The sequence below is a fragment of the Mustela putorius genome, unplaced genomic scaffold, assembly GCF_011764305.1.
Source record: "Mustela putorius furo isolate JIRA1106 unplaced genomic scaffold, ASM1176430v1.1 tig00000129_pilon_pilon_pilon, whole genome shotgun sequence".
Classification (NCBI taxonomy): Eukaryota; Metazoa; Chordata; class Mammalia; order Carnivora; family Mustelidae; genus Mustela; species Mustela putorius.
Window position 1 is genome coordinate 10792984 of NW_025421290.1, and position 288358 is coordinate 11081341.

Sequence of the window (288358 nt, forward strand, 5' to 3'; positions counted from 1 at the left end):
TTAGTGAGTTTGACAAACTAACTTTAGTTAGTTGATTCCACACCACCTCTTGGATGAGAGCCTTCCTGATGCCCCCTTGAGCCACCTCCTCTATCCCTAGTCCCCATATTGCCTACTTTCTTCATAGGCATTACTTCTGTACTCTCCATCCTTTGGTGTTTTCCTTTCTCTGCATCTCTTAGACCTACCCTTCCTCTAGAGACCTGCCCCTCCTCCTGCTGCTGTGCTGGCCCACCAGCTGGCGCCTGGTGGAAAAACAGTCAATAGCTGCTGCTATCTTGGTGATCTTTATTCCTCCCTCCCTCACTTCAATGCCTTTTCCCCCCTTCTCTCCCTCTGTTCTGGACTCAACATGTGAACTGTCACAAAGGTAGCTGCCACCAGAAGAGAGGCCGGAATCTAGCAGGAGCCTGGGAAAGAAGGCTGCCAAGGCCATAAGCCTTCATGCCATCTCCTTGACAAATACCACAGAACCCTATTTTCTATAGGGTGATTGCTTTATTGATTATTATCAATTCTCTAAATCCTACAAGGATGAAATTTGATTTTTAAAAAAGTATTTTGTTGTTGTCATTCTATTTCTTTTCAGTGTTCCAGAATTCATTGCTTATGTACCACACCCAGTGCTCCAAGCAATACATGCCCTCCATAATACCCGCCACCAGGCTCACCCAATCCCTCCCCTCCAAAACCCTCAGTTTGCTCCTCAGAGTCCACAGTCTCTCATGGTTCATCTCCCCCTCCAATTTCTCCCAACTCCCTTTTCCTCTCCATCTCCCCACGTCCTCCATGTTATTCCTTATGCTCCACAAATAAGCGAAACCATATGATAATTGACTCTCTCTGCTTGACTTATTTCACTCAGCATAATCTCTTCCAGTCCCGTCCATCTTGATACAAAAGTTGGCTATTCAAATTGATTCCACTTACTATAGCACCAAGAACCATAAGATACCTGAGAATAAACCTAACCAAAGAGGTAAAGGATCTGAAATTTGATTTTTAAATGTTTTCTGTGCTTGAAGCATAGCTTTTAATCATGTAATAATACAACTCTAAAGAGAAAACATGATTATCACAGAGTTCATGTCTACCGAGGCCTGTGGAAATGCTCTCACTCAAAAAGGCAAGGTATACCTTTCATGCTTTCAAAAGGCTTAATGTAGTCCTAAGAGGTACTTTCCAAATGGACTTTCCAAATGGACAAGGCTTAATGTAGTCCTAAGAGGTACTTTCCAAATGGACTTTCCAAATGGACAAGACAGCTCTTGTCTCCTCTGTAAGGAAAATTCCTTTATTATTAAACTCTTCCAATATTGAGTGTCACTCTGACTAGTCTACAGCTTAAGAAGAGGCATACTCTGTGGGCTCAGAAATTCTGTGTGTTTCATGCTCTTATGATCATGCTCTCAAACCCTCGTGCTGCCTCACACGAGGCTGGAGGGATTTGTCAGGTAGTGCAATTTCAACTGAAAAAAATATATGATTTTGAAGTCATTTAAATCTACTTGCAAAAAAAAAAAAAAAACAAAAAACAAAAACCCACAAACAAACAAACAAAAATATCTACTTGCACTTTGTTTTCATTTATCCAGCATCTCAAAGTGAATAATAAATAGTTCCTACAACCATTTGAGGTCCACGTTGAGCATCTCTCCTCTATGAGAGGAACTCTTTTAGGCACTGGGAAGAGAGAAAGATGACTAAGACCAACCCTGTCTGCAAAAAGTTGGTAATTAAGTTGGTGATGCCAGCCTTCAATGACAAACATGTAGAGGTGAGGTACAAACCAATCTGGGCCAGAGATACACAGAGAAAGAAGGATAAATTCTGGGAAGGAGTCAGGAAAGACTTTATGGAGAAGGAAGGCTTGAGAGCTAAGGAAGATTTAAGCTGGAAGAGAACAGGAGAAAGACCCTCCAGCATGGGGGATAGTAGAGAGCAGTCCCTAATTTAGACTTTTATAACTTAACTTGTAAATGACTCAACTTCCTGATTCTAGAAACTTCTATTTTTGTCTTCATATTTCTCTCCCCAGAACAAGTTTTTAAACATATTACACTTCTATTCAAACCAGGCCATAGTGTCCCAAGTCCCATTGCTGGTTGCACAAATTCCAAACTTTTCTTGGGACATTCAAGACTTTGCTCATCCTGATCTCAGCCTATGTCTCCTGCTTTGTTGTTGACTGACTTCCTGTATCAGATGTCACAGGGTGAAAGATAGGCACCAAATGTGCCTCCACAATGTTCTTTAGATGTTTGAATTCATTTTCTATATTTTGAAGCCAAGACACGTATTCTCCAATAAAAAGAACCAGGGCTCTTTGGAGAAGAGCTGGGGCAGAGGAAAATACAACATGAGCCCGGAGCATCCTGAAGTACCAGAAAATAAGTAGGTGCTTAAAAAGGACCTCACAGCCAAGTTCAAGGAACTCCCAATGGCCAAACCTGGACAATCCAAGCAACAAAATAATACTGGTTAATATTGGATTATAACTTATGGAATAAAATATCCATGAATCCGTACTCCTATAAATACGATAAAATAAAGAAGTAAATGGGGGGAAAGGGATGACTATTCCTTACTGAAGAATTCTAACTAATGAATGTAGAATTAATGAGGGAAATACAAAATCACCATTAGGCCTACAGTATAGTAAGAACTGTAGTAGGCAAGATCCACTGATGGCTTAAAAAAAAAAATCAGTGGACAAAAGTTTGAGAAGAAATAGGACATTTTCATAACCTCAACGTATTTTCCCCCAAATATTTATCATGTACAGAGTGAAAAAGTGGTAACTTTATAGTAGAAAAACACAGCAGACAGCACCTTAACCAAGTGATCAAAGTGGATGTCACCAGCAACGAGACACATGGATGTCACGTGCCCGACGTGATGCACAGAGAAGAACACAGCATCACTACTGGGGTATTCAGGCCAACAATGCATGATCTCAACTTGACCCTGAGAAAACATCAAATGCAAATTGAGAGATGCTTCACAGAATAATAGATCAGTAATCATCCAAACTGTCAAGGCCATGAAAGACAAGCAGAGGCTGAGGGACAGTCACAGATGAGAGGAAACTGAAGAAACACAGCCACTAAAAGCCATGTGGGATCCTGGACTGGATCCCGGAACAGAAAAAGCACTTGATGAGAAAACCAGCTGAACTTTGAATAAGCACAGTTTAACTAATACTCTTACAGCAATGTTCTTTGTGTGCTTTTCATTATTACGCTACTGGCATGTAAGTCATGAATATCAGGGAAACTGGGGTGAAGTGTATCATAAATGCTTTACTATTTGTACAGCTTTTCTACAAGTCTAAGATTATTTTTAAAGAAAAAAAAATAAAAATATTTCACACACACACATACACACATGTGTGCGCACGCACACATCTGAATTTCCTGTTCTCTGGGAAAACTGACAGTTTTGGCATAGAACAGCGGCTCCCTCCCTTTAAGTGGGGTATGTGCTCTCCAGTTTGTCATAGTCCCTTCCCCTCCCTATTGCTCTACATGGAGCCATGTTTCATTTATTTATTGTGTTATAAGCCTGGTTCAAGAAGCACTTGAATTTGGGATTCATTACTTAGTAAAAATCCCAAGTTCCAAGCCAAGCGAACTACCTACTGTTTTCTTTCTTTCTTTCTTTCTTTCTTTCTTTCTTTCTTTCTTTCTTTCTTTTGTCTTAAACCTTCCCATTGTTCCACTTCTGCTCAAGCCGTTCCCTCTGGCTGAACGGATTATCTGCCTCTATTCCCCATCCTTCCCAGCACCATTTATTGAAGAGACTGTCTTTTTTCCACTGTATATTTTTTCCTGTTTTGTCAAAGATTAATTGACCATAGAGTTGAGGGTCCATATCTGGGCTCTCTACTCTGTTCCACTGGTCTATGTGTCTGTTTTTATACCAGTACCATGCTGTCTTGGTGATCATAGCTTTGTAATAAAGTTTGAAATCAGGTAACGTGATGCCCCCAGCTTTATTTTTGTTTTTCAACATTTCCTTAGCGATTCGGGGTCTCTTCTGATTCCATACAAATTTTAGGATTATTTGCTCCAGCTCTTTGAAGAATACCGGTGGAATTTTGATCGGAATGGCATTAAAAGTATATATTGCTCTAGGCAGTATAGACATTTTAACAATGTTTATTCTTCCGATCCAAGAGCATGGAATGGTCTTCCATCTATTTGTGTCTTCTTCAATTTCTTTCATGAGTGTTCTGTAGTTCCTTGAGTACAGATCCTTTACCTCTTAGGTTAGGTTTATTCCCAGGTATCTTATGGTTTTTGGTGCTATAGTAAATGGAATCGATTCTCTAATTTCCCTTTCTGTATTTTTATTGTTAGTGTATAAGAAAGCCACTGATTTCTGCACATTGACTTTGTATCCTGCCACATTGCTGAATTGCTCTATGAGTTCTAGTAGTTTGGGCGTGGCCCATCCTTCCTTTCAGTCCTTACCACCCTTCAAGACGGAACATGCAAACGGCCTTTTCTATGAAGACTCTGTCCATCAGCTGAGTTAATCTCTCTCTCTCTTTTGAACCAATAGAGCACTTTGGTGTTCTTTGGGAAATAGCACCATATTTCCTCTATCACCTACTGATCCGCCGTTTCATGTCAGTCACATTTCCCTAAGTGCTGGAAACACCCAGATGAGCAATCTTTGTTCATCAAAGATCTTTCAGGCCTGAAGGAAGGCAGACAAGAAAACTAGCAGTGAGAATTGATGTGAAGTAGTGCTATGACACAGCTAGGCACAAGATACTAAGAGTGCTCAGAGGAGGGGGCTTCTTCAGTGATGAGGCACTTCAGTCAAGTCTTGAAGAAGATAAGGAATTTTATAGAAAGCAATGAAGAGTAGCAAATTTCTTCAGGTGAAGAAAACCTAATCAAAGGCCTGGAGAGCAGCTTAGAGTGAGCGTGTTTGGCAGGGGAAGTTGAGCAGGTAGGAACACACGGTCCTATGCAGTAGCGAGGTTTACATGTGCCCTATCACCATCACTCGATTATTTAACTCCTTGGGGTAAGGGATCTTGAAGACCAGAAGGAAAGAATATTAAACTCCAAGTTAAAAGACCTCCCTTTGGGGCACCTGGATGGTGCAATGGGTTAAGCCTCTGCCTTTGGCTCATGTCATGGTCCCAGTGTCCTGGGATAGAGCCCCGCATCCGGCTCTTTGCTCAGCAGGAAGCTTGCTTCCTCCTCTCTCCCTGCCTGCCTGCTTCTCTTCCTACTTGTGATTTCCATCTGTCAAATAAATAAATAAAATCTCAAAAACAAAACTCCCTCTGCTGAAGTCTCTGCCCTTTACTGGAGGTTATGACATTCATAGTTCAAGCTGTCTACTTACAAACTTTGTGGACTTGGGCAAGTGACTCAGTAAGTCTGTGCCTCCATTCCCTCATTTGGAAAACACTACTGACCACATCGAGCACTGAAAGCACTTCTGTAAACAGCTTGGCACAGCGCCTAGCACAGAGCAAGCAATTAATAAGGGTTAGTTACTAGAACCACATCCTAAGCACAGGCATGTTTTTCTATCTCATTTAATTCTTACAATGATTCCGTGAGACAGCTAGTGTTCTTTATATATATAACAACTGAGGAAAATGAAGTTGAGAGGGGTTAAGAAACCCATCCAGGATCACAAAGCTAATAAGGCTCAAATCTGAGACCGTGTACCCGAGTACCATGTTCAGTCCTAGCTACACAGAACTGGCAGGGCCAAGTGCCAAATGAACATGTGACCCTACGTTCAAAAGTCATTAGGAATTTCAAGACAATGACAGCCATACATTAAACTAAGCATGGGGCCCCTTCCAAGTGTGGGGTCCTTCCAATGCTGTGTGGGGTCCTTCACACAGCATGGGGTGCTGTGTGACTACAAAAGTCAGTCTCCTCTGAAGCTGGCCTTGATTGTGTTGTTTCCAAAACACCGGAGTGTTCTGAAAAGAGAACCCGCGTTGAAGGAAAACCTAAGCATTAGCCTCAGGAATGAAAGAGTAAATATGAGACTAACTTAACCCCCCTTGGGTGCTTCATAAATGCCATTGTAATGTGCTAATGGCTCTAATGAGTACAGGGATCATTAGGAAAATAAAGAATTCAAGAAGCCCAGAAAAGAAAAGCCCACCCAGGCATAATCTGTGGGAACATGGAATGCCAATGGCCCTTACGCCACAATGTGAGTTTATCGAATTGTTCTGTTTTTTCCATATTCCAGAGAGGCTAATTATGGTCTGGGCTAAAGATCACTAAAGACCTTTATATATCCTACTTATGTTAGTTTGAAATCAGCCACTTTTTGGATTTGTTGAGTTCTAACCTGGACAAATGTATCCCAATTACTGACCACATTAGCTAATACTTTGGAAAAAACCTGCTCAGCAAGGAAACTTAATTTTAACTTTGCTAGAGTAAGAAGAAAGAGAAAGTAAGCAGGAAAAAGGATGTCTGTTGAGTCAAGGACTAGTCCTTGTCTTAGCTTCTCTCCCCTGTGCTCTTCTTCTGTGCTTGCTGGAAAATGGTCTCCCCCATGTTGTCGGGAGGCCCCGCTGAAAGGGAAATGCTTCTCTGTCAGCTCCTGCCCTTGCGGATTCTCAGATGCTGAGCCCACTTTCCTGCCATGTTAGCATTTATCTGACGATGCTCACACACTTCAAAACTTAACATTTTCATTTAACACGTGGGAATGCTGAGGTACTCTGGAAACACTCCCAATTTACTGTGTACTATTAGCTTTAAACATGATTTCACTTCTTTTCAGACTAAATTTTCACTAGTTTTATGATGAAGATAAATCAATCGATCAACAAGCATTATTTTTTTTAATTTATTTTTTATTTTCAGCATAACAGTATTCATTATTTTTGCACCACACCCAGTGCTCCATGCAATCCGTGCCTTCTATAATACCCACCACCTGGTACCCCGACCTCCCAACCCCCGCCCCTTCAAAACCCTCAGATTGTTTTTCAGAGTCCATAGTCTCTCATGGTTCACCTCCCCTTCCAATTTCCCCCAACTCCCTTCTCCTAACTCCCCATGTCCTCCATGCTATCAAAAAATGGGCAGAAGATTTGGACAGACACTTCTCCAATGAAGACATACAAATGGCTATCTGACACATGAAAAAATGTTCATCATCACTAGCCATCAGGAAGATTCAAATTAAAACCACATTGAGATGTCACCTTACACCAGTTAGAATGGCCAAAATTAGCAAGACAGGAAATAACATGTGTTGGAGGGGATGTGGAGAAAGGGGAACCCTCTTACACTCTTGGTAGAAATGCAAGTTGGTGCTGCCTCTTTGGAGAACAGTGTGGAGATTCCTCAAGAAATTAAAAATAGAACTTCCCTATGACCCTGCCATTGCACTACTGGGTATTTACCCCAAAGATACAGATGTAGTGAAAAGAAGGACCATCTGTACCCCAATGTTTATAGCAGCAATGGCCACGGTCGCCAAACTGTGGAAAGAACCAAGATGCCCTTCAACAAACAAATGGATAAGGAAGATGTGGTCCATATACACTATGGAGTATTATGCCTCCATCAGAAAGGACGAATACCCAACTTTTGTAGCAACATGGACGGGACTGGAAGAGATTATGCTGAGTGAAATAAGTCAAGCAGAGAGAGTCAATTATCGCATGGTTTTACTTATTTGTGGAGCATAACAACAGCATTATTTGACATCTACTAAGTTTTCCTTTACAAGTGTACCAAAGATTACAGAAGGACCAACTTACTATTAGAAATAAGGGATTTCAGGGGTGCCTGGGTGGCTCAGTGAGTTAAAGCCTCTGCCTTTGGCTCAGGTCATGATCCCAGGGTCCTGGGATCGAGCCCCGCATCAGGATCTCTGCTCCGCAGGGAGCCTGCTTCCTCCTCTCTCTCTGCCTGCCTCTCTGCCTAGTTGTGATTTCTGTCAAATAAATAAAATATTTAAAAAAAAAAAAAGAAAGAAAGAAAGAAAAAAGGGATTTCAGGGCTTCCTGAAATGAGAATCCTCAGGCCCTAGGGACAATGTGATGGTTGAAGGCCCCTGACATATTAATGAGGATGGAGGTCATCCTAACCCCAATAGAATACTAAGAATACTGAAGAACTCACCTTCAGGTAGAAGGTCATTGAAGATGTGAGGTGAGGGATGGTGAGAAAAGGAGATTTTGCTACCCGACAGTTCTCCAGACATCTGCCTGAAGACCTCAGAAACTTGAAGTAAGCTTTCTACCAAAGAAGTATTAACTCCAAGGAGCCAGACAGGCCCTACTTTGAGTAGGTCAGACGTTGGGTGTCGAGTAATGGAGGTGTCATACCAGATTTTCCCTGTCCTTTCCATTTAGAATAAAAAGAATTCTATCTCGGGGAAGTGGATAAACTCAGTGGTGGTGAGTTACAATCGAGTGGAGCAGGGCCTGTTGCAAAGTGGTCACACTGGCTAACACGGTAGCATAAGTCCCTCAGTCCTGGGGAAGGACATCCCACAGGACTCCTGCTCTATTCTGTGCACAGGAAGGCTAGTAGAGAGCACAACATTGGGGAATCAACTACGTGGCAGAATCTGAGAAATTTTCTCAGATATGCATCCTGCCTTCTTTCTTTTAGTAATAGAACTAAAAATGAATATGGTGGAATATGGTGGTCTACTTGGAGACTACATTTCCTATCTTCACTTATATTTTTCCTCCTATGAAGAAGTTTTTCTTTTTTTTAAATAATAGCTTTATTAAAATATGATTAACATACCCTACAAGTAACCCCTCTAGGGTGTCCATTTCAAAAGCATTTAGTACATTCACAGAGTTGTATGACAAATAATACAATCACTTTCAGAACATTTTACCACCTAAAGAAGAAGCCCCATACCCATTAGCTATAACTCCCCAGTTCTCTCTAAATCTACCCCTACCAAAGGCCCTGGAGACCATTAATTTACATTCTGTTTCTATAGATTTGCCCCTTCTGGCGATTCCATGCAAAGGGAATCATATAATATGTGTCTTTTGTGGCGGGTTGCTTTCATACCTCTTTATGTTTTCAAGGTGCATCCATGTTATAGCATAAGTCAAGACTTCCCTCCTTTTTCTTTCTTATTTTTATTTATTTATTTAGAGAGAGAGAGAGTGGGAGGAGGAGCAGAGATAGGGAGAGAATCTTAAGCAGGCACTACGTCCCGTACACAGCCAGACAAGGGGCTTGATGTCATGACCCTGAGATGATGACCAGAGCGGAAACCAAGAGTCAGACGCTTAACTGACTGTGCCACCTAGGCGCCCCTCATTCCTTTTTGTTTATGAATATTATTTCATTGTATGGATACACAAAATTTTAAATTTATCCATTCATCAGCTGATGGACAGTTGAGTAGTTTCCAATTTGGGGCTATGAGGAGTAATGCTGGTCTGGAAATTCATCTATAAATTTTTGCATGAATATGTTTTCATTTCCCTTTGGGGTGTGTATATGTATATGTATACACACACACACACACACACACACACACACATCCACACACATACATACCTAGGAGTAGAACTTTGGGCTCATAAGGTAGTTCTAGATTTAATCTTTCAAGGAATTGCCAGACTGTTTTCCAAAATGTCTACAACCATTTTAAGTCCCCAGTTTCTCCACATCCTCACCAACACCTGTGATCTGTCTTTTTATTACAACTACTCTAGGAGTGTGGGTAGGCCTCCCTCCTGCTTTCTGGCCTCCACAGTTTCTGAGAGTTGGCTGTTCATTTTATTGAGGATCTCTTACATGTAATGAGCCATTTTCTCTTGCTGTTTTCGGATTTTCTCTTTAACTTTTGACAGTTTGACGTATCTGTTTGTGAATCTCTTAATGTTTATTCTTCCTGAAGTTCATTGAGCTTCTTGGCTGTACAGATTAATGTTTTTATCAAGTTGGAAAAGTTTAAAGCCTTTACTTTTTCAAATATCATCTCCGCCCTGCTCTCTTGCTCTCTCACCTCTCCTCTCCTTCTGGGACTCTCTCAGCACACATATGTTGGTGGGTTTGAAGTTGTTTCACAGATTTAGCCTTTGGTAATTTTAAAAAATCTTTTTCTTCTGTTCCTTGGACTGGAAAACCTCAGCTGACCCATCTTCAGGTTCACAGATCCTTTCTTTGGCCAGTTTAAAACTTCCTTTGAGCCTTTTGGGTAAATTTTTCATTTCAGTTATTATATTTTGCAACTCTGGAATTTCTGTTTGGTTCTGTTTTATAATTTCGATCTCTCTCAATAGTCTCCACTTGCTGAGATATTATTTTCATACTTGCCTTTAATTCCTTAGAAATGATTTTCTTGGGGCTCCTGGGTGGCTCAGTTGGTTGAGTGTTCAACTCTTGGTTTCGGCTCAGGTCATAAGCTCATGGGTTGTGACGTTGAGCCCTGCATTGGGCTCTACACTCAGCAGGGAGTCTGTTTGAAGATTCTCTCCCTCTACCCCTTCTCCCACTCATGCTCCCACACTCTCTCTATATATATATAAAATAAATAAATATTTTTAAAAAATGATTTTTCTTGGTTCTTTCAACATATTTGTAATAGCTGATTTAAAATTTTATACAATAAGTCTAACATCCTACTAGAACCAAGGACAATTAAAATTGACTATTATTGTCCCACAAATGGTCCACATTTCTCTGCTTCTTTGACCTTGTAATTCTCTGTTAAAAACTGGATATCTCAATGAATATAATGTGACAACTCTGGAAATCAGATCCGTTTCTTCTTTGCCCACGCCAGAGTTCGTTGTTGTTTGTCATTATGTGTTCTTTCTGGACCTTCCCTCTTTCTCAGTCTGAGCCACCCCATCTGGGCCCTGCCATACTGCCCAACATCTCTAAATCAAAGATTACTCTGGTGAAGGGCAGGGTCAATGAGGGGCAGTTGCTGAATGGAAACTTTTGATTTGACTTACGAAATATGCCTTAGTGCCTCTTTTTGGCATTGGGGTTTTAGAAGTAACCATAGGCATTTCTATGGAAACAGAAGAAAAACACAAGTTAATAGTTGGAGCAAATTATAAGCCTAGTGTCTAAATTCCTGAGTGCTGCCAATGAGACGATTTTTTAGATACTGGGCTCCAAGCATCCCCAGATGGGGTGGAGGGAGGCAGTGGCAATCTGATGGATTTTTCTGGTTTGTAGTTCAAATGTCCCCAGTGATCCTTCTGAGCAACAAACATGAAGACTGTCTATATACGGGCCATTGTGGCAATTTCTCTGAAGCTTACCTCAAGTTTTCTAGCTTTGTTTTACAGGGCTTCAGGGAAAAGGGCGGTTTTAGTTCTCAGCGATTTCAAGTCAAGAGAATGGGAGAATATTGGAAAACTTAGTTTGGAAAGTTATAGCCAGATATTCAAGGAAACCAGAAGAATTCAGGATCCAGTACAGTTTTATAAGCAAATAACAAACACTCTAAGACAACTAATCAGAAGTAGGATTTAACATCCACAAAAGTTGTGTTTTTGAAAGATAGTTTTTCTCTCTAAAAATCACCTTCATTTTTATCACCTTAATTTTACCAAATTAAGACTAGTTTGTTAAAAAAAAAAGTCTACTTTTAACAAATTTGTCCTAATTATTTATGTAAGTGCAGCAAGAATAGCAATTGGCCATGTAGATTCTTTTAGATCTGCTTTGCTGTAACTTTTTATAAGACATTTCATATTAAACTTTTAATAGCTTGTCAAGGTCAGAAACCAAGCCAAACATCTGCCATCTGACTTGCCTACAGTCCCTATAGATTTGGGCGAATTCCTCTCTTCTCAGGGTCCCTAAACTATTCTGAGGTTCTTCCACCTTCCAGCAAGGAACTTTCTTTATTCACCTGATAAGACTGCTGGGAACTCTGGAAGCAAGGTATCAGGCCATCATTTCCAAGGAGTTCTATTGGTTCTATAAACTCACCTTTAGTTCCTTAAAGCTGTCCTATCTGAGTTTATGCATGTCTCTCAAATATGACATTCCAGTCAAAGCCTTGGTAATATAACTAACGTTTTCAATGGTGTCCTGTGACAACGAGAACAGATTCTCACTGAACTTAGGCAAATAATTGTAACTATCATGAAAGAGAGAACACTCACCGAGAGTTTCTGAATTCTGAGGGGTTCAAGAAGAGTGAAAAGATAAATGTTCCTTTTGGTTTACAAAACAATATTTTATCAAATCCCTATAAATCATAGATATCTTAAAAGGAAAAAAGTTTTCTTAAATCTAGAAAAGCAAATATTAGAGAACCAGCAATGTTTCAAGTAAGAGATATAAATTACAATCATATTGTCCCATGTTACTAATTCTTATTGTTTGAATACTGTTTTTCCATTAGTTCTGGAATTTCTTGGTTTTCTGATCTCAAAGATATCCAAAACCTGTATTTGTCAAAAGCCTTTTTCCTGAGTCCCCTTGAAACTGAACCATATGCAAGAGCTTCAGAGGGAAACAGTAACTATAAATGACAAAAAAAAAAAAACAACCCAAAAACAAAAAAAAACCTAAACTAAAAAATGGGCATGGTTAAAAATCTGGTGAGGGTTCATTATAGTGTAGTTGACAATGTTATTTGGTTATTTTTTTTTTTTTTTTTCATTTTTGTGACACATAACGCTTCAACAATTAGAATTACATGTGATGACATTATATCAGGACATATTAAAAGTTTAGGAATTTTATATAATTTCTGGAACAGTTTTAGCATCTACCTACACAATATAAGCTAGGAACGCTTATCATCATTGGTTTGACAATGCTTTCCAGGTAACTTAACATACAAAATAAATGAGCCCAACTTCATTTAGATTTTCAATTTTGGAGAAGTTTGTTAAAAAACCTCAAAAGGTTCTAAATAGGATTAGTGACTATTATAAAACTTGATATTTAATTATCTATATAACCAAGCTGGCAGTAAGAGATTCTACAGAAGTTTTTACAGTTGTTAGCAAAACACAACTCCCTTAATATTGAGAATTTTTAACATTCTTAAGAACTCAAAGACCTGATAAAACAAAGAAACTACTTTTCTGGGAAGATAAAGAAAAAAAACTTTGTTTACAATTTCTTATCAAGAGCAGACCAACAAGCCTTGAAAACTTTGTCTTTTTAACAGAGAGAAAAACCAAAATCCAACCTCATTCCAGTGTTTAAAACTCATTCATTCCAATCTTAATCCTGAACACGCATAAAATTTTTATCAAAGGGCGCCTGGGTGGCTCAGTGGGTTAAGCCGCTGCCTTCAGCTCAGGTCATGATCTCAGGGTCCTGGGATCGAGTCCCGCATCGGGCTCTCTGCTCAGCGGGGAGCCTGCTTCCTCCTCTCTCTCTGCCTGCCTCTCTGTCTACTGTGATCTCTCTCTGTCAAATAAATAAATAAAATCTTTAAAAAAAAATTTTTTTATCAAAGATTCCACTTCACAAACCTTCTACAACATTCTTTTTCATTCACATTTTGTCCTAAGTTTTTCCTCTTTAAACAACTAATTCCATTTTGGGACAAAATTTCTTTTCCCTCAACAAAAAGGTGTTCTCATTCTTATATCTTTCCTACACATCTCCTACTTTCCCTATATACAGAGTTGCTTTCCTTTTCATTTCTAGGTCTTTTTTTTTTTTTTTTTAAAGTAGGCTCCACACCCACCGTGGAGCCCAAGGTGGGGCTTGAATCCATAACCCCAAGATCAAGACCTAAGTTGAGATCAAAAGTTGGATGCTGGGGCGCCTGGGTGGCTCAGTGGGTTAAAGCCTCTGCCTTCGCAGCTCGGGTCATGATCCCAGAGTTCTGGGATCGAGCCCCACATCGGGCTCTTTACTCAGCAGGGAGCCTGTTTCCCTCTCTATCTCTGCCTGTCTCTCTGCCTCCTTGTGGTCTCTGTCTGTCAAATAAATAAATAAAATCTTAAAAAAAAAAAAAGTTGGATGCTTAACTGACTGAGCCACCCAGGTGCTCCCATTTCTAGCAGTCTTGATTATATTTATTCAGAATTTTAACTCCTAGAAACCTTAGTTTCCAACAAAAACTAAGTAGTAATCAATTATGAGCTGTGTCACACCAGAATTCTTTAGATTGGCAAATTATGAATACACTTTGTAATTTCTAGACATGGGTTTTTCATAGTACAACTTTCAATAAAGCATAAGATGTTAACAACAGACCCAAGTATCTTCAGTTTCTCTGTGATAAGAAAAAAGCTGACAAACTTATATTTAGTCATTAACATTATAGTATTTTATCTTATTTGGAAAAGACTTAGATATCCAATGAATTTGACCCAATTTGCTATTTAACTTACCAAAACTTCAGGGTTTCAGATTACCAAAGATTGTAAAAGCTATTTAAAAGTTTACTTAGAAACCCTTTTATTTAACCTACTTGCTTTTAACAATCACCCATGAGAACTACAAGAGACAGGTGAAATTAACCATTTTAAGTCATCTCTTTGCTGGTAAGTTGCAACAGAGATAACATGAGCTTGTTTCGTAAACTTGGCAGAAGTTTTGTATTTAATGCTGATAGGTCTAAAGACATGTTCATCTTAGTTAAACGAACAACTGTGAGTTAGCTTGAGCACCGAGTATGCTGCATCTGGTCTACTAAACAGTCAATAGGTCTGTTCCCCACTGACAATTTTACCTGGGGCTCAGGTGGGGAAATCTGAAGTATGTAGGTTAGGTCCAGGAAAGCCCCTGTGTGCCTTCATTTTGGGTGGGAGGTACTTCATTTCAAACTCCTAAGGAATGGCCCTACAGCGTGGGGTCACTCCTCAAGAGTAAGGTTGGGGGGGAGGCGCCCATGGTGCCGGAGGCAACCGCCATTGCATAATAGGTGGCTGTGGGAGGCCCGCCCACAGCGGTGTGGGAACCAGAGAAGGGAAAGCAAAGCTTCCACTGGTCTGTCGGAGGCCGATTTCAAGTTTGCACTAACATTCCTTTATCTCCAACTCCTGTCTCTTCCTCTTGCAAGACAGGTTTTTTTCTCCAATTGCTTTTCAGCCCTTTGCAAGATTTACTCAAAATCTGTTGTAAAGCTCTTTCTCTAGAAATAGAAGCAGTATTCCCCACCTTCCTAGGCAAAAAGTTTCAGCAAGAATGCAGAAGAAACCAAACCAAGACTAAATGAAGCCCAGAGCACTTCTGTGAACACTCACTCCTTCTCAAAAGGCAGGGGTTTCACCAACTGAACCAAACAGCTGATTTCCTAATTTCTCCCTTAAAATCAGAGCTTCCCCAACGGAACCAAACGGGAACCAAACAGCTTCCAAGAACATTAACTATTTGGAGGCAACTGAACGGGAAGAAGAAAGCTACAAGTTGCTAATATTTATGGAGAGAACATTAAAAGTCTTTTACAAAGCCAATCTATCAGGGCTGGGTTCGTCCAAAGCCACCCAAAGCTGGGGCAACAAACCAGCCTAGGGCAAAGGAACTGGTTCACGGACACACTAGGTGCGAGACAAACCACCATTGCCCTCTCTAAAGAGGTCCCGCAGACAAACGCAAAGTGTTTTCTCCCCAAAGACAAGCCCAAATGGAGGGGAAGGGTGTTCCCAGCTATAGACCCTGGAGAGACTTACCCTTTTTTTTTTTTTTTTGAGTCTGGCGGCTGGCAGAGGTCTGTGTATGTCCCGTCCCTCTGGCCAGCGGCTGGGGCAGCAGGTGCCGCTCAGGAAGTCGAAGAAGCCCACAGCATGAGCTCCCAGAGCAGCCTGTGCGAGGCGGGCTGGCCAGGACCTGCTCATGGCTGGGTTGCCAAATGGTAACCGCGCCCAAGCTTGTTCTGCTCGCCCGGTGACCGGCCAATTAGTCAAGAGGCAGGATGTTGGCATCAGAAAAGGGACTTTGCTCAGAAAGCCAACAAACCAAAGACATGGTGGGCTATCGTTCCAAAGAACCATCTCCCCAGAGCAGAAGATTTGAGCTTATGTTAGAGAGAGGGGGAACCGGAGGGGGGTTGGAGTCAAAAGGTGGCTGCCATCTGCAGACACCTGAAGAAGGTGGTGTAACTTCTTTGTCCTTGGTCCGTTGATCTTTGTGGACAGGCATCTGGTCATGTAGTTCCCGTCAGGCCCATATGGTTATTTCTGTATGTACTTCCTTATCTCCGCAGGTGAGGTAAGTTTCCAGTAAAAAGCAGTTTTGTTTTGTTTTTTAATCTTAGCTGTAACATGCCTATGTGGAGGGCTACACAGAAGTTTCTAAGTTTCTCAGACGTGCTAAGTTTCTCCCTGTCACACAAAGGAGTGTTACTCAGCCATAAAGAATGAGCTCTTGCCATTTACAGCAACATGGGTGGACTTAGAAGATATTATGCTGTGGGAAATTAGTCAGAGACAAACACCATGCGATTTTGGTTATATGTGGAATCTAAAAAACAAATGCATTAACAGAAAATGTAAATAGAGCCATAAATACAGAAAACAAACTGGCAGTTGCCAGGGGGAAGCATGGGGGGCTGGGCAAAATAGGCAAAGAGACAAAAATAGGTCAAGGGGATGACAAGGTACAAATTTCCACTATAAAATAACTATGTCACAGTGATGAAAAGTGCAGCAAACAGAATATAGTCAATGATATTGTGATAACTTCGCATGGTGAGAGATAAGAACTACACTTATCATAGGGAGCATTTAGTAATGCATTCAATTGTCCAATCACTATACTGTACACCTGAAACTTACATGATATTGTCTGTCAGCTACACTTCAATAAAAAAAATTATGTTGAGAGCACCCCTCTCCCCCTTTGGATGTGGGTGTACAGCTTACCAACTCAAATGCACATGCCCATCCTTAATGTCCTAAAATCTGGCCACTTTGCCATGAGGGAGAAGCAAGCTTTTTCATTGTCTATAAAGGAGAAATGAGGCTCCAAAAGAGAAAAGTGCTTCCCCACCTCAATTGTTCATTTGCTCAAGTCTTCAAGAAAAACAAAACAAATGTAAGTCAACAGCTACACAAAGAGGAAAAGGAGCTAGAACCGAGCTGTCCTGGACAAGGAGACCGGTGGATATCGCCTGAGCTGAAATGCACTGGCTCAGATTTAACATATCGATTAGGCGCAGCTCAGTGCCTTCAGCTGGTAAGAATCAAACACAAGGCTAAACACTAATTTAGCTGTGCGCTTGTACCTCACAGCAGAGCCAAAACGAGGCAGCGCATTTTTATCCCTGCGCCTCCCGTTGCCTGCCAAAAAGAAGTCAAAGCAAGGAAAAATAGACCTCCTGTTGTTTGGGGGAGGTACAAGACACATTTAAAAATTGATTTATGCTTTAATCGCCCTCGAAGCTTCATTATTCCAAGTGTAAGTATGAAAGACCGTCTGATCCGGCCGCCTTGTTAATGCACCAAAGGTACCAACAGATGTGCTGTTTCTCATCGACGACCCGATCCGCTGGCTGATTCATCTGCTTCCGTTTTCATTTTCCTGTCATTGATTTATTAATGATGTCTTACTTATCTGTGGTTCTTTTATGGGGTGGGCTTCCTCTGGCATGGTCTCGAGAGAGATGTTCCGTACCTTCCCCCAGCATCAAAAGCCCAGCCCCCTTCTTCAGTGTTCTTTATCACCGCTTCAGAGATTAGAGACTTTAATCATTTCGTAACCGAAATAACCTCCATGGCTTGCAGAGTTTATGGCCAATTTGTCTTTGGCACACAGAATTCAACTGCTTTTCCTGACTAAGGAATGGACCACGCTTGTTACGCTGTTTCTCTGCACTGTGGGCAGGCAGCTGGCTGTCTGCAGAACGATGGCAAATAGTGCACAGCTCTGGGCAGTTTAGGACCACGAGGCATGATGCAACCTGGCCCAGAAAACACATATCCACAGGCATGAGGCTGTTAAGAGTTTTGAGTTGAGCAGAGAGTTGGTGTGGCTCTTAGCTCCAAGCAGCAAAGAAGGGAAGGTAGACAGAAGGCTAAAAGCATAAGACCATTTGCAGGAAGATCAGCAGTGTTGTCTACTTCAAATGCCAAATGGACTCTTCTTTGTGTTAGGAAGAAAAAAGAAAAAAAAAAGATTTCAGGATATTTTGAAACTTGGCTAAGATGTTGCATCATTGAGGCTTACAAAGGCATATTTCACTTTACGTTTCACCCAAGGATCGGAAAGTAGTTTCTAGTTGTAGAGTGAAGGTTTCTAAAATTACATATATGTTAGTAGGTAGGTTGGGGCAGTAGACACCAAGATTCTCGGTCCAGATCTCCCTGGAGGACTCAAGCACTCATTCCTCACTTCAAATTTTGTGCCAGAGGCTGTCAGTTCTCAGCTGAGGCCTTTCTGGGACTGCTCTGGGCTAAAGGGAGCAGGCCACCTTGCTCAAGGTTGTGCTTCCTTCCCAGGAGCTGACTGTGTGCTGCAGGGCATCAAGGCCTGGCCCCTTTCCTATTTGACATTACCCTGCAAGACCTTCCCAATCCAGAGCTCCCGTGGGATCAGCCAAAGCCTCTGGCATGACCCCATAATAATTCATCTTCCCCTCTACCCGGTGTGGCTTCCTCTGCTTCCCACAGAAGGGTTGAACCTGAGGAACCAGGAATTTCCATTTCCTCCTAAGCTTTGGGGGGGCAAATCTGTCTCAGAATTTGCTTCCCTGGGAACCAGACCTGTAACAGCTGGTGTTAAGAAGGATAAAACTAAGTGTGAAAGCCAGAGGGCTTCCTTAACAGCATAGGAAGAGACTCATTTGTGGTCAGAGGGCAAAACATTGAAGGAACAGGCTTAGCACTTAATCACTGGGGTAACAGAGCTGCAGAGAAGTCTGGGTGCTCGGTCCCCAGGGGTCTGCTGTGTCAAGGCCAGACATGGGGTAGGTATGTCTCAGTTGATGAGCTAGAAATATGTGAATTCCCAGATTTTTGGGAACCCTCTGGGCCCACAGATATGACCCATTCCTCCCTATTCAAGGCAATGCTCAGGATGGGGCCAAGGTCTTTGCTTAGCAAGGCAACACACTCCTCCTCCCCAAAAGCCACTTATAGCTCTTCTCTTGACCCACAGACAAACAGGGAGGGTTGAGCCCCGCCGGAATCTGTCTGGGGAAGGGCTGGTCTGGTAAAAGAGACAGGCCTATGCTCTGAAGGAGCGGCAGGACCTGGCTAATGTGCGCAGCTGAAGGGACTGGATCCTGAGAGTGCTGGGTCGGGGGCCAGGGGAAGGGACAGAACATAAAGTTGGACAAGGGAGAGTTTATGGACCTGGGAACACTCGGCAGCAGTAGAGAATGCAACACCGGAATAAGGACCCAGGGAAACAGCTTAGCAATGCTGCGAGGATGGCTCTCGGAGCCTAGAGAAATCGATGGCTCCTGTCATTTAAACCGGAAGTGCCAGAAAACCACTGCGGAAGATGGCAGAAGGCAAAACCAGGAGACTCAGAGAAGTGGGCGTGCTGGAGTGGATATTCCTTGTAAGGCCCCAAAGTCCTCGGCCTGTGCCAGGACCTGGGTACTCACACTCTGAGCCAAAGGGAACGCGCAAACTTTTCCAACACAGTTGCATGTGGGGTCTGAGCTGCTCGTGACGCTGGGGGAGCTGTGGTGTCCTTTCAGCCCCCTGCAGAGTACGGAACATGGAGGCCAGGTGACAAATGACCCTGTCTGTGGACAGGTCCAAATCTCAGGGTGTGCAGGGTCACAGGCCTACCAGGTGGTCTCTTCCACAGATCTGGAACATATGCTTGGCCCAGAAATCATTGGTAGTTGGCAGAACGCCCATGTTAGCGCCTTAGTGATGAGGTAAGAGCTCTCGTCATGGTGAGGAAGACCAAACAGAAGCGATTCCCTTTCCCCACAGGTCAAGATAGTAAATTCAAAAAACCAAAAATGAAACAAAACAAAAACAAACAACGTTACAAACAAGGGGTGAAGATGTGTGCCATCCTTAAAGATCTGAAGAATGCGGAAGGAAGGGGCTAGTCCCCACCATAGTCCCATTCACAGATCAGTCTCTCTCCTACAAAAAGCCAGACGGATCTTCAACAACGGGACAGTGGGGTTCCTGCAAATTCAAACAAGCACTAGCCCCAACTGCAGATGTCTTGCCACAGTGGGTAGCTTTGCTCCAGCAAACTAACCTGGACTTGGTACATGGTTTGGGGCTGCTAACATGTAACGTGCTTTTTAATTCCAATCAGAAAAGGAAAACCACTGGGGTGCCTGGGTGGCTCAGTGGGTTAAAGCCTCTGCCTTCAGCTCAGGTCATGATCTTGGGGTCCTGGGATCGAGCCCCTCGTCGGGCTCTCTGCTCTGCAGAGAGCCTGCTTCCTCCTCTCTCTGCCTGCCTCTCTACTTGTGATCTCTCTGTCGAATAAATAAAATCTTTTTTAAAAAAAGAAAGAAAGAAAAAAAGGGAAAGGAAAACCAGGAAGAGTTCACAGTCACTTTGGGCAGACGAGAGACTGCATTTCCCATCTTCTCCCAGGACCATGTTGGCTCTTCTACTCTCTGGCAGATAAGACGGAAGTAGTGATCTGGGATCACACAGGGCCAGAGAGATCAGTGGGCTGATGAGCAGGTGGCCCGGATCCCCAGGACACCCCGATCCAGGGGTGCCTTGTTCTCTCAGCTGCATGAGGGATTCCCTGATGGCCACCTGACCACAGAGAGTAAAGGTCAAGTTGCACCCCAGGACGCAGGAGCTCCCCCGACAGAGGACAAGGAGGTCCAAGAAGGGGGATTCAGCTGGAAGAGAGAATGCCCCATGAGGATGTGACTCCAGCCTCCAAGGTGAAGGGTCTATACTGTGGATCAATGACCATTCAATGGCGACACTGAAGTGTAAAGGTCTGGTCTGCTCACCCCACTTTGGAATAACTCTGCAGGATCATCCAGCCCCAAAGCTCACGGGCCACCCACCAGGTCATGCTCAAGAGATGCTGGAGTAGAGGGGTTCTAGAAAGGGTGGAGGAGGGGAAAGAAGAGCGCCAGTTACCCCCAAGGCCAGCTGCATCGGAAGGAGTTGTAGTTCATGCTACAAAGTTTTGTCTTGAAAGTTTTTCCCAGGAAAAGAAGCCCTTCCGTGTCTTGGACTGATCTGCCCCCAGAGCATAGTGTGTGAAGGGAGGGGGCGGGAGCCATACGAAGCCTGGGCCGCAGAAGGTGGGGTGCCCTTCCCAGGTCACCACCCCCAGACCCGCTGTTCTTATTCACTCTTCCTGTGGGGGAGGCTGATTGGTTTCAGCTGAGTCCCTCTCAGGACTTCCTGTGAAGAAAGCCACCTAGACCAAGGTCATAGCCCCCCTCTCAGAGGCAGCCCACATTCAGTAACCGACCGGCCGGCCATGCAGGAGGGTGAAGGTCGGGCCCCCTCACCCCAATTCAGGACAACCCTGCAGAGCCAGCCCCACCTGAGGGCTCCCTGAGACCGGCTTTGAGAGTGCAGGGCAAGTAAGCTTCTCCTTCTTCCTCTTCTTCCTCCCCCTCCCCTTCTTCTTCTTCTCCTCCCCCTCCTTCTACTTTTTAAAAGATTTTTATTTATTTATTTGACAGACAGAGACAGTGAGAGAGAGAATACAAGCAGGGGAGTGGGAGAGGGAGAAACAGGCTTCCCACCGAGCAGGGAGCCTGGGCTCGACTCCAGAACCCCAGGATCATGACATGAGCTGAAGGCAGACACTTAATGACTGAGCCACCCAGGTGCCCCAAGTAGGCTTCTTCCACGGCCAATGCTACTCCCTCACCTTCCCTCGGACAGCACCCCCTCCTCACGGCCAATGCTACCTCCCTCACCCCTCCCTTGGACAGCACCCCCTCCCCATCCTGTCCCACTCCCCATTAATCACCTGCATGCAATCACCATCTTGGGTTCTGTTTTGTCGAGACACTACCTGAGACCCTTGTGGTGTGTATTTTCATAACTGGCATTTTTATTTACAAAGCCCCGCATGACTTTTGGTCTGACAGGCAGGCTGAGGAGGCTAAGCCAATAGGGAACCTGTGGGGGAAAAAAAAAAAAGGAAGGAGCCTGTCACCTCATAATTCAGTGGCCGAGTCTTACGTGAGCCACAGGCCCTGTTTATCCTTGAAGTTCAAGATAAGCATCTTCCCAAGGGAGACCCAAGGCCACGGGCAGTCTGACAAGGGGATCAGCGAATTTTCTCTTCACTCACGTCCCTCTTTCTCCTGCCCCACCCCCACCGCTGGCCCATCTGTAATAGGGGTGGCAAGAAGGAACAGAAAAGATTATTTAAGAAACAGCAGCCATCGGAGGTTGACAAGAAGATTGTTAACCAGCCGTACCAGCCCTGAAGGCCAGATTCTGTGCATATGTCCTTCCACCCTCCTCCGGAACAGCCCACACAGAGCTTCGAGCTCCGGCAGGAACCCTGAGGCCAACTTCTGCCCCAGGCATTCCCCCTCCATAAATTCAAGTGTGCAACTAGCCACCTTAGTGTTGAGGAATAGATCAGGTCTGAAACCTAAGAGACGTCCCCCGTGAACCAAAACCTCTCCTCTCCAGCCTGGTGATACCAAGAGCGGCTTGCCTGCTCTCAGCGTGCCTCTCCTGCCTCCCTGTCTGCGGAAGCAGCTACTGTCCCTGGGGAACTCCGCTGCGCCTTGTCTCCGAAGAGCTGAGCTACTTGATGGCCTCGTGTTTGGGTCTCTACTGGCTTTCTCTGTGCTGCTGGGTCTTTTTTCAGGAAGCCCTGAACAGCCACGGTGCCTCGTCTCTGGTGGACCTTTCTTACTCTTGTGCTTTGATTAATTTGCTCTGATTCGGTTCAAGGAGATCACTTTGTTTCCTCCCTTCCTTGTTCCCATTTCCTTGGATTCATCCCTCATTGGCTGCCTGTCTCCGCTTTGGGACTAAGCATGGACAAGGGCAAACCTGGGGTTTAATGTTATAGGGACCTTTTTAATGGTCCCCATTTTTAATTTCAGGCTCACTTAATGGAATCACCAAGTGAAATATTCCTGTGATGGAACTCAGCAGCCTAAGACCAGAGAAAGGATGGGGGTGCCTGAGTGACTCAGTAGGTTTGGCGACCCCCTTCAGCTTGGGTCATGATCCTGGAATCCCAGGATCGAGTCCTGCAGGGAAATCCCTGCTTGGCGGGGAGTCTGCTTCTCCCTCTGACCTCTCCCCTCTCGTGCTCTCTCTCTTTCATTCTCTCTCTCAATAAAATAAAATTAAATTAAATTAAATTAAATTAAATTAAATTAAAAAAAAAAACAATCCACTCAAACGAAGCCAACATCATTGGAAACGCCGCTTACCCTGCCACTGGTTCTGTCCAGCTGCGGGGACTGATGGTTTCTAACCAGAAGGTCCAACTAGAGCCAGGCTTCAAGACAAATTCAAGCAGGGTCCCACGGCCAGTGTGCATGGGATTTAGAGTTAGGTTCTTGAGCTTGGCAGCTGTAGCTCAAGGGGCCACAGTTTTCTTAAGGAACTTCCTTTGTGTGTATGTTCATGTAGCAAGGAGCTTTTGTCCTGGTTCATGAACTTCTCTTTCCTCCTTGGCCTGGAGCTGCCATGAACATCAGCCCCCTAGTTTGACTCCACGACCATCTGCTTACCCTTTTCTCCCTGCAGAGCTGCACACTGTTCTTACACACACTGACTTCCGTCTACCTCAGCTTGAAGCCTCTGTGCTTTAACCCACCTGGACTCCATCCCTTCTTACGAGGCATTGCCGTCATCCAAGGGCTAGGGGATATTCTCTCCATCCCAGACACCACCTACCAGCTGGACTATTTGAATAGTAATACCATCCTGGGGAGACCCGAGCTTCCCATGTTCCTAACTCTTTACCTTTGGGATCCTGGTCCTCTCTCCCTGAAAGGCCAGTGCTGGAGCTGGATGGCCCTCTGGTCCTGACCCCTATCAATTCCAGCTTATTGTCATCCCCCGCCCCCCAGTGCACCTTCGGGGGCCTGGGATTACTTGCATCTGATCCACAATTGACTGGCAAAGAAATTTCAATAGGGATAGAATTTGGAAAACATATTCTCATTCAATTTTACCCTGCCTTGTATTTTTCAGTTATATACCAGATTGAGTTATGTTTTGACACGAGGCCAATGATATGTACTTTTTTTCTCTCATCCTAAACCTTTTGAAATTAGAGATCACGTCACATGAAATGCACACCTGGCCCAAAAAAGGCCATTAAAATGCACCTGGGGAAATAGTAGCTTAACCCGAAAAAGTAAAAGTGTCTTTATTCCTTTTCCTTTTGTGAAAGTTGTAACTTCGGACAAATCTCGTGCCTTCATTTTCTGCCAGTAAAATTCTAGATCTTGAATTCTCGGGGATATCGATTTTACTGAGGTACTAACCATTTCTCAAGGCTGAATCTCTGATATATTTCAGAATCTAGGGGTAGGAAAATAGATGAGTTTTATCTAGACATTTGCTGATCTCCAAACTCAGTAAGGCACTGGAGTTAAATTCTCACGACAGTGACCCATGTGAGACCAGAGGGTCCATTTCTTTCTGCTATCTACTTTTTCTGTGACTTAGGTTTTGTAAATGTACCTGTAAATGTAAATGTACCATTTACCCAATTATCTAATATAATTAGGGTTTGATACTTACCTCCCTGTTGAGAAGAGGATCTAAGAAAAAGAGCATCTTTTAAAAGCTGTCATAACCAAATGTTGCCAGAGGAGCTATGCTAAATGGAATAGACTGTCTTCCACCCTAAAAGAAATATAGAATTCTTTAGTCAAGATCATCAGTGGTGCCGTGTTCCTTTCTAGAAGTTCTTGGAGGGAGTCTGTTTCCTTTGTCTTTTCTAGTTTCTAGAAGTTGTCTCCATTCCTTGGCTCATAATCTCCTTCCATCTTCAAAGCCAGCTGTGCCGGTCCAGTCTTTTTCACATCCCATGACTGTCTTGTCTCCCTCTTTCACTCATAAGCACTCTTGTGATTACATTGGGCCTGCCCAGATAATCCACATCCATCTCCCCATCTGAAGGTTCCTGAACACACCTGCATAGTCTCTTTGGTGTGTCAACTAACAGAGGCACAGGGTCTGGAGAGTAGGACATGGACATTTTGGTGGCGGTGGGTGGGGGAGCGTTACTCAACAATATCAAAGCATAAACAGTATTCCGTACTTTTGTTCAATATGCCCATATTTCATGTCAGGAAGTAACTCCTGAGAAAGTTTTAAAGATTGGCTAAGGTTAGTCTAGAAGACCCTCTAGCACTCCATTGTTCGGTCATGACTCATCTGACTTCTTCAGGGAAGAGTAATGTTTCCTGGATCTGAGATGCAGATGACTCCATACATTTGTCGCCTTCGCCCTGCCAATTCCCCCTTTTACTTAATTCTGTAGAGACCTGGCATATTGCCCTTGGAAACTGGCCACTCCTTAAACGTGCTGCCAACTGGGGACTAGATGAGAAAGATTATGAGATGTTTGCTGGAAATAGTGCAGCTTGGTTGAAGGTGTGTTAGAGCATTATTGGCAAATAATGAGAATTTTTTAAAGAGCCCTCATATTGGGGTTTTGTTGAAGACCAAGGGTCCCCCTCCCCACTTTGCTCTAGCTTGGTGATTCTCTTCCTGTCTGTCACTGCTCCTGTTCCTACTTGCAGCCCCGTGTTAGCACCCGCCCATGCAAGGCAGCCAGCCGCAGTCCCCCGTGTGTTAGAAAGGTCCCGCAGCTCACCATGGAGAATCAGGACTTCATTTCGTTTACCCTGGCTCCTCCAGGCCTTACCCTGCCAACCCAGCTGCAGCACGCTCCTCCATCTAGAAACCAGGCAGCCGTCCCAGCTGGATGCCACCTGCCAACATTTTTCTGAAGACCAGCCAGAAGAGGAAAGAACGGGAGGACAGGGGGTTTGAGGAGGGAGGGAAGAGAAGATGCACAACGAATTGCCTTGGTCTTTAGCCCCGTTAGATCTCACGCTCCCAGAGGTGGTGACACATCTGTGTTCAGCGGCCATCACTGGTCTTGCTTGTCAAAGTCTTATTAGGCTGTGGCGGTGCTTTCCTGAGTGCTGGGAGTCTCTGGAATTACCCTAATCTTTCTCTTTGCTTTGCAACTATGGAGAACTAGGAATACCTCCCTGGCCACACAGAAGAGAGGTGAGCGGGCATTCTTCTGTCTCTTTACTGATACGCTAATCATGAAACTATGCATCTTCTTGTCATCTCCATAATGAGCTACAACACTCTCCAACTTCTCTGGGATGAGGACCTCTAGCTCGTGTCCAGGATCACAGCCTTCCACATGACAGTAGTTGTACTTTTGTATCTGTTGATTTAAAAATAATATGTGAACAAAGACATCTGAGTTTATGCATTGGGGTAAGTTTGTGTTTTATTAATTGCAACGTATCTGATAGCATTTAAAAACCAGCCAGGACAGAGACGGCTGTAGTACCTGGCCCCAAGTATGTGAATGTTAGTAGAATGAAAAAAGACAGAGCTTGTTGAGAATATAAAGATTGGGGAGAGGGAGCAACTCACCGGAGGGGGATGCCCTGGAGGGAAACAGGGACCTAACTTGCCTAGTTTTGTATCTGCATGAGCTGGTCTGCCTGCGAGCAGCCCCGCCAGCTCTTTCCAAGAACGTATATGCCCTCAGGGGAAAGACTGCCTGTTCGGAACAGGCCCACCCACAGGAAACCACATTGTTGAGATGCTCCTTTCAGGGTTCAGAAACCTTCAAAACAAACAAAACTACCATGTAGGCTGGGACTGCCAGTTGAACACTCTTTTGGTTAACATTACAGACCTTGCAGGGAAAAGTGACCCCCCACAGCACCTTGAGCTAAGAGGGGAAACGATCCAAGTAGGTGAGACCCCAGCGGGGACAGCCCGCTCTAGTCCACCAAGGGGACCTCCCCAGTGGGGAGTGACCTCAAGTTCTCTGCTCTCCCACAAACCTGTTGGTGACCAAGGAGGTGTGTGAAGAAACAACTGGTTGGAAAAAGACAGTGATTCTAAGTATTTAGAAACCCATGGGGCTTGGTGAGACATTCCAATGTATCCAAATGGACAACTAGCCAGAACTCTCTAGAAGATCTTCTAACCCACCTGCCCTATGGTTGCTGAATCAAGAAGGATGAGAGTTTCTAAGGTGGTTGGGTGGTCACACAGGGACTCAGTGCAGTGGTAACTTAGCCATGGGAGAGAAAGTATTTCAATAGTTTACAACTGGAAAAGCTACCCCTTTGCATCCTGGCTGCTACCGTGAGAACTCCAAAGTGGCTCATAAAGGTTTGAGAGCCATGGGGAGAAACTATGGATAAAATCCCATTACTTTATTGTCTCTCACTGTTATCACAACAAATTAAAACCTAGACTCTCTTCTCCCAAAAGAAACTTCTAGATACAAGCATCTCGTCCTGAGGTGATAAGGGAAATTAACTCTGACTTCAGCGCCTACTGGGTGCCAGCTCGTGGGCTCAGAGTTTCACAAACATGCCTTCATTCCCCCTTCACAACCACCACCTGGTGGACGGTTACCGCTCTCATCTTACAGATGAAGAGCCTGGTGCTCGAACTCACACATCTACTGAAGAGTGTATCCGAATTCCACCCAAATCTACCTGACCCTGAGTTGGTGTCCTTCCTTCCCATCACATCACACCATAGTTTTGTAGGTTTTCTTGCAAACTGTGGGGACTGGGGTGCCTGGGTGGCTTAGTGGGTTAAGCCTCTACCTTCAGCTCAGGTCATGATCTCAGGGTCCCAGGATGGAGCCCTGCATCGGGCTCTGCTCAGCAGGGAGCCTGTTCCTCTTCTCTCTCTCTGCCTGCCTCTTTGCTTACTTTGATCTATGTCTGTCAAATAAATAAATAAAATCTTTAAAAATAAATAAATAAATAAATAATAAACTGTGGGTGCTACAGCTCTCCAGGAGGGTACCTAGGCAGTGTATTGATCAAACAGGTCCATTGTATCATTTTAAGCCCCCCCAAATCAACTCTTCTCATATAATAATATTCACTTTATTTTCAATTGTTAACTAGTATGACATTAATCAAACTAATCACACTGAAGTCAATACCTTTAATGAAGAAATGGATGGAGCCACATTTAAGACATTTGAAATGTGAGCTTACTGCATGTAACAAGGTCTTTTGGCCTTCACTTTTTTACTTAGACCTCCTTATTCTACAAAGTAAGAAATCGCTCAGTTAAAAATACATACATATGTACCTATGCATAGACATTCCCCCAAAGAGAACCGTTTTGGCAATTCTGAAAGATGTCCTTGGGTTTTCTTCTAAAGCATTTTCCGTGGCAATCAATTTCATGGACTTGTTAATGTGGGCAAGTGCCTCATAAGAAAGATCCCAGCCTTTCACAAAAACCTCGCCAGTCCCCATTACTCCGCAGCCTCTTTATCTTCTACTGTTTGTTGATAATGTCGTCTTATAAATGCCCATCAAATACAAATCAATAATGATAAGTGTCTGTTCCCAATTAATTTTATCTAACATCTGATACACACTGGATTGCTAAGTGCGACTGCGAAGCCTGTCAAGGGGGACTGAGGGTTTGTGGAATAAAATGCCTTTGTTTCCGATTCTAGACTTCCTGCTCCTTTCCAGATGTGTTCAGCCTCCTCTGATGTATCCATAATTTCATCCTCCAGAGTGAAAAAGGCAAGAAGCCACCATCTTTCTGGGGCTGTGTGTGAGAGCTACATGAATGCAAATGAGCTTTGCAGGGATGAAATGCCCTCTACCTACAAAAAGTCAGAAGTTGTAGCTTTCCCATTCTGTTGGGTCCAAACAAGGAGCAGAACAGTCTATTGTTAATATTTGAGGCTTCTGACTTTATAGTACTTCCTTTACCGTGGGGGAAAAGACTTAAATCTGTCGGCCCTGGATGGTCAGCCCCCTTCAAATTCATCAATCATATTGAATTTCAGAAGCTATCCCGACTGTCCTACTTTAACGTCTTCTTTTTGTAATGTAATTTTATTTCTTAAATGTATTATACAATATTCAAGATTTTTAAAAAAAAGGAAATGGAAAAATATAAAAGGTACCCCTGTATCCACAGCTTGGCTCAAGAAATAAAACACAGGGAACAAAGTTAAATTCTCTTGGCTCTGTGCCTTCTTCACAGAGCTTGTTACTACTAACAGGTTGTTTCCCAAGAGCCTGGGGAAGTGGATGCTTTGCTCTGTCCCTCTTTTCAAGGCCCTGGAAATGACCTGACATCTCCTACCTCTGTGCTGTCAGAGTCAGGAATGACCATGTGATTGTCGAGGCCATAAGTTAGTCACTGTGTGCACCTTGGCTGTGACTTTCTGGCCATATTGTCAGATGGAAGTGCCTGTAGCTTTCCATCACAACCTCTTTTCAGAATGTTCAATGGGAGAGCCCCAGACTCTTGACCGTAGTTCTGCAGAGAGGCCAGGGGGAGACAAGCTCTCTAGACTTGAGATGGACTTAACTTCTTGAGGAGGAAGGCATAGCACTGACTCCTGTAACCTTCTCCGCTGCAGTGACAGCTTTGGGCTGCAGGCTGTCTCCAGTTTGAGCTGGTCCCAGGGTTGGGGGCATGTCCAGCTGTCTCTCCCCTTAACCTCCTCTAAGCAGAGCTCTTTTAGCCATAGAAGTGTCCTGGCTGGAGAGCTGTGGACCAGCACCTCCTTGGGCCCCTGTCAGATTTCTTGCAACATGGCATTTTTGGTGAAGACAGAACTCGGAATATTAACTATCTTTAACATCATTCTGGGGACATTCATCTTAAGTAAAAAAAAAAAAAAAATACTAATAATGCTTTAAGGCCCAATAATTTTAAAGATAAGGGAAAAAATGCAGAAAACTCGAGGAGTCATTTGCCCTGTTGCTCCTGCATATTGTAGCCAAATAAACACATTCCCGTCCTTACTTATGCTGCAGACCCGTCGTTTTTCCTTCCACAGGAATCTTATTAAAACAATAAATCACTGTTAACCTGGGTTTTAAATTGGCCCAATATGTTTGGAGAACTTGCTGGTTTAATTTTCCTATTTTTCATTTTCAGTTAACTAATTTAGTTTTCCCAGTTGGGATACCACAACCTTAGCAGGCGGATTTATCTTGAAACCAGAAAGCCCTGACATACATTTCCACCCAAACAAAGGAGGAATCCCAGCATTTAGTCCTATAATGAGAAAACAAAGAAGCAAAACTCTAGAAGACATCTATCCGGATGGCAAAGAGCCTAAACCTGGCTCTGAGAAAGAGCTACAGATGCCTTCAAGTACTTCTGGATATCCTGTTCTACATTTTCTACACATCACCCTGACTGAAAGTTTCTAGTGCATCTGTGTTAGGGTCTGGATGTTTATGTTCAGCCCCTCCAGAATTCATGTGTTGAAGGCCTAACCCCAACATAACCATACAGACACTATCAGAGCACTCTCTTGCTCTCCCTCCCCCCCCCCCCCACTCTCTGGCACTTGCAAGAAGAGAGCATGTGAACATACAGCAAGATGGCGGCCATCTACAAGCCAAGAAAAGAGGCCTCAGGATGAAACCTACTTTGCCAGCACTCTGACCTAGGACTTTTAGCCTCCAGAACTGTGAGAAAATAAAATTTCTGTTGTTTCAGCCATCTGGTTTATGGCATTTTCTTATGGCATCCCAGACTAAGACAATCTCCCAGCAATGTTTTCCCAAGAACTCTGTGATAATTGCTGGTGCCCCTCCACCCTCATAGGAATGTTTGGCGTCCCCACATGTGTGTACGATTGGAGAGATCTTGGTTGGGACCTCTAAGGGGTCCATATCACCATGGCTCTAGTAAGTCACAACACAGCCCCAGACCCCAGAATATGACTGGGGACCAGACACACTAAGGGAAGCTCTTTTCAGCCATCAACCTCCAGAGGAATGTGTGTGTGTGTGTGTATGTGTGTGTGTTGAGAGGGATGACTTTTTCAATGGACCAATACTAGAAATGTCCTCAAGCCCAGGACTACATGGGACTTGTTCTCCACCCTGAAGCATGCAGCTAGAGTGTAAATGTTGGCCTTATGAAGTGCTGGCTCAGTGCGGGCTGTATCTGGGGAAGCTGTTCTGTTTCATGGAAAGAACATCAGTTTTAGAGTTAGACAATGCTGGGTTCAAACTCAAGCTTTTTACTGCATTCATCAAAATAGTATAAGTGAAGGCTATGTTGGCTCAAGTAACTGAAAAATCCAGGGAGTTGCTTTGCTTTCAGACACAGCAATATCCAGATTTCAAAAGGCGTTATTGGAAATCTGAGTTCTCTTTTTCCACTCTAGTTCTCTGGATTCTCTAGTTCTCTAGTTCTCTCTAGTTCTCACTCTGAAAAGTCTTCCTTAGCATCTCTAGACTCATGTGATCCTCAGTACTAAGGACAGATGGAGGAAGGAGACCGTCTCTTTCTAAAGGGTAGAACGTAGGTCTTGGTGAGGTTTTTGATTGACCAATTCTAAGTCATGCATTCACCCCTGGTGGGGATGGGGCTGGTGGGGGGGTCTATGGGAGTGTCCCATTTAAACCTGGAAGAGATGCTGCTGTTACTTGAGAAGGAGGAAGGGACGCAAATCAACAGATGTCTATATAGACTTGAAGCGCTCTGTGACTCTGGGCAATTTACTTAACCTCTCTGATCCTCAAGTTCCCCTTTTAGGGAACTAAGGAAGTTATACATAGCTCAAGGCACAGAATGGAGGTATAATAATGGTTAACTTTCTTCTTCCTCCCTCTTCCTTCTCTTGGAGGCCTGGGGGTGTTTCAGCTCTGCCCTGATTGGTATTGAAGACAACATGCTGTTGCAGGCTGGGGAGGCTTGAGCAGTAGGAAAACCTCAGAATCTACTTAATGGGGCACCTAAGCCAGGGGTTGGTTGCACTTGGGAAGGTGCCTCAGGGGCACAGTGGACTCTGAGCTGGGCTCAGCCCTGGTGAGGCTCAGCCTGCGACATCCAGGTCCTAGTGCAAAGGGCAAGTGACGTCCACATTTGCAAAGGGCAAGTGAAGTCCACATTTGTCTGGACTGGAGTCTTAGAACAGCAGCAGGCCTAGAGCCCAAAATCAAATCTCTCAGTCTATGTCATCACTACTGCCCCTCCCCCAAATAGACTGAGCCCTATACGAGCCACACAGTCCCTTTCAGATCTGTGGGGTTTCTCAGCCAAAGTGCTGCCCTACCTGAATGGACCCTTGTGACTGCTAACAAATCCTAATGTAAATTTGCCTCCGCAAATGCTTACGAGAGCCTATTTTCACACACTGATGACCTGGTAGCAGATGCCACCAAACTGCCCAACGTATTCTTCCCACTGCCTCATGCTCTCCCTCCCTAACCATCCTCACAACACCTTGTGACCTTATCGGCTTTTTCCCCACAGGTTTTAAGAGTCTGGGAACCTATAACCCTCAAGATCTAGATCTAGGGCAACCAGATGAGAGCAGGGGATCTCTGCTAACAACGCTCATCCTGGAAGGAGGTCTGGCATCTCGGTGCTCTGACACTGCCTTTTTAAAGGTCACCTTCAGATTCTGAGGAAATCCAAAAGAGACTGAAACAAGTAATATCACTTACTGAATTTCTTTGAAGCCTTATACCTACTTTCCTTGGATCCATCTTGATTTATTCTGGACACAGGTCTTTGTGCCTCTGCAGAAGACCTCAAAATAGCTTCTGCATGCGTCTCCACAGATTTCAACCACACCTCCCCAACCTAACATATATGAAAACGTTAAGAGCACTTGGGCGGAAAAGTTCCACGTGACCTGAAGGCAGCATTATAATTAATTATTAATAATGGTGAATGTGGTCATTTTCTCTTTCTGCAACCAGTAGGCTCAGAGCAGAGGCTATTTGGGGGCAATGGAAAATTATCCTGGTAATAACTTGGGAAAAGGGGTAAACTCAAGCTTCAGAATGGGAGAACGTGCTAGAAAGATTTTTCAGTATGAGCAGTTACGTGGTGTCGAAACCATCACATCTTTCAGAGACAGTGATTTATGGGTAAAATTGCTGAGCTGGTGTGGTTCACAAAGACCTCAGAGTAAACGGACATACAAAGGCATCATAAAGAGATTCAGGTCAATGGACCTGAGTTGACTACTTTGAAGGTTTCCAGTTTATGTAATTTGGGTCTTTCATTTATAAATCCATTTCCTTGGGATAGTTTTATTTTATGTTGTATGTGTGGGATTGATAATCCTGAAAGAGCTTCTTATGAGGAAAAGCCCCTCCAAATACTGTTGGTGGAAGTGTGAAATGGTACAACTTTTTTAGAAAGCAATTATGGACTATCTAGCCAGATTAAAAATGCAAAATTACTATGACACAGCCACTCCATTCTAGGAGTGGATTCTGCACATGTACTAGCATAAAGGACCATGTGACTTTATTGTACACAAACCACAGGTGTAACTTCGGTCCTCTTGAGTAGAACACAAGTGGAGTAGAGTGTAGTCACCATCAGACACTGTATAGGTGTTAAGAAGAATGAGATACATCTGCATATGAAAGAATCCATATAGTATGTTAGCTGAAAAAAGGGAAGGTACACCATAGTGTGCACAGTAGGCTTCCGTTTATAAATACAGATATGTTGTGTGCATAGGAAATTAGCAGAAGGATACACCAGGAATTATTAGCAGGTATATCAAAACTGGAGGTCTGGACCTCGAGAGAAGCTCCCTTTTCATTAGGTCTTCTCATACTGCTTGAACGTTATTTTATCCTGCTCATGCATTTCTTTTTCAACTGGAGAAAAACACAAGGAAACAAAGCAAGGAGGCCACTTTTCAAAGGGAACCCGGTTTCCAAGACAAAGACTGTTGTCATCCGGTTAACAGCTCTGGTTGTACAGTAGAAAGACTATTTGCCCTCTGAACCAGTCACATTTTATAAAGACCACCTTTGTTCCCTCAGGGAAAGAGGCAGATGTGGCATTTAGGGCTCTCTTTTATTTTGAAGAAAGGAATCAGGGATACACTTCCCTTAATGCTTTTAATGCGATGTTCTTTTAGCCTCTTTGCCCAGCCTGGCTCTCTGTGAGTAGTTCTCATTTTAATCCTAATGTGTGGGCTCATGGGGATTAGTATGGGACAGGAAGGAGGCAGGACCCTGGGCACGTCATTGACTCTGGAACTCCGTAAGCCTGACAGAATGAAGTAGACCCCGGCTACTCCCCCTAGTCACCTGCACTTTTATTTGATGATTTATTAATTTTGGTGCAGAAACATAGAGAAAGCTTAAGAAAATACCGAACTGGGGCACATGTGTGGCTCAGCTGGTTCAGCTTTGGACTCCTGGTTTTGGTTCAGGTTATGATCTGCGGGTGGTGAGATCCAACCCCATGCCTAGGACTCCATGCTCAGTGGGGAGTCTGCTTGAAGTTCTCTCCCTCTCCTTCAGCCCTTCCCCTCACTCATGCACTCTATCAAATAAATAAATAATTTTTTTTTTAAGTGAACTAAATTTTTTCATCACTGCCTTATTCACCTGTTCACTATGAAGTGGTTTATCATTAGTGATTCCATACACAATGTCTTTGTATTTTATATTACAATAAATCCAAATGTGAGAAATTTAATTAAGATATCTCTTTTTTGTTGTTTATCAGATTGGTAAGGCTTTAAAAATTTTGGGGGCTCCTAGGTGGCTCAACTGGTTAAGCATTAGACTTTTGATTTCAGCTCAGATGGTGGTCTCAATGTCGTGAGATGGAGCCCCACAGTGGACTCCGTACTGGGCGTGGAGCCTGCTAAAGAGTCTCTCTCTCTCCCTTTCCCTCTGCCCCTTACCTCCATCTTTAGGAAAAAAAAAAAAAAAAAAAAGCTTGAGAGTACAAGAGTTAGAGAAAAAGGCAGGCTAATTTATTCAATTGTCATGGTGGGTTCAATTTGGCTCAGTCCTTTCAGATGACAGTTTGGCAGTATGAGTTCAAATTAAGATACGCATAGTCCCTGACTCTGCGATTTCCCTTCTAGGAGTTTCTCTTGCAGAAACACTTGCAGGTGTGCACACAGATTATTGTACAAGAATTTTATGTTTTACTGTTTCTATTCAGGAGCACTGGAAACAATCCAAATGCATATCAAGAGCAGATTAAACAATCATGATAATTCCATACAAGGGGCCACTAGGGTGGGGTGGAAAAGAGAGAAGCTGCTCTCCATGTACCGACATAGATGACATCCCCTACCGAGAGCCAAGTTTAAAAAGAAAAAAGGCAAAAAAAAAAAAAAGGCAAAGTAGAAACAGCATTATGTATGTTCTCATTTCAATTTATATGTACTATAAAGATCTATAATAGCATGCACTGAAAAAAATATCTGGGTGAATATAAAGCAAGCAGTGTTTATCTCTGAGGTTACAGGGACTTTTACCGTTTTATGCGGGCACTTTATAACTTTCATTACAGCCATGTGTTACTTTTATTATCAGAGATAACAACAATGATCCTTAAAATAAGAAAAAAAAATACTAATCAGAAAAAAAAAGCGCTGACACTTGTTCTTAAAAACAACTGACATCAGAGATCTTATGATGTTATTCTTGAAAAGCAGGATGTTCTAAATCGATTTGCACACCAGTGGCTGAATTTGGGGAAAGGTTGTTTGTTTGTCTCTTATTGCTTATGGGGTGCCATGCCACTCCACGTGATTAAGATATATTTTTTCCATGGATCGGAGAAAGGAATAGCTCACTAGCTTATTTCCCAAGATTTTAACTAGAAAAGTCCACAAGTTGTTTTAAGATGCTTACATGAACACAAATTAGAAAATGACAAGCTTCTCTTTTATTATGCATGAATGAGAAGGGGGAAAGGGGGAGGTGGAGAAAAGCATTTGGATGCTCTATTCGGGAAATGATATTTCTTTTTACCTCCATCCTCAGAGATGCATTCTGCAAGCCTTCAGCTAGAAGAAGGTGCTTGTAGTCTCATTCATACCCCTCTCTTTTCTATTTAACTCTTCGGACACCAAGTTTTCACGAACCCATACAACTTCTGAAACTCCGCGATGACAGTGGGAATGATTCTGTTCTTATAGAACGGTTTATGGTGCCCTCTTTTGGATTTCCATTTACATTCCCAGGCTGGCACAGGACCCCTGCTGCTCTGAGATGAACCTAGTAAATGTGGCCAGAACTGGGTTCCCACGCAGCTGTCTGTTTGGTTTGGTTTGGTTTGCGAAATGAGATGTAGGGATTCCAACTCCCACTCTTGTGTGGCTAGCCCAGAATCCTGAAAAGGGGCCAAGTTGGTGATCCATTCCAGTTTTCCCATTTAGAGTGAGGAACTCCAGGTTGGGGGTGGGTGGGTTGTGAAAAGGCTGTTCACTGTGGCCGAGAACAGGCAGCAAAACCCCATCTCCTGTCCACTAGTCTAATAGCTACCCGACTTAGGCTCATCCCACGGCTTTATAATGAAAGTTGTTCAAATGAAGATTTATGACTTCATTTTGGTGGGATGTCTCACGTGTTTGATTTGAAGGATGAAATGCACACTTACCTTTCCACTCATGCAGAGTCTAGCTAGTCTTCCCAGTACTGTATTTGGCCCAGTCTTTCCATCGAGCCCTGGCCTTCTTCCTGGGATAAGTCATGGCTTTACCTGCTGGGATGCTTGAGCCTCCTGTCCCTCCGAAGCTGCTGTGTGGGCTGCCAGGGTTGGCCTGGATCTTGGGGCCATTGTGTCAATGCCCTCCCATCTTCAGCCTAGGAGATGACCTCTAAACAGCTCTTGGGGCAGTCTAGTCCTCCTACCTCCTGGAAAAGCAACAGACATTGTCTCCTGGAACTAAGTGGCAACATCAAGGCTGGGAGGTGACAGTCAAAGTGGCCTGGGCAAGAGGTGGGCAGGGGCTTATGGCTTTAGGGTCTACACCCTCAGGGTGAGCAAGCCAGAGGGCGCCACACGCCAGGTCCCTCTCTAGTCACTGGTTTACGAATGTCATCAATTCAGAGTAGGTAAGACTGTAACAACGCGATGACCCTGGAAATGCCCTGATCAGCCCATGATGAAAGTTCTATATACTAGAGATTTCCTCAAGTTGGACAATATCCTAAGATTCACATATTTCCAACCACAAGTTGTAAGACTAAAATAAAGTCCTACACAATTAATATTAAAAACACATTTTTAATCCGTCATGGTAGACGAAAGAATGAATTCGCTGTGGGCTCTCTTTAGCAAATGATATTACAACATTGTTGATATATGAAAAGGCAATCAGAGAGCATGCAGCTAAAATGGGGGGAAGGAAGGACTAGAGAGGCACATCAGGCTGTTAATGAATACATGATGTGATTTTTCTGCATGTCATAATGTTTGTGGGATTTATCACTATCTTAGATTTTTAATTCGGTTTGATTTCTTTTGTAATGCTAAATAAATATTCACTTTGGTACCAAAATTTACCCCCTTTAACTTAAAGAGGAACCCCTGCAAACTGCATACACACCATTCCTCCACAAAGCCTGGATTAGCCTTTGCGTGTCCTTCTTGCTCTGGTTCCGGGCTGCACGTGTCTATCTGACAGCGGCCAGGCATCATCAGATTTGACATGATTTCCTCTGCTTCCAATTTTCTAAAGAGCTGTCACATCTGTGATGTGGGATCTAGTTCACAGACTGTGGATGACTTGTAACTTCTCTTTGTTACTTAAACTGCCGGCCTTAGTTTTCTCATCTTTAAAATGGGGACAATCCTGGGCACCTGGGTGGCTCAGTGGGTTAAGCCGCTGCCTTCGGCTCAGGTCATGATCTCAGGGTCCTGGGATCGAGTCCCGCATCGGGCTCTCTGCTCGGCGGGGAGCCTGCTTACCTCTCTCTCTCTCTGCCTGCCTCTCTGTCTACTGTGATCTCTCTCTCTGTCAAATAAATAAATAAAATCTTAAAAAAAAAAAAATGGGGACAATCCTGGTACCTACTTTGTGGGATTGCTGTGAGGGCTCAGTGAATTAATATACTCAAGGCGCCTGGAATCTTGTCAGTACAAAGCAAGCACTAGGTAAGAGATTACTGTCCTTCTCTTTTCTTCTTTGCCTGTCCAGATGCATTTCACAATATGCCATGGAATAAGACCTCGGACTTTTCTTACCTTCTTCTCACCCCCCTCACCTTAATATAATTAAATTGGGAGATTGGGGGATAGAGGGGAGATTAGAAGTCGTAGGACTCATAATAAAAGGCAACAAAATCTTCACCGTATAGAAAGTCAACAGATAAAATTTAAAAATTCAGAAATCAGGGCGCCTGAGTGGCTCAGTGGGTTAAAGCCTCTGCCTTCGGCTCAGGTCATGGTCCCAGCGTCCTGGGACAGAGCCCTGCATCGGGCTCTCTGCTCAGTGGTGAGCCTATTTCCTCCTCTGTGCCTGCCTCACTGCCTACCTGTGATCTCTGTCTGTCAAATAAATAAAGTCTTAAAGAAATTCAGAAATCACAGCAGAAACATATTATCTAGAAATACAGAGACAAAAACCAAGAAACAGCAGAACAATTTGAAAGCTGTGGTCTCTGAGGAGACAAGATGAGATGGACCTGGAAATTACTGTTTTTATCATAAACTTTGACTTTCTTAACTATATGCAACTTGGAGTTTTTTTAAAGGTTTTTTTTTTTTTTAAAGATTTTATTTATTTATTTGACAGAGAGAAATCACAAGTAGATGGAGAGGCAGGCAGAGAGAGAGAGAGGTAAGCAGGCTCCCCGCCGAGCAGAGAGCCCGATGCGGGACTCGATCCCAGGACCCTGAGATCATGACCTGAGCCGAAGGCAGCGGCTTAACCCACTGAGCCACCCAGGCACCTAAAAGGTTTTTTTTTTTTTTTTAAATGTGACAAAGGCACATATTCGGCTAAAAATACCCCTCCAAAGAGTCTTCCTGGTTGGAAGAAATTTTTTTTTTTACTGATGTGATAACAATGCTCTTGGTGGTTTTTTTGTAGTCATTTTAATAAGAAAAATTAATAAGCAGCAAATTGCAACAAAAAGGAAGAGGGTTTGTTTAAGTAAATTATAAGTAAGCTTTCCCTTGTGGAAGCCTTTGCTTAATTGGACTGCAGCTGGTGCTAATTTATTCTCTTCACTGTATCTCATTTTGGTCTTGCATGTGTACTCTCGTGTGTTTGTGTTTTAAACTTCACATAATTTGAGGCTTTCATTTGATGGCATGAGTTGGATCCAACTGGAACTGCTCACAAGCAGCTTATCCTAAAGAAGAATTTGCTTCCTGTGATAGTTGTTTTGCTGCACACCTGGGAGCTACTGATTATAATTGGAGTACAGCTGGGAGGAACTAGGTTGGTGGTTACTGCGCGATCACAGTTGATCTCCATTTCCCATTACGCTATTCTCTCGGTTCATTCCTTCCCCCATCTGGATCCAGTGTGGAAGCCCCTTGCGATGGGCAGGGAGGGAGCAGGGATGAAAGAAGCCCGGATTGGCTGGTAAATACACACCCTGGTTCACTGGGCATGGAAATCAGTGCTTGAGCCTCTATCGAGAAAAGGCAGCATTCTGGGCACAGAGTGGAGAGGCGATTGGCTTTTTTAGTTTGAGAAATGAAGAAGATCATCTGGGCATATTTTTCTTGTGCTTACAAGTGTTTCTGCTGGGTCTGTTGGACACCGATCGCATGCCATTATCATCGAACAAGTGGCATCCGTCATGGCCCCATCTCTCTGTGGTTCACAAGAAAGAGCAATGAACAGCGAACTGCTTGATTTTTTTCAGTCTAGGTACAAGGAGCAGATTTCATTTTATTCCTGAATGTTAAGTCCAACTTGCAGCCAAGATTAATCACTTAAGGAAGATTTTTTTTTTCCTGTTCTCTTTTCCCCGCTGATATTTTTACCGAGCCAATATCTAGCTTGAAAGGTGGGGTGGGGGGGTGGGGGGAGTAATTGGACCCCAATGGTCAGCTGTTTTGTAAGGCAAAACTGGGGATTTTGAGTTTGAGATATATTAAATCATATTACAAGATACTAATAAGTCATTCTCTCTATAGGAGACAAATGAGGGATCAAAAGTAACTTTGTTTAAAAACGAAGCAGTGTCAAAACTTGAAAACGTTATGCTAAGTGAAATATGTCAGATATAAAAGGACAACTATTGTGTTATTCCTTTTATATGAGGGACCCAGAATAGTAGAGTCATGGAGACAAAAAGGGGAGGATGGTGGCTGTCAGGGGCTAGAGGAGGGAGGAATTAGGAGTTTCTGTTTAATGGGTACAGTTTCTGTTTTGGATGATGAAAATGTTGTAGAAATGGACAGTAGTGATTGTTACACATCATTGTGAATGTACTTAATGCCATTGAATTCTATGCCTAAAAATGGTTAAAATGGTAACTTTCAGATAATGTGTGTGTGTATATATATATATATATATATATACACATATATATATTTTTAAAGATTTTATTTATTTATTTGACAGAGAGAGATCACAAGAGAGGCAGGCAGAGAGAGAGGAAGGGAAGCAGGCCCCTGCTGAGCAGAGAGCCCGATGTGGGACTCGATCCCAGGACCTGGAGATCATGACCTGAGCCAAAGTCAGCGGCTTAACCCACTGAGCCACCCAGGCGCCCCAGATAATGTATATTTTGCCCCAATTTTAAAAAATGCAAAATAGATAAGCAGTGTTTCCTATATGATGCCAGTGTAGCCCAAACTACATAAATAAACGTGTGATTTTATAAAACTCAGAGATAACTTATTTTTCCATCAATCTTTGGCCAATTTTTCCATATTGTTTCCCAACAAGAATAAGCAAGGGAAATAAAGAAAGAATAAATTTAACTTGATAAACTGCTGATTATTGGCCTAATGCATGGTCCTCTGGCAACATGGGGTTTATTACAACCTAACCAACATTTAGGTTTAGGGATGATCAGTAGATTTCAAAGTGTTCTTACTCTACCAACCCTCAGAGACTGTGGATACTAAATTTTGGATGTGCGGTAGCTCAACTTGGTCAATGCTACTCTGACCTGATTGCAGCCAGCCTCCCCAGCTGCTGCTGAAAGAATTTTTGCAATAGCTCAGCCAAAGGAGAGTGGTGGGGAATTCTGTGGGATTAGAGCTGGAATTTGGAACTCCAGCACAGAGGCTGGGAGGCAGCAGATGGACATTTAAGCTATTTGTTACATAAATGTTTCCAAAGCCCAGCCATCTCTTGCATGTGTTACCTTAGCTGGGAATAGGCTTCTTCCTGCAGAGCTAGCAAGTAGACACTTCTGGAAACACCCCTTTCGTAGCATCGGGTGGTATCTCCGCAGGTGGGCTGGGAAGAACCCCGCAGTCACTACACCCTAGCACACCTCAAAGGTACAACCACAGAAGTCACTCCCCCTTCCAGGACTGTGCATTTGCTCCCTGGTGAGCCACTGACTGTGCAAAAATAAGGATTCAGAAGATAGATACATTTTATACTTTTCTCCCTGTGATGTATTTAAAATCATGCCCATAACCTGGAAGAAACTGTGTTCTTAATTCTCAAGATTTTCCAACTTGAGTTTAATAGGTCGAAGTTAATGGAGAGCAAATAATTTACCGCATCTTTATATCTTGAATGAAAATTTAATTATGATCCCTTCAGCACAGTTTCCATGCATGCTAGGTGTCCCATGGCAGAAACTGTGGTGGCTGCTCTTCGATTTTCTGCATGTATATAAGTAACTTGTTCTAGGGGATAAGGTAAAAGCACCTGAGCCATTCATAGAGTATTCTAAATAGGAGAGCATTTTGTGGAGGGGGGCGGTGGCGTATGGTTTAGGGAGGGCTTACAACTCAGAACCGTGTGAGGTATACTGTTCTCTAAAATAATGGGCTTTATCATCAACACTGTCGTTGAGCAAAGAATTTTTAAATGATTGATCTACCTAGAGAAGGTGAGAGGGAAATACAGTTGTTTTCTAGCAGTAAGGACAAAACATACGCAAAACTTGGAAATAGAACCAAGGACGACTGCCTACCTTCTGTCGCATTGGACCATGTCGGATGGGCCCACCTAAGATCACCTAATTCTCTAGAGACGCGCTGTGTACCTTCGCGGGACCTGTTACTTACTGCTAATTTGTGTATATTAACTTGCAGGAAATGAAAAGCAATGCAAATGATTCTTGTGCGATAGCAATACAAATGGATTCTGCCCACAAAGAAATTATTTCTGCTTGGTAAATAGAAATAACAACCCAAAGGGCTCCGTTTTATTGCCTTGCATAACACGAACCAATTTTGAGTGTAATTCAGTCATTTATTCCAGTGTGGCTTCTATCAGGGATGACAAATACACATCTAATTCTTCTCTCTTCCTTCTGAAACGGCTCTGGTCCTTCGTTAACGAGATAAGAAAATCTTCCGTGTGTGCTCGTTTTCTTTCATGTAATGGTCGTGTTTTGACCTTGCGAAAATTATACGTTGACAACGATCTGCGTCTCAAAGAGAGAGAAGGCAAGTAACCAAAGGTTAACGGATAATGCAGGTCGGGGGCCACCGTTTTCGGCAAACATCAGAGACCAAAAAGTGAGTTTCCACGAAACACCAACGTGGCTTATTTTTCAAGATGCCCAAAGTCCAGGTGGTTTTAAAATTGCCAGCGCTCTGGCCCAAGCACGGAACTGAGACCGTCAAAGTATAGTATCAGAGGAAAAGATGGTTGTGTGGGCAGCAGAAGGGGGGTGGGGTGTGGAGAGGGAAAACCAAGTGAAAAGACCCTTCTGTCCAGAATTACTTTACTACTTTATCCAGAATGTGAAGGGCCTGTTTGCTAAGAGTTACAAATGCAAACCCCAAAACGTATGAGCTATGCCGTATGCTCTCAAAAACTGGAGCCTGTTAATAAAAACTCGGCTTCAAATATAAGGAAAGTCAACTTTTTTTTTTTTAAGATTTTATTTATTTATTTGACAGAGAGAAATCACAAGTAGATGGAGAGGCAGGCAGAGAGAGAGAGAGGGAAGCAGGCTCTCTGCTGAGCAGAGAGCCCGATGCGGGACTCGATCCCAGGACTCTGAGATCATGACCCGAGCCGAAGGCAGCGGCCTAACCCACTGAGCCACCGAGGCGCCCGGAAAGTCAACTTTTTATATTTAAAGCAGGGCAGGGAACGATCAATACTCCTTCTGTCCTGGAGGGCCATGATGAGAGGCATCACTGCGTGGCTTTCTGGTTGTGAAAGGCAGAGCTCCCTGTGCCTGAACCTGCGGGGAAGATAAAAATGAAGAAAAATAAAATGGTCTGTGTCATCAAGTACAACAAACAGGTTTCTCGTAGCTTCTCTAGAGGGAGGAAGCGTGTGGCCCCTGAGGGACTTAGGGAAATTTATGGGAAGAGGGGTCAGATTCCAAAATAGAACAGATCCTCATACTGCAAAGGCAGAATCTTCCATAAAGAGAATAGTCCTGAAGAAAAATTGTGTCCAGTATTTGATTTACAGTGTTTTCCTGCTATTCCAAAATTGCCCTCAGTCCCCTCGGCCTTTCAATAGAAACCTGTTAACTTCAGCAAAGGTCATGTGTAAGGCATGCTTTGGGCATTGAGGGAAGTGGGGTTGAGCTCACACATGAGAAGTAGTGAGAAGAGAGGAGAGTAGCCATCAGAGCTGGGATGGCCAGCAGGAGGAACTCGAGAGGTAACAGAGAAAAGTCACTCCTCTCCTCTCTACCCAGCTCCCAAGAAACTTTAGAAATGGGGACACACACTGGATTCCCTACATTTATTTGAATTTGAAAGGGGGCTCAATTCATTTTTCTTACTTAAGAGAGAATGAAGCCAGAACCCTAGAGAATTCGAGAATCAAGGTTATATAAATATACCTTAAGTCTAGAGTGAAATGGGACATGCAAGGGGATTGAAGTCATCAAACCCTACCCCATTACTGTCTTGGGAATTGGAGAGTCTAGCATGTTCTTGCTAGTTCAGAGCAAGGGCAGAACAGTTTTGCGGGGAGCTGGCTCTTTAGGAAGAAGAATACCAAATTACTATGGGATGACAAATCACAGGGCCTGAGAAGGGGCTTCTCCACGAAAAGCCCCAGAGCTGAGGCTCTGCCTATGTTACAACAGCCTCTGGACTCCAAGGCCTATCAGAGCAGGATTTAAGGAAATGAAGGAGACATCCTCTCTCGCGAGTCAACAGTATATTTAAGAAAGGAAAGCTTGAGCCCTATCAGAGCAGTTCAAACACAGGGTTTATGATAGAAGGTGCTGGAGCCGGGTGCTTGTGCCAGGGCAGTGATTACTTTGGCTGATGCGGTGTTGCTCTAGAGATAATTTGCTTGAAAAAAGAAAAGGCTTTGCCTCACCAGCACTGGCACCGTAACCAGCCCTCGGAAGAAGTTTGATTAAAAATGCTGGAGGGGGGGGATGGGAGAAGGGGGTGGGGTTATGGACATTGGGGAGGGTATGTGCTTTGGTGAGTGCTGTGAAGTGTGTAAACCTGGCAATTCACAGACCTGTACCCCTGGGGATAAAAATATATGTTTATAAAAAATAAAAAATTTTTTAAAAAGCCAGGCACCAGATGGCCCTCTCAAAGAGAGGTCACCCAATAGCCACCACCCAGAGTCCGGGTTTTCCAGGTAATGTCTGGATGAGCCCTCTCCCTTCTCCTCAGCTTTTAAAGCAGATTTGAGGATTTAGTGGTAATCTGTTTGTTTTCACCATTGGCCTGAAATCCATTAGCTTGGGTGGTCCTGAATCTGTCTTGTTAAAATTCTGTATTTATCTTTTTCCTTGCATCCATAATAGATTTTAGGGGTGTTTTCTTTGCTTTGTTTTTTAAATTTACTTGTAGTTAGAAGAAAAATACGGTGCTGGCAGCAGACTAGAAAGGAATAAAAGGCATCCACACAGCTTTTGGGGGGAATAAATGCCTGGAAACATTTCAGATTTAGAAATTATATTGTTCGATTTTATAAAACTAATGAAAAATCCTAATGCATATAGAAACATATATAGAAACATATCTGATGATGTCTATTTTCCAGAGCTCATTAGACACTTGATTTCTTAAGATCTGCATGCACATCCCACAAGGTATGTAGAGTGAGTATTATTTTCCCTTTCCCTCCTCTTTCCCCACCTACCAACCCACCCGCTGTCCTCCCCCCTGCAATGCAATGGTACTAACCCTGAAATCGAGCCCAGTGCGACAGATCCTGGAGCTGGCATAGCAGCCAGGGGGGCAACTCAGACGGGATCTCAGGTTTCCTGACCCTCACTTATTCCAGTCATGTTCCCCTTTGTATCCCTAAATAAATTTCTTTCACTAATTAACTGTAGTTTCTCTTGTGCCATCATTCCTTACCCCTCTTTGAAGTATGGTTCTGGTGGCTTTACAGTGACTATATCCTAGGATTGGATATATCAGGAGCCAAGAATACCCTCACAGGGGAAACGGGTGAATGACTGAATGACTGACTGACTGAATGAATGAATGAATGAATGAACAGACTGAAGGAAAGGACTGTGCCGAAGGATGGACATGCTGACTGGTCTTTCTCAGGTCAGAGGGAGCATCTCCCTGCTTCTGGAGAGTTCTGTCCATTGTGCTCACAACACTCCTTCCTGGTTTTCTTCCTGTTGCCTCTGGCCACTCCTTTTGTCTTCTGTGTGGGCCCATCCTTCTCCACCAAGCCCCTAACTGTGGGAACTCCTCCAAGCTAGTCTTGGGCCTCATTTCTTTTCCTGCTCTCTCTCCCTCAATGAGTTCAACCATGCCCTCTCCAAATGTCATCTATAGGCCAATAACTCCCAAATCCATTTCTACCCCAGACCTCTCTGAGGTCTGACCCTGAAGTCCAACCATGCATTTAATATTTCTACTAGGATGTCTCAAATCCCCAATCCACCCCAGAGAGAACTCATGATCTTCTCTGCTCCCCACAACTGGATTTCCTGCAAGGCTTCCTATCTACCACACCTCCCAGTGCACAAGTCGGGAATCTGCAAGTCAGCCTTGGAACCCCTCTCTCCATCACCCTCTAGAACCTATGCACCTCCAAGTCCTACTGATTTTGCTTGCTGAGTACCTGGTGGCCTTGACAGTTTCCCTCTAGTCCGTCAGCACCTCTCCAGTCTAAGCTAAGCTTCTGTCATCCCTCTCTGGATCTATAATACGTAGCCTCCACCTGTCCCCCCGAGGTCTACCCCTACTCCTCTTACACTCATGCTTTACACCAGAGGCTCTTCTCATGGCTCATTCGGTCCACCGTGCATCACTGCTCCACCCCTCACTCCGTGCGGTGGCCACGTTGGCTGTTAGTTCCCTTAGTTCCCTTCATGAAGCCATGTGCCCGTTCCACTCCTTCCTCCTCCTCTCTGCCCCCACAAGCCTCCACTATGACAAGGCCTTTGCTTCTGGTGGGAACAAGCTCACGCCTAACCCACGTGCACATGTGCAACTGCCTGGTTACCGCCTACTTACCTTTCTGGCCTCGTCTCCAGTATCATGTCCTCAAACCCGGGTGATATTCCTCTGCTAGACAGAAAGAATTATGTTCTGGGTATTGCCCCTCAGATTGGTGATCACACTCCTTCTTTCAGTCAACGGCCCCTTACCCCTACTTTGTGCCAGGCACTGTTCTAGTCACTTGAGATCCCACCAGGGAGTGAGACAGACAAAAATCCCCACTCTCATCCTGTGGGAATGACCTCTTATGAATAACTGTAAGTCCATTTCAGCCCACACTGCGTGCGTTCAGGCAGAGCTAGGGCTGCGTCTGTTTTTGTTGACAGGCATCATCAGCTCTCAGGACAGAGCCCACTCCTGCCAGGTTCTCAAACATTTGGAAAATTAATGGATATTTACATTTGGAAATTAACAAATGAACGAATCGATGTAATGTTAATATGGCATTCAGTTTGTATTGAACTTGTGATATTTTTAATACTTAATAAATATTGTGATACACGATCAGAAAAGGAAGTCCATGTGTAATCGCCAGGACAGTCTTTCTCCTGGTTACCCATGAACCTTTAGAGGACGTGAACAGCCATTCCCTCCTCCCCTGGTGGTCGAGAAGGGACTTCTGAAGAGCTAGCTAAGCTTTGCTGCCATCTTTTGACCAAAGTTAGTACCGCAGAGATGAAAACCACATCCCACTGTATTTCAGGTTCTGAGGCACCAACAAAAAGTCGCACCACTGCGTTCTCTTTCTGTCTAAAACTTCAAGAACATTGCCAGTGAAGAGGAAATCACACCATACCGGGTGCCTCTTATAGCTTTGTTCATGTATGTTTTTGTTTGCATAGCTATCTCCTACCCCCCCTCCTCCCTCCAGATCCCACATTCCTCACCATGGCAAGTGCTTCAAAAGCGTGTGTGTGTGTGTGTGTTGTGAACATACACGTGAACGGTAAACAAACAACTGTTTATATCAGAATTGGTGGGGCACAGACAATAAATATTGGCTATATTTTTATTAACATTATCATTATTATAAAGATCCTTCCCCTTCAAAGCAAATGAGTTAAAGAAGGCTTCTTCTCTGCTGTGAATTCTTCCATGCAGAGGACACTCACCCCAAACTCAGTGTACTCAGTGTAACATTTTTCCTCTTTCCTGCTCTCCCATTTTCTCTCTCTCTCTCTGTCCTGGAAAGCCTATTAAAACTTCTGTTGCTATCTCAACCCTTTAAACTGACTATATATATTAAAATTATATATATACACTTAATAGTATATATTTTATATATTACTTAATATCATTTACATTTAAACTTTATATCATATGTAGCTATATATAATTCAAATGCTTCATATTCTGTCTCTCCAATAAAAAGAGGAACCCCTGGTTGTGAAGGAATTGCATTTTATACTTGGGAGCTCCCACAATACTGAAGAAAGCATTAGGGACTATATTAAGGGCTCTTTTCTGAAATAAAGGCTGTCAAGGAATACTTTGTTTTGCTCTGATATATTTCGTGTCAAGACTGTAGTAAGAATGTTATGACAGGTTCTCAGAAAGCTAAGCCATCACATTTTAAAATACATGTCTAAGATTCTATTCCTTTGGAAAATTTACAAATTTGAAAATATGTCTTCTTTGAAATAGCTAGGGAGCCTCTGCCTGTTTGAAGCTGGAGAATAGAAACTAGGAACCAAGGATCAGTCCAGAGTTCACCTCTTTCAGCAAAGAAAGGCAGAGAAATGACAAATTTTGGATTGTCCCCTAAGGAAAAGTTAAGAAGGACATCATGCATAGATATTTGAGCAGGAGGTAGACTAGTTAAAGGAACAGATATTCCTTGGAGTCTCTGAAGGACATCTGTAGAGGAACTGATTTCAGGGAAGCCAATATTTTGGATAATCCAGAAAAACAAAAACCATGACGTGAAGAGCTTTGTTCGTCAGCTTGACGTTAGCCCCGGGAGCCTGACGGGGAAGCGACAGCGGGTGAGGGACGGGGGACGGATCATTTCCTTTCACAGACATGCCTTGTACATGGTCGTGCGTCAACAGGTGTCTACTGAATTAAAGGCGACCGTGATTAGCCAAGTCCTCACCTTTCTTTACTCTTCACTTCACTCTTTACTCCTGGTGATTTAATAACATTTAATAACACCCAACTTTAAACGTCTAATTTTAAACAGTCAGTTCTGAACAGGGATATCAAGAAAAACAATGTTTTGAAGTGTACACGGCTGTGCGACTGAGAAAACGATGGAGTTGGGGGACAGAAATTGGAACGACCCTGTTTTTTTTTTATATATAATTTTTTATTTTTTATAAACATATATTTTTATCCCCAGGGGTACAGGTCTGTGAATCACCAGGTTTACACACTTCACAGCACTCACCAAAGCACATACCCTCCCCAATGTCCATAATCCCACCCCCCTTCTCCCAAACCCCCTCCCCCCAGCAACCCTCAGTTTGTTTTGTGAGATTAAGAGTCACTTATGGTTTGTCTAGAACGACCCTGTTTTTGAAGCTACATCCCATGTGCTTTCCACTAATTTTACTAGAGTCATTGCTCATTTCCATTTTTGCACGGAGACATTCCGAACCTGGATGCTGTCTGTGGTCCTTAACATGGGTGGCCTGGTTCACCAGAGATGGAACAGCTTGGCTTTGGGGAGAATTTTCCCCGTCCCAGCTGAACACATTCTCCAAACCCCCAGAGCATTTCCGACTGCTTTGTTTTCCCTGCCCCTCGCCTGAAATAAGATACCTGCCAGCAATTTCCTGTGCTGACAGATTAGGAACAAAGCCTCTGAGCTCAAGGGCAAATAGGAGAACTGGCGGGGGATCAGGGTGGTCATCTGGGAAGACTGATGGCCACAGAGCACCTGCTGAAGATATCACCTGGTTATTTTAAAACCTTGGTGTCGTTCAATGAGCCAAATGGGAGGTCTCTCCAGAAGACAAGGAACTATTCATTTCTCTCAGGTTTAACTTTTCAGAAGAGGACCCCTCTCTATTTTGCGAGCACTAAATTCCCCTGGTGACTTTGGTGAAAGACACATGAACAAACTGATGAAGCAAATGTGTTTCAGATGGGAAGTAATGGCTCTTGGAATGGAATGCCTGGTAAACATCTGGTGTCCTTTTATCCTGAATGAACATCTGTCTCCCTTATTTAATAGACTACACCTGTTGACCAACAAAACCTCTTGCTTTGCCCGAATGAGGGTGAAAATACTGAGGTTGAGGTCCCACCCCTAGAGACAGATCCTGATATGATCTTCTGGGTTTGGCCTGGGCTTGAGGAATAATTTTTTAAAGCTCCCAGGTAAATTTAATATTCAGCCAAGACTGAGAACCCCAGTGTAAGCCGAAGGAGACTTTGATGGAGTGGGGGATAGAGTTTATTCATGGAACACAAATTAAAACAAGCTAAATAGAGATATGAATTATTTATAGAATTTTTGTCAAGTCTGAAAGATTTTTAAATGATTTTGTTTACATTAAATTTTTAAATTATTTTTATCAGTTTAGACAACTTTATATTGGATTTTGGGAGCTCTTATCAATATTACAAACACATCATGATGAGGTAGATGATCTCTTGTCCATTGTGTCTGTGATGCGCAATTATTACTGAACAAAAATAAGGTGCATCTACATATCGCTCACATACCTGTGTAAGCCATCCTTTCAGACTCTGCCTCAGGGGACAGCCCTATAATGGACTGCCTGCTTTTCAGGGCAGTCTAGGATGACATTTTATACTTTATTTTTCCTATTTTATTTTATTTTTAAAGATTTTATTTATTTATTTGACAGAGAGAAATCACAAGTAGATGGAGACGCAGGCAGAGAGAGAGAGAGAGAGGGAAGCAGGCTCCCTGCTGAGCAGAGAGCCCAATGCGGGACTCGATCTCAGGACCCCGAGATCATGACCTGAGCCGAAGGCAGCGGTTTAACCCACTGAGCCACCCAGGCGCCCTATTTTTCCTATTTTATAACTAGCTTACATAGACTATTTCTTAAAGCATTGAATAAATACAACCAGGGTGACTGGGTGAGAACTTTGGTCTTTGTACAGCAGGAGACAATATAACTTACATTAGTAGAAATATGGTTCTAGAAAAACCTATTAAGTAATCGGTGCTAGTCAAAGACCGCCTGAATTAAAGAATGTCTGAACTGTGGTGCCAATAAACGATCCTCATGTAAACAACACCAAGCTCTGGTATTTTCAGTTGTCTTTACAACATTGGTTTAATGACTATTAAGGCATGACCACAGAACAAACGGGAAAAAGTAATGCTGAACGGTAGTCCCAACCTAATGCCAACACACAGATCCAAAACCACATGCCACTTACCAACTATACCTGAAAACTCTTAAAACTGTACAAAATGAGCTTATTAAAAACCTGGCTGCCACTGCCTCCAGCAATTAAATACCATGAATCTGTGATTCTGACCTGTGTCTTCTCGATAATTTAAAACCTGGATCATGTGTGAGTCTGCACGCTTGCATGCGTGTGTGCTGTCTGAGCCACGGAGAGGAAGGCAAACAGAGGCACTGTCACTCTCAGCCATCAATTAGCCCAGTGATTCCTCAAACTTTGATGGTCTCATGAGTCACTCGGAGACCTTGTTGAAACGCAGGCCCAGATAACCTAGGCCCACTCCCACGTCCATCAGAGGCACGTTGTGAAGGGCTACCAGGTTCACCGATGTCATCTGCTTCCCCCGGAGAGCCTCACCTGCCACTTGTCTTCTTCTCAGGATGGGTTCTCATCCTGTTGTTCAAAAGTGTCAACTGTGGACCAGTGGCATCAGCCCCAGGATCATCGGGTAGGCTTGAAAGAATCGCAGAATCATGCCACACTCCAGAACTACTGAATCAAAATCTGCGTTTCAACAAGGTCTCCGAGTGACTCATGAGAACGTTAAAGTTCTTATTTGCTGTCCTCCACCGGCTGGTATGGCCAGGGCTATTGAAGTTTACACCTCTCTTCTCATTCCTTGGGAATAGAAATCCTGATGCCTTAGATTGAAACTGAGGCTACTGACAGAGGGGAAAAAAGAGGATGGAAGAGTCTGGTATGTGACATTGACACTATTCCCAACTACATCAAAGAACAGAGGAAGCATAATCACACGTGGCCTTTCACACCCGAAACAAATGGAAGAGCAATAGAGCAGACCACAAACTTCCCAAGGCAGCCAGTGCTCTTATTATATTTAAGAATTATTATTATTATTATTATTTTAATAAGGATCTTCCTTGATTTTGTTTTAGGGCTATCATCAAATGATATACCAAGGCCAAACAGTGCCAATGGACAGACACCAGTCCTGTGCCTGCCAAGCATTTTGGTGATTAATGTTCTTAGCCCAGAGAAAACAACATCCTCTCTCCAAATAAAGAATTTATTTATTTATTTTTTTTTTTTGGCATACCGTTTTGGAAGCAAGGCCTAAAGTTCTGTGACCATTTTGTCTGTTCTAGCCTAATCATCAGATTCACAGTTAGTGTAGGATTTACTTTTACAACCAAGGAGAAGTAGTAGAGTTCATCTATTATAATCTTTCTTCTTTCTTTCTTTTCTCCTTTCTTTCTTGTAAGTTTACTAATTATATTTCATTGATTTAATTTTTTAAAAAGAGTCATTTATTTATTTGAGAAAGAGAGCAGGGGGGGAGGGGAAGAGAGGGTCTGAAGCAGACTCCCTGAATCAAAACTCCTTTGCCTTGTATTTCCAGCCACTCCTTCCCTCCCCATTTATAGAATGTGTTCTTTATTCTGCTAATACAGAAATAATATTGAGGGTCAGGATTAATGGAAGTTTGTATTTCCAGCCCATTAACTGTGGACTATGCTGAGGGTAGATGAAGTTTTAAACTAGAAAGAACGTGTAAATACCAAGCAATATAATTTAAAACTAGCTAGTGCTGTAGGTAAAGGTTCAATATAGTCGATCCAATGGTAGATAGTGGCCCATATCCCTTTGGTCTCTGTCCTCTGAACAAAGGTGGATTTGTCTTTTGCCGTAGGCTGTCTGAGCAACCCTGGAAGACAGGAACAGTTTGAGATGATGTCAGAGGGCTACATAATGGTAGAATGCAGTGTTTCATAGTTCATGGTCTCTCAGGGTCTGCTCATCTTGTAGACCCCCAGTTACTACCTTTAAAACCCTCACTAATAGATCTTTCTTAATGTTCCAATCATTACCACCTTTCTCATCCATATGTAACACATAGACATCAACATGAGCAAGTCATAGCTGAGATTCGAAAGCCCATAGCTTTTTCTTGTCCCTGAGTTACAGTACTTTGCTCGAGTAAATCTTGTCCTTGAGTTATGGCACTTTAATGCTTGCCAGACAAAACAAATTCTAGCCCAAGAGCTAATAAAAGGTCGTTGCTACTAGCTAAGAGTTTACATAAAAATACACAGTAATATGAGACTTTTTGTGTTGAGAGTTGTGGGAAAGTCAACCAAAATACTTTCTACTTGGCCCATCGAACAAGACTTTCACCTGTCTTCCATCAGTCTTTATGGTGGTTGAGTAGTTGGTCACAGCCTTCCATAACCCTTCTGAGTTAATTGGGCAGTGCTCAGTGAACTAAACTCGGCCAGAGTCATGTTCTTTTGAATTCATATCCTCATGTACTCACAAATCCCTAATACTTAATAATACCTAACAATATGGTGAGGACAGCTGGGGCTCCAGGTTGTAGCCACTAGTTAGGAATCTTACGGACCACCATCAATTCACTTCCTTTGGTATATTCCTTATTATACCACTTCTATCTAATCAGTAATATTTTTTGAGCTTCCCCTATATATCTTTCAAATGTTATCCAAGACAGTTTTGAATTTCTAATCTTAGAATTATTTTTGATTTCCTTCTGTTGGAGATGCCATGTGAACCAGTGATCAGTAGCAGACCCTTAATAGTCTTCCAAAGGGGGAGTACTAGGTAGCTGCTTTAGGAATCATCAAGCTCTACAGTCCCACGGCTAATGCTTCTCTAGATTTGTTAGAGTCTTGAATCTCAATAGGTCTCTGTTATGGAAACTATCAGTCTGATAAAATCCATAAGCCCATAAGGACCCAGTAGTGGCATTTGCTACTTTTCTCCTCACTTAAAAGCAGTTTTCCAATGTGAAATTTGGCAAAGAGATCTCCTAAATACGCCTAGGTATGAGATGACTTCTCCAGTATCCAAATAACTCTGTCAGCCCATTTGCTCCCATCTCAGGATGAAGTTAGAAATGTTCTCAGCTTATTTTTCTAGGTAAGGATATGCTTAATATGCTTAGGAGTTTTATAAGTCCTTATATTTAGGTATATTCATCAGCCAAAAAGATGGGGTCGTATTTTCTATCTCCTTTTACAAATAAGAATGTTCTTAATTATAACCCATTTTAAAAGTATGGTTAATCTTAAATTATTTCAAAATAAGAATTTATTACTAAAAAAAAAAAAAAAAGATTGTGGTTACCTTGAGTAGATTTCTTCTTACTTAATTATTAGCAAAAATAGAATAAATATAGCCCTAAGACAGCCCAGTAAAAGTATACTGTGTTCTGTTCCACGTAAAAGCAAATGGTTCCTTCTTGTCCTCTATCTTAGGGTAGAAAAGAAGACATCATGAAGGCAATATAAAGTTTAATCATTGCATTCTGATCTTCTCCAGCTTGCTGAACTTTCTTTACTACAATGATGGAGCTCATCTTGCAGTCATATGTCCCACTTACTGTTTTCATGGCCAAATTGAACAAATGCATGAAGTTAGTGTCCACTAAAGCCTATACATTTGAGGTTTTTTATTTTTTATTTTTTTTTAAAGATTTTATTTATTTATTTATTTATTTACAGAGAGAAATCACAAGTAGACAGAGAGGCAGACAGAGAGAGACAGAGGGAAGCAGGCTCCCCGCTGAGCAGAGAGCCCAATGCGGGACTTGATCCCAGCACCCTGAGATCATGACCTGAGCCGAAGGCAGCGGCTTAAACCACTGAGCCACCCAGGCGCCCCGAGGTTTTTTAAATTAAAAGTGCTATGTCCTATTGTTTCTTGAAAGCCTGCACTATTTAAAATTTACCACACCACTCAGTTTTGACAAATCCAGAGACTCCCAGTTAGCCTGGCTAATTAAAATAGGGGGGGAAAAGCCACATTTTCTGTACCGGAGTCACTTGGATGAAAGCTAAGTAGCTTCTCCTCCAGGACATTCATTTTAATCAAACAGGTAGACATTGAAGGAATCACCACTTATCAACAGAATCTTGTTAGCAGTATTATTTTTATTGACTTTTGCCTCTTCTTTGTGGCATCCCCAAATTCCAAAAAATAGGGTAACTTTAAACCCTTCTCCACATACTTGGGGATTTCTTGGCCAGGAGTCTGTCCACAAGTCCCATCTGTGCTGCTTTAGCTCCCTCTATTGGCTCAGAGAGCAGCAAACAACAGTCAAGGTCCATCTAGTTTTATACTCCTTTAAGCTTTGCACTATTTTAAGTTAGTGGACCAGATGATCCAGAGGTCTGCGCACACACACTGCCCACATATTTCTACCTGTTACACATCTTGTGTCCTTAGGTATCCACCAACCCAACACGGATACCATCTTAGTCCCTTCCTGTCTACTGGGTCTGGAGCAATGTCATTACTCCTGCCTCTGCCTCCGATTGGCAAGGTGACTCCATGAACAAATGTCAATACCAAATTTGGAATGATGAAAAAAACAGACTCAGGTATCATTTGAATAAATCAAATAGTGTTGCAGTCAAGATAAACAATGGACATATCTAGGGTCAGCGGAGGTACCAGTTTTCAGGTCCCCAAGTCCTCACAAAGGGGAGTATGGAGTTGGGCTCAAAATATCCTTGTGACTGAGCACCCTGGGAGGACGAAATATCCTCCTCCAGTTTCATGATACTGGAGAATCCTGCACACTAACAATTCGCAATAGGCCAGCAACCCCTTCTCTGGGTCTGATGTAGTGTAACAATCTCAGTAACAAGCAGCGTATGCTTAACTACAGAGCACAGCGTGCTATGACATGCTCAGGCATGAACCTGGCTTCCAGTCTCTCACAGTTCATGTCTAGTTTCCCTCAAACTACAGACCACAGCCAGCGATGGTCGCTCAGGTATCTCCGAATCATATGAAGAGTCCCTTCGGTTAGCCATGGGATCTACTTTACAATGTGCAGAGACTTATACTTGGAAAAGTCCTACACCCGCTCCTGTTTTCTGTTCTCAGCCTTATAGACTCTACCTCATGGAATTAGGCATAACTGGCTTGTCCAGACAGCCCAGGGGGGGCTTCTCTCTAAACTTGTAGAGATGCCCACTATCTACCACAAGGGCCTTTTGGCCAATTCAGAAAGGGCCTTTAGAGCTCCCAGTTATATGGGCAGACCCTCTGTGGCTCACATTTGCTTTTCTTTCCCCTTTGTCCTATGGGTCACAATACAATGTTAGATAAGTTCTATATGGTATGTGACGTAAAGATTGCCCCTGTGGTGGTCCCTGTATCCCCAAGGAGGACAGGGTTGTATGAGCCATTGTACTTGAACTCAAGGGAAGAGAAGTTATTAAAACTTCTTAGAACGAAGACATACCTTCCCTCTGCCCACATTCAAGCTTCTGCATCGAGGACAATAGTGATGTGACTTTGGGCAAATGATTTAACCTCTTTACACCTTAGTTTCATTTCTAAAATAAAGATAAAAGGGACATGTGCACGGCTCAGTCTGTTGAACATCTGACTCTTGATTTTGGTTCAAGTCACGATCTCAGGGTCATGAGATAGATCCTCATGTGCGGCTCCATGTGGAGAGGAGTCTGCTTGAGATTCTCTCTCTTTCTCCTTCTGTTCCTCCCACTCATGCTCTCTCTCTCTCAAATAAACAGTAAAGTAAAATAAAGATAACAGATTGCAAATCTGTGTGAGGATCAAGCAAGAGACTGTTTGAAACACTGAAACTTAGAAAGTACTTAGAAAATGGCACCTAGTTGATCAACATCACCAAGTGTGGTTCCAGCAGAGTCAGGAGAAGTCACTTGGCTACTTTACAGAAATCTTGCAATCTGGCTTTCCCCCATACGTGTGAGTGGAAGAACAGAATGTTAAACTTTAAGAGGAGCTATCCAAATTAATTTCATTTTTCTCTTCACATTTTCAAAAATCTTTAGAAGAGCATTGCATGGATTCCAGAGCACTGGAACTTGAAAGTTCTAGTTCCATCGCGGCTAGTAGCTATTTATAAGACCTTTGGCTTCTCAAGACCTCAGTATTTTCAGCCAGAGAATGGGAATTTAGACATACTTTGTAAAACTATTCAAAGAACTGATGAGGAAAAGTACACAAAGTTCTTCCTTTGGTATCTGGTGTACTGCAGGAGAGACACAAATGCTCGTGGGCCTTCTACTCACTTGGCTCTGGGCTTCAACACCTTTGTTTTTTGTTTTTGTTTTTTTTAAGATTCTATTTATTTATTTATTTATTTTTTGAGAGAGAGAGCACTGAGGGAGAGTTAGCAGGAGAAACAGACTCTTTACTGAGCAAGGAGCCCAACTCGGGGCTCGATCCCAGGACCCTGAGATCATGACCTCAGCCCAAGGCAGACGCTTAACCAACTGGCACATTTATCTGTAAAACAAGGAAGTTGGAGAAAGTAGTTTTCCTCCAGGTTTTTTCACCTCTAATAATCCTGGGTACGTAATGGCAGTCCCCAAATCACAGAAAAGGAACTGGGAGAGAAGTTTCCCATAGAAGCTTCCAAAGCCCTTGGCTCTTATCCCCATGGTGCTAAATTCTCTTTCACTACTTGTTTGGGTTGCCTCACACTGCAATTAGGAAGCTGTGCTTCCTAATTTCTGTTGATAAACTCTTTAGCTCTCCTGTACCTCTTGAAACTTAAAAGTATGTCAGTATTATCCTGGCATCATTGTATAATACACTCTTTAAAACTTGGTACAGCATTTTGCATCCAAGTCCATGACCAGATGTGCTTCCCAGAATGAATCCATAGGCAAACTTCCTCATCTTGGTCAATACCATTTCCTTCCACTCAGTTACTCAATTAAAAACTGAGGTGTCGGGCGCCTGGGTGGCTCAGTGGGTTAAGCCGCTGCCTTCGGCTCAGGTCATGATCTCAGGGTCCTGGGATCGAGTCCCGCATCGGGCTCTCTGCTCAGCAGGGAGCCTGCTTCCCTCTCTCTCTCTCTCTCTGCCTGCTTCTCCATCTACTTGTGATTTCTGTCAAATAAATAAATAAAATCTTAAAAAAAAAAGAATATTAAAAAAAAAATTGAGGTGTCATTCTCAAGCCCTCACTTACCCTCACACCTACATCCAAGCCATTCAACAAATCCTGCCGATGCTACCTTCAAAACACATCCAGACCCCCCAGCGCTCTCCATTCCCACCGCTGTGACCCCGGAGCGAGCCCCCACCATTTCTGATGGAGAAAGCCTAGAGAAGCCTCCTCACGGTCTACGAGCTTCCTCCTTTGTTCATCTACAATTTATTATTCTCCACATAGTAACTGTGGCAAGCTTTTAAAGAATGTGAATCAGTTATGTTATTTCCCTGCTTTGTGCCCTTCAACTGGCTTTTCTTTAGTTTTCCAAGGCCCTGCATGATCCGGCCGTTCCTTATCTTTCCACCTTCATCTTATACCATCCTCTCCATCCCCCATGCTCTAGTCAATCTGAATCTTTCTGCTCCTTGAACACCCCAAGTCTGTTTCTGTCTTAAGATTCTTAATCTAGCTGTTCCCTTTGCCCAAAATGCTCTGTCTCCTGATCTTCCTGTGCCTGGTTTTCTTGGTATCCAGATCTAGGAGCAAATATCACCTTCTTAGAGAAGCCATTCTAGACACTCCAATCTGAAGTATCCACTCATATTTAAACTTTAATTTTCTATCTCTCCCATTAAAACATGTGCTCCTTGAAGTCAGTATTCTGGTTTACCCTCTCTGCTGCTATAGCTACAGAGATTAGAACTATGCATGGCATGGAGTAGCTACTCAATGAATGATTGACTGAATGAATTCAAATGTATTCTGTCTTTGCTTTACCTCAGTATTTAGTATCTCACACCACTAGAGGGCAATAAATCACCTAACTGGAATGAGGAAATCTGTCTTGTACATCACCTTCCCAGATGAACTTAATTGATTTTAAGCATTAATGTGACAGACATTAAGAAAAACACTCCCACTCAAAAAAAAAAAAAAAAAAAAAAAAGGCAGGCGTGGGGGTGAGGAGATCCTCTAGATTTTCCTACCAGCCACCAGGTACAAGCCCAGGGGAAAAAGTTTATTCCAGAGTTAGAAACAGTGAAACAATGTTAAATAGACTTCCTGACTAAGAATGTTATTCAGGTTTTAAAAATCTCATTATATAAAATGAGAAATTATTAACTTCAGTGATATTAAATTATCTGTTTGGTCAGGGGGTGGCACCTGCGTCGCTTAGTCAGTTAAGGGTCCAGCTCCTGATTTCAGCTCGGGTTGTGTCTGGGCTGTGAGATGGAGCTCTGCTTTGGGCTATGCACTGGGCGTGGAGGCTGCTTAAGATTCTCTCTCTCTCTCTCTCTCTGCCCCTCTCCCACTCTCTCTCCATCTCTTACAACAACAACAATAATTTAGACAGTGAGGGGAAATTAAGCAATATCCTATTTTCTCTATCTATTACACACACACACACACACACACACGTTCCTTGATCATTATTCTTATTTTTGCTTTTAAAAGTTTGAATCCTCGTCGGTCTCATGGGAGTAAAGAATCTGAAAGGGACCTTTCTTTTTTCTATTTTTGTATTTAATTCCATTTCATTCTGAGCTTTTTACTTCTATCTTTCTTAAAGAAAACAACATGATATGTCTAGGCTGTGCCACTGAGCACTAAGACTTCAGATGTTTCCATTGACAGGTCTGCCTAGCTTGAGGGACAAAATCCAGTAATAAAGACAAGGTTTGTTAACTTGAGCCTACTGTAGTGCCTGTTATTTAAGGCACAGTGAACGTGCAGTTCACACAGCTAGCTATCTGTTCAGTGACAAGAAACACACTATTCCCAGTGAACTCGAGGTGGCAGTATAGAAATACTAGAAATGAATTTCCCCCGTTAAGGTCAAACTATTCTGTGAAGGACTTCTGTGATGATTAGTGGGTTGTAGGGACAGTTTCCAAAATCACATTGGGTCTATCGCCATGACAACTGGAAGGCTGTACTGGAATTTACTGAGTTTCTAGTTGCCTTGTCTCTGGAGGTGAGAAATGACTTTTAGAAGGAAAGCCTGAGCCTGTACAGGAAAAACTTAATTTTTTTTTTAAACTGTTGCTGATATGGCTTACTGTGGCAGAAAAGGCTTCCCAAATGTGAGTGCTAATGGTTGTGAGAGCTGGGGTTGTTCGCACAAGGCTGGGACCTTCGAATTTCCAGGGATCCACTGCAGGAGGGGGGTGGCCTAGATTTTTCTAGCCGCTTAACAACAGTGAGAGTGCTTTAGGGAACCCAGCATAGGTGTTGGAGGGAGGGAATAATCAAGATCAGCTTGTTGACTTCTTGATATTTTTTGAGGAGAGCAGAAGCTCCTGAATCCTCAGGTCTGTGCTACCCTATCACCACTAACTCAGTAAGGAGGATTCAAAAAGCATGAGAATGAGTCTCATGTGGCCTACCTTCACTGAGGAGGGAGAACGTTAGCTCCTACTCCCATGTTCCAGTTTTCCACCACAAAGATGCATTCGCACATCCATCTGACAAACATTCATTTGTTCAGCACATATAAGATAGCTACTAGATTCAAGGACTCAAAAGGAAATCAAGAATTAAGTTCTGAGAGGGATCAACAAAATATTACGGAAAACTCAAAGGAAAAACACTTGATGTTTCTGATAAGAGGAAATGAAGTAATAGTTCATGGAGCGATGACTTTGGTCTTAAAGAATGGATAGGATTTTAATTTTCTGGAGTTGGGTGATGAAAGGAAGGGTACTCCCAAACCAAAAAGACAAAACAAGCCAAGGCATGAAGACGAGATCATTCAGAGTGTGTTGGTTATGGAGAGAGCCAAAGTGTGGAAAGTAGTAGGTCAGAAGACTTTAAAGCAGAATTTCTCAGCCTAGGGAGATTGTTTCCATTCAGGAGGAGTTTAGCAACACCTGGAGATAGCTTTGGTTGTCCCAGATGTGTGGGGGTGTGCTACTGGCACCCAATGGGTAGAAAGCAGAGTTGCTGTAATGCAGAGGATGGCTCCCACAATGAAACCTGTCCAGTCCAAAATGTCAATAGTGCCAATATTAGGTAACCTCACTTTTAAGGAAGGTGGGTGTTGGTCCCAGAGGACATTGAATGTCAGATGAAGAGGATGTGGCTTATTGGGTAGGCAAAGAGAGATGTAGAGGGTCTTTATGTGGGAGAAGAAGTCTGTCAGTAGTATGATCATGGGAGTTACAGGGATAAAAACATTTACAGCCTTTCCCTTCCCTCATCCTTTGATGAGAAACCTGTTTGCACTGCTTGGCTAACCCCCTCTGTTGTACTGGAGAGCAACAGGTGGAGAAACCTGGAGTTGGAGTTGGAGAAACCTGGATAAGCTAAATTAATCTTCCTACATAAGAACATGGAAACTTCAAGTGGAGAAAAGGTCCAGAAGGTGGGGATGAGGGAGGCGATAGAGAAGAAGGAGGGAGAGAGGGAGGAAAAGAATCAGCACAGATGGAAGTACGGAGAAAGACGCACTGAATTATGGGAGGTGCTGAGATAAAAGGCTTGCTTCTGTCTTCGGTGAGCTTACAATTTCCTAATGGAGATCGTACATAACCAAGTCTCTGGTGCTCACAGGAAAAGAGCATGTACATTTTCACAAGACTGTTTCACATTTTCACTGTTGCATAAAATCTAGGCGGCTTCAACTCAGGAGGAAAAATCATCTGGGGCTATTTATCTTGTGGGTTTTTCTTACATTGAACATGCAAAAAAAAAAAAAAATACAGAATCCATCCAAGTCTAGTATTAAATTATCTCTGACTTTGGGGCTGGAGTTGGATTTGACACAGATGACTAAATATAGCCTAGTTAGAGGTGAGTCATCGTTAAGTTTAGCCAATGGGAAGCAGCAGTGGAGACATAGTTAAGTCTGAAAGAATATCAGTTCTTCATGTCACAGTCAGTTGCTCTGGTCTGTGTTCCTCTGCCAACTTCCAGTGGCTAATAAGCTTTTGGCCTAGCAGCGGAAGCAATGGTGCCAATGACAAAGATAAACAAGGTTCTCTGCCAGGAGCAAAAGCTGAAATCTGTAATTGCAACCTGACATGTGCATGGTGCCAGGATCATGGGTCATCTCCACCTTTGCCGTTTGCTATCTGCCATGGCCCCATGGACTTCATACTATATGATGGCTGCCATGGTGCTCCATTACCATGAATAGGCCAACATAGAATGGTCATGTTCTTCTTGTAATAACTTCTCAGGGCCAACGGAGTTGGAAATGAATGGATATTAAGAAGGACACCCACAGAGCTCAGTCTTTCTCCATAGTGGCCAATCAGAGATGAAGTCCATGCACCAAATTAAGAAAAGCTTTTAAGGACTGAGGCAAAAATGTTGCTTGTCTTGTCTTTTTTTTTTTTTAAAGATTTTATTTATTTATTTGACAGAGAGAAATCACAAGTAGACTGAGAGGCAGGCAGAGAGAGAGAGAGGGAAGCAGGTTCCCTGCTGAGTAGAGAGCCCGATGCGGGACTCCATCCCAGGATCCTGAGATCATGACCTGAGCCGAAGGCAGCGGCTTAATCCACTGAGCCACCCAGGCGCCCCTTGCTTGTCTTTTTTTAGTTGAAAATGTTCTGTATCATAGAAATGTTTTTGACTGCTACGTACTGCAAAGCAAATTATGATGGCTTATTATTTTATTGTCTGACGAGAAGTCCTATGTGGATTGATTTTGTAGTTACAACTTCTCTGTGATGCATGAGGGATATGGGTCATTTCGCTCATTTCTGTTCCTCACTCTTAGCATGTTGGCTTGTCTGTTTTTGTTTGCTGATTCATGTGGTGCCACTTACTTCTGAACATTCCGTCAGGAAAGAAGAAACTTTTCCCACTACTTATTATGGCCCAGGACTGGGAAAATGGATGTCTGTCTAAGAGGAAGAGGATTAGAGTGACTGGTTTCTATCAGTCATGATAGAATGAGGCCATTTTGTTATCACAAACAACAATGGGGTTCCATTAGCAAGAAAGGAGAACTATTGGGTAGACAACGAGGTGTCTGTCATAACCCCCTGCTATGTCAGACTCAAAGTGTTGTGTAACATGGAAGTAAGGTAGGCTTCACCTCTTTGTGCATGTTCTCACAGCTTCTTCTCCTTCCCTCTCTCCTCTGAACTGACCTCTCCTTTTATGTACAGATAGACCTCTAGTAAATTCCTGTTCATCCTTAAAATCCTACTAAATCGTCTTCATGAAACCTTCCTGGACCTATGTCACAGTGTTAGGCATGTCCATCCTGACTACTACAACAAATTTTACCCTGCCATGCATCATGCTGAATTGTGGCTGTCTCTTTATCTTTGTTTGCCACCAGACTGGGCTCCACGAGGACTCCTATTTATATATGTCATACTCATATTCCCAAGACAGAGCACAGAGTGAATCAATGAGAACTCAAAAAAGAATTTTGGTCCATGGTTATATCTTAGATTAAGCACACACAGAAAATTTCATTATTTGGTATTAATAGACTATACCTTTCAAGGAAGAAGGGCTCTGAAATTGAAGATGATCCTGTCTTTTCCACATTTGACAGGAGGCACTTCAATATCCCCTTATCTAGTTCAGCTCCCCAAATGTATGTGGTGGAGTGAGACTTCTCCTCCATGGTCCATCTCTGGGAAGGCAGTGTTTCCCTGGGCAAAGAGCCTGAGATTTAGACATTCAAATCTTGGCTCAGTCATCATTATGTTCTACTAAAGAGCAACACACATTTAGCCTATTAACTAACCTCATTGTTCTTCAGTTTGCTTACTAGTAGAATGTGATGATAATAGTTCCATAGTGCTATTTTGAATATTAAATGACATAACACATGTAAAGTGCTCACTCCATGGTAGATGTTTTAAAAAGCATTATTGTTAGTGAATGCTTCTTAAATCTTCAATGATATACTTTTATCAGATCAAAGTTCTCTTATTTGCAGATGCTTTCACTGCCTTAGAGAGAAAGAGTTTTGTATCACACAATGAAGTTGAGAAATTTCTTAGCTCTATATCATGTACATATCTAAACAGCTCTATTTTTAAAAACTTGGCATAATTATATCTCTAGTTCTAAGCAAAGGTCACAGAATATCCCCATAGAACACAGTGTGTGTTTTACATACCAATCTTGATGTAAGTGCAAAGATTTACTTATAGTAAGGTCATATGTATTCTAAATGTATGTAAAAGAATTTATAATTACCCTCTCTTCATTCTTGCATTGAGATAAAATTTTCATAGCATAAAATTCACCCTTTAGATGATACAATTCAGTGGATTTTCGTATATTCTGATTTGTATAACCATTATCATGATCTAATGTCAGAATATTTCCATCTCCCTAAAAAGAAACTCTCAACCCCATTAGATCTCACCCTCCATATCTCTTTCCCTATCCCTTGCCCCAGACCCTGGAAACCACTAAACTCCTTCCTGTTTCTACCGATTTGCTAATCCGGACATTTCATATAAATGGACTCATACAAATGTGGCCTTTCGTGTCTGGCTTAGCATAATCATTTCAAGCTCCGTCTATACTGTAACATGTTTCATTACTTCTTTCCTTTTTATGGCTGAATAATACTCCATGTATAAGTATGCCACATTTCGTTTATCCATTCAGCATTACATAAATATTTGAGTTTCCACTTTTTCGTGACTGAACATGCTATTATGAACATTTTACAGGTTTTTGTATGGACATATGCTTTCATTTCTCTTGGGTATACACCTAAGTGTAGAATTACTGGGTCATATGTTAACTCTATGTTTAAAATTTTGAGGTACTTCTAGGCTGTTTTCCAAGTGGCTGCTACATCTTACTTTTTACCAGCAATGTCCGAGGGCTCCAATTTCTCCATGTCTGCACCAGTACTTTGTTATTGCCTATTTTTTTTTTCCATCCTAGTGTGAAGTGGTATTTCATGGAGGTTTTCACTTGCATTACCCCAACAACTAGTAATATTGAGCATCTTTTCATGTGCTTCTTACTCATCTGAATATCTTTTTTTGAGAAATAGCTAGTCAAATCTTTTGCCCATTTTTAAATTGGGTCATTTATCTTTTATTATTGAATTGTAATCATTCCTTGCATATTCTAGGTATTAAGCTTTTATTTGATATATGATTTGCAAATATTTTCTCCCATTCTGTGGGTTGTCTTTTCACTTTCTTCATTGTATCCTTTGAGGTACAAAAGTTTTTAATTTTGACAGAGGCCAATTTATCTATTTTTTTCTTTTGTTGCTTGTATTCTTGGAGCTATACCTAAGAAACCATTGCCTAATCCAAGATCACAAAATTTACACCTAGGTTTTTTTCCTCACTCTTCTATATTTTAGCTATTACATTTAGGTCTTTGATTAATTTTCTGGTAATTCTTCCAAATGTTATGAGGTAAGGGTACAATTTCATTCTTTTGTCTATAAATATATAGTTGTACCAGCACTGTTCATTGAAAAGACTATTCTTGGGACACCTGGGTGGCTCAGTTGGTTGGGCAGCTGCCTTCGGCTCAGGTCATGATCCTGGCGTCTTGGGATCGAGTCCCACATCAGGCTCCTTGCTCAGCGGGGAGCCTGCTTCTCCCACTGCCTCTGCCTGCCATTCTGTCTGCCTGTGCTCGCTCTCTCCCCCGCCCTCTCTCTGATAAATAAATAAAATCTTTAAAAAAAAAAAAAAAGAAAAAAGAAAAGACTATTCTTTCTCCATTGAATTGTCTTAGCACCTTTGTCAAAAATCAGTTGACCAGGGGCGCCTGGGTGGCTCAGTGGGTTAAGCCGCTGCCTTTGGCTCGGGTCATGATCTCAGGGTCCTGGGATTGAGTCCCGCGTCGGGCTCTCTGCTCAGCAGGGAGCCTGCTTCTCTCTCTCTCTCTCTCTCTCTCTGCCAGCCTCTCTACCTACCTGTGATCTCTCTCTGTCAAATAAATAAATAAAATCTTAAAAAAAAAAAATCAGTTGACCATAGGGCGCCTGGGTCTCTGATCAGCAGGGAGCCTGCTTTCCCTTCCCCCTCTGCCTGCCTCTCTGCCTACTTGTGATCTCTCTCTCTATCAAATAAATAAAATAAAATAAAATAAAATAAAATAAATCAGTTGACCATAAGTATAAGAATATAAGGGCTGATTCCTGGACTCTCAATTCTATTCTGTTAATCAGTCAGGGAAACAGAACCAGTAGGACATTACATCTCTCTATACATAATAATATCCACATGTCTACTTATATATGTATATACGTATATAGATACACACTACATACAGAGATGTATATGTGCAAACCCCCACACATACATACAGACATACAAAGAGTGAGAGAGATTGCTGTATTACAAAGAATCAGCCTATGTGATTGTGGTCAGTCTGAAATGCATACAGTGGCTGTCAGGAATGGCAGGTACAAGCTGAAGTTGTCCACAGGCAAAATCTCCTCTTTCGGGAAGCCTGAGCTCTGCTCCTGAGGCCTTCCAATTGATTGGATCAGGCCCACCAGATTATCTAAGATAATCTTCCTTTTCCTAAAGTAAACTGATTATAGACTTTAGTCACACTTACAAAATACCTTCACAGCAACACCTAGATTAGAGTTTGATTGAAACACAGGACTGGGGCCTGACCCACAAAACTGACCATCATGATCTATGTCTCGCTTTCTGACAGCAGCACCACACTTGATCACTGTAGCCTTGTGATTGGTTTTGAAATAAGGAGGTGTGAGTCTTCTAACTTCATTCTTTTTTTTTTTTTTTTTTTTTTTTTGCCCCAAGATTACTTTGGCTATCCTGGGTCCTTTGCATTTCCATGTGAACTAAGATTTGGCTTGTCAATTCCTGCACCCACCTTCATTTGTATATATTACAATAAACTGATAAATCAGTAACTTTGAAATCTACTCCAGGCAACCCATTGTGCTCTGCTTTGTGTCTCAGGATCATTTCATGGATTTACCATCTTCTGCCAGTCACAGTACCTTCTCCCCACCAGTGTGAGAGACTGAGATGCAGAGGCCTCATGGGAATATATAGATAAATAGGACACCCAGTGAGCAATTTCAATTCTCAAATACCATAATGTAAAAAGTACTCTCTCCTGACTGAAACAGAGAAAAGTAGCATGTTCCACATTGGTTACTTGATGGGGTTATTGTTGACAAAACAAATGTTTTCACCTTCTTCTAGAGGGGCAGGCTTAATGCATTTTCAAAATCAATTTATTTAGTTACCCATAAGCCTCTTTTGAGACTTTACAAAGCCTCCAGCCCAGTGAATTCACTTGTGTCTGAAGAGATAAATAAGCACAGTTTTTGCCCTTGGAAGTGTGGTCACTATCAGAACAAATATAAGCAGCCAAAATGAAGAAACCAGGAGGCAATCTATCTTGCCCTTTTGCCAATGGCACATTTTTTACCCAAGGATCAAATGTGCATTCCCTGGGGCGCCTGGGTGGCTCAGTGGGTTAAAGTCTCTGCCTTCAGCTCAGGTCATGATCCCAGTGTCCTGGGATTGAGCCCCGCATTGGGCTCTCTGCTCAGCAGGGAGCCTGCTTCCTCCTCTCCTCACTGCCTGCCTCTCTGCCTACTTGTGATCTCTGTCTGTCAAATAAATAAATAAAATCTTAAAAAAAAAAAAAAGTGCATTCCCATCCCCACTGACTGGACCATTTTCTGGTCATTCCTACATGGTTGACTTTTTCCAAGGCAAACCAGGCTGGGGAAGAGCGATTGTGTCTCCTGCTCCTTCCAGACACTAGGGTAAGTGAAAGTTCCAGGGGTCTTTGCCACCTCCCCTCCTCTGAGCTAAGCTGTTTGATTTTATGGAAAGGTTCCTCTGCACTCTGGCAACCTGAAGTGATTGGAGAAACAACGTGTTTTGTTAAGAACCAGTTAATAGCCACTTGCCTAGAAAAATACCCAATTAGCAATTGGCCTTTTTGAGGCTTACTCTGAGGGTTCCTCACCTTTGCTCTTCATTGGCTTTGAGAATTCTTAAGGGATGGAGCTAAAAGCTCTTTGGAGATCGAAGAAATAGGGCTGCATTTTATAAAGAGGCTTTGTCTCTTCTTTTCTTTTTCTTATTCAATAGTCAGATCCCTGAGAAAGAGAGAGGACACCGAGGAGAGGACTGAGAAGCGAAGTTTTCTCTCCTGCTCAAATCTGCACCCACAGCTGATGGGGCCTGAGAAAGAAGGCGGTCCTTGAGTTTTCACTGAAGGCTTTATGCACTGTGTGGGGGACATTGCAGTCCTTTACGCCATGTTGAATGGGTGAGCAGAATCAGTTTTTAAAGACCACGTGAAAATACATCCTCTGTAGAATACGCCAAAATCTGCTGAATAATATTTATCACGATTATGCATTTCAGTGTAAAAGGACAGTTTGTTTTCCAAAATAAAGGTGGTCTGGATGTTCATGCTGATTTTTCTAGAGATTCTCACACCAATGAGGCAGAACGTGGCGCCCGACCACCCCACCCCAGGCCAGTTTAAAATCAGCATGAATGCTGCGTAATCTAACGACAGGATTGATCCAGGTCAGGTATTAAGGGCTAAAATGGATTAAACAAAAGACGTTCCCCTTGTAACAAGAAGGAAAAACTTCAAAGGTGGGATTTGTTCTTGTTATGACAAAGGAAGTGGATTTACAAACTGCCTTGGGGCACACCCCTCTGTGACTTTCAATTTGCTATTCTTGGTAGGGGGAAGCTTTCTCCTCTTCTTCTACCAGCCCCCTCAAGCTCCTGGAGTCCCCCCAGGGATAAGAACTTCTGGTTAAAAGGATCAGATGGGGAATGCTTTTTCCTGTTTGTTTTTGAAGACCAGGCACCCCCGCATCTCCCCATCAAATGACACTCCTGTTCAGGCACCTCCCAGATCCCCATCACTCACCCGTAACAGTGACAATGAGCAAGTAAAACGGGGAGTGCCATTTAGAACCCTTCAACAGAGCAGACAGACTGAACTCTCTGTTGTGGTGCTTGCATTTGGCATGAAAATCCCTGAAGAGAGAAATGCAAACAAGAAACAGGGCATCCTAAAGGGTTAAAGATAACTCTACTGAGAGGAACTAACATGCCTCACCACATACATAAACATAATTTATCTTCTAGGAATTCAAAGCAGGATGTAGTTTTTAGTAAGATATGTACATATATACATTCACATACATATGTATCCATATTCTATGTATTGATCAATTACTGACTTAAATCACCTTAAAATACATAAAACTTCTCTAGGATAAAAATCCTACCAATGCCCGGATGTTGATTTCAATTATGTTTATAATAATATTACTCAAATATATATGAATGTAAAACTAGTTATGAACTCCTTTTCTTGCAGTTCTTATAAAAACTAAAGTATGTGCAGTAATTATAAATGGCAAAAACAGTAAAATTCAAATTAACAACATTAAATTAATGTAAAATACAATGTTTTCTTAAAATTGAATTACCATTTACGACATGATTTTGGAGCAGCCTGCCCTCCCGTGTTCTGTTGAGTCTGCCACACCAGTACAGCTATTGGAACTCCTGGAAAGCTTTTTTCAAACGAAATACCATGACATCATTTGACCCTTATTTGCATATTCCTTCTGTCAATAATTGTTATCATTATGATCTCTTCAACTGTAATGTATATTGTTTCATTTTTCTGATGCAACTATAAAAACCTAATATGTGATTTATATATTGAATTTGCCTGTATTCTTTACTCATTAGTCTGAAATAGCGAAGGTACTTCTGGGCTCCAATGATGCTACAGTCACAGACATTGGTGCTGAAATTCCACAACGGGATTCTATTATATGTCATCTGGATGATCCAGAATATGATTTTGTGACATTTTTCAGAGATAGTTTTCTGCATAAAGTCAGCAACTTTCTATAGACAATGGAATGTCCTCTGAGAATATGTCCTTGGCCCTCAATTTAAGGATTCTAAATTAATCTCACAAGTTAAACACTGTCTTTGTCCCCAGAACTCATTCTCTTGCTACAGGACTGGGCACCTGAATTAGAGAACAAAAATATTCTTCTTTTATTATGAAGCAAGAGTGCAGGTCCCAATTAAATAACTTGTCTTCCTTATCTAGTGAATAACTATTTCCCCACTAATAAATATAAAACCAGGTGCTTCTCCTTAAGGACCTTACAATCTACTTGAGATAAGACACAAATGTAAGAAAATTTTAATATTTGAACATATTCAGAATTTGCTTATGAAGCATCAACATTTCTTGGTTAACACACAAAGTTTAAATTAGGCTTTGGAAACATGTGTCATTTACATTTGAATACTTAATTAAACTTCATATTGTGATCTTCTGTGCAGTGAAAAATGCAGCATCTGGAAGATGCCAACAGTGGTTTTTTTTTTTTTTTTTAAAGATTTTATTTATTTATTTGACAGAGAGAGATCACAAGTAGACAGAGAGGCAGGCAGAGAGAGAGGGAAGCAGGCTCCCCGCTGAGCAGAGAGCCCGATGTGGGACTCGATCCCAGGACCCTGAGATCATGACCTGAGCTGAAGGCAGCGGCTTAACCCACTGAGCCACCCAGGCGCCCGCCATCAGTGGTTTGAAACGTAGAAACCTGGTAGCATTTGGACTTCGACTTCTTGATTTTTTTTTTTTTTAAGATTTTATTTATTTATTTGACAGACAGAGATCACAAGTAGGCGGGGAGGCAGGCAGAGAGAGAGAGAAGCAGCCTCCCTGCTGAGCAGAGAGCCCAAAGCAGGGCTTGATCCCAGGACCCTGAGATCATGACCTGAGCCGAAGGCTCACTGAGCCACCAAGGTGCCCCATGGGCTTAGACTTCTTAAGAAACATTTGTGTCATTAGAATGACCTTGAAAGTTGTGATCAAAATAGTCAAACAAAGCCAGAAGAAATCTCCACAGTTGAACTGGGTATTTTTTTAAATCTGAAAAAGTTGTAAGGTCGTAAGAGATAAAATGTATATGGAAAGAACACACACTTCTGGTAAGCTTAAAGATCTTTGGAATTAGGGAGAAAAGGGCTCCCTGGGTGGCGGTCAGTTAAGCATTCAACTTTTGATTTCCACTCAGGTCATGATCTCAGGGTTGTGAGATCGAGCCTGCTTAAGATTCTCTCTCCCCCTCCCTCTGCTCTTCACCCTTCCTCCCTCTCTCCCTCTTTAAAAAAGAAAAAAAAAAAGGAATTAGGGAGAAAAGAAATTTACATACAATTAAGAGCCCAAAATATGTCAAATATAATCTAGTGATTTCCCCAGCAGGGTGTATGTTCGGACTCTACAACTATAGAACAATTAGGTAATTCGTAATTGGAACATAGAACAATGGCCTATCTGGGACCACCCATTTGGAGGGGTTTAATGTAGTGACTATAAAGCAGAAACAGCACATTCTATCTGGGCTGCTGATAAGATGCCGCACTTGGTTGGACCTGGAACCTCTGGTTGTTATGCAAACTTAATCCTTAACGTGGCTTTTAGCTAACTCAAGTCTTTCAATCTGGGAAAACAGCATGAAATGTGGAAGTGGTAAGAGGCTCAAACTTGTAGTTTCAATAGATTCGAGTGGAAGGATAGCTGCATATTTGGTATATATTACTACTTGTAATACTTGAAAGAATCTGTTCTCCTCGAGTAACTGATGAGCCTTCTAATTCCTATACTAAAATGTGTAGAGTCAGTAATTGATTTAGACTCATGATTTTAAATTGAAATCAAACTAAGGTTATCAGTATCATTGGACTGTTTAAGAGAGCTTATCAATGACCATATATGAATTTCACTTAATGGATTTATAAGAATAATATGAGTACTTGGGAAGTTTGCTCAATCAAACAATTAAAGGACCTTAAATGAAAATCAGGGGGTCCCCTGGATGGCTCAGTCAGTTGAGCATCTGCCTTTGGCTCAGGTCATGATCTCAGGGTCCTGGGATCAAGCTCCATGCATGGCAGGATCCCTGCTCCACGGGGTGCGCTCCCTCTGACCCTCCTCCCTCTGTGCGCTCTCACTCCTTCTCTCTCAAATAAATAAATAATAAATAAATAAATAAATCTTTAAAAATAAATAAATAAAAGAAAATCAAGTGCATAAATTAATAAATGTAATTGAAAGTATTCTAAGATATTTAATTTATTAAATAAGTTTATTCAAAGGGCCAACTTAAAAAGTGATTATTCAAATTTGCTAGGCTAATAAAAAGAAATCCACACTTAATTTATAAAATAAAAGTACTTCTTTTACTCTATCATCAAATGAAAATACAAGAACATTGTTATCTTAATCACCTTTATAATTACAGCATTAACTATGTTATGTTTCATTTTTCTGATGCAGTTGTAAACTAAGGATGTTTGGGGTCTTCCTGGAAACGTGAAGACATTCCCTGTTGCCTCCCCTACCATCACCACTACCACCCGCAGTGTGATCTCACTGGGGTCATAGGGAAAGGCAGTGTTTGTCTGGCCAAATCTTAAATGATGTAATGCACCGCAGGCTGAGTGCTGTACCGTGAAGTGAGAAATGTGGAGTCTGCTCCTTCCCAAACTGTTCACTACTCCTTCCCAATACACCCCTCTCCCCATTTCCATTACAATCCATGGCTCACTTAAAGCAAGGGAGACAGAGCTCTCCGGAGCTTCCTCACACGGGAAGACTCTATTTGGGTGAAAGCTATTGCTGAGTACTGAACTATGCCCCACCCCCTCCAAATTCTTATTTTGAAACCCTAACCCTTGAGGTGAAGCTGTTGGGAGATGGTGCCTCAGGGAGGTGATAAGGGTTAGATGAGTTCAGGAGGCTAGACCTCTCATGATGGGGTTTGCATGCTTGTTAGAAGAGACATTGGAAAGAAGTTTTCTCTCTCTCCCTTTCTCTTTCTCTCTTTCTCCCCCAAGTGAGGTCACAGTGAGGAAGCAGCATCTCTGAGCTAGGAAGAGAGTCCTCACTGGAGGACGCCATCACTGGTACCTTGATCCTGGTCTTCCCAGCCTCCAGAACTGTGAGAGGTAAATTCCTGTTGTTTAAGCCACTCAATCCATGGCATTTTGTTATAGCAGCCTGAGAAGTCTAAGACAGTTATACCCAAGGAATAACCCTTCTGATTAATCAAGATAGAAAAGTAAGATATCAATTGCATCCACGATTAATCTTTCTAATTAGCAATTTCAATAATGACTGAAGGACTCAGGGGTAATAAAGGCCCTACATACCTTTTTCTACAGTGTGCCATTTAATGGCTCATTTCTAAACCTACTCCAGGATTGAAGTCATCTAAACAGTTTAATAATAAAGAGGGATGTTTTCCAGATTAAACCAAAGAGAAGTTTCATAGTTACTGAGGGAACTATATGGTAAATGGTAATGATGACCCCAATTTTTTTATTCCTCTCTATCCATGCCCTTTGTCACATGTCTTTGCCCTCCAGAATGAGCGGGATAGCCTTATGTTAATGCCCTGTACCATGACACCGGGCTTAGCCATATGGCTTGCCTTGGTTACTGTCACTTAGAAGATAGGATGCAAGCAGGGGCTTGACATGGGCTTGAGTATCATGTTGGCTTTCCTTAGCACTTCTGGCAATACCATGGGAAAGTGCCGGAAACTGGACAAGGACTGAGTCACACCAGTTACACCAGCCTACATCAACCTACAGCCCATATAACCACACACATGGTAGCAAGCCCAACCAAGTTCGGCAGAGCAACCCAGCTAACTTCCAGATGGCCTCAGAAGCATGATCTAGAAACACAAAGGAACGCAGACGGCAAACGTGGAAAACATGCTCTACCTCATCATTCCCACTAGTGAAGGCAATGGCTCATATTTCTTTTCATACCCTGACTGAAAACCTTTCAGAAAGTTGAAGCTGGTGTAAGTTTAAATAACTATGAAGCTATTTGGGCTCTGACTTGCAGAAGTGGCTTTAAGATGTATTTATCAAACAAAAAAAAAATGATAGCCTTCAATTTTTCCAATTTTCCAGGTTACTGAAGGTACCCCTCCCATAAGGATAATCCCGTGTTCGTTCTGCCTAAACTCATTTTCTACATGAAGTAATTATCAGTCTGTCAGAAACACAGCCATGTTCTCACCCTGTACCCTGGCAAACAAGTGTGTCCTCATCATTACAGGATCTGTGAGATGTCAGTAATGATGTGTCTTTCAGGGGCTGGCGGAGGGACACATCCCAACAATGTGTTACTTCTAAAGGTGATTCTTTCTTATCTAAATTGGGCCTAACTGAACCCAGAAGTACAATGCCTGATGAACATTCTTCTCTGCTCCCTACATAAGAGAGAAGAAAGCCTAATAGATCTCTCACATATCTAATTCCTGTAGCTTGGATCCCAGTAATGAAATGAGAAAGAAGTCCCCTGAATCATTTCTAATCTGCGCCTTTTCTCAGAGGAAAGGTCCCCAAGGAGTTAATGTCATGTCACCAACTAATTAGATCTCCATTGCTTAGCAAGAATTCTATACCAAAGACACAGTAATTCTATTAGAAAATGAAACCACAATATTGTACAGTTCTAAGGCTACTAAAATGGTATTTAATTATCCAGGTAATGTAATTATGCAATCAGTTCTAATCTGAGATCAAGAAGAAAAGTTCTTGGTGGGTTTTTTGTGTGTGAGAGAGGTTTTGTGAAAGGGCCATGCAATTAATATGACACACTTAATTACTGAAATGTAAAGTTATCTTTGCAAGAATATATCCCCATCCAAGCATGTATGCTACATTAGCTGCTTAGATCTCTGCCATTACTAATGTATTTGTGACTTCTTATCTTATAATGACCTATGGTAATAATTAGCCCCGTGACAGAACAAAGACCTTAGCACTGTATTGCAAAGCTCAGTTCTTGTATCATTCCCTAGAACAACAGAGAAACAATAAGGACTCAGAAAAGAGTTGAGATTTCCTTAAATGTTAACAAAATGTTTAAAACATCTATCTAAATCCTGAAAATCCACCTGAAGCACACATTTTCAAATATGTGCCTTACTGTAAGAAGAGAAAAAAAAAACAAACATAAGGGATAAATTAAATGGGTTTACATGTGCCAACAAATTACATTCTTCTCTTATACTCTATAATCCCTTAAAAATACAACTTCAAAAAATTCCTTAAATAGTAGACTTGATTCTTAGGGCTAATACTGCTCTGTTTTACCATGATCGTTATTTAAATTTAGGGGTTTTTTTCAGGCATGCCTCTATTACCTAAACAAGGTTCTCTATGTGTTTTATTTCACTTGACTGTCTTCTTTAAGAGTATTGGTGTTTGCTCTCTGGCGCCCTGAGAAAGAGAGAGCATAGTAGCCTAGAGAAACAGGTGGCACAGACAAGAACGTATCTGCCAATATGTTCCCCTTTTGCTAAGTCTTCCTTTTCCTATCTTGAACTGTGAAACTTTCCAAAATCCCCCATCATCAGTTTGAAAATTAAGTGAGCCTACTAAAAATTTCCCTTCAAGTCAGAAACTCCTCTTCTGTGTTGTTTCTTCTTACTTGTTTATCCCTTTGGCCAATAGCTGTGCAGATGATTTTGTTTCCCAGCATGGGTAGAAGCTTGATGTGTGGTTGTTATTATTTAACGTTGTTTGAAATCTTGCTCCTGGAGGGTGAACATTCGAGATAAGTGAGCTGGAAGCGTAGGGGAAGCATGTGTCATTCGCTGATGGGCGAGCCCACAGATTCAGTGACTGAGATGGGACCAGAATGCATTTTCTTTATAGTCAGGAGAGGAATTCGCTGGCAGAGTGGTTGGGGATGAATTCGTTTTCTATTGCTGTGAAACAATTTACCACACAGTGGTTTCAGACAACACAAATTTGTTAGCTCCTAATTTCTGTAGATCAGGATCCACCGGGCTAAAATCACAGTCAGCCGAGGCTGTCTTTCTCACCCGGCCCAAGGTCCTCTCGTTCACAGAATCCATTTCCTTGTGGTTGTAGGACTGAGATCCCCAATTTCCTGCTTGCTGTTGGCTGGGGACCACTCTCAGTTCCTACTGGCTGAATACAGGGCCTGAGGCCCCCATGGGCAGTTCCCAGCCAGGATGGTTTTCTTTCCTCTGGGCCAGCAAAAGCACATCTCTCTGCTTTCCCCTTCTGTGACCGGCCGGAGAAAGCTCTGACTTTAAAGCACAATATGGTTGGTAAGACCCATTTGGATGATCTCCCTATCTTAGGGTCAATTGATATGGAAAGGTAATTTACATCTGCAAAATCCCTTCAGAGTAATACCTATATTAGTGTTAGATTGAATATCTGGGGGAAGGGGTATTATTACACCAATGGCTGAAAGTTGGGGACCATCTTAGAATTCTGCCCACTGAGAGAGACGCGTCAGAACCTCAGTCTATTCTTTGAAATTGCTGTGGCACCTAAAACTTTCTCATAACAGAGTCATTCCTTTGGGCTTAAGCTTTATATCTCTAAGAGTCCAGTAAACCAATGACTACACCTATTATATTCTGTAATACCACTGTGGAACACCTGCCATTTGCCAGATACTATATAGTACCTTATTTAAGCTCAGCAACCCTGTGAGACAAGTGTCATTATCCCTACTTTATAAATGGGGAAGTTGAGTGGGTCGAGGGGTTGGGGTAACTGGGTGATGGCTATTAAGGAGGGCACATGATGCGATGAGCATTGGGTGTTATATACAACTCATAATTACTGAATCCTACATCTGAAACTAATGATGTACTTACTATATGTTGGCTAATTGAATTTAAATTTTAAAAAAGACATGTATATTTTCACATTAAAAAAACCATCAAAGGAAATTGGGAAGCTGAGAGTCAATGAGATAAAGAAACTTGCACAGAGTCACACAACTATTCATTCATAGTTGGGACTGGTGTACAAATTCAAGGCTGTCTGACACAAAGTGATGGTTTTTCCCATCATGCTACTCCACCTCTCTGTATCTCTCAGAGTTCTGACAGAAAACAAATATCATATACTCAAACAGGGGCTTAATTAAAGGATTCTTCGTAGAGGTGTGGGCTAGGTTAAGGGAATTGACAAGAGAAGGAAGCACCTGGAGACTAGAAGAAGGAGGAATCCATGACCACCTGTGGGCCTGAAGAGACAAGGAGAGGGAATAGAGATAACAGCAGCTAGGGAAAGTACTAGCTAGGGAGGAACCCAGGTGTTGGCAAAACCTGGCCCTTGATAAAGAATTTACCTTTATTTCTACCTCCAATCTCTCAATATTAGTTTCCATTGGGCAAACCCAACTGGAAGACAGAGGACAAGAGAGCACAGGTGATGTAATCCACTGGATCAGCATCCCAGGGCAGTGAGCAGGGCAGTGTGGGCTGGCTCTAGAGAGGGAAATGGAGAATGGAAATGGAGAAATAACCAGAATAAGCCCCAAAATGCCAAATACGCCTACATGGGCAAGACATGGCAAACTTTTTGAGGCCAAAGTTTCTATCTTACAATTTTTTATCTCCATATAATTTACAGAGACAAATATTTGATTAATACTTAGCAGCAGTTAGTGTCTTGACAAGTATATCAGTTTGCTAGGGGTGCCATAACAAGATACCACAGACTGGATGGTCTACACAGCAGAAATTAATTTCTTACAGCTCTAGAGGCCAGAAGTCCAACACCAAGGTTTTGGCAGGTATGGTTTCCTATGAGGCCTCTCTCCTAGGCTTGCAGATGGCCACTTTCTCACTCTGGCCTCACAAGTCTCTTTAGGTGTGTGCCCCCTACCCCCTTCCATGTCTCTGTGTGTCCAAATCTCCTCTTCTCATAAGGACACCAGTCAGATCAGAACACGGCCCACCCTAAGGACTTCAATTTAACTTAAGCACCTCTTCAAAGGCTCTATCTCCAACTCTAACTGCATTCGGAAGTACTGGGGGTTAAGGCTTCAACATACGAATTTTTGAGGGACACAATTCATCCCATAACAACGTTGGTTTACAAGAATAATCTCGAGTTAAAAGAAAATGTTAAAAGCAAGAAGGACTTGGAGGGGAGAGAGAGGAAGGAAATGTTCAGGTTTTTGGCCCAATGGGATACTTCTGGAATATGCATTGTTCTAATAAGCTCTCCCTGTCTATTGGCAATCTTCAGGTAGTAGGGAGATAGGGATGAGGGAGACCAGACCTCCTGAAGAAGGACCCTAACGGGGAAAGGATGTTCATTTTATAATTTTGCCTGGTGATGCACTAACGGGACCCTACAGTAATGCAGAACAAGCATTTAAACTAGGTTTCCTAAAACAGAAATGCCTTCAGACATAGGTGAGTTCAGAAATAATTAAATTTAAATGGTTTCAGACCCACTTGTGATCATGCAAAATAGAATCAAGTATCCTAGCAGTGGCTTGCAACCCTGGCTATGTATCAGACTCTACTAGGAATTTCAAAAATTATAAACATAAAGACTTGGGCACCATCCCTGGAGATTCTTATAGAGTAAGCCTGGAGTGGGGTCTTGAATATTTTTAAAGCTCCTGAGATGATTCTAGTGTCTAGCCAGAGTTGAGAAACACTGGCAAGTTTTTACATAGAGGAGTTGTCTGAATGTGCAACTTAACACGGGGGAATTGATCTCTAAGAACTCAGTGAGCAATAAAAATTTTAAAAGTCTTGGAAGTTTGGGGGCACCTGGGTACCTCAGTTGGTTAAGCATCTGACTCTTGGTTTCCGCTCAGGTCTCCATCTCAGGGTCATTGATTCAGGCCCCACATAGGCCTCCATGCTGGGTGTGGAGTGGACTTAAAAAAAAAAAAACAGTATAGAGTGTGATGATTTCTTTTACTCTGCCACACGATGTGCATGAACTCTAGAGCACATGTGACCAGGAGAGCGAAGCCAGGAATCCATTTCCTTTTGATTGCCATCTGCCTCTTGGAGGGCCCATTGCCACTCCAAGTGTGAGAAGCTAGCGTTTAAAATATGTATTTTTGTACCTCAGAGTTCTAACAGCACAACTTCATCTGGTGCTCATCCCAGGAAATTGTAATTCCTGTTCCAGTTCTAGGGGAGAGACCGGCTGGGATGAGCTTATTCAGTTATCGGTGTGTGAGTATCCAACATGGCCCCTCTCAGGAGATGTTTTAAGGATTGATTTTTGAGTGTCTGCAATGTTCTCCTTAAATGCTGAGTTTAGTGCCGAATCTCTGTGTAAGATACGATTCTACTAAATTAATTTCACATGCTCTGCAAAGAAGAGCATCATTAAATCGATTTAAAAGGAGTATTCTAAACCATTTTATTCCTTCAACATTACATTAGTATTTAGTAAGTGCCTACTGCATTTACAGACTACATGAACAAAACACAAATTCCCTGCCCCAACAGAGGTTACAGTCTAGTTGTGAAGAGACAGGGTAAGAACATACTGAATATGAGGTGGTGGTAAGTGCCGTGGTTTAGGAAGGGAAACAAACCACGAAGAGCTGACTGAGGAGTGGTCCAAAAGGTAGAAGGAAAATGGGAAGAGTGTGACCTTCTGGTAGCCAAGTATACAAATGTTTTAGGGAGGGGGCGCTTGGGTGGGGCAATGGGTGAAGAGACCAGCTCTAGGTTTCGGCTCAGGTCATGATCTCAGGTTGGTGGGACGGAGCCCCTGCTTGTCTCTCATTCCTTCTCCCTCTGCCCCTCCCCCCACACTTACGCATGCACACGAGCATTCTCTCTCTAAAATAAATAAATAAAAATACATCCTAAAAAAATATTTTAGGGAGGAAAGAGCGACCAACTGGATCAGGTGATCCTGCTAGACAAATAACATGAGTACTGGGAACTGTCACTGGATCTGGCAATGTGAAGGTCATGGTGACCTTGACAAAGGCAATTCTGAATAGGCAGCCATGATGATTTAAGTGGGCTCAAGGAAAATGAGGGGAGCTGGGAACTCTGAGTATAGACAACTCTGTAGGGGAAATTTGCTTTTAAAATGTTCTGTTTAAATTCAAAGCTGAGGCAAACACCATAGATGAGATACTACGTGAGGCAAGAAGGTAGGTCAGTCCACCTCTTCTAAAGGGATTGGCTAATTCAGAACCCAGGCAGTCTGACTTTGTGTCCCTTCTTCCCTTTTGGTGACTTCCCTAATAATACTTTCCCCTTCAGGATGGAATGATCTCTGCCTTCAAACTCTGCTAGGTAGCTGTCACTCTCAGAAGTACAAAGCAGGGAGGTCAAGCTTTTCCAATGACTCCTCATGGAAGTCATGACTCCTCAAATCCAGTGTCATCTGCAGCTGCCCACAGGGCTTCTAGGTAATACTTGGTCCACCAACGCAGGTCTTAAGTGTTTCTTGAAAAAGGAAAACCAAAATGAACCTAAATACGTAGAGGAGCAAGCTCTAGAGTGTCTTGCCTGAGCAACAGGGAGGAGGAAGCAGGCCTCATCTCTCCTCCTCAGAGAAGCCATGATGCTTTCAGGCCTCAAAGAATGCCTCAATTTATACAATGCACTGCTACAGCATTAAGCCTGAATGGCATTTGGTGGCAGATAAAGTCTCTCTGTGTCACACAGCAGAGAGCTGTGTGGCCAGATCTTGTTTAGAATTACATTTAAAACCTGGAAATCAAATGACATGTGCAGATAACTTCTGTGGTAAACCCCAAACCAGTTATGCTTCAGGTTAAGCCTCTGCATTTCTAAACAAATGCTTTTATTCTCTCCAGGCCAATACTGGGACCTTCCTGCCAGCAATATCAAATGGCAAGAGGCTGAATGTACCCTCTGTGTGAGCTTAAAGGAAAAACAGCCAAAGGAGGCAATGCCTCTCTGCTGAGAAAATCTCCATCTCTGATACATCTCCTCCACAGACGTATCAAACTGGCTCATTCCCTTTTGGCTTCTTGAATTATTTCCTAATCTCTAAAATTTTTAAAAACAAACAAACAAACTAACTAACTAAAGAAACCTAAAAATGTCCCATCACTCCATAAAAATAGAATTCTTCATTTTCTAAATCCCTTTTCTTTATCCCTCTCACTTGAACAGATCCCTCCTGGTCATCGAATGGCAGACTCTCCCTCTATCTTATTTCTCAACATCTCAGGGTATGAACCCACGAGGTACATTGACAGACCCTCTAGTTGTCTAAGGCAAGAAAATAATCCAATCCTGGCAACAAAAATAGAAAAGGGACAAATTCGTTTGTGTTTTTTAATCCTCATTTTATCACCAAGTCCTACCAGGAATGCACTGTTTTAAGCAAGCTTAGAGGATATGCCCGTGATGTTGGTGGGGCCTGTGCTAATGTGTGTGCCTCATGAACAAATCCCTTTACCTCAGGAAAGAGCTCTGGCCTTCCTTTTTACCTCCCAATAAAGAAATCTATTCAGCTGGGTGCATGTGCTTATGGTCACTTCAGGCATGAGAAGAAGCCGTGCAGCACCTACAGCTTCTATCTAAGCTCAGAGCTTGTAAACGGGTAGCTAAGATTTTCTGCTTCACATGCTCCCCCAACACAACATCTGATGCACAAAGAAGGATAGGCTCGGACACTGAGCACATTTCAGTCTGTTGGGGCCGGGACATACCATTTGTGGAAGGCCACTAGTCATCACTTTATTACTTTAGAAGTAAGAGAAGGATCTTTTTTTTTCTCTTTAGGTAAAAAATGTTGTAGTAGAATCTCTTTCTAAAAGAGTCATTTAAATATTACTGGTCACGTCACATTGTAGTTGTTTGGAAATAATTATATCCATATCACAGACAGTAAATAATAGATGTGCGTTCACTAACATTTTATTCATGTTCTGTTTTAATATGGCAAACTTAGAAGTAATTTAATCTCCCAGTAAATTGAAGTGGTGGGGGGTTCTTCACACAGAAGACTGCAAGTTATTAATTCTGGGCAGTCTTCATCTTGTACAATTAGTCACTGTTTGCAGCTGGAAATGTTTTATTAATTTTCCATAGCAGTTGATTTTCCACAGTTTTCTCAGTTTAAATTAAGCAGTAAGAGCTGCTGTTTCTTCTTAAATAAATTTTCTTTCCACAAAAATACATGCCTCTGGCTATGTCAATTTTCCCATTTGATTAAAGTGCCAGCAGGCAATTAATAACTTAATGCATTTTAAAGTACTTTTGGAAAAAGTAATTTGAATAGCCAAACTTGTGTATTTGAATGGATTGTTGCAGAAGATTTAATAGGCATTTGAAAATCCTAGAACCTTGGAAAGGACAAATGTGGCCCAGCAACCACGTCTGGGAGACTGTGAGGCGATCTTCATAAAAAGCCCATAGCTGGTACTCACACTGCGGGGGGTGGGGGGATTGGGGGAAGTACAGGTGACTACCCTTTTCCAGGAGGCCGATGAAAGAAAGGCAACTTCAAATGGTCTTCATGGGAATATATAGAAGACTCTAGACTGTGATGTGTGGTCTGAGTGGGAAGCCATTTAAGAAGCAACGAGACAGCATGGATGAACATGGAAGACATGATGCTAAGAGGAAGAAGCCAGGCACAAAAGGACAAATACTGTGTGATTCCACTTACATGAGGTGCGGATTGTAGTCAAATGCATAGCAACAGAACGTAGAATAGTGGTTTCCAGTGACTGGGGAGGAGGGAATGGGGAGTCAGTGTTTAAAAGGTACAAGAGAACAAATCAACGAAACTAGGAGCTGGTTCTTTGAAAGAATTAATAAAATTGATAAACCCCTGGCCAGACTTATCAAAAAGAAAAGAGAAAGGACCCAAATAAATAAAATCATGAATGAAAGAGGAGAGATCACAACTAACACCAAAGAAATACAAACTATTATAAGAACATACTATGAGCAACTCTACGGCAATAAATTTGACAATCTGGAAGAAATGGATGCATTCCTAGAAACATATAAACTACCACAACTGAACCATGAAGAAATAGAAAGCCTGAACAGACCCATAACCAGTAAGGAGATTGAAACAGTCATTAAAAATCTCCAAACAAACAAAAGCCCAGGGCCAGACGGCTTCCCGGGGGAATTCTACCAAACATTTAAAGAAGAACTAATCCCTATTCTCCTGAAACTGTTCCAAAAAATAGAAATGGAAGGAAAACTTCCAAACTCATTTTATGAGGCCAGCATCACCTTGATCCCAAAACCAGACAAGGATCCCACCAAAAAAGAGAGCTATAGACCGATATCCTTGATGAACACAGATGCGAAAATACTCAACAAAATACTAGCCAATAGGATTCAACAGTACATTAAAAAGATTATTCACCACGACCAAGTGGGATTTATTCCAGGGCTGCAAGGTTGGTTCAACATCTGCAAATCAGTCAATGTGATACAACACATTAATAAAAGAAAGAACAAGAACCATATGATACTCTCAATAGATGCTGAAAAAGCATTTGACAAAGTACAACATCCCTTCCTGATCAAAACTCTTCAAAGTGTAGGGATAGAGGGCACATACCTCAATATCATCAAAGCCATCTATGAAAAACCCACCGCAAATATCATTCTCAATGGCGAAAAACTGAAAGCTTTTCCGCTAAGGTCAGGAACACGGCAGGGATGTCCATTATCACCACTGCTATTCAACATCGTACTAGAGGTCCTAGCCTCAGCAATCAGACAACAAAAGGAAATTAAAGGCATCCAAATCGGCAAAGAAGAAGTCAAATTATCACTCTTTGCTGATGATATGATACTATATGTGGAAAACCCAAAAGACTCCACTCCAAAACTGCTAGAACTTATACAGGAATTCAGTAAAGTGTCAGGATATAAAATCAATGCACAGAAATCAGTTGCATTTCTCTACACCAACAGCAAGACAGAAGAAAGAGATATTAAGGAGTCAATCCCATTTACAATTGCATCCAAAACCATAAGATACCTAGGAATAAACCTAACCAAAGAGACACAGAATCTATACTCAGAAAAAACTATAAAGTACTCATGAAAGAAATTGAGGAAGACACAAAGAAATGGAAAAATGTTCCATGCTCCTGGATTGGAAGAATAAATATTGTGAAAATGTCTATGCTACCTAAAGCAATCTACACATTTAATGCAATTCCTATCAAAGTACCATCCATCTTTTTCAAAGAAATGGAACAAATAATTCTAAAATTTATATGGAACCAGAAAAGACCTCGAATAGCCAAAGGGATATTGAAAAAGAAAGCCAACGTTGGTGGCATCACAATTCCGGACTTCAAGCTCTATTACAAAGCTGTCATCATCAAGACAGCATGGTACTGGCACAAAAACAGACACATAGATCAATGGAACAGAATAGAGAGCCCAGAAATAGACCCTCAAATCTATGGTCAACTAATCTTCGACAAAGCAGGAAAGAATGTCCAATGGAAAAAAGACAGCCTTTTCAATAAATGGTGCTGGGAAAATTGGACAGCCACATGCAGAAAAATGAAATTGGACCATTTCCTTACACCACACACAAAAATAGACTCAAAATGGATGAAGGACCTCAATGTACGAAAGGAATCCATCAAAATCCTTGAGGAGAACACGGGCAGCAACCTCTTCGACCTCTGCCGCAGCAACATCTTCCTAGGAACAACGCAAAAGGCAAGGGAAGCAAGGGAAAAAATGAACTACTGGGATTTCATCAAGATCAAAAGCTTTTTCACAGCAAAGGAAACAGTTAACAAAATCAAAAGACAACTGACAGAATGGGAGAAGATATTTGCAAACGACATATCAGATAAAGGACTAGTGTCCAGAATCTATAAAGAACTTAGCAAACTCAACACCCAAAGAACAAATAATCCAATCAAGAAATGGGCAGAAGACATGAACAGACATTTCTGCAAAGAAGACATCCAGATGGCAAACAGACACATGAAAAAGTGCTCCATATCACTCGGCATCAGGGAAATACAAATCAAAACCACAATGAGATACCACCTCACACCAGTCAGAATGGCTAAAATCAACAAGTCAGGAAATGACAGATGCTGGCGAGGATGCGGAGAAAGGGGAACCCTCCTCCACTGTTGGTGGGAATGCAAGCTGGTGCAGCCACTCTGGAAAACAGCATGGAGGTTCCTCAAAATATTGAAAATAGAACTGCCCTATGACCCAGCAATTGCACTATTGGGTATTTATCCTGAAGATACAAACGTAGTGATCTAAAGGGGCACGTGCACCCGAATGTTTATAGCAGCAATGTCCACAATAGCCAAACTATGGAAAGAACCTAGATGTCCATCAACAGATGAATGGATCAAGAAGATGTGGTATATATACACAATGGAATACTATGCAGCCATCAAAAGAAATGAAATCTTGCCATTTGCAACAACATGGATGGAACTAGAGCGTATCATGCTTAGCGAAATAAGTCAAGCAGAGAAAGACAACTATCATATGATCTCCCTGATATGAGGAAGTGGTGATGCAACATGGAGGCTTAAGTGGGTAGAAGAATAAATGAAACAAGATGGGATTGGGAGGGAGACAAACCATAAGTGACTCTTAATCTCACAAAACAAACTGAGGGTTGCCGGGGGGAGGGGGTTTGGGAGAAGGGGGTGGGATTATGGACATTGGGGAGGGTATGTGATTTGGTGAGTGCTGTGAAGTGTGTAAACCTGGTGATTCACAGACCTGTACCCCTGGGGATAAAAATATATGTTTATAAAAAATAAAAAATTTAAAAAAAAAAGGTACAAGAGTTTCTGTTAGGGGTGATGAAAAAGTTCTAAAGATAGATAGTGGAGATGACTGTACAACATGAGATTCTACTTTTTTTTTTTTAATAAATTCACTTTCTTTTATTCATTTTATTTGTCAGAGAGAGAGAGGGTACTAGCAGGGGAAACGGCAGGCAGAACAGGACTCCATCCCAGGACCCTGAGATCATGATCTGAGCCCAAGGCAGTCACTTAAACGACTGAGTCACCCAGGAGTCCCAACATGAGAGTCTACTTAATGCCACTGAATTATATACCCATAAAGGATTAGAAGGGTCAATTTTATGTATTTATTATTTGCCATAATTAAAAAAGAAATAGCAATGTGGCTTCTTCCCATGCTCAAGGTGTAGAAGCAAGGACAGGGTAGGTCCTCCAATGCAAAATTCCCCATTTCCTTGGGTATTAGGGTAGAAGCCATGACTAGCTATGCTGATAACACAGGAGCCAAAATTGTGAATCTTACCTCTGGGAAGTGGGGTCAAGGGATGGCCAGACAGAATTCCAGCTGCTGGTGTGGGTGACACGGTGATGGCCATAGTCAAGAAAGGCAAATCAGGGGCGCCTGGGTGGCTCAGTGGGTTAAAGCCTCTGTCTTCAGCTCAGGTCACGATCCCAGGGTCCTGGGATTGAGCCCCACATCGGGCTCTCTGCTCAGCGGGGAGCCTGCTTCCTCCTCTCTCTCTCTGCCTGCCTCTCTGCCTACCTGTGATCTCTGTCAAATAAATAAATAAAATCTTTTTTTTTTAAAGATTTTATTCATTTATTTGACAGAGAGAGATTACAAGTAGGCAGAGAGGCAGGCAGAGAGAGAGAGGAGGAAGCAGGCTCCCTGGTGAGCAGAGAGCCCGATGCGGGACTCGATCCCAGGACCCTGAGATCAATCTTTAAAAAAAAAAAAAAAAAAAGAAAGGCAAATCAGAGCTCACAAAGAAGGTTCAGCGAACAATCATAATTCAATTGGTCATTGAATTCAAAAGCAATTCAATTCGGGGCGCCTGGGTGGCTCAGTGGCTTAGGCCGCTGCCTTCGGCTCAGGTCATGATCTCAGGGTCCTGAGATCGAGGCCCGCATCGGGCTCTCTGCTCAGTGGGGAGCCTGCTTCCTCCTCTCTCTCTGCCTGCCTCTCTGCCTGCTTGTGATCTCTCTCTGTCAAATAAATAAATAGAAAAATCTTTAAAAAAAAAAAAAGCAATTCAATTGAAAAGTCATCCTGGAGAAAGATGGCATATTCCTTTATGTAGACCATTACTAAGATACCACAGTACGCAATAAGAAACAGTAAAGGTGAGATGAAAGTTTCTGCCATCAAAAAGCCCATTACAAAGGTATGTGTAGACTTGTGGCCCACAGTGTGGGCCACAATGCTGACAACATTGCATGATTCTCCAGCATATTTGTTAAGAAACAAAAAACAAACCTACCCCATTAAAAATTATGATGCCTCCTAAAAGGTAACGAGGACATTCAGAGCTAATTTGGTTCTCTTTTTAAAGAAAACATGCATTAAAAAAGGAAAACATGCTGTGGTTATCTATAACTAGAGGGGCACCTGTTTGACAGTGAGGTCTCTAACTGACCTCCGTTTACCTGACGAAGGTTAGCAGACACTACACTGGATCTTAGGTATATTGGCCAAGGCTCAGGAAAAGCTGAAAGCTCAGTCCTGTAGCTATGTGTGTGCCTTCTGCTCCCACAGGTTTGTTGTATGCCTCCTGAGAATCAGTTAGGATTGTTCCCAAACCTGTTTAGACCGGGTTATTTTTAATTATGCAACTTAATTAAACATTATATAAGCTGATGAAATGTGAGCTCACGAAGAAGGCAGTCGTTGTTTCTATGAAAACCAACTTGGATGCCTTAGCAAAACTCAATAAAGGTGAGTCTTAAAAAAATAGTGTAGATGTACTAGGTTTGAACAAAGTAAAGTTTATAAAAATGGAAAAGGATTCAGAACATGGGTTGCTTTACAGATGCCTTTAACATTTTCATTTCACTTGAATGAAACCAAAACTAGAACCCATGGATGAGGGCCCCTGGATGTATTCTAGGCCTACATTACTAGAAACCAGCAGACGCAGGGACAACAGTAAGGCCTTGTCTCCCATCCAACCATGTAAGATAAGATAGCATTCATGGAACTTTCAGGTATCCAGGGCAGGGAACCAATAGTGACAATGGCAATAGTCATTGTCAGGACAAAGCCAACAGATTGGTAGCAGCTGCTTAGGTCCCGTGTCAAGAAGTATTCTGAAGTTACCTCTGGACTCAGGAAGCAGGAGTGTAAGGAATCAACAATGTTTTCCAGGGGCATGAAAGAGAAACAGAAAGAAAAAAGTGCCTCATGTTCACGATGACTGATCCAGAAAAAGAAAAATGAGTACAAATTAAAAACCAGAACTTCTAACTGCTAGTGATTTTTGTAACTCTTTGCCAGAACCAAGCCCAAGTGTACTTTTATTCTCATAAAATGGCACGTGTCCTCCAAAGCACCCGTCTTGTTTCAACCCTAGAACCCCTTCCTCATGATCTGAATGAGATACATTTGCCTTCCAGATGAGGAAACGAGGTCCCACCAATCTGCTGACCTGCTCCAGGACTCTCCACTGGAGAACAAGATCCTATTCACTAATCTTCCTAAAGAAATATCAACCACGTTGACAACTGTGTTAGATTCTTTTTGAAAAGCCCATTTTTAGGGGCTAGGGAGCTTACACTTCAATCATCCACCTGCTTAAAGAAAATGTAAACTTCTTTTTTAAAATGTTTCAAAGAATGACATCTTGTGTCTGAGGATGGTGTTGGATTGTTTTCCTCACACTGAGCTGTCATGTTCCTGACACTCCTAATGTGGATACAGAGTCACATGCATGATCTCAGGAGAGAAAGGAACGGTGATTCGTGTGAATACCGGTTTTTCACAGATCTAAAAGGGTGATGTGTTCCCGCTGAGGGCTTCGGTTCACTTAGTGCAGAAGAAATGGCAGCTGAGTTGCATTGACTTAAAAAAGAAAAAAAAAAGGTATTGAGATAATAGGATTAATGCTAGCACCAGCTATTGCTAAGAACCAAAAGGTCAGTTTGATGTTTGCTATGTTTATTATTAAACATCGGGACATTAGAATGGATTCCTCTTTTGGAGAACTGCTGAGAGGAAGAGGGGGCATTTAAAACTGATAAATCATTTGCCCCTTCAGAAAACACCTTTAATTTAGTCTTTTTTTTCATTTTTAAATTTCTTTAGTCACCAAATTCAGTTGTATTTGTTGTTGTTGTTGTTGTCATTGTCATTGTTTTGTAGATTTTTGTGCAAAAGTGGTCTACTAGATATACCTTGGTATATCAATAAGTTTCTGAGTTCTAGGTCTCTGAGAAAATCTGTCTCAGCTTTCCCCACCTAAAAAAAAGAAAAATTGTATCACTTGGTAACAGAAACCTGATGTGTATGGCCAAAACCAAAACCCCCGAAATAAACAAACAACAACAACAACAACAAAAGAAGGTTAAATAAGATAGAGATGTCTTTTTTTCTCACATGAAAGAAGTCAAAGGAAAGCAATCCAGGGCTAGCATAGCAGCTCAATGGTCATAAAGGACAAGGTGCCCTCCAGCTTGATGCTCTGCTATTATTTATGTGCCATTTCATGTTTCAACAAGGCTTCTCAGGTCCAGATATCATGTCCACCTTCTAAGCAGAAGGAAGAATCAAATAAGAGTATACCTCCTCCCTTTGAGGACACGTCTCCCAAATTATACATGACATTTCTTTTTACATGTCATTGGCTATCTTTCAATCATTTGCCACATCCAGCTACAAGGAAGATTGAGGAACATATTCTTTTGACTAGATGGCAATGTGTATAACTAAAAATTAGAATTTTCTGTTACTGGGGCACATGGGTCTGACTCTTCATTTCAGCTCTGGTCATGATCTCAGGGTTGTGAGATAGAGCCCTGCATTGGGCTACTAGGTGTAGAACCTACTTAAGGTTCTCTCCCTCTGCCCCTCCCCCACTCTGCTTCTCTCAAAACAAAAAAGAAGAAGAAGGAAAAGAGGAAGAAGAATTTTCTGTTACTAAATAAGAAGGATAGAACAACCACTAAAAAAATGATATTTTTTGAAAATGATATTTTGAGAAAGAAGAAAATAGAATTATATAAAATGCTCAATTAAACCAAAAGAAAGAAAAAGAGTGAAACACAAAAATAGCAACAATAAATAGAAAAGAAGGGCAATAGAAAACAGTAATGACTATAACGGATATTAATCCAACCATATCAATAACCACTTTGAATGTCAGAGGTCTAAATATACCAATTAAAAGGCAGAGTTTGTCAGAGTAGATCAAAAAACATGATCCAACAATATGTTGTCCACAAGAAACCCACTTAAAAATTTTTTTTTACATATTTTATTTATTTATTTATTTGACAGAGAGATCACAAGAAGGCAGAGAGGCAGACAGAGAGAGAGGAAGGGAAGCAGGCTCCCCGCTAGGCAGAGATCCTGATGCGGGCCTCAATTTCAGGACCCTGGGACCAAGACCCAAGCCGAAAGCAGAGGCCTTAACCTACTGAGCCACCCAGGTGCCCCAAGAAACCCACTTTAAATATAAAGATGTATCATATATTTAAAAACAGTATCATTGGGGCGCTTGGGTGGCTCAGTGAGTTGGGTGTCTGCCTTCGGCTCAGGTCATGATCCCAATGTCCTGGGATGAAGCCCCACATTGGGCACCCTGCTCAGCAGGAAGTCTGCCTCTCCCTCTTCCTCTGTTCCTCCTCTCAGATTGTGCTCACTCTCTCTCAAATGAATAAGTAAAATCTTTTTTAAAATTAAAAAAATAAAACAACACCATTCACATCAGCATCCCCCAAAATGAAATACTTAGGTATGAATCTAACAAAATATGTAGAAGGTTTATATGAAGGAAACTACAAAACCTTTTTTTTTTTTTAAGATTTTATCTATTTATTTGAGAGATAGATTGAGAGGAGAGAGCATGAGAAGGGAGAGGTCAGAGGGAGAAGCAGATACACTGCCGAGGAAGGAGCCCCATGTGGGACTAGATCCTGGGATTCTAGGATCATGACCTGAGCTGAAGGCTGCTGCCTAAGCAACATAGCCACCCAAGCGCCCCGAAAACTACAAAACTCTGATGAGCAAAACCAAGGAACTAAGTAAATGGAGAGCTATTCCATATTCAAATAAGACTCAATATTGTCAAGATAGAAGGACTCAATACTGTCAAGACATCAATTATTACAACTTGATCTATAGATTCGCTGCAATCCCAACCAAAATCTTGGCAACTTATGGATATTGATAAACTAATGCTGAAGTTTATACAAAGGGGCAAAAGACCCAGAATCAACATAATATTAAAGGAGAAGAACAAAGAGGGTTAACGCTACCCAACTTGAAGATTTACCAATAAAGCTACTATATATCTTCTTCTTAAACTATAATCAAGACAGTGAAATAAATCAATACAGCAGAATAGAGAGTCTAGAAACAGACCCACATAAATATAGTCACCTGGTCTTTGACAAAGTGGCAAAGGTAATACAATGGAGTAAGGACACTCTCTTCAATAAATGATGCAGGAATAACTAGACAACCACAGGCAAGAAAACGAATCTAGACACAGACCTTACACCCTTCAAAAAATTAACTCAAAATGGATCACCAACATAAATATAGTGTCAAAGTATAAAACTTCTAGAAGATAACATAGGAGAAAACCTGGATAACTTTGGGTATGATTATGTCTTTTTAGATACAATGCAAAGACATAATCCATGAAAGAAATTGTTAATAATGGGACACCGGGGTGGCTCAGTGGGTTAAGCCTCTGCCTTTGGTTCAGGTCATGATCTCAGGGTCCTGGCATTGAGCCCCGCATCGTACTCTCTGCTCAGCAGGGAGCCTGCTCCCCCCCACCCCGCCTGCCTCTCTGCATACTTGTGATTTTTGTGTCAAATAAATAAATAAAATATTAAAAAAAGAAATAGTTAATAAGCTGGATGTGTACTGAAATTTAAAAGTTTTGCTCCATGGAAGACAGTTCAAGAGAATGCGAAGACAAACTACAGACTGGGTGAAAATGTTTGCAAAAGACCCATTCTATGAAAGGACCGTTATTCAAAATACAAAGAACTTCTACAACCCAAAAGTAAGAAAACAAACCACCCAATTAAAAAATGGCCCACAGATCCTAACAGACACCTCACCAAAGAAGATATGCAATGGCAAATAAGTACATTAAAAATGTTCCACATTCTGTATCATCAGGGCAATGCAAATTAAAACACTAAGATACCTCTACACATGTCTTAGAACAGCCAAAATCAAGAACACTGACACCAAGTTCTGGTGAGGCTGTGGGTCAACAGAAACTCTCAGAACACCATTAGTGGGAATTCAAAATGGCATGGCCACTCTGGAAGAGTTTGGTGTTCTCTTACAAAACTAAACATACTCTTACCATATGGTCTGACAATCATGTTCCTTAATAGTTACCCAAAGGATCTGAAAACTGTACATGGATGTTTATAGCAGCTTTACTCATAATTGCTAAAACTTGGAAGCAATGAAGATGTCTTTCAGTAAGTACATGGATAAATAAACTGTGGTCCATCCAAACAATGGATTATCACTGGGCATCAAAGAGAAATGAGCTACCAAGCCATGAAAAAGACCTGTAGAAACCTTTAGTGCATATTGTTCAGTGAAAGCAGCCAGTCTGAAAAGGCTACATACTGTATAATTTCAACTATATAACATTCTGGGAAAAGGCAAAACTATGAAGACAAGAAAAAGATCAGTGGTTGCCAGGGGTGGGCAAAGATGAGTAGGCAGAGCACAGAGGATTTTTAGGGCAGTGAAAATACTCTGTATGATATTATAATGATGAATATATGTTATTTTATACTTGTTCAAACCCAAAGAATTTATATTATCAAGACTGAACCCTAAGGTAAGCTATGGACTTTGGGTGATTATGGTGTGTCAATGTAGGTTCATCGTTGGTAAAAAATGTACCACTCTGGTCAGTGATAACGGGGAATGTGATGCGTGGGAAGGGGGCAGGAAGTATAGGGGTAATCTCTCTACTTTCCTCTCAGTGTTGTTGTAAACCTAAAACTTCTCTGAACAACTTGTTTTAATTAAAAAAAAATAAGAAGAATAAAGAGAAAACAAAAATTGGAATTAAGTCACATTCTTGCCCTCAAAGGAGCATGATAATCTGTGAAGACAATTTTAGGGAAAGCAACTTCTGTGCTTCAAAATTTCCTTTTTGATACTATGGGAATACTGATAAAGGGGGGATGGATTCTTGGAGGGGTGCAGTCTGAGTTTCTTTGCTAGAGTTTTGTTCCTAGGGTACTAATGCTGCCATCACCACTATCACATCCCCAGCAGACGTGAAATGTTTTGTCTGTTTCAAGGAGGTGGGTTTAGAACACTCTGGCAAGTTTTATCTTATGGTGCTCCCAAACTTTCCCTTCTCACACTCACAATCCCCAGAAAATTTCTAAATGAACAATCAGTTATCTCTCATCTTTCAACACTAAAAAGATAACAAAATAATACAAATTATATCTACTTGTTGAAAAGTTTAGAAAGAAAGTCACTATAGATAAAATGTGGAATTTAGGAGGGTTGCCATTTCTTTTTGCCGTCCCTAAAGTTTGTGTTGGTTTCCATCATTTTTAGGATATTCTCCTCTCCTTCCTTCATTTCTTTCTTCCCCTTCATTTTTTTTCTTCCTAAAATTCTCACAAAAGAGATTCATCAGAATTGGTGTACAATTCCCAACAAACCCCAAATCTCAATCTCGAAATCCCTGGTTCTTGGATTGCTGATACAACAGAATGCCCTGGTCTTTGGGCAGCAAGAGACATCTGTCTGCTGGAGGTTCTGGCACCAGGCCTCCCATCCAGACATCCTCCAATGCCTCTGTCCCTATCCCAGAGCCAGCCAAGGGTATTTTGAGGAGAACATCTCCCTTCTGCCTTTCTTAAGGGTTTTTTTTTTTCCTGCCGCCTTGTGCCTCTGCCCGATCCCCCTGAGCTCACTTGCATTGATTCATGAAAATCATCAATATCTAAGCTTTTTTCTTTATTCCACTGCTTGCAAATATTAAGCATGGGGTAACTTTTCTGAAAAGTTAAATGGAAAAGGTGAGTTAACAGGCCATTGGATGTATCTGTGCTCTTTACTCTTGGCTGAGGGAAAGAGCATCCTAAGCAATAATTTTAAATCCTTTTCAATGAGTACCTTGAAGCAATGAAAGGAGTAAAAAAAGCAAGCTCGGTGGAGAGCATTAGGCAATTATCATTAAAAATTATTTAAGCTTAAATAACTAAAATAATTTATTCTATAAAATCATATGAAGTAGTGGAAAGGATTCTGCATGGTCAATTTGCTTTCTCATGTAGCAGCTGAAGAGGTAAGCAAAAATGTTGAATTCTAAAAGTCTCAACTTAGTGAATTAATAGAGATTTGCAGGTGGCATTAAATACCCAAAGATGATGATGAGTCATTGCTGCAAATGGATTGGCAAATGGGATTAAATGATTTCCAGTGATACAAAAACCAAATGAAATGAAAACATTGAGTTCCGCACAAATGATGACCTTCTCTGCCACTTCTACCATAAAATGAACACTTTTCCCCTATTTACAGAGAATCACTAGAGAACAGTGGTTAAGAACATGGTCTTAGGAGACAGACCACCTGAGTCTGAATTCTAGTTCTGCAACTTCAAGTTATCAGTCCTCGGGTATGTCAACAAAACACCGTGTACCTTGGTTTCCTCATCTGTAAAATAGGGCAGTGTGTGAGTGCTCATGTAAGAGCTTTGAGTGGGGCCCAGCACTATGTGTTAGCTACTTCTATCTGTTACGCATGCCTTCTTTGGTTGTTGGGTAGCTGTGTCTTTGCTCCAGGTCTCTTTGGGATTGTGAGCTGTGGAGGAACTTTGTCCTTCAGCCTGCATGCTGTGGTGGTCCTCACAGTGGTATGCTCATATCCCATTATTCCTCACCGTCCTTGGAATGTGGAGGAAATCGTGCGTGTTTATGCCGGGGGAGGAAGAACATCTTCTCATCTTACCCCCACTGCTTAGGATGTTCCTGCCTGTGTGAAGGGAGCCAGTGGCCACCTGTTCCTCCCCTCAAGACTCTACCAACAAAGATTTATTGAGCACCTTTTATGGGCCAGCCCTGGTGAGGAGCTAACTGAGACTGACAGGCACGGCAAACAGAGGAAGAAGGAACAAGGGCCATGAGAGCCCCTGGGATGCACCAACTGGGCTTTGGAGGGATCAGCAAAGATGCCATGCAGAAGGTGACATATTTAATTAAATGTTAAAGAATTGATAGGATTCTCCAGATAGACAAGAAGGGATGAGGTAGACGAAATCAAGCACTAAAATGCCCAGAATGTGACTAGTTTGAGGAGTAGTAGGTAGGTCACGTCTTATGGATCATATCCTGGTATTGGGCTAACCGTCTGGCAAGGATGTGGCTAGTCCATATGGCCTCTTTCTAGGTAAGAGGACAGAGTTAGTTCAAGCTTGGTGAGTGGGCCAGACTGAATCAGTACCTAATGCTCCCAGGCTAGGCTTCTATGCTTTAGTTCTACAATCTAGCTCCCACAGCTTTGTTACAACATGCTGTTGACCTTCTCCTTAAGAACTGCATGTAACTCCACTCTCTAAATCCTCTGAAACTGCGTCTCAAGTTGGGGTTCTCAGACCACCTACATCAGAATCATATAGAGTGTATTTAAAAATGCAGATTTCAACCAGAGGTCCAAGATGGCAGCATAGGAAATTCCTGAACTCACCTCCTTCTGTGGCATAAAAATAGACACATTGATCAGTGAAAGAGAATAGAGACCCCAGAAATAAATCCATGCATATATGGTCAATTAATTTACAACAAAGGAGGCAAGAACATACAATGGGGAAAGGATGGTCTTCTCAATAAATGGGGTTGGTTAAACTGAACAGCCACATGTGAAAAAATGAAACTGAACTATTAACCCTACATCATACATAAAAATGAACTTAATCTGGGTTAAAAACTTGAGGGAAGACCAGACACCATAAAACCCCTAGAAGAATTCATAGGTGTTAAGCTCCTTATCATCAATCTTCGTGATGATTTTTAAAATCTGTCTCCAAATGAAATGGAAACAAAAGCAAAAATAAACGAGTGGGATCATATGAAACTAAAAATCTTCTACAAAGCCAAGGAAACCATTAACAGAAAGAAAAGGCAACTTATTGAATAGGAGAAAATAATATATGTGATAACCTGATAAGGGGTTAATATCTAAAGCACATAAAGAACTTACACAACTCAATAGCAAAACCCAAACAATTTGATTTAAAAATGGGCAGAGGATCTGAATAGATGTTTTTCAAAGAAGACATACAGATGGCCAATAAGCACATGAAAAGATGCTCAACATCACTCATCAACAGGAAAATACAAATAAAATCACAATGAGATATCATTTCCCATCTGTCAGAATGGCTATTATCAAAAAGACAAGAAATAAAGTGTTGGTGAGGATGTGATGAAAAGGGAACCCTCACGTGCAGTTGCTGGGAATATAAACTGGGGCAGCCACTATGGGAAACAGTATGGGGTTTTCTTAAAAAATTAAAAATAGAACTACGAACCGGTCCAATTCCACCTCTGGGTATTTATCTGAAGAAAACAAAAGCACTAATCCAAAAAGATACATGCACAGTTATGTTCATTGTAGCATTATTTATAACAGCCAAGATTCGGAAACAACCTAAGTGCCCATTGACGAATGAGTGAATAAAGAAAATGTGGTACACACACACACACACACACACACAGAAATACTTCTCAGTCCTAAAAAAGAACAAAATATAGGGACATCTGGGTGGCTCAGTCCATTAAGTGTCTGCTTTCAGCTCAGTTCATGATTCCAGTGTTCGGGAATCGAGCCCGGCATCGGGCTCCCTGCTCAGTGGGGAGCCTGTTTCTCCCTCTCCCTCTGCCACTCCCCCTGCTTGTGCGCTCTCTATCAAATAAATACAATCTTAAAAAAAAAAATTTATTTGTGACACTATAGATGGACCTTGAGGGTATTATGCTAAGTGAAATACATCAGACAGAGAAAAACGAATGCCATATGATTTCATTTACATACAGATTCTAAAAAACAAAACAAATGAACAGACAAAGCTAAACTAAATTCATTGATATAGAGAACAGACTATGGTGGTCAGAGGGAAGGGGGGGTTGGAAGACAATTGAAATGGGAGAAAGGGATCTACAGGTACAAATGCCCAGTTATAAAATAAGTAAGTCTTGGGGAGGTAATGTACATTATGGTGACTATAGTTAACAGTATCATACTGCACATTTCAAAAGTTGCCAAGACAGTAAATCTTAAAAATTCTTATCACAAGAAAAAATTTTTTTGTAACTTTGTATGGTGACAGACAGTAACTAGGCTTATGGTGATGATAGTTCCATAGTGTGTATAAACATTGAGTCCTGTTGTACGCTGAAACTAATATAATGTTACATGTCAATTACACCTCCATTAAAATATTGTTTTAAATGCAGATTTCCACCCCTTACCACCTCTGTGAAATCAAATGCACTGAGATGAGCGCTAGAAATCTTCATCTGTAATAAGGAAAGGGCCAAGGTCGAAATACACTGTTAAAAGCCTATTTCCTGGTTAATTCTGATGAACTTTACAATAGGAGAACCACTGCCATAGGGCCTCATAGAGAGCCCAGCATATTGTTTATATTCAATAAAACTTGCAGACATAGTGCGTCAGCAGGAGGGGAATGTGGTAGAGACAGGGCAGGGCAGAGGAATGGAAAGATCCTCCGTAGGACCACGGGCAGCTGCTTCCACTAAAAAGAGGACTGAGGTCCTGTGGTCGGGAGGGACAAGGATACATGGGCCATTGGGAGTCTTCTCTCCAATGCAGAGTAGGTGAAACCCTTGACTCAGAGACCTCTTCTGCTGCTTGTCCCACCTCCCTTCCCTGCTCTTGCTTTCCACAACAGAGCTTTTCCTCAGGGCAGGCTAACCATCCCTTCACCTTTGTGGCTCCTGAGAGCACATGGCCCTGGTGGCTATAGGCTCAAACTCTCTTGTGGTTAGCTATACCCTGCTTCCCCAGACGTTCCCCTGCTCTTTGAAAAAAAGGAAAAATGTATTTCTTCAGATCTCCCCAGACCAGCGGATAAATCAGCCAGAATTTTTAATAGGCGACAGATGAATATATCACAAATGCCAGGTGATAGACTAGTAAGCCATGGACCTTCCAAAGCCTTGGTTTTTGACCTTGGCTGCATCTTGGAATCGCCTGGGGAGCTTTTTAAAAGAACTGCCTGGTCTCACACCCTATTGGTCTGGAGTACGTCATGAGTTTTGGGGATTTAGAGAAGCTTCTCAGGGCATTCTGATGTGCATCAGAGTTAAGAACAACTGCTCCAGCAACATCATCATTTGAGAAATTCTAGAGTCTTCAAACATTCTGCCGAGTCAGTCCATTAAAGTGTAGTTGGAAGCAAGGGGTCATCAAACCATATCACGCTGATCCTGGGACAAATTAAAGGAAACTCAACAAAACACACGCTCAAGACCTTGCTAAATTGTCTCTAGAAACAGAAGGAGCTAGAGAAAACTGCCCTTACTAGGACACGTTTCAGGGACAGAACTGCGACAGGTTGGAAGGAATTCTCTGACAGTATAATGATTCAAACCCCAAAAGGCATGCTCTGAAGGGCAAACAAGAGTTACCATGCTGTCTTCTATGAAGAATGGGCTCAGTTAATGATAGGAGTTTCGTTTTGCTGGTTGGGAATTAGAACTTTGGGGTCAGAAGAAAAAAGGAAAAAAAGAGAAATTTGGGACCCGAGCTGAACCGTTGACACCAGCAGCCGGTGTTCCCAAACGTTCCCACCTGAAACCCTAAGGCTTTTTCTACATATCGAATAAAATTGTAAAGAATATCAGCTTGAATGAGGTCCACGTTATGAAGTCCTCTTGTCTCAATCTTGTACCTGCCTCCCTGTAGAAAACCTCTGGTCCAGGTCCTCTGTCTGCAAAGACAGGGGCATCCAGCCCAGTCTGTCATTTGGTAATGAAGAGGGAAGGTCAAAAGCATTGTTTTATTTTGAGACAACATTTTATTACAGCTATTGTAAAACCTCTAGCCAATTTCGATTTTTTAAACTGTGCAGTTATAACATATTTTTGCCATGATTCATTTTTTTTAAATCTTACTGATTCTGATACTTAAGCATTTTTTAAATTTTAGTTCCTTTTTTTTTTTTTTAAGTTAATCTTAAACTTTCTTAACAGATACAAAATGAAAGCACGGGTTACCTAAGAAGGAGTCTTGAGTAGAAAGAAGCATCTTTTTGGCAAGTAGTCCAATGACAAGGTAGTAAAGAGCTAAATTTCCCGGTGGAGGGGCATCAGAGAACTTGTAACTAACCGTCATCTGAAGTCAGCCTGGTACCTGGATGCAACCACACAGCTAATGCATTTTCAATTTCATGACCCATGTGTTTGGGTGGCTGCCAAAGGGGTGTCTTATCCTCACATATCATAAACTATTAAGTAACTGAATTTAACAGGCACTTTAAGCCAAGCCCTGGAGTAGGTCTTTGGCAGGTGTGGTCTCACGCCTCCAGGAACTTATAATCCTCATGGGGAGAGAAGACATTTTCCTATACTAAGCAGTTAGATACAAAACTGTATCTCAACATAGATGTTAGAACAGGTACCTATATTTTAACTCAGTCAGTTCACCTGCAAAATGGAATAATAATACTCACCCACAGGGTTGTTGCTGAGTGAAATAACTCTATGCCATTTGAATAAAATATTTAAGCCCCGAGCATACAGTAATAGCTCAAGAAATGTTTATTTCTTTTCCATCTATTCATCAAGGGAAGAGAGAACTTAAAGATCACCAAGACTTGTAGCTTCTTTTTTTTTTTTTTTAAGATTAATCTACTTATTGGCGGGGAGGCAGAGGGAGAGTTTTAAGCAGACTCTGTGCTAAGCGTTGAACATGGACCCCAACGCTGGACTCCATCTCATGACCCTGAGACCAAGACCTGAGCCAAAACCAAGAATTGGGCACTCAATTGACTGAGCCACCCAGGTGCCCCAGTATCTTCGTTTTATTTTATTTTATTTTTTAAAGATTTTATTTATTTGTCAGAGAGAGAGCAAGCGAGAGCGAGCACAGGCAGACAAAGTGGAAGGCAGAGTCAGAGGGAGAAACAGGCTCCCTGCGGAGCAAGGAGCCCGATGTGGGACTCGATCCCAGGACACTGGGATCATGACCTGAGCCGAAGGCAGCTGCTTAACCAACTGAGCCACCCAGGCGTCCCAGTATCTTCGTTTTAAAAGTAAAACTCAGAAAGGTAAAATGAACTGCCCAAAGTCACACAGTTTAAAAGAGGCAGAGCTAATAACCAAGGAAAGAAACTGTATTTCTCTTCGAATTTCTCAGAAAGCGATCGCCAGGGTTCTTCAAAATTCCACATAGCTCCCTAAAAGGAGTGCCCCAGAGCAATAACCTGGGGTCCTTTAAATGACAAAATACAAGTCCCCCATCTAGGTTTAAAGCCACAGTCATCTGTTTTCAGTTGAGAAAGCTGCTAATGGCTCTTACCATGCCTTTCCCAGTTGAAGCACAGAACCAAAACATTTGCAGCCTGAGGATTCCCTCCCACTGCTTGTAGATCAAACACAAACAGAAGCAGTGGGAGGCCGGGCCATCTCTAACTGAGAGAATCAATATCAATGAAACAGACAAAATCCCAAAATCTCAAAATAATGAAAACAAAGATATCCAAGTAATAAAATCTGCTAGAATCACAAAGACAACACAACTCCGATCTCAGCTGGCTCAAAGAAAGTGTCCATTAACAAGGGATTAACACAAGGGAAGTACACAACCAGTCAATAGGAAATGAAAACATTTCACACAGTCTAGTCGCATTTGAGCCCACCCTAGGATTATGGATGAGGGTGTGTTGAGACGGTGGTCCAGACCAGAGAAAGACAGTCTCCAGAAACCATCAACCAGATGCCAACTTAAACACCCCAAACTGGACTGAAAATTTGGGCTGACAAGCCAGCAGATAAGGCAAAACACTGGTTAACTGCCCTTAATTAGTCTTATACATTGCAATTTTCAAATGAAAATTTGAAAGAAAGTCTCCATTAAAAAGGGGATGGGGAGGAAAAAAAAAAACCCTCAAAAAACCCCCAAAAACTGTGGAATAAAATTTTATTAGCTTATTATAAAATAAGTAAAATGGCATTCCCATTCCCAGTATGAAGACAGCATGGGTACTTTTCAATATAAAATATTACAGTTTGGATGAAATAGAAGGCAAATATCAAAATTAAATATAGCTGACCAGTGCGCATAAATTAGTATAATAATTATATTCCTCTAATGGCTGTAACATTCTTAGCAGCCACGCAGTCCATAGAATGGACTCAAAAGTATGTTATTTGTATTATAAAATTCAAACATTTCTGCAAGGGTGAACATTTAAAGTAAAATGAATAATTGAGGAAAATGCTCTAACTACATTCACTTGATTAGCATATCTGTAACCAGTACATTGATTTCAGATAAAACAGATCTCATGTATTTGTGAATCATTAGCAATTCCAAGAAGGTTGTGAATTTAAAAAACTGCCTGGCCCCATGAGCACGCCAAACTCTGTAGTCTGAACTTAAAAATGTGAGTTGGACCCCTGGAAACTTGTTACAAAGAAAAGCAACAGAAAGGAACAGAGAAGAGGGAATAGCCAAAGTTTGAATCATTCACAGATGCTCAGCTATAGGTGTTCAGACTATTTTAATAGAAAACGAGCCCAATAATCATCAGTCTCTCATGGCTAAAGGGCCAGAGTTCACACATGACAGATCGGGACATGCCATCACACATTCAATCTGCAATAGGATAGATTATCTGAAAGTGGGACTGCCTCAAAAAGTCTGACTCGCCCCTAAGAGTTTCCCTATGATGGCCTCCAGGGTCACTATTCCAGAAGAAAGTCGTACTTATGATGGATTCTCCGGTTCCGTCCAGAGCTCAACCATCCCGGGTCAGTCTCAGCAGCTGCTGTCTGAAAAATCTTTCCTCCACATGTTTTATGTCTACACGTGTAGATATAAGCTCATGGAAGTCACTCATCTGTTTCCCAGTTACTAACATATTCCTCATTTCATCTACTAAGCATCCCATGTCTCCTAAGGAGAAAACATTTTTAGCAAAAACGTGAAGCTTAGTCCCCAAAGCTTATTCCTTAAATTCAAAGGATTTGAGGCAGGTCTTTGGGGCTATTAGAAAAGGCTTAGATAGAAGAGACAAGAGAAGTTTGGAATTGTTTTCTGTATCTAGCTGTTGGGAACATCTTTTCATGTAGATGCTCTCCTAACCTTTAAACACACACACACACACACACACACCGCTTAGCGAAGTGGCAAGGGTTTTGAAACTGGGTCACCCTAGAATCCAGTCTCGAAGTGACAGACAATATAGTTACTTGCCTAATTATTCTCTCCTTATCCTTGCTAAAAGAATCCCACTTTGGGATCTTTATTGAGATAAAAATGCAGTTTCCTGGACTTTGTGCAGACTGAGTAGCTGTGAAACATGTCCCGGCCATGAGATGACTGAATGCGGGTATGAATTCTGGAGAAACTTTTAATTGGGAAAGGTGGCCTCAGCTGGCAGGATTCTTGTCTCCCTGTCCTTTTTCCTTCTTCCTGCTAGTGTTCCAGCAGCCACATGGCAATGATGAATCCAAGGACAAAAGTCAACACACTGAATGGCGGAGTGGAAAGACAAAGAGCCTGGGTCCCTGGGAATTTCAGGCCAATGCAGTGACCCTAGACTGTCTCCCCATGACATCTTGCTGCATGAGCCAAACAAGCCACCAGCTGTCAGATACTCTACTATTTGCAGCCAGGCCACCTCGGAATGATAAATTGGTGTCTCTGCTTCATCTCCTTACCTGCAAAACGGGAGTGGAACCTTCACCAAGTGTCAAGATTTGCTGTAAAGCCTGGCTGGTAATTATATAATTCCTAGCCCAATGCTCACAGTAATAATTGGATGCTATCATGAGTATTTCTTTTTCTTTGGGAAAAGAGTCAAGCTTTCCCTGAGATAAGGACTATCTTCCGGGCAAGGTGCTGAGGTCATGCTGGGTAGAATCCGCTGACTGCACTCAGCTTTACAAGGACCCTTACCTTACTTAATAGGCAGCCTATACGCAGTCAATATCCAAAGACGGGGTCCCTCTGTCCTTAGTTTAGGAGATTTTTCTGGCTTATTGCTAATGCATACTAGCTATTTTTAACACTTGGAGAGCAAACTGTTGCTTTCTTTATAATGAAACCAAATCCCTTGGCTGCATTTCATTCCTAAGCAACAATCATACCAGCAAACTGTAAAATTAGCATCTAATAGCTCATTTCAATGAGAAACCAGAAAAACGTTCTTTGGGCACCACGGGTTTTTGCCTCCAAAGATAGCACTTCTTTTTTATTTCCTGAGTATGTGAAATTGCCCTAATTCTGATTTATTTAGTGTGATATGCATTTGGCTTCCTGGTTTCAATTTTGTGGCCAGAATGATCATTGTTGCTCTTTTTTTTTTTTAAGCCTGTATAAATTAGTTTTATTTGAAGCCTGTTGGTATGTTAGTCCGGCACAATCAATACAAGGGGCTTAAACATAAATCCTGTGTAATGATTTAGAGCATCCTCTGTGATGTACGTCCCAGCATCAAGACACTGGGCTGCAGCCCTTTCCCGGGCTCTTCCATTGCTTTGCTTCAACTTGGCTTAATAATATCAGCTAAGCAAATTGAGGATGCTGGTCAGTGGTGGTTGAGATTTGGTTAGGGCCAAACCAAACCAAACCAAAACACCAGTTTGCTAAGAGGCCTATTTGAGGAGTAATAACCAAAATAAATGGCCAAAATGAATCTTATGGTCTGTTAAGTAGGAGTTTTTCCATACCACAGAGATTTCAGTCCATTATTCAAAGGTATTTCAAATCTCTCAGTTGTGTGGAGAAAACTCTGTACCAGCTCTCTCCAACAGTAGCATAATGTGAACCACAAACGTGAAATATACACGTAATTTTAAGTTTTTTATTAGTCACGTTGAAATAAAAGTAAAAAGACCCAAGTAAAATGAATTGCAGTAGTATATTTTACTTAACCTCCATATATATATTCAAAGTACTATCATTGAACATACGATCAATAATAAAAATTACTAAGATATTTTTACATTCTTTCTTTGTATGAAATCCTTAAAAATCTGTGGTGTGTTTTACACTTACAAGCACGTCTTGGTTCAGAACAGCCGCATTTCAGGTGTTACATAGGCACACATGGCCAGGGCCTAACATATTCAATAGCTAAATTTTATATTTAGGTAACATTTTATATGCTGCCTTGACATCCTTGAACCTCATGGGGGCCCCCAAGTCCTAACTGTGAGTTCCCCTGCTTTTGCCACCCAGTGGGAAAGGCTCCCTACCCAGCTGGTTTCCCTAGCAGCCAGCTGTGTTCCACCTGGTCCTCAACCAAATGTCTCTGCAAGCCTATGGAATTATTCAAACAAGCCAATCACATCCTCCTCTGGGAAGCGGAAGTTACCTCACCCTCTTGTTACTACAAAGCTAGCCTCCCGTGGTCCCTGCTGCTACGAGGCTCCGCATGGCGCGTGGTGTCCCCCTCCCCCAGGCTGTGAGTGTATGGGACAAATACATTGCGGCCGATCTCCAGTTCTGTCCAGTCACGTATTCAGCTCTCCCTAGAACTCTAGGCCAGGACTCTCTCTCCCACCCCTGAAGCCGAGAAGAGGTGAGCAAAACAACAGCCTGCGTCTATACTTTTTATGAGAGCTTTCAAGTCAATTTTTCAAAAACATCTGGAGGAATCTGGACTCCTTTCTCAGCTTTTTGACATTTACATTGTCGGAAAAACCTTAGTCGTAACTTTGTAGTATGTTTCCTCACTTTGTTAATATTTTGGGCATTCCACGGTGCTAATGTTTAACTCAGCTTTGTAGCTGCTTATGCTTGGTTCTGTATTATTTTGTTGTATATTCTGATCTTTAGCACTTACGCTGAAGGGACTGATGAAATTATCATCATTAGACAAGAACATGAATTTCCTTCAGAGATAAACGCCTACTCTATGGCAAGTAGTTTAGTCTCAAAAGGATGACAAATTCCTGGCAAGCACACTGTCCAGCTCTTCCCCAACCTGAGGCAAGATCACTAAACCAGCTCTCCAGCTCAGAATGCTCTTGACATTGGAGATGAAATCTTCTTGTCACCTCTGGTCTAGAAAGCCTGAGCTATCCTTGAGCGTTCAGCATCCCCCGTCTATAAACAGCAATCAATGGGCTGCCTCCCCTTCCCCAACATACTACCTCCAAAGCATCTTTGGAATATATATCCCTCTTCACACACATCACACGCCCTTTCATCCAGGTTTCCAGTGTGTCTAAGGGGAGCCATTAGGTTTGTGTTCCAATGGGGCTCCCTGTCTCCAGGCCTCTACCTTCCCTCCATCCTCCACTGTGCAGCCCAGGTGGTCCAAAACTCAGAGTTCTCTTCTTCTCTTCTTCTACCAGGTAACCTCCAAATCCCTTAACCTGATAATCAAGACTGTTATCAGGCCCCAGTCTATCTTTTCATTTTGTTTTTTTTAAAGATTCTATTTATTAGAGAGCTAGAGAGAGAGTGAGCATGAGCGAGGGGGGGGGGGCAGAGGAAGAGGGGCAAGCAGGCTCCCTGTTGAGCAGGAGCCTCAAGACAATGCAAGGGAGGATCCCAGGACCCCGAGATCATGACCTGAGCCGAAGTGAGACGCTTAGTCAACTGAGCCCTACCTTTTCTTTTTAACCTTCTGCCACCTTTTCTTAGTTATTCCTACGCCAGATTATTTCCAGAAAAACCCAGGACCTTCATGCTATGGAATCTTTATGGAAGCTGCTCTCCACTGGGCTTGGACTGTCCCTAATTTCTCCCTGAAAAAAAAAAAAAAGGTAGAGAGATTGGATTGAACATATTAAAGGAAAACCACTCCTTGGAGTGTGGGACACTGCCTCGTAGAACACAAGTTCTCCCTCATAAGTCAAGCACAGACTACTCTGTCAGCCATGTTGGACATGAAAGATAGCCCTGAGTCCTCGGCTGCTCCCAGCCGATTTACTCATGTGATTAGCATTATCAGGATAAGGAGCTGTAAAGAAAAATTGTATCTATGAACACATCATAAAATAAAAATTATATTTCACTTCATTATAGTTCATCAAGGCTCAGCTTTGTGAGGACAGCTCCTGGAGCGGAAGAGGGTGGAGAACACCATCACTGCATTCATTCGGAAGGAGCCATAAATCCTGGCTCTAGCAAACAGTTCAGGTGGTTAGCCTCCCCGGCCTGGTCTTTTCTCATCTGTAGAATGCAAGTAGTAAGTTACCTACCTCCCAGAATTTTCAAAGGGTGAGGGGAGAAACATCTGTATCATGTCCTCACACAAGACATACAAATAGCACCAGTAGTGGGAATATCACATGCTTATTTTAAATTCTTACATTTATCGTAGTTATTAATCTTAGAGAAAAAAAAAAACGATCTCTGATTGGAAACACACTGCAGTAAAACCCTGCTGTAGGATAGAGGACCCCAAAGATTTTTGTTTGTTTGTTTGGAGGGGTTGCTTGTTTTTTGTTTTCTTTTGTCACAAGAATACGCCGTTTACACCAAACGCTGCTGGTGGTAAGAGCCAGAGGCGAGTGGTATCTCCAGTGCCTGGCCCCGAAGGAAAGCAGCAGGCTCCCCTAGCCTCGGGCAGGTGACTAAACTTTTCTTAGAGTTTCATCCCCCTTATCAGTTATTTACCCACATTTTTCAGCTTGGAGAAATTTCAGATTTTTTTCCCCCAGAATAACTGGTGTTTTAAACAAAAGATGCCGGAGTATAGGAAGAGGAAGCTTGCCAGGGTGGAAGGGGGACACACGGGACAGAATGTGCCCAAACTAGATCTCTCCCACTTCACCACCACCTGAGGAGAGTGCCGAGAAATTATCACCTTAACGGACAAAGAGGAAGGAACTGAAAATCTATTGAGTGTCTACCTCACACAGGTGCTTTGCTAGGTGAATGATAGAATAATAAAAACAACATTAGCTATCTTTTGCCATGCACTATACTAATTGTCTTACATTTTTTTCAGTTTACTCGCATGATGATGTTGTCAGCATTTAGGGAGGTATCTCCGTTTTACAGAGGAGGAAACAGAAGCTCAGAGAGGCTAAGTCATTTGTCCAAAGTCACACAGCAAGTTATTTTAATTCCAGCTAGAACTAGACACTGGATCTGCTGGACTCCAGTATATCTGTATGCTCAAGTCCGTGTACTAACAGTAGCTATCAAAAGGCAAAAATCTCCAAGGGAACGACTACCATTTCCTAGTAACACTCGGCTCTAGTAGAACCCCTCACTCATCGTGGGTGCTCAGGTAATGTTTACAGAATAAATAAAAGTAGAGAAAAGACTGGAGCAAAGTAACCATGGAGTGTTTCTATATCGCAAAGAAGCAAGTGCGGGAAATAAGAGAAGGGACGCGAGGGTGTCCTTCATAATTCAGAGTGACACCCTGTAACACGGGTGTGTTATTGTTGGTCAGCTACATTTAATGATGCCCATAGTCAGAAAGAAAGTCCGCTGCTGCCACCATCGTTTTGCAAGCCCGGCTGGATTCTTTATACCTGCTGATTTCCATTAGATGCTGTTTAGAAAAATAATTGTGTGACCCTGCCCTGTTGTCATTAAGTAGAAATCATTGGTTTGGCTGCTAAAATGGAACTCTCGAGGACTGCAGAGAGAGCACCAATTTTTTTTTTTTTTTAAGATGTTTTCAATGGAAGGCAGAAGATACTAGATGGCTTCCCATTGCAATCGTCCACACGTGCGAGCCTCACTCTGCTGGAGGCCCTGGGCAGCCCAAGTCACAGAGCCATCAGTCACGGATTACAGCTGCGAGGGGTGCCTGTGCTTAATCTCATTTTTGAATGAATTAATATTATTAGTTTTGACAAATTAATGGTATTAAATGTGCAAGGTGAGTATGAATTATGTCCATATCCACCTATAACTAAATGTGCCTCGTTCTTGAGTAAGAAAGCTTATTGAATCCATTCAGTGGAATCCCCTCTCCTTTCTGTGTTTGAAAATGCCTTCTTAGAAGCCTTAAAGAGATGGGCTTATGCACCTATGGACACATATTTAATGATACAAATCTGGACTTCAGCAGGCTGAAAGGGGCTACATAATTGAGTCAGTCAACAGAGGAAGACACAACTTTGTGGTGACTTACTGTACATCCTTCCGAAGGTAATTCTATGTATACTCTGAGAAAATCCTATCTTTTAGAAAAACTCTGAGCCTCCCTGCCCGCCCTTCCGCCTTCCAATAAGTCAATACATGCTAAGGTATATCCATTTCCTTGGTATTAAAAAAGAAAAGGAAAAAAATAGCCATATGTTTCTGGGTATCTTTTCACTTTGAAACCATTTTTTCCCCTAACTTAAGTCTAGATGAAATGCATGCTGTTGAGAGTCCTAGGTCAGCAAAACTAAACATGATGTCTGTGGTTGTAGATGCTGATCAATGAGTCCGAATGATTTTCTTAATTGATGCTTTTCATGATTAATTTATAATGTCTATCGTCTATAATGTCAGATACTGTCAACCTGTTCATTTTCTTGACCTGGACATTGTCACAGCAAATGTCACATGTATTCCCTGTATTAAAGACTCAAGACTTTGTTCAGATAATAGGCAGAGATTCCTTGATTTCAGGAAACGTTGATTCCCTCCCCCATACACATACGTACACCAACTATGGTAATCCCATTATCCTTTGTAGTGATTAGTGACCCAGTTCTGGCCACAGAGATGTAAGCAGAATAAAGCTTTTGAACCCCAGTGTCAAACCTAATACCTGCTACTCAATAACTAATTATTGCACTAATGAGATATATTCAATCTATATGTTCTCAATAGGTATTTAACAAAAATATTTTTTTTTCTTAAAGATTTTATCTATTCATTTGAGAGAACACAAGCAGCGGGTAGAGGCAGAAGCAGAGGGAGAGAGAGAAGCAGACATTCCACTGAGCAGGGAGCCCGACACAGGGCTCGATCCCGGGACCCTGAGATCATGACCTGAGCTGAAGGCAGATTCTTAACCATCTGAGCCACCCTGGTACCCCAAGAAAAATATTCTGTATACCCATATCTTTAGTAAGTCTTACAGACTTTCTCAGAAAATGTACATATATGTACTCAAGTGATCACATCATTCCCCCCCCCCCGGATTCCTCTTGCATCTTCTCACTTAAAATTTCCACCATTTTCCATTTATTAAAGCCTTTTGCCAACATTCTATAGAAGTGCTGTCCCATAGAAATATAATGCAAACCACACATATAGTTTTAAGTTCACTGGTAGCTACATTCAAAAAGTCAAAAGAAACAGATGAAATTAATGTTAATGACTTGTTTAAACCCAAATGTCCAGTATTACTTCAACACTAAGTATAAAAATTATGGAGATATTTTACCTGCTTGTTTTCATTTTAAGCCTTTGTCTCAGTACATATTTTATACTATAGCTCATCTGAATTCAGAATGGCTTTCTCTTTCTCAATCTAACTTCTCATCCTACTGACCTGGTTCATTCCACATCATGCTCAATGGTTTGAAATGTTCTCTACTCCAATTTATCAAATTTTCATTCATTTTATATCTTTCAATTTGCTGAGTATGTTTTATTTAGTGTCTACTAGAAAAAACAAAATATTTCCTGCCTTTGAGCTGTTTACATGGAGGTCTACTCCAAGCTCAGGACTCCTTCTTTGCTGTTCCCACTGTATTTTATATGCATCTCCCTTACAGCAATTGTTAGGCTTCCTGCATCTAGGGAAGGGCTAAGGAGACAGAAAACAGTGTCTGCTTACAGAGTGGTTTTGCCTGTGTATTAATGATAAGTAGGACTGTATATCATAGGAGTTTGAATTGAAAGAGACTTCAGAAAGTACAATGCTTCACTTTATGTGACAACTTGACTGGGTCACAGGGTACCCAAATACTTGGTCAGACATTATTGTAGGCATTCCTGTGAGGGAGTTTTGGATGAGATTAACATTTAAATTGGGAGGTTGAGTGAACCAGACTGCTCACCATAATGTGGGTGGGCCTCGTCTAATCAGTTGAAGGCCTGAATGGAATAAGAGGTGGACCCCTCCTCTGAATAAAGGAATTTATCCTGCCTGAACACTTTTGATGGAGACGTCAGCTTTTTTTCTGCCTTCAGACTTGAACTAAAGCATTAGCTCTTTCTGGGTCTCAAGCCTGAGGGTCTTCAGAATAGAGCCATACCATCTGCTCTCTAACTCGTTGACTCACCCTGCAGATGGTGGGACTCCTTGGTACCTTTCCTCTGGGGAAACCTAATACAGAAAGCTTTTATCCAACCTCTTCATTTTAGAGTTGAATCAACTAAGGACCAGAGAGGTTACTGATGGCTCAAGGTCACAAAGGAAGTTAGGAATGGATCAGGACCAGAAATAAGTCCTTGAATTCTTATATTAGTGCTCTTGCACACTATACCACACTGGTGTGCACTTCTGTGTGGATGTGTGCATGCACGTGCGCGCACACACACACCTTTTTAGAAATGAAAATTACCTACTTAAACGAGAATTTCATTTTTGTACCCAACAGGAAAGGATATTTGGAACTCAAGTAAATCATGGTGAGAAATCCTTCAGGTTACATGGATAGAATTCATTAGCAGGGGATACAAATAAGGTTGGTGGTAAAGATTGAAGAGATGATAGTGATAGCTTTTCAGTAAGGGTGGAAAAGTCTGCCAAGGGTTTTGGCCCTGCCAGCAGATCTGAGTTGATGATTTCATGAATAAGCAAATGTGAGATTTGAGGTTTCTGTTTGGCACATTTTCTTGCTACAGTGCATTCCAACGCAGCAGTACCAGAACCTTGAGGATCTAAGGGTCAGGCTCAGCTGGATTGAGCTGGAGGTCCCAGAACACAGCTGCTGAGGCAGCCTCTCATTGCCAAGATGCAGTGAGAACAGCAATAACCAACGTTTATGGAGTGCAATGGGCCGGGCATTCTTCTAAATCTTCTCTGGAGTTAGCTCATATAATCCAACAGGAACTCTATGAGGAGCCGCTGTCATTATCCCCTTTCTGCACTTGGTGAAACTGAGGTAGGGGGAGGTTGGTAAGCGGTGGGTCCGGATGCAGCTCAGGTGTCCAGCTCCAGAGCCTGTGCCCTTAACACCACCCTACCCTTCCCACGTAGATGCCTGAGCATTTCCTCTGGAAACTCAAGCAGTCCTAAGTTCTATTCAAGTATCTGGGCTGAGAAATCTTCTGACCTCCTAATGCTGCTTCCTGAATGAGGGTGAGGAGATCTGCTTTAGTCCTAGCTCTGTCACTAGTTAGCCACGCCTTTGGCAAGTCACACAACCACTTCTAGGCCTCCATTTCCTCAGATACAAATTATGTTGCTAGGTGAATTCTGACCATCACATCTAGCTATGAAGCTCTAGGATCCTAACTGCTTTGAGATTATACTTTGAGACAATCATTATACAGATTCTTATTGCAATCTTTTTAGATATATTCAGGAAATACCTTTAATAATATATAGATGACTTGCTAATTTGAGAGTAAAAATCTTCAGAGGGCATATGTCTTATCCTTTGGATGTTATTTTAACACCATGCACCTTCTAGTATTTTCAAATGGGATCAGGAAAGAAAAAAGGTTTCTGAAGGAGTTTTTTTTTTTTTTTAAAGGAGACAAGGCTGAGACGTGCATTAGGGTAAATGTTCTAATTATACATGGACATGTCACGGGTGGGGAAAAGCACAACGGTTTCATTCATAGAGTCCCTTGTCCGTAGTTTGCATTAGCTGTTGTCCAGTGAAAGAGCATGGTCTAGGCAGACTTGAGACAGGGATTCTGGCTCTAGGTCTGGCGCCACCAACACCTGTGACCTTGGTTGTCTCCTTGCTTCCCCGACCTCAGAATTCAAAGGGAGCTTGTTTCTGTTTAGTTCAACTAATTTCCTTGTGGGTCCAATGGTGAAGACATGGGCGGGGCCTCCCCAGAGGGTTCGGTTCTGGGGCCACGCCCCTAGTGCCGACAACCGAAGGCAATTGCACTGAAAGGAAGTCTCATTCTTGGCATCTCTCACAGGCTCCATCAGATATAGGGTTAAAGCTGGGAATTTCAAAGTTGTATCAAAATAATGCTGAGAAAAGAACAGAAGGATGAGTGCCCCCTTTCCTTCTCCCTGGCTCGGAGGATAGGATCCAGTACCTGCCCCGTGTATCATACCCAGGAGATAGACTCCAAAGCTCATGTTTTCCTCAGAGTGTAATGCAAGGCTACTGTCTCTGTGACTAGTTACCTTAGAAGCAGGGCTCTCAGAAATAATTCTCAGTTTTCACTAAATCCTAGCATCGTCCCTATTACATGTGTGTTTTGATTCACTTGGCCCTTTGGCGAGGAGGCCACAATAGATTCCATCTGGATCTTTCCCAGAAAGTCACTTTAATTCAGTTCTGTTCAGTTCCACATAACCCGCCTCTGGATATGCCTCCTGAGGAAGGAGAGGTCTGGTTTGAGCTCTCTCACTCTGTTCTAGACCTGTGATCTTGGACAAGCCCCATTCCCTGTGACCCGCTCTAGGCCCTTCCCAGGAATGCTCTATCCCAATTCCTAAGCTAATCTTACCATGTTTTGCTGGCTGGAGAACTAGTCCATTAACTGCTTTATGAAACGACTGGACAGGTATAAGAGACAACCATTCCTGTCTGTGGCCTCTGTTTGTGTGTGTGTGTTTCCCAAAACTTCTTCCAAACTTGAGTTCTGTTAACCTTAAACACCTTTTTGGTTCTTCCCTGGAGACCCCTGAGTGTTATTTTTGTACCAGTATATTTGGTACCATATTTACCAACCCTCCAGCAGGCACTAATCCCCCACAGTGATTAGCCCTAACCAATATTTAAGTGCTTAATTTTTTTCTGGTTCTGTTTGTTTTGCCCATGACTCTAATTCATGGGTAGGCTATTACAGTGGCGACCATTTAGATTGCTAGAGACCTTATTTTGGGGAGAGGAAAAACAAAAAACAAAAAAAACCTAAAGGGTTGTTTATGTTGTCATTATTTTTGTTTTAAAATTCTGCCAGGATTTTCTCCCCACACCTTCCTTCATTCTAGGTATTTTAGGAATAACTAACCGTGAACTTGTCAGTGTAAAACTGCCCTGAGCTATTCTTTAAGTTAATTATCACTTCTTTTGGTTCTGTGAATGGCTGTTCAATGACACTGTCAGCAAGTGGAATGAACCAAATTACTTTAATTATGGAGTAATTGCACAGAGTGATGGTAATTAAATCTTGATCAGTTTAAGTGAGTGAATTAATTGCTTTAACTTGGAATGCATACCACAGCAAGAGGAGTTGTTTTGTAGTTTAATTAACACCATCCACTAAAGTCTTATCGAATCTAAAATGTAGACAATTAATGAGTTTGATATTATTCTCACCTTCACAAGAACTAGGACAGAATACATGCTGAGAAAGGTAGTGTATTAGGAGAATGAAAGAAAACTTAATATTCTTGTCCCTTGTATAGATGTATTGGTTGCAGTCTCTACTTTGCCTTCTGGAGAAATGTGCAAATAGAAGTATTTTCATATAATTAGCTTCTGGCCCCATTTCATTTCAATATTCCCTGATCTGTGCAACAGTACACATTTCCAAATTTGTTAATGTTTTTCATTTCCACAGCCTGAATTTATCCATCACTTGCTTCCTTTTCGTTTGGGGGAGTCTTGGCCTCGTGCAGGTGTGCTTGAGGTCTTCATAGAATTTGATCATTTATCAGTCATCACTTAGTGGTTTTCTATTTCCATGCTTTCTATTCCCCGGTGCTGGGAAAGGCTTTATGCCCAGATCTACATCAGCAATACTCAGCCTAGACTCTGAATCTGATCTGCAGAACTTTAAAAAATTGCCAACACCCAAACCCCATCCAGAATTTTGAGGGGGTGGAACCTAGGCATGAATATGTTTTAAAAGCTCTTCTGGTGAGTCTAATGTGCATCACAGGTTGAGAACTGCTGCTTTAAAAAGTCTATGCATCCCACCCCATTAAGCCTGAGAGAAAGATGGTATTGTCATGCATTTCCCTACAGAGCCCTTCTGCTTGTTGGAGTGGTCAGGACCTGGATCCAATCCTCAGACTCTCTCCTCCCATGTCTTAAGAGACAATTCCTCATAAATCTATTACAGCCGTACTCTAGAATAAATCAAGCTGATAAGTCCTAGTTTGCAAACTAGAGAAGCAAAGAAGCAAAGAAGCAAAGATTTATTTGGCAGTCTTGGACATTGTCTTATTAAGCTCCAAATAAGGAAAAGATGTATTGTTCTAAGCCCCAGGACTGTTAATATGTGCACAGTTGGTTTCAGGGTCATTTCTTAAGTGTCAGAGAGTCCTGATGATTAAATAGGATTAGTTGGGGGGATGGCATTTGCCAGCTAGGCCCTGATTTGAGTTATAAGTAAATTTCTCAAGGTCGTACATTACCAGAACTTGAATCTGGTCTTCTCTCATTTCAGTGTCCACAGATGTGAGCCTCTACTTTATAGGATCTGGTTCGGAGTTAATCCAAGACAATGGCAACTTGGCCCAAGAAAATGTACAGTTTTTTGGAAGTGTTCACACATTACAACACACATGAGTTGACAGTAAGTAAGATAGTTTTCTATAGGCAGAAAGAGAAAAGGTCCTAAAAGCCAAGGTGCTAAAAGTTATGTGTGTGGGAAACTGCATGTGGTCTTGTTCTGGCTACAGACACACTGTGCAGGGTGGAGGTATGTTAAAGTCAATGGCCCCAAACCATCAATAACTCCTCCTTGGCCAGAAAAGCAGCTTGTTGTAGCAAGAGAGAACCAGCAGCAGAAGGTCCGTGGAGCCTCTCAGTAATAGAGAGTTGGGAGGGTCTCATGACTGGATGCAGGATCTTGCTGGGCGGTTCTAAGGAGCATCTGAGAAAAGTGCAGAGTGTTCTGAGAAAGTGTTCCATCTGAAGGGCTATTAAGAGCAGGGGCGATTCGGCAATTGGACGTTTAACCATTTTATCCAGGGGACAGAAGCATCGCACTGCGACTAGCCATCATCCCCAGTGAGATCTTCTGTATTAGCTGGGAAAGGGGGATGGTCAGCCATTCTGTGGTCTGTGAGCTCTGCGAGCCAGTTCGTGTTGTGTTGGGCACGTCACAGGCTAGCTGCCAGGGATGCTTTTTCCTTTTCAAGGGTCCAGGCCCTTGATTGTCATTTAAGGAGCTAAGACTAAAATGTTGAAGTGTTTTGCAAAGTGGAATGACATAGCACAGTCTCTCTTTGGGGGAGACCAAGGGTGGCAAGACTGGATTCAGATGGCCAATAGCAGCAGAGGCAAAAAAATGCCCCAGGAGTGGAAATGCAGAGGAAGGGACAGCAAAGAGATGCCACAGGGCAGACAGGGGACACTTGTGTGACATAAGAATTCAAAAAGAAGGGATGATACCAAGCTACGTGAACAAATCAAGCATGCCTCTTTATCTCCAGTGTTTCACTGGGGAAAACCATGACATTTTAAAGAGTTTCCTTTTCTTTGAAAACTAAAAGTCAGTGTTTACTATGTTCCTGCTGGGCGAATACAAATTCTTTGGCATGTGAAACTTGTCACAGCTCTGGTAATGTCACCATAGTAGGCTTTTCGTAGTCAGGATACTAAGTTTACAGTGTATTTGTCCTGGTACAAGTTCAGAGTAAATACACCAAACAAAGGGACTGCTGGTCCCAAGTTTTTTTTTTGGGGGGGGGGGAGGCGGTGGAAGATGGAATCTATATGTTGGTCTAAGGCCATGAGTCCTGAATCAGCTGCCAAGAGACTGAGCGGCAAAGAGGAAGGACAGGTGGGGAAAATCGGGTCTGACAGTCTCCACCCTCTCCTCATCCCATTCTACCCCAATGGGCAAAAAAGAGTAAATGGACTATTATGGGAAAACAAGAAATCAGTAGAATGTAGTAGAACTCTGGAGATTAGGAGAAAAGAACCACAAAAAAGAAAATTTTCTTTAGGGTAAGGCAGAAGATTGGCAGCCACTGAACATAAATGAGAGGAGACCATCTTATTTTGTAGAAACAGTGCTAATCATATCGTTGATCTGCTTTTTTTTAATCCATGACATCGTCATTTACTGTTAAAAAAAAAAATCGATGTACAGAGAACACTCAAGTGATAGAATGGAAAATGAACCGAAGGATGAAATCCATCACCGTAAATCACAGAGCATTACAGCTACTAATGGCCATAAGTTAAAGTGGGAGAAAGGATAGGAAGAGACCCAAAAGTCTTTCCTTTTAGTCTTTTTGTTTATTTTTTGGGAGATTGCCACAAGTCACTTAATTTTAATCTGTGGCAGCACATTTATATAAATAGCTTTGCACAGAGTGCTTCTTAACACTTACTTCTACTCCGTTTAACATAAACGTTTTGAGGAGCAGACATTGGTTTGAGAGCAACATTTCATAAAACTCAGATGTCTTATTTCCCTAGTACTTCTATAAGCCTATCCTGTGGATTAATCTTTTCTAAAACTGGTTTGTTTGTTTTTTTAAAGCCAAATGAAACCCTCAGAAAGTGAGGATTCTATTAGTTCATGACCTTATGTTTTAGTGGAGAAAGAGTGGCTTTGCAACCCATAACATGCATTAACGTGGGATAGAAATCTTTATCCTTCTACTTATACTAGGTCCAGTCAACAGGATGGATTAGGCCTTACCTAATCTGTCATTAGTATTACAACAAACATTTAAAAACATATGTATCCATTACTGGAATATTAGGTATGGGGCTTTATTTCTTGGTATTAAGATATATCCTGACCCCAAAAATATTTAGCAGAAATCATGACTATATGTGAAGTTGGGCTGGGAATACAGATTATGACTTACTTACATCACTTTTTCAAGTAAAGATTGATGGCCACTGAAGAACTGATCAGTGAGGCAGCAGGTTAAAAAGAGGGTAACTTGGAGTACCTGGATGGCTCAGTCCATTGAGCACCCGGCTCTTGGTTTCAGCTCAGATCATGGTCTCATAGGTCTGAGATGGAACCTGTGATGGGCTCTGTGCTCAGTTGAGGGAGTCTTCTTGAAGATTCTCTCCCTTTACCCCTCCCCCCTCTCTACAATAAATCTTTAAAAAATAAATCAAAAAAATAAAAAGAAGATATCTTGTCACATATTTTGTTTCTCTGCCATTGACGGTCCACCTGCAGTGTTGAAGGACATCTGCCATGAGCAAACAACACATCAGTGTTCAGACCACACAATGAAACTGGCTGTTGTTTGCAAAAAAGGCACGTGAAAGTCATCAAAAACCATAAGCAGTTCAATTATCAACAAATTGGAAGCAGCATTACATACCGCTACAGATGTGGTTAATTTAAATTATTTTCTGAAAATATAATTGTACATATTGTAAAATGCTATCCGATTGCCCAGGTTTTTCCAACACCTAATTATCACTCGTTTCATTAACGCATTTTATTTTGAGCTCCTGCTATTTGTTTTCATTCTGACAAAACCCATGGGGTATAGAGATACATAGTATATTGTTCCTGATCTCATGGAACTTAAAATCTACAGGAAGACTCATTAAAGGTTAAATGGTGGCATACTAAAATAACACAAAATCAGTGATTGAAGCCACAATATATTCTCTGCTTGTGGCTGGTGGGAATCATTGTGGGGCCGAAGTAGTCAGTTGAAGCTTTATGAGGAAATGGGTATTAACCTGGCTTGTGAAAGACGGATAAGGGCTACAGAGTGCTAAAAACTCCCAGTTCTTGGGTTCTTGCAATTTCCCAAAAATACTTCCACTGTGTCTGATTTAAAGCTATGGAGCTAACATCAGGGATCATGAAATGGGAGAGAGATGCTCACAACTGGGTCCTGTGAGCCTGTGTAATCTGAGTTCAGCACACTGAGCCGGAGAGTTTTAAGTGGTGAATTGATTCAGTTCAACAAGTGCTTTGAAGAAAGAGAGAGAACGGTGTGGTTTTAGGTCCTCCTAAAGACAAAAATAGCATTTTGTCTTATCTTTTCCCCCTGTCAATCCCAAATTCAAGCTCAGTCCTAATTATAAATCCATTCCCTTTGAAAACTGCATTCAGGATCTTTCCTATTAAAGGTGACAATAGTGATCTGGCACCAGCAGGGCCTTGGAGGTGCTGTCCCCAGGGGTGGAGATAGTCTCACCCTGATCTATGTACCCCTTCTTTCTCAGCATCTCTTAGGAGCAGGACGCATATTTCCAAGATGATGGGCCCACATAAGAGGCCCAGATTAGAGGCACAGGTTGTGTTTCCAGAACAGATCAAAGTTACATATAAGCACAGAATTATGAGATTTAAAAACTGGTAGAACTTGGCCGATTTGCTCTCTCTCAGCTATACGTTTGAGGTGTTCAGTAGGGACACCAAGTCCTGATCTCATCGCTCAAGAAATGTTAAAATGCCTCTAGTGATTCTGACTTGAATTCACCATGACTGCTAAAACAGGAGCTTTGGAAAAGAAAACAGTAGCAAATCTCTTGTGTGAGATCAGAACTCTTAGGGGGACATTGTGTGGCAGCTTCCTCGGATATATGCATGTATCCAAAAAAAATCAACGTGACTTAAGTATTTCTAGCACTTTTCAAACTGCAGATGTATGATTGGGAGGAGGGGGAGAAAATGTAATTTGCTCATTCTGTCATTCACTCGTTCAACTATAAAGAGACAAAAATAGACCTCATTCTCTCTGCTTCAATCTTCGCCTCCTTTCTCTTTCTTTTTCCCTTTTAATTTTCTCTCCCCATGTCCTTTTTTTCCCTACCTCCCCTCCCAGGAACCTTGATTAATGCACAACCTCCAAGGTTACAAAAACAGCTTTTGGGAGAACTGTTCTGCCAGTTCCTGGGATGAGACTGATCCAGGGATCTCCCGCAAGAGTCATCAAAACCCAGAGCAGTCTCCAACTATTGGCCGCACAGCAAATATTGCAGCAGTTAGAGATAAAGAAATTGTAACCTGGGCCAGACCACAAGGTCCCACAGCCCTCCCTTCTCAGCCGGTAAGATCCCAGACTCCATCGTCTTGGAGAGTTCATGTGTCTTCAGATCCAGATTTGCATCAGCCGAATAAAAGCCTTTAACCTCTGTTAGAAAGACTTGAACTATTTCTTTTTCCCTGACACAAGAAACGCTTATGGAGCATTTCCTCTGGCCCCCACACTTACCTCGTTGCTTTAGGAACATCTGTGAAAAGACCCCTGAGCTCATGGGGTCCACATTCCAACTAACCACCAAACCACGGGCTGACTGGTTTTGGATATGGGACAGCAGGCTTACGTAGGGGAGTCATAAATAGAAAGGCTGAAGGCAGAAGTCTAGGATTCTAGACCCACTGTCCACTCCTCAAATATTATTTATGTCCATAATCCCCTCTCTGTTGTCCCATTTTCATTCTAAATTGGAATAATGACCTTTTATCGAACACTGCACTTTCCAGAAAGGAACCCCAAAGTACCAGACTCTTAGTACGGTATGAAGTGGGAGACTTAAAATACAAATCTTAATTTATTTGACAGAAGAAATGGAAGTTCAAACACTTAAGACAAAAAAGACTATTGATTTCTCTGAAAGTACATAAGAAGCGCCCAGCTCAGTGTTTTGTAAGAATTACTAAGGCAATAAAGGACTACTACCAGGATAGTCTTTTATTGTCTAGAATTCCTCATGCAATGTGTTAATAAAAAGTGGACTCACTTTTAGTTGATTTTATTGTGTTTAGACTCTCTTCAGATAGTACACTGCCATTCTGCCCGTACCCTGGGCTGAACCACCCTGATCAGCTCCTACCCTTGGGGACACCACTGTTCTTCCTTCAAACATTTTCGTAGATTCATCTCATCTGGAGAGTCTTTTTTAAAATATATTTTTATTTTATTTATTTGACAGAGATAGAAATCACAAGTAGGCAGAGGCAGGCGGGGGGCCGGGGAACAGAGAGCCCAATGTGGGGCTCGATCCCAGGACCCCGAGATCATGACCCGAGCTGAAGGCAGAGGCTTAACCCACTGAGCCACCCAGGTACCCCTAGAGAGTCTTTTTGACCCACCTATGTCAAGCTGACTCCTACTATCTGTTTCTTCCATGACCTCTAGCTGTTACAATCCATTTCTTTTAATTGGCCCTTATTTAAATGCAACCTGGAGTGTGTGAATTACTCCTTCCTGCATATCCTGTATTTTCTCAGACTTAACATAATGGGGGCAGGACTGGGTCTGGCATCCATCACCCACCAAATGATAGGTGCGCAGTAACTTTATCAGTTGGTAGCAAAGAGGATGTGGATGGCTTTGGGCAAACCACCGTCCTCCTAAAGGCCTGGTTCCTTTAGGGGAATTTGCATTAGCGGAGCTCATCTGTGTCCCCGCTGGGCCCAGACTGTGCTTCCCAGGGAGACTCAGCTTCATCTCTTGAGGCAGTGCAGCCAGCCTCCTGGGGACAGAGCTATCCAGCCAGGCAGCTGCCCTAGCAGGGACATTCCATGACGAAAGGGTAGAAGGCTGCTGAAGGGCAAGGTGGGGGCTTATGCAGGAGTCAGAAAGAGAAAAGGAAGGTCAGGCAAATCTTAGTGAGACCTTGAGGCCCAAGATACTGCCTGGAACCTGGGTAACAGAATGCATCTCCAGCAGGACAGGAGTCTGCCCAAGTGTGCCATCAGTCCCCGCGAGGTCTCCAGGCGATGGCAGGAGCTCTGTGGGAGAGCAACGGGCTGGGGAAAGAACGGCCGCGTCGGGGAAAGAGCCGTGGTGACTGGCAAGGGTGCCACCTATTCATTATAAAACCCTAACTTTCAGGGGCGCCTGGGTGGCTCAGTCTGTTAAGCATCTGCCTTTGCCTCGGGTCATGATCCCAGCATGCTGGGATCGAGTCCTGAGTGGGGCTCTCTGCTTAGCGAGGAATCTGCCTCTCCCTTTCCCTCTACTGCTGCTCTCTCTCTCAAATAAATACATGTTTTTCAAAGCCCTAACATTTATTGAAAACCCACCTTCTTGCAAACACTAGGCTAAGGTGCTTTATGTATATTATTTACTTACTCTTCATAATCCTTTGAGGTCGTGGGATCTCATGGATATGATGTGACAGAACCAGGATTTTGATCAAGAACACACATGAGACACCTCCCAGGAGACATCAGACACGTTCATGGGGTGAGCTCTCCAGGGGCTGAACATTGAACATAGTCTGGTGGCTATTTTATTTATGTGACCCCATTTGACGTCACTTCTGGTGAAACTCCAGAAAATACAGGCGATGATAATAAAATAATCATACCAGCTGAAGAGAAAGTAGATAGCCCCAAATTACAGAACAAAGTCGTCTGTGCTCCAATATCTGGAGGGCTGGGCTGGAGGGCACTGCACTGCCCTGATGTCCCCAGGGCAGATCACTAACTAGGAAAAAACCCATTAGCACTGAAGGCTACCAGATTGCTGTCCCCACAGGAACTTGGAGAGGAACAAGCCTTGGGGGGACACATCGGAGAGAAGTGGGAAGTCTTCCCCTTCCCTCCCCACCACCCTTGGGGGAGGCTAATTAGCCCCTGCCAGTTCCTAGGCCAGAAAGAAGTAACTGCTCGTTACACTGAGACCTGTTTCTCAACCTATGCTGGATGCTGGACCCACCTGGGAACTTTAAAAATGGCCCCACTTACTGGCTCAGAGATTGTCATCCCCTGGGCTGAGGTGTGGCCTGGAGGGGCAGATCAGGGTTTTCAAAGCTCCCCCAGGTGATTTTAATGTGCAGCTGTCTCAGTTGAAAACCATCGGGTTAGGGCAAGCCCAGATAAAGCACCTAGTATTTATTGAGCCACTACTATTCCCAGGCACTGTGCTGGAGGCTTACGTGGGTCTTTTCTGATCCTTAAAAGCAGCTCGCAGGTAGGTATATGCTCCTTTCACTTTGAGAGGTGGGTATTCTAAGCCTCACAGCTAAATCGAGGTCCCAAAGGCTCTATTCCATCTGCCCTCCCCCAAACCCAATCCTTTCTGGATTGGGTTGTCCTGGCAGGACAGCACCGCCATTGCAGACTCTAAGACGTGGAAAGAGACCAGAGATTATCTTCTCAAACACTCTTTTTTTTTTTTTTTAAATTTTATGTATTTATTTGACAGAGAGAGATCACAAGTAGACAGAGAGGCAGGCAGAGAGAGAGAGGGAAGCAGGCTCCCTGCTGAGCAGAGAGCCCGATGCGCGACTCCATCACAGGACCCCGAGATCATGACCCAAGCCGAAGGCAGCGGCTTAACCCACTGAGCCACCCAGGCGCCCCTTCTCAAACACTCTTTACGGGAGATTATAAAGACAGGAAGAGAGACCTCGGACACCTCCTCCTCCTGCATCCCATGACTGCCTTTGAGCCTGTGTCCTTCCTCACAGCAGAGCTGCCGTCACCTCTGAAAAACGTTTGGCTCTGTTCTGGGTAGTACTTCACCTTTCTCATTCTGATAGTGGTGCACGCCAGGTGCTAGGGGGGTAATCAGGGAGACAGAAGACGCAGTGCCTGTCTTCTCAGGGAGACAGAAGACGCAGTGCCTGTCTTCGGGAAATCTTTTGTTGAGTCGAGCAACAACTATTAAATGAAACCACTTTGGAACAGTAATCTGCGGTAAGGGGGATTACTTGAAAGGCAGAGAATTGCTCTAGCAATGGGTGGTCCTCTAGGGTGCCTGGGGCTCAGTCAGGTAAGCAGCTGACTCCTGGTTTCGGCTCAGGTCATGATCTCAGGGGCGAGAATGGAGCTCCAAGTTGGATTCCACCCTGGGCGTGGAGCCTGCTTAAGATCCTCTCTCTCCCTCTCCTTCTGCCCCTACACCCCAAATAAACAAATAAGTCTTTAAAAAAAGTAAAAGGAAAAAGCAAAGGTGGTCCTCAGACCAACAGCACAAACAGCCTATGGGAGCATTTCAGGCAGAAATGCAGAGTCTCAGGCACCCCAACCCAGACCTAGTGATTCAGAATCTGCATCTTAAAGAGCCCCCAAGTGACACATTTATATAGTAATGTTTGGAAGCAGTGGTCCTGAGCAATATTGGCATTACCTGGGTCCCGTGTTGTTGCTTTAGGAACATCTGTTTTATGCCCTTTCTCCTATGACATTCCCCCATCACACACTTTTTTTTTTTTAAGTGCATCGTTGCAATCTCCCTGCCCTTCTTAAAGTACATGAAATCGAGATGAACAGGGACCGGGGATCCTGTTCATAACGAAGTCTTTTGTCAGGTTTCCCTCCATGGCCCCAGGTGCCCTGGCACTGCTGCTCATATTTAGTGACGTTCTGCACCAGCAATTCTAGCATTTGGGAAGTGAAATTCATTTTTTCTCTCTCTCTGGCTTATGAAAGCCCGGGGCAAAGGAGGTGGGGAAAGGGGAGCTCGGAGGAAATCAGTATTGCAAGTATCAGGTGTAGCAGCGAGGTCAGCCCATTTTTTATCTTAGAGTCCTGGCGTTTTATTGAGGCCTGGCCAATCTATCCCTTTAAATGCAGATGGGAGAATTTCTTTAATAAGGCCACAGACAAAGGTTTGTAGTTCTAAGAGGCTCGACATCTGACTCACAAGTCCTTATATTGAGTTACACCCTCGACGGGGATCGTGTTCTGCTCTCTGTTTAATTACTCTCGTAAATGATCAGTGAGGTCCTCTCAAGCATGGTCTTCAGGCACTTGTAATATTAATTGTTCTATTTAATAAGCAAACCACAGGCCCATTTAACCTTTCATGGATGTATGATTTTCATCTAGTCAAGTAATAAAGCCAATCACTTTCTTAGGTCCTAGATCTCCTCTTTTACAAGCAAACCTGTTCTCCTTGTTTTAGCATTAAGACTAAAGACCTCCCTTCGCTACTGAACGGATTCAAAAACAAAATCTACCCAAAGAGAGGAATGAATTTATGGATATTGGGAAACTTTGGAGTTTCCGGATTACGGGTGACTTTGAAACAAATTGTATTATTCCTGCAAAGTTGCAGAATGATGCTATATAATGTTTGCATTTGGGAAAATTAATCATGAGCTGAAGTCATGGGTCAGAAATATAATTAAACTGATTAGTGTCATAGGATAAAAAGAAAAAGCAAGGCCTGTGACAGCTTCCTGCAAAACCCCCCTACCCAGCTCCCCAGAAAGGCTCTTAAAGGAACATTTAAAACACAAGCCTTTGTTCCCTCAATCTATGGTGCTCAGGTCAGGTGGACCCTGCGGCGTGGCTGAAATATTTCAAACAGTCACTCACAAATGTGTCATTTGACCTGCTGTTCTTCCAAAGAGGTATGAAAAATGTGTTTCTTGCTGAGATAACTTGAAATCAAATAAACATAATCTCTTTAATTCTTTCTAAATAGTTCCATATTTTAAGTCTAAGCACAATAGAACACAAAGCTTCTAGCTTAAAAAAAAGTTTATTTTTTTTTTTTTACGTGTGTGTTGTTGGATTTTTTTTTCCTTCTGGTTTGTGTTAGTTAGATTTTAAGAGTATAATTTACACTTCAAACCAGGCAAATATATTTCCTTCGGTTTAGAGATACATACACAAAAGATGGCAACATTTTTACTTGATTAAATGTATACCTGTGCTTTCACAAGAGTGCTATCTTCAAGCAAAGACAGACATTCTTAGTTATATTAACCATCACTTGTTAAACCAGAGGAAAATCTAAACCGAGGCTTGCAACAAAATTGAATGATATTTCCTTATGCAAAATTGGTTCTGGTCCATTGTTTTTATTTATATGCAATAATGGCACTCACTCAAGTTTGTAATAACACTGTCATGGCTGAAGGGAGTTTGTTTTAGGTATTATATCTATTATCTGCTTCCTCTCCCTTCTTTAAACAGAATCTCCAAGGCAAAAGTCTGTATGTGGCATGGATTTAAGAAGAAACAAAAAATCAAAAGCTCTCCTAAAACCTCACTGAGTAGGATGCTATTTTAGATTGTTTTAAGATTTTTAAATAATTCTTGTTTGTTTGCCCTTGGCATTGAACATTGAATAACACAGAACGTGCCTTATTCTTAGTGAAGAATTATAAGGCTTGGAGTCCTCGTATAATGTTCTGTTCATTTCCTTTGCTGCCTCCAGGCAAGCCCTACCTAACCTTTTGCCCAAACAAGGAGTATTTATCTAGAGCTCCCCGTCCACGGATAAATTGAGCGGTTTGGAAGTGTCTACTTTGCATCACCACCACTAGAGTGTGCTCTAGTGCCATAAGATTCGGAAGGTTTGCTTCAGCTGGTTGGCATGGTACATGGTTGAAAGGCCTGGAAAAATTCTTGCCATCTAATTGCGTAAGTGTCCCTTGAAGTGTCTTGGTAAGACTGGATTATGTTTATGGATTTGATTAAGGTAGAACTGAAGACTTTACCTTCAATATGAACACATGACAGTATTAGGCAAAGTGCATTTTTGGATTTGAATGAGTTCCACTTAGCTCCAGTGGGATGGCAAGACATAGTAATTCCCCCTCCAGCCACACGCTCTATCTTCAGGCAATAACACTGTCAATTTACTTATAAAATCGTGTCGCTGTGTCCCCAGGGCCTGGATGTACAGTGGGGTGACTGGGAGGAATGGACTCCTGTGTGTCAGTGGTCCTTGTTGCAAATCCCCGGCAGAAGCCCCTGGAAGCACCTTGGCCGCAGGGTCATGATGAGAGCATAGTCTCCTTGGGTGTCCGTGCTGGAGGCCGCACGTGCTCCTCCATGTGCTTCTAGCCCCTGTTAGCAGCAGCTCCCCGGCCTTCAGCACGGTCTTTTGCTTTACTTCTCTCCCTGCCCCGCCACTGGGAAAACCAGATCAGTGAGACTCTCTTCAGGCACTGTGGCCCCTCAGTTCCCAGTGACCCACAGTCCTTTTGCTCTTGGTCCTTTCAGGAACTTCAGACCCAATGTCACCTCCTTCTCCTGGGGTCAGCCACCATTGCTCCCCCACGGTCTGCAAGGTCCTTGTAGCTGGGACCACTTGTCTCCCTGAGACATCTAAGGCTCTTTGCTCAGGCTTCAGGGACCACCAACTCTGACCAGAAGTAGCCTACGACCGCTCTCGCGGATGTCCCTGGGTCTGCCTGGACAGATGGAGCTTCAGCCCAGGTCCAGCCCGGAGGCCACTCTCTAGGGACCACAGCCCAGGGAGCCATGTGAGGGGGCCCAGTGTGCCTGGCTTCCTTTGCCCCCAGATGGGCCTGGATGGATCCCCAGCACCTGTATGGGACTTTGTGCTTCCCTCTCCATACGAACCCAAGTTAGGTCGGGAACAAACAGTATCCCAGCGCTCTTTTCAGCATGGCAGTGGTGGTGCCTCTCTTCAGCTGATGGTTTCTCTGATACAACAGGAACACGAGAAGGTAGCTTGGGACGTTTCAGGAACACCTCTTCCCCCTGTGCACAGTAACGTCCACCTAGCCCCTTTCAAAGACACACCAAATAAAAGTGGAATCTAAATAAAAACAGTGACCTTGCTATGTAAGTACAACTTTAAGCCAAGTCATGCAATGAGCGCCTCTCCAGCTTCCAACCAGAGCCCCATCCATATGGACGTCCAGGAGCCATCTTTCCTCTGATGTGGTTCCTGGGCCGTCAGTCCTGGAAACCCAGGGCAGCCAGTCCCTCCCAGAGTCAGCTTCCTGTGGTAAATGAACGCCCTCTGTCCTGCTGCGGACCCCAAGATTCTATCAGGACTAAAAGCCCCAGGTGGCCCCTTTTGGATACTCCACAGGCTTATAAGCACATTCATGGAGATTCTGCGTGTGACACCAAAGCCTCCAAGCCGACCCTGACTCTTCCCTTGCTCTCTTGAAATTCCTTCATCCTCCATGTTTGTATGACTTGCAGACAATCTTTGATCAGAAAAAAAAAACAAAACGCAGAAACCCAGCCACCAACTTCTTACTTGGGCAGCGGCACAATCCTGTGTATGGGAAGAGCCTGTGCCCTTTCTCCAAATTCTTCAGTTGTGCGATCGCGGGAGTTTGCTCCAACTTCCTAGACCTCATTTTTCTTTTTTCTAAAGAAGAGGTGCTATGGGAACAAGGCTTAGTGCGGTATACTTCTAACCCCAAAGTGAAAATCGGCCCTGCGGCCTCAGGCAGAGAATGGGGCAAGCTGAGTGTGTAACCGATCAGCTCATTGGCGCGCGGTTCCTGGATCACATTTACCCAAACTGCCTTTCAGAAGGAAGTCATCTGTTCTTCCTTCTTGGATTTCTCTTACTTACTGAACAAGCTGTCATTTCAAAGCAATGAAGGTTTGCCAGACTTGAAAAGAGAAAGAGAATTCTGAGAGTGGCACAAAAATAAATATTTTCCTACCACAACATGGCGTTTGCACCACCGATCATGCCATAATATGTTGGCTTTTAAAAGCCACTTTGATTCCTTAACTGCAGTTTATTCAATGTGCCATGGGAGAAGCTGGAGATGTAAAGGCGAAAAACCAAAACCAAAACCACGGGGGTTCCTGCTTCTGAGCTTCTCTCATGCCACGTGGGGACAGACCCACACAACTAAGAATTGTAGAAAGAGACGGTTAAATACAATCCATTGTGGGGCACCTGGGTGGCTCAGTGGGTTAAGCCTTTGCCTTCGGCTCGGGTCATGATCTCAGGGTCCTGGGATCGAGTCCCGCATTGGGCTCTCTGCTTGGCAGGGAGCCTGCTTCCTCCCCTCTCTCTCTGCCTGCCTCTCTGCCTACTTCTGATCTCTCTCTGTCAAATAAATAAATAAATAAAAATCTTAAAAAAAAAAATACAATCCATTGTGCATAATTATAGTTGCAGTCTATGATGACAAACACCAGCTGATAATCTCAGACCAATACACATACACTATTATTTGAGAGTGTTTCCTCCTAAAGCATTTTACCCTTGCAGCATCATGGCAGGAATAGAATATTGTGGAAGAGCACTGGACTATAAAGCCAAGTTCTGGTTCTGCCTTCAACCAGCTGGGTGGCTCAGGCGAGACCCTTAACCTTCCAGGTGTCTGCTTCTCTATCAGTCAAATGAGGAGCTGTAACTTTCCATCAGGGAGCCCCAGAGCACGCTGATCAACGGGGTCATCTGGGGAGCTCTGAAACATGCGGCTATCCTGGCTCTATCTGGAATTGCTACTTAGAATCTTTGGGGGTGGGTTCAGGAATCCACACTTTTTTAAAAGTTCTGTCACATGTTTCTGATGATCCATCAGTTTAAGAAATGGTTCGTTAGGACGCTGGCCACATCTGGCCTTTCTTTAACCCGCCTCTTTTCTTACCCTGCTTGAAAAGGTGTCTCTCAGTCTCACCTGGTCTCCGTAAAAAACCTGCTGCCTGCTCTGGGATTTCATGACATACTGCTTTGCATCTGTGGCCTTATTAAACACATCTCTGCTCCTTCGGTGTCCTCTGTTCCCTCTTCCCCTGGGAGCCCCACACTGCCCTTACTGCTTGGGTTCCTGTCCCCCGCAGCTGACTGATCCCCATGGGTGAGGTCACCTATCAGGATGAACCCAGCCCCTCTCTCGCCCCCACCCCCACTCCCCACACATCCATACACCCAAGCTCCAGGGCCAACCCTAGCCCAAGACAAAGGCACTCCAAATATGAACTCAAGGATTCAGTGTCCAATCAAGGGGTACATACAAGATGGTTTCCCACTGTGGTTAAAGTGGGAGCCCTGCGATGAAATATGGGGGTCTGAACACTTGTTCCACCACTTACTGGTTGTGTGACGTAGGCAAGTTACCAAATCTCTCCATAACCCCCTTTCCTCACCTGTAAAATGGGAATACGAATGGCTTCAAGCTCACAGGTTGCTGGGAACATAAAAGGAGATCAGGTTTCACAGCTAACCTTTTTTGAGTGTTTGTTATGGAGCAGGCAGGGCTGTAAGCATTGTATGTGCATTAGTACATTTCGCTGGTGGAGGGCAGTCTCAAACCCGGGCAGGGAAGCTCAAAATCCACAGTCTCAGCCACTGCTGTATAATTTATGTAATAGACTTGTTGAAGTGCCTAGAATACGGTAAGAGTTGAATAAACATTTAAAGAAAATCCAGGATCTGGGCTCTTGCTCTGTACACTGTGACTATTCCTTTATCTTATAGGTCAACTTCAGCCAGACTCTGCATTAGTTTTTAATCCCAGATGCCATCTTCCCGCTTTGTCTACTTACCCACTGCCCCCAGGACTCAGCCACCTCCTAAGAGCTTCCTTTTATAAGGGCTTCCTTCCTGACCTCGTGTCTTTAACCCCACGTGGTTTCTCTGCTCTTCTACCATTACTATGAGAAGGACATGACTGTGCTAGCCCGATGGAAGGTGGGAGACCCACAGAAGGGACTTATGTCACATGGGTCCTCCCGGCCAAGGCCGTCCGAGACCAGTTAGGAGTCAGCGGGTCCTCAGACCTGCGAGCAAATTCAGCCAAGATCAGCAGTCACCATGCGGACTCCCCCATGGGCAAATATAAACCCTTATTGTTGTATGCCGCTGAGGTTAGTTGTCTTACTTTTGGTTTTCGCTTGGGTCTTGATCTAGGGTCATGGGGTTGAGCCCCATGTCTGCTTGAGATTTTCTCCATCCCTCTCCTGCTGCCCCTCTCACTCGTGCTCTCTCTCTCAAATAAATAAGTCAATCTTTAAAAAAATAATAAAATTTCCATTATAAAAAGTAAGGAAAAAAGGAAAGAAAGAAGGGAGGGAAGGAGAGAGAAAGGAAGAGAAGAAAATGAACAAACTGTTAGGGATGAGTGATGAGTCACAAAATAAGATCAGAACTAAAGACCTGTCACCAGTGTCACTTATGGTAGAACCCCAAGCTGAGCTATTAAGACCTAATTCAAAGATGTGGATACTTTCATGTTAAAGGGGAAGCAAGTATGATATGGTCTTAGATATATATGAAGAGAAACTCACAATAGAATATGCATGCAAACAATCATCTCAAGGTCAATGAGGGTCTAATAGAGGCAACAGATCCTAGAAGTGGTAGAATCCATATCCAAGGACATAAACAATAGAGCAAGTCTCAGGACATTAAGAAAAAAATAGCAAGCATAAAACAAGAACTGGAAGCTATGAGGAAAAAATCTTATAATTACAAAAAAGGAATAGGACAATAAAGAATAAGAATTAGAAATCATGAAGTGAAAAATATAGTTGATTATATGTACTATTAAAAATTCATTAGATGAGCTTGTTAGTATAACTGAAGAAATATTTAGTAAGTTGGAAGAAGGAATTGAGTAAATCTCTCAAAATGTAGCTCCGAGAGATATGAAATGGAGAATATAAAATAGATGTAGAAACAAAGAAAAATCCAATTGGAGTTCCAGAAGAAAAGGAAAGATTTTACAATAAAGAGGCAATCTTTGAAAATATAATTGCTAATAATTTTTCAAAACCTAAAGAAAAAGGGAGTACCAAGGAGAATATGAAAGCTCTATGTAGAAAGTTCTATGTCTACATAGAAAAATTTAAAATTTAAAAATTTAAAAATAATAACGGTGAAGAAAACAAAATCCTAAAACTTGCCAAGGGAAAAAAAAGGCAAAACAGGTGAAAGAATGACAATTACTTCAATGGATTTCTTGGCAATAGATGACAAGGGAAAAAATATAGAGTAATAAAAGTACTGAGGGGAAAATGATAAATCTAAAATTCAATACCCAGCTAAATCATTCAAAATCAGGGTGAAACAAAAAAGATAAGCTAGATCCACAGAGATTCAAAAATTACTAAAAGATACATTATAAAAAAAAAAAAAAGATGAACCCAGAAGAAAATGTCATAATGAAAGAAGGAATAATATCAAAAAAGTGTTGGTAAATCTAAGTATTGCCTGAAAAAGCATTTTATTTTTTTTTTACAAAGATTTTATTTACTAGTCAGAGAGGGAGAAAGAGAGAGAGAGAGCGCCAATGCACAAGCAAGGAGCTGATATGGGACTTGATCCAAGGGCTCTGGGATCATGACCTGAGTCACACAGGCATCCTGAAAGCACGTTATTAAAATATAAGTACTATAATGTGTTTGATTATATTTTTCCCTGTCTCCACTACCATTACTCCTTAGGACCAAAGTTAGCTCTCACCTAGATTACTAGTTTGGTTACTGATAACCACTTTCCCTGCCTCTAGTCTTACTTGTCTTTCTTCTCCATTCTGTAGCCAGAGTGAACTCTCTATAGCATAAATCATAAAGCCCTTTGACAATTTCTTAAGAGTTTTAGGAAAGAGGTCTTAGAATTACATGTGTGAGCAGATAAAATACAACACCAGCCTGAGTTTTGTTTTGGCTGCTCTAGATACTTTTTCCTTCTCCATCCCAGAAAAGAAGTTAGATCTCTGTGTTCACTTGGCTCTGTGTTGGAGAACTAAAAAGAGAGGTTACCAGGAAGAAGACAACTCCAGGTTCAGATTTCACTTGTGACGTTTGGGCTTATGAGTGTTGGCTTGTCCCAGAGAGGGAGAGGAAGGGCAGAAGAGCTAAGGATTTAAGACCCAGAAATAGCCAAACTAGAGGAATGAGAGAGATTACCAGAGATAACAGATCAGATTCTTGAAGGTTTCCAAGCAGGTAGAGACCCAGGTTCACTTATTAGCAACACATGAGACTAAGCACTGATGGAGAATGCCGATAGTCAGGTAAAGGGAACAAGGATGAGACTACATACACACAGAGAGATCTCTTTGGTATCCAAGGGGAATATTTCTGCAGACCCAAACTTGGCACTGGTGTTGATGACATCTGCCTTCAAGGAAGAATATGGCCTTGGACAATGGGCACACCAGTAGAGGCCACCAGTAGAGGCCACCATGCAGGCTAAGCCCAGAGTGTCGTGGCTGTATAAGCCTCAAAACTCTCATATGACCTGGATAAAGTGGAAAGGAACCTCAATAAGGACTGACAACCAAGTGGGATAGAGACTCAAAATAAATTAAGTTTGATTTATTGAAATAAAGTCAACGTGCCCTTATGGTGTACATTAAAATTCCTCTGCATTCCACTTGGGTTACCATCTCCACATGACATAGCTCCCATCCCCCACCTCTAACTTATCTAGCCTCCTCCTTCACAACCTACCCTGTGCTCTGCACATGGAATCATGACTTGTATGCATATAATTGAAAATATTTGATTCATCTTATCAACTATGTTGAATTCATCAACATGTTTCAAATCTATACTTCCATAACTTTTCTTTAGATGTTGAAAGCCTCAGTGCTGGAACCCAGAAATAAGAAAATATACTAAGCTGAGAGCCAGATGCTAGATTATTATTCCTGTGATTCAGAGTTTACAAACCCTGTCACATGGACGCTCCTTTACTGTACTAACTAAATGCCTCTGATGACTTTGGGTATGCTAGTTTGGGTAACCTGACATGTTGTACAGAAAAAGGGGGAAGAACTTGGAGTTTGCAGAGGCATCTTGGGAGAGAGGAAGATGAGGAGGAAAGCAAGTAGGAAGCTGAGGTGATGGCTGTTGGTGAAATACTTCTTTCCATTCTACTAGAACCAACTCATTTGGCACAAGTGGATTTCCATGGAAACTGGAGAAAGGGTGAGTTTAGGCTGATGCAGCATGACAGAAGAGCTAGAGGCAGAGGAGAACACGGTGGCAAGATTTTCCACCCTGAAATATTAGGAAGGGGTTTGGACTTCCACTGACCATGGAATTTGGTGCTTATCCAAGTTAGACAGAATTCCCAGGGGGCAAGGATCTTCCCAGATCACATCTAGGCTACAAACGAATGCTTTGTTTCTTTCACATATTTTCATTTCTTATATATTAACTTTGAAATGGAAATAGAAAAGTATAAGTTTTACTTGCCCTATTTTAAAATCACATCCTTGAGTATTTCTTCCAAATGTTAGACAATAGTAATGATAGCAAATATTTATTGTGGCTCACAATGAGCCAGGTTTTGTTCTTTCTATTACTTTATTTATTATTCAGGCCAAACTTATGAGGATGGCACTATTGTCATTCTCATTTTTTTATTTATTATTTTATTTGTCATTCTCATTTTTAAATCTGAGAACCATAAAAGTTGATAAACTTGTTGAAATTCACAAGGATAACTACTAGAGCCGGGTCTATTCACAAGGATAACTACTAGAGCCAACCTTGCCTCTCACAAGCTGCTCCCTGAACTATTATGAAAATGTTTAATGTCACATATGTGCTATAATTTCTTTCTAAATTAGCTATGTAGTTATACGTCTCTTAAATTTGTTTTGTCATTTAATTTATATCTTCTTAAGTCTGGGTTAGGGAAGGATCTTCCTTAGAGTGGGTGGTTTAGATATAATCTCTTCTGAAAACAATTGGTAAAGTTAGATATCCTCTCTATGACATTTCTACTGCCAATCATCAAATACTATTTGAGTACTTATTATGTAGGTACTATGACAGGCACTGGGATAAATCCACAGTTTTAGTATTCAATATCCATATTCAATCTGATAGGTACATTTTAATATCATCTTTACGTAAATCTTTTACATCTAAATGTAAAAAACTTCATTATTTGACTCTGAATTAGAACAAAGATTTAAACAACTCTAGTCATATTATTCAGGTAGAAGTCCATTGGATTTTAGTACCATAATATCTGTTATGAGACTTTTCTGTGTGTGGGCCAGATATTTTTCTTAAATGCGAATTGTGTTAATGGTTTGACTTTTCCAGCCATCCTGTATCAAATGCATTTTCTTTGGTCAGGCAGAAGAACAAAAGAATATTTGCCCCATTTATCTTCTTAATTTTTGTATCAAGGGTCTTATTGGAGGGAATATTAAAGATGGCTATAATTTCTTTCCTATTCTCTCTCTTTTTTAAAGATTTTATTTATTTATTTGACAGGCAGAGATCATAAGTAGACAGAGAGGCAGGCAGTGGGGGTGGGAAGCAGGATCCCTGCCAAGCAGAGAGCCTGATGCCAGGCTCGATCCCAGGACCCTAGGATCATGACCTGAGCTGAAGGCAGAGGTTTTAACCCATTGAGCCACCCAGGCACCCCCCATTCTCCTTTATAGGTAGAGCCTAACTTCCCTTTCCTTGAATCTGAGCTTCCCTTTCCTTGAATCTGAGCTTGTCTTAGTAACTTGTCTGACCAATGGAATACAGCAAAAGCAACATTCTTGGTCTTCTAAAGCCAAGACATTAAACTAAACAGAATAAAACAAATACACCCGCAGCTTCCACCCTTGCCTCTCATAATTCTTTAGGGAACTTGAGCAGCAATAAGGTCAAATATCTCGAGAACGCGATGCTGGAGAAGCCCTATGTGGCCACTCAAAGCAAGAGTTTCAGCTGAGCCCAGTATTCCAGCCATCCCCACCCAGGCATCAGACATGTAACGAAGGCAGCTTGGACCTTGCGGACCATCGACCTGCTGAATGCCACCAAGTGACCCCAGTCACACCACACAGAACAGGAGAAACTTAGAGCTGAGCCCTGTCTACGTTTCTCACTCATGAGATGGTGAAACATAATAAATGGCTTTGTTATATGCCACTAAGTTTTAGGGTAGTTTTGTTTTTGCTTTACTTTTTATTTCTTTTAAAAGATTTTATTTCACTAAGGTCAGGAACACGGCAGGGATGTCCATTATCACCACTGCTATTCAACATAGTACTAGAGGTCCTAGCCTCAGCAATCAGACAACAAAAGGAAATTAAAGGCATCCAAATCAGCAAAGAAGAAGTCAAATTATCACTCTTTGCAGATGATATGATACTATATGTGGAAAACCCAAAAGACTCCACTCCAAAACTGCTAGAACTTGTACAGGAATTCAGTAAAGTGTCAGGATATAAAATCAATGCACAGAAATCAGTTGCATTTCTCTACACCAACAATAAAAGATTTTATTTATTTATTTGACAGAGACAGACACCGTGAGAGAGCGAACACAGCAGGGGAGTGGGAGAGGGAGAACAGGCTTCACACTGAGCGGGGAGACCGATATGGGGCTTGATCCCAGGACTCTGGGATCCTGACCTGAGCCAAATGCTCAGATCTCAGATGCTTAATGACTGAGGCACCCAGGCACCCCTTCTTTGCTTTTTTTTTTTTTTTAAAGATTTATTTATTTATTTGAGAGAGAGAGAGTGCTTGTACATGTGAATGGGGGAGAGGGAGAGGATCTCAAGCAGACTCCCTACCACATGTTGAGGCCAGAGGGGAGAAGGGGTTTCGATCGATGACCCTGAGATCATGACCTGAGCAGAAACCAAGAGTCAGAGGCTAAATGGACTGAGCCACCTAGGTGTCCCTAGGGTCGTTTTTAACACAAAAGCAAATCACTGGAACAAGGATTTTCAAAATAACTTCATAAACAAGTAATTTCTCTAATATGGTTACAATTATATTTGCAAATCAAAGCAGAATGAGTAAATGAGAAAATTTTCAAAATGTCATTTGAACAGGAACAGCCCGAGGGCAGACATGTATAGGTCTCCTATATTTCAGGCTCTTTACACACATATAAGCTGCAACTCAAGGCAGCTGTGGTTTTGGCCTTTTTTCATTCTTATTTGTTCCCTTACAAATGTTTTCTTATTCTTTATCAAATAGTAATACAATGCACACAGCAAAATGTATAATAGTACATGACAACTTATAATGAAAGCAGTGCTCTCCATCCTGCTTCTTTCCTTCCACTAGTCTCCTTTTTCAGAGTCAACCACTTTCAGCCTTTTCTGGTTTGGGTCCTTCCCGTGACGACTACTCCCCCAATAATAGGCCTCCAAGGCTACCTGTTGATTTATCAGTTTTAAGACATTTTCTCCTGATGAATGAGGAGGGTAGACAGACAGACAGCATGAGCATGGGGTTCATCACTACGATCTTCCTCTTCACTTCTAATTTTGAGAGTCGTTAGGGTTCCTTGTCTAATTGTTGCTTTTGTGCCTTTAGATAGAATTCCTTTTTTAATGCATTATCTTAGAGTTTTGTTTAAAGAAACTGGTTCATCAAAACTTTGAAGACTGCTGATAGACATCACACTATAAAACCAAGTATTTGTTTTTGCCAACGGTCTAGAGAAATTTATGTTCAAAAGTAAGTTGGTCTCAGGAGTGAGTTTAGTATGCCATTGCAGTAGATCACCAGAAGGCATTCTGAAAGGAAATTTACTTTCATGCTGAAATCTATTTTTTTTTAACTATAAAACATTTCCCTATAATCTCTTATATTACACCAAACTAAAAAGATGCAGGGACAATCATGAGTTATCACATGCCAACTCAGGGTAATATTCTGCTTAGCATTCATTACAAAACTGTCTGCTAGACAACTGAGCCACAATCTCCCTTCCTTCCTGTTTTTTCATGGTGAGATGTATCACATATAGATAGGAGAGAGTGTAAAACATTTATAAATAATTTAAAGGATAATTATAAAGAGAATACCCAAGTAGCCACTGCCCAGGTCAAATACAGAAACATAGACAGCACAGTAAAGCCCAGAGGTACCCCTCCCCATCACAGCCCCCCACCAACCCCCAAGGTAACTACCATTTTCCTGACATTGGTGACAATTTTTATTTTCTTTACAGCTTAAAACTTTATGGATACATCTCCAAGCCATTTAGCTTAGTGAAACTTTAACTTTAAATAACTAGAATCATTCTATCTCTACTATTTTACAATTGTTTCTTTTGCTTGGTATTTTTTATGAGAGGCATCCATACTTTTCCAAAGTGGTTAACTGTAGTTGGTTCAATTCTTTTTGTTGCATAGCATGTTATTGTATAAATATACCGGGATTTATTCCTCTGTTCCACTACTGAGGGGTGTTTGGTGTTGTTCTTATTTGAGGCTCTTATGAACAACACTCCTATGAACATTTTTTTTTTTTTAACTGTCTCTGGCTTCTCTAAGAATTGCTAGGATCCAGCCTCCACATATCTTTGTCTGTCCTCGAAAAACATGTGCTTTTTAAAGTGGTTGTACCAATTTACATTCCTGCTAGCATTTCCATTGTTCTACACACTTGCTGACATTAAACATGGTTGGACTTTTATTTTTGCTAAGTTGGTAGGTGTATAGTATCCCACAGGGGCTCTATTTTGCATTTCTCTGATGACTAATGAAGTTGAACACATTTTCATACTTTCACTGACAACTCTAGGTCAAATAATATAGATATCTTATAGATCTTTGATACATGCAGCTAAACTGCCTTCTAAAATGTTATACCAAATTACTTCATCACTAACACGCTATAGATTTGAAGTATCTTCAACAATTGGAAAGATCAAAAATGACGTTTGGTATTTATTTCAAATTCTTTTGGTTACTAGTACATTTGAGTGTTTAAAATTATTTTTCTATGGCTCTGTACAGGGACATTTATGTCTTCTTGTACTGTCCTATTATAGATGGATTATTGGGTGGTATTCCAGGTATCTGATTTCTAATCTAAAGTCCTGAATCTAAAATTTCACAGGTATTAGTAAGATTAAGACACATCTGACTATTTTATGTGGGGCTTAGTTATAATAATGACTTCTAAATGACAATTTTTAAAGCAGATTTCAGTGCATTAATGTCGATGAAGATACTGCAAATGTTCAGAAAGAATAAAACAAAGGAGAGAGATTCCTGCTTCCACAAAGGTAGAGTAGACACACTTTTCTCTATTCCTCTTGCTAAGTACAAGTAAACATTATATGTAAGACAATAATAAGATGACTAAAGGTGGAGAGAAGAAGCCAGACCAGATAGGAGCATCAGAAGTTGAAGAACAACATGCTAGTTAGTTCCCTGGGTTTTCTTTTTGCCTCATAGATCATAGATTGAATGCTAGAGAAGCTGACAAGCCAGAGATGCTGATGGGCACAGACCAAAAAAGCCCCAACAAAAACCACGCTCTTTCTGGTCAAAGAACAGGGAAAATGTCAAGACAGATATGTTAAGAAAATAACAACTCGGGCACCTTGATGACTCAGTGGGTTAAGCCTCTGCCTTCAGCTCAGGTCATGGTCTCAGGGTCCTGGGATCGAGCCCCGCATCAGGCTCTCTGCTCAGCAGGGAACCTGCTTCCTCCTCTCTCTCTCTCTCTCTCTCTCTGCTTGCCTCTCTGCCTACTTGTGATCTCTGTCTGTCAAATAAATAAATAAATAAAATAACATCTCTACTAAAGCCAAAAAGCAAAGAAAAAACTGTGGCCCCCAGCCCCTACCCAGCAAAGTCTCAGTAGGGGCCTAAGCTTCCGTCCTCTCCAGTGTCCCCAAATACCCACCAGGGTGATGTTGGAGAAGGCGGAGGAAGGAACCAGAACTATCATCCTGGCTGGGTCATAGTGGGGCCCCTCATCTCCATGGTATCAGTGGAGACCACATGGGGAGCCCAGACTTCCACTCCCACCCAGCAGTAATGATAGGATGGTACCAGATGGGCCTAAAGGAGAGTCAGGATTTTCACCAGCAGCCCCCCAAAAAGGAGGTCACCTCTCTGCCCTGCTTCCTCCTCACTGTGGAGTCAGCAGAAGCCACAGGGGAACAGTAATAGGATGCTCCTACCACCCACCCTCCGGGCTCCCACAGCTAGGGGGTATCAGTAGAAGCCTAGTGGAGAGCTGGAATGTCCGTGTCTGCCCAGCTGTATCGAGCCATTCCTTTAGGTGTCTACAGAGGCTAGGTGCTGGCCAAAGGTGCCAGGAGACTTGGATTTCCTTGGGGACCTAAGAGGGTAATGATCTTTTTTTCCCTTTTGTTTTGCTTTCAAGAGTCCCAGAGTCAAATCTGGTATACCATAGGCCTACACATTCATGTATTTACTTTCCCTCAATCTGATATTCTATTTCTGATGTTCTTTGGATGAGTCACCTTGGCTTGGCTACATTCTTCAGTTTTTCAATCAAACAGTTTTTCAATCTAGATGTTTTTGTGAAGGTATTTTGTAGCTGTGATTAAAGTCTGTGACAGTTGACTTTATGACAGGGAGATTATCCTAAATAATCTGGGGAGACATGATTCAATCAGTTGAAAGGCCTTCAGAGCAGAGCTGAGGATTCCTGGATGAATGAGAAATTTCACCTGTGGATTGCAGCGTCACCTCCCCTCACCCCATGCCCAAGACTTCCAGCCTGCCCTTCCTGACGACCTGCCCTACAGATTTCATACTTGCCTAGCCAGCCTCCACAAACACAAGAGACAATTTCCTGCAATAAATTTCATAGCACCCATGTATCTCCTTTTGTTCCTCTGGCGGAATCCTAAGTGGTACTCATATTTTCCTAATTTATAGTATGTATTACAGTAGCTGTCTCTAACCCACTGGGAATGAACCAGAGCATGTATAATAGGTATATGTTCCTTATATATTTCATTAGTCTCCTCAAGGGTCAAGTTCGACTGTTATGCGTTCCATTAATTTCCCTCCTAAACTCTAATGTTTTCATCCTTCCTCTTCTTTCTTCCTTGGTTCCATCCCCTCAAGCCTCCCGTACATCTGTACTTCATTACCATCTCTCTCCAAATATTCTCTTAAATTACAAAAAACTCATTTGACACTTCAATCCCTATGAATTCCCATACCACTTCTCTCTCTCCCTTCGCCTCCACACTTCCATTTCCTCATTTCCTAGCCACTACTGCCTGGTTTCCATATCTACAACTCTACGGAAACTTACCCCCTGAACTTTCAAGGTTCAGATACTTCCAACTCACCAAATCCAACTACAGCAGCACCTGCTAGTTGCATTCCGATATCCATTCTCCCCTTCCTCCTTGGTAATAGAATCCTGAAAAACCATCTAGCCTCAAAGGTACATTTCTCAACTGCCTTTTTCCCTAAGAGTGGCCTGTTACCCAACTGTGACCAATGAGATGTAGCATTGTTATGCAGTGGCATTTCCATAACCCTCTTTAAAAGGATGGGACACTCCCATTGCTTCGCATCCTTTCTCTTTCTTTCTCAAATACAGATGAAATGTCTGGAGCATTAGCATCCATCAGGGGTCAAGAGATGACCTTCAGGACATAAGTTGAGAAGGATGGGGCAGAGAGATAATAAGAAGCTCAGTTTCTTCCTTAAGGACATGAGAGAGTTGCCGAATCAATGTCGGACTGAACTGCTTTCAGACCTACATAAGAAAATAAATGCCGGCATGTTGAAGACACTGTAACGGGAGTCTCTGTTACCAGCTGCTAAATGCAATTCCCTAATGGATACACCAGCGGTCTCTCATTGTGCATATATCCATCCATTACACCAACATTTGTTAAGTACTATTTTGTGCCAGTCATCATTTTAGGCATGGCATACAGTGCAAATAAGACAGGCAAAGTTGGCCAGGTTTGAAATGTTGTTTAAATACATAAATAGGGAAATCGCAGTGCAGTTATTTTCTTTTAAAGCAGCTGCTAGGGCGCCTGGGTGGCTCGGTGGGTTAAGCCACTGCCTTCGGCTCAGGTCATGATCTCAGGGTCCTGGGATCGAGTCCCACATCGGGCTCTCTGCTCAGCGGGGAGCCTGCTTCCTCCTCTCTCTCTCTCTGCCTGCCTCTCTGCCTACTTGTGATCTCTCTCTGTCAAATGGATAAATAAAATCTTTAGAAAAAAAAAAAAAAAGCAGCTGCTAAAGCTTTCTCCTAAAGCAGTTGCTTTAAGGAAAGGATGGCAGTGTGTAGTTTTGAGATTTATTAGACTACATTTGCTACTTAAAATTTCAGTAAAATTATTTTGGGAAAGGACGCAGAAAAAGAAAAGTTAGTCTACAAGTGAGCCCTGGCACACTCCAGTGTTTGGAGGTCTGACAGAAGCAAGGTCGGGGCAGAGAGGCCAATGGTACAAAGAGCCAGAGCAGTATTGTCTCAGGGAAGCCTGGAGGAGATGGTGCTCCAGGTGGGAGGGAAGCATCAGCGCATGTCCTGAGAGAGAGAGCCGGGCGCAGACCGAGAACTGGCCCAACATCATCCTCAAAGGAGATCAACTGTGAGGCTAACTAAACTTCAGTTTCACGACCTGTCACTAGCAGGGGCTCCTTCCAATGCCTGTTCCTAATGTTGTATCTGCAGTTTTGTATTCTTTTGCTCTGATGATTCTCCAAATTGTATGAACTCAAGCCCCACAAAACCTCATTCTGGCTCTCTTCAGGTCCTTCACCCCTCTGGGACCACCTGACCACATAGCCTGCACCGACATCTCTTCTTCCCGAGCTTCTTGGGACACGTTACCCTCTGCCACTGTTCTCTCCTCCACGCCTGCCATTCTGGAAATGAAGATAGGGGCTAATACTTGACCTGAACCTTGTTCTTGATACACTGTGCCTGGGTGAACTTATTCATCCTACCCATCCCTACAGGAGAACTCCCAAATTCCTACTTCCGACACTGATCTCTCCTACCCATACGTGGGCAGAGAATTATGCCCTTTCAAAAATAATTTGCCATGATAAAAATGTATCTTTTCATAAAGCTCAGGAGCAAAAGATGAAATGGACATGCTTGGCTCAGCATGAATCACTGGCATGCTCTTTCAGGAAAGAAATAGAAAGCAGCCTGTGTTAGCACGATGGAAGTCAGGTTTTTAGAACCCTAATCTGCAAAGTGACGACGGTCACTCATGCCTTATGCTCCTGAGCACTCTGGCCCCCACACAGGGAGAGGGTCACATACAGCAATCAATACTCACAGTCCGGGGATCACTGGGCACTAATTTAAAAGCTGCCTACCACACGGCCCCTGACCTCCAGGAACCCCCAGTATGGCCAAGAAAGTATTATGTTAAGTACTTGAGAAAGACAAGAGCCTTGCCGGCACAACCACCTATCTCTGTAGGTGTATGTCACTCTACAGTTGAGACATTGTGTTCCCATCAGAGTCCTTGCGACATGCTCCAGATTGTCACTAATCTTCGGTGTATTTGGAGAAGCATTCCGCAGAGGATGCCCTCTTCCCCTCCCACTTCAGAGTAATTACTATAATAATGGAAAACGTAAGCTTAAAAATCTTACTAAGAGCCGTGCTATGCGGTTGTCCGACAGTCCCCATTCTTTGACGCCTCGTAGCTCTGTACAGAGTACAGTGTCTCCGTTTCACTTGTCATGCTGTGTCAAGGCTCCACCGCAACAGCCCTGTTCATTAAAGCAGGAGACAACTTAACAGGATATGAATTACTAGCATTGACCCAGACACTCAAGTTTCTCAACTCATCCGTTGAGTTTTCCTCGTGGCATAAGGGAAAAAATAGACCAACGAGCATACTTTCCTCTCTCTGGAAGCAACTCTGCGATTTAATAATTCGCACAGGGATCGTCATGAAGGGTAGTGAACAGGCGATGGGTGCGACATACCGGCCTGCTTCGCGCCCACCGTGCGCTCGCTTTGCGCGGCTCTGGCGCCGTGCGGGCTCGGGCTCCGGACCGCAGCACCCCCTCGTGTAGTTCCACCCCACACCAGAGGGGGCAGAGGCGGGCCCGGCGCACCCCGGTTTGCGACCCCGCTCTGTCTCTGGCAGACCCGACCAAGTCAGTGTGAGGTGGAGGGGGGAGGCCGTACATCGGCATCTCCGGGCCCGGGCTTCCTTTCTTAAAAGAAGGCTCTTGCTCATGGTGGGCGACTGTAAAACACATTAGAACCCCATGCGTCCCGCCGCGTGGCGCGCTACTCAGGAACCCCCAGCCGGTTCGTGCCGGGCGGGCCGTGCCCTCTCCCCGCGCCCGGCGGAGGAAGGTGCGGTCCGGGGAGGGAGCCGACGTCCGACCCGGAAGCCGCCACGCGGGGTGCGCTCGCCTGTCGCTGGGGAAGCCCGGGGCTGCTCGAGTCCTTGGGCCCGTCGCGGCCTCCTTCCCCGGGCCTCAGGGGCCCATGGGTCTCCATGGCGACGTCAGGGGCCCGGCCCGGGGGCGGGCAGCCCGGGTGGGGCCGCGGCGCTCTGGGGGCCTCCGCGGCGGCTTGGCCGTGTTCGCCGCCGTGGCCGCCGTGTTCACCCTCACGCTGCCCCCCTCGGTGCCGGGGGGAGACTCGGGTAAAGTATCTCAGGGCCGCCCTCCCGCCCCTCTCCCTGGTGGGTCAGCTCGCGCCCCCCGCTCCGCCCGCCCGCGCTCCTGGCCGGGTTCTGCGTGCCAGGACCACCTTCTGTTTTCCATTCCCGGAACTGGTGTCTGTAGTTCTCCGACTTTGAAGACGGGACTGGCTGGTTTCGCCTGGTGGGACTTAGCGACCTCTGCACCTGGCCAGGTCCTTTTTCGGGACCCGAGTTTTTGCTTTCCACTCCCTTTTAGCCCACCGACGTCACTTACTGAGTCCTGATTGCGTTCCAGACAGAAGGGGTCACAGTGGTGGGGACCGAGTATCGCGGGGAGTGTTGTAGGGCGGGTAGAGACGGTCCACACACTACTGACCAAACAGCGACGCACCGTCGGAGGGAAGGTGGGATCGACGGGGGCGCGGGGCCGAGCGCCTCCTCCAGAAGGGCCAGTCGGGAAAGGCCTCCCAACGCGGTATTTTAGCGGAAACCTGCATGTTGGAAAGGAACGGGCCACGCCGAGTGTTTGAGGGAGAACCCTTAAAAGAGTGGAAGCCAGTTGTGGCTTAAAGCAAGCTGCTTCTGTTAAAAAGAAAAGTGCGGACCACTGAGATCACATCAGCAGTTGTTACCTATTTGTTACAGGATCGGTACACGTTTGGGATGAGGAGCGAGAGCCCGGGGTTCGTTTTTGGTTTTGTCTTGCTGGCAGGTTAAGTGCCCGTCCGATAATGCCAGTAGTGCTGTACCTTCTCGAGGGGAATCTATAGATTGAAAGAATGGAGTGTACTAGTTATATCTTGCTTCGTAACAAGATGACCCCAGAGTTAGTGGCTTAAAACAGCAGATGTTTGTTATGTCACCTTTCCTGTGCATCAGGAATCTCGGCGCGGTTAGTGGGTGCCCTTCCTCAGGACAGGGTTGTAGCCATGCGGTCTTCCCAGGGCTCATTTTGGGGGAGGATTCCAGCTTCTCACCTCAATCCCATTCTTTGCCACGTGGGTCCCTCGGGAAGCCGACTGTTGTGAAGAGAAAGAGATGGCACCTTCATCTCACTCGTCTGTCATTTCCTGAGCCGAGTCGTGGAAGTGATTGATAGACCCCTGCCCGGTCTTATTCTGGGCAGTTCGTTGGTCAATCCAGCCCACGCTCATGGGGGAGAGGATTATATAGCTAGAACTCCAGGAGTTGGGGGTCACTGGGGGCCATCTTCCCCGGGCTAACTTCTAACTGAGGTTTCTTGATGTTCCTTTTATAAATCATTGCCATTATTCTTTCTTTCAAATCCTACTGAACAAATAGGAAATGTGTTTCATTAGTATAGTTGGGAATGGAGTTACTATGCTTCCAAGGCTTACATTAAATAATAGAAATACCTATAGTTTTGAGAGTTCTGACAATGGAGAGCATTACTTAAAGATTGAGTAGTTCTGTACCTTGAGGGAAAGAAAGAAAAAGGGAGGAAGGAAGGAAGAAAACATTGACAGTTGCTTACCATGGTTCTTCCAGCCTGAAGTTTTGGGTGAGATGAATAAAAATAATTAACACTTACTGAGCACTTACTATAGGCCAGGCACAATTCCAGGTGCTTTACATGTATTGTTGTTTTAATCCAGTTCTTAACCTTCTGTGAGGTAGGTACTATCAGTATCTTCCATCCAAAACTGAGGCTAAGCTGTGTCCAGAATCACACAGCTAGCAAGCAGGGGCAGTCGAGGAAAGAACTCCAGAAGATTGACTTTAGAACATACACTCTCTTAACCTCTCTTCTAAGTTCTTTGTTAAATCTGTCATCCCATATATAGTGTTATTTTAAATCTATGATTGGTGTCTTTATTAATACTGTTATTTTTTCCCAGTAGAATAAAGTTACTTATTTACATTAAGTTAACCAGACTCTCTAGGTATTTTGATTTGTTTAGTTTGATACTAAATAGTGGTTACATCTAAAATTTTGATGTTCTTTGTTAGGAATGATAAACTTTTCCAAGGATTGCCAGTAAAATTTGTGTAATGGTATCTTTGATAATCTTGTTTATATGTTGAAGGTACTGTCCTCCTTGAATGTTGTGGGTTTTTTTAATCAATAAACAGAACACATCTCAAAACCAATATAAAGTATGTATTTTTCTTCTTTTTTTTTTTTTTTAAGATTTTATTTATTTATTTGACAGAGAGAGATCACAAGTAGGCATAGAGGCAGGCAGAGAGAGAGAGAGAGGAGGAAACAGGCTCCCTGCTGAGCAGAGAGCCCGATGTGGGACTCGATCCCAGGACCCTGAGATCATGACCTGAGCCGAAGGCAGCAGCTTAACCCACTGAGCCACCCAGGCGCCCTGTATTTTTCTTCTTGATGAGTCTTAAATTATGCTCCATAAATCTATCACATTGGGTAGCCTTGCCAAAATTATTTTTTACATTGTTTGATGCACAGTTTACGGGTGGGAACACTCATGATCCTTTGGAGGAGAGTATAGGAATCTCGCCTCCACATCATTTGTTATACTTGGGAAAAATAAAGTAGCCTATTTATGTGTTTATATATTTTAAGGATACTGTCTAACAGACTTGATAGATGAGAATATAGTTATGTAATTAATATTAGAAAAAGTATAACACAGAGGGAGCTGGTTTTTGTAAAGTTTAAGCATCCACTAACAATTCTGAGCTTGCCACCTACTTGCATCTCAGACAGAAAAACTGTAATTCTCAAACTTGAATGTACCTCAGAATTGCCTGACAAACTTGACCCTCAGTGCCAGAGGGTCTTAATATAGGTAGGTTTGGTCAAGGAATCTTCATTTTTAAAAAGAATCCAGGTAATTCTGGTGCAGGCTGTAATAAGGACTTAACTTTGAGGAAGCTGTAGGTTAAGGGGTGGGAGCAACCATATCCAGGAGGCTCTTTTCCCCCTCCTAGTGACATTCTCTTTTTTCGTTATCAGACTCAATTTTAAGAATAATGTTTCCCCTTTAGCTTTTTTCAGGGATATATTTATAGACGTTGAACTGTAGCTATCTTTCCTATTTAGGTTTTAGTTTAACATTTGATAAGAGGGGGTGATGGAAGTTTGTCAAATTCCTGATTTTTACACCTACAGAACTTCGGTAAAGGGTAACAGCATTACGATTTTTTAATGGTAAGAAGTTAGAGAAAGTAGGGTATTTTTCTTAATGTAAAGTGCAATTCTAAATACATTTTACATGGAGGAGAATAAATGTTGACTTTGAAAATTTGAACTTAACTGTGTTTCCTCATACCAACAGAAATACCAAAAAGCTGATTAAAGCAGTTTGGGACTGAAGACAAGCTAATCCATCCTGGATAAAATGTCTTTGACAGTAGTTCCAAAGGGAAGTTAGTTTAAATATTTTTAGACCGTAAACTATTTCTTTAAAGAAGTCTGTTAAGATACCAAAAGTGCTTTTGGTTTCCAAAATGCTCTTGAATATGTCCAGAAAACTTGAGTTATCTAACTGACTTAGATAAGTAGTATCTGTCTTTGGGTGCCCTTATGGGGCTTCCATGACATAAGCAGTCATTCACCCTAAGATAGGGGTGTCTGCAAAGATGACAATATGATTTGTCTTAACTGTCAACCTCTGTATGCAGGACTTGAATTAGTTTCTTTGTGGGACCAGATGAGAGAAAGGTGGTGGTGTCTTCGACAGGCCCCTGAAATGGATAGGATAATATTTTCAACTTAGAAAAGACAGAAATGAAAACAACTAACTAGAATATAAAGCAGTCTAAATGAGTGCTAAATAGAGAAGTTAGAGCAGGTTCTATGGAGGAGGAAGAAGTGATTAATTCTAGTGGGGGAGGCTGGGGAGGGGTATGTATAAGGAAAGGTGTCACTGAGAAGGTGGCAATTGATCTAGGCTTTGAAGGATTTAGGAGAGAATACTGGGTGAGAAAATGAGTAATAAGAGGTGCAAAAGAACCATTCCAGAGTAATCAGATTTGACTGAAGCAAACATAGGTTTCACTGATCTATGCCTTAAAAAGGGACCCTGGAGCCTTTAGAGGGCTAGCATGTTATGCTGAGGAATGTGAACTCCATTTAGGAAGCAGAGAGCAGCCATTGAGAAATTTTGGATTAGTGGTACAGTCCAACCTGTTTCGGGGAGATGGCGTGGCAACAGGTGATTTCGTAGGAAGATGAAATAGAAAACTGGCCAAAGCTCTTGCTGTCCTCCAGGCCAGAGGGTAAAGATCTACATTGTGGCTGGGACCTAGAAATTAAAGAAGAGCACTGATAACCCATCGAAGGGCAGAAAATGGACTAATTAACTAATTAACTAATAAATACTAGTAACTCTCATGAGCCCATCAACACTGATTTCTTACATTGTCCTGTACTGCAGTGTACAGGAATGAGTCATAAATAGCCCTTGTGCTCTGGATACTTAAAATATTAACAAATAGACATTGAATTACTGCATTGTAATTTTAGAAATAATCACGGATGGTGAGGAATTACAAGGACTATGTAAATAATGTGATTTAGTGGTTTGCAAAAATGTATGGTAGTCAGAGCTTACCAAAATAACTTGGAACTAATAAGTGCTTGGCAATTATTTAAAGATATCAGAGATAATTAATGTAGAGAAGATGTTCAAATGCCTGTTTAGGGCTGAATGGTACATGTTAGGGAGTGTCCACGCCTCAGAGGTCTGCACATTTTACATTATCATAAAGTTGCATCTTTGTAGACATTTTTATACTAAATTCTTGAGGATCATTACGACATATAACACTAACATTCTATGAGAAGTTTCTATGTTTTTGCAAGTGTGCACCACTTTTAGGAAGGAAAATAAGCACTTTTTAAAAACCAGAATTCACCTATGTTTCCACTGACCAGTTATTAAAAGACTATCAAAGATCATTTGTTCAGTAAGACCTAAGGGAGAAAATATCCTTAGACTATTTCATGCTGTTAAATCTCTACAGATTTATAGTTTTATCCAGTCAAATTAATGCAAAACCCCAGTGCAAGCATTTGGATTTTGAAAACTTTGGAGGAGTGTCATTTTCTAATAGTAATTATTGGTTTTACATTATTTTTTCACAGGGGAACTGATCACAGCCGCACATGAGCTTGGAGTAAGTATTAGTTTTATTGTTTAATCAATGCTCTCATTAACAGTTTTAGGAATTAAGAAAGTTTAATTAAGCATGGAGTAAAGTAGATTAATTTATTTTCAAACCCCAGTTTTTAGTAACTTATAAGTAGAGTACGTGACAATTTACTTTAAGTTTTAAATCCAATTAAACTAAATTATAAAGCAAAGCCTTTACTATATATACAGTAGCTAGCTTATTATCACCCCAAGTTTTGTATAAGCTATGGAGAATAAAATAAATCGGGTTAACAGTTTTAATAAGTTTATTATTTAATAAACTTTATTATGGTTCATGATCCCTTTAGGCAAGACCTTAGGACTGTCAGCATGGTGGTAATCCGATAGCGGTGTGGTCTTTCAACTTTCTAACCAATACGAAATTTCAGAACCTGCTTTTTTTCAATAGCCTTTTAAATGACCCTAATGTACTGTGAACCCAGAGAACAAACTGCTTAAGAACTGACAATGAAATATGTCACCCTTTCTCTAGGTGACACACCATGTGGTAGACGCTGCCAAATCCGCTAAAGAAAATATTTATTTGTATTGGCACAAAAGGATTACAATAGAAAACCACTATTCAAACATGTTGTTCTTGCCTCTTAGTCTTTATACTTGCCCAAGCAAAGGGCTACTTTGCAATTAAAGCCAGTGTGACTCTTGTGGAGGTGAAAACCTTCTAACTTGCTGATTTTTCCATAGGTTGCCCATCCTCCTGGCTATCCTTTGTTCACGCTGGTGGCTAAACTGGCAATCATACTCTTTCCTTTTGGTTCAGTTGCCTACCGTGTCAATCTCCTGTGTGGCTTCTTTGGAGCAGTAGCCGCGTCATTACTTTTTTTCACCGTTTTCAGGTAAAGTAGTTGATGAGTTAATATTAATCTTGGCTAATTGGAGACAGAGCGTTTTGATGGCCTAGGTACATACATTAAATGAAACCCCCAAAACAAGACTCTTTTGCTTGAATGGTTTTTTCCTAATCACTGCTGTGAATTCACTTTCTTAATTTCCAGTAATTTCATACGTACTTGACCCCTCCGATGATTACATAGTTGGATGTGCTTCCTGCAATGGAGTCAAGGTGTCACCAGTTCGTTATCACAGTTCTAGAGTTAGGCAAAACTAAAAAGGTTTGTCATTTTATGAAGATGCAGATGGGCCAGTTTAATTCAACAGTATGAAGTTCCTGTTTTGGGAAATGGTAAATATCATTTAATTACTCAGAGTGTTGCTGATGGGCAGCTGCTTACCTGGTCCAGAGTTAATGCCTAATTATATTGTATTCTAAATATATGCATCTTGTATACTCTTAGAAATGAGGCTGTTAACTAAGGAAATCAGTTTGGGATATGGTTTTGGTAAGGTTTCACTTTGTTCCCTTATAGCTGTAGGGAAGGTATGCAAATTAGACCCCACTTATTTCATTGATGGAAGATTTTCTTAGTTTGGAAGGCTACCTTGCTTTTACAAAAATGGGTCATTAGCTTGGGACGTTGGTAAACTTCTTTGTCTTTGCTGCTCCTGTCTCCTTCATTCTTAACCAGTCTAACCTATGCCTAAGGAGAGTACAGTAAAAAATACAAGTTATGCTTTCTGCAAAGGGAGAACCAAATTAAAACACTTTTTCAAAAACTACTGCAGTTTTTATTATAAAAACAATTTTTGTATGCAAATATAATATAATTTGAATAGACAATTTCAAATGCCATTTTTGGAGACTAATGTTTTATTTGCATTAGTCGTAAAATTGCCCTTTGACTAAATTCTTTCTAAATTTCCTTTTTAATTATTTATAAAAGGGTAAAAGTTAGCATAATTTTAACCCTAAAGCTTACTTTTAAATTTAATTGTGCAAAGCTTTCAGATTCAAATATTGTAACTGTTGATCATTTACTACATTTGTATCTATATTATTTAATTCATCTTTATTTCAGTCTTACAGGTTTTCAGTGATAGCCAATCTTTCAGTATGAAATGATGAAAATAATATCTCTGCTTGGATTGATAGTATTATGAATACTTTCTTTTTCTAAGTAATTAGAATAATCTTTAGAATTGTTTCTCCTGAATCCTGTAATTAATAATCTGTTATTTCTATGGAGAGAAAAACTGATCTTTAAAAATTTTGAATATATAGGTTGAAATGTAGAACTGCTTGTCTTGTACTGAATGTGTGAATTGATAATCTTCACAAGACATTTACGACAAAGGCATTTAAAGAAAATTAATACTTGTATTTATTTTGGTAGTTCATCTGTAATTTATTTTTTATTTGTTATTTTTTTATCTGTGTTTTAGAAGCTCATTTCTATAACATATTTAAATGCTATAGGGCTATCAAAAGCTCTTATGCAAATAATTTGTTTTCTGAGAAAACTTTTCCATGCTTTTCAATATATTAATTGGTGATACCATTCTACATGAAAACCACTGTAAAAATCATACATAAAAATCATGATTTTACAGAATCCAAATAGCTTTGGACAATAATTTTCCTTTGAGTTGTCTATATTTTAAAATAGCTTTTATTATCCTCCATGATTGTAATGGGTTTTAGATTAGCACATTTAACCTGCGACCCCCGTTTTTTAAATAAAGTCTTAATGGTAAATTTGTATGTTTGCTGGCATACGCTTTAAATCAAAAACCCTTAATATGACTAAACTGAATATATTAGTGATTTAAGAATGTTTGAGTAATATTGTGCTTGGGAAAGTTGCTTTCTTTCAGAAAAGGGATCTCACAATATTATCTCTTACATACATTTTAATATGAAAATACTTCATTATTTTGAGTACAAATAATTGACAAGGTACACGTCCTCTGGGAACAACCCAGTTCAAGTGGCAAATCTGTTTTGTCAAACAATAGACACCCTTCAGGAAAGAGCAAGCCATCTCTATGGTAATAGGACTAACAGTAGCCTATTGATTGAGTGGAAGAAGACATTATACAATGTCAGCTGGCTTGTTACAATTTCATTTGTTGTATGACCTGAACTTAACCTTTAAAACCTTTCTTCTGTGAGTATAAACCCAACAGCAGGACACAGTACCTGTGCAGCCATTACAGTGACAGCTTTTTTCCAGTCCAGCGTATAGTAAATGTATTCCTTTACAGGTTGCCTCCTTTATTAGAATTTGTTGAGGAGACATTTTACTACTTTATTCATTGACAGGCCAAATCATCATTCCATTTTGTTGTGGAATATTGGAGGGTTTTGATCCAGGAAACAGTCTGATTCTTTTTCTCCCCCATCACTTCAGAGAACATTACTGTACACGTAGGATTAGCGCTGACTGGTGCGCAGTAAATTAATTCTTTTAACAGGTTTAGGTTTTTTTCAGGTAATTGTTCCCATGGCATTCACTATATTTAGCTCTTGGGGTGGACATAAAGACCTTCTGTACCCTTTAAACAAAGATTGTATTTTAAAAGCAAATTTCTGTTTAAATGTGTTGATGTAAAAAGCTCCATTTTTTTCAGTAAACATGACTTAGATTGAAAGAACAATTTATTCGTTGCTTCCAATTACTATGTAATTTTTGCCTTCCTTGCATCTTTCTCTTGCTTTTAAGAGCCATAAGATGTCATTAACACTGCATTTTTTGTCAGTCTTTCCTAATGGTTGACAAGAACTCATGTATATTTGCTTCGCCCTAATGTAGGAAGGCATAGGAGTAAAACAGCACTTTGAAAGCTGTATGCGTCGCTATACTTTATTGAATTAAAAATAGTCAGATTATGGCGTTTATTTATATATTGTCTCCTTCAGGGGTATTTTTCAGCATTCACAATGTGAAGGGAGTTTAATACATTTCATTTATATGAAATAGTATTCATTTTATTAACGTGTATGTCTGTGTTTTTAAGACTACCTAACACAGGGATTTGTAGGAACTGAGATTTTTCTCTTTTAAGGCCATTGAAGTAAATGATTTTTTAAGTTTGATGGTATGATACTTTAAGTGTCATTTTGAAATTCACAAATCTTAATAATACGAAATTTTAAAAGTTACAGGTCAGATAAGTCACTGATATGAATGTGATTTAGTGTTGCTTAGTACTTGAATTTCAAACTTCTTTTCTAAGCAAACTCAGACTAAGTCCTATATACTTAATAAGGGAGGAGCACTGAAATTACTGTCTCGAAACATCAACATGCTTCCATTTCTTATGCTCTGGTATCACTAAAAGAGAATGGAGTATGTTGATAGCATTTTATAAAAATTCTTTACCTCAGGGAGGATTTAAACTGCTTATGATCTCAGATGAGGGCATATCTTGTATCATTTATTTTGGTAGGTCGAGGGCAGGAAATCTATTCTCAGTAGGCTTAAGAGTCCAAACTATTATGGGCCAAATGGAAGTATGGAAGAATTAATTAACAATGTTTGTTGCGAATCGAAAGTAGAACTATTTTAGTTTTTATAACCAAAATACAGGTTTACTTAAATTAAGACAAAGTTACTAACCATTGAATAAACAGTTTTTCAGGTATTTTTTTCTAGAAGGTACTGTTCTAAGAAACTTGCATTAAAAAACTTTCTAACACCGTTAACATTGTATAGGAAGAAATCAGATCTCTTAATGTCCACCAGGTTACCTAGAATATATGAATGTTAATGATAATTGAAGGTATATTGAAAACTATGCCTGCTCACAACAAAGAACTGACAACCAATTTCAGGGATATTTAAATATCTTCTGGCAGATCATTTTGTGCCAGTATTTTACTTATGGGGTAAGTATGGGGTTTACATTATTTTTTATAAGTTACGTAATTCTAAACATTACGCTGCTGCTAAAAATTAATTCGATTAAACTTTTGGAAGAGGAATATTTGATTCAGAGCGCTGTGTCTGCGATTCTTAGAGCTCCAGCTAAGATTCCATTCAATAAAGAATAGGAAATTAAAATGCCATACCTTAGAGAATGTAGAATCTCCTGCTTAAGGGACATTTGGATTTTCCAGCTCAAAGAGTATTTTAGATTATTGCCATAGAGAATAATGTCAAGCTCTTCCTAATTTCAGAGGTAACTATGAATAAGTAACAAATAGTCACCAAGTTTTTGTAGTTGAAGAAGAATGGAAAGTACTGGAGCATTAATTTTCATTCAGGAGAATATCTGTCTTGATCCCTGGTTAATTGATCACATATTTCTCTCAAACTTGTCTTAAAATTGCATTGACTCAGACTGGTTAAGCATATTAAGAGCTTGGTTCATTTGCATTTTCTTCTAAGTAGAGGGACATATTAGGCTCAAATAGCAGCACTTCATTCTGAAGGGGGGAGAAAAGCAGGGCAAAAACTCTTTTTTAAGACTGTAGAGTCTTTTCTGACAGCTAGTCAGAGTTAGAATTAGTTCAAGGAAATGTTAATAATGCACTGCCTGGCCTAATCCCTTTGATATCACCAGGTATCCTCCTGTTCATGGGTTAATTGCTTTAAAAGCGAAGGCAATATTCTGAGCGGTGGGCCGCTTCACCTTTTCACAGCTGTTACCATTGAGTGACAACTAAATCCCATGTGTAAGATGAGGAAGAGCTCAATCTCCAATTGGGAGAAAATTTATGTAAACCACAATCCCTTCAGAATGTGCGGAAGTCATAGACTTTCTTGATTTACTCTGCTTTTCCCAGAAAGCTCTATTGTTCACTTTCCTAAGTCCCATCAACCCTTTGTAGCAGAATATCACAGCGGCAGCAGATAGCTTGAAATATATAAATGCTATCATAGCTCTGATTAATAGCAGTGCTTATGAGTCAAGTCTGATAACAGTGCAGCTCTCCACTCAATTTCAGATACTGCTAATGGAATCTGTCTTCTCCAATTGTAATATGAGAAGGCCTAATTTGCCATGGAGCTTGGAGCTGTCACCAGTAGGGGATTGTGGGGTCAGATGGGAGCTGCCAGGTTTTTGCCCTGCAGCTTGTATCTCTCACTTTGAATAGAGCAGCCCCCTGCCTGCCAGTTAGCTGATAGGCCGCTGTGGGGTTTATGCCACTGTATACAATAGGAAAGGGCTACATAGGCTGACTTTATAATTGTGAAGCTAGCTCATATTTCCACAGCTACTGTGCTGCATAATTTCTAATAAGTGGTTTTAACAAATGTCAGATTATGAAAAGTTTCCTCAATTACAAAAACTTATAAAACATTCAAATGGCTAAATCTGTTTCCTGCCGAGATTTTGCCACCGGAACTAGGCATCAGTCATTACGGCTATAATATTTCTTCAAATTACAAATAAAATTCTAGATCGTAACTCACCTAGATGGGCTGCCTTGCAGAGCCATAAAAACAGCGGTCTTAAGGAACTGATGCACCAGGACCTGCTTCATAACTTTGCTTGATAAGACTACTTAATATTAAGTCTCTGCTGTTTATCGAGTTGGTTAGTGTTGCTGATGGAAACTGTTCATACCCTCATTCTGCTGATTTTATTTATTTGGATCTTTTAAGTTTACCGCACCTACATTTAGCATTTTAGTGTTTTAAAAAAGTATGCAGCACCTTTTAAGTTTTGAGTGAAAAGGGACTTAGTGTGATGACAAGCCAGGGCCGGGGCCTCTGTGAAGAATATGCTGGGATATACTTTTTAACCATTCAGGTTAGCCGCTGAACACAGAGTAACACTATCAAGCTTGAGGAACAAGGTTATTTGAGGTCTTCTGTGTTTTTAAACATTTCGAACAAGATATGAAAGTTTGTAATTTGGTAGTTATTTTAAACCAGCCTGTGCTTTCAGAAGAATTCCCTCTCCTTTCCGAGTTATTTGGCATACCATGAGAACTTAGTAAAAAAGTAAAGTGTATGATGGTGAAAAAAGCCCAGCGTTTTTTTCTTTTGGATAATCAGGTAGAAGTTGATGAGATAATATAAGGTATTGTTCTAAACCTTTATGATTTATTGGTTAGTGAATAAATCTGGATTTTAATGGGAATTGTGTGATTATATTTTATATTCAGATGCTATTCATAATCTTACTCCCTCCCCGTCAGTTGTGGGGTTTTTTTTTGTGGGTGGTTTTGTGTGTGTGTGTGTGTGTGTGTGTGTGTGTGTAACTCTACATTTTTTTCTCCAATTTTATTTAGCGGTTTAAAATCAGGAATAACACTTTGTACTTTAGTGTACTGGTAGTTGGTATTTATGTAGCTGAAAATTCAGGCCAGAACCTGAATTGAATCTCATGAAATAGAACAAACCTTGGGAGGATTTTATCTGGAGTGAAAGTAAATTTTCATAAAACGTAGGAAAAGGGATTATTTGCAAGTTTATTAAAGGTAGAAGTAAGTGTTTTATATCTTTTTAGGTGCAGTGGTGGCGGCTTCTACGATGTTATTTTAATATACCATGCCCTAAATGATTGACTTATGTTAATTAGGTCCAAGCTTTAAAATGAACAGGAAAGTTTAGGTTCTACTGTGTATTACATGGCCACTGGCTATAATTTGCTCACAGAGTGCCTGGAACATATTAGATGCTCATTATGTTTTTGCTGCCACTAGGTTGAGTGAACTAGCATGGAAAGAGAGGCTCAGCAGTCGCTAGCTTCCCAGTTTGACCTTTTTCCAAGTACACAGAAGAGATGAATATATGGGTGTTGATTATGTGATTGAGCCAGAAGGTAACATTTATATATTTTCATAAACAAGACCAGAAAGATAAGCACTCAGGAGGATGGGGGTGGTAGATTTTCTGTATATTGTGTCCTGCTTTACCTTACTTCTCCCCTCTAATCCATTACCTTTTTTTTTTTTAGTGAGTTGACACTAATAGTCATTTATTTAATGATCAGTCTTGGAGGCTGCATTGTGGCCTGCCTACTCGATTCTACAGCCTTCCAGCGGGAGTTTGTGGTGTAGGAGGGTGGTGTACCCTCCATGTTGGGTCCTTCGCATGCAAGGAACACTGAAGACAAACACATCCATGAATCTTATGAGGCACATCAAATGTGTGTTCTGAAAGAATTTCAGGTTTCTGTTATTTGCCTTTTGATTGAGGGTTAGACAAACATGTGACTATACATGAAAATCAAATACCACGTAGGAGAAAGAAAAATATACCTTATCATCAATAGCAAACCTGTGTCAATGGTGTAAATTGTAACCTCCTGATTTATCCATTGTGTCAACAGATGAAGAGTATTCCATCAGTGAGAAAACTCCTGCACAATCAGTACCTTTCCTAGGAATCTTATCTAGGTTTCATGGATTTTGTGGACCAAAAAGAAGGCAGTTATGTATTAACCATAGAATTCTGAGCTTCATGTTTGTTAGGATAATCTTAATCCTCACCCTATATTCGTTAACTCAGTGGAGAATTTTTGTTATTTGTGTCATCTGGGTGAGATTTTAAATACTTGACCACCCTTCCCGTACCGTCTGTCATACTCTTGGTGTATCTCTCCCTATTGAGTAACCACTGCTTTACTAGAATGGGAACTACATGACGTCAGTGTTAACTCAAGCAAAGAGCAATTAGGAAGATTTATTAACGCAAAAATACTGGAAAACATATTATGTGTCACATAAGAGTGTTTATTTATATAAAATAACTTCAGTGGCTTTTAGGTTATTTGATGTTATCAATCATCTGTACGATTGCTTTACACCATTAAGATGAACCCTTATATTTATATTTACTCTTTCACAGTGTAAAAACTTGATTTTGATTGTTAGTAGTAACATGTAGCTCTCTTTTACAATGTAGTGGTTGTGTTATTAAAGTTATCACAGTCGGGGCACCTGGGTGGCTCAGTGGATTAAAGCCTCTGCCTTTGGCTCAGGTCATGATCCCAGGGTCCTGGGATCGAGCCCTGCATCTGGCTCTCTGCTCGGCAGGGAGCCCGCTTCCACCTCTCTCTCTCTGCCTGCCTCTCTGCCTACTTGTGATTTCTGTCTGTCAAATAAATAAATAAAATCTTAAATAAAATAAAATAAAATTATCACAGTAATGGTGGTGTAAGTATGCAGTCATTTCTTCATATAGCCTCGTAAGATGTTACCTCCTAGAAATCAGGTTAGATTCTAAACGTATGTATTTCAGTTGAAGAAATGTCTTTTTTGATCTCTTTCTATGGGGCTTTATGAGAATCAAATTGAGAATGGGAAATACTTTTTCTTATATTGTATCTAATTCATCATAAGTTGTCCTTAAGTTAAAATGGAAAATAGTGGAGACTATTTTGCAATTTATTCTTGAGTTCTGATGAGAAGATTTCTTATTTTTATTTACAGCCTCATTCGACTTTCTCTCCTCTTCTTTTTTGCTGAAGTCATTTCATCGATGCGGTAGAAAAATCTGTATCTTTTAATTTAGGGAGCTCATTTTAAGATGCCACTTTATCATGTTAAATGTGGATAATTAAATTCCCTAACTCCTTAGTTGCTTTGTAAAATAATAAGCATGTTTATTCAAAAGAATAAAATGAAAATGAAAAGTAGGACTCTTTGATTGTCAACTGAAATCACAGTGGTGTTTTTGATTAGGTCAGTTTCATCTGGAAAAAAAAAGCAGACCAAGTCTATGAGTAGATGACTGTTGTTTTGCCTTATTCTGGTGCTACTTATATTTTTAGCCCGTCTGTACATCTCACCTTATGGATGATACCAAACAGCTCATTTTATGGGTTCAGAACAACAGTTTCATTCAAAATCCATGCTTTAGGAATAAAATAACATAAATAAATAAACACTGGGAATAATGTCAGATTGGCTATTCTTTCCATATGCTTTTAAAAGAAAGATTACTTAGCCAGAAATTTAGGCTACCAATTCATTTAACAGTATTGCATGCAGTGAAGTATATGAATAGTGTTCCTTCTACTGACATAATTTAACTCTGCATCTCCCCAAATTATATATATTTGTTACAGCCTTTTCAGGGGAAAAAAAAAATTGTGGAGCATGTGTTCTCATTAGAGTTATTCACCAAAAGAGGTTACAACTAACTTGACTAAACATTCACTCTGCAAAGAACACCCTTTCCTGAGAGGGATCCTGTTTGGCCAGTCTCATAAACTAACAAAGGCCCCAGCAATCAGAATGGACAATGGATTCATTGGAGGCTCTAGGTATTCTGTGGATTCGTACAAAAATACTTTTTTGAAGATACACATACACAGATAATAAAAGGATTTGTTCAGAATTCTTATTTGCTTAACAAGTTTAAAAATTAGATTCCCCTTCAGCCATATTCACCAGTGTGATTTTTACAGCATCACTTAGGTAAATCATCTGCACATTTAATATCTTCTATCTCAGACTTGCAGTGACTTATTGAATTGGTGGTTCATTAATATTTGGCTCAGTAAGACATAAGATGAAAAATTTGAGGTGTTTTGTTTGAAATTTCAGAAAAACAGAGAACCTAAAGGACTTTATTTACACGTCAGTATGCGAAAAACAATAGGTATGAATAACTATAAACCTGTATTTTCTCATTTCCTTTCAAATATTTTATAGACAAGGAATAAAGTAATATGAAAATTAATTTAAATAAATTATTATTTCTGTGCTCTTGTCAAAAGAATATTTAAACACTTGAATTAAAGTACGGGGTGGAGGGAAGCCTGGGTGGCTAAGTTGGTTAAGCCTCCAACTCTTGGTGGCTCAGATCCTGACCTCTGTGGTAAGATTGAGCCCTATCCTCAGGCGCTTCACAATTAGCCAGGAGTCTGCTTGAGACTCTCACTCCTTCCACTCCCTCTCCCACACTCTATTTCTTAATCTCAAATCTTAAAAAAAAAAAAAAAGTATTATATCAAAATCAAAATGAACCCTTTAATTTTCCCCTCAATTTCATTTGTTACTAAGCCACCACTTTTATAATAGTAAAGCATAGCACCAATGAAGGACTTGGTTGTTAACATTTATCCATACGAAACCATCATTTCTTTCAAATTTTTTTTTGCAATTTAAAAAATAAAGAATAAATTCTAAATAATAGCATAAATAACTTTTTTTTTAAAGATTTTATTTATTTGACAGAGATCACAAGTAGGCAGAGAGGCAGAGAGAGAGAGGAGGAAGCAGGCTTCCCACTGAGCAGAGAGCCCGATGCGGGGCTCGATCCTAGGACCCTGAGATCATGACCTGAGCCGAAGGCAGAGACTTTAACCCATTGAGCCACCCAGGCATCTCCATAAATAACTTTATAATAAAGCATTATTTGGAAATGCTTGGATATAGGTTGAGATAATTAAAAACTTTAGTTATTTGAAGAGCATTAAAAACTAAAAATAGAGTAGGTCTGAAATATATAGGTGGAAAAACATTTAGCTTCCCCAAAATCAAAAGGCTTTTGTAGGCACACACACACATAAACATGTGAAGTGAAACAGACTTATTTTAAAATGCACGAATATGCTGAAATGGCTATATCAAGTAGTCCAAAAATAATTCTCTTGACTTCGCCATTCATTATTTAGAGGATTTTAAGTTCCCTAAATCTGTTTTCCTTACTATGTTTAGGTTAGGTTACAGTTAAAAATTTCTATTCCTTAGGTTTGCAAAGTTTTAGAAATACAGAAAAACCTGTCTATTCAGTATCCATTTAATATATTTAATAGACTCTGGAGAAGGGGAAATACCCTGGTCTTAGTGAAAATACTTTAGGAAAAACTTCTTGTGGGGCGGCCAAGTAGCTCAGTCAGTTGAGCATCTGCCTTTGGCTCAGGTCATGATCCTAGAGTACTGGGATCGAGCCCTGCGTTGGTTCCTTGCTCAGCAGGGAGTCTGCTTCTCCCTGCTCATGGGCACGGGTGATCTTCCTCTCTCTTTCATAAATAAGTAAAATCTTAAAAACAAAACAAAAACAACAACAAACAAAACAAAACAAAACTTCTTAGAAAGGTATGCCTATGCTGAGTTGGAAAGAGTCGGTGGGAATCAGCCACATAAAGGCAAAGAGTGGGTGTGTGAGGGGAAGGAGGGGGAAGAGAATCTGAAGCGGACTCTGCACTGAGCACAGAGCCCTATGCGGGGCTTGATCTCACGACCGCAAGATCGTGACCTGAGCTGAAACCAAAAGTCAGAAGCTTAACCAACTGATCACCCTGGTGTCCCTTTGTTATGTTTTATAATCAAAGAGGAGTCCTTATGGGGTTGGAGGCAGAAAATGCAAGATCAAATATGTTTTAGGTCCTTCACTCTGGTGGCAATTGTGGGCCTAGGGCTGGAGGCAGACCACATACAAAGCTGTTGAACTGAGGTGAGCCTGACAGCTGAGGTAGGGCAGTGATGGTATGCATGGAGAGGAGGATGAGTTTTTTAAATGTTTATGAGGTAAAACTGGCAGGATGTGGTATGTATGATGGGGAGAAGGGGACAGGAGCTTTGATGATGACTCTTAGGTTTCTTGGGTAACTAAACTAGGTGGATATGACAATCACTAAGACAGTACTGGAACAGGAATCATTTGGGGAAGAGGATGAGAAATTACCTTTGCACATGTTGATACTAAGGGTCTGTTGGACACTGAGAGTTGGAGTGGCTTTGTGGTGAGATGTAGAGCAGTCCATTGGAGATGTGTCCCTTTGAGACTTAAGGGGGAGGTAGCGCAAGACAGAGATTTGGTTATCTCAATTTGTGGTTGGCAGGTGACATCAGGATAGCGGATAAGGTCACCCAGGTGGAGTATGTAAGAGTGAGAGGAATTGTGTGAGAGTGAAAGCTTGGGAACGCCAGCTTTAAAGGAGATGATGGAAGAAGAGGAGCCATTCAGAGAAAACAAAGATGGAAGATCCAGAACCCCAGAGGGAACACCTGAGGGATGTGGAGCCCAGTTCAGCTCAGTAGAGTGTGCTCGGGGCTGGGATCAATACAGCAGCGAGGTCCTGAGAGCCTGTTATATGTGGGCAGTTAGATGGCAGCTGGGTGCTATTTTAATAGAATGCTAGGGTGATTACAGAGCATAGAGGCGACAGATGTGGACAGCAGGAAGCTAATTCTGAGCCTCACCATGATCCTGAACTGTCTTCATGAAGTCATCTTTGACTTCAGCTGGTCTTTATCATTTATCTCTGTCTTATTAGGGTGAAAGGAAGCAAGCTCAGATAATGTGATATGCCTTGCGCAGTAGAGCGAGACTGCCTACCTGCAGAGTCAGTGAATGAATTGAAGACCTCAAGAGTCTTCAGAAAGTCCTCATGGCTTGGGACAACTGGGTGGCTCAATTGGTGATCTAACAAAGTCTCTTGACTTTGGCTCAGGTTGTGATCTCAGGGTCTTGGGATCGAGCCCCACTTTGGGCTCCTCTTTCAGCCGGGAGTCTGCTTCTCCCTCGCCCTCTGCCCCTCCCCTCTGCTTATGCACTCTCGGTCTCTCTCAAATAAATAAATAAAATCTTAAAATAAATCTCAAATAAATAAAATCTTAAAAAAAAAAAAAAAAGAAAAGTCCTCATGCTGACCCCTGCTGATGTCATCCTTTGCTTGTTAGCAGATGAGACTCTGCTCTCTGCTGACGTGGGCCCTCACCCCTCCCTGAGAGCATGTATACAGTGTCATGGCCCTGGGCCACACACCTGTCTTCCTACAAGCACTCACCCTGCAGACTTACTAGTGTATGCTATACTGCTTGTCTTTGGGACAAATACTTAGTTTTACTAGAAATCTTACGATTTTGAAAACAGCTTTATTAAACTATTTTCCATCACAGGCAGCCCTCAACAACAGTCTTGTTTAACTGAAGCCAGTTCCGTCCTTTAATGGTTCCAGTGATATTAAGGGTCAACCCACTTTGTACTACCTGGCCTGACTTTAGCTTTCAGTTCACTCTTCTCCCCAATGTCTCTGCACTTCTCTTCCATTTGACTGAGACCTAGAACCCTTTGCTCTTCCTTTTAATGTTTTCATCAGCCCCCCTGCTGCTTTGCTTTCTTCCCTATCCAGCCTGCGCCCCCTGGCTTATTTCATACTCCCTTCCCTCTTGTGCTTCTGTCCTACCTGTGTAGTGAAGCTGCTAACCCTGGCTCTCCCCAGCCTTTCCCAGCCAGCTCTGGCTGCTTCAGACCTTCCACAGCCGTGCTGACAGATCCCGCCCCTCATTAGCCTCCACTGAGCCATTACTGCTGCCTACAAATCCTTGTAGGTATCCTTCAACTTGGGAGTTTTTCCTCAACAGGTGTTTTGCATTTTCCTTGTTTTTGTAGTCCCCTCCATGGCCCATGAATGTTAATTGATTCTGAATCTTAGCATAAAGCAAACTTAAAGGCAGTTTAAGTTTCAATGGACTTATGTTTCAATGGACAGTCACAGTTTATCATTTAAACTGTGTTTATCATTTAAAGTTCAATGAAGTTCATACAAACTTAGCTTATATACAGTAGCCCCATGAAAACTCCACATCGAATAGTAAGATGATGAAGCCTCCGAAATGTTTCCTTTTTTAAAATATTTATTTAATTGACAGAGAAATCACAAGTAGGCAGAAGTAGGCAGAGAGGCAGGCAGAGAGAAAGGGAGAGGCAGGCTCCCTGCTGAGCAGAGAGCCCTATGTGGGGCTCGATCCCAAGACCCCAGGATCATGACCTGAGCTGAAGGCAGAGGCTCAACCCACTGAGCCACCCAGGCGTCCCTCCAAAATGTTTTCTATACTACATATCCTATATATGGATGCACACGCAAGTTTATTGTCTTGGACATACTACTCTCTTCTGTTTTTCACAAAGCTGTGACCTCCTCAGCATTTATTTTCAGAATTTACTTCTACAGTTTCAAGTTGCCTCGAAACCTTAATAGAAACTACAAAGAGGGAAGGCACTGTGTTTTAGCCAGGGCTCTTAGGTGCAAGCAAAGGACTCTGGCTGTGTTTAGCAGGAGAGAAATATAGGAAAAGGAAGTTGAGAAGAACTCTACAATACAGAGGACAATCTAATTTTTAAGCAGGGAATGGATATGAATAAACTTCTTCAAGGAAGACCTATAGACAGCCAATAAACACTTGAAAAGATGTTCCATATCACTGGTCACAAACAGTATGTGTGTGTTGTGTTGTTTTTAACCATTTAAGACTAAACTGCATAGAGGCTATCCTTTACCCTTAAACTCTTCATGGTACGTTTCTTAAAAACAACACATTTTCTTACATATCCACAGTGTAGTTCTCAAAGTCAGGCTATTATCACTGATACAACATTGTTATCTATGGAAGTGATTCAGATTTTGCCAGTTGTTCCAGTAATACCCTGTTTAGCAGAAGAGAATTCGAGATCATGCCTCTTATTCTGTTGCCATTTCCCTTTAGCCTCTTTCATATAGACTCATGGTCTTTTGCTTTTTGTTTTTGTCTTTCAAGACCTTGACATTTTCTTTGATCTATATCGGCCAGTTATTTTGTAGAATGTTCTTCAGTTGAGTTTGTAGGTTCAGGTAATACATTTTGGCAAGAATACCATAGAAATGATGCTCTGTTCTTTTCACTGGACTAGATCAGGAAGTATATGAAGTTTGTCCCATTACTGGTCTTTAACTTTGATCATGTGGTTAAGATTGTATCTGCCAAGTTTGCCCCTGTAGAGTTACCATTTTTCCCTCTGTAATTAATCTATTTACAGGGAGATACCTTTAGACCACATACATATTTCTGTAAAACTTTTACTCACTAATATTGGTATCCATTATTACCGTAATGGCTGCCACATTCCATTGTTTCTTCTACAGTTATTAGTTGTTGACTTTCTGTGGATTTTCTTTTCCCCTGTTTATTTATTTATATCACTTTAGATTCATAGATTATTTATTCTTTGGCTTATAATCTATTACTGTAGTTATTGTTGTTCAGATTATCCTGACATGTCCTCTTTTGAACCCTCCCTGACTTTCTGGCACAAGAGATTCTGGATTCATTTTGTACTTGACCTGTCCCAGATCTGGAATCAGCCATTTTTCCAAGGAAGCTAATTTATGTTTTAAGTAGAAGAAGGCATCTTGTATCTTATGCTGACTTTCCAAAGTAGTATTGGCAGATGAAACATAGAAATTCCTTTAAAAATGTTACTCATCCTTTAAGATTAATTCATTCATTCATGAAGTTTCCTTTCTGTGCTTGGAGTGAAAGACTTCCCATATAAATGAAACTTAGTTCCAGTTCACATTTTAAAAACAAAGTTGAAGTAATTATTAAAGGTAACTACATGCTACACATGTTCCAAGATGAGCTAGAAACCTGGGAATTAGAAGGAAATTTGAGAAAAGAGTAAGGCTTGAATAAGTAGAAGGAATCTAAGAAGACATTCAGTTCATGGGTACACCATGAGCAAAGGTGTGACACTGGGAATAGGCATGTCTTATCAGGGAATTTTGAGGAACATAACTGGGTGATGGAGATAATAATATTGGTGATTAGTGGCTAGGTACCATTTATTGGGAACTTTAACTTTTTTTTTTCTGTGATGCTTGATTAAAAGGCATAGAATGACTCCACAGCTTTTTATCCAAAACAATGTGTTTTAGTTTAAAAGTGGTGATTTAGGGCCATATATTATCATTAACTATCAGACTTGGTAATACTTGCTGAATCATAGCACTTGTTATCTATTTGGTAACAGATATTTAATCATTTTAGATATATCGGGAAATAGGAAGTTATTTTGCTTTGATATGCTCTATCCACCCCATTACTAGTTTCACATCAAATCTTGGAATTGAGATCCAGATTCCTGATTGATTTGATTGATTTGATTGATTTGATTGATTTGAAATGTCTGGCTCTCACTGGCGTTGGGGTTGATAAATTTATTTCCAAGTGTGGCTTTTGATTCTTTTTGTGCTATTAAAGTTCACAGTCCCATCCCTATCTTGAAAAAAATACGTCATTTTCAACTTCAGCTATGTGTAAAGAAGAAATCACTAGAAACTAAGGACTTAGCTTTCAAGATCTTAAAATCACCAGATCCTGTGACAAAGACATCTTTGCCATATGCTGGGAGATAAACTGGAGTGCGGGCGTGTGGAAAGTGCCTAGGCCCAAACATTCCACAGGAAGTGAGAATGAGTATTCCTGAGTAGATGTTTTGCCATTTCATTAATTCTTACAATTCAGCGTAGTTCCATCTTAACCAGACTGTCCTTCTAATTTGTGGGTAACAGGTTTGTTATCTCTCTAGTTACTTACTGTCTCTTCAGGCTTTCTGAACTGGCTGGAATCCTAGAGGTTCCATCTAAGAACTAAACCTCCTTCAGTCCATAGGAGACTGAATGAATTTTGTTCATTTGTTTGTTAATAAGTTAATATATGGACTTCCTAATTAAAATCTGTTGGAAGAAATTATTATACAAAGTCATGTATTAATCATATAATGTGTTGGGATAGTGCTGGGCGACTGTCATAATTTCTCCTGCTACAGTTTATAAAAAGGGAAAGAAAGTCGGTTCTTTTTGTTGGGAAAGAAGATTTCACGTTATCTGTATTTGCAGGCTTTCTGGCTCACATGCTGGAGGAATTCTTGCTGCGGGGGTGTTTTCGTTTTCTCGTCTAACATGGCAGTGGTCCATTGCAGCCGAGGTTTTTAGCTTAAACAATCTGTTTGTGGGGCTGCTTATGGCTCTTACTGTACATTTTGAAGAGGCAGCAACTGCAAAAGAAAGATCAAAGGTAACCTATTTTGATCAAAGTGAAATCACTTTTTGTTTTAATTTTTAGACAGATGCTGTATTTCTTTTTAACTTTGGGTGCTGTTTATCTGTCCTGATTACTGTCAAGGTAATCTGGGCGCATTGAGAGAGAAAATATTCTGAGTTCTTTTACTGTGAACCATGATAGCCTTTATAAAGCATGGGGCTTTTTTTTTTTTTCCCTCTTCTCCCAGAGTTCAGAAGTTTCGTGCGTGTGTGTGTGTGTGTGTGTGTGCGTGTGTGTGTGTGTTAGTAAGATGCCAAATTTTATTTAGATTGACCACCTTAAATTATATACCATTATGGTATATAATATACTCTCTAATTGCAAAAAAAGACCAAATTTGTACTTTATTTTTTAACTATCAAATGTATAAATGAAGTAGTTCAGAAGAGATTCCAGTGAATTATAAGGCAAACACTAATATCAAGATCATTAGAAATGTGAGGGAACCCTGTCTTCTAAGAGCTTACAGTCTGTACAATGGGAGGTATCAAACTGTCTTAATAAAGACGGCCTTTTGTTGTTAAAGAATATACAAATGGAAGAACACCATGGTTCTCATAGATGGATCTATGCTGCTATTAAAGTTCATTTTTGGTCTAAAGTAAACTTTCTTCTGATTATGAGAATTGCACATGTTCAAAGAGAGCAAAAACATCCGTAACCTGGTTTTTAAATCGAAAGTGTTCTATTTTATTTATGTAATTTAATAGGAGAAAAAGTAAAATGGAAAGAATGCCCGAGTTTTAGTTATAGACTTTAATAGGAATTACACAATATCCTATTACTGGTAGGACTTACCTAGTTATCACGCAGGACTTTCTAAAACTTACTTTGAAGACAGTCCTATTAGGTCAAACTGCAATGATGTGATGAGAATGGACAATATTATAAAAAAAATAGCAGTGCTAAATATTAGTGTCTGTAGAAGCGAGACTGTGTCTGAAGTTGACTTCAGCCTGACCTATGGTACAAATGCTTGGTTCTCATATAAAGAATAACTTTTTACTGTTGTGCTTACTTAAGAGTTTTAGATAAATTTTTAACTTAGATTTTTTTTTTTTCAGATAGCTAAAATTGGTGCTTTCTGCTGTGGCCTTAGCTTATGTAATCAGCATACAATAGTACTCTATATTTTGTGCATAATACCATGGATTCTCTTCCGACTTTTAAAAGAGAAGGTAGGTTTTTGGATGTTTTTAATGAAAATTCACAATATTTTGTTAAGGCCTGATATTTATGGCATAAAATGCGGGGCTTTCAATTTTTTTTTTTTTTAGTTTCATATAAAGTGTAAATGACCCGAGGCTCTAACAACATTGACTGAAAAAAAAACAGGATTTACAAAAATTATGCAGTATTGATTGCAGTGACAGCTGGTCTGATTCATAATTTTCTTACTGATTCTGAGCAGCACCTTGATAATAATAGGCTAAAAGGAGTGAAAACGAAATAACAGATTTCCTTGATTGTGTTATTGTATGTCCTAAAACAAAGGATAGTGTATGAATGAGAGTTTATTCATTTATCCCACTGTCTGTTGAGGGCCCGATCAATGCCGATCTAGATGCTAGAGATTGAGCTCTCCCGACTAAACAGACATCATCACTGCTCTCATGAACCAAGTAACAAAATCTCTGGAAAATCACAACCCTGTTTTCTCCTAACAGATTTCTCTAGAATAAAAATGATTTATTATAGTTTTCCTTTTCCCTCAAAGGAAAAAATGATTATTGATTGAAATGGTGGTGTAAAGCAATGTAAGAAAATTACTGTACTGTGTAAGTCATTGTGAGATGGACCGAAGAAGCAGGGAGCTGAGTTAGACATGAGGTTTTGGAAAGACAGAAGCCCTTTATTCTGTCAGTCTTGCTCCGAGAGGTTAAAACAATCTTAAATACAAAGCCAGTACTGGAGTCATTTTACTTATTATTTCTTTGTATTGTTTGTATTATTATACCTCACAAACACATTATTATGTGTTTGTTTCTCATTTCATTCTTTGCTGCTATAGTCAGAACTATATTAGAAAACACAGGTTTAGTAAAATGATTATACAGAAATAGGGAAATTATGACAAAACTTTAGGTGATTGTATTTACTGTACTCGAATATATTTTGTTTTTAGCTTCTGGCAACAAAACATAAAGGATAATATGGAGGTTATAAAATTCTTACTACGTGTTAGAAAAAATGGAAATAACAATTGACAGGGAAGATCAGCTTTTTCTTGGAACTGAGTACTGTGAAGTCAGTCACGTCCAACCTTACATGAGGAATACCCAGCAGCATAACAGGTCGTGTCTAACAGTGGTTTTGTAGAATATACAGAAGGTTCTTTATCTGGTCTTTTATTATATAAACCCTTGATTTTAAATAATGGAGATATAACTTAAACTGTAATTCAGTGAAGACTTTCCCATAGATTGCAAACCTAAAGAGGCCCAAATACTTTTCTTGTGGATTGACGGATGGGTAGATGGGGATGCATTCACATCCTGCTGTGAGTTAGCTTAGCTGGCCTTTTTAATTTTTTTTATTTTTATTCAGTCTTCATTTCTTTCTCTCCTTTTTTTTTTTTTTTTTGGCCAGCTTATTGATATACAGTTGACATATAACATTGTATAAGTTTAAGGTGTACAACATGACGGTTTGATATATGGAGAGATGGTAAAATGATCACTACAGTGAGGTTAGTTAACACATCTGTTGCCTCACATAGGTACGCTTGTGTGTATTGAGAACTTCTTCTAAGATCTACTCTCTTAGCATCTTTCAAATATCTGGTATAGTACGGTAGTCCCCATACTGTACATTACATTCCCCAGAACTTATTCATGTTATAACTGGAAGTTTGCAGACTTTGACCACTTTTTACCCATTTCCCTCGCTCCCTACTCCACGCCTCTAGTGATCACCAATCAGCTCTGTGTTTCTGGGAGTTCCATTTCTTTCAGTTCCACTATAGGTAAGGTCATACAGTATTTGTCTTTTTCTATCTGACTCATTTCATTTAGCATAATACCCTCAAGTTTTATCCATGTTGTTGCAAATGGCAGGATTTTCTTTTTGTGTCTGAATAATACTCCAGTGTGTGTGTGTGTGTGTGTGTGTGTGTGTGTGTCTCTTTTCTATGTCTTCTCTTAGGAGTTTGATGTTTTCAGGTCTTACAATCAAGTCTAATCCATTTTGAGTTAATTTTTTATGCAGTGTAAGACAGTGGTCCATTTTCATTCTTTTGCATGGGACTGTCCAGTTTTTCTAACACCATTTTTTGTTTTCTGCTTGAATATTTTTGCCTCTTTGCCATAAATTAATTAACCATATATGCATGGGTTTATTTCTGGGCTCTTATGTTCCAGTGATTTATGTATCTGTGGTTTTTTTTTTTTTTTTTAAGATTTTATTTATTTATTTGACAGACAGAGATCACAAGTAGGCAGAGAGAGAGGAGGAAGCAGGCTCCCCACTGAGCAGAGAACCAGATGCGGGGCTTGATCCCAGGACACTGGGATCATGACCTGAGCCGAAGGCAGAGGCTTTACCCCACTGAGCCACCCAGGCACCCCTATGTATCTGTTTTAATGCCAATATCATACTGTTTTGAATACTGTAGCTTTGTAGGATAGTTTGAAATCAGGAAGCATGGTGCTGCGGCTTTGTTGTTCTTTTTAAAAATCGCTTGGACTATTTGGGATCTTTTGTAGTTTCATACAAATGGATTGTTTGTTCTATCTCTAAGATGACTGTGGAATTTTGTTAGAGATTGCATTGAATCTATAGATTGCTTTGGCTGTTTTAACAATACTAATTCTAACAATCCATGAGCGTGGAATATTTTTCCATTTATTTATATCTTCTTCAATTTCTGTAATCAGTGTCTTATAGCTTTCAGTGTATAGGTCTTTCACGTCCTTGGTTAAATTTATTTATAGCTATTTTATTCCTTCTGATGTACTTATAAACAGAATTGGTTTAATTTCTCTCTGATAGTTCATTGCTAGTGTGTAAAAAAGTCAACAGCACCTGGGTGGCTCTAGTGGGTTAAAGCCTCTGCCTTTGGCTCAGGTCATGATCTCAGGGTCCTGGGATTGAGCCTTGCATCAGGCTCTCTGCTCAGTGGGGAGCCTGCTTCCTCCTCTCTCTCTGCCTGCCTCTCTGCCTACTTGTGATCTCTGTCAAATAAATAAAATCTAAAAAAAAAAAAGCAACAGTTGTTTTTTTTTTTATATCAATTTTGTACCCAACAACTTTACTGGATTCAGTTAGTCGTTCGAACAGTTTTTTGGTGGAATCTTTAGGGTTTTCATTATATAAAATCATGTCATTTATAGATAGTGAAAATTTTGCTTCTTCCTTTCCAGTTGTATGCTTTTTATTTTTTTTTTCTGCTCTGGCTAGGACTTCCAATACAATGTTGAGTGAATGGGCATCCTGGTCTTATTCCTGATCTTAGAGGAAAAGCAGCTTTTAGCTTCTCATTGTTGAATATGATGTTAGCTGTGGGCTTGTCACATATGGCCTTTCAATGGCCATATACCTACTTTGTTGAGAGTTTTTATCATAAAAGAATTTTGTAAATTTATCTGCATTTATTGAGATGATCATATGATTTTTATCTTTCATTCTGTTAATGTGTATCATATTGATTAATTTGCTGATGTTGAACCACTTTGCATCCCTGGAATTAACTCCACTTAATTATGGTGTATAGTCCTTTTAATGTATTGGTGTATTGTCAAATTCATTCACTAATTTTTTTGAGGATTTTTTGAGGATTTTTGCATTTATGTTCATCAAGGATGTGAAGGATATGGCCTTTAATTTTTAAAAAATTTTTATTTATTATTTTTTTATTATTTATTATTTTATTTATTATGGGGTCCTTTTCTGGTTTTGATAGCAGGGTAACAGTGGCTTCATAAAACATATCTGGAAGCTTTCCCTATACTTTAGTTTCTTAAAAGAGTATAAGGAGGACGTATATTAAATCTTTAAATGTTTGGTCGAGTTCACCCGAGAGGCATCTGGTTCAGGAATTTTGTTGGGAGTTTTTAAGTTACTGATTCTGTCTCCTTACTAGTAATCAGTCTATTCAGATTTTTCTACTTCTTCATGATTCAGTCTTGGAAGATTATGTTTTTAGGAATTGATCTGTTTCTTCTAGATTGTTCAGTTTGTTGGTGTGTAATTATTCACATATTCACAGTAGTCTCTTATGAACCCTTGGCTTTCTTTGGTATCAATTGTAACTTCTCCTCTTTAATTTCTGATTTTATTTATTTGAGCCCTCTCTCTTTTTTTCTTAGTCTAGCTGGAGGTTTGTCAATTTTGTTAATCTTTTCAAAGAACCAGCTCTTAGTTTCATTGGCCTTTCCATTGTCTTTTTTTTTTTTTAAGATTTTTTATTTATTTATTTGACAGAGATCACAAGTAGGCAGAGAGACAGGCAGAGAGAGGGAGGGGGAAGCAGGCTCCCTGCTGAGCAGAGAGTCTGATGTGGGACTTGATCCCAGGACCCTCGGATCATGACCTGAGCGGGAGGCGGAGGCTTTAACCCACTGAGCCACCCAGGCGCCCCTCCATTGTCTTTTAAGTATCTACTTCATTTCTTTTCACTCTGATCTTTATTATTTCCTTTTTTCTACTAATTCGGGGCTTTGTTCATATTTTTCTAGTTCCTTTGGTGTAAATTAGATTGTTAATTTAAGATTTTTCTTTTTAACTGTCTCTACAAACTTGCCTCTTAGAACTGGTTTTGCTGTATCCCATTGATTTGGTGTGTTGTATTTATTTTCTTTTTCTTTCTTTCTTTTTTTTTTTTTTTTTGGTGTGTTGTATTTCCATTTTCGTTTGTCTCGAGGTATTTTTTAAATTTCTTTTTCGATGTCTTCATTGACATTGGTTGTTCAGTAGTATCTTGTTTCATCTTCACATATTTGTGATCTTTTCCTGTTTTCCTCTGGTAATTGATTTCTAGTTTCATATTGTGTTTAGAAAAGAAGCTTGATATGATTTCAGTCTTTAATTTACTAAGACATGTTTTGTGGCCTAATGTATGATCTATCCTGAGAATGTTCCATGTGCACCTGAGAAAAAAGAAGAAAGTGTATTCTGCTGCTTTTGGATAGAATGTTTATAGATACATAAGTATATGTATCTATCTATATATATATATATATATCTCCATTACTCCATCTAATTTATTGTTTAAGGTTGATGTTGCCTTATTATTTTCTGTCTGGCTGATCTATCCATTGATAAAAGTGAGGCATTAAAGTCCCCTAATATTATTTGTATTCCTGTCATTTTCTTCCTTTAGGTCTGTTTGTATTAGCTTTAAGCATTTAGGTGTTTCTCCATTGGGTACATAAATTGGGTACATAAATATTGATAAATATTATATCTTTTGCTGGATTGACCTCTTTATCATTCTGTAATACTTGTCTTTGTCATTATAGCCTTCTTTTAAAATCTATTTTGTCTGATGTCACGGTCGTTAGCCATGCTTTCTTTTGGTTTCCATTTGCTCGTTTTCAGTCCATGTATGTACTCATATCTGAAGTGAGTCTCTTACAGGCAGCAGATAAATGGGTCTTGTTTCTTTATCAGTTCAGCCACTTTCTGTCTTTTGATTAGAGAATTTAGCCTATTTACATTTAAAGAAATTGTTGGCTATGTATTTATTGCCATTTTATTGATTCTTTTAATCTGTTTTGTAATTCCTCACTGTTTCTTTCTTCTCTTGATTTCTTACCTTGCAGTTTGATTACTTTCTGTAGTGCTACACTTAGAGTCCTTTCTCATTATCATTTGTCCATCTACTATGGGTTTTGCTTTATGGTTACCGTAAATCTCATATATAATGGTCTGTGTGTATATATATAACAAGCTATTTTAAGTTGATAACAAGTTATGTTTGAATGCATTCTAAAACTATATTTTTATTCCTCTTGCCCTGTGGTTTATTGATGTCATACTTTACATCTTTTTATTTTGTGTATCCCAAACTAATTACTATATCTGTAGTTATTTTTACTACTTTTATCTTTTAACCTTCCTACTAGCTTTCTTTTTTTTTTTTTTAAGATTTATTTATTTGTGTGTGTGTGTGTGAGAGAGAGAGAGAGAAGTGGAGGGTCAGAGGGAGAAGCAGACTCCCTGCTGAGCAGGGAGCCTGATGAGGGACTCTATCCTGGGACTCCAAGATCATGACCTGAGCGAAGGCAGTCACTTAACCAACTGAGCCACTTAGACGCCCCACCTTCATACTAGCTTTATAAGTGATTAAACCACAACCATATGTTTACCTTTACCAGGGATATTTTTAAAATTTTTTTCTTTTTATAATTAATGCCCTTTCCTTTTAGCTTAAAAAATTCCTTTAACATTTCTTATAAGGCTAGTTTAGTGTCAGTGAACTCCTTTATCTTTATCTCTCTGAGTGATAACTTTGCCAGGTAGAGTATTCTTGTTTGGAAGTTTTTTCCTTTCAGTGCTTTGGATATATTATGCCATTCTCTCCTGACCTGCACAGTTTCTGCTGATAGCCTTATGGGGATTTCCTTTTATGTAACAAGTTGGTTTTTGTTTTGTTTTATTTTTATCCTTAACTTTTGACATTTTAATTATGTATCTTGGAGTGGGTCTCTTTGGGTTCCTCTTCTTTTGGAATTCTGGGCTTCTTGGATCTGGTTGTCTGTTTCCTTACCCAGGTAAGGGAAGTTTTTGGCAATTGTTTCTTCAAATAAGTTTTTTGCCCCATTCTCTCTTCTATTTCTGGAACTCCTATAATACACGTTATTCTGCTTGATATTGTCCCGTAAATTTCTTTCTTTCTTTTTTTTTTTAAAGATTTTATTTATTTATCTGACAGAGAGAGAAAGATCACAAGTAGGCAGAAAGGCAGGCAGAGAGAGGGACGGAAGCAGGCTCCCCGCCGAGCAGAGAGCCTGATGCAGGGCTCAATCCCAGAACCCTGAGATCACGACCTGAGCTGAAGGCAGAGGCTTAACCCACTGAGCCACCCAGGTGCCCCTGTCCCGTAAATTTCTTAAGCTGTCTTCAGTTTTTAATTTTATTTCTTTCTGTTGCTTGGTTTGGATGAGTGTCATTACCCTGTGTTTTAGTTCATTTGATTCTGTCTGCTCCATTTAGTCTGCTGTTGAACTCCTCTAGTGTATTTTTCAGTTCAGTTATTGTATTCTTCAGTTCTGTGACTTCTGTTTGGTACTGTCTTATGTTTTCTCTGTCTTCATTGAAGTTCTTGCTGGGTTCCTCCATTCTTCTGTGGTGAGCATCTTTCTGACCATTACTTTTAACTCTTGTCAGGCAAATTGCTTATCTCAGTTTCATTAAGATTTTTTCCCCAGGATTTTATCTTGTTCTTTTGTTTGAAATAAACTCCTCTGTCTCTACATTTTGCTTGATTCTCTGTGGCTGTTCCTAGGTATTAGGCAAAATAGCTGTCTCTCCCAGTCTTGCAGGAGTGGCCCCACATAGGAGGTCAACCTCACTGTTTAACTTTGCTCTAGCTCTTGGCTGTCTCTCAAACCTTTATGATTGTTTAAGCAGCCTGAGTTTCTCTTGGTAGGTTCCAGTTCTTCTGTCAAGACCTGTGAGGGTTCCAGAAGGAGGGATTTCAGTCAGCACCTAGTTTCAGGCTGATTGGAAACTAGCCCCTCAGTCAGCATCTTCAAGGTATGCAAATATATACAGTCATGGGAGACTGCAGTCATAGACCCTGCTAGCGTCCAGACCAGGTGCTCTGGAGGATCTCCCCTTAGGGACTATTGCAAATTCAGGGATCCCGAGGAATGTTTGAGCTTCTTTCTGAGAAGTGCCAGCAGGCTGTGGTGAGGCCAGCTGAGAGCTCAAAGATGGTATCCTTCAGCCTATGTTCACTGAGAGCACTTCTGTAGCCCTTCCATGTGTGGTAAACCTGAAACCTACCCTCAGGCTGCAGTTTTTTCATAGGAAAACCAGGGGTGGTTTTAGTCTGTTGTCAGTGCAGTCCCTTGGAGATGGTAGCCTGCCAAGAACTGTCTGACGCATAGGACCCAAAAATGCAGTTCCCCTTGGCCACCAGATCCAGGCATTTCAGGGGTATCTCCCGTGTAGACTGTGCACCCTGGCTGACTTTGGTGGAGCCCTGGTGGGAGTGGTATGTGAGGTCGGGCATTTGCGTGGCTGGATTTGGCAGAGCTGCGATGGAGTGGCACACAGGACTGGGCGCACTCACTGGCACTAGTAAGATAGAGGAAGAATGCCAGAAATGGCACCCTCCAGCATCTCTGTCCCCAGAGAGAGTTCTACCAGGCTTCTGCCCTTACAACAGACATTTTAAGATTAGCAAATGAATCTTCTTCACTTACGGTCTAGCACTTTCCAGACTGCTGCTTCTGTACCAGGTTCTGTGGCGAGTGAGTCTGTCTGTGAATCCTTAAGAGCAGAGTCCCTGTCCCCTACAGCACTATAATTTTCCTGAACATTTGACTTGTGGGCTTTCAAAGCCAGACATTTGGTGGGAGATCATCTTTCTGGTGCAGGACCCAAAGGTTGGGGTGCCTTATTTGGGGGCATAAACCCCTTGCTCCTCAGGGAGAAGTCCTTTATTTATAAGACCCCCTCTTGACTGTGGGTTGCAGCACTGGGGTGGGGTTTCGGTGAGACCATGTCTGTTCTTCTTCCACACGTGTTCATGTGGCCCTTTTATTCTTGGTTGTAGAGACCCTTGTTCAGATAGTCTCCATGTCTTTGTAGATTTGTTGTGTCTGGGGGAGGGAGTTCAGAATCTTTCTACCCTGCCATCTTGAACTCTTGATGACAATAGGTTCACAATGTGCTTTAACATAGGAAGTGTCACACCTCCAGCTTCAGTCCTCTTTTGCAAGATTAGTTTGGCTATTTGGGGTCTTTTTTGCTCCCATACAAATTTTAGGATTTGGTTTTCTATTTCTGTTAGAAATGCCACTGGAGGCTTGATAGGGGTTTCATTGAGTCTATAGATGGCTTTGTGTAATACGGACATTTAAAAATATTGATTCTTCCAGTTTGTGAACAAGGGGTATCTTTCCATTTATTTGTATCTTCGTCATTTTCTTTCATTAGTGCCTTTGTGTTTTCAGTGTACGGATTTTTCACCTCCTTGGTTAAATTTATTGTTACATATTTTATTGTTTTTGATGTTATTGTAAATGAGATCATTTTCCTTTTTTTCATAGTTTATAGTTATATTGTTAGTTTGTGGGAACATGACTAATTTTGGCATTAATATAATTAATTACTGAATTCCTTTATTAATCTAACAGGTTTTTGGTAGAGTCTAGGATTTTCTCTATATAAGATCATGTCATCTGCAAATAGAGACAGTTTTACTACTTCTTTTCTGATTTGGATGCCTTTTATTTCTTTTTCATGCCTGAATATTCTGACTAGGATTTCTAGGACTGTGTTGAACAGGACTTGGTAAGAGCGGGCACCCTTGTCTTATTCCTGATCTTGGGAGGGAAGTTTTCAGTCTTTTACCATTAAGTATGATAGCTATGAACTTGTCACATGTGGACTTTATTATGTTAAAGTATGCCCCAGATCAAGTAAATCAGAATTAGTTGAGGGTGGGATCAGCTCCCGGCTCAGCTCTACAGACGGACTCGGGGCTTGGCTAGGATCTCTGCTTGGGCACAGCTGCAAGCGGGAACACCGTCCTCCAGATCTGAGCGCTGGTTGCTGAAAACCCTGCTTGCCTTCTGTCCACATGATCCCCAGTAGTTGAGCCCAGCAGACTCCTTTCCACCATGGTAGTCAAGAGGTGAGAACCGAATGAGCCTCTTGGGAAGTGTGCTGCCGTGCTGGGGGAGCTGGATGTCTGCCTTGGACTCTCCTTTGCCACTAGAAAAACCATTACCCCTGGGGGAAGGCTGTTAGTGCCGAGCTGGGCTGGTGTGGGGGAGGAGTGATGCCGTGATGTCTTGTCTGTAGATAGTCGCTAACTGGTTTTTCTGTGAGGAAGACTGAAGTCAGGAATGATCTGTGTTGCCATCCTGATGTCCTTACTCCTAGACAGCCTTCTGACATCAGAGCAGGTGCATTCAGATAATAGAGAGATGCAATTGGCTGACTGACAAGAATTTAAAAAGTAAATATTTTGTGTTAGTTAATAGAAAGAAGACCCATGTGCTTTGTATCAAACACAGAAGACTCAGAGTGGATGAGTTAGGAGGCTGGTCTGAGGGCCTGTTTATTTTGTGCTTAGGTCAGCACCTGATGAATGATGAAATGTGGGCAGGTATGACTCTTCAAAGGACATTTCATGTTCGCTAAATAGCAGAGGCTAAAAAATAAGGCCTACCAATGAAGTGACAGAGTTGGATCTCACTGGTCAGATGACTTGAGGCAGAGTAAGAAGTCCTGAGTCAGGGGGCCCCTGGGTGGTTCAGGGGGTTAAGCTTCTGCCTTCAGTTCAGGTCTTAGTTTCGGGGTCCTGGGATTGAGCCCCGCATTGGGCTCCTTGTTCAGCAGGGAGCCTGCTTCTCTGTCTCCCACTCCCCCTGCTTGTGTTCCCTCTCTCACTGTGTCTCTCTCTGTCAAATAAATAAAATCTTTTTAAAAAAAGAGGGAAAAGGGGCACCTGGGTGGCTCAGTGGGTTAAAGCCTCTGCCTTTGGCTCAGGTCATGATCCCAGGGTCCTGGGATCGAGCCCCCCCCCCCCCCCCCCCCCCCGCATCAGGCTTTCTGCTCAGCAGGGAGCCTGCTTCCTCCCCTCTCTCTGCCTGCCTCTCTGTCTACTTGTGATCTCTGTCTGTCAAATAAATAAATAAAATCTTAAAAAAAAAAAAAAAAAGGAAGTCCTGAGTCAGTTGGTTGCAACCCTGGCTACTCAGATGATCTGGGGACCTTTTAAAAAGTGTGTGTATGTGTGTACATAAATGTATATGCATGTATACATACATATATCTTTATATGTATGTATATTTATGCTGACCCCACTCCAGAATAGTTCCCATTTAATTGGTCTGGGGTGAGGCCCAGACATTGATATTTTTAAAAAGCTCTGCAGGTGATTCTCATGTATGTACAGCTCAGACTCAGAGCCACTCTCCTTCAGTATCTGAAAAAGCTCTCGTGTAATCGTCTCTCTGTTGATTTCTCGCACAAAAGGAAAATTCTCCGGCAGGTGCGTCATGCCACTCTAAATCATACTTTAGAACATTCAGAGAATGTCAAAATGTGAACATTTGCTTTTTTTAAAACTACTTTTAAGAAGAGCAAAGGCATATTGCTCGATCAGTTATTTCTTACTCTCCCTTCATGCCAGTATTTTTATGCATCTCATTACCCCTTTAGAAATAGCAAATGAAATCAGTCCTATAGCAAAAACACTCCACTTTCAATGAAGAGTGTTTATTTGAAAATGCTAGTATAAGTCAACTGCTTGTTCTCTTTCAGGTGAATGTGAACCTTGGTTCTTGTATCATATGAATATTCCCTTGTATACATATGAATTTTCCCTTTTTTATAAAGGAAAAGTAAGCAATTTCCAGTTATTATATTTGTAAGAGATACCTTTTCCCAATTACTAAAGCAACCACTATTTGAATTTTTTTTTTTTTTTTGACAGACAGAGATCACAAGTAGCAGAGAGGCAGACAGAGAGAGAGGGGGAAGCAGGCTCCTCGCCGAGCAGAGAGCCCGACGCGGGGCTCTATCCCAGGACCCCGGGATCATGACCCGAGCCGAAGGCAGAGGCTTTAACCCACTGAGCCACCCAGGTGCCCCAGCAACCACTATTTGAATCTTTTAGTATGCTGGTATTTTTGTGGATGTAATCTTTGTAAGACTCTGTCAATATTGTCCTTTGTTTTAGAAGAATACAGATGAGGGGGTGTCTATGTGGCTCAGTCGGTTAAGTGTCCAGCTCTTGATTTCAGCTTAGATCACGATCTCAGGGTCATGTGATCGAGCCCCGTTTAGGGCTCTGCACTCAGCAGGTAGTCTGCTTGTCCCTCTCCCTCTTCCCCTCCCCCTGTTCTCTCTCTCTCTCTCTGAAATAAATTAATAAATCTTAAAACACATACGCAGATGAGAGATACATTCTCTTATGAGGCAACATTGTTACACACAACAAATTTCCTTTGGTATTCCCTCTTGTATGTACTCTGAGGGAAAAGAGCATTTGGATGAACTGGGAGGTTAAGTAAAAGCTAGCTTCATTTGTGACAAATATTTCCATGAAATATCCTAAACCCTTGCAGAAAGAATCCTACCGTCAGTGTGTAATCATAATAGAGAATATAGTTGAAGTCTTCTGGTGACGGTGAGGAAGGGAATTGTATTGGAACAATATCTGGCGTATGTTCAGAATCAGTCAAACAATCACTTGCAAGCGTGTTATCCCAGACTTATAATGCTGCATGTATGACATGGTTTTAAATGTAAATATGATACTCTGGAGTCTTCCCTAATATTATTTGCTTCACTTTGATTTCCCCTGCCATGCAAAGGAGTTCAGGCTGATGCAATTTTCTAGTAATCCACAGCACTCAGAAGGTTTAACATAGTATTCTGTGGTGACTTAATAGAAATGGAGAGATCAGCTCTGAGTAAACATTTTGATGTTTTCCTTGATGTGTTCTTGAAGTTCCAGGGTGAATGGACTAAAAATAAACATTGTTATATGATATGCTTTGCTGCAGGAACTCTCCCTGGGCTCTCTGTTGAAGTTCAGTGTCTACTTCTCTGCTGGTTTATTGCCTTACGTCTACCTTCCTATCTCATCCTACCTTAATCAAGCTCGGTGGACCTGGGGAGACCAGACAACGTTGCTAGGATTTTTGACGCATTTTCTCAGGGAAGAATACGGAACATTCAGTCTGGTAAATTTATATTTAAAGCCCTTTTCAGGAAGTAAGTGATGAAGCTTCAGTGTTCTGCCTGGGCCTTGACTGAAGGAAAGCAATGCCTATCAATGACAGTACAGAATTTTCATTTCCATTATTTGTGTAACAAACTTGCTCCTTGCAATGTGGCCTTTAGCGTACATTAGGAAAAACTTGGAATTACTTAACCTGACATCATAATGTTGTATGTCCTGAATATGTTTTTCAGGATAACAAATATTAAAAAGACTCTGCTGCCAGCATGTGAAGCATTTCATTCTTCTTAGCATTGGGTACCATTTAGGTCCCTTGGTCTGTGATTAAAAATATTTGGAAAAGATTAGAAGGAAAAAAAAAACCTCTCAAAATTTTTAATGTACCTTGACCAAAACACTTTCTTTTTTCATATTTGACAAATAGTGTTCATGATAGTATTTAGTATAATACCTGTATGTAAATACTTTATAAGATATAATTTCACTATGTTTTTTTTAAAGTTCCAAAGGCCTTGCTTTCCCTGAAACATAAATTAGGGAAAAAACACTGTGGTTAGAGTAAAGGTTATCTGAAAAATAAAAGGACAAACACTATATATATATATATATATATATTTATTTTTTACTTTAATAAAAACATTGGATCTTTCTCTCATGGTTGTGCTTTTTGTCTTGGGCAAGGAGGCAGATCTCTGAAGACTACATATTATATGATACCGCTGATACAAAATTCTAAACCAGGCAAAACAATCTATTGCTCAAGGATACATAGGGAAGAAGTAGAACTATGTATTTTTAGGAAGTAGGGAGTAATTAACACGAAATTCAAGGTACTAGTTATCACTAGGGGGTGAGAAAAGCAAGGCCTGTGAATGCTTTGTGAGATACTTCACAAAGTGAAGTGTTCATGCAGTTCTGGTTCTTAAATGAATAGTGGCTCTATAGATTTTTTAAAACTCTATCCTTGGGACACCTGGGTGGCTCAGTCAGTTAAGCTCCTGCCTTAGGCTCAGGTCATGATCCCAGAGTCCTAGGATCGAGTCAGTCCCAGTCCTGGGGCTCCTTGCTCAGCGGGGAGCCTGCTTCTCTCTCTCTCTCTGCCTTGTGCCACTCTGCTTGCTTATGCTCGCTCGCTTGCTCTCTCTCTCTCTGACAAATAAATAAAATCTTAAAATAAAACAAAACACCTCTTTATCCCTTAAATGCACGATATATGTGTTGTTTGTATGGAGGAGCTATTTCATAATAAAATAACTTAATGAAAGGATAATTATTAATTACTTTTTGACTTAGAGAGTCTGATACTTTAAATTTATACTCTGGCTTACTTATATTGGTTATTCCATTACAATATTGCTTGAGGGCCATTCCAGATTTGAAACCTATATAATTCACACATAATTGTGAAATTATAGACTAACATGTGATAATGAGCTCTAATCAAAGTGCCTTAAAGACGCTCTGTAACAAAAGTGTCAAGTCAGTTAATTCATCAGTGTGTTAAATCGTTCCTACTGGAATGATAGTTTGACTGATTTTTAGCCTGTCGTTATTTCTGCAGTTCTTCCTCAAGGATGTGTGCGTTTAGTTTCTAGTGGACTTCTCTTCAAAAACTCAGCAAGGCTCTGAAGCAAAGACTGAATGAAGAGAGATGTTGCATTGTCTACTTGGAACATGTATATTCTTTTTTTTTTTTTTAAGATTTTATTTATTTATTTGACAGACAAGAGATCACAAGTAGGCAGAGAGGCAGGCAGAGAGAGAGAGAGGAGGAAGCAGGCTCCCTGCCAAGCAGAGAGCCCAATGCGGGGCTTGATCCCAGCACCCTGGGATCATGACTCGAGCTAGAGGCAAAGACTTTAACCCACTGTGCCACCCAGGCACCCCAGGAAACATGTATATTCTAAATCCAGATAGTTAAAATGCAATAGCTTAACACAGCTGCAGCTGAAGACTTACGCAAATAAACTTCTCTTTTATGTTTAGGCCAAATCGGAAACAGGATCCAGTATGTCTAAAATTTTGCTGTGAGTATGAAATACTTGAAACTGGTTTTAAGTGAATTCTCTGTTAGTTCCTAGACAAAGTGATTTTGGGGGCTTCTGGACTTGTCTTTTGTGAAGCAGTGTGTGTGAGAAGTGGCTCTCGTGGGTACATTCACTAGTTGTGTGGATTGTCAAACATTCTAGCATTTCCTTCCATAAAAGAAAGCTGAGAATGAGTGATAAATACAACAGTTAGCAGTAGACTGTCAACACTAGAATGTTTCCACTTCCATGTGGATATGAAATGACCCAGTGCACTGTTGCTTTACACATCATTTATCCTTTGTTTTGGTTTCTTCTCTTTTTTTCCAGAGAGATTTTATAAAATTGTATTTAGCAATTTGATTGTTTTCTTTCTTAGGTTTGAGCTGCGTTCTTAAATTCTTTAGAGTTTCATTTGTTTAATGTGTCTTAAGACTTTTCTTTAGGCTGTCCTTAAGATCTGTTTTTGACTTAAATTAATATCCAACCTTTTTATAGCCAGTTAAGCAAATATATTTTATCTGCATCACCTACTAGGGTTCTTTGAAAAATGGGTTAATAATTGCTTTAAAATCCACACAGATTGGGACGCCTGGGTGGCTCAGTTGGTTGGACGACTGCCTTTGGCTCAGGTCATGATCCCGGAGTCCCGGGATCGAGTCCCGCATGGGGCTCCCAGCTCCATGGGGAGTCTGCTTCTCCCTCTGACCTTCTCCTCACTCATGCTCTCTCTCTCACTGTCTCTCTCTCAAATAAATAAATAAAATCTTAAAAAAAAAAAATCCACACAGATTAAGACAACCTAAAAAGTATTCTAACCAATTCTGTACTATTTTTATAGTATTTTCAATATAAAATTATGGAAGACTAGTCTTCTATAACACTAAAGTGGTCTCCTAACTGATTATTAACTTGTGATTCCCAGAACTATTGGAAAACCGTTTTTAAAATATGGGGAGAAACAATGAATTTTAGAACACTGAAAAAAAATTAAATTAAAAAAATTATAAAAAAAAATAAAATGTGGGGAGAATATTTCAACCTTGTATGTGCGGCAATTCACAGATACTCGGCTTCCCTCTTGTTAACTTGCTAGCTTGTTTGCTTCCTTCCATCTGTCCTCCTTTCCTTTTTAAATGTCCCTTTCCCTGCTCTCAAAATGTGATACATAATAGAAAGTTTATTATTATTATTTCACTATAGAAAGTTTAGAAACCCAGGTAAGCGAAGGTTAGAAAATTAAAATTACTATAATTCCAACATATAGAGATAACCACTGTTGTTAACCCATTAACATTTTTGTCTGTATGCTTTCAATATTTTTTATATTTTTATTTTTAAAAATGAGATCATAATGTGCACACTGTTTTATTAGCCCTCTCATTTTCATTTTTTACTGTATCTTGAAAATATTTTCCTGCCACCAATTATTTTTATATAACCTTTTATTGGTTCTCACAACTGATTTTGAATATTTTTTTTTAATGTCCGACTGAAACCTTTATGGCTCCTTTTTCTTTTTGATTGGGGAAAGGTAGCAAGAAGCTCAGTTACAAAGACAGCTTCACCAACGTCTGTGGGCTTTTATGGTATTCTGCTTTGCTGCAGGCCCGAAGACTCACTGCCTATTCTTTTCAGCCTACCTTGTGATCTCATTTGAGATTGGCAGTATATTTTGCCTTAATAAATCCCACATGAGGGGTGCCTGGGTGGCTCAGTGGGTTAACCCTCTGCCTTCGGCTCAGGTCATGATCTCAGGGTCTTGGGATCGAGCCCCACATGGGGCTCTCTGCTCAGCGGGGAGCCTGCTTCCCCCCTCTCTCTCTCTGCCTGCCTCTCTGCCTACTTGTGATCTCTCTCTCTGTGTCAAATAAATAAGTAAAATATTTTTAAAAAATTAAAAATTAAAAATAAATCCCACTGAACTCCAGAGAACTCTCAAGAGTACTGCTAGACTATCCATCCAACTTTTATTAGTTGCACATAAAACTCATCTATTGGGGATCAGAAAAGCCTCCTTTATATTGAAGAAATAGCAGTTAGCTGATATGCCTAGAAAAAAGCCTTGACAAAAGTGATGAGCACTCACACTATTTGTTCGAACATTATTTGTTCGAACCAAATCAGAATGTAGATTGGAGGCATAATCCTAGCACTCTCTGACTGAGTGAGAGAATGTCTAGTCTTTAATTGTTTCAGGTGGACGGGAGAGTTGAGAAAAGCAACTCATAATTAACTTACTAGAAAATCCTTCAAAATGATGGGACCTAATCATCTCTCCTCTTCCAGTCAAGCAAATTAAATTCTTTCCCCATGCATATCTCTAAGTTGCAATCCTGTACAAGGAAATTATGGAATCTAACCCTAGGCAGTGACCATGTTTTAGAGCTTACATTTAAGCAACAGATCTCCAAGAATTAATTTTGAGACTGACTTCATTCCTTTTGAAGAATGGTTTGAAATGGGCCTCATGCTGGAATCAATTTTTCAAGTGTGTTTGAAAATGAGTAAGAATATCTTCTCATAGTAGATGAGTCTCCATTAGTAAAATACACATTGTGTGGTTTCCATAATTATGGCATCACATTTTCTCCAGTAAAATTGCCAGCAGGGAGAAGAAAGTTCTTTGAGATAGTGTATATAGTCATTATTTTTTTAAAAATTGGAGACTGCTAGAGCTATTTCAGAACTCAGATAACACTTGGGAAACGCTTATTAGTTAATGGAAGAATTTAGTTTAATTATAGGAAAAAAATACATTTCTTATGGCTTAAACATTTTTGAACCAAATAATACAGAAAAGAAGGAAGCCTTTTTTTTTTTTTTTTTGAGGAAGAGAGAGCTCATGCCTACACACGGTGGGGAGGAAGGGCAGAAGGAGAGGGAGAGAGAGAACCTCAAGCAGGCTGTATTCCCAGCATGAAGCCTGAGGCAGGGCTTGATCTCACAACCCTGAGATCATGACCTGAGCCAGAATCAGGAGTTGGACGCTTAACTGACTGAGCTACCCAGGTGCCCCTGGACAACAAGGAAGCCTTTTAAAGAAGAAGAGTGATTGGAGATCACCTCTCTTGTCTTTTTTTTTTCTTTAATGATCGGATCTTCAGAAAATTATTTGCATTAATTTTGTTTTCTTTCTTTCTTTTCATTTTCTATTTATTTATTTATTTAAGAGGAGGAGAGTTGGCGGGATGGAGGGGCAGAGAGAGAGGGAGAGTGAGAATCCCAAGCAAGCTCAATCTATGACCCTAATATCATGACCTGAGCCAAAATCAAGAGATGAATGCTCAACCAGCTAAGCCACCTAGGCAACCTGCATTAATTTTCTTTTCACTTGCTAAATCACAGGAGGCCGTGTCTACACTGTTGACTGAAGTTCAAAAATTCATTTCACATGACTTCTTACCAAACCAATTGGGGATCTAGATTGGTTTATTATTATTATTATATTGGTTTATTATTATATTATTATAATTGGTATATTATTATTATTATTATATTGGTTTATTATTATTATTTTTCTACTATATTATCAATATAGCATACCAGTATTACAAATACAGAAGAATTAGTTGCTCTAATCCTATCCCAAATATTATAAATTGGTAACCAAATATTATAATTAGAAAACATCTTAGAACCATTTAACTCTTTCTTACGGTACTTTTTCTCCCAAATTTGAAAGAAGACAAAATAATTTAACATCTGCCTCCAGCCCTCAAAACTATTCAGTGCAAACAAACAAACAAACAAACAAAAAAACTACTCAGTGCATAATCAGATGTATTTTACAAAGAATGTTGTATTTGAAACTAACCAACTTCATTTTCTACCCATAATAAATTAGATTGTCTTTTACAGTTCTCAAGTAACAAGTATGAGGACCCAACTCTCACTTAACATTCAAGGCCTCGCAGTTTGGGCAAATATATGTTTAGCAAGAAAGTAAGTAATATAATTTATTTTCCTGTTCTTTTTCCCATATTCATTAATTCAATTCATATTTCAATATGCCCTTGGAGAACATTGCCAGTATTATTTTATATTCCAAATAAATGACTTGAATAATTTCTGTTACAGCAAATATATATTACCTTCTTCCTGTTTTTTGTTTTCTGATAATAAATTAATGATTTTGGAAGATTGAGCAGTAGATTACAATCTAAGTAACCAACTCATTTGATATCTTAAACTTCTGGTTTGATCCCATACTGTGCCTATAGCTACTCATTATTGTTGCATTGCAAAAGAAGTAAACAACTATTTGAATTCCTCTGAAGAAGAAAGCAACCTCTGATGATAAAAGAAAACCTAAAACATAACAGCACTCTTAACCTCCATTATTTTTGTCCATTTACTTTCTAACATGAGTGTTTTATGTAAATTTGTATATGTACACACATCTGTATTTCTGTTTCCTTGACACTTAACCTTATATTGTGAGCATTTGCCCTTATGGTAAAAAGACTTAAGGTCATTTAAATGTCTGTATAAAATTCCCCTCTCCGACCTAAGAGAATTAACTTAAGTGTTTTTCTATTTGGGAATCTTCAAATTGCTTCCACTTCTAATATAAGTAATGTTAAAGCATTTTTTAAAAAATATTTTATTTATTTATTTGACAGAGATCACAAGCAGGCAGAGAGGCAGGCAGAGAGAGAGGGGGGAAGCAGGCTCCCCACTGAGCAGAGAGCCCGATGTCGGGCTTGATCCCAGGACCCTGAGATCATGACCGGAGCTGAAGGCAGAGGTTTAACCCACTGAGTCACCCATGCGCCCCTATGTTAAAGCATTTTTATAGTTTAATCTTTATCCACATTTCTGGTTTTGCCTAAAGATTTATGCCCACATGTCAAATTACTGTGTCAGTGAGTGTGATTTTTTTTTTTTAAGATTTTATTTATTTGAGAAAGGATGCAAGCGGGAGGGGGGAAGGAGCAAAGGAAGAGAGAGAAGCAGACTCCTCGCTGAGCGGGGAACCTGATGTGGGGCTTGATCCCAGGACCCTGAGATCATGACCTGAGCCAAAGGCAGATGCTTAACTGGCTGAGCCACCCAGGTGCCCCAACTGTGATTATTTTTAAAGCTCTTGATATATGTTATCAAATTAATGTTTCTCAAGGATTGTACTCACATACGTGCTTATTCGGTTGCATCTGTTGCATCCAATACTGAGATTTGTTTTAAAATCGTTATGATTTTTAGGCATGAAATTATTCTTTTGTTTTGCATATGTTTAGTTACATCTTTTTTAATTAACATGTGATATATTATTTGTTTCAGGGGTACAGATCTGTTTAATTACATTTTAAATTTAACAAGATTGATCATTTGCATTTCTTCTCTGAACTTGAACTTTGTATGTCTTGCCGCATAGTTCCAAGTGTAGTTGTCTGTAATATGTAATACAGTGTGTAGTTGATTCCTATATTTCAGTTATTTATTCCAGCTCAAGTTTTTTTAAACTGAGCTCTTTCTTTGTCCACAGTTAAGTATGGAAAGTTTTATAGCTCTAATTCTTTCCTGTAGTTTAAAACTATGTAATATTTTTGATACTCATGCACATAAATAATTTTGGACATATTTAATTTTTTTATAGGGACAGACAAAATCCATCATTGGTATGGCTTTTTACTGGAATGTTTTGCATTTATTCATTGTTCTTTGCTTGGAGAGCGAACTTAGATATATCAAAACCACTTTTCATGGGTGTGGTAAGTTTTACTTAGATATCTCCTTTGTCCAGAAAGTTGGTGGAGAGTGTACAAATTTATCTTTATGAATCTTGTAGAGGAGCAGCTGATCTCAGAAACAGCTAATTTTTATAGATCGAAAGTCAAATTCTTGAATCAAATAAGACTGAGACCTTTTTTTTAGGGGGGAAAAATGCAGCAATTAGTTAACACAATAGTTAGGTAGAAAAATAAAGGTAATGTAGTTTTAAGTTAGTTATTTTATGTGTGTGCTTGCAGATATAAGTACCCTAAAGATCTCCTGGAATTAAAAAAACAAAACAAAACAAAACAAAAAACCAGCAAAGAAAGAAAGGTTGTAGCTGAGGGTTCTTATGCAGACACTCCCATGGTTTTTACCTCATCGGTCTCAGTGCTGTGCAAAAGAGCCACCACGTTTCTGTCTTCCCCGGCTGCCATTTCTGAGATTGGAGTAATTCTCCTCTTTGTAGCAGAAACTATGAATGGAGACAGCTCCTTTTCAGTGACTCAAGCCAACTCTTTTTTATGTGTGTGTTCAAGAGGCCTCATAAATAATACCCTTCTTGATCCTCTGAGTTCTGAGTCAGTTGAGAAACGAGATAAACCCGGACAACTACAACGAGCGAATCCCCTTTATACTGGGAATGCTGAGATGGGAGAAGGTAGTTTCTATCTGTGATCAGGGGCCTTCCTCTTACTGCATTCCAGAATGGACGGACTTACCCCCCACCAACCCTACTGCCCTGCCCTGTCACAGGCGCCCCTCACCTGCCCGGCAGGGGCCACACGGAAAGGGGCTGTCCTGGACACGTGTGTCCTATGGGCAGATCACTTCCCAGAGGAAGAGTGGGGGGGTAAAGAGCAGGGCCATGCAGGCCCACTCCCAGCTGGCAGACTCCCCTTCAGCTCAGTGCTTACAGTCTCACAGGGAGAAGTAAGGACTCTCCTACTAGGGGCGCTTCCCCACTTGGGAGGAGACCTCAGAAGTAAAGCAGAAAAAGCCTTTCTCCATCTCCTCCACTTCTCAAGTGCCAGGAGTTCAAGGTGCATGCCATAGAATTGAAATATGGCATGGATATGTGGATCCAAAAAAGGGAGCTTCGTGTGTCCAACTGGAAAGGAGAAATGCTTGAAAATTGGAAAATAAAGCGACAAGGAATTGCACTGGGGAAGTCCGCAAACAAGACCCGAGTGACCGCGGGCATAAGCAGTTCGGGGTACATAGTGTATTTGTTAAACCCACAATACCTGGCCGATTGCTGTAACAAGTCAGCCAGATGTCCTGTCTGCATGTCTCTGGCAGGTGGAGAGGTTCTGGATGCAAAGCAACGCGGTGGTGGCCGTCCTCGCGGGCCTGGGTTTGGCGGCGCTGGCTTCCGAGAGTAACCGAGTACTGAATGTCAGGGCGCTTCAGTGTCTGGAGTGGCTTTCAGCAGCTCTTTTTATAATTTACCAAATATATTCTAATTTCAGGTAACACGTGCTTATTTTTATGGAAGGAGCACTCAAGCAAGAGACACATAGATATTTAGAGTCTTGGGCTTTATTTCCATTTCACCTCTTCCAGTTTTCAGAGCAAGACAGCTGAGTCTAAAGGCAGTGCTGCTTAAACTTTTGAACAGAATCTCAACGTGCCTGCTGTGCGGTGTCAGGGCACTGCAAACAAGGGCTTGGGTGGGTCATGTAACTAGTCGTACATCTTCCTCTGAGGAACCCTAGAAATGCTTGGTAGGATCTGGAGGATATAATAAAAGTCCATGATCTAAAATATCACTTAGATGGAGAGTAAAGACATTTGGGCCTTTTTTATGTCCTAAAATAAGTCTCTTTTATGCTTCGAAGATTTCATCTTTTGAGTAACACCCGGTCCTTATCTAGTTCACTCTGTAGGAGTGAATGTTAATTATTTTGAAATAAATTTCTAAAAGTTTCTCAGCTCTTAGGCATTCAGAGATAGATATATATAGATATACATATATATCTATATATATTCAAAATCTGTTGAATAACATTGGCAGTGAATATCTCAGTCTGGTATAAAACATATCCAAATTTTAGATCAAAATTCATTCATTTCTAGCAGTATTTGAGTAAACATTACAGCAGTGGAAGATGCCACTGGAGTTTCATTGTAGTGAGATTTGATTGGTATTTTATTTTATTTTTTTTTAAGATTTTATTTATTTATTTGACAGAGATCACAAGTAGGGAGAGAGGCAGGCAAAGAGAGAGGAGGAAGCAGGGCTCACTCCCAGGACCCTGGGATTATGACCTGAGCCGAAGGCAGAGGTGTTAATGCACTGAGCCACCCAGGGGCCCGTTGATTGGCATTTTAAAAGCTTCAGTTTCCCCCTGACTTTTTTTTTTTTTAAAGATTTATTTATTTATTTATTTATTTGAGGGAGAGAGAGAGAGCACAAGCGGGAGGAGGGGCAGAGGGAGAAGGAGAGAGAAAATTCCAAGCAGACTCTGCTCTCAATGGGGAACCTGATGCAGGGGCTTGATCTCATGGCCTTGAGGTCCTGACCTAAGCAGAAACCAAGATTCAGATACTTAACCTACTGAGCCACCTAGGCGCTTGAATTTCCACTTTCAACTTAACTTTAAAAATTGATGTTCTTGGGGCGCCTGGGTGGCTCAATGGGTTAAGCCGCTGCATTCGGCTCAGGTCATGATCTCAGGGTCCTGGGATGGAGTCCCACATCGGGCTCTCTGCTCAGCAGGGAGCCTGCTTCCTCCTCTCTCTCTCTCTGCCTGCCTCTCTGCCTACTTGTAATCTCTTTCTGTCAAATAAATAAATAAAATCTTTAAAAAAAAAAATTGATGTTCTTTATAATACCAGGGTAGAGCCAGTGTCAGGACTCCTGCGTCACTAGGAGGTCTGGTAGAGAGGGGATGCATGTCCCGGATACAATTCCATAGCTTGCTCAACAAGGGCTTACAAAGCCCGCTGTGTTTCCCAAGTCTGTTTTGTCCCAGTCTTTTCCTGACTTGGGTCTTTAGGGCAACTCAGGTTCAACACCACGGCTACTAGCACAAGCTAGGCAGTTTTATTTTGTTTTAATTCTTGCATTAGTCCCAGGGGTATGGAATAGATAGCAACTTTGCTAGAGGGCAAAATGGGAACCATCACCCTGCAAAGCAGAGAATCACAGCGGGGAGCGGTTGCATCAACTACAAAGGCAGGGGTGAATATTTTGTTTCTAGCAGTGTTCATTTGCTACGTGATGCTAGCCCAGTGATTTAACTTTAGGCTGTGTTTCTTAGAACCATTACATGTGACACACCTGATAATAACAGGAAGGACAATGCTTATTCCATTTTTTTGATGCTTTTGCTCTCTGGTTGTCTTTTTCTTTTTTTGTGGGAAGCCCTCAGAATTCACGCCAGTTCTCTTTGAAGTTACAATGTCCACTCTATCACTGAAAGGAGTCATACTGCTGTTGTTGGCAGTAGCAAAAAATGCCTGGAGAACAGTAAACAGTCCCACCAACTATTCCTTCCCTTCCTTCTCATTAGACTTCTTCTCAAATGATTTTTCTGTCTAGAAGGGAGAGAGGACCACAGGGAGCCTGTGGCTTGGGGAAGTGATGGAAAGGATCAAGTTTGCATGCAAGAGAGTTAAAACAATACTACACAAAGTTATGCTGGAAACTGCCAGATTTCCTTTTGCATTTCTGAAAATTTCTTTGGTCTAACTGGAATTGACTTGAAATTACCTTAATTCTAAGTGAAATCAGAAGCCTTACTTCTTTTTAGTGAAAAAGACTTAGTCTTGAGCACTAACCAGTTCCCTTTTTGTAGAAATGATTATAAATCCCAGCAGTAAAGCAATACACTAATTTTTATTTAGTTGCACAATTAGTTCCTTCTCTTTTTCTTTCAGATGACAGCATTCTTTTTTCAAATATATGCATCTTCTTAGAAGACATATATTAGACTACTTTGAAACACTACATGGAGAGTGTGTGATGGGAAAGGAATGTAGCAGGAAATACACCCGCTCTTGTACAAACTGTAGCAGTGTGTTGCTATTTTAATGTTTCATTATCCTTTTATTTAGCATTTGTGACCAAAGGACCAACTACGTGATTGATAAATTTGCAAAGAACCTTCTAGCCTCTATGCCCCGTGACGCAATTATCTTACTCCGAGGAGATTTGCCAGGGAATTCTCTCCGTTACATGCATTACTGTGAGGGACTGAGACCAGATATTTCACTAGTGGATCAGGAAGTAAGTATATAAAGAAGATACTTAGAATATAGTAACAGTAATCACTTTAAAACAAGTATTTTTTAAACTAATTTTTAATGGTAGATGGGTATAGTTTTCACAATTACTCTTAGGTAGAATATATATCATGTTCTTTTGTTTACTTTAACTAATAGTATAAGCATATGAATTGCTTCCTTCTCATCTAAACTGAATGTTTTAAGAATTGATGTTTTTTGTGTTAGAATCAAATAATAATTAGGTCTCTATTTCACATGACAAACCATGAAAGTACTGTATTGTAAATTTATTTCTTTCATTTTATTTTATTTTATTTTATTTCTTTTCAGTGTTCCAGCATTTATTGTTTATGCACCACACCCAGTGCTCCATGCAATACGTGCCCTCCATAATACCCACCACCAGGCTCACCCAGCCCCTCACCCCTACCCCTCCAAAACCCTCAGTTTGTCTCTCAAGAGTACACAGTCTCTCTTGTTTCATCTCCCCCTCCGATTTATCCCAATTCACTTCTCCTCTCCATCTCCCAGTGTCCTCTGTGTTATTCTTTATGCTCCACAAGTAAGTGAAACCATATAATAATTGACTTTCTCTGCTTGACTTTTTTCACTCAGCATAATCTCCAGTCCCGTCCATTTTGATAGAAAAGTTGGGTATTCATCCTTTCTGATGGAGGCATAATACTCCATTGTATATATGGACCTTATCTTCTTTATCCGTTCATCTGCTGAAGGGCACCTTGGTTCTTTCCACAGTAAATTTATTTTTAAATAGTTCTTTGATTGGGATGACTGGGTGGCTTAGTTGTTGGGTGTCTGCCTTCGGCTCAGGTCATGATCCCAGGGTCCTGAGATCAAGTCCCGCCTCCCTCTCCCACTCCCCCTGCTTGTGTTCCCTCTCTAGCTCTCTCTTTGTCAAATAAATAAATTAAATTAAAAAAAAATAGTTCTTTGACATTCAGCCAACCCAGCCATTCAAATTAACACTGCCTACTGGTCCCAGGATTAAAATACATTAGGTTGAATATAAAATAAGTTATACTGCAGGGACGCCTGGGTAGCTCACTGGGTTAAGCCACTGTCTTCGGCTCAGGTCATGATCCCAGGGTCCTGGGATCGAGTCCCGCATGAGCTCCTTGATCGGCAGGGAGCCCGCTTCTCTTTCCGCCTCTTCCTGCCTTTCTGCCTGCTTGTATGCTCTCTCTCTCTCTCCTTCTCTCTGACAAATAAATAAATAAAATATTTTAAAAAATAAAATAAAATAAGTTATACTGCAGATGAGTAAACATTTCACTCAAAATAGAAATAATTAACCACAGTTCTGCTATAGGATTTGTGTGTAAACTTTTGGCCTTATGACAGAATTACATTTGGAGAGGACTTGTGAAGATTTTCAAGTCTATTAAAACAGTCTTCTGGAACTGAAGAAATGTATTTAAGCTTTATATAAGATTTATAATTTAAACCGCAAATACCTAAAAGGGAATAAATCTATCTCTGGTGTTTTTAGACCAGTCATCAGGGAAAGAGAAATTCCTCATCTTGATACTAATCTTAATACTATGATTAGTTTGATTGAGCAAATTATTAGGCATAGTATTTATTAAATTTTATTGAATGAATGAATAATTTGAACTTTTTGAAGAAAACTATATAAACAGATTTGCAAATGTAGGGAAATTTGCACATTACACATTTTTGTAAGCAGTTGGCATTTATATCATCTACGCAAGTTGATTAATTTGATCTTCAGTGTAGATTCTGACAAAAGCTAGGCTGTTAGTTTATAATATGGTATCCCACCATGATTTTAAGTACTTAAAATCAGGATGGCAGCAACCATCGTTGAGAAGCCTGGATTTCAAAGTTAATTAGACCTAAATTCAAGTCCTCATTCTGTCACTTCCAGGATGTGTGACACGGGGCTAATGATTTTTTTTTCCTCTCAGCGCTTCTGTTTCCTGATCTATAAAATGGAAATGAGCATCATATAAGTTAGGATGCTTTTGGATGCAAGAAACAAAATACCTGAGAGTAGCTTAAACTATGCAGTTTTTAATCTCACATAAGAAGTAGTCTGAAGATAGGAGGTTTTAGGATGAATAATATAAGCAGTTCAGTGATGTCAGTGTCCTGGGGCCACTTCTCTCCATCCATCTTGAACCGATGAGTGCCGGTTCCAAACATCACGTCCTAAAATGGAGCAAAGTGCCTCTCCCCTCCTCTCCCCTCCCCTCCCTTCCTCTCCCTCTCTATCCTCCTCTCTCTCCCCCCGCACCTTCCTCTCTCTCTGCTGAGAATAACATGTGCCCCAGAAGCCCCTAGCAGACCTTCCCTCGGGTCCCCCTAACCAGTAGTGGGTCATATGCCCATTCCTAAACTACTTTCTAGCCGAGGAGAAAGACTAGACCCAAGCATTTAGCTTCACTTGGATAACCTGATCCAAGTCAGGATTGTGTGAGGGAGAAGAGGGTTTTAGCTGTTGAGTGGGCAGTCAGCGGTGTCTAATGTAATTATTCTCACACAATAAGGTTGCCTTGAGAATTATATGAGAACTATTGAGGTCAAAGCATGTAGAAAGTATAGAATTAATGTTAGTATCCCCAAGAACTGAAACTGTTGGGTAATAAAATCTAAATTCAATAAATATATTTTGAGGGGCACCTGGGAGGCTCAGTGGGTTAAGCCTCTGCCTTCAGCTCCAGGTCATGATCTCAGGGCCCTGGGATCCAGCCCTGTATCAGGCTCTCCGCCCAGCAGGGAACCTGCTTCCCCCCACTCTCTCTCTGCCTGCCTCTCTGCCTGCTTGTGATCTCTGTCAAATAAATAAATAAAATCTTTAAAAAATAAAATAAAATAAATATATTTTGAGTTTTTAAAACATATACCTAGATTAAAAGTAATTTGTCATTTCAAGTTAACTTACTTGTATAAAGCAAGTAAAACATAAACATAGTTGTTCAAAAGAGGATATATAAACTATAACAAAGCTTTGAAAGTATAAATAGTCTTTTCTTTAAAAAAAGTAAATCTGTACATAGATAAGTATAGAATTAAGAGAAAGTGATTTTTCCTGATATCAATGATTTATTTCAATCAAAAGAACATGTGGAGGGTCACCTGGGTGGCTTAGTTGGTTAAGCATCTGCCTTCGGCTCAGGTCATGATCCCAGGGTCTTGGGATCGAGCCCTGTGTTGGGCTCCCTGCTCATGGGGAAGCCTTCTTCTCCCTCTCCCACTCTCCTTGCTTGTGTTCCCTCGTTCACTGTATCTCTCTCTGTCAAATAAATAAATAAAATCCCCAAAGAACATGTGATGATATGTAGTCAGTTTGGATGTACTAGTAATGTCACATAATTTAGCCAAAAGGGGTTTTGTCTTTGAGGTCTAGATGATCATGCACTGAGCATCTCAAGGGCAGAGATTTTATCTTCTTCACTGTAGGTGAGCAGTACTTGTTTCTTGAGTACATGCATGAATAAAAGAATAATGAATGACACATCTGGTCTGGCCACCCTAAACATTTCATTTCAGCAAATAGAATTTGAGAACCAGTCAGTGCCAGGCCCTGTGCTAGGTGCAGAGACACAGAGCTGAAGACAGTCTCTTCCCTCTAGAATCTCACAGGTGAGCGAGGAGTAGGCTCAGAGCTGTGACAGAGGTAGGTGCAAAGTGCTGTAGGAGCAGTCATTCTGCTGTGGAACCTGGGAGCGGGGAGTGTATCACAGAGGAAGTGGTACTTGAGTTTGGCCTGAAAGTTGGGTACACATCCTCTAGCTAGGAGAATGGGGTAAGATCATTCTGGGTAGTCCGACAGATGCACAGAGGTGAGATCAAACCAGGTGCTTATGTTACCAATAATAGTCACAGCTTAAGAAATGAAATCCAAGGTTTAAGTCATTAGAGGAGAAGTCAGTGCCACATATGTGAGTTGTGGTATTAATGTTTAATGAGTATATCTGTATCTTCGAACTTTTCCATTATACTTTATAAACTTGATTCTTTTTTAACAAGTATATCAAAACTATGACATCATTTGTTATTTTTCCGATAGATGATGACTTATGAGTGGTATTTACCCAAGATGGCGAAGCATTTACCAGGTGTCAACTTTCCTGGAGACCGGTGGAATCCTGTGGAAGGAGTATTACCTAGTGGAATAGTCACGTTTAATCTTTATCATTTTCTTGAAATAAATAAACAGTAAGCATTCTTTTCATATAATAGCTTTTTTAAAATCTTAAGCTTTCCTAAAATTGTTTATGTAGCAGCTGTGCCTCATCCAAAAGACCAATTTTCTACACCTATTTTCCTGTCACCGGTGAGATTAGCTTTGTAATTAAATTGAATATCTGTGCATAAATGAGGCCAGGCAGAAATAAATGTTATTGTTCTGGGTAAAGGAAAAATAAAGACAGATTAACAAGAATAGCAAATAAGATCTTAGTACAATTCAGAGAAATTGGAGATGTGCCTGTCTACTTGAAATCATTGCAGGTGGATCGCAAGCAATTATAGGTTCCCCTGATCAACACCGTGGCCCCCTTTTAAGTGTAAAGCAAATGTTTTCCAGGAATAATCACTATATAAAAATAGCCTAAGGATTTTTCTTTTCTTATAAAGGATAAGGCATTTTTGTAAATAAGAAAAACACCTACAGTTATGCTGGCTGAGATAACATAGGAGAATTGTGAATTCTATACTTAAGAATATAAAATTGTTCATAGTTAAGGTCAAGAATGAATAACTCCTTCAGTGGTACAGTGTTGAACATTTTTCCTAGCCACAAAGTGCTTGGGATTATCCAGGGTGTGAAGAAGACTTGTTGGGTAGTTTCTGTTCTCTTATCAAGGGAACTTGAGAAATTATCTCTAAATTCCCAAGTTAAATTATCCCTTACTAAGAATATGATACGTGATGTTCAGAGCCTGAGTTTACTGTGGCTCATGAAGCAGTAAGTAATTGGTATCAATGTGTTATGAGAATAACATTTAATTGTTCTATTTTGGAATGAAATACCAAGAGCCATTAACATCCATAAAGAGGAATTTTTCGGGATGAATTTTATTTACTGCGACCCCACAAACTTTTATTGAATCTGCTATGTTCCAGCTCATGTTAGGCATTGGCAGTAAAGTGAGATGAGTTCCAGATTCAAAGAGACCACAGTCTAGTTGCATCTATACATGGGTATGCATGTAACTGTCAGTAATATAATGGGATACGCTCTACACCGGCCAGGCTTTGTGTTTACTGAATGGGTGGTTTAACTGGGAGATGGATGAAGAAGCAATTAATTCTGCCTGGTGGCATTCCTTCCGCATTTACTTAATAAGCACTGATTGGCCAAGATGCCCCAACAACTGTACAGGCTACGGACGCTTGGGCACGGCCCCTGCTCTTGCGGGCTTTCAGGGAGGGTTTTGGGCCGTGTGTGAGGTCTGAAGCAGATAAATTACACGGTCATCTGGGAAGCATGGTAGTGTTGGTATGGACAAAATGTTGGGGACTTAAAGACAAACTAGGAGTTTGCCAAGCAGGCGGGAGAAGGCTGATTCAAGGGAAGTGCTTGTGTAAAGTCCTGGAAAGGGCTGGCTGAGCTCTAGGGAAAGTGGGGGAGGCCCAGTAAGTGTGGAGCACAGGGCTTAGACGGCTAGGTGAAGGGATGAGTGTAGAGGGAGGGTGGGGTCCAGGTGGTCAAGGGTGTTACCCCATAGCCATGGATGAGGCCTGGCCTTGTTATGGAAATGCTGTATGCTCCTTGGAAACTCTAAAAAATACAGACCGGTAAGTGTTAAGAGCAGTAACCTCTGTCTTTAAGACAGATGTCATAGTCTTAACATCTTGGTAAACTTTTCGGAATTCGATTCAGTTTTACCATCAATTATGTTCACACAAACATGTACCATTCTCACACAGTCATAGTGTACTAGCTGGGATCAAATTTAGTTGACTGTTCAGTTTCTTTTCACCTGGTATCATGTCAGACACATTTCCCCATCATTTCTTGACTGTTTAATATTCTTAAATAGATGCACGATAACTTAACAAATATTCTGTTTTTGGACACTTTTGTTGTTTCTGGACTTTGGCTATTATAATGTAACACGGTGATGAACTTTCTGGGCCATCAATTTTTGTTAGTATTTTTGACTAACCAGGGCCTCATGATTAATGGTGCATATTGGTAACATTTTAAAATAAAATTTTTACTTTAAAAAGTAGCATTGTTCATTATAGAAGAAGAAATTATTTTTTAGGGGCGCCTGGGTGGCTCGGTTGGCTGGGCAGCTGCCTTCGGCTCAGGTCGTGATCCTGGAGTCCCGGGATCAGGTTCCGCATCGGGCTCCCAGCTCCATGGGTAGTCTGCTTCTTCCCTCTGACTTTCTCCTCTCTCATGCTCTTTCTCACTGTCTCTCTCTCAAATAAATGAATAAAATCTTTAAGAAAAAAAAATATTTTTTTAACTAGAAAAAACAGTTCTATCACTCAGAAATACAAATAAATCAAAAATGCATGTTTTCTACAAAGTTGAAAGCATAATGCAGAAGAATCCTTTTTTAATATCATAAAACCATTTTTTAAATTAATTTATTTATTTTCAGCATAATAGTATTCATTATTTTTTCACCACCACACCCAGTCCATGCAATCCATAAAGCCATTTTTAATGTTTTTTACACACTCTGAATAGGTACATGTACTATATTTTAATAATAGAGGAATGGAACTATTAGTAGATATTTAACATGGCCTAATTTTTTACTATGGTAAAATTATAGACTATATTAAATGACTGTGTGTATAGTTTTTCTTTGGAGGGGGTGGAAGTTTGAATTTTTAGGATAGATTCTCAGAAATGAAATTACTAAGTCAGAGGACATGAACAATCAAGAGGCACTTGATAGAGACTTTTTCCCCCAAGCATTGCGCCATCAGTATCATATGAAAGCTCTCTAAATGGGTACTTTTTACAAGGAAGGAAGCTAATATTAAAATTTACTATTTTATTTTATTTTAACATGCAGTAAAATTCTATCCTTTTTTTTTTTTTGACGTAGAGTTCTATGAATTTCAACACGTGTGTACACTTGTGTAAACTCCCACAACAGAACAGAGCCATGACCTCAGAAATTCCCTTGTGCTGCTCCTGTGTGGTCACACTGTCCCCAAGGCCTTCACCCCCACCACCATTGGCCTGTTCTCCATTGCTGTCATTATACCTTTTCCAGAATGTCATGTAATGGATTCATGAAGTATAACCTTTGAACGCTGGCGTATCACACTGAGCATAATGCCTTTGACATCCATCCAAGTTGTGTGTACCAATAGTCTATTCTTTGTCATTGCTGAGTAGTGTTCCACTGTAGAAGTATATCACAGTGTCTTTATCCATTCACTTGTTGAAAGGCATTTGGGCTGTTTGCAGTTTGGGGATAAAGCTGCTATAAACATTCCTGGACAGGTTTGTGTGTGAATGTGGATGGGATTATTGGATTGTTTCTCTAACTATTGAGTTTTAAGAGTTCTTTATGTATTCTAGGTATAAATTCTTTGTCAAATAATATGATTCATATAGTTTGTAGCTTGACTTTTTATTCTCTTCGAGGTGTCTTTTGCAGATAAGAGTTTTTTATTTCAAAGAAATCCAATTATCATTTTTTTCTTTTACAGATTATACTTTTCTCTTTTTTTGGATCATGCTTTTTGGTGTTACATCTAAGAACTTGTTACCTAATGCTGGGTCACAAAGATTTTCTCATGTTTTCTTCTAGGAGTTTAATAGTTTTATTTTACATTTCAGATCAATGATCTACTTTGAGTGACTTTTCATAAGGGGGGGCAGGGGATTGAGACAGGTTTCTTGGGGGTTTTATATTGTTACTTCTTTTTGGCATATAAATGTCAGATTGTCCTCATATTTGCTGAAAACGCCATTGAATGGCATTTACATCTTCTCTGTTTTTACAAAAAAAGAATTCTTCTGGGTTTTTTGTTTTAATTTGATTAGTGTTTTCATAGTATTTTTTTATTTTTAATTATAAAATTAATTAATTTTTAATTATTTTTTGAGATTTTTACTGTGTCTTTTGGTAGATTTTTTTTAAGCAGTTGATCTTGGGAATCACGGTATATGTACTGAACTCTTCACAGTCTACTCAGGATTAATATTTTGCTACTTCAAGTGGAATATAGAAAATTTACTGCCATTTAAGTCCCTTTAACCTCCCCACTTTTGGTTGTATTGTCATGTATCTTATATCAGACCCGTGATAATTTTTGTTTTTAACTGTCATATGTACATTTTCAAATTTAAGAGAAAAAATAGTCCAAGATATTTATGCAGCTATTTACCAGATATGTTGCCTTTCTTTTTATTCTGATTGTCCAGTTGCCCTTTTGTATTATTTCTCTTTCATCAGAAGATATTCCTGTAGCATTTCTTTTAGGACAAGATGGTTAACAGTGAACTCTCTTAGTTTTCCTTTACCTGAAAATGTCTTTACTTTTTCCTCATTTTTGAAGAATTCTGGATATGAAGTTCTGAGTTGTTAGTGGGGTTTTTTTTGGTTCCCCCCCTTCCCTCACCAGCATTTCAGAAATGTTATTTTGCATTCTTTTGACCTACATGGTTTCTATTTGGGAAATTCACAGTCATTCAAATTGTTGTTCTCTGTGCAATGTATTGTTTTTCTCTGGCTACTTTGAAGATTATTTGTCTTCAGTTTTTAGCGGTTTGATTATGGTCTGTTGGCATGGATTTGAGTCTAATCTGTTTGGGGTTCACTGAGCTTCTTCTGTAAGAAGGTGTCTCACAAAATTTGAGAGCTTTTTAGACATTCTTTCTTTACTTCCTATGCTTTACATTTTTTCTCTTCTCCATCTGGGACTCTGATGATATGAACATCAGACCACAGATACCTGAGACTGTACATTTTTTTTTTTTTTAGTCTTATTGCACTTGGTTTAAATTGTATTATTTCTCTTGATCTGTCTTCAAGTGCCCTACCTGCCAGTTCCCACTTTCTCTCTCTTTTTCTCTCTCTTTCTTATCCTCTCTCTCTCTCTCTCTCCAGACAACATTAAGCCCATCTGGTGAATTTTTAATTTACATCATTGTATTTTTCAGGTCTGTAATTTCCATTTGGTTCCATTTCATATCTTCTATTTCTTTGTTGAGATTTTCTGTTTTTCCATTCATTTCAAGAGTACTTCCCTTTCCTTGTTGGTGCACGCTTATAACAGGTGTTTTAAAGGCTTTGTCTGACGATTCTAATATCTGTGTCATCTTGGAAATGACATCTATTGATTGCATATTCCAACGTGAGTTGAGATTTTCCTGGTTCTTCATATGCTAAATAATTTTGGGTTGTATCCTAGACATTTTGAATATTTGGGCTTTATTTAAATCCTAAAGAGAATGTTGATTTTGTTTGTTTAGCAGCAGGTAAATCTCGGGCTGCAAGTTCTGACCTGCCTTCTGAGGCCTATAGTTCCAGTGTTGGTTCTGTTTTCAATGCATTTGGAGGGCTATCTAAATCCGTCCCCAGTCTGGGACCTGGGTGGCCATCTGACCAGTGGCTCATTTCTCAAAGTCTGTTAACAGATCCACACATACAGAGCTCAGAGATAAGCCAGGAGTTCATACACAACTTTATGGGATTGCTGTCTTGACCTCCCTCCTTTCTGTCTTGACCCTGGCCCTTCCCCCAACCTTGAAGCCTTCTTTCCAGTTCTCTGGTCAGAAAACTGGGGCTTTAATTTCCCTCTTCTGCCATGCACTTTCTGTGACTGTCTATGTCTGGGACCAGGCTGCCAGAGAACACAGGGAGGTAAAGAGCAGTGAGGGTTTGCTCCCAGCTCTTGCAACCACAGCTCCTCTGATTAGAGAGACATGTTCCTTTCCCTCTAAATTTTGGGAACCAGAAGGGGAAAGATGGCGAACTCACCACAGGTTTGGTGGAACTTAGAATTCTAGTGTCTCCAAGTCCTCCCATTCCACACATTCTGTCCATGAAGTCTAGTGTGCAGTGGGAGGGATGGGGAGAGTGTGCTTACTCCGTCTTCCCCAGAACCAGAATTCTTCTCATGTTCGAACACTGTATTTTGTATCAGTTACCTCATTTAATCTTTAATAGCTCTGAAAGGGTTATACCCATTTCACAGATGAGGAGACTAGACACAGGTCGTGAAGTAATGTTCTCCAAATCACAAGGGTCATAAATGGTGGGGAAAAGCCTTAAAATCTATGCCAAAAGTATTTCATTTCAAAGTTCATGAAGTTTTTCCACTTTCAAGTACTTTCTTCTAATATGCTCCCCTACCCCTCACCAAACTTAGTAATAGCTACTCAGGCATACACCATGAATTGGAATAGAGCTATTGAGTTATAGTGAGTTTGAACCAAGCTTATTTAAACCATTTCTATTCCTGATTTTTGCAGGATTCAAAGCTCCTCATACTTTATTCAGTTTAACTAATTTTATTCAGCAAATAATTATGAATTAGTTAAGCATTGTGTTATGTGTGACTCAGAGTTAATTTAGAGATAGAGAGCCTATCCTCAGGTGCTTCTGGGCTACTCGGGGAGATTTGTGAATGCAAACAATAGGTACAATACAGTAATGATAAAAGAGACAAAAAATAAAGGACAGTGGGAATTGAGGAAGGAGACATCTAAGTAGGGAAGTAAATGCAGCTGTATATTTCCACCTGTAAAATGAAAAAAAAAAAAAAAGTGTCAAAGTGTCTGTTTACTGTGAGACGGGACCACAGAAATGGACACTAACCATGTTTGTCCCAACGTGATTTCTTATAATGTTATGAACAGATCAGTTTTATCGTTTATGTGTGTTAACTTACCCCAGCTCCCCCAGACAGCTTTTTTACACTAATGTAAATTCTAAACAGCCCATATGGGAAAGATTTAAATAAACCAGAATGTTTACACATGGTTTTAACCATGTGTAATGGTTAAATGGTTTTTAACTATTAATGGTTTTTAATGGTTTAAGGAGTCAAAAATCACCCTTCATAAATTATATTTATTAACATTTAGAACTTTGAGTTAAAATGTATGTATATTTTTCTGTTTTCAATAGAAAAAAAACATTTGTTTGCATAGGAATTCATGAAGGTGACCCAACCTGGAAAAAAAACTATTCACTGTGGCCTTGGGGCTCTTGTGACAAATTAGTTCCTTCAGAGATTGTATTCAACCCTGAGGAGTGGATTAAACTTACAAGAAATATCTATAACTGGACCGAAGAATATGGAAGGTATGAATGGCAGCTGTGTTTTTCATCAGATCATAGCAGTTTTGTGTGCTTAAAAAACCTACTAAATATTGAGATGCCCATGCACTTTTTAAATTTTTTAAAATTAGTTCTTAATACTGTTATTTGCTGCCTATGCGAATCCTAATAGAGAACATGTATTTCTTGTCTTCATGTTTAAAGAACAGTAGGGAGATTGGAGGGCAAGGGGGGCTGTGGCTCCCCAACAATTTGGGGCACAGCGTCTTCCACTTCCAGCTCTCATGACGCCATATTGTCTGTCATCCTCTGTCTTGCACCCTCAAAATGGAAGACATCCATTTTGAGGAGTAGAGCTTTGCAAGATACTCTGTGTCCCGTGAGAGTTTGCACAATGCATGAACTTACTCTATTTGTTGTTCTTTAGGAATGGCATGTAACTTCTCTCTGGGAGAGATTGGCCCTTGATGAGTAACTTGTTCTTCACAGTTGTTCGTCATTAGCCTCGTTATGTTTTTTATGGAATGATCTGTCTTCCTATAAGCATCTCTACAGAACGGACTCTCTCCCATGGAAATTGAGTCACCCTCGATAGGAATGTGCCTCCCTTGCATATTTTTAAGTTATGAATTATTTAAAGATTTGATAACTATTGCTTATAATTCAGGAACAGGCAAGATGATATGAAAAATGCTACAAAGGGGTTTTGGATCCATTTATGAGCAATCAGACCACATTGCACCCACTGGAGATGGATAAGGAGGTCTCTATCAAAGCACTCAGTGACCATCATGAGGAAAAGTTAGAAAATAATCTATTCTGGGGCACCTGGCTGGTTCAGTCATTGGGGCATATGACTCTTGATCCCAAGGTTGTGAATTTGAGCCCCATGTTGGATATGGAACTCACTTTTTTAAAAAAAGAAAGAATATAAACTTTTCTGCAAACAGCTGGCCAAAGGACAAGTACCCAACACCACTTGTTATGTCCATTCCATCAAAAAAGACACATAATAAGAAAGTTTAATTAAGAGAAAGAAAAATTCAGCAGATGGTTTAGCAAGTGTCCAGTGAGCAGCATCCTGGCTCCAGCCAGCAATGATGGTAGCAAAGCCAGGAGTCCCTTCTCTCAGGCTTATCGCCCTGCTTCTCAGCTCTTTGGTTCTTGGCTGCATCCGTAGAGCGACCCAGGCCTCGCCCCGTCCCTGTTGCCCAGCTAGCACTTCTTAAGGAACAGCTGGCTCTTCCGTGCCTCCAGCCTCTTCCCACTAATCCTTAGTCTGCTCCCATAGGGCTCTGGGGCTCATTATGCAGATTAAGAACACATTTACCAAATTTTCAAATTCCTAGCGATCAGATTTTTCTAGGAGAAGTTTATTATTTCCATCCCTATCAGTACTTCAAGATCCAACCTATTTTATTTGCCCTGTGAAATTATAAAACAAAGATTACATGTCCGTAGCAATAAATGCAGCCAGCAGAAAAATGTCACTGTTTTCTTGTAACTGCAGGTTTGATCCATCTTCTTGGGAATCTGTGGCCAACGAAGAGATGTGGCAAGCAAGGTGACTAGCCCACACTTACCTGTTTGCAGTCTGTTTGGGATTCAGTGGTGATAACAAAATAGCATTTGTGAGCATTTTATTTGAGGCGTGGTGCTGATCGCTGTACGTTCATTATCTCATTTTGCCCTCATAACAACCTATAAAGAGGTTGCTATTATCCCCATTTTACAAAAGGACAAACCAGGGTGGTAGGGTCGAGCCCTAGGTGGGGTTCCACCCTCAGTAGGGAATCTGGCTCTCTCCCTCTCCGTCTGCCCCTCCCCACCACTATCTCTCTCTCAGATAAGTAAACCTTTTAAGAAATAAATAAAATACTCAAGATATCTAACACTCACGGACTTTGGCCTAAATACAATATTAAAGTCCTCGGGGTCCCTGGGTGGCTCAGTGGTTAAGCCTCTGCCTTTGGCTTAGGTCATGGTCTCAGGGTCCTGGGATCAAGCCCTACATCGGGCTCTCTGCTCAGCGGGGAGCCTATTCCCCTTCTCTCTCCCTGCCTCTCTGCCTACTTGTGATCTCTGTCTGTCAAATAAATAAATAAAATCTTTTTTAAAAAGAATTTTAAAAAATATATTAAAAAAATAAAGTCCTCAGTGGAATACCGACAGGGATATGAAGTACATGGGAAGCATTCCTTCAGCAAAGGAAGGGGGCCCTGTCTGAGCCAGAGACTGTGCTTTGCACTAAGGATTGAGTTATGATATAAAGGATTTACATAAGTTTAAAGAGGTTTTTTTTTTTAAGTCAAGAAATGGAGCTTCAAAATAGCAATTACAAAAATAGCCATACTGTGGTTTAGGCAGCAGTGTTTTTGGAAAAAGTTGGAAGAAGGTCTGTTTGCAAGTGATCAGCCTAGTTATAGGGACAAACACTTGCTTTGAAGAACTGATCAAAGATGCACCGTATGTTTGCACAATACTTCACTATGACTGAAGGTGGGAAAGCTGGGGAGGAAATCACATAAAAGAAGAAAGCAGGTCATGATCCAGGCAGGTATTGACTTCATGGGTTTGCCAAAGACAGTTTGGATGAGACACATGGTCCAAGAGTCTGACTGCCTTTGAAGAACGAATCACACATGGCATGGGCCCTTGCGATGGGCACTTCGGGGCCGGGCTGACGAACTCAGTGCCCCTGTGCCCCTCTTCCCAGCTGCTCTCCCGTGACAGTGATGTACATCTGGTGGAGAACCGATGTATAATCGTGATGAAGAATTTAAGCTTTTTCCTCAAAGCTTTGGCAAGCATTGTGAATGCCGCGTGTTGGCAGCGGGGAAAGAAGTTGTTGTTGGTTCTGAGTAAACGTCTGTGACTATGAGAGGAAAACGTATTCAGTAAAGGGTTTTGTATATTCTCTATCAGTGGGAAGTCAGACAGATGTAGCTTTAAATGTGAAACTTGACAACAGGGTTTTAATGAAGGTTCCTCTCCCTCCCCAAACCCTGACTCCCAGGATGAAAACACCTTTCTTCATCTTTAACCTGGCAGAAACTGCGAACATACCTTCGAGTGTGAAGGCTCAACTCTACACCCACGCGTACAACGTATGTTACACTTTTATATCCCTAAATATGTTTGGAGGGAAGGTGGTGGTGATTGGAATGGACAGTTTTTAGTAAAGTTTTTACTTTGTCATGTCTAGTTTTATTTGATTTGTAAAGCAGTATAAATGGAAAACTACTCGTGTATCACAAATAATGTCTAAAGTAAATGGTACAGTTGGCTGATGATCCCCCATCCCCAAAGATGTCCGTGTCTTCATCTCTACAACCTGTGAATGGATGGATGGGCTTCCATGACCGAGGGGACTTTGTACATGTGATTAAGGATCTTGTGGTGGGAAGATGATCCTGGATTGTCCAGGTGGACACAGTGTAATCACATGGCCCTTCTAAGAAGGAGGCGAGAAGGTCTGAGGCAGAAAAGGAGAGGTGATAATACAAGTGGAGGGCGGACGGTAAGATTCGAAGGCACTGGGTGGCTGGCCTGGAAGGTGGAGGAAGGGGCCACAAGTCGGGGAGGGCAGGTAGCTTCTGGAAACTACCAAGGTCAAAGAAATAGATTCTAGAGCTTCGAGAAAGAACACAGCCCTGCTGGTTTTGGAGAAAACAACAACAACAACTTGATTTTATGTATTTTAACCACCAGAAGTGGAAGATAATACACACCTGTTGTTTCAGGCCACTGTGTTGGTGGTGATTTGTTACAACAGCAACAGGAAATACATAGGAAGAAATTGGAACAAGACCCAGCCCCCACCAGACAAGTTCTGACAGGTGGCCCTCCATGCAAGCATCCTGCCCCTCATGGCACTTGAAGCAATAGGTTTGTGGCTGATTGGGACTTCGTGAGAAAGATAAAGGGTTTTGGAGACTGGCTCTGTGCTGGGACTGTGGCCCCAGGAGGCCAAACTAGCCGTCGAGAATGGGGGTACTTGCTGTGGGGAACAGGAGGACAGGACTTGCTGTTCCCCATTCTTAATGAGTCCCTGCTTTTCTGCGATTCATAGCCCTGGGCTCTTGAGACACCGTCAGAGACTGTCTCGGAGCCTACTGTCTAGCAAACAGATGTCCTGGCAAGGGCCAGTGAGACCCAAGCCCTGGAGCCATGTGTGTGAGCAACCGAGGTGTCTGTGCTACCTCCAGGCTGCTGTGAGGCTGCCCACCCGGCACCAGTTCGGTGCTCAGTCCAAATTGCACGGTGTCCCGTCAGCATGACTCGTTTGACTCCTAAATATTGTGATCATGGGCTCATTGTTTATTTCTGTCCTCATTTACTCACCGAGCTTTTCTTGAGCGCCTAGACTGTACCCAGTATGTGGCAAAGATAACCAAGCATTGTCCCCGCTACCCAAGAGGTAGCAGCCTACGGAGGGAGACAAAAGATGAAGTCCTCAGTTACATTCAGTCTTGCAAGGGACACGCAGGGTTTACAGAGGAGCTGTAGGGACAGCAAGCTGTACATGCGTCTCCAGTCCTGGAGAGAGGCTGGTGAGGAAGGGAGGGGAGCCTTCAGAGGAGACGTCCCTGGAGTGTCACCTTGAAAAGGTCAGAAGGAGCTGGCCAGACACATGGCAGGTCAGAGTCGTGAGAGGGTAGGTGAGGGAGGACAGTCCACAGGGACAGAGGCAGAACCCTCCAAGGCACCACCCAGGGACAGCAAGGGATGGATTATAGGAGATGACAAGCTAGAGTTCCATCTGGCAATAGCAAGGTCCAGGTTCAAGGCCAGCGCCACCGTTAATTGCCAACTCTAAGCTCACCTTTCCAGGCCTCGATTTCTTCTAAAAATAGAAGTGGGCTTTAAGCTTTATCAATTATCTCACGTGTCCTTCTGAGGCCATATCCTATTCATCTCTAATACCCTGTGATTGTGTGAAAAACAAGCAGTATTCAGTGAGGAGAAATCTGAGACTTACTGTTATTTCATATTCTTATCATTGACCCATCCCATGGTCAATGGCTAGGCCATTACTGAAGCTAATTCACAGATATATTTTCCCTCTGGGCCTGTAAACTTTACTCTTTTCAGTGGACACAAATCGGTAGGTCTCTTCTGTGTGTATGTCTCCAGATGTGTGACCTTGTTTGCAAGCCAAATAGGGTCAAATACGTGATGGGTCCACACAAATCCACCTCCTGGCACTGGTGGTTCAAGAACATTCTTCTAGGTGCAGGACATTTTTGTTGTTTTTTATAGTATTCCACTCAATAGCGTATACAGAACTTTAAGTTTGGGGGACCTAAAGTTCAGGAATAGTGGGGGAGCAGGAAATAGCCGTTATCTTTAGGAATACATTTGATAAATGGGTGTCCCCAGTAAATAGAATAGAGTCTGCCAAGATAAATGTCACAGTAACCCATAGAAGAGGAAATATAATTCCACGGGATGAGAAGTGACCAGCTTCTTAAGATACAGCACATGTGGCTTCATGAGCCACCCCAGATAAGTCAATGGTGTGTCAGTAACAGTGTTCTAGAAACGGGCAGTATGATTGTTCCATAGCTAGAGAATACATAACAGGGAACACACGACTGAGCCTCTTTTTCTCTTGAGCCACTGGAACAGTGCTCACTGAAGGGCTGGCCTCTGTTTTGAACTCCAGAACCTTGGTAGGTCTTTGAGCACTCGGGAAGGTAAAGAAGCTGCACAGTTCTGAGCTTGTGCTGTGCCGGCCAGTGTGCCGTGCGCTTCACATGCATCCCTCCCTCTTCGAAGGGACGCTTGGGAAGAGAAGCAACAGTAGAGTCAATAGACCATGAGGAAAGGTAGAGAAATACTGGATATCTGACCAAGAGAATGGAAGAGTGGGAGGCTAGCTTCATAGCTATGATGTCCATCCAAGTTCAAGGTGACTGTTTCCTTTGTTCTGGAGGGAAAGAAGCAAAGGGGAAAACTGCTTTAAAAGCCAGCTTAAAGACCAAAGCTTATTAAATACCAAAATGACACATTGAACATGAATTCTGAGATTTTTCCTGTGGATGCAATTTAAAAGTAGGTTAGGTAGGGATGCATTTATCTGCCCTGGAGTGGAATTTGGGGCAATAGCTAGTATATCGGGTCCCTTTCCACTGAATGACGTGATGGATACCATTCTAACAGCGGAAGCCCCTGTCCCTGGAGAAAGCATCATTCCTTGTTCCTCGTTCTGTGTGTTCACCGCATCTGTGGCCAACTTCGTGTTCCTGCAGATCCAGCTCCAACTTGCCAATCTCCCAGAAGGCTGTGGAATTTCCAAATAAGCAAGTCTAGTATTCCAATGTGCAGATTTGGATCTACTTTATTTGTTAAATTTTAATGTTTCTCCCTGGAAAACTCAATATCAAAGGTTCAAACTCTGTCCAAATTCCTATGATCTCCGATGTTGCAAAACAAAATTCCTGATTTCTGTGGGCAAAATTTTAATTGTCGAAATTGTAATTATAGGATGCCCTGAAGATTTTTGGTATCTCGCTCTAAGGATGTCTCTTAAATTCTCCTACGCCCAGCCTATTCAATGATGGATTTGTTGGAGCTGGTTTATTGTTGCCATTGTTACTACTGTTGTTTCTAACAAGAGAGAAATTTATGTGAAAAAGAGGGTCAAAATTTAAATTCCTTCCAGTTCTTTTTCTATGCAGTTTTCTAAAGAAAGCTATTTTTTTTCTCCAACAGCTAAATTTAGAGTTTCAACCTTTCTGCCTGTTGAGTAAATAGCTTTTCATGAATTAGAGCTAAATCCCTTTCCCAGAACATCTTTCTGGAGGAAGAGCATTTTGTCCTGACACAGTGCGTCTTGGGTTCCCTCTGCAACATCCGAAAAACCCCAGAAGCAGTTTCAGATGAAGCACATTTGCCTCCTGCCACCGTAATAATTACAGTCACATTCTTGCATTTTCTGCATGGCCTGGCAATGATTCGATTTTTACTATAGGCTGCTTGGATTTTTCCTCTTGTATGATTAATTCCTCTGTGTTTTCTGTGTTTTGAAAAAAAGTCAAGGGATAACAATGGCAAACCAACGTCTTTGCTGTTTTTCAGCTTTATAAGGAGATCGTCTCTTTACAAAAGGAACACCCAGTGAATTGGCACAAGAACTATGCCATCGCCTGTGAGCGGATGTTACGTCTTCAGGAAAGAGGTGTAGACCCCGAAGTCTTGTTATCGGAAACCATCAGACACTTTCGTCTCTACACCCAGAAAGCGCAGAATGATCCACAGCTGCCTGATCTTTTCGTTGCTCTAAAGCACCTAAGAAAAGAACTGCAAAGTCTGAGAAATAGGAAAAATGTCTAAGGCAGCAGGATGTGAAAAAGTTGCTCATCGTTCAGCTTCCGGAATTCCAAAGTCCAAACGTTTTTCCTCTAAGAAAAAAAAAAAACTAAAAAATTTTTTTACAAATTCAAGACAGTCATCTCCCAGATCTGGTACAACAATCCTGTTTCGTTGGGTGTTTAAATGATTGTGATGTGCTATGTATGCAAATTCTGTGTACCCAGTGTCAATTAGCATATCAGTGAGAATCTTCCTGAAAACCTTCCTACTTCCTCAGTCTCTCACCTAATGACTTTGCTTGATTAGATGCTAGAAGAGAATGGGCTATTTTCACTTACTTTAAATATCGATTGTGAGTCTTTTATTGGGATCAGTGTTGAAAATTGCTTATTGATTATTGGGATCAATTTTGAAGATTAAATTCATAAAATAGTAATACCAGACCAAAGACACATTTTTTGTTTCCCAAAAGCGATTTTTTTTTTAAAGAGCTAACTTTGCTCTGCTTCAAGTTAAAAATCCTTTTTTTTTTCCTGAGTAGCTATGGTTGTTACATAATCTCACACTTCAAGCTAAACACCAACCCAGTGAACATTCTGAAAAAAGTTGGGAGTTTTATTGTCTTTGACAATTCTCTGAAATGATTAAAAAATAAAGCTAATTTGTTTGCTTTCTTTCGGTTGCATAAAGTGGCAAATAAAAAGGATTTTGTATTTCCTTAGTTAATTTTATATTTATGTTTTACTTCTGTTTGGGCTCGTAAATCCGGGCCCAATAATTAGTAGGCTCCTGCTGCCAAAATGCAAAAAAAAAAAAAAAGAGAGAGAGAAAAAAGGCGGGGATCGGGGGGGGGGGCAGGGGGATGGGGAAGTGGTTCAATAAATTCATTTCTGTTACAAGCATCTTTTATACATATTACTAAAGAGAACATAGTAAGAAATGCAAATAATAGTTCTTTATTTTATTATGACAGTTAATTAATAGCAACCTGTTTTAATGAATAAAGTCACTCCGAGTCCTTCAGCATTTCCTAAGTAGAGGCCAGAATCTGTAGGGATTCTTTTCCCCCCAATTGTATAGCTCCTAGACTCCAAGCGCTATATAGGCCCCTGTATAGAAATGCTCACTAATGAAGAGGGAGGGCTAGAAGCTTGTCTGCATTCAAAGATCACTGGTGAGTCATTCAGCAAGAAAAGGCCCCTTACCAGGAATAGTCACAGTTCCGTGGCATTGTACTAGCAAAAGGGTCTGATCAAAGGTCTCCCGTGGAGCTTGCATGGTTCCCTTTCATACTACGACCATAATTAAAACCACTAATTCTCTTTTAAAATGCTGCAGGATGCCATGTAGGCATCTGTCTGGAGTGTCCTTTGTGATGTCATAAGCTGTTAAGGACCAGTGCCGAGGGCTTTTGAGTGAAATGCCAGTCATGAAGGTGCTTCAAGACAAGGGTGCCTCTCAAAGCTTGACAGGGCCTTGACTGCACAATTCGAGCTGAATTTGCCCCTTGTCAGCTGCCAGTAAATAAATCTCAAAGGGGGAAAAGCTGAAGTTTCATTACCTGATCCATGGGGCTTTGTTGGTTTTGGCATCACACGGGGGAAGCTCTTGCCCCTCCATTCTCTGGATTTGAAGATGTCCATTGGAGCCTGCAGTGCCTGGACAGGGTTCAGAGCGGAACCTTTTGAAGAGTGTCAATAGTTGTAACAGTTCAGCTGTTAGGAAGACAAATAAATGGAGGAGCTCATTAATCCGCTTTTGGCTCTCGGTGCCTTTTGCCCTTTTATCACAGCCTTATTAGGCTCCTACTCATCTTGAACCAGAAAAAAATGAATTGGAGTTGTTGAGTACTAATTGGCAAAGACTTTTCATCATGGGCCAAGAACTTTCACTGACTTGAAAGTAACTTCTCCACAGGGAAGGACCAAAAACCTGGTTTACCTTAAAACAAAAACCTGTTGGATGCGGCGTGGTGGAAAAAATGGACGGAAGCCCTGAGAAATCGTCTAAGTTTATCCGTTTGAAAGAAATCATGTGCGATTCGGATTTCCACTTTTCTTCAAGAGGAAAAGTACAATCAAATTCAAATGAACTTTCCCCGGCCCAGGCATTGTTTTTCTCGGTTCAGGAAAGAGATGGCGGGCACCGGTGAGGCGAGGGAGTATCTGGAGATCCGTGGGCATCTGTCCACACGTGGCGTCGGAAGGACCTCACGGAAAGCAACATTGCCTGTTGGTGGCCTTAAGGATGGCAAATGGTGGCCTCTTTCTGAGGATATCTGCCTAGTACGTCTGTGTCTCTGCAGAGGCGCTCCGGACGTCCGTCAGGATGGACGTCCGGTTCCGACTGTGGTCATATGGTGCATAGATTGTTCTGCCCGGTATTTTGTGTGGCAGTGGCTTTGGACCGCTCTCTCTTGAAGAAAGCAATGATATCTATGTGATGGCCCAAAGTAGATAGGGTCATAATTATTCAAATTGCTAAAAACCCTCAGCACCTGCAAAAAACAAAAAGCTGAGCTGAGACTTGGGCCCGTCGGGCTTGTTCCCAGATCAGCTCTTCTGAAGCATTCTCTCCCTTCTCTTGTGCGCGGTTAAACAAGTTGCTTTCTATTTCTTGCTCTTCCTTTTCCTTGGCTGGTGCACAAGCACCACAAGACCTGACAGAAGGGGTCTCCTTTAGTCTCACCCCCCCCCACATGGAAGAGCATGCGAAGGAGGTGACTTCTCATGCAGGATTTGGCCAGGATTCTCCTAGCAATGTCCCCAGAGTGCCACGAGTTGGCAGGACGACAGGAACCCCACAAGGCCAACTTCTGCCTGGACTTTAGCCTGAGAGGCCTTCATGTGCCATTCTTAAGGCCATCAGTAGGCAATCTTGCTTTCTGTGGGAGCCAGCAAAATCGCCTGCCTCTCCTGGTGCTGCGGTGCCCTCCTGCCCGGCCCCGAGGCTGGCGCCCGGCCGAGGGTATGCAGGGCAGGACACAGTGGCTCCGTGCCCTCTAACCGCCCCCACCCCCAGCCCCATGCCCACTGATGAAAGCTGGGCTCCCTTCTTATTGTTGAATCCTCTTTTCTTAGTGTATTTCAGAGGCCCCATTCTTTAAAAAAAAAAAAAAAAATGCTTTTGTCTTATGACCCATAATAAAGCCAAAATAGAAGGGCATCAATTTCTAGTGTACTTTCTTGAGATCGTCTAATAGACAGTGTGAAGTGTTATCTCTGTCCATCTTCCTAGTATTTCCTAATGATAGAACCATTGTTTCCTTAGCCTTTGTGATATCTAAATAAAGCCCATTTTGATTGAGTGTTACAATGATTTTTTGATACCCAGCTGATTTCTTCAAGTCATCAGGCTAGGACCTATGAAGACTGGTTTTTTAATTTATATTTTAAAAGTTAAACAATAGTTAATCATAGTTCCCATCAGTATCCCTTGGAATTTAGAAATGTTAATACATTTAGTATTCAGAAAGAAGAGTTTTAATACCAAAGGTTAAAGAAAAAATGGATCCTGTTACAGCAAATCCTTTTACTCTGTTTTAATGCTAGTATATTTTGTAAATGCACCAACATAGAGTATTACTTGTCTTCTCAGTGGCTCCAAGTCCTGTGGTTAGGTGAAGAAAAGAAATTGCAGCCCAGGAAAAGATTCACACTGCTTTATTCATCCTCCTATTTTGTTGTGGATGCAGAATCATTCTAGAGCTTATACTCACAAACAAATAAGGAACGTTTCCAGGGATTCTGGGAACATCTAAAGGCCAAGATCTTGGCACAGTGTTACTGAGCAAACAGGGAGCTACAGCTTTAGCAGCGATCATATTCGATGAAGACGTCATTGTCAGTACCCTCGAAAGGTCTGTTTGATTTGGATCAGCATAGGACAGTGCAAAAAAAGCCTCAGGAATAACACAATGTGCTTACCTGGATATAGGAAAGCAAACTAATAGGAATATATCTTGAGAAAGGGATTTTTCTAAAAAAAATTCTGATTTGCTCTTCAACACTGTAATGTACATCTGGTAGAAAGGGTATATACAGAAAGGTTAGCTTAGGTCATAGTGCAAAAAGAAAAAAGTTGGGGGTGGAGAGGTGCGTAGAGGTTCCCAAACTATAGATAATAAAAATAATAAAAAATAAAAAATAATTGTGGAATACCACAGTTATTGACCTATAAATGGAAATTTCTGGATCTTTTACTCAGATCCCAGGTGTTACTGGTTAGGGTTAATTTTCAGTGACATAGGTATTGTGGTGATTTCAGAAAAGTCGAGTTGATAAGGTAGAGAAACTTGCAAGATGCGGATCAAACACAAAGGCCGATAATTGGCCCGAGTTTCCATCCCAGGGATGGAGCTTCTCCAGCTCCCCAGTTGTCTTGCCTTGTCCATAATTGCTATTAGGTGAGGAGGATGTTAAATAACATTCTAATGAAAGGTAAATAGAAATCCAAATCTGAGATTTAACCTTCTCATAACTTCAATTGTTGTAAACCTGTATCAGTAATACCAGGGGACAGAAATATAATAGGTGGAGTAGAATCTCTATATATTCTAGATTACAAACTGATAAATGGATATTATGTCCTGTTTTTGAAAATATGCACACCAGAATCATCATCTATGTAGAAGTGTTACCTAAAAAGAGGTAATTTTGTAATGGAACCTGGTAAAGAAGATATTTTGAGATTTTTCTCATCTCAGTGAAATAATCCCAGGATGGTGGAACCATTGGGAATACCCATCCTACCTGTGCTTGTGGCTTGTTACAGGAAAGTGCAAGCCACTGAACCCAAAAGAGAACACTGCTTGGGAAGTGAGACCCCGTTTTCTCATCGTGGGCTAATGGTGGGATGGGACCTACGTGGGTCACCTGGTACCCTAGATCCTTGAGTATTGTTCGAGACCCAAGAAATCCCAGGGATACCCTGGCATGCCAAGATGCGTGAATGCCAAAAAGTTAGTAAGGGATCATCTAGCACGGCAAATTCAGTTTCGTGAATGAGGAAACGGGCCTGCACTCAGTAAGCGACTTGATTGACTTCACACAGCCAGGTTGTAGCAGAGCTGGGACCAGAGCATGAACTGTTTGGCTCAGTAAATGTGATTTCCATCACAGCTAAATAAAACCAGCTACACTGCACTGTCCACTTTGTGTCACGTTAAAGATCCCAAATAATGCAACCATATGAAAATGATAGACTTTTCTAGATGTTAATGGTATCTAAAACTGAGAACTATGTGTAGGATATTGTTTAAAAGTCCATACACTGACCTGCTTTCTTCCCCTTCTCCAAACCTCTGAGATATAATTTCTTTTTTTTTTTTTCCCTCCCCTTTTAGACAGAGCCTGTGTCCTTAGCCTTTGGCAGAGAATTTTCCTACCCATTCTGGGTTTAGGAACATGTATCCAAATTAAAACACTGTAAGTGTGATAAGAAAATGTCACTTTGAAATCTTGGAGCTTGTTAGCATAGATTATATTCCAGCTGAATCAACTACTGGAAGCTCCATCCGAAAAATGTTGCACTAATTTATGTATTCCTTAACCCTTCTGAGCAGGGTTCATAACATAATAGTATTTCTGTGTTTTGCAGAAGGAAATGTGTCCCAGCTCCACTGGAATGTTCACTGAGTTGGGGAATTCGACTTCTGTTCCCAGAAACCAAGGCCATCTAGAGCTAGTGTTCATGATCGTTCTGTTTGCTTCAGCCACTCTATTAAATTTTTTTTAAGTGTCCAAAAAGGCAGATTCCTCTTCAGAGACCTAAATGTCTGGTTTCCTAGTTGTGAACATTACCAATCCAGTGTTTAGGTAATAGTGATTTCTTTCCACATTTGGCTCTTGAGACATATGCGTGATTTGTAAAAAATATATAGAACAGTGGTAATATCAATAACTATGATGGTTGTTGATAAAGCAACTAATTCCAGTTAGTAGCCATTGAATGGCTTCCGTGATCTGAAATCCCCCTAAATGTCCTATGTTTCCTGGCAGAGTTGGAAGTAGTTTGACCCTTCATCTTTGGGAAGCAAGTATGTCTGGTGTAATCCTTGAGACAAAGACCACACGAGCCACACTGCAGAACTCTGGGCTAAAGGTAAAGGAGATCTATTTCGCAGGGTTAGCATTTATGTGACAGTACTTTTCTCCTCCTCCACATCCCCCGTGGACAGTCAGCTGATCTCAGGTCCTGAACCTGTTGACTGTTACAAGCCAATAACAAGGTGATGTGTGAACAAAGCAGAATGTGTGAACCTACGGAAGAATTAAGCAAAACTAGAAACTGGTTTTAGAGTGATTTCTTGAAATTTTAGTAAGATAGAGATTCCATGTTCCTTTTTTATTATAGTGCAAGACTGTTACAGGATTAAAGAAATACCCTAACAAAAACCTTCGTCTCATCCCTGAAAGTGCCCATCACAGAGCGCAGTCTCCCACAGAAACTCACGAAGGGCAGGGCCCCTCCCATGCAGATTGCCCAGGTGGACAGGAACACGAAAGGATGTGTCCCTACAAGAGCAAAGAGCAGGAACTTAGTCCTTCCCAACTCTTCCATTCACTCTCCCAGGTTCCAGGCTGTTCCAGAAAGTACGGGCCTTTTGTGGATTGCACCAGAAGTGCTATATAGTATCATTATCAGACCTAGACTCCCAACTCTGCCGTTTACTAGCTGGATGACGTGGAGCAAGTGTCTCTGTGCCCTGATTTCCTTTTCTGTAGAGTGGAGATAGGAGAGATTCACTGAGGATTCGTCGGTAAGGATAGAGGGGTTGCTCTGTATACAGTACTCATGGGCTTTATACCAGCTGCTCACAGGGCCAGCTGTTTCCATGAACATGCCAGTAAAACCAGCTCCCATCCATTTTCTACACCGGAGTAAAACAAGTCTAAAGAGCCCCCTGCTGCCTGCTGCCTTGCCTCTCTCTTCTTTATTTTAAAAAGGCCTCCCTTTTTATCTGGAAAACTTAAATAGTTCAATTTAGATGATAAATGGTTAATTATTAATTGAATGATAAATAACTTATTTACTTAACTTATATGGAAAACTGGCAGTTATAAGAGAGTAACCAAGAAGCACTGAGCAGACGAAGAATCGGAAGCCGTCCCATTCATAAGGAAAGCATCCGAGCGCACACACAAGGACGAGCCATCCCATGTGACCCCAGTACTGTGACGGTCCTTCCCTCTTCCTGTTGGCTTCCCCAAAGCATGGTCGACCTGGAAGGAAGCTTCAACATCACTACCATTTGCCTTCTCTCCTCAGACTTAGATTTCGCCATCTCTGCATTGGATCTGGATCTGATTCTACCTTCCCCCAAACAGCCTGGATTCTGTTGGTCCCAGAAACCTCTCCTACTCTCCGGAATAGTCTCCTTGACACAGATTCCCAGAGCACTTAGAGGACTGGCACGGGGCAGAAGGCTTGGAGTCGTGAACTCGGGACTGCTGCTGAGCTTCTGAAACCACACTTGGTCCAGAGTCATGGGTGTCCGGGTGGGGATAAGTGGGGTGCCTGCCAGTATGTTCTGCAGATGAGTACTCACCCACTCACCTATTTTTTTCTTCATTCACTTTATCAAAACCTTTTCTGAGTCCCTACAATGTGCCAGGCCTGGGTACTAGGTCTTTGGAGGGAGAGGGTGAACTAGACAGACAAGGGCCTGTCCCCTGTGGAGCTTCTGTCTGTAAGAGGGGAGAAAGCCAAAACGCAAACCTTACAGATCTGCCCAAGGGTCCTTTTCACCACCGCTGCTACCCTCTCACCCCACCGAGGGTAACCCGCCTGTGTCTTCACTGTTACAAATGCTCATGGGAAACTTGACCACCACTGCCTCACACGAATGAACAAGCTCCCACGCAGGCAGAGGTGTGCATCTCATCCTCCGGTGTTCTAGAGCCCTGCTGAGCCCACAGAGGGGCTGCGCTGGACCCACTGCCATGTGGTCCTCCTCTGCCCACGCCTCCTCTTCCACACCATCCTCCACCATCCTCCACCATCCTCTGCCTTCCCTGGCCACCCCTCGTCCTGCAGAGCTCAGTGGCACCAGATTTAAAAAAAGCACGAGTGGGGGCACCTGGGTGGCTCAGTGGGTTAAGCCGCTGCCTTTGGCTCAGGTCATGATCTCAGGGTCCTGGGATCAAGTCCCACATCGGGCTCTCTGCTCAGCAGGGAGCCTGCTTCTCTCTCTCTCTCTCTCTCTCTCTCTCTGCCTGCCTCTCTGTCTACTTGTGATCTCTCTCTCTGTCAAATAAATAAATAAATAAATCTAAAATAAATAAATAAATAAATAAATAGCACGAGTGCTGGGGTGCCTGGCTGAGTCGGTAGTGTGCAACTCTTGATCTCGGGGTTATGAGTTTGAGCCCCATGTAGGGTGTCTATACTTCTAAAACAAAACAAAACAAAACCCACAGTGCTATCTGCCAATAGCAAAGAAATGTTCTCACTTCTCCCTTCGTCACCCCATAGTAACAGAGAAAGGAGGAGGCAGGTGTGAGAAGCCTGTCACGTGCTCTTAGGCTCGTGCTGACCTCCCCTGAGACCCAGCACCCTGGTTCCAGAGGCGGGCTGGTTCATTCAGGCCTTCCACACATGCCCTTGCTTTACTCCACTGCAGGCGAGGACCAGGTCCCACTTCTACAGAGCGGTGAGGACAGTGGCACTTCTGTAATATTCTTGCCCAAAATGTATAACCTCACTTCCTTGTGAGAAAACATCACACAAACCCAAAGAGAGGGACACTTCACCAGTACTCTTCAAAAGTACTCTTCAAAAGGTCATGAAAGGCAAGGAAAGACAGAGAATGTCCTAGGTTAAAGGAGACCAAGGAGACAGGACAACTAAGTGCAATATGGGATCCTGGCTCGGCTTCAAAACAGAAGAATGGTATCAGTGGGAACACTGGTAAAATTCGAATTGAAGTCTGTATAGTGTAGTCAACACCACTGTACTAAGAGTTTCTTGGTTTGGATCATTGCACTCTCATGGACAATCCTGAATTAGGGAAAGTTCAGTGAAGGGTTTTCAAGAGCTCCCGGAACTATTTTTACAACTTTTCTGTAATTCTAAAATTATTTCAAAATAAAACTTTTTTTAAAAACTACTTTAATGGCAAAGTACTCCTCTTCCCTTTTGCTCTTTGTCATTCTGTGTTGCCTGTTTTAAGCCTCAAGATGAATAGGAGTTACAACAGTGGTCTTTACTACTTGGGCACACCACTGGCCAAGAGACAAGTTCCTTAAGGCCAGAGGCCACAGGCCTGCCGCCAGCCCTGCCATCAGGGTAGGTGGCCCTCCTTGGCCCTGGACCTGAGCACCCTCCTAGCGGCCACCCACTGGGAACTGGGTGAAGACTGGGCATCTCAGGGAGCCTTTGGCTGTGTCTCCAGCATCTTAGGGAGATTCAGCAAGGGTCTGTGGGATTAAGTTCCCTGCAAGCCACTGGACTCACACCCAGTTTAAAGATAGCAGGATCTGGTCTCGGATTATTCCTGTGGCCCCGGTTTCTCTCTTCAGGCAGTCACTACAGGAGAAGAGGGAGTGAAGGAGAAGCCCCCTTAATACCCTAATTCTTTCCGAAGATGATTCAGGTTTTTGTAGCTTCATTAGCATTTGCAGATAGAAATACATTTTAAGTGGCATTATGCTAAGTAATTATTCTTACAGGATGTGAAATTAAACACATTTTACTCAGCATGAAATTATTCCTGCCACGTACTGAGTTTGGTGACAGCTTGAGAGTTTGGACAGAGGGTTGCAGGAAGGGGAGAAGCAATCTACGTATTAAAAAAGAAATCCACCCCAAAATATTCCACCAAAGGTAAGTCCTTGTAGCGAAATAATTTTGGCTGGATGGAATATTAAACCTGCTACTATAAATTTCACGCCTTGCATTCCTAAAGCAGATGCAGTGTGATGATGCCAAAAATTAATTGGAAATAATGCGACTTGCCTTGTGTACTCTATCCAGTAGAGGGCATAGCAGATAAGCGTTGTGTGCGTTGGTGACTTAGCGACTGATAAGGCTTGTTTGTAATTGCTTCTGTAAAGATATGTAGCAACATGCTTGGATGCTTATTTACATTTAGGAATGTGGTTCAGAATAGGAGGTTTAGATTTATAACTTTGTTTTTGTCTGTCAATACATGGGAGACTTTTGGTCGTTGCAAGCATTATATTTACCAATGGGCAATGTTAAATTGCTGGATTTAATTGTTACAGTACAGTGAATTATTCTATTATTTCTTACTTTTTTTATCCTAAGGAAAATTCAAACTTTCCAGGCTTTAGGGCAGGATAAAATGGCTCTGAGCATGTCAGCGTCTCAAGAGCACATTATTTTCTTATTGGATTGTATTAACTTTACAGATGGAAATTTGAAGGAGAATTAGAAGGCTTAGGGATGGGAAATTTGGAGAAGAAAAGAATAATGTCTTAAGATTTCTGGAGGGGTTAACTGGTAAGTCATTTTGAAAGCTGCTGATGCTAATTCTCATAGCAAGAGACATAGCGGACCCTAAAATTATCAGGAACAAGGCACAGAATCGCTAAGAAGGAAGAGAATCTCGTGTCACACTCAGAATTGCCAAAGGATTATTCAGGTTTCCTCTTCTCTTCGCCCTTGTTCTCACTACCTGTTTTAACCGGCACAGATTTTCCTTGGGTAAACTAATGGGGCAACGTTCCACGATGGGGGCAGAGGGTGTTCGGCAGCCCCTCATACTTTAAAACCCAAGCAGCCTTCTGCCTCACGTGCACATACTGCGACCCGAAAGCACAATGACATGATATGTATAAACAAACACTCACCACAAGCATCATACCCTGCAGCTGAAGGGAAAGCATCACAGAAGCTGACACAACATGGCGCTAACCGGAAGGGCATGGACCCACCTCCGGCAGGCGGATCAGCGATCTCCAGAAGGGTGGCCAAGAGCCGGCAAGTACCCACATCCTGCCCACCGGCGTGATCGGACCCATCCACGACCCGGCCCCAGCCGGTGATTCTGGAATCCTGGTTGCCCCCCACCACAGACTCTTCTCCTTCTGGAGCTCTTCCCTACCATTTTGGAGGTTTCCACACCGCACTCCCACCACCCCCAGAGCAGAGGCGCTCCACGGGGAAAATGGGCTGAGGAAGAAACCCACCCGAGAGCGGGTTCCTGGAGGGGGAACCAGGAGCGTGGGCTTAAGGGTGGCGGGAAACTTGATGTGTATCCTTTTTTGCTGTGAATTTTGTACCTTGCGCAAGTATTGCCTAATCTTAAAATTGTAGCGAAGTGGAACCAACATCTACAGATGTGGAAAGACTTGCCCATTCCTAGACCTGTGCTTGTTGTCAGTCTCTCCCCCTACCTTGGGAACTACTTTCTCCTTTTTGTGCTTTTCATATAGGAGTACTGGCCCCTTCTCCCAGGCATGTGCTCTACCGCAGATCTTGCCATCATGTCTCCCTTGAAACTTTGGTGTGTCCTTTATATCACAAGGTTTCTTTGCAAATGGAGTCCCCTGTGTGTGGGCATGCGTGTGTGCGTGTGCGTGTGTGTGTGTATCTTGTGCGAAAAGATGGTGACACTGAAGGATTCCTGCAGGAGAGGAGGGAAGGACAGAGAGACAACAGGGAGATAAGAGGAAAAGGGCACTGGTCATTAGAAAGGTTGTGGCAGAAGAATTAGACCAGCAGGCTCATCAATATATGGTTGAGTTTTAGGACAAGTCCAAGTTAATGGGAAGGTTAGTGTCTCCAGAGCTCTCTGCCTCCCATCTAGGTCTCAAAATCCTATCGGTGGTGCTGTCACAAAAGGTCCTAGGCACACCCCAAATTTTAAGAGCCTTAATTTGGCTCCTCTGTAGCTGCAGCTGCCAATAAAAGACCTAAATCTTGCCTTTCAGATAGCTGCTTCTCCTGCCTTGAGATCTTTCTAATCAGAAACTATATTTAATATTTAATAGAAACTTAATTTAATATTGCAAATATTGCATGGTATATGAGTCAGGTCCTGTTGCAAAGGACAGTATCCATACCAGCTAGGAAGGCAAGAAAGGGACCATGACAAGGCATTAAATGGCTCTCAGGATTGGAGGGAGGTCTGAAGAGACAGGCTCATTAACCTTCCAGAATGACCTCAGCACTGCTCTGTACCACCTAACCACCGTCAGAGCTAAACACAGCCTTCTACAAACAGGAAGCTCTGTCAAAATTGGAAGCGACTGCTCCTGCCTTCAACTCCAGAACCTCAACATCACTGTCATCCTCAGGATGCCACCATGGTCAGGAGGTCCCTGCACCTGCTCCATCCAGAGCCACACAAGGGCCCACTGGAATCCCTGCCAGCAAATCGCCGGCCCACCACACTCGCAAAGCTGGTGATCAGACACAGGGAAACTGAATCTACATGACTGAGCTTACCAGCAAAATGAACAGAAATGAGAGCTATGTCTCGGTCCTGCCTTACAAATCCCATGAAGTGCATCTGAGTGGGCTGAGCCATGCTCACATCTGAAACTCCAGCTGCAAGGGCATCTGGGAAATGCAGTTTTCATTGCCCAGGCTCTATAGTACAGAAAGCCTTCTAGAAGGTAGTGGAGTAAATGTGGAACATTAACACAGTGTATTTGCTATACTCCAAACGACTACAGAGATGAAAACATGCTTTTTTTAAAAAAGAAATTTATTTATAAACTATAGACAAGAATAGTTTTTTTAAACAAAAAAAAAATGTGCATTCAGAAATGGACAAATTAGTAATACAGGATTGTTCCACCTGGAATTTACAGGTACTGAGTCAACACAGAAAGGGCAAGGGAGGGTGGGTATTACTTTATTTCCTCTGTTGTAGCAGTAGAGGAATTAGCAAAGATCAGTGTGTTGCGTCTCTTCCTCTGATCAGGACCTGGTTAGAACACAGCAGAAGGACAAGAGGCAGGTGATTTTACCTACTAATGACATGGAAGCTGGTGGGAACTTTCTTGCTGTGAAGACTAGAAGTGAGAAAAGGAACAACTACATCACTAATGGAATGGGAAAAGATACAAAGCGGTCATGGCCATTTGTAGGAACTGGGGGTGCTTGCATGAGCAAGGAATCAACATGCTTCCCGAGAGGACAGAGAGCCTGCCCACAGGAAAGCAACACAAAACAGAAATGGGAGCCCCTTCTACTTTCCATTGTCACTTGAGAAGCCATGTTAGGACAACACGGATGTGAGCGGAAGTCCATGCTTAGGAGGTTGCTGGAAGGCAGTGTGGGAAGTGCCCCTCACGTGTCAGAAGTGGGACGGTGCTACAGGAAAAGAACAGCTTAAAGTAGGAATTTCTGGGAACCTGAAGTCAAGTGACCAAGAGACTACAGTACCTACACTGTCCCAAGCCTTCAGAAGCTAGAGTGCCACTTACAAAGAAAAGCATAACCTGTAACCGAATAAAAGAGACCAAGGATTGCAGAAGAGACAGGAAGTGGACGGGAGCAGCCAGACACAGCAGAGATTATCCTGGGGTGGGGGGAACCTCACAAAGCTTCTTGCAATTTAAGATGGACAATTACAAGTCTGACTGAGAACCAGAGCATGAACAGGCAATAGTGTCCCGACGGCCATGCAGAGTGGAGTTCCCTGATGTCACCAGTGCAATGGCATTGTGCCGGGAGGGGAAGCAGGATCAACTGTTCTAAAGCTCTGAGTTAGGGCACCTGGGTGGCACAGTCAGTTAAGTATCTGCCTTCAGCTCCAGTCATGATGTTACGGAGTCCACTTCTCTCTCTGCCCCTCCCCCTGCTCACGCTCCCCCGCCCAAATAAATAAATAAAATCTTTAGGGAAAAAAAGCTCTGAGTTACTTATGACCTTCAGCATAGACATGAACTGTTTTCCTTATTTAACAGATGTAGGGTTTTTTGTCTGGGGGGGGAGGTTTGAGCACCTGCTATATGTCAAATAATATGAAAACAAAGGTATGGTCCATTAAGGGGTTTATAGTTTTAGAGAGCCATGGGTCGGCAGAAAAGCAATTACATTACAACACCGTAACTACTCTAGTAAGGGAAGCATAGAGGATTATGCAGAACCCATAGCCAGACCCAAAGTGGGAGGCTGTCCTGGGGAGCAGGCCAGTCTGAGAGGGAAGAGGGGACAGGGGACTGGAGGAGAACTAGCAGGCGGAGGAGGGAAGGGCTCGTGCAGCAGGAGCGAGAGTATTGCCAGAAGAGGAAAGAGCAAGTGCAGAGCCTTGGAGGGAAAAGAAAGAATGGTAACTTTAAGGATCCTAAAAGAATTCTGGCTGGTTGAGAGGTGGAATTGGAAGTGGAAGAGGCAAGAAAGGAAGCCGGGAGGCAGTGTGATGGACCAGCTCGTATGGGGTCTTAGGAGCCACATTCAAGAGTTTGGATTATATCTCGAGGGCAAAGGGACTCTCTGGGAAGTTGCAGACAGCGGTGGGATGCTTTGTGAGTTTGGTGACAACAGTGGAGGGACTAGCCTGGGAGCAGAGCCAGGGCGTGCAGAAGAGAAGCCCATGGGGGGTGGCTGACATCAAACAGGGGTGCCGGCCTGATTGGGCTGGGTGGCCATGGGCATGAAGGAAATGGGCCCGTCCTGGAGACCCGCAAGCCCCCCCCCTGCCACCCCCATGCGCGTGGTCTCTCACCCTCAACACAAACCAGCTTGCTTCTCTCCTCTCCCCCTTCCCTTACCTCTTAGCTGTCTCTTATGTCTTTGAGAAAAAAGAAGCCATTAGAAAGGGGCTCTTTCTCCCTCACCATCAGTCCCACTGACTTCTGTGCCCTTCTTCCCCTTTTGTCCTCCGGAGACCTCGTTGCATCACATACCAACGCCATGCTGTCCTGAAATTCTGTGCTGGCCGCCTTCTCAAGGTCTCCTGTCCTGTGGGTCTCTGCTGCGTCACTGGTGTCTCATTCCCTCTCTGTCTCTGTCTCTCTTTTCCTTTCTCCTCTTTCTGGGATCCAGCTCTGCCTTTCTCTCCAAGCTCCCTCTTCTGGGTCCTCTCACGTTTCAGCCTCACTGGCCTCAACTGTTCCAAACCCTTTCCTTGCTGAGGGCCTGTGTGAAGACCGCTCCACCTGCCTGCAAAAGATCTTGCCATTTGCACCAGGTTGACTAGTGGCTCCCAAATAATCAGGTTCACCCAGAACCTCAGAACGTGACTGTCTTTGGAAGTAGGATCCTTGTAAATGTAATTAAGATGAGACCATACTGGACTCAGGAGGGTTTTACATCCAGTGACAGGGATCCTTTATTTATTTATTTTTAAATATTTTATTTATTTATTTGACAGAGATCGCAAGTAGGCAGAGAGGCAGGTGTTGGGGTGTGGGGGTTGGGAGGCTCCCTGCTGAGCAGAGAGCTTGATGCCGGGCTCAATCCCAGGACCCTGGGATCATGACCTGAGCCGAAGGCAGAGGCTTAACTCCCTGAGCCACCCAGGCACCTGACAAGGGTACTTACAAGAAGACGAGTGAACACACAAAGGTATGGACCCAGAGCAAAGGCGGCCATGTGATGATGGAGGCAGACATTGGAGCAGTGTGTCTCCAAGCCAAGGAGCCAAGGAGTGCCTCACAGGTAGGAGGAGGCAAGGGAAGATTCTTCCCAAGCGCGTTCAGAGGGAGCATGGCCCTGCTGACATCTTGATTTATGACTTCCAGCCTCCAGAACTCTAAGAACAAAATTCTCTCGTCTTTAGGCACCCCACATGTGGTCACTTGCTATGGTTAGCCCTAGGAAATGAAGACCCCATTGTCACAAGACCCAGCCCTTCTCAGCCCTGTGTCTTCCTCTGGAGGGCCTCCCTGGCCACCTTACTGAAGATTTCTCTCGTGTTTTCTTCCTTGTTGAAACTAGTTCATTTTCTTCATAGCCCTTATTGTGAGAGGAAATCATTTTTTGTTTGTTTTTATTGTCTCTTTCCCACGCTAAGCACCGAGAGGGCAGGGATCGTGTCTGTTCACCTCGCTGATACTGGTCTGAAATCCGGTAGGTGTTCAGTAGTATTTGGTGACCGGGGAAATAATGAATGCAAGGACGGATGAGGTATTCAGACGCTACGAATGGACAGGACTCATGACTGGCTAGATGTGAGGAAAAGGGCCAGGGACTCTGGGTTTTGGCTGGAGTCAGGAATCTGGGTGCCCTTCATTGTGTCACAGAACATGGGAGTGAGAACAAGTTTGGGAAAAGGTAATGAGTTCAATTTTGAGTCTGAGGTGCCTACACAGTACTCAAAAGTAGAACCCAATTAATCGCTATCCCTATTTCTGTCTGCCTCCCCACCCCTGCCTTCACCCCATCCCCATGTATTTGTAATACAACAGCCAGCATGAGCTTTTATTTATTTATTTATTTATTTATTTATTTATTAAGATTTTACTTATTTATTTGAGAGAGAGAGAGAGAAAGAGAGAGCGCACGAATGAGGGGTAGAGATAGAGAGACAGGGAGAAATAGACTTCCCGCTGAGCCGGGAGCCTGATCCCGGAACCCTGGGGACCATGACCTGAGCCGAAGGCAGACACTTAACTGACTGAGCCACCCAGGCGCCCCTAGGGTGAGCCTTTAAAAACTTGCACGGGTGACATCCCTCCTCTGCTCACCACTTTCCAGCGGCTCTAACATACTATTTGTCTTTTTTGTTTATTTCTTGTCTGACTTCCCCTGCTCTAGTAAAATAGATGCTCCGTGAGGGCAGGGCTGTTCATCTGTTTCCTTCACTACTCTATATCCAGCATCTACAATAGTGTCTGGCAGCCAGGAGTCCTCAAGAAAAAGTTTGTGGAATGAACGAATGAGAGTCCATGAGGAGTTTGGGTTTATGAGTCTGGCCCTCAGGAGTGAGTTCTGGGCTGAAGGGGAGGGTTGGAGGCCATGGGTGTGGATAGGTGATACACGAAGCCTTCAGAGTGCATGTGATCTCCCATGGGCAGGGTGGAGAATGGGAGAAAAAGAGGACCCAGGACGGAGCCCCAAGGAACATGAAAAAAGGGCAGAGAAACTAGGGCCCTGGAAGGAGACGAGGAGGCAGAGTCCATGAGGCATCACACGACTGAGGGGAGAGAGCTAGGCGGGGAGAAAGTGGGCCACAGTCAAGTGTGGCAGAGAGGAAGCAGTCCAAGGTAGGTGGCTTTAGGAGCCGGCAGAGGCAATCTTCCGATTTCAGGGCAGAGCGATGAGGCAGGGAAGTTGAGCAGCCGGGATGGACCACTTTCCAGAAAATCAGACTGAGTAGGAGAAACAGGCAGATTCCTGGAGGAGGGCTAGGGGTCAAGAGGGAGGTTTTAATGTCACGATTGGAGAGAGCAGAGCCGGCTTGAGTGCTGATGAGGAGGCAGCCAAGAGAAGCGTGCACACCGCTGAGAGACTGAGGTGCCTGACACAGCAGGGAGAACAGGAAGAGAGAGGGACTCGTCCTTCTGTGCAGGAGGAGCTGCAGGAAAATGGGCAGCAGCTTATGACAGCAAGGATTTGTTTCTTGCTTACGCATCTGCGATTAGGTTGGAGTCCTGCTGATCTCCGAACTGGATACCGCTGACTTTGGTTCCAGGCTGTTCAAAGCACCTCTCATTTTTCTGGGACCAGCAAGAGAGCATGTTCCTCTCATTGGAATGGCCGAAGCCAACAGAGAAAGTCTGTTGAGACGCAAGCGCATCTCTAGCCTTTGCTGACATCCCATTTGCTAACATTCCATGGGTGAAAGGGAAATCACTTGGCCAAACTCAACGTCAACCCAACTCAACTCAACGTGGGGGGCGTATGTTCTGCCCTCATGGCAAGACTGTGAGTGGGTGGGAGTGGGTGAAGAATGGAGGCAAAGATGTAGCCTACCAGAGGGGCTAGCATCGCCATTTTTATTACAATCACCCCATCGGGGCTGCTTGTGGTACATCACTATAGCTCCCAAACAGCCTCTGAGAGATCCTGCAAGACACCAAGCTCGGCCTCCTCACATGGCACAGTCACAGTGTCCCTCCTCTTTCCAAACCCTGCCTGTAAGAGAAAGCCCAAAGTCCTCTGCCAGGTATCCAAGGCCTCCAAACCCAGCTCTTAAAAGGCCTTCCCATCTCTAGGATGGGCTCTCCACTCCAGTGTCTAATTCTACTCCCCTGCCTGCCTCCCCTGCCCCTTCTCAACCCCTTCATCACTTACCTCATGTTCCCTCCTCCATGGTGAGGCTTCCATGATTTCACCCCAAACCAGTCTTTTGAACCCCTATAATTAAATGTCAGTTGAATTTGTGGTCCTCTTTTAAAACGTGATTATATAGGACCTTAAACATAGTGACTTGAATTAGAAATACCTTTTGTTTATATATTTACTGGACAAACTTTTGTTTCTCTCAGAGGCCACCTGTCAGCCAACTAACGGGGTTGGCCCCACATGGCTGGCCACTGAGTGGAAACCTGGCAGTTTTGCCCCTGAGGGGTTTCCAACTGAGGACTAGAAACAGGTGGGTCAACAGGGCAACCACAGCATAATAAATGCTGACCTGGGGGTGAGCCTGGGCCATCATGGGAGTCCACAGGAGAGCGCCATAATGGATTTAGAGAAAATGAAAGGCTTTCTAGAGAATTGCAAGAGCCGAATGAGAAGGGGCTAACCAAGACTAACAAAAGTAAGGTGTCCTGCGTGGGGAGAGCAGCATGGGCAAAGGCAAGGGGATTGAAAGCATGTGGTGTGTCTGGGCAATAAGTAGGCCTGTGTGCCTCATAAGTGGGCGTGGGGGCTGAGTCATAGGGAGATGGGGTGGCATGGTAGGTTGAGGCCATCTGTTGAAGGCTCTTGTGTGCCACCCTTAGGAGTTGGAACTTTGTAGGGGAAGTGAGGATGGCTTGAGGCCAGAGAAACAGATGTGGAAGGAGTGGAAGGGCCTCCCTTTGACAGTTGTGCTCAGGATCACCGGAGCTAGGATTCAGCTCCCCACATGACAACCAGGTGCCAAAGTATAGTGAGAGCCCTGTGCCATTGCACGGCCTGCTTCCCCCATTAGAATGCCTCAGCCCAGACCTGAATGGGAGTCTTGGAGATGACAGAACAGTTTCCCATTCGCAGACAGCCCCTGGATTCCTTGTCTGAACCACCTCTCAGTGGACCGAATAGTGACTCCCCAGCTGCCACAGGCCCTCTTCACGCCTGCCCCCACCAGCCAGGGAGTGGAGTAGCCTCTGAGGTCCTGTTAACTTAGAATTGACCTCCACTTTATCCTTGATTTGAAGGGGCTCTTCTCTATGAACTGAAGTTGGCTTTCTTGTACACTGATCATGGTTTTGCTTCCTGGAGCCACATTAGGTGAATCCATGGCTCCTCTTCTAATAGCACTTTCCATAGTTTATCAAACACAAGGCCTCCCTCAGTCTTCTCCAGGTTAGACACAACTAATCTCTTCACACACACACACATCACCCCCCATCTCAAAAAATTGGTCTCCACAGGTTCACACTGCCCATTGTGGTCACTTCTGGGGCCATGGGGTTAAAGGTCAATTTTCCTCTGGAAAAGCGGCTTCCAGAAATGAATCCAAAGCCATAGGTACAAGCTGAGCAGCACAGAAGCTAGGTGGGGGTGAATAGGCCCCTCCCTTTGTTGATGCTGCTTCAGATCAGCTGGACCCACAAGCCATGATCATTACCACTATTTAATTCTTATTGAAATAACAGAGAGCCAGGGGCACTTGGGTGGCTCAGTGTGTTAAGCCACTGCCTGCTTGTAATCTCTCTCTGTCAAATAAATAAATAAAGTCTTAATAAATAAATAAATAAATAAATAAATAAGAGCCAGTTTCCATTCCAAACAAAATGGACTTATTTTATAGCACCCGTTTGGAGTTTCCTGATTTAGAAAACTGGGAGGTATCTTGGCATCAAATAAAGAAAATTCATGAGTTTCAGAGTTGAAGAGAATTGGGTTTGAATCCAGACTCTGGCACCTGTTATCTTTGTGACCTTAGGCAAGCAGTGACCTCCAATGAACCCCAGTTTTCTCATCTCTAAAATGGCAATATTGATATCTAGTCCCCAGGACTGTGTGGACATTAAATTATATAATACATAACAGGTTCTTAGTAAATGTTAGCCTCCTTCCCTTGAGCTGTGCTACTCACTAAGCCTTTGCTTCTTTGAAGACAGCTCTGAGACACAGGGAATGTGCCCTGCCCTGGGCAGGAGGAACCTTGGATTCTGGTCCCGACTCCTTCATCATAGCATGAGAGCTATGAATTCTGTTTGACACAGTCCTTATGGCTAATGTGCACATCAGCTACAGGGTAGGTGGAGGTGTCTTTGAAAAGATAAGCACTTAATAAATATTAGAAAATAAAATATTATTTATTTTTATTTGGCCAGCAGATATTTAAAGTGCATCTGTTGAGGGCCAGACACTACACTAGGCAGAGAGGTTGCCGTAGTGTGAAATTTCACAATGCCCTCCTCTGCCACACTGAGGTTTTGAGGAGACCAAGTCCAGTGCCTCTATTTATTCATCGGGTTGGAGAATCTCTTCAGTCCTTCACTTTACAGACAGACCCTGATAGATTTAGCTCAGGTTTTTGGGCAGACCCATCTCCGGTCTGAAATGAACTCCCTACCAGACTACTTTCTGGGCCATCTGTGATGAAGCCACAAGCAAATGTTAGGAGTTTTGTTCTTCTAAAGAACAAAAGTTCTTTGAATAGCACCCCCACCATCTTACCTACATTCCTGAATTTCCCTGAGCCTCAACTTGCTACCCTGTAGAATGGGCGCACTACTCACATGGAACTGCACACATGGGTAAAATACCAAGGTGCACAATTGCTGAATTGTATGGCAAGACTTTGTTTAGCTTTGTAAGAAACTGCCAAACTGTGTTCCAAAGTGGCTGTACCATTTTGCATTCCCACCAGTAATGAACGAGAGTTCCTGTTGCTCCACATCCTTGCCAGCATTTTATGTTGTCAGTGGTTAGCCACTCTAATAGGTGTGTTAGTGGTAGCTCATTTTAATTTGTAATTCTCTGTTGGTATATGATGCTGATCATCTTTTCATGTGCTTATTTGCCTTTTGTACACCTTTTTTGGTGAGGTGTCTGTTCAGAACTTTTGCCCATTTTTTAGTCAAGTTGTTTTTTTTTGTTGTTGTTGAGTTTTAAGAGCTCTTTGTATAGTTTGGGTACAAGTCCTTGCAAATTTCTCCCAGTCTACAGCTTGACTTCTCATTCTCTTAACAATGTCTTTGGCAGAGTGGAGGTTTTTAATTTCAATAAAGTTTAACTTAGCAATTTCTTCTTTCATAGTCATGCTTTTGGTATTGTATCCAAAAAAGTCATCACCCAATCCAAGGTCACCTTGATTTTCTCCTGTGTTATCTTCTACAAGTTTCACGGTTTTGCATTTTACACTTAGGAAAATAATCTATTTTGAGTTAATTTTTGTGAATGGTGTAAAGTGTCTAGATTCATTTTTTTGCATGTAGATATCCATTTGTTCCTGCATCATTTATTGAAAAGACTATCTTTTCTCCAGTAAATTGCTTCTGCTCTTTGTCAAAGAAGAATTGATAATATTTGTATGAATCTATTTCTGTGGGTCCATTCTGTTCCATTGATCTACTTGCCTCATCTTTTGCCAATACCATACTGTCTCAATTTACTATAGCTTTATGGTAAATTTAGAAGTCAAGTAGTACCAGTCCTCCAACTTCATTCTTCTTCAATATTGTGTTGGCTTTTCTGGGTCTTTTGCCTTTCATATAAACTGTATAATCAGTTTGTTAATATTCACAAATTAACTTGCTGGGATTTTGATTGGAATTGCATTAAGTCTATAGATAAGGTTGGGAAGAACTGACAGCTTAACAATATTGAGTCTTCCTATCCATGAGCATAGACTGTCTCTCCATTGATTTAGATCTTATTTGATTTCTTTTATTGGTGTTGTTTTAGTTCTCTTCTTCTAGATCTTGTGCATATTTATTAAATGTATACCTAAATATTTCAATTTTTGTGCTAATGCAAAGATGGTTTACATTATACTCTACTAGATAGGAAGTAAAATCAGTTGCTAAGGAGGAGAATGGTATTGTACATTTATTTTTAACAAGATTATTCTGCTAACAGCGTGGAAGACAGATTTGATTTGAGTAAACTTGGAGATAGGAAGACCACTTCGGAGGATTTTTTTTTTTTTAACATGTACAAGTAGAATAAAGACCTAAACTGAGGAAGTGGCAAAAGGTATGGGAAATGGTTAGTCTAGATCAAGAAATAAGGCAAATAGTAAGGATCCTCTTTTCTGGAGGAAGCCAAGCAGACAGACCTTCCAACAGCCTTGATCACTATTCACCTAATCTTGATAACCCAGGGAGGGGACACTGAAAGACCAAATTGGCAGTGTTAGCTTCCTACCTCAGCATCCATTTATCCCCTGCCTCTTTTCCTGCCTAACACAATACTAATTTTGCTCAAATACCCTCCTTTCCCACCTGACCAAGTACTACAGGGGAAGCCTACTCTAACCCAAACTTGAGGGGTGGCATAATTGGTCAAAGGGTGACCTCACCCACATCACCAGGACTGGACCAGGAATGGGCATGGGGGCCAGTTCTGGCCCATGAGACAAAAGAGAGAGTCTGCTGAACGGGGTGGGTACAGAGGGTAAAAAACATTTCCTCCATCCTAAGTGAAAGCTACAAGAAGAAATAGTCTCTTGATTTGCTCTGAAGGTTGTCCTATCTTTGTGGCTCCCAGAATTTCAATAGCCATATTGCTCTCAGCCGGAAGATGGAGCCAACAGTGAAGGTGGTATAGCATAGAGAGAGCGTCACTGAGCTGCTGACTCAAGGAAACCACATCTCTTCATTGTTTTAGGCAATCTGAGCTGGGATTTCTGGACATCTGAAAGTATCCATCTGTTAAAACTGTCCTTATTTAGCAACTATGCTGAAGGAAGCTTGCCTGCTATCCACCCATCGCTTTGAGGATACTAAGTTTTTTCTTAGTATCTGACAGTAAGAGTTTGCCTGCTAGTTTTCTGCTGTATCCCCCACATCTGAACCTGACTTAAGAAATATCTAATGAGTTAATGAGTGAATGAAATACTCAGGAGCCAAAACTTGAGACATTTGTCTGGCTACTCTTCATTTCCCACTTTGTTTCCTCCTATCAGGATTTACCATTATTGAATTGTGAGTGATGTAAGTACGCCCTTGACAATTGCCAAAAATTATAGTAAGAAATAGCTGTATCAGAGTTGCCTGTACATTTGCTATATAGAAAGATTGTCAAACACACTGTATGATGCTTTTGGAGTTCCTATACAAAGACCCTCAGATAAACTTAATGCAAGGAAAAAAACACAACTCTTTTGGAGAATTGTTCTGCTTCCTTTCAGTAGGTTGTATGGACTATCTAACTGGGTATCCTTTTTTGCCCTGGCTACCAGGAAGCTCAGTACCTAATCTGAGGCTAAATCACAGTGACTCTATTACACCTGACAGTCAATGCTTACTTCTTTCTCTTTTCTATGGCTTTGCTTTTCTAATTTTAGTTGAATGACCTTATTGTGTTTGCCTTTATTGTAAGTTGCTATAAATCCTTTTCAGAGAGAGGTGTGTATTTAAAAAAAAAAAAAAAAATTAACAGCTCAATTCTAAAAAGCCATGCAGAGCCTGAGTTGGCACCACTTGCTCTTTGTAATAGCCTGGGAGGGCCCCCAAAGTAGCCTGTGCTTTATCTTTACAAACACATGTCAGCCAGAGCAGCAGTGCTCACCAGAGATCTCGGGAGACAAGGGCAAAAATCACCCGTCATTTTCTACTGAATGGGTGTCTGGAGGACCATTCAGGCTCCTAGTGGCTGGATTTGGTGGGGCGGATTAACGTGGAGAGCCCTTGGAAAACCAGTATCCACCCTGCCTGCCCTGCCTATTGTTCCAGAGGTGAGTCGCTCTGTCTGATTTGGAAGATGGAATCTCTCTGGGCTCTGGGCTCTGGGCCCTGGGCCCCAGCCCCTCTGGCTTAGTACACTCAGGGTCCTGTGTGCCCTCTCCCCCACCTCTGGGCCACCGGCCTCTCCAGCCAGCCCTCCCTGCCAACTGGCAGAGGGTGCTCTTGGATAGCAGATCTGACTCCCTCCCCACAAAGGAGCTCCCTGGACTTTCCTGATCAGCTGGGCTGCCTCCACCAGCTGGGGGCCCGGATACCCTCACTTGGGCAAATTGCTGTTTTTTTTTTTCCAAATCCTAGCCTAGGCCGTGCCCTCAAACCACTGCTGAACCAGCCTCACTCCCCTTTGACCTTGTGTGCCTCTCTCTGCACCCCGGTTTCCCCTGCAGGTGGAACAGAACAAGGCTGTTGTTGGGGGACATAATTTGGTTTGCGGATAGCATATGTTGGTGGGGGCGAGAGAAAGAGAGTGCGCATGTGCGGAGACCCACTGCCCTCTCAGAGCTCTGCAATAATAGATTTCATGATTTAATTGGAAATTTAGTAAATCTGCTAAAACATTTAGTGGTTTAAATTTTTCCTGTTCTGCAGAGAAACAAAGGCTTCTGGTTTACCCCGTGTCTTTCAACAACTTTAATTTCATTTGTAAATTACGGATGGAAGTAGCATTTCCACTCGATTGCATACTGGGCATTAAGAAGACAAAACCCTTCATTGTTTTCAGCCCTTGGGATTTTTTTTTTTCAGACATTAAGCTGTAGGTGGCATTCTTTATACTTGACATCAGAGCACTTTTGTCAGGCGTTTAGTTGACAGGATTTACTGCCAGCCCATCCTAGGTGTGTGAAGCAGAGAAAACAAGAAAATATTTCGTTCAGGTGGGCAGAGAGAGGAGCGCAGAGGCACATCAGCCCGATTGGGTAACCGCTGCTTTTCAAACTGCGTAATTAAAGATATTTAGAGTTCTTCGAAGGGAACTAATTAGTAGAGAAAGGCTGTTTTGTTTACAGTCTTTATCATCAACATAATCAAAAGCCAGCCTAGACACTGGTGGCAAATTGGACTGAATTCTCCCAAGCCAAGGGCGCCTCACGCCGAGCTTGCTTTCAGAGGTTTGCTCCATCTGTGCCTTAACTTGCCGTTGGGCAGAGGGGAAAGGGGGTGGGGTGGGGGCGGTGCTGGGGGTGCAGAGTGATGCACTGTGGAGGGGTAGAAGAGAGGTGTTCAGGAGGGTCAGAACATCTGTGGGTGGTGTGGAGTTCCCATCACTGGTACCCACCCGTGTGTATCAGTCTTTAGATTCCCCTGTCCAGATGGCTTGTCCATGGGTGACTGTGTTTTCCAGCCCAAACCGCTGCACCTGGGAAGCCCTAAAGAAACCTTCCAGGAATGGGTCACAATGGCTATCACCATCCTGGCCTGGTGGCATCAGACATAACCTGGAGTGCTTCGTAATAAATGCAGATGTCTGGGTCCCACTCCGACCCACTGAACCAGAACCTTCTGGGATAGGACTCAGGAATCTATGTTATTAACACACTAGGTACTTCTGTTGTTTGGCAAGGTTTGATATGCAGAATGATTGGTCTAGACCCCCAGGAGACCTTATTAGTCAAAGGGCTAGGCAGGAAATGGGGAAAAGGACAGGGGTACCCAGGAAAATTACGCTGGACCAGACAAGACTCGTTACAGGGTATTAGACCCATGGCCTCTGAGTAAAGACTGAAGCTGCAGCCAGGAAGCAGCGAGAGTCTTTGCGAAGCACACATCAGCCCTCACCTTGAATGATCATCCGAGAAATCCGGCCTCAGCAATAGTGACCATTCTCTGAGCCGAGAGAGACCGCCGGGCAGCTGCTGCCCTATTGTTCCCCGTCCCTCCGAAATCTCATTTCATGGTGCCAGGGTGTGTTTGAAAGGACCAGCAGCCTGAACGGAGAGGCTGCGTTGGTCAAACCATTGTCCAGCTTGTGAGAAGCAGGTCTCATTAGGACCTGGGTGTTATAGGCCCAGTTTCATCTGATTGCGTTGGTGCTAATATTCCAGACCCTGTCTTGCCTGAGCTTGGCAAGAGCTCAGAGATGGCTTCCTCGGCTGTTCCAAACTGTGTCTTGACTTGGCCACCTCTGCAATCCATGCATACCATTAAATCTGGGTCTCCCAGAACCTCTAGTCCCAGCCCTTTACTTTAGTTTCATTGTCAAAGATTATATCACAGGGGCACCTGGCAGGCTCAGTCAGAAGAGCATGTGACTCTTGATCTAAGGGTCATGAGTTCAAGGTTCATGTGGGGTATAGAGATGACTAAAAAAATTTTATAAATACACTTCAAAAAAAGTTTATATTGTAAAAGTAATACACATATGCTGTTAAAAATAATTTTTTTTAAACGAGTCAAGGTATTCCAAGTGAGGAGTGGAAGCTCTTTGTGTCATCTTACCCTTCATTTTCAGGATGTGGACACTAGGGTTTGGAGAAGTGAAATCAGTGATTCTGTGGCAGAGCAAGGACAGGGATTCCTGACCCCTCCACACTATGCTCTTTCCACCTACTCTTCTTTGAAGGAGGCCTGTACCATCACCCCGTGTCTTCAGAGAATTTTTGATGCCACCCAAAGGAGGAGGCTAGCTCATTTCTCATGCATCAGTAAACGTGATCGGCACACTTCTTTGGAAGCCTGAAGCCACAGCTCCAAACTGGATTCTTCGGGATTATAGGAAACATACCGAATGGCTGATTCCCCCTCCACCCCTCTGGTCTTTACACCCATCGGTCTCTCATCGCAAGGCTTCGCTTTTCTGAACCAGGCTCCTAGAGCTTACAGATTCTTGACAAAGAAAGCAGAATTGAGCATTGTCGGTAACCGTTGGTTGAGTGGGGTCTTGGGAGCAGATCACCTGTGGCCATCTTGGAAAATGCCCTGGGGAGAGCCTAGGGAAGAAGGCAGGTAGGGCCACAGTCTCCCTAGCGGAGCCCACTGTGCTGTGTTCTGAGAGCTCACTTTGTCCCAGGACTCCTGGGCACTCAAGCCCGCCTGGTGGTGGTTCTCACCTTCTCCCACATACCATCCGGGGAACGGGCCAGGTGTGGAATTAAATATCCCAAGGCGGGGGGGTACCGGCTCTGTGTGGTTCTAGGGAGAGGCTTTCACAACCCTTAGCCAAATGGAGGTTTATGCCTTGGGGCGTGTGTGCTTTCTCCAGGAGTCCCCGTGAACAGGCACTCTCAGGCCAGCTCTCAGTACTTCCAGAGTCCTCCTGGGACAATAAAAACGTTCATGACAGAAACTGTTGGTTATGAGGCACCAAGCACAGGCCAGCGACCAGGCCAGGCGCTTCCCACAAAGTATCTCATTTAATCTCTCCTTGCAGAGGGCGCTCCTGTCATCTCTTCGAGAAGCTGGCCACCTCATGAGTCAGGTTTCCAGTCCAGGTTGATTGGATCGCAAAGCCTGACAATCGATCAGTGTTAATGCAGGCCTGGTGTTGGCTCTTGGCCCATTCCTTTTCCAGCCTGAGACAGAGCCGGTGGAAGAAGGCCAGGTTGGCTTGCGGGAGGACCGGTTTCTCACCCTTAATCCCTGTAAGAGGATGCCGAAGAGCAAGACCATCCTCCTGTCGTGCTGGGTGGAACTTTGAGGGACACTGGGTTACCTCAATACAGGACAAGGATACGTTCACCTGGAGCTAGGAGTCTGTTACCTGCCTGGCTGATTTATTTATTTTATGTTTAATCTCTTTCTTTCACCCTAGAAAAATGATCTCCACCTCTTTTAAAACCCTTTGCCAAGGGTTCTGTCGGCTGCAATGACGTAGATGGCCCACGGCCATTGATAAAGAACTAAAGGCCTCTGTCAGATGTCAGGGTGCAGAGGGAAGCCGAGGTGGCACTAATCAGGACGGATACCCAGCCAGCCCGGAGTTAAAGTTCAGGGGAGCCCAGAGCCCAGAGCGGCTTTTTTTTTTTTTTTCCCTTTCACCGTTTTAAAATCCATGTCCGTGAAGCCAGGTTCATGGTGCACCCCTCAGTGAAACCTCTTGCTTCTTAAGCTGAGTCCCGGATCTCCCCCGCCTTTGCTGTGCCATTGTTGGAAGAGACCTTCATTTTAATTCTTTTCTCTCCTCTGCGGGCCCCTCCTTCTCTCCCTCCTCCCCAAATGTTTTAGCATCTGTTAATCCCAGTTGGAAACCTTAGCAGATAAAAGTCGTGGTCCGTGTAGATTGCTTCCAGAACAAATACGGGGTGGGAGATAATTTAGCATTCGGTTTCAGGAGAGCTTAGGGTGGGGGGTGCTGAGGCCAGCACCTCTCCCTCCCAAGACATCCAGGAAAAGCAAAAGCAAAGTAATTCCCAAGCTCAGATGGAATGCATGTAGATCAGGTTCATTTCCAGAACGGCCGCTGCCTGCATTTAGGTGATATTAGAAGCCACCATGAAGCAAAGTAGTTTTATGCATAGCGGCTTAGCAAACACTCTGAGAACTAGTTCAGTGAAGCTATCAGGTTGAAAAATACCAAGTCACAAAGTTTTAATGAAACTAAGTGTGGATCAACGTATCATAAAGGGCATCCAGGACGACTTAAGAGATCCACGGGTGGAAATTAGAATGGATCTTCGGGATTTATTTGGCAAAGCCTGTCTATTTTGACCTTTTTTTTTTTTTTACCCCCGTTTCCTATTAAGGCTACTGAAAGTGTGTTTTGTTTGGCTCAGGCTGGAGGACAGCGGCTCTTGGGGCCGTTCCGCAGAAGCTGCCGCTGAAGTTGAGCGGCATTAATTGACTGATAAGGGCTGGGCATCAAACAGCAGAGAGAAAGACCATCACAGATTTTCTTGCTTTATTTCTCTCTGCACTTCATTTACATCTTAAGCCATATTGGTGATCCAGATTTGAATAAAGCCTCCGCTTAAGCCGTGATTAGATCTCAATAGCTTGGATTTTCTATGAAATTGCTGCATTTTTACTAGATGTATTTAGAAATACTGGTGAAAACTGACACCTTGGGTAACTTTATCATTTAAAATGGTGCTTCGGGTGGATAAAAAAAAAAAAAAATGCTAAAATGGGGGTATTAGTCACCAGGCCTTTGACTCAAGCAGTGTCAGGGGTTAGAATTATACAAAAGCCAAGCTGAGCGGGACGTGGGCAAAGAAAGAAGGCAGATAACCCAACCCACCACCTTCCCCTAAGCCCGCTCTCCCCAAAAATGTTAATCGAAACAGTGATCCCATAACCTGAAGAAAAATAAGAAAAGCAAAAGGAATATATAATGCAACAAGGAGCTTTTTTAATGCAGAGATTTTTTTTTTTTAATCACGAAGCAATATTTTTAACTCTAAGGTTAACCTGCTAATCTTTAAGCTGGTGATATGACAGTGTCAAATGTGATGGGATTTTGTGATTCTCATTATTGTTATGTATTGTTCTTTCCATGGTATTCCATATTAATATTTATAAATGCCCTTTTTATAGAACCAAGAGGGCCAAAACCCATTATTAAATTTTTAAAATGGACAACCCTCGCATCCAATATAGTTGATTACAATTTAGAACAAAAAGGATTTTGGTAGTAATCCACTTCTTGCTTCTCCTGGTTGTTGATTTCTGTGGGCAGCAGAGCTCCTGATGTTATTTAAAACAACAACAACACGCCCCCCCCCCAAAAAAAACCTTCCCGCTTGCCCAAGGTAACATCCAAATGACAGAGAATAAGAGAACATCGATCCTGCTTCACAGGAGAAGGTGAAAGACCCCTAGAGCAGGTAAGAGGGCAGGATGGAAAAAAGGTGCCTATTGACAATGCTAAGTCCCCCACCAAGAGCAAGGGCAAGATGAAAGAATCGATTAAAATTTGAGAAAGGAGGTTGTTCATTCAGTTGTTTTCAAGAGCCTCATTTTACTTGACAAGTGGCCTCCGAAGGGTTCAGTGGGCATCCATGTGTGTGAAAGAGGAAGTCTCGCAATAAAGAGAGGTGGATCGATCATCCCACAGCCTGACCGTCAGGAAGAGCCAAAATTGGTGACGGATCTACCCAGCGCGTTCTCCTTTCAGCACTGTGGGACACAATCAAACATCCTTAGAGTCAAGAAAGGAAGGAAAATTCTCTCAGCCCGGCGACATTACTCTGTCCTTCGCTCTGGGTCTCCAAGAAGAGTCTTCAGCCCCAGCAAGCGATATTCCTCCTGGAAGAAAGATAATTTATGGCCAGCGGGCCCCACCCCCGCCTCTAACTCTGGGTAATTCACGGGAGTGCGTAGACTGAATTGGCCGTCCTTTGGGGAGCCCCGGGGGAGGTGGTGGCCAGGTGGCCTCATTTTGTAGACGAATCATCAAGGAGGAGAAAGGGTAACTAACATCTCTGCTCATGAAGCCGAGAACCTGGAGCAGTTTTGACAAATTATTAGGAATGGCTCCACTGGGGCACCCCGGCTCCACCCGGGCTCCGTCGGCTAAGCGTCTGCCTTCGGCTTGGGTCGTGATCTCAGGGTCCTGGGATGGAGCCCTGCATAGGGCTCCCTGCTCAGCGGGGAGCCTGCTTCCCCTCTCCCTCTGCCCCTCCCCCATGCTCCTGTTTTCTCTCACTCATTCAGTTAAATAAATAAAATAAAATAAAAGAAAGAAAAAGAAAAAAGAAATGTCTCGACTCTATCCCTTTGGAGAGAGGATGTTTTCATGAGTTATATTTTTATTCTTGTTCATAAAAGTCACTTTTTTCCCAACTCAGCATCTGAAGCCTGGGGTTCAGAATCAGACCCAGTGTGAGTCCTGCCTTTTTTCCCTTCAAACTGGGCAATTGGGGCAAGTTACTTTATCTAATTTCCTTAATTGTAAAATAGGGAAAATGAGGTGCGTGGGCAGCTCAGTCAGTTAAACGGCCAACTCGGCTCCATCTCAGATCATGACCTCATGGGTTGTGGGATAGAGTCCTGTGGCCATGTGACATACTTCTCGCTTGGCCGGGAGTCTGCTTACGAGTCTCTACCTCTGCCCTTACCCCTACCCCCCATGCTGTGTCTCTCTTTATCTCTCTCAAAATAAATAAATAAATCTTTTTTTAAAAAACTAACAAAAAAGGAAACAAACACTACTTCATGCTGTATTGGAAGAGCCAAATGCGGCCTGATCCAGAGCAAGTGTTCGAGAAATAGTAGCTCTAGTTAATAACTATGCCCATGGCTTGTGAGATTTGAAACTCTGATTCCTTATTTGTGGCTCACTGTCTCTCTTTTATCCTCTTCTGGTTTGAGAATTATAGCCATGCATCATTGTAACTCCAGGTTTTCATGTTCAACTAAACAAACCAAGTGCTATGTATGGGGGGCCCAGGGTGCTTGAGGAATTCCAGACTATGTTTAGCCTTCCAAGATAAAATATTAAGGCATTTATTTTTTTTTTCTTAAAGATTTTATTTATTTATTTGACAAAGAGAGAGATCACAAGTAGGCAGAGAGGCAGGCAGACAGAGAGGGGAAGCAGTCTCCCTGCTGATCAGAGATCATGACCAGAGCTGAAGGCAGAGGCTTAACCCACTGAGCCACCCAGGTGCCCCACTAGGGCATTTCTTTCGAAACACACCAGTAAGGAAAGAGGAGTCAGAACTGATGCCTAGGGGTTCTGACAGTTACTCTATTATAATGCAGAATTATGGCCCGGGGAAAAGGTGTGTCAGCTCCCAGCTCTGTGTGTGGAAAGCAGCAGTGGGGTAACTCAACTCCTATGAAACCCAAGTTTGGGGAAGCAATGAGAAAGCTTTACCTCGTGACCCATCTTTATAGAAACTGGCCTCGCCTTCTGCGGAAGCATGTCTTCTGTTTCAATCACGTGGACTGGCCTAGTTTTGCAGTGTGGTGTTCGTTCAGAAAGTAGGCTAAGGATGCAGGCTTCTCGGAGCTCTCTGGAAGTCCCTCACAGCGTCCTGTCTTGAAGCATCTTCATCTGAACTCTTCTTAGAGGGAGTCCTCCTGAGTGAGGTTGGAGTGATTTGCTTTGGGTGCCTTCTCCTGTTTTCCACAGGAGACCCTGGGCTTCTCGCCAGGCTCTTCTCAGGCAGTTGGGGACCTGAATTGGCCCCCTGGGTCTCCTGTCTCTACCATCACTCACTGCCCCCAAACTGTTCTCCTCCTGGCAATGTGTCAAATTGCTCCATTTCCTTAAGAGGACCCTGAAGGAGCATCCCAGCACCCTAGTAGAAAGCTTGATAAAAGCTTGATTAGAATTGAATAATGTGAACAATGCATTCAGCCACAGGAGCTAGCCTGACATAATAGTGACTTCTTCCCTGGAAGATAACCTTTCCTCTCTGCCAGACAGATTTGGGGCCCAGGCTCGTGTAGACTCAGATTGCCTGTTCCCCCAGCCGGGACTATGGCAGCTGCTGTGCTCTGTTGCAGCCTGGAGCCCCTTTTCTTACCTGTGCTTCCTTCCCTCTGCGTTCTGCCCCCCGGGGCCTGCAGGAGCCAGTCCACCACGTTCACACACACACGTGTCTGCACAGGCGCACATGAGTGCACGTGCACACACACAAACGTGTGCGTGTCCACAGTCAGCACTCCCCCAGAGCACACTTGGACCAACAGACACAGGGGCCCATGGCTAAGACTCCCCTCTCCCGTGTCTTTTGCACAGTTCCTCAGAAGTTCCTCCTCGGGGACCAAGCCACCTGCCCATGATGGTAGCTAGCTCCCAGATGCACCCTGTCTTGCCTTCCCCTCCTTCCCTGTTTTGTTCTCTACCATCCCCCCACTCTAGATCCCCAAGGTTACTTCTCAAAATAAATTGCCTGCCCACAGACCCTTATCTCAGACCCTCCTTTTTGGGAGAACCCAAGGCAAAATATCTTTCGAACAGGAGACTTCTTAAGAAGACTTTCTCAACTGAAGAAAATACATCTGTACAGGTAGAATTTCTGTGCTGTAGGATACATGTTGGGGGCAGTGCTCTTCCTCTGTGCTCCTAACCCATAGTTACTAAGGTATAATCTCTTATGGCTTTTGCCATGTTAAGTTATTTTGACCTGCTTCTTGGTTTGTCTCTCCAATACACTGATTTCATGGACAGTATCTCCGCACCATGTCTGGCATGAAGTCGCCATTATTTGATAAACATATTCTCAATGGATGGAAGAATGAATGAGTGCATGCAAGGGACCCAAGATGGCCCCCTATCACTTACCATAGTTAACAATTCACCCTATCTAACCACATCTACATCCCCAAAATACAAACATAACGTAATATAAAAACAATCTCACAGGATTCAGGTACATTTTAGAGGAAGAAACACTCACACACACCACGAACACCTTTGTCATCACTTGTGCCCCGCCGTCATCATTCCTGAGTCTCTTGTTTTGTAGCCACTGAGTAGCTGGTCCCAACTTGATCCCTTTTTAATGCCTTCCCAGATGATCCTTTAGGCATAATTTGGATCTGCATAGACTTTCCTTCAGACATTCCTCTAGGGGATAAGGAAGTCCTATCAAGAATTTCAGGTTTCCTCTGAATTTTTAGGATCCCTCAGAACTGGAGTGACAGGCACATAGTCTCCATATTTTCCCTGGGTGCCTATAATAAAAGACCACGCCATCTTGGGACGCCGGCACCAAGGAGAGTAACTCATCTTGAAAGGCGTCTCATGGTGCCAGCAAGCTCTGTTCAGATTTCCTTACCCTCCGTCTGAAACTCCCTCTGCAACTGTGATAATTTTTTTCCACGACCTGTGTATTCCCCCTGGGGAGATGCTGAGCCCAGCAGGGGGGGTGGGGGGAGGGCAGGACCTCCGTGGGGAGACTGGAGCTGGAGTGACCATGCTCCCCTCTTTGGCCAGGAAGGCTCAGCACCCTGTACTTGCAGCTGGAAGGCAGATTCTCTCACTAGCTCAAGTGGAGTCTAAAAGCCTTACTATGAAGCATTTGAAACAATTGCAAGTTTGTACATGATCTTTTTTTAATGTAGTTTCCCCTTTAAATGAGAAATTGAGCTCAGAGCAATGTCTGCTACGAGAGTGGTAGTCGCTGACTGAGGTAAGGTTCACTTGCCTTGCTAATAGCCAGGGTTTATCGGTTAGGAGGTTTTTGATTACCAGTAACAGAAATTCTAAATCAAATTTCTTTGAACAATAAGAAATGTATTAGCTCACATAACAGAAAGAAAAGAGGTGCATTAAGTTCCCGGGCTGATGAAGTCAGCAGCTCAAAGATATCATCAAGGACCTACGGACTCTTTACTCCATCAGGTTTGGTGTTGGCCTCACCTTTGAGAGCGAGAAGTTGTAGCAGTCAGTCCCGGGCTTCACACCCAGACCCTGGAATCCAGAGGAAAAAGAAAGACTACCTCTTCCAGTGTTTTCCTCTTAGGAGAAAGGAAACATTTCCCAAAGATCCCCCATCTGACTTTATCTCCTATCTAGAAAAGGGTCTTAGCTTGAAAGTAATCATACTCTAGAAACAAATAATCCCCAGAATGGGAGGGTGACCCGGCTGTAACATCTGTCATCTCATTGATGGTCAAGGTTGATTGGGCTGATCTGGCTGCCTAGGTGAGTGTCCCCTTTCTTCCTCATGGCTCCATGTGTGTCCCTCCCAAAGCTGCCCAGTCAGTGGAAGAGGGCAACCTTAGCTGATAGAGGAGGTATTCACGTAACTTTAAACAAGTCCTAAAGGTCTAGTTGTAGAAGGTGAGGCCAGTCAAGCTTCTAAGATTCCAGATACATTCAAATGAGGTGCTGCATGGGGCAGCCTTTGTCAGGAAGGAAGGAAGGAAAATAGGGAAGGAGGGAGGAAGGATGGACTCCCCAAATCTCACTGGTTTCACACAGCAAACATTTACTTTTTGTTTCATGCAAAGTCTACTGGGAGTCCAGAGACTTTCCAAGATGGTGATCTGCATGGGTTGGCTCAGAAATCTTGTGACGCCTGCATCTCCAAACATTCTTCCATAATCACTGGAGCAGAGGAAGAGAGGGGTGGAAGGTCTTGTGCAACAGTCTAATGCTAAACCCTGGGGCTGTACTTGTCACTTTCCTTCATGGCCCATCCAACTGCAAGGGGTTGGAGAAGTGTGATCTTCCCATGCCCTAGGGATGGACTTTAAGAACGAAAAAGGGAGGGTGTCAGAAAGTCTCTGTCAGTGTTTCCAACTTCCGAGGGGTGAGAGAGAGGTGAGCAGTGTTTATAGGCTGATCTAGAGTGGGATGGGTGTTAGGGACTGAACCATATATCTATTCCAGGTGGTTTGTACACTAAGGAGAAAACAGATAAAGCTTTGAGAAATCACAGAACAGGTCATTCTGGAGTGACCATACATTGACTACCCATTCCTCGATTTGATCATCAGAGAAAAGAATGACAATTCCAGTTACCTGTCTTAGAATCTTACTGAAACACACCACCACCCTCTACTTGAAAAGTCCCTTCTGCCCAAACAATTTGAATCGGGAGATACAAAGTTTTTGACATCAGGGTTCATTTGCATTTCACAACTGACTATTTGAGAGTCCATGAAATATGCTTCGTGACCCTGCGGAGCCGTCTCTGATAAATTAAAAATCTATTAAATCTCTAGCAATCACACCCAGTCCTGGGTATGAGAAAGAAGTGGGTGGGCAACTTCTGGAAGCTCTAACTTCCTACAAAACTAAATCTAGGACACACCTTAAAAGGGTTTATTCTGTCCCCGCAAGTACCCCAAATGGGACTGGACTCCTCTTCTCTAAAAGGTAACATCTGCCACATTTTTTAAGACTTCTTTTAGTCCTCTTGCCCATCCAGTGAAAGGAGAACTTTCAAACCTTGCACAAATGGGAAAAAAGGTGAATAAATAAATAGAAATAGAAGCAGCTCCAGACTCTGCTCAAATGGCTCCAGAATCTGGATTTTTTATAAAGTCTCTCGAGCCATCAGGACACAGTTGCCAGGCTTCCCATCCCAGCAGTCTGTCAACAGGTAGAGGGCCCCCTATGGACACTGTTTTTTTCTTCACTTGATGGTTACCTTATTGAACAAATAACGAGTCTCATTAGCTTAGGAGGGAAAACAAAGTGATGTTTATTGAGCCTAATAGACTGATAAAGCCAGTTGGCAGCCACTTTATTGTGTCTGAGATTAGTTATTTTGTGTCTTGGTGCTTTTCTGATAAGCTCGATGAGGAGGTCTCCAAAGCAAGTGTGGATACTTCTTGCTGATTTGACTTATTGTAGAATGACTTTTAATGCCACTGAGCCCATTTTTAATATAGTTTTCTTCCTTTTATTCCTTGCTAGCATTCATGGGTTCATGGGTTGCCCTTTAGAGTAGCAACTGCTGGATGATAGAAACTTGCTTCCACTCTGCTCCTCAGTTTATTCATCTGTGAAATTGAAATAACGATAGTATCTATTGCAAGAGTTTGTTGAGAACAGAGAACCCAGCAGCAGAGCCACACAGATATGCTCACCTGAATTTTAACAAAGATGCAAGAGAAATTGAATAGAAGAAAATAGTCTTTTCAAGTTTGCTGGTGCCACTGGACATCCTTTGGCTGTGGGGTACAGGGGAGGTCCTCCCTTATTTTCACACCGCATACAAAAATTAACTGAAAATGGACCTTGGCCTAAAATAAAACTTTTGGAAGCTAACATAAGGAAGAAATCTTTAGGATCTTAGACTAGGCAAGGAGTTCATAAAAAAGGATCCATAAAAAGAAAAATTGATAAATGGGACTTCATCAACATTTTAAAGTTTGCTCTGCACAAAACCCTGTTAAGAGAAAGAACAAGCTGCAGAGTGGGAGCAAATATCCCCATAAAGACTAGTATCAGGGCGCCTGACTGGCTCATCCGGTAGAGTGTGTGACTCTTGATCTTGGGTTGTTGGTTCAAGCCCCACCTTGGGTATAGAGATTATTTTAAAAATAAATAAATAAGCTTCTTTTTAAAAAAAGACTAGTATCTACAATATATAAAACTCAAGAACTCAAAACTCAACAGTAAAGAAATCCAATAGAAAGTGAACAAAAGACATGAAGAGATGTTTCATCCAAAAATATGTAGAAATGATAATAAGCACATGGAAGTATGTTCACCATCATTAGGGAAATGTAAAAAAAAAAAAAACTACAATGAAATATCAGTATACATCTACCAGAAAGACTAATATAAAAAATAGTGACAACATCAAATGCTGGTGAAGATGTGGGAAAACTGAATCACTCATATGGTCCTCGTGGGAATATAAAACAGTCTGGCAATTGCTTAAGAAACCCAACATGTGGAGCGCCTGGGTGACTCAGTGGGTTAAGCCGCTGCCTTCAGCTCAGGTCATGACCTCAGGGTCCTGGGATCGAGTCCCGCATCGGGCTCTCTAGTTGGCAGGGAGCCTGCTTTCTCCTCTCTCTCTGCCTGCCTCTCTGCCTACTTGTGATCTCTCTCTGTCAAATAAATAAATAAAATCTTTGAAAGAAAAAAAGAAACCCAACATGCAACTTCCATACAACCCAATAACTACTCCTAGGCATTCACTCCAGAGAAATAAAGACCTATGTTCACACCCAAACCTATATGGGAATGTTTACTTGTAACAGCCTAAAGCTGGAAACCATGTAGATGTCCTTGCCCAGATGAATGGTTAGACACATGGTGGCACGTCCATACCATGGACTAGTACTCAGCACTGAAGAGTCATGAACTTCATTGACACATGAAACAATCTGGGTGAATTTCCAGAAAAAACCCACAAAAAGATAATGTGCTGCATAATTCCACTTACATGAAAAACAAATTTATAGGAATGGAGAACAGACTAGGGGCTGTTAGGGGTTAAGAAGGGGAAGGGCTGAGAGGGAAGTAGGTATGTCTATAGAAGGCCAATAGGAGGGTCCCAGTGGTGATAGAAATACTGTGTATCTCAACTGGACGGATGTCAATATCCTGGTTCTGACACTGTTCCATGGTTCTGCCGGATATTACCACTGGGAGAAACTGGGTAAAGGAGACACGGGCTCTCTTGCATTTCCTACAATTACATGGGAATCTACAATTATCTCCAACTAAAAAGGTGATATCCATGACAGATGCATAGTAAGTCTTTAATAGATTTTAGCTATTCTTGATTGCCCTTTCTGCAGTCCCTTGGTACAACTTCTATTTTGTCCCTCTCTCCCTTCTGAAATACCATGCGGGGACAGCACTGTGGTGACGGAGGGCCAGCCAGAGTCACCCTCAACTTCCAGTCATAACTGACCATTATGAATCTGCTCTACAACATCAGGCAAGATATAATCTTCCTCGAGCCTTATTTCCTTCATCGGGAATTTGAGGGTAATAATCTCCCTCTATGCTCATCGAAGGGCTTTTAGGTTTGTTTGTTTGCTTGTTTAAGAATCAGAGGATGTACGGAGGGGGGAAAGCTTTGAAAACTGTTAAGTGCTACAAAAATGCTTCTCACTGAACATACATTTATTAAATACCTCGTACTCATCTAACTATGGCTATTACTAATAAATATGACCACTTACTCGCTTGCAACCCTTGTTGGAATTTGGCATGCAAATTTCCTGAGTGTTGCTCATTTGCATTGGAAAAAAGGAAAGAGGTGGGAGGCCTTTTGAAGCCTTTTGAAAATTGAGCTCAGGGGGGGATGAATTCTTATCACTGGGCCCAAGGTATAATTGATTTTCTACACAATGGCTCACAGGTGCTACATTTAACACCCTGAGTAGTAGGAGGATGGAAATGTATCCCAAGGTGCAGCTTTAACTTAAAATATCTACATAGCCAGCCCTTTCACTCTGGGGAAGGCTGAGAAGCCGGGGGGGGGGGGGGGGGGGGGGGGGGGGGGGGGGGGGGGGGGGGGGGGGGGGGGGGGGGGGGTGGGGGGGGGGGGGGGGGGGGGGGGGGGGGGGGGGGGGGGGGCTGGGAGTAACCCATCTTCCTATTAGTTGTCTGAACATGCTGATGGAGGCACCTGCTCCTTACTTACTTCTCATCCCACTCAGAGAATTGGGCCTCTGGTTTCTGATTTTCAGTGGCCAGATGCCAACAGCCCCTCTTTTCAGGCCTGGATCCCAAGGTTAGAGAAGAACACAGGGCAAGCCCACCATGAAATACATATTAATATTATAACAACCCTTTCAGAGTTCGCTGTTGCTATGTCAACAAAGCAGCTGGGGAAATTGGGTCTTTGGGAAATTGGGAAATGAGGTCGGCTTTGGCAACGTGGCAAATGTTTCCTTCTCTCAGAACAATTGGTCTGTGACACCAGCCAGCCTTTTCCAACCTACCCTTTCTCCTGCTTATTTATGGGAAAAATTGAGAAGCAAAACAATAGTCATTAAGATTTGGGGTTGGGGGCACTTGAGTGGCTCAGTTGGTTAAGCGTCTGCCTTCGGCTCAGGTCATGATCTCAGGGTCTTGGGATTGAGTCCCACATCCGGCTCCCTGCTCAGCAGGGAGTCTGCTTCTCCCTCTCCCTCTGCCCCTCCTCAATCCCTACCCGTGCTCTCTTTCTCTCTCAAATAAATAAAATCTTAAAAAAAAAGGGGGGTGGGTGGGTTAGGAAGCTTCTGCATCATGGAAAAAGCAACAGAAAGAAAATTATTTCCCTCTCCCCTTTCTCACTCATTTATGTTCGTTTCTCAGTCCCAAACTGGACTCCACTGGACTGAACATTGGGTACATTCTGTACCCACCCCTGCAACTTTGGGTAAATTACTGGCTTCATCTCAGTCTTAATTAGCTCGTCTTAATGAAATAAAGGCATATTCATAGGACCAGCTACATAATTTGGGGACTCAATAGGAGCTAAAAATGCAGGGCCCCTTATTCAAAAACTAGGAATTTCAGTATGGCGACAGCAGAACATTAAACCAAGCACAGTGCCTTTCATAGTGCTTTCACCTGTGTGAAGATCCAGGTCTCAGACCCATGAAACTAGTCCTATACCTCAGTTATGACTCTTGGCTTCCAAATGAGAGAAACCAAATCATCCTCATACCTCAGAAAGATAATATAGTGGGTGGTTACTGTAGTATCATGGAAGTTAAGAGAGAGTTGAACAAATGAGGGGCCATCACCAACCCTGGTGAAAAAGCAAAGCCCAGACCGTTCCTGAGTTTTCTGTCTTATAGCTTCAGCCACCAGAGAGACTCACTGACTTGCTCCCCTGGCCTTCTAAATGTGCCCTTGGGAAGGGCCTCCCCAGCCTAGGTTAGGCTCCCAGTCAACTCTGAATGGGAGCCCTGCTGAATGTCAGAATACTGGTAGAGGCCCCGCAGGTAACCCCACAGCTGTCCTTGGTGCTGTAAGAACAGAGATAGCTCCCACCTCAGTGCTGCTGCAGCCCTGTTGATAGCAGGGGCCTAGAGAGAGGTGGAGATGAGACTCCTGGGGCCACATTGGATAGTCATGAAGCCCAGCCGCCATGCTGTCTCCCAAGAGAAGGGTTGGCTCTTGCATCCGCCATCTGTGGACTAGAGTCTGTGATCTCAGAGTTTTCTTATAGCCCTAAAATTCTGGAGTATTTCTTCTCTGTTCATGCTCAGCCCCCAAATCAACTTTTAGGAAGCCTTTATGTGTAGGGATAATTTATTTCATTCAATGGATGTTGGAGAAATGTGATTAAATCTTTTAAAATTAAATGGATGTATTTGGAATACACAAGAGTAATGCTCTAGCTTAAGCAATTCTGAAGTGAATCCTGTGGTAAAGCAGACTCTTATTTAAATTGAATAGCCACTCAGCTTCTTAGCAAATCTGAATTTTTATCTAGAGTGCTTTGCTTAAGAGAGCAAAGGCTCCGACTTGGAAAGACCACCGCTGAGAAGGGGATAGGTCTGCAGAGGGCAGAAAAATGTGACCAACCGGCCTCACTCTATCCCACTCCCGCCTGAGTGACAGTGGAGAATTTTGTTTCACCTGGACATCCTTGGGTGCGTTGTCCCCTTTCAGGATTCCTGAGCGTTTATTCTAGTTTATCCTAGGGCGATTGCTGTTGTCGTTGTTAACTTTTTGATGTAGTATGAGGAGGGGACAAGTAAGAGTGACAGAGCTTTAGGCCACTGCTGTCCAACATGGTAGCCATTAGCCACATGTGGCTGTGGAGCCCCTGAGAGGTAGCCAGACTGCACTGGACTGAATCGGGAAAGGCTGTACTTGTAAAAAGACACACTGGATTTGAAGACCCTGTATGATAAAAGAACGTAAAATATCTCAGTATTATTATGTAATAATTGTTGAAATGATCTTTTTTTCGGTACATTCAGGCAGATAAAGTGTATTATTAAAATTTCACCTTTTCCTTTCCACTTCTCATGTTTATTTATTTTTTATTTTTTAATTTTTTTAGTATCTTATTTTTAAGTGATCTCTAGGCCCAACTTGGGGCTTGAGCTTACAACCACAAGATCCAGAGTCACATGCTCGACCAACTGACCCAGCCAAGTGCCTCCCTCTTTTTACCTTTTTTTTTTTTTTGTATCAAGTAGACTCCTTGCCCAGCATGGCACCCAACATGGGGCTTGGACTCATGACCCTGAAATCAAGGCCTGAGCTTTAATCAAGTGTCAGATGCTTGACCAACTGAGCCACCCAGATGCCCCTCCTTTTGCTTTTTAGTGTTGCTCCTAAGAAATGCAAAGTTCTTGGGAGGTCTTGTATTCTGTTTCTGTTGGACAGAGCATCTCTAGAGCCCACTGTCCCACGGTGGTCCCGGGTGTGGTCATGACGCCTCATTTGTTAAAGCTTTCCCAGAGCGGAAGATGGAAGCAGCTCAGAGGTAAAACAGGTGAGTGAGATTTGTTCTGCATCAGGGCTAGGCTAACAGCGGTGTCTGAAAGAAGTCTGTAGAACTGTAGAAGTGGAAGCCGCAGATTAACATCTGTGCTGTTGTACCCATAGTTTCATCTACTCTGTTGTGGAGGATTCCGGTCAGCTGCAAATCCTCGAGACCCCTCCCATCAGAAGGTGCTTCTGCACCCCCGGCCCACCCAGCACCCCACCCGTCAATTCTGGGCAGGTGGGACCGCTCTCCCAGTTCTGGGCTCAGCCTTTAAGTTTCCAGCCTATGGTTTCTGCTTCCTTCTTCTAGAGCCTCAAGCCAGCATAGAAGAAATCGCATCCCCTCTCTGGAGAGCGGGACTGCATGGGAGAGAGGGAACCCGCTGAGCCCAGCCTGCCCAATGTCTACGCTGGGGCATCAGGACATCCAAGTGATGCTCTCTTGGATTCCTCAGACCAGACCAGCCACCAGCCCCACTGATACCAAGTATCCCAGCTGTACTACTGGAACAAACAAATCACCCAGCAGAACCTGCCCAGATTCTTGATCCAAGAATTTATAATAAAAATAAAATTGGTCGATGTTATAAGCCACCAAGTGTTTAGTGGTTTATGAGGCAGTATTAGTTAACAGGACAACCTACAAATCATCCACTGTTGGCTCATGTTTGCAAAAAGACACCAGCACTCTGGTCAAATATTCATTCTGTCACTCACCATGCCTTCAAGAACACAAGGGTCTTGAAAAGGAAGCAGTAGAGAGGAAGGGATATTAAGGCCAGTTGGTACCGAGTCCTGAACTCCAGGCTAAGGAATTAGATTTTATTCACTAGCAGTAGAGAGTGATTTGAACAGGGAGTAATGTGATCAGAGTTGTGGTTTAGAAACATTACTTAACAGCGTTGTGCAAAATGGGTTGGAGAAGGGAAAGATTAGGAGAGAGAAGGCTGATTAGATCATCCAAAATCCAACATCTCAGATAAAAAGCAAATTGTCAGAATCCAACGTAGGGACAAAGGAAAGTTCCTGCAATTTGCAGCTAGGAGACTTTGAGCCCTGGGGAACACATGAGAACATTTAGGGCTGCTTGTGTCACAGTGACAGGTGGACATTCCTAGCATTGGGTGGGCAGGGTCAGAAACGTTCAATGACCTGCAATGAGAAGACAGTCCCACAAAATGAAGGACTGTCTTACCCACTACGCCCTGTTGAATGATACGGGTAGATAGGACACTCTACGAGAGGCTGAGTCAACAGAGCTCAGTACATGATCAAAGGGAGGAGAGCAGAGGGGGAGATGCGAGTGAATGGCCTTGCGGAGGTTTCTAGATCTGATAACTGGTATCATAGACAGATGGAAATTCAGGGAGAGGAGCCAGCACGGGCGGAAGCCACAGAGATGGGGTGCTCGTGAGGCCTCCAGCTGGAGGTGTCTCACAGACAGCTGAGTGGGTGTAGGGACCCACTCAGAAGACAGGTCATTGCTGCCGGTTTTGTAAAGCCAGAAGCTCTCTGTCCCACCTATGGTCTCCACCAGTCTATAGGGTCCGCAGACCCTTGCTTTAGGTCTCCCTCCTCCAGCGGGCTCTACTCTGGCCTGGGTCTGGCTTTAGCACATAGTGATCGTCAAGGCCCAGAAGGCTAAGGGGAAGGGGTCTTCCTTCATGAGGGGAAGAGCTCTCCGAAAGGAAGAAAAGAACATTCCAGGGAAACACAAGCTTCTCCCTCTTGTGCTCTTCCTCGAGTCTATTTGAAGCTAAAGCCTGGGGCTCATCTTGTGCCTACTCTCTTCTTAAGGACTGGTGAGAAGCAGCCCACCCCATTTCACTGGGGGCCCACGCCAGATCCGAGCCTGCCCACTGCTTCAATCTGTTCCCTCTCCTGCCCCTCCGGCCTGGGCCAAAAGGCTTGTTTCCTGTGTGAAAAAGAAAACAGTGGGAGGGTCTATTGTCATGACTGAGGTGCATTCCCTGGCATGGAGATTTGAGGGCCCAGAGCAGCTGAGCCACACCTTTGCTCCCTCAGGGGCAGTATTTGAAAGTGACGTCACCCTAATACCGGATTCAAATTCACACCTTTTAACCTTAACAATCATCTGAGATCCGTATCCAGTTTGATTCGGCTAAGATGCCTCGATATTCTAAATTATTTGTCTGCCTGGCACGGCAAATAAACATTTGTGAAATTCATTTCAAAAGATGTTAACACTGGTGAAACCCACGTGCCCCCAGAGGGATTATACAAATTTCCATGTCAAATATTTGAGGCAAAGCACTTGTAGAGAAACAGTGTTTTTTTGTGTTTTGATGCCTTTCATTTCCATAAACTAGATTACTTTCTGAAATTACTTTCACACAGAGAACAGTTTCTATTGAATTCCAGTCAGTGAACTCCTCTGAGTGTGAGGTGAATAAAATATCTCGGGGCTGTGGGGCTTCCTTGATGCATACGCACCCGTGTTGTGTAAGGAAGGGGAACCAAGTTGAGATGTTATCTTTAGAGAGCTCATGTACCCAGATCTGCTGTCTTACGGTAATTGCTAAACAACCAATTCATTTAGAGCCTAACAAGGAAGCTCTAGGGCTTTCTCTTTCCTCCCCCTCATCTCTCCTACCTGGCTAACAATGACTCCAGCTCTGTTGTTAACTGGAGATTTGCTGGCAGGCAGCTGCTTGCTACTGCGAGGTTCTCCAACAGTCAAGTTTTATCTGCCTCTTGCAAACACTGATTCTGCCAAAAAAATTCTCACAAAAAAATTTGATCCGAGGAAACATTGTCCTATTGTCCTAGTTCTGTCAAGCCCATAAAATTAAAATGGACGTACTTTTCTTAAAGGGGAAAAGAGAGAGGAACAGAGAGAGGGAAAGTAGTTGAAGGCCCAAGGAGAAAAAAGCCACTGAGTTAAATGTTACTTGAAACAAACAGGCATTTCCTGTAGGTGTGGGCTCTGAGCTGCTGTGTGGCCACCGAACAGGCATTCCTGTGGGGGTCGGGGGTGGGGACAAAGGGGACAATCTCTCTTTAGATAAAGCCACTAGAAGGTCTTATCTTCCAGGGCTAGTAAGGAGAGCTCTCAGATTTGGGGGAAGACATTTCTTAGCAAATCTAACCTTGACCAAGTTTCAAATGACCAAGTGATTAGCACATGAGCGTTCCAGGGCAGCCAGGGTGTGGCCCTGTAAACAGTTGTTGCCTGGGCGCTCCCACAGGAGAGGGAGGGAGAATGCAAGGGAAAGGCCTAGAGCAGGGAGGGCTGGGTTTTTTTGTTTTTGTTTTATCCGGAGAAGCAGAGGTGAAAAGAACAGTTTCCAGATTGACTCCTCCAAGTGGGAGCCACTGGAGGGTGTAAACCGAAGGGCCAGCTGATGTGATTTGCTTCTTTATAGTCAGATCACCCTGGCTGCCAAGTTTAGGGTAGACCGAAAGGAGAAAGGATTAGAAGCTGGTTGGAACTGCGAAAACGAGATATGATGGTGGTTTAGAGCAGAGTGGTGATGGAGGAGATGCTGAGGACAAACAGTGAGGAGAAACAGTACAACAGTGAAATCCAGTTGAATTCTGGATTTATTTGAAGGCGAATCAATCCTTTCGGGATATGGGGCTCATATCCCAAAATCTGATATTTCGGGATATAAGGAAGAGTAAGGGATGACCCCAATTTGTTGTCCTGAGTAGCTGGGACAATGAAGTTGCCACTGACTTGCATGGAGAAGGCTGTCAATGGAAACCAAGGCTGGGACATTCAGTCTTCATTTTGAGATGTCTGTTGGACTTCCGGGTGGAAAAGTCAGGTAGGCAGAGGGCATGACTTATCAATTCAAGAGTCATCTATTTACAGGTGTTTTTTTAAAGCCTTGAACTGGATGAGATCACCAAGGAGGTGAAGATGAAGATAAAAAGAGGTCCTGGGGCACGTCAACATTGGGCATATTTGCAGCTTATCAAACTAATTACAAATGCAAAATAAGCTAACTTTGTATAGAAAAAAAAAATTAGCTATCTGATCCCTTCATGGGCCCTGAAGGATTGAAACACAGGATGTGTACATTATCAAGGAGACAAGGCAAGGTCACTAGGAAATAATGACATCCAAGGGGCTGGGAGGGACAGGGGGTGATAGCTATCACCTTCGGAGCATACTGGCCCAGGAAGGGGAGGGTGTAACAAAGCTCACGATGCAGATGTCACTACGGAGTCGACAGAAGGCAAATAGGAACAGACCGAAGCCCAAGGAACTATCCCTCTTTGCACATTTTCTTTGGACTCCTGTTCCTCCTCACTCTTCACTGCCCTCACCCGCAACCTTCCAGGCAGTGCAGGTGCCCACATGTGTGCACATTCCCCTTTTCTCACGAGGAAGAGACCGGAGACACTAGACTCCGCAGGGTCGGCCTGGACTCCTCTTCCCCCTCCACTCACCTCTTCCTTTCTTCTTCATCTCCCTGCCACCGCCCGGCATTTCACCAAGTCTGTTTACTGTCCTAGCCACTGGCTTGGAAACCCCATGAGGATGGCGACTTAATCCGTAGTGCCTGGAACTGTCCTTAGGATACAGCAGGCGCTCAATAAATACATACTCATGAAATGGGTGATGTGCTAAAAGGCAGTGAGGGTTAGCGATGCCAACACCTACTAGTTTTTTTCATCAGCCATCCTAGCCTCACTTTTCTGAACTCCGGAATGGAAATCCTATCTACCGATAAGTTGTGAGAATTAAAATTAAATGAGATTATGGACATTGGGGAGGGTATGTGCTATGGTGAGTGCTGTGAAGGGTGTAAACCTGGTGATTCACAGACCTGTACCCCTGGGGATAAAAATATATTATGTTTACAAAAAATTAAAAATTAAAAAAAGTCAGTTTTTTACTGATAATAAAAAAAAATCTTTAACAATTGCACAGAAAAAAAAAATTAAATGAGATTATTTTTGTAAAGTGCCTGGTCTATAATGGCCATACAAGAGAAGTTTTCTCCCTACCGCTCCTCCACTTTGGTCCCAAGAGAGTGAAGGTAGAGAGTCCCAACTCTGATGTCCCCAATGCAAACTAGCTTCCAGGATGGTGGGTTCTCTCCGGCGTCTTAGCTTCATATGGAGGAAAGTTCTAAATGTCAGAGAGTGAATGTTAATGATTAAGAACTGCATTTTTTTAAAAAGATTTTATTTCTTTATTTGACACAGAGAGAGAGAGATCACAAATAGAGAGGCAGGCGGAGAGAGTGGGGAAAGCAGGCTTCCTGCTGAGCAGACCTGAGCCGAAGGCAGAGGCTTTAACCCACTGAGCCACCCAAGTGCCCCAAGAACTGCATGTTATAAGATGCTCTCATAACATGAAAATAGCAGGATTACCAAAAACTACATCAGAAAAGAACCAGATAACATTTTCTCAATGACAACTTGGCTCATAGTAAACACTGGATAACATTCATTCATCAACATTGATTCATTCATCAATGAATGGGACAGTGAGAGCAATTAAAATTGAACCTAAAAGTAAAGGCTCTACTATAACTTGCCCTTGATTATCAATACATTTCATACTAATGAAAGTAGCCTACACTGCATTTTCAAGTGCTCTCATTTGTCAGAGGAATTCCCTTTGATCACACACTAAAATGCAAAATTTACATTTCTGCATTGAAAAAAAAAATTTCCATTCGATTCCAAATATCTTTAATTTTCCCAGCAAAGATGTTAATTTCTTAGTAAGTTGGCATGAGATTTAAGCACTTCAAACATCCCTCATTCTCCCCAGTCCTTTTTTATGCTTTCTACACTGTACAGAAGTTGTTTCTTTCTACTTGTAAGATCCTCATGAGTGCCCAGGGAAGTTCTGGGCACAGAATAAATAAACGGAAATGATGCCAAGAGGAAGGTTATGATGTTTGCCATCAATAAGTGAGTAACGGCGTGCTCAGGATAGGCTGTGGGCAAAGCTCCTGAAGGCTCAGTCCCAGAAGGGTAGTTTGAAGTCATCTTGGAGAAGTTGTTCTTGGCGCTGGAACCCCCAGAAGATTGGGGTGGGCCGGAACTCTTCTTTGAAGTAACTTCTCCCGGGTCAAATGGACTGAATGACTGTGATTCAAAGTCTATCAAAAGGAAAAAAAATTAAATCTTCTTCTTGGCTTGAGACATCCATGCCAGATTTCTGCCTGCAGCAAATTTTCGTGGACAAGCCGGGCGACAGTGAACATATGGGTGTGCTACGGAAGATAGCAGCCAGTGGGAGGCCTCTACCGAGGCAGCTTTTGCTGAGACTCGGCTGAGGGGCCCATCCAGGAACTAGTGCTCAGCCTGACCATCGTCCCACCAACCCCTCCCCCCCAACTCCACCCCCAACCACTCGTACCCCTGCCTTCACTTCTTAGGCTTTGAGTCTGCTCTGCACTGGGACAGGCTTTCCAGGAAAAACAGGAAAGTGTTTGCCATTTGCCGAGAGGGTCTGTGACTGTAGGCCTTGACTCTGATGCTCAGGAGAACTTGGAACAACCTGAGAACTGATGTTTTTGTGCGGAACAGGGCTGGAGAGGGCAGAGGTAGGGCGAGGATCTGAGCAGCCTCAAACTTTACAGGCACTGGGCTCGCTTCCCTTTCCGCCTCAGTTAGGACCAGGAGCCAGGGCATCCCAGAGGCTCCCCAAGGGACAGGACACATCTGATGTGTGACCCTGGAACCTTGGGACCCCTCCCAAGGCATCCGTTCTGGGAAGTGGGGCTGGAACACTTGGCCTGGCTCCATCGCTGACAGCCTTCTGGGGTGGCTGTGGTTTGAGGGCTACAGGGCGCTAACAGCTTTCCTGTGCTCATTTTTGTTTCATAGATGCAACCCATCTCTGAGGCAACAATTACTCTCACACGGATGAGGAAACCAAACTCATGGAGACTTTGAGGTACAATTACTCTCACACGGATGAGGAAACCAAACTCATGGAGACTTTGAGGTACTGTCTGCACTCAAGTAGCTAGTAAGAGGCAGAAAATCCTGGAATCAAAACACAACGCCAAATTCAGGCTCTCCATGCATTTTCTGCCCTGTAGATTGTTCTCTTCCCTTCTAGCCGGTGAGGAAACGACCGACCGGCTGGGCTTACTCATGGAGAAAGCCTTGCTGGGTCATCCAGTTGCCTCTGCACCGTCTCCCCAACCCCCACCTTGAGATGTAGTAAACCCAAAGGAAAACACAACTGCAGCTTTGCATTATGCTCTTTAAAGAAAGCAAACTTGATCTTTGCGGATTCAGTGCCCATTCCTAGGACATTGGTGGTCCTCACCCAAATTAGCTCACGGGAAGCCACTGCAGCTTGTCCTTGCTCGATATTATATATAATTATGATTTATACTTAGCTTTGGTGGAATTGGATAAGGGCCCTAGAGGGACACAAATACAGACCTTAATGCCACCTGGCCTTTGCCATTCTTAAGGGAAAACAAGGCTATGAGAGCTCTCCTCCACAACCTTGTGAGCGGCTGCCTGGCTAATCTTTATGGCCAGGGATGTTGACTTTATCTGGGTTATTAGTTAACTAGATTGGTTTTCTCCTTTCTAGTGTCCCATGGGTGACTCTGGTTGCTTTGTATGGACTGATGACCACCTGTTGAGAGACAGACGACCTACAGACAGCATGTAAACTATCTTTTTTCTGATTATGCTAACACGGGCAGCTGGAGAAACCTTAGACCCCTCTGATATCTGATTTTTGTGGTCACATAGAAAGCTCTCTTGACAGAGCCTCAAAGGTCACCTCCATCCCCAGGTGAACAGAGCACCCCATAAGTCCAAATAAAATCAGTTCCTAGCAACCGAACAGTTAGTACTTTACTGACTCAAAATATCTTCCAAAACACCTGGGAACTTGACTGATGGAAGATAGCAGTCCCCAACCGACCATTCTCTCCCCAGGTGGGATTAGGCCTTGCAGTACTGCTCAATAAGGCTCACACTCCTGGCAGCCACATTAGCTCTGGAGGGACATTTTCACCTCAATCCCCTCCATCCGTCTACCCCCTTCACCAGCTGACCCATGCCCCTCCCCCACAGCCACACCAGCACAGACATCCATCTTCACCTGTGCCTTCTCCTGATGCTTCCTCACCTCTCTCCCTCCCTTCCCTTCCTCATCACACACCACCCCTCAGGCGTGGAAGCAAGACCTTCCTGCTTCTGGGGGGGTATTCACCAGGCTCTTTCTTGGGAGACGAAACACTGTTTTAGAGTCACGTCAGGAAAGAAATATTTGAGAGTTGGAGTCTTACTCCAGCTCCTTGCAAAAAAATAATTACGCTCGCGTGAAGAAAGGCAAGAAGCCACCCAACCACACACTAAGGGCCTCTGTTCTTGCCTGTGCTCCCACCACCTAGAGAAGGAACCCAGCTGGCCGGGGAGCTCCTGGTCCAGAGGAGGCCTCCTGTCTAGTGAAGGTGCTACAAAGGGGGCTGCCTGCCATTTTTGGGAGCCAAGCAAGGCCTCTTCTCCAGGGCCTCTCAGGCCAGGGTGACCTGGGAGACAATACTGGGGTGGCATCTCCCCCACCTCCCTGGGGAACCAGGTCACCCAACCCTGCCCCCCATCTGCCCATGTGGGGTTAATGCACCTCCCCCAGGAACTTCCTGGCTGGGCCTTCTCAGGAGGCACGTGGCCAGCCTCGCCACATGGCATCACATTTGGAAGCTTTGGTTCTGTTTTTCAGGTGCTTAATGCTTTGTGAAAACAAATACCTGGAGAAAGCAAACTTTTCTCGGGGATGCAAATAACCATGGATGTGCTTTGTTTTGTAAAGACGGCTGAACACTGCTGGTTGCCTGAATGGCTTTATTACATGTGTGAGCCATCGGAAATGCCACCGCACTCCCAGTCAACAGGGGCGATCTGTAACCACAAACTCGGTGACAGAAAGACAAATGAGGAAATCTCAGGACCCAGTGAGGCCTAATTAGTATCCATACAGGAAACTCTCCAGTAACCTGGCAGTTTGCAGCCGGGGGAGGACACGCACGGCATTGTCTTAACCACAAGTTCATCAAACGCGTAATTAGCCACCGGCCACCAGCCACCTTTGCAAACTGGGTCTGAGCTGCTGCCAATCCCAGACCGGCCGGCGGGTGTCTCTTAACAGAAGGCTAGGTAGATGTACAAACACTGTGCTCTCCAGCAGGGCCAAATAGCCAGGCCTGTCTGGCTTTTTGACGTGGCGGACTCACAATATTTTCCCCTGTGTTAATGAACTTGGATTTCAGGGGTCGGTTCCCCTCAAGTTACCTCTGAAAGAAGAAAGCCCAGGGTATCACTTTCTGTCAGAGTTGAGGGACTGCTATGGAGAGGGTTGGCCTGTAGAGGATGACCTTGGTTCAGACAATTAGTTTCCATCGTAGAGAGGCATCAAACACTTCCAACAAAGAGAGATATTAGAAGCCTGGCACTTCTAACCTTCCGCATCCAGCATGGTGAGAAAGGCCTCGGGATCCTCACCTTCCCATTTCAGCACTGCAGAAAGAATTAACTGGAAAATATTGTCTCTGCAAATAAAAAATAATAGTACATCCAATTAAGCATGACCAATAAAGATTAAAGTGTGTGGCTTTTCTTTCTGGACATATCTGTCAATTCACTCTAGGACCAATATAGACTATTTCTCTCAGGAGGTGAGATTACAAAGGAAGAAAAATGTTCTCGGAGCTCAGTTGGTAATTAATCTTTGCATATGACTTCCTCATAGTTCCCATTAATTATCAATATTCAATCATGCATTAAAAATGGATTTTTTCTTTGACAGAATTTAGCTGTTTATAAGACTTACTGTATCAAACTAACTTCTAATATAATCACAGAGCTTGGCCTTGCAAACCTTCATTACATTTTTACAAATCCTTTAGCAGAAGTTCCCATACAAACACATTAATAATAGCCAATTCGGCAAAATCAACATGCAAAAAACAATACCAAAAGCAAACATAAGCATATCAACCAGCTGCAATGTGTGGCCTTTATTTGGATTCCGATTCACACAAACTGGATTTTTTTTTCTTTTAAATTATGATATTTTGAGATGATTGGAAATTGGACATTGACTGGATATTGTTAAGAAACATTATGAATGTTTAGGCATGATAACTGTACTGTGGTCATGTTTAAATGTTCATGGATAATATGGTGTCGAGATTTGCTTCAAATTAATAGGGGAAGGGGTGACTATAGGTAAGGCACTATTGACCATTAATTGAAAAATGCATGTGGAAGTTTTTTATGTCTTCTCAGCCAGGTATTACAGGAAAAAAAAGGCAAAGTATATGAAATCGACACAACGATTGTTTTTCTAAAGATTATCAAGTAACAATCACTTGATAATATCAAAAGCCACTTCTTTCTGAGGATGACAACTCTAAACCGGAGGAGTCAAACCAAAGACCTGCGGATTGAACCGGGCTTGCCCTTCTGCTTCGTCAAGAATCTGAACTGTTTACTAACATAGCAATTTCTTAACTAACATAAAATCAGGATCTTCTGCCAGATTCCTGGCTTCTTTTGAAAAGTCACAAGATTGGGGCACCTGGGTGGCTCAGTCAATTAGATGTCTGCCTTTGGCTCAGGTCATGATCTCAGGGTCCTGGGATCGAGTCCCATGTCAGGCTCTCTGCTCAGCGGAGAGTCTGCTGCTCTCTCTCCCTCTGCCCCCCACCACTTGAGTGCTCTCTCTCTCTCTCTCTCAAATAAATAAATAAAATCTTTAAAAACAGAAAAGAAAAGGAAACTCACTGCTTCAGCAACCCCAGGCCCATGTCCCTACTTAGCTGCATTTGTTGGTAGCTGAACAGAGGCTGCCCTGGTGGATGGGGTAGCACTACTGGGTGTCAGCCCCTATCGCACCCACTGGACTCATTGCCGTTATGGATAGACCGGGCTTTGGCCCTCACTCTTAGAATAGTCCTCCAGGCATGCCTGGGTGGCTCAGTCAGCTATGCTTCTGCCTTTGGCTCAGGTCATGATCCCAGGGTCCTGGGATCGAATCCTCCATCAGGCTCCCTTCTCAGTGGGGAGGTTTTCAGCAAATACAACCAGCCACCCACATTTGCAAACCAAGCCATTGTTTACCGGACAGGGCATGACTCTCTCTAAGGCTACAAAGGACCTAATAGACCATCTAGCCTGACTTAGCTACAAATTAGACTCCCCAGGGGCGTTAAAAATTTTCAAAGTACAGGGACGCCTGGGTGGCTCAGTTGGTTAAGCAGCTGCCTTCGGCTCAGGTCATGATCCCAGCGTCCTGGGATTGAGTCCCACATCCGGCTCCTTGCTCTGCAGGGAGCCTGCTTCTCCCTCTGACTCTGACTTCCACTCTGTCTGCCTATGCTCGCTCTCGCTCGCTCTCTCTCTGACAAATAAATAAATAAATAATCTTTAAAAAAAATTTTTTTTCAAAGTACAAACTTCATTGGAGGCCTTTAAATCAGACTCTTGGGGTTGACATGTAAATCCACCCGGCCCTTTTATGAGCCTAGCCTTAGGCCTACATGGGCTCCACCAGTGGGCAGCCTTCGATGCCTGTGATCGCCTAGATAAGCCCCAGACTTCTCCTGCCTTCACAGAGCCTTCCACTGTTCGTGCTTCAAAAACGTCTTCTGCCTGCTAAAATCCTTTCAGCTCTTCAAATGCCACCTCCTCCCTAGGCCTTCCCTGATCTCATTCCCCAAGCAAGGTGTTTCCCCTTCTCCTGACGCCCCACAGCAAGTCATTTATAGCTTTCTTCTAATGTGTACTCTGTGCAACAGCCATTTCATACACCTGCCTTTCATTAGATACTAGACCTTAATCCGCTTGAGGCCCAGGGTTGGGACTCCACTACTTTACCCCCGGCATAATGTTTGGAAACCGGTATTCCAAGATGTGGATGAAATAAATGGATGCAAGTTGCGTTAAATAATTGGGATCCCATTCGTTTGATCATCTTAAGTAACACCCAGATATTTTTTAGGTTTGTTTTGCCTTTTGTCGATTTTTAAGATGGGGGGGTTGGAGGATGGGAGGTATTAATTTCATTTTTGAGGGGCACCTGGGTGGCTCAATGGGTTAAAGCCTCTGCCTTCAGTTCGGGTCATGATCTCAAGGTCCTGGGATTGAGCCCCACATCAGGCTCTCTGCTCAGCAGGGAGCCTGCTTCCTCCTCTCTCTCTGTCTGCCTCTCTGCCTACTTGTGCTCTCTGTCAGATAAATAAATAAAATCTTTAAAAAAAAAAGATTATCATTGATTTCATTTTTGAGATGGAGATATTGATAGTAACAAGAGTATCCTTGCTCCAAGCCATGTGGAGCTGATGACAGAAAAGGAGCTGGAAGCCCAGCTTGCTGGCTCTCCCACCTGCCCTTCTTCTCTCGCTGCCCCATTCTGTGTGCAGCAGAGCCATGTCACATGATAAGGTTATTCCAGTCAGGGGGTCAGGAGCGCTGGGGTCAAAGAGGAGAGCATTGTGTTAGAAATCGAAGCTGCTGGAGACTTTCTCAAGTTAGCAGCTGTGGGACACCCTGTTCTTATTACCATCCAGATAGGACTGAAGGTCCTCCCACCACCTTGCCCTGGCCCTTCCCACGAATGAGAGCACTCAGGCAAGCTGGCACATAGTAGGTCCTCAACACATGGTGGTTATTGATGTAGTATTGTTACTTAAGGACTCTGGCCAAGTCCAAGTGCAGAATGAGGAGCATGTATGTTGAGTGCCCCAAAGCCCTGGTCACTGGCCTTCGGGAAAAACCCAGGGCAATAGTGCTTATTTTCTAAATGATGGAGCCTTTTCAGAATTAAAGAAGGCTATGGGTCACTCTTCCAAATGGGGTGCAGACATGCAAATTTTATATAACATTCCAGGGATTTTGTGACCTGATGGAAGCTCACCATTCTTAACCCCTGGCTAAGAAACTCTGCCACACAACGGGTCACCCTGTGCATGGGGGCATAGGAGACAATGCAAAGTGCCATCTCTGTGGGACATGCAGTTGTATACATAAAAACTGCTTCCTGGCCATGTGACTTTGCACAGATTACATATCCTCTCTGCTTCCGGTTGTTCTTAGACATAAAATGGTGATATTGCCCCATTCACCTACAGGACTTTGGAAAGATAAAAAATGGGACACAGTTGGGTTTTTTTTTTTTTTTTTTGTAATATCTGGCACATTATAGATGCTCAGTAAAGGTTATTTCCATCTCCCCAAGCAGAAAGGACTAGATTTCTGGCTAACTGATAACGAGGCCAAGAGAACACAAACAGTCAACATATTCAACCTGTCAGAAGTCTAATCAAATCAGAGGACTTGTACCACATCCCGAAGGTCAGGCCCTGGGACTTCGTCAGGGCTGGGGCGGGCCACTCTGCTTTCGGAGGCTGACTTTTCTTTTTACTGCAGGACAGAGAGATGATTCGGCACATTTGAATTGCAATTGAATGTAAACAGAGCTCTCTCTCGTGAATCACTGGAGAGTATAGCTGGGTGCCCCGTGCATGTGCGAATCCTATTTTTGTATTACACTGTGGTCCTGTTCTCCAATACCACACTCCAAACAAGGAAATTAAATTAAGCATTGCTTAAAATGCCTCAGACAATAATATAAATTTGTATTAAATGAATTTAGTGTCATTTTCTTGTTTGGAGTGGAAGGTGGGAAAACACTGGAGTGGTGGCAAGAGTAAATAGCTAACTCGATTAATCCTATTGAAGGGGAGGATGGAGCCACACTAGCGACTTTTGTGTGTGTTTGGTTAATATTTTACTGAAAATTGCTATTAGCTCTAACTGATGGGAATCAAAATCCACTGTGTAATATAGCCAACAACTTAATAGCTGAAGTATGGGATGGTAGGCTTGATGTGATACCATGCTATTCAGGGAAACAGAAAGAAAAACAGAAAAATTAAGGGGGATGAGGGAGGATCGGGGCTTGAGATTTAAAATCCAGTGAATGGAACATTCAAACCAAGTAGGGAGATAGGACGGTTGGGGGAAGGAAGGTTGGGTAGGAGGATGGAGACCGGTACCTGGTCCTGCTCTACTGGAAATCTGCTTTTTTTTTTTTTTTTTTAATTCACAAAGGACAAAGAGAGTGTTTGGATGGGCATGGAGACTCTCAAAAAGAAATGCCAACCCTGCCCTCTAAGAGTCACCGTGGTAGTAACTCTCATTTTCCGTAGGATCCACCAAAGCTGGAGAGAGAATGGCGGGACAGTCCCCATGCCGGCCCTGGCCTATGAGGAAAGTGTCGCTGGGAGGACTTTTCCCCCTTAATTTGAGAAGGGAGGGTTATTTTTTATTTCTTTTCACAGGGGCATGGAGGGGGAGTGCCAAGAGGAGGGATCCCGTGGAGGATGCTTGGGGACCCCTTGCCTCAGAGCTCATGTCCACTTGTCCTCTCTCCAGTGGGGGGGCCCCATGAGGCAGATGCACTGGGGACAGGGGAAGATGCTCTGAAGGGCCCAGCTGGATCCAGAGCTTGGGATTCTCCCCTTCCTGAGTCAGTACAACTGAGAAGACATGCAGCTCTCTCCACACCATTGTCCTGTCCTATGGTACACAGGCTTCGAAATCTGGGAGTTAGAACCCTAACTTTGGGGTGCCTGGGTGGCTCAGGTAAGTTAAGGAAGTGTCTGACTCTTGGTTTTGGCTCAGGTCATGATCTCAGGGTCAAGATTGAGTTCTCCGTTGGAATTGTAAATGACCAGGCTCAGTGGGGTGTCTGCTTCAGATTCTCTCTCCCTCTCCCTCCCTCCAAGTCTCTCTCTCTCAAACCAATCAATCAATCAATCAACCAATCTTTAAAAAAAAAAAAAAAAAGAATCCTGGGGTGCCTGGGTGGCTCAGTGGGTTGAGCCTCTGCCTTCGGCTCAGGTCATGATCCCAGGGTCCTGGGATTGAGCCCCGCGTAGGGCTCTCTGCTCAGCAGGGAGCCTGCTTCCTCTTCCCTTTCTGCCTGCCTCTCTGCCTACTTGTGATCTCTGTCTGTCAAATAAATAAATAAATAATCTTAAAATAATATTAATAAAAATAAAAAATAAGAAAAGAATCCTGACTTTGCACTTACTCGTTGTAAACAGACGATTACATGCAGACAGTTAGGGCTGTTGTGGAGTACTGGAAGTGTTTAGCACTTTACTTCCCTGGGTAGAAAGGAAAGTCCACTCTTACTGTTATTACTGCTTCCAGAGATTGATTCTCCAATTCCCTGCTAAGAAATGTGAGCCTAGGCCAGAAGGACTGTTCGCAATTCAGAGGATATCTCACATCTTCCTCACATCGCTGTGACTTACAGTGTGAAAAAATCATACTGAACGGAACAATTAAAGATAGAAACAGAACGGAGGCCATCTGGGGAAGCAGGAAAATGGGTCTTCCAGGAACTCTCTAAGAGGAGTTAATTAGTGTTGCCGAAAATTGATTTTGGCTTCAAGTCTCTAGGTAACTAAAACAAGGGGGAAAATGTATTGGGTTACATGGCGTCCTTCCTCACCAAATCATGCACACATGTGTACACACACACACACACACACACACACACACATACTTGACTAAGGAGAAATTCTTTTCCAGGAACTAATTTCCAGGAGAAATTTATGATGTGATTTCATGAATACCATATATTGGGTAACAGGACGATGCTTCTCCTCTGACTTTATGTATTCAAAGAGAACTCTTCCATCCACCGTTCACTGTGATGTCATAAGGCTCATAGTTTAATCGTGGCTTTGGGGAAGGGGAGCAAGGGCTGAGAGAATGGAGTGCTAAGTATTTTATTTTCTCCTGGCTTGACTTAATACGGTGAGAAAACTTGGTGGATCAAGGACAATGAATAATGAACATGTCTTTTTGCTACTCCACTAAAATTCTCTGGCTGGTATTGAATCACGATCAACTCATGACAAAAATCTCCAATAAGTACTTATGGTGACAACATTCGAGGGCAGCAATTAAACTGAGAATCGTTTGCTTTGGCCATCAGATATGAGGGCAGAAAGGAAAGATACCACTGACCCAGCCAGGCCCTATTCAGCAAAGCATATCAAAGATGTTCACATCAATATAATGTGACTATATAAAAAATAATAGGGAGCAAACGAGAAAACATAAGCACAATTTTTCATCTTCACAAGCTCAACAAATACTACTTAGCTTGAAATAATAGCTATTCTTCATCAAACTAAAAAACAAAGGGCGAAATGGATCTAATCAACAATCGAATATTAGCCAGTAAAATAACATCAGTCAAGGCTGCTTGTGGAATTATGCTAGCTAATCACCGCCATGATTTTGACACATAAACATGAACTCTCGTCTTCTAGAAAAATTTGGGAGTCTATCAACAGTCCTGCTAAAGAAAATCATTTTTAGGGGCACCTGGGTTAAGGCTCTGCCTTCAGCTCAGGTCGTGATCTCAGGGTCCTGGGTCAAGCCCCGCATCGGGCTCTCTGATCAGTGGGGAGCCTGCTTCCTCCCCTCTCTCCGCCTGCCTCTGCCTACTTGTGAGCTCTCTCTCTTTCTGTCAAATAAATCAATAAAATCTTCAAAAAAAAAAAAAAAAGAAAGAAAAGAAAATCATTTTTACTTATCCACTCAGTAAGTATTTGCTAGTGTCTACCACGTGCCAGACCCCATCCCAGGCCCTTGGGATACATCAGTGACCAGAACACAAACATCTCTGCCCTGGAACAGCAGACGTTCTCCAAGGACACACCGACAATGACAATCCATTTGGCAAGTGACATCCGTAATACATTAGCAGGTGATAAATGCTTCGGGTGAAAAAGCAAGGATAAGAGGAGGTGGGGGCACAGTATAGGAGGCAGGGCCCGGTGTCATTTTAAACAGAATAGAATGGTCAGGGTAAACCTCATTTGAGAAAGTAACATCTGAGAAGAGGATTTGGTGACAGAAGAGGAGACAAGAAATGGGTAAACGCCTGCCAGATGAATTCCGTTTTTACAGTGTATTTGGACTCAAATTTAACATGTCCCGATCCAACCCCCCAGTTTCCCTCCTCACCCCCTGCAGCAGGCTCTCTCCTACTGTCTCCTCTCACTGAATAACGTCTGCATTCCCACGTGGAGCCTGTGAGGCGCGGAGAGGATAGTGGTCAGGAGGAAGGGCTTGGACCGCAGCTGGCTGGCCCGCACCTCAGTGTTCTCATGTACCAACTGAGGATGATACATTTACCACATATGGCTACAGTGTACCTGAAATGAATGTAAAGCACTCAGAATGGTACCAGGACATCACATGCTCAATAGAAAAATGGGTCTTCCCTGGGGCGCCTGAGTGGTTCAGTGAGTTGGGTGTCTGACTCTTGGTTTTGGCTCAGGTCATGATCTCAGGGTCCTGGGATCAAGCCTGAGTCAGGTTCTGCAGTCTGCTTGATTCCCTCCCTCTCCTTGTGCCCCTCCCCCCATGTACGCCCCCCCCCATATGTGGATAAATCTTTATTTTTTCAAAGATTTTAAAAAATTTATTAGAGAGAGAGCAAAAGTAGGCAGAGACACAGGCAGAGGGAGAGAGGGAGAAGTAGGCTCCCTGCTAAGCAGGGAGCCTGACTCGAGACTCCATTCCAGGACCCTGGGATCATGACCTGAACCGAAGGCAGACCCCTAATCAACTGAGACACCCATGCACCTCTCACCAAATCATTTTGCATCTTACTTCCAAATGTCTACCAAATATACTCACCTTTCTCCTTCAACACTAGCCTAGTCCACACTCTCATCACCCCTGCCAGCTTAAAACCCTTCAATAGGGGGACCTGGGTGGCTCAGTGGGTTAGTCCTCTGCCTTCAGCTCAGGTCATGATCTCAGGGTCCTGGGATTCAGCCCCACATCAGGCTCTCTGCTCAGCAGGAAGTCTGCTTCCCCCTTCTCTGTGCCTGCCTCTGTGCCTGCCTCTCTACCTATTCGTGATCTTTCTGTCAAATAAAAAAATAAAATATTTAAAACAAACAAACAGGGCACCTGAGTGACTCAGTGGATTAAGCCTCTGCCTTCGGTTCATGTCATGATCTCAGAGTCCTGGAATTGAGGCCTACATTGGGCTCTCTGCTCGGCAGGGAGCCTGCTTCCCCTCTCTCTCTCTGCCTACTTGTGACCTCTCTCTCTGTCAAATAAATAAATAAAATCTTTTAAAAAATAAAAAAATAAAACAAACAAACAAACAAAAAAACCCTTCAATAGATTCTCTTGCTTTTTGCATAACACGAACTCAGACATAGTAAGGCCCTGTACAGTCCCGCTGACCACTGCAACCTGGACTCACACCAGCCTCCCGGCTGCCCTCTGACCTTTCCATTCCTCACACTCAGCTTCTCCCTCCTACCACAGAGCTGTGGCTGGCAAAACTGCCCCCTGCTCCTTCACCTGAATAAGTACTACTCACCCTTCAGATCTTAGCTAAAATGTCCCTTCTTCCAGGAAGTCTTCCCTGACCTCCTAGACCGAGTCAAATTGCATCCCTGGTAGACCATTCTACAACTGGATACCCTTCTTTGGAGCACGTGCCCGAGTTCGTTTACACATTTCTCTTCCCAGCAGATCACAGGCATCCCCAGTACCATGCGTTCCTACTGCTGTCTCTGCAGTGCTGGATCTAGCTAAGATCTCCAAACATCTGAGGCAATGGATGGTTATTCGGGAACTCTATTATTCATCCGCTGAGTGTTTATGGAGCATCTATACCGCCTCAGATGTTTGGATTGTTCCCCGAAAGGCAGCCCTCATGTAGACATCAGCAAAGTTTCCAGGTAAGCCAAAGACACAATCTTTGCCCTTGAGGAATGTGGAAGTCTGGCTGGAGAGAAGCAGTTGAACACTTGAAAACAACATATTGAGGGGATAGAGCAGGGGGGGTACAGAGAATAATGAAGGGGCAGGACTTGCAAATCATGTCAGGCAGAGTTTTATGGAGGAAAGGAGTACTGAGGCAGGTTTTAAAGAAGAATGGCTGAAAGGAGAGAGGGGGTCCATGCTTGTTCCGTCTTCTGACCCCGTTACTATGAAGTATGCTGCCGTCTAGGTCACCCTGACTGGACCAGTGTTGCTGGATTCAAACTCGACTCAGCTGTGTACCACCTGTATGAACCTAGATGGGTTTTTACCCTCTCTGTCTCAGTTTCCTCAACTGAAAAATGAAGAGATTAACAGTTCCTCTCTCAAAGGGATACTGTGAAGACTGAACCAGTCCCTATGCATAAAGGACTTAGAATGCCCCTTTCTCCCCATGGAGTAACACTACGTCTGTGTCTGTGGCCATTTTTTTTTTTTATAGCTGGTGTTATACTATCATTATTGGTAGAAGGAATGGCCAGGACAGAGGCAAAGATGTGTTAATTAGATGCTACAAACGGACTTTCTAGCATCCTGCCATAGATGACAGGTTTTTACTGGAAAGACTAGGAGCCCAGTAGAACAAAGTGTTCAATCTGTTATTCAGTCACATAGATTTCAATTAGCATCAGTGGTGCTTAAATATTTGTGAATGCCTGATTTTTTTTTTTTTACTGTTTATGGATAATGTACAATATTCACAGCTTTGAACTAAGTACTTTACAGGCTCAGGATCATTCTTCATCCTCACTGTACACCTGAAGTAAGTACTATTGCCATCTTGGCTTTGCAGCCGAGGTTTAGGAAAGCTAACTTACCTGAGGGCACACAATCAGTAAGTGGCAGATCTAAATTTGAATACAAATGGCTGATTCCAGAATGATTCATCGGTTAATAAAGAGTTTGAGTATTATCAACAGCAAAACCCAGAAATAACCAAGGGTGGGAAATACAAAGGTATTACCTTGGTAAAAGAAAGTTCTTAAGGGTCAAGATATGAAGACAAAGAACTTATTTAGAAGCAAATATGGGACTACTGGTACCCAGTGATAAGGGCCTAGAAGTCAGATAAAATAAAGTCTCCTGGGCTCTGCCGAGAAGACCACACCTGGGTTTCTCCAGTGTTCCTTACCTGAGGGCATGGCGCTGAGCCCCGCCTCTTGCACTAAAGTCTGTTGTTTTAATTTGGGGGGATTGTTCTGAGAATCTGATGGAAAGTATGATCCTTCTCCTGAGAAACACAGCCATATGTATGCATGCACCCACAATGGTTAATATTTTTAGAGGATCTCAGCCTTCTGAAGTCCCCCCCATGGGCCCAGCTGAAGAGCCCTCCTGGGCTAAATTTGATCTTTGGCAACCTTAGGGTGCCAACCGAGCTTAATAGTTAATACCTGTGGAAAATAATGCCGAGAGAGGTTGTCCTGCCAATGGTGAGTCCCAGAGAGCCAGACCCCGTGGCACTGCACTGCAGCAGCCCCACCCAGCGCAGAGGGGTGGAGGGAAAAAGGCTGGGAGCACCAGGGGGTGCTAGGGAGGAGGCAGCCACCCCTCCTGGAGTCTTGGATCCCGTTTTCTCCAACTGCGTTAGACTGTGTTGGCCTTGGGCTCTAGCCTTTCATGAGGTTAAGAGAAGTCAGTGGAAAGCCCTACAGATCTGGGAACCAAAAGGGGAGTCCCCTCATGGAAAGTGTTCTCTAGTGGTAAGATGGTAATTTTTGTGATTTTGGAAGTCTCAGGATCGATTTGGCACGTAAAGAATATCATATAATGATCTGTAATGCCAGCACCAAGAGAAACAGCTGCGTTGTTACATCTCAGCTTACTGGTGATTACAATCTCTAATTACAAACATTGGGAGATTTTAAAACAACTCCAGAAAATGGGAATGCATGCAAATGCCCAATATTCAATAAAACTCTGTGCAGAGGAAGATTAATGAGAAATTCTGTGTGAAAGAAATTCTTTTTTCTTTTTTTAGGGGGGTAGGGGCAAAGGGAAGAGGAGAGAAGGAACCCCAAGCAGGCTCTATGCCCAGCATGGAAGCAGGAGCAGGGCTCGAGCCTACATCCCTAAGAACCTGGCCGGAGCTGAAATCAAAGAGTCGGACGCTTAACTGATGGAGACACCTAGATGCCCCTAAGGGTGAAAAAGTTCTAATCCATCTTCTACAGTGTCTACTACTACAAGGAATTGCCCACACTAAATATTTCACACACTCAAGTATTGCTTTGTTCAACTAACATGAAAGAAGAGAGAAACTTAATTTAGAGAATTAAGCGTAAGCCATGTTACCAAACATGTATTTACCTGATGTTCAGAGTTCACATTTCTTTTTTTTTTTTTTTTAAGGTTTTGTTTATTTATTTGACAGCGATCACAAGCAGGCAGAGAGAGAGGAAGGGAAGTAGGCTCCCTGCTTAGCAGAAAGCCTGATGTGGGGCTCGATCCCAGAACCCTGAGATCATGACCTGAGCCAAAGGCAGAGGCTTTAACCACTGACCCACCCAGGGGCCCCAAGGATCACATTTCTTATAACACCTGTTCAAAGACATTTTAGGTTCTTACATAAAAGATAAAATGAATCATCAATAACTAGGGATAAAACGTTCATTTTTTTTTAAATATGCCAACATGGTATCCCTTCCAATAGACCTGAAAAGAAATGAAGTCTATTTCAACAGGCAAAGCAGAAAGCCTGTACCTGAGGAAAGAGTTTCTCTCTTTCTATTTAAAAGATTTTATTTATTTATTAGAGAGAGAGAGAGAGAGCATGAGCTGGAGGGAGAGAGGCAGAGGGAGAGGGAGAAACAGGCTCTCTTGCTGAGCAGGGAGCCACATTCAGAACTCAATTCCAGGACCCTGGGACCATGACCTGAGCTGAAAGCAGAGCCTAGTGACTGAGCCACCCAGGGGCACCTAGAATTAAATTTTATTTTCAACAACTGGAAGAGCCTTTGGGGTTTTACTACCCCCCTCTTTCGTAACATTCCAGTATAACTGGTTGGATGGCGGGAAATGGGACACGTAGTCAATTAAGTGACTCTGTGTTCTACCTGACCCCCAAAACTTGATTAAGCCTCCTAACATTCCCAGGATTCCTGGCATCCCCTGTGAGCCAGTTTCCAAAGTGGAAGGAGAAAGGATTCCCAGGAAATCCTAAGGTAGAAAGTGAATTGGGAAGAGGGATGCGCTCTGGCCACGCCCCCAGGCCATCCGTGCATCCATCCCCTAGCTTGCCGGAGAGGTGGAGTGGGTGCAGGGAGCAGGCCAGAACTTCTGGCTTCTCTGGTTGACAACTCCCAAAATAAATGTTTTGTTCTTTCCAGCTAACAATTGCTTTTGCTGGACACCTACCCCCAGGTGAGCTTTTTAGTTTCTGGTCCCTGGATGATAACCCTAAATAAAACCTCCACCTCAAAAATCTGATCCCTGGGAGACCAGTGTCCAGGAATCTGGCTAGCAACAGGGATGCCGTTTCAAAAAGCCCCGAGCGGAGAGGGGACCATTTATCTCGACCCACTTCAATGGAAATGGTCATGTTTTCTATGGCCATGAAATAACAATCAGAAGCTGGGGGGGAAGGCACACAATTTCCCTTGCCCCGTTGTCCCAAATGGCAGCCCTGCAGAAGCCAATTATGCGAATAATATTTTCATACTAAAAAGAAAATGCACGATTGCTGGTTATTTTGTTTTGAACGGATGTCATTTTTTTCCATTGGGGAAAATTTAAATGCAATTTTGTCGTTTCCCTTTCCACAAAAAAATGGATCTCAAATGGCAATAAACCCCAGTTACAAGAATCTTCTAGCGAATTTTGAAGACTAAAGTGGAGGCAACCCTTTTTGCCCCAAGCTGCTTTCAGCCTCTAGCAGGTCAGCCTAAGTGCCGGGAATTCAGCGGCCCACCTCCTCTCGCCCTGGCCTCATCCAGCAATTTCGTCCTTTCCCATCTGGATCCAGACTTGCAAACCAAACGCCGGCCTTCCGTGGCCCGGCATCGCCTCCCACATGTGAACTTCCTGTGGCATTGTCCAGGCTGAAGCTGGTTCCAGTTCGTACATAGCAGCGAGGAAGCTTTCTCCCCTGCCTGGGCGACACCACTTTAAAAAAACAAAAAAACAAAAAAACCAAACAAACCACCCCGAGCCCAACACAAAACAGTCTGTGCACTCTCCCCACTTTCAGCCCATTCCCACCCCTGCAGGAGTGACGCGAGCAAAAAGCCCTTCCTTCTTCAGAGTGATTTCCAGTAACTCCAGAGCCGTTTTTCTAATTAAATAAACCTCATCTTGTCTAGCTTCCTGGTCAGCATTTTGAACCCCCTACAGATGGGTCTGAAGGATTAACAGCAAATCCTCCTCGACCTAGCTCTGGCAGATGGGCGGCATGTGTCTGATAAATACTCGGACCAGGCTCGCTTCCTCCTGTTCCTGACAGATAGACAGAACACCCAGCAAATTAATTTTAAAATGGTCCCCCTCGCAACCCTCAGAATGGCAAAGGAGGACAGACACAAATGATATGAATTTCATATGTGGAACACATTATCACCTCCCAAGAGCTGAGAAAAATATCAACCTGTTGGGTAAACAGGCCCTCAGGGGAAGGCTGGGTTAGCAAGCTCACCCGCCACCCGGAGGGCAGGCCACGGACAGGCCACGGACAGGCCACGGACACGCACTCGAGGACTCTCCTCCTTGTCATGCGGGCATTTGCATGGAGCCCTTTCCGGCTGTGAAAGAGCCCTTCTGCTTTTGCATTTACGTTGTGGTCCTCCAGGTGCCTTTGGAATTCCCTGTAGCTATGCCAGAAGTGTGCTTTTCTTGTTTTTTTGTTTTTTTGTTTTTTAAGAAGCAGCAGCCGGAAACAGGTGATGGGGATTAGGGAGAGCCCTGGTCCTGAGGAGCATTGGGTCATACATGGAATTGTCATATCACTATATTGTACACCTGAAATGAATACAATACTGTATTCTGGAATGAATATACTGGAATGAAAATAAAATAAAATTTTTAAAAAGAAGCTAAAAAGAAAGAAACAATGGGGGGGAAACATAACAAGGGGAGACAAAAATATCTTACCTAGTTGTTAGAGATTTTTATGCTTGAGGATTGATGACTGCATCAGTCTTTTCCAACTTGGAAAAGCAAAGCAACCCTAAGCTCTGGGAGAAGGAAGTCAAACAAGTGACTTCAGTGGAAGCATTCTTCCAGCGAACCGCCATTTTGGAAGCTGTATGGGATAGCGGGCAAAACCCCATGCTGCCAGCCAAAGGCATGTGCCATCTCTTGCTCAGGTACTGTGGCAACCCGGGGCCTCTGACCTCATTGGCTACATTGAAAAACAAGCTATTTTAACTCTTCCCCACTCCCGGAAAAGCCCAAGCTGGATCAAATACCTCACAGGATCCTTTAACATTAAGAACTGGGTATTACAAACCCTTGAAAATGGACAAGGCAGGTTGGGGAGGGGATGTTACCCCCATTCTAGAAATATGGGGAAACACTCCAGTTGAGGGAACCTAGAGCTATTCGGTAAATGATGAGTAAAAGGGCAACGAGTGGAAAGAATGGAACTTAGCCACAGGGATAAATGCGTGGAGGACGTATTGCGGCTTTCTGAAAAAGACAGGAGTGGACCTCGGTTTCTAGACTGGGTGTCACTCCTCTGTCGAGACAATGTACTTTGCAGCTAGAACTCCTTGAATTCGCCCAGATGATACAGGTGGCAGATTGCCGGTGACTATGGCACGGTGGGAGCAAACTAGCCCGCGAAAACTGACGTGACTCACGGATGGGAACATGGGGTGATTCCGATCAAGAATCCGAGTCTCTGGGTTCGTGCTTATGTGTCAGCGCATTGTGTGACCTTATGAGCTCTATTTTTCTTCCTAGCTAAGGTGACAGATGTCCCCTTCGGCTCAGGACACCCCTACTTTATACCAATTTTCCAAAAGTAATTATAAAAGTGCCCGCTTTTTTTAAGTGTAAAAACACTCAAAAGGAGAAGGATTTGGAAAATAAAAATGACCTGGTATATTACCGCCTGCCATGTATTTTTGGTTTGTTTATCGTTTATCTCACCCACGAGGATGTCAGCTCCGTGACAGCAGGGACCTTGCCCATTTTGTGCGATGCTGTATGGTTAGTACCTTAACTGGAGCGGATGCAGGGCAGATATTAATAAATACTTAAGGAATTAACTCATTAATATATTTTAAATGAGCCTGATTTATGGCCTCAGAATAATATTAACGAGTAACAGGATACAATGGGTTTTGGTTTTCGTTCAGACTGTGTCTGGTGTCCCTCTGGCACATCCCTAATCTCCAAGAGCTTCCGGGTGCTCCTGGATACAGTGGAACTAATCATAATACAGATGAACATAAATGAAAATGCCTTCGAAGCTCTAAGGTGCCTTCCAAATTGCTACTTGATTTTACCGCACCAATTACAGAACAGTGGCTTTGGGAGAAATTAGTCGGCTGTGTGGGTGAGCAGGGAGGTGGTAAAGCTCATATTCAGGCTTTCTTTTTCAAGGGCTGGGCACTTTGGACCCTTGGAACACTTATAGCAAAGTCCGATAAGCGAGTGTGGGCTTTGCAAAAACAGTGTTTTACTTTGCTGTGCTTCAAAGGCAACCTTTCCCGGATTCCCGTTTCAGGCAGGAGGAAGCCGGGCTCGCTGCTCTGAAATAGATTGTTCCCAGGCCCAGCGGGCTTCCTCCCTCTGCCTCTCTAGGTGGCCCGGGGTTGCTCGCAAGGAGCCAAGCTGCTTGGAGCAAAGACGTGCGCCCTGCTCTCAACGGGCCATCGCACATGTTTAGAGCCAAACCACCGCAGGTCTGCAGGTCCGGGGCTTTCTACCCTCTCCTGGGGAGTTCCCAGAGCAATTAACGAAACAGAGGCCTAATTAGGAGCATTTGGGATTTACTGCCGACTTTAAAGTGATCCTGAGACCCTTTTAAAGGAAAGTGAGGTCTTTTCCCAGGATCCTCTGAGCAGGAATTTGTCAAAGATTTGTCTAAGGGTGGCAGGCTGGTGGCTTATTCGCAGGCCTCTCCCAATGGAACCTCTACCCTTTGAAGAGCTTTCCCCCAATCTAGAAAAATCTGAGTAGCAAGACAAAGAAACATAATTTTGACAACCTGAGGCCTCACCTTTTGCAAATTACTTTCTCTGTCTTTGACTTATGTATCTTCTTCAGCCAACAATGAGTTGCGCTTTTGACTTCTTTCTCTTTTTGAAGGCCTGACCGTTCAGACCGTGTGAGTGTGTTGCGGACGTCCTTCCCTCTGTAATCCTTCAAACAGGTGCGCAATTAGCCGTTCCTGCCTCTGTGGTTCTCATCACCAGAGGCACCAAGAAGAATAAAATCAATGTCAATTGTCACCTCTGGCTCCACAATACTCATAGGAAGAGAAATGCCGGTTAAAACTCTTCTGAGATGCCTTTCCTGCCTATCAGATTCGCACCGATTGACATAAATGCATGGTGCTGCTGTGTTGATGAGAAGGTGAGGAGACAGGCATGGACAGCCACAGAGAGAAAAGCTGGGGCACTCGGATCATTGCGGTTCGGGGCTATCTATCAAGTTCACAAATGCACTCTCACCCGGCTGTTCCACTTTTAGGAATTTTTCCCGTAGACATCCTAGCTTGTGTACACAATGTGTTTATCAATAGGAAAGCGGTTAAGTGAACTATTAGTAAAGCCATAATAAATGAGGAAACTTTAAAAAAAATTTTATGTTTTTAATTTCTTTTCAGTGTTCCAGAATTCGTTGTTTATGCACCACACCCAGTGCTCCATGCAATACGTGCCCTCAGCAATACCCAACACCAGGCTCACCCAAACGTCCACACCCCCCCGCCCACCCCCCTTCCAAAACCCTCAGTTTGTTTCTCAGAGTCCATAGTCTCTCATGGTTCATCTCCCCCTCCGATTTATCCCAACTCCCTTCTCCTCTCCATCTCCCCAAGTCCTCCATGCTATTTGTTATGCTCCACAAATAAGCAAAACCAAATGATAATTGACTCTCTCTGCTTGACTTATTTCACTCAGCATAATCTCTTCCAGTCCCATCCATGTTGATAGAAAAGTTGGGTATTCATCCTTTCTGATGGAGGCATATTACTCCATCGTGTATATGGGCCACATCTTCTTTATCCATTCATCTGTTGAAGGGCATCTTGATTCTTCCCACAGTTTAATGACTGTGGCCATTGCTGCTATGAACATTATGGGTACAGATGACCCTTCTTTTCACTACATCTGTATCTTTGGGGTAAATACCCAGCAGTGCAATTGCAGGGTCATAGGGAAGCTCTATTTTTAATTTCTTAAGGCATCTCCATACTATTTTCCAAAGTGACTGAGGAGGAAGATTTTACATCCCATTTTATGCCGGATCTATGGCTAGGTTAGAAAAACAAAGGCTGCCACATTTTTTTAAATGGAATGATTGCAAGAACACAAGTGAGTTTGACTATGCGTGAAGTGTCTCTAGAGTGATAAGCAAACAACAGTTAACATCGTTTGCCTATAGTGAAAGGAACTGGGGAGCGAGTGTTCATCTCATCCCATTTTTTGCTATTTTATTTATTTTTTTTTTAGAGAGAGAGTACACATGATGAGGGGAGAGCCAGAAGGAGAGGGAGAGACAAATAACCAAACAGACTCCATGCCCAGTGCAGAGTCCAATGCAGGGCTCTATCTCACAACCCTGAGGTCATAACTCAGCCGAAATCAAGTCAGAAACTTAACCAACTGAGCCACCCAGGAGCCCCACTATTTCTATAATTTAATACAAAGAGATACTGTATTGCATTTCTGCAGTGGTTTCAGGTACAGGATCCACATAGGAGTTTAACAGTTAAATATCTCTCAATAGAGCAACATTTTGTCTAATTACATAATTCTTCAGGAAAATTTTTTAAAAAGAAAAAATGAAAATAAGATAGATGTGGCGATGAACTGAACAATTAAAATAAGGGCTCCTGGGTCTGGGTGGCTCAGTTGGTTGTGATCTGCCTTCAGCTCAGGTCATGATCTCAGAGTCCCGGAATCGAGTCCCGCATCGGGCTGCCTGCTCAGCGTGGAGTCTGCTTCTCCCTCTACCACTCCCTGCCTCATGCTTTCTCTCTCTCAAATAAATAAAGTCTTTTTTAAAAAATTTAAAAAAGGAAAATTAAAATAAGATGGATGTAGAGATAAATTTAAGGTGTTTAGAATCGGAAATACATCTCTAAAACCAGATCTTAGCATTCAATCTAATAGATGATAACCAAATACCAAAGATAGTAGATTTAAGACAGAAACAGGGGTGCCTAGGGGGCACAATCGGTTAAGCATCGGCCTCTTGGTTTTGGCTCAGGTCACGATCTCGGGGTCAAGGGATCCAGCCCCGCAATGCAAGGGGCTCTGGGCTCAGTGCTCACTGCAGAGTCTGCTTGAGACTCTCTCTCCCTCCACCTGCTGCCCCTCCATGCACGTCACTCTCTCCCTCTCTCTAAAATAAATGAATCTTTAAAGCAGAAATAAAGTTAACTTGCACTTTCTCCATCCTTTATACCCATTTCGTGAATTATTCTCTTCATCCTCAGGGTAACTTTTACAAATTTAATTTATTCTTTTTTTTTTTTTTTAAGATTTTATTTATTTATTTGAGAGAGAGACAGTGAGAGAGAGCATGAGCGAGGAGAAGGTCAGAGAGTGAAGCAGACTCCCCATGGAGCTGGGAGCCTGATGTGGGACTCGATCCCGGGACTCCGGGATCATGACCTGAGCCGAAGGCAGTCGTCCAACCAACTGAGCCACCCAGGCGTCCCTAATTTATTCTTTATTAGGTAACCCCATAGTACCTGTTGGGAACACTATTTCATGCGGCCAGATATGTGAGCCTTAGAATAGAACAGACTAGGTTCAGATCCTGGCACCACATTTACCAGTTATGTGACTTGGAGCAAATTACTTAATAATCTTTCTGCCCCTCCAGCCCTCACCTGTTGAAGGGCGTAGTCCTAACACACAGAAGGGTTGTGTGCGGGAGGTGACATCCTTCATGCTGAACCCTTGGTGAGGTGCTTGGTGTGCATGAGCTTTCTGGGAATGGTGACTACCATCTTTGCCATCATTGAAGCTCCTTGCTTCATCTCTTTAACTTAATCATAAGTGACAACAGGGTTGGCTGCCTCTGTCGACCAGTTGTCCGGGCACTCATGTCCTGCCAAAGGTGAGCCAAAGGGAATGCCGACCGACTCCTAGATCTTAGGGCTGGGGACCTCAAAAGATCCCTTAGTGTGGGGCCAGCCCCTGGTATTGATAAGACATTATTTAACCTTATTTTATAAAAGGTAGAAGGGGGCCCCAGAAGGGGGGTTAAATAAACTGAATGTTAGCTTTCTTTAAAATATAGTTCTTTTGTTCTTACAAAAGTACAGAAGTTGAGTACATTTATCTTTCTCGTTGTGTTCAAATCCACCCATTATGTTTCTTGTTACGTCCATTATCTGGTTACATATTGTTACATCTGGAACCTCTCTCTTCCTTTCATGTTTATTTCTAAGACTTGATGGAAAAGTACCCTTATTATATTTTTCAGCTTTATTGTAACCTCATTATTTTCATGAAATGAGGTTGGACGATCAGGCAGAGGTTCTCAGAGTTGCTGAGGAGCAGGGGTTGCTGTGTGGGACCGCCAACAGTTTGTTGTCTTGACAACAAACAATTTCTGGGGGCCTTCTAGATGGATGGCCAATCTACTAGGGTCATAGATGGAAGCTAGAATATTCTAGCCCTTGAGAAGCCCAGAATAAAGAAAGTCTGCCAGGCCAGCGCGGTAGGTATCAACCAGTTCCTACTGTTACTATCCGCACATTGTCGCCATTAGGTTATCCAGTTGTATGTTAGTCACGTCCACTGAGTTCTTCTTTGCTTAATTTATATCAAGTTACTCTTTGCTATATTTAGTGCAGAGAAATTGAAAAAAGGGATTAAAAAAAAAAAAACACCGAAAACAAAAACAAATTCAGCTCCTTCAAAAGGCATCCAAAGCCACACAGAACTTTCCTTCCCCATCTTTCCACACCCAGGTTTATTTTCAGGTACTCACAGGGGGAAAGGGCACTGCTTATAAAAGAACCTTCAGGAATGGGCCTCTGCTAATGTCTGCGGCATCATCTAGCCTCCCCTTCCCACACCCCAACCACGCTGAACCATTTCTGTTCCTGCGTCATGAGAATTCAGTATAGCTTTTGTCTTTAACGTGGTGGCTCTGGAACAGATGACCTGGGCTTGGATCCACCATCTTCTTATTACTGGCTCAATGGCCTTGGGCAAGTTCAATAAACGTTCTATGGCTCCGTTCTCCCATTTATGAAATGAGAATACTGTGTTTCATAGAGTTACTATGGGGGAGATATATACGTACAGATTGCTTGGAAGAATGCCATGCAAATAGTAAGCATTCAAAACCTGTTAGCTATCCCTGTAAATTCTAGGACTTTCCCTTTGATGTTAGAAAACTCACACTTCCCATGTGTGCCTTCTGCTTTTCCCTCACTCTTTAGAATCAGTCTAAGTCACCTTCCTCCAGGAAGCCTTCTCTGGAAAATGTCCTCAGCCCCAGCCAAGACCAGGGGTTCTTTCTCTGGGGCTTTCCTCATCCCTTGTCAACCCCTACATAGAGAGTGCCAACTCATTTATGAGCATCTCCTTACTCATTGGTCATCCTGTCGTATTAGAAGTTTCACAAGGATAGGTATTTCATCAGTTTATTGTTGGATCCACAGGACCGAGCCAAGGGCTTGGCATACAGTAGGTGGTCAATATCTGCATAAGACTGAATGCATAAGAACCGTGTCCATTGAGGCGGGGCTCACAAATATCTTTGAAGAGAGTTTCCTTGTGGAATGCCTCTTGGCATCCAGAAATGGTAAGCCAATCAGAGATGGACAGCTAGGATAGGTCTTGACGTGGATTTTAAACCTTGAAAAAAAATATGCATGTAGATTATATAGATAAACCACTATCAAAATACCCTAGGTAGTAAGTACTTAGTCCTCTGTGTATTTTGGATCCTGCTGGATGTTGTTTTGACAGATATTAGTTAATTCCCATCCACAGAGGTGAATAAATACATTCATGGAGGTGAAAGGGGGCGGTGACATTAGAACTTGATCCTCTGGGTTTCTGCGCGGAGAACTCACAATCATAACCTTCCCTTACTCCTTGACTGCCGTCCAGTTCTTGCTTCTCTCAGGAGGAGCGTGACCTCAGGAAGAGCGGCTTGGCATGAATGCTCAATGGATCTAGCCAGAAGTTTCCACCTTGCTGTAAGGACTCAAGCTCCCCGATCCGAGTTTTATTTTTTTAAGAGAGAGCGCATAGTGGGGGTCGGGGGTGGCGGCTGGAGGAGACGAGGAGGAAGGGTGAGGGGGAGAGAATCTTAAGCAGACTCCACATTGAGCCTGGAGCTGACGCAGGGCTCTACCTCACAACGCTGAGATCATGACCTGAGCCGAAACCAAGGGTTGGGTGTCTAACCACCCAGGTGCCCCACCAACCTAATATTTTCAAAAACTGACAAATAGGTCCCTTAATTGCTAATAACATAACTATGTGGTTCTGCATCTCCTAACCTAAAAATATGTCTCTGATAGCCTGAGGAGGGAGTGTGTGTGTGTGTGTGTGTGTTTTAAGAAGGTGGATTTCTGGGGGCGCCTGGGTGGCTCAGTGGATTAAAGCCTCTGCCTTCAGCTCAGGTCCTGATCCCAGGGTCCTGGGATCGAGCCCCACATCGGGCTCTCTACTTAGCAGGGAGCCTGCTTCTTCCTCTCTCTCTCTCTGCCTGCCTCTCTGCCTACTTGTGATCTCTGTCTGTCAAATAAATAAAAAAACAATAATTAAAAAAAAAACAACAAAAAACCAAAAGAAGGTGGATTTCTGGGCACCTGGGTTAAACCTCTGCTTTCAGCTCAGGTCATGGTCACAGGGTCCTGGGATCAAGCCCTGCATCGGGCTCTCTGCTCAGCAGGGAGCCTGCTTCCTCCTCTCTCTCTCTCTGCCTGCCTCTCTGCCTACTTGTGATCTCTCTCTCTGTCAAATAAATAAATTAAAAAATCTTTAAAAAAAAAAAAAGGTGGATTTCTAGGCAATCCCCTGTGTTCTTTCTGCACAGAACTTGCTGTCTGGTCTTGTGAGCAGGAATGTGTCTCCTTGTCAGCATGACCGCTGGAAAACAGACAGTCCAAACTGCTTTTCAGAATGAGGGAATAGAAGTGAGTCACAGACACGCGGAGCTTCACGCCCTTGGAGATGATCTGGTCCCACCCCTCATTTTTCAGATGCAAAGCTGCCCAAGCTGAGAAAGTGAGAGGCCGGAGCAAGGCCTACAGGTTGTGCACCAACCTCCCTTCTGACTCCCTCTCACTTTCTTGCTCTTCTTCACTTCATTTTTCTCACTTAATTTTACGTATTTATTTTTTTAAAGATTTTATTTATTTTTAAAAAATATTTAATTAATTTATTTATTTGACAAGCAGAGATCACAAGTAGGCAGAGAGGCAGGCAGAGAGAGAGAGAGAGGAGGAAGCAGGCTCCCCACTGAGCAGAGAGCCCAATGCGGGGCTCGATCCCAGGACCCTGGGATCATGACCTGAGCTGAAGGCAGAGGCTTTAACCCACTGAGCCACCCAGGCACCCCAAGATTTTATTTTTAATTAATCTCCACACCCAACGTGGGGCTTGAACCTACAACCCTGAGATCAAGAATAGCACAGTCCACTGACTGAGCCAGTTGGACACCCCTCTCACTTACTTTTTTCTTTTTTTAAGATCTTACATATATGCTCATTTATTTAGAGAGATCGTGCAAGCAGGAAGCAGGGGGTGGGGGAGGCGTGTGCATGAGAGGGGCAGAGGGAGAGAGTGAATCCCAAACAGACTCCCTCCTGAGTGCAGAGGCTGCTATGGGGCTCTGTCTCAAGACCCTGAGATTATGACCTGAGCTGAAATCAAGAGGTGGATGTTTGGGGCACCTGGGTGACTCAGTCAGGTAAGTGTCTGCTTAAGTATCTGGCTCCCTGCTCAGCAAGGAACTTGCTTCTCTCTCTGCCTTCCATTCGCCCTGCTCATGCTTGCTCGCTCTCTCTCTCTTAAAAATAAATTAATTAAAAGAAGAAGAGAGGGAAATTGGAGGGGAAGGTGAGCTGTGAGAGATTATGGACTCTGAAAAACAATCTGAGGGTTTTTGAAGGGGTAGGGGGTGGGAAGTTGGGGGAGCCAGGTGGTGGGTATTAAGGAGGGCACGTATTGCATGGAGCACTGGGTGTGGTGCAAAAAACAATGAATTCTGTTATGCTGAAAAGAAATAAAAATAAATAAATAAAAATAAAAGAAGAAGAAGAAGAGTTGGATGCTTAACTGACTGAGCCACCCAGGTGCCTCCTCACTTACTTTTACTTACTTATTTATTTAAAGTTTCATTTATTTATCTGACAGAGAGAAAGAGAGAGCGCACAAGCAGGGGGAGCAGGAAGCAGAGGGAGAAGCAGACTCCCTGCTGAGCAGAGAGCCTGACGTGGGGCTCAATCCCAGGACGCTGGGATCATGACCTGAGCCGAAGGCAGCTGGCCACTTAACCGACTGAGCCACCCAGGCGCCCCAACTATTAATTTGTTTTTCTCAACTCCATGTATTTTTGGAAACTGCCTTCGATTTTTCTGGAAAAGGTGAACTGTACATGAATACGGTGAATAAAAACCATGGCGTCCTTGAAGTAGGACCTTGATGCCCCTGGGAGCCCTGCTCAATAGCAAGTAGTAGTTGGTGGTCACTGCTGATTTGGCTGGGCTGCTGCAGGACATCTGTACCCATGGTGAGCTGGTCAGAGATACGAGGAGCTCGATCCGCATAGTAAGTCTCCTCTAGCCTTGTTTCATGGCACGCTCCAAGACCCTGACTCCAAGGTGAGTACACAAAGCGTATTGTTTTCTTTGGGGACCTTTTGCCACACTTCCCTCTCACTGTGCTTTGAAAATTAACCACCAGAGTCTGGTCATTATGGCTTCATTAACTATTCCTTGTAATTGCACCAGTCATAATTAATTCATTTGTTATTCACATGGGTGACATACGGACACTTTAATAGATTTTCCTCAGGGAATTCCACATATTAAATGATATTGATGGGGCTTTCAGGAAAGATTGAAAGGGAACTCCAATATAAACCATTTTGTGTAAGTAGCAATGAGCTATTTTATTGTACAAATGAAGTTAATTATTTTAATCTCTCAACCTTTTCAGACGAAAACAAGAAGATGTATAAACTAGTCTCTCTTTCTCCACCCCCAGACGTTTCTAATCCATAATTCAGAGTGCCAAAATAAAGTCATTCTTATAAAAATAGATGGTGCATTTACACAAATGCATGCCAGAGTATTTAAGTAAATAATACTTGAATTAATTTCAGGTTAAAACCTTTCCTTTAAGCCTCTCTCTCTCTCTCTCTTTTTTTTATTTCCAGAAACCATCTGTATTTTAACATCTTACTGCACAGCTGCATTCCTCATGTTTAATTTATGTTGGAGATCTTTTGTGACAAGACCAACTTATTTTTCAAATGAAATCAATTCATTTTAGGTAAAACATTGGTGACCCAAATATTACACACTTTCAAATTATGCGTAATCCCTCCACTACCCCTGGGCCTCCCCCGCCACACACACACACACACACACACACACACACACACCACCTCCCCCACACCCCTCCTTTTTTCAGTAGCACTGAGTGAAAATTCCACACTGCCGAATATTTAACCAAATACTTTAATCATCGGTTGTCTGGTAGAAACATCAAGCCTATGCTGACAGACACACAATTACATGGCCGAAGTAGGGCAATTATCTATATAATTCAGGTTAAAAACTAAGCTCAACAACCAGTTTTGCCTGAAATACTCCAGTCACGAAGAGGGGGGGGAAGTGTCCCTTTGGTTTGTATTATCCCCATAATTGCCTTAATTCCCAGTTGACTCAGTGTGAGTGGGATCACAGACACAGAATTTGAGTCTCAGAGATTATTTAGTTCAACCCCCTTATTTTTCAGATGAGAAAACTGAGACCCGCAGAGGTCAAGTGCCCTGCCCAGGTCATTAGTAGGTGGCGGGAGAGTCCAGTCCCAGAGCCCCTATTTCCCAGTTCCCAGCTCAGTCTCCTTACAGCTGATACTGTCTTGCCACCTGACTCCATTGCTTCTAGAAATGAAGAGAATGGTGCCGGATTGCCAAACTTTAAATAAAGACAGTGAGATGCCTGCCACCCAAGACTTCAGTTCCCCATCAAATGCAACAATTCACCTCAGCGGAGTATCAGCTAATTTTCTCCGTTTATGTTCTTCTCACAGTCAAATGCCCGGCTTTTAAAAGTACATGTGAGCGTGACATCCAGCAGGTTATATAATTCGGAAGTGGAAAACGGGTTAGAGGGACACTATTAAAAAACAAAACAAAACAAAACAGCGCGGGTCTTCACAAAATAAACGAAAACATTTTCACGTTCCTAAGAGGTACCCGATAGAAAACCCGCCAAAAAACCCCCTTAAGACCTGCAGGAAATCTCGGGCCCAGGATGTGTTGGGAGCTTTGGATCTGCCTCAGTGTCAAAGCACACAAGCCGGGTTATCAGCTTGATGACCTTTGAGGAAAGCAAACACGTGACATCAGACCATTATGAAAGAGCCCACACTCGGACTCCAAGTTCTCCCCCAAGAGCTCCCAGCCTGTTAGTCGGGTGCTGTTTTCCCATCTCCCAGGGCATTGCCCTTGACAAACATATGTCCTTTGTTTCCGGGACAAGGAAGTTTCTGTAATTCTCCCAAAAGGGGGCTTTCTATTTTAAAGACAGCCCAGAATCCCAACTGCTTCGTTCCCCTGCCTTTTCTGCCTTGAAGCCCAGAGCATGAATTTTCATTTGTCGGTTGCTGCATTTTTCTATCAAGACTCCTCCGATCTGCAGGGTCATGGAGGCCACCCATAGGGTTTTATGCCAGGGAAGTCTGGGTCTGGTCTGCATTCTACTTGCTAGAACGGAGGACCCAGACTAAGGTCAAAATTATTATGTGGAGATTAAACTGTAGAATTCAATTACGTGTTCTGTTGCTCCCGGTATATTTATTAATTTAGCAGTATAAACTGACTGGAGCTAAACAAGCAGGACTGATTAATTTGCAAAGACATCTAGGTAACAGATTGTGATCAAAGTGGAGACCTGATCCTGTTAGATTGAAATGTTTTGTTTTGTGCTCGCAGGAAGGACATGGGGCGGTGTGGTTTATCTTTATCAATGCTTTCCTGGGAAGGAGGGGAACAAGCTTGCAGATACTAATCAGGGCTGAGGCCCTGCCACTCAATAATTACCCACTGTCTCATCATAATCCCGGAACTAAGCCCCTGCCCAATCCATCTGGGACCCTTTTCCATCTATCGCACGGCTCAAGAATACGTGTGTAAGCTATTACCTCTGGTCGTGCTATCTGTCCCCTGAGTATAGATTCATGGCAGTGACCAATTAGGTTGCCGTGTTCTCTTTCCCCCTTGGCTTCCAAACCATGCTGTACCTTTCAGCGCCGGTACAGACCTTTCAGACCCGTTGGGGTGCAGAGATCCACTCACCTATAAAAGCTGTCTCGTCTCGGTCCCTGATAAACACCGCACGACGCTTCGTTTTGTGGGGTGCTTTGAAAAGAGGGGTGGCAAGACCAGAACTCTGTATCCTGAGGTTTCCTAAAGCCACTCTCAACCTGCCAGTGCCTTTTGCTTGGAGCAAATCACACGGCGAGGAAAATATTTCTGACCCTAATCCAGAAGTCAAGAGGCCGGGAAGTGAGGAGGACAAATGTGAAGATAATTGAATTCTGGATCCCCGAAAGGAAACCCTGTGTTGGACAGCGGTTAAAAGCGTGGTGTCCCCAGGTCCGAGAGACTTGGGTTGAAACTCGGGCTCTGCCGCTCACCAGCGAGTCACTTAACTTCTTTGAGGCTCTTTTCTCCTCTCGATAAAACAGCCGTTTGCACGTGGGGT

General features: G+C 42.4%; 1 protein-coding gene and 2 long non-coding RNA genes across 5 annotated transcripts; 2 read left to right on the forward strand and 1 right to left on the reverse strand.

The window, feature by feature from the left end:
* Window positions 1–42963: 42963 nt before the first annotated feature.
* On the reverse strand, window positions 42964–143056 carry LOC106005846. Its single transcript, XR_006603629.1, has 3 exons — window positions 142860–143056; window positions 141573–141692; window positions 42964–43128 (listed from the first exon to the last, which is right to left on the reverse strand). It is a non-coding gene; the product is annotated as an uncharacterized LOC106005846 (long non-coding RNA).
* On the forward strand, window positions 142297–210481 carry TMEM260 (transmembrane protein 260). Of its 3 annotated transcripts, XM_004738834.3 has the most exons (16): window positions 142298–142585; window positions 147663–147694; window positions 148417–148568; window positions 165139–165316; window positions 166408–166521; window positions 179035–179214; window positions 181200–181240; window positions 185102–185185; window positions 186840–186954; window positions 188258–188427; window positions 191018–191189; window positions 195243–195391; window positions 202291–202467; window positions 203954–204007; window positions 205460–205550; window positions 209527–210481. In XM_004738834.3, the coding sequence occupies exons 1-16, from the start codon at window positions 142426–142428 to the stop codon at window positions 209779–209781; spliced, it is 2124 nt and encodes a 707-aa protein (XP_004738891.1). In that variant the 5' UTR covers window positions 142298–142425; the 3' UTR covers window positions 209782–210481. The 3 variants fall into 3 exon arrangements, with proteins under 3 accessions (XP_044925762.1, XP_004738891.1, XP_012911966.1); XM_045069827.1 differs by lacking the exon at window positions 179035–179214 and having other exon boundaries at window positions 142297–142585; XM_013056512.2 differs by lacking the exons at window positions 186840–186954; window positions 188258–188427.
* A 44202-nt stretch (window positions 210482–254683) lies between these two features.
* LOC123390521 lies at window positions 254684–261037 on the forward strand. The gene is made up of 4 exons (XR_006605077.1): window positions 254684–255224; window positions 258253–258373; window positions 258980–259056; window positions 260120–261037. It is a non-coding gene; the product is annotated as an uncharacterized LOC123390521 (long non-coding RNA).
* The last annotated feature ends 27321 nt before the right edge of the window (window positions 261038–288358 follow it).

Excerpts from the sequence above, each read along its gene's own strand:
- TMEM260 (XM_004738834.3), top strand. The coding sequence starts at position 142,426 with ATGGGTCTCCATGGCGACGTCAGGGGCCCGGCCCGGGGGCGGGCAGCC. Across the intron at positions 181,241-185,101 it reads AGTATGTCTAAAATTTTGCT|TTCTCAAGTAACAAGTATGA; the intron begins GTGAGTATGAAA and ends TGTCTTTTACAG. Across the intron at positions 204,008-205,459 it reads GAAGAGATGTGGCAAGCAAG|GATGAAAACACCTTTCTTCA; the intron begins GTGACTAGCCCA and ends CCTGACTCCCAG.